Genomic DNA, 273,285 nt, shown 5'->3' with positions numbered 1-273,285 from the left:
CAGAGATACCAAGAGACAGAGACAGAGAGATGCAGTGAGGAGCGGACTGAGGTTTCTGCATCCAGCTCCCCTAACTCATTTGCTGTGTTAGAGCCGTGTCCCCTGATGCATTGAGGGTTAAGCCTCAGCTTATGAATTTAGCGGGGGGGGGGGGGGAGCGTGGCTCAGTCTCTACCATTAGTTCAATTTTCTCATCACTGGGACAAAATACTTGACTGACACAGCCTGAGGGAGGAAGGAGCAGTTGACTGGCGGTTTCCGAGGCTCCCATCCATCAGGAGGAGGACAGGGACTAACAGAGATGAGCCACTCAAATCACGGGATGCCCAGGAGGAGACAAGGCCAGCACTCCAGCGGCTCCTTCTTTTCCTCTCGAGCTGTCCCGGTCATCAGCACACAGGATGATGTGGTCCACACTCGAGGCAGGTCTCTTACCTGGAAACTCCCCCAGGGACACACTCAGAGCCATTTGGCGGGTCATTCTAGAGCCTTCTGTGTTGTCAAAAGGAGCTGAAAGCAAGGTCCCAAAGAGACACTTTCCTGTGTGCTCTTGGTCACTGTTCTGTGCACCCCACAGTGTGGGGGTGATTGGATAAATGATCGGGGAGCACAGCACAGGTGGTGGAGCACTACTCTAGAGTCTGGGAGCGAAGCTTCACATTTGCAAGACAAAGCCCCTGAGGGGTCATTTGCACAACACGAACCTCCGTGGTGCCTGATCAACTGTAAACTCTGGTGTGACTGAGATGGAGAAATCATATGTTCCCAGTTTTTGCCATAATAAGGAGCATTTAAAATACATTTCAAAATAGGTTACCTAAAAAGGCGGCCAGCAGGCGAGCAAGGAAGTAAACTCTGGCCACCAGGGGGCAATCTGCACCAGCTCCTATTTCGTCCCATGGCCCGGCCTACAATTTCTAGAGGAGCAGAAGGACCCGGGTCCTGCAGGTGGATAGACCTCTGTCTTTCCCTTGGCCAGCCTTCCTGTTCCACAGATGGACCAACTCTTTCAGGGGCACCAAACTTCAAGCACACCTGGGTCACATGAACTGGCTGGTTCTTTCTGCGAACGCTTTTCCTCTGTGATGGGGAAAGGAGCCCAGATGAAGGGCACCCACCTTGCCCGGCAGCCAGCAGACTTGGATCCAAAGGGAGAGGTGGTAAGTCCAGCCTCCGTGACGGAGTAGCGAGACGGGGGTCCATGAAGAAGTTATGTACCTGTGTCTTCGGATGCACAGCCCAATAGCCAGGTCCTGGGACGTGTACTCTGCTGCAATGCCCGCTGGGCTTACAGAGTTCCTGGCCCACAGAATGTATTCGAAATGTCCCATTTCTGCCAGCATCTCATGCCCAGCACTGGCTTGGTAGAACTTCTGGGTCCTGGGTCATACAATTCCAGGAGTAACTGAGGCAGCCGAATATGGATCTGGACCCCTCTGGGGACCCAGGAGTGTTCAGCCTGCTTTATTCATTCCCTCTGCTCCATCATCTTCAGGACAGACCCATCCATGCTCAGGCCTGCTAGCCTCCCTGCCATTCCAAATGGCCCCAGGGGTCGAACGCAGAACGCAGGTGTCAGACTTGGCAGCAAGTGTCTTCATCCACTGAGCCGTCGCGCCAGCCCCAGGATAAATGTTTTTTAACCCAACTGTGGATGGCCCCGGGAGGGCTCAGACTGCAGACTCCCTGACTCCACCTGCCTCCATGTCACACTTTCAACTCCAGAAAAACAAATCAGATCCGAGGCCAACCTCAGTTTCTTAGGTGAGGCTTGTTCTCTTGCCGTCTTTGAGAACTCTTCGGGGAGACTTCCTGTGCACTCGGGGGAGACTAGCATTCACAGGTGGATGCTGGGCTGGATGTGGACTTCAGGGTGGGTACAGGATCTTGTCAGCCTGGTCTCCTTACCTCTTGATGGGAAAACACGGATCCTGGGCCACAGCTTAGACATGTGATCATCAACACAGAACCTCCTTGTGACCGGGGTGGGCCTCACAGGTCACCTTTCTGGGGTCCCGCTAATCCACCTTCACCACACCCAGCTCTACGGCCTCAGGAAGTCCCCTGACTTCCAAGGGCCCCAAAGACATTAAAAACTGGCCACACTCTGCTTCCTGCTCCCCCACTTAAAGTTTTCACAATCACAAAAGGACAGAGCACGCTGGTCCCACCTCTGGACGGACAGAGAGGGGCTGAGAAGAGCCCAGAAGCCTGCATCCACCCTGTTCTGTGGGTCATGGACAGGAGGGACAAATGTGTGCTCCTAGGGACTGTACCCCAAGACACAACCCCTCCGGGGCCTGGAGCCACAGGTGGCTAACCATTTACAGCTTCTATCCCGTCTTCTGAGCCATCCTCCATGAAAGGCCTCACTGTGCTCTAAATCCAGCCAGATTCCACTCGTTAGTCACTCAACAAACACCAGGGCTGCACGTTGCCGTGGAAGATACAAAGGCATCTAGGGAGTCAACTCCCAGCTCTGCTCCTTCTTGTGGGAGCTTGGACAAATCAGGTGATGTCCCTGAGCTGCCGGAGACTCTGCTTCCCGCGTGTAAAATGAAGACATAGTCTTTCCTCCAGGGGCTATATGTAACAGCCCTTCCATAAACAGAATCCATCATGCAGCGAGCCCAGGCCACAGATGTGAATAGAGCAGGGGTCCTTAGGCACCTCTTGAGCCATTTCATATAAGTGGTTAAGAAGCTGACGGCGAGATACAGGGCATCACAGAGGAAGATGGATGAATCAAGGAAGGCTGCCTGGAGGTGGTAGTGTTTGCTTGAGCCTTAAGCAGCATAAAGCAAAAAACCCTAGATTGGGTTCCTCTTTCGTTTTTTTTTGCTGCTAAATCCCTGCATGACTTTGAGCCCATGTCTTCCTCCCCTGACGACCTCTGGCTCCCACCTGCCACAAGGTGGTCACTAAGCAGTGGCTACAAATGATTGCAAATGGCTTTCTTCTCCGAAAAATAATCCCATAAGTCTGCTCCTTGGTGCAGGTTGTGTTTTATGCCTCCCCCGCCCTCCCCGGAAGTCATTTGAAGACCCTGAACTAAAATTTCAGTGCTTCCCAATCTTGTGGGAGGCTGTCTCTACAGACCTGGAGGCTGCCCTCCCACAGGCCACTGACCTCCGGCTGGAAGAGCCCAGGATCTGGGAGCTGACCCTGTGGGCCAGAGGGGAGCCTGGGCAGGGGAGGAACTACTCCAGCTGACCCAGTTTGGTTCTGGGAAAGTGCCCAGTGCAGCCTGCCCTTGACCTTGCCCCCTGGAGAGACAGAGGAGCAAGCGTGGGCCACTTTGGGCTAACTCCCAAACAGACCCATTGACCTTGCTCAGCTGCCTAGGCCACAGTTCCCATTCCAAGACAGCCTGAGCAGCCAAGTCCTTATCTTCGCCAATCTAAACACCACAGGCTCGGGAGGACCTCCTCCTTTCAGCCTGTGTGTGTGTGTGTGTGTGTGTGTGTGTGTGTGTGTGTCCTCAGCTGCTGTGTCCAGCTTGCCAGAGGACAAAGGACCCATCGTGGCATCCATTAACCCTTGAACTGCTGTCCCAATTGCTCACCCTGCATTTATGAAACACCTGTTGTTTGCAGGTGGCCGCAAGGGTCTTGGTTTGAGGCCCTCCTTCCCCCCCCCCCCCCCCCCCCCCGCTCCCTGCCTCCAGGCCTGGTCCCTTGCCCCCCTGCGACAGAGAGATGCCATCCCCATCCCTCTGGCCTGGAAGAGCCTGTGGCTGTCAAGGAAAGTGCTACCTGGGTCCTGAAGCCAAATTAGAGAGGGGTGCAGGTCGGGTCGCTGTTCAGGCTCCAATGATGTGGGACTTGATTTTCTTCTCTTTCTTTCTTTCTTTTTGATTTTTCGAAACAGGATTTTTCTGTGTAGCCCTGGCTGTCCCAGAAACCAGGCTAGCCTCAGACTCAGGGATCCACCTGCCTCTGCCTCCCAAATGCTGAGATTAAAGGTGTGCACCACCGCCTGGCTCTTTATTTAGTTTTTAAAGCTGTGTTTATTTTTATTTTCTGTGCATTGGCGTTTTGCATGTACATCTGGGTGAAGGAGTCAGATCCCCTAGAACTGGAGTTACAGACAGGTGTGAGCTACCATGTGGGTGCTGGGAACTGAACCCAGGTCCTCTGGAAGAGCAGTCAGTGCTTTTAGTTGATTTTCATCCTATGTGGGCCTCCTTCTGAGCCCTCCAGGCTCCATGGTTCCATTTGGCTCTAAAATGGGCCTTCTGGGCCCTTTGCTTCTCCACCCCAGAAGGCCTTAGACTATCTTTAAAGCAGATTCATTCATTCAAGCATTTATTGAGCGCCTGTTATGTATACCAGGCGCCGGCCTAGCTGCTAAAACGCAAGGATGATAGACTGGGACTGGGGACCCTTGAACACACCCGGGTTCCTTCTCCCTGCCTGGACCTGATGCCACAGCGGCCCAGCCGGGGACTCAGTGACTCCGGTGTCACGGCGGCTGGGCGGGTCGGTCTCCTCCCCTTCCTCCACCCGCCCCGCCCTGAGGCCGCCTCCACCCGCGGGATCCCGGCGACGCGTCCGACGCGTCTGTGAGCCAGGGCTGCTGCGTTCTTCTGTCTATCTGTCTGTCGGTCTGTCCTCGGCGGGCGAGGTCCGAGCTGGGGCGGAGGCAGGACCGTCCCCTCCTTCCCTCCCTCCCTCCCTCCTGGGAGCCGGCAGGGAAGGAGCCAGCGCGGGGAGATCACGGTGAGAGATGAGTGCAGGGACCCCACATCCCTGGCTCAGGCGGGTCCGCGGGCAGATGCCACGGGGAAGGGACATAGGGACCTGCGGCTCTTTCGCCTCTGGGGACGCGACCCCTGAGGAGAACTGGGTCGCGGCTGCAGCTGGCACCCTCCATCCGTCTCGACATCCCTCATCTTGAACTCGAATCCCTGCATCCCTCATCCTTCATTCCGCATCCCCACATCCTGCATCCCCACATCCTGCGTCCCCGCATCCTGCAACCCCGCATCCTGCGTCCCCACATCCCGCATCCCCGCATCCCACACCGCAGCCCCCGGTAGCGCGTGGCCCGAGGCGGGGGACGCGCTCCAACCGAGCACGGGTCACTGCGGGTGACAGTCTAGGGTCCCGTGCCTGCTCTTCTCCAGGCACCCCAGGGACCGCAGGGCGTGGACCCCCGAACCCCCCTGCCGCCCCCCCACCGGCACCCCATTGTTCTCCACCCGGCTCCCGGGAGGGGGAGGGGGCTGCTCTCTTCTTAAAGGGCCCTCTCCCCTTCTTGTCGCCCCTGCAGGTCTTGAACACCAGTGGGGTGGGGCGTGCCCACGGCCCCCGCCCCCCCCAGGGGTCTCCCAGACTCTGCTTCCAGAGCAGCGATCCCCGCGCTCCGCCCCCTTCCCTAGGAGATCTGTGACCACTCGGGCCGGCCAGGAGAGGGGACAGGGGTGCAGGGGTGCAGGGAGCCCCTACAGTGGAGCCGTCGGGAGGGGCGGAACCGAGTCACCCAGGAGTGAGGCACGGGGTCTGAGACGCAGAGCTGAGCGCGCAGTGAGCAGCAGGCTGGGACTGGGGCCTCCCGGGTGACAAGGCCCTGCGTGGCGGACAGAAGCAACCACAGAGAACTGGGAAAAGGCAGGACCTAGAGGGGCAAGCGCCTCACTCCCGCACCTGCACCGAGGGGACCGAGGAACTAAGAGCACATCCCCCCCCACACCTAGGACAGACGTCGCCTTGAGCGCACCCCTGTGTGCGACAGCTGCGCTCTGCGGGAAGGGGTCCTCGCTGCTGCGTCTGGATGGCCACCCATCCCCCTAACCCAGGCCTCTAGGCCTTGGAGAGGAGCCCAGCTGGAAAAGAGGCCACACTCCTCGCCGCCCGCCCTGGAGAGAGAGGACGACGCTTCCCCGGTGCTCCCAGGCCCAGGAGGAGCTGGGCCAGCAACAGTGGTGACCTGGCCCCCCAGGCGGCAGCGGCCATGTCACGGCCAGGCCAAGGTGTGATGGTACCGGTGAACGGGCTGGGCTTCCCGCCGCAGAACGTGGCCCGGGTGGTGGTGTGGGAGTGGCTCAATGAACACAGCCGCTGGCGACCTTACACGGCCACCGTGTGCCACCACATCGAGAATGTTCTTAAGGAGGATGCCCGGGGCTCCGTGGTCCTGGGCCAGGTGGACGCCCAGCTGGTGCCCTACATCATCGACCTACAATCCATGCATCAGTTCCGTCAAGACACAGGTGAGTGGACCTCTACGGGCCAGGCCAGCCTCTCACAGGATGGGGGGGAGGGGGATGCAACAATACCCCCTCCCAGCGTTCCTGAAAGGAGAGACTGGGGTTCCAAAGATCCTGCCGGCCAATTAGGCTTCCTCCCTCTCCCTCCACTGGGAAAACGGACAGTGTGGCCTGGTCCAGGTTCACACTCTGGTTCCAGCCCTATCTCGTATTAGTTCGGGGGTGGGGGTGAGGGAGATGTGGATAAACGAATCACTTCTCTGAACCTCAGTTTCTTCACCTGCAAAGTGGATGGATCTCTGTCTCTCAGAGCTTTGTAAAGATATTTTTTAAGCGAGTCTCCCTCCCCCAGCACCGAGCCCCTCAGCGCTTTAACACACCCATTTATCAAACTCATGGGTTGTTCGGTTTCTCTCCACCAACTCAAAATTTAAAAAAACAAAAACAAACAAACAAAAAAAAACCCCACAAATCCTAGTGGGCCATTTTACAGGCAAAGAAACTGAGTCTCCCAGAGGCTGAGTGAATCACACTCAGAGTTGGGATCGAAATCCAGATAGCTGGGAGTCCAGAGCTGGCCTGGTGCAGAGGGAGGGGTGGGATGTGGTAATGGTCCAGGTGATACCCGGGGCGCCGTGGTGTGTCCATGGTGGGGGTGGTGTCGTGAGGGAGGAGAGTGTGATGGTGGCTTGGTGACAATGTCATATGGGATTCCTTGATGGTCTGAAACTAGTGGTCCTGCTGGGAGGGATGTTCGGGGTGGCCCGTGATGCAAGAGTGGGGGTTGGGGGTGGTGGGGGGGGTGTTGCTGGCCATCTTGGTGGCCCCATGGTGTGGGTGGTGGCTGCTGATGGCGGCCGACCGTATTTGTAGTACTATAGTAACAGTGACGTTGAAGATGGCCTCACTCTCAGGCCCTCTCTCCTCTTCCGGGGGATTTGTCACCTCCGTGGAGAGTTTCTGCCACATCACTGGGCGGCCTCTGAGACAGGCACTGGGCAGCCAGCGAGGCCCTGCCTTGTGGGAACCTTGGTGTGTTTGACCTCCAGGGGCAGTGATGGGGGCTAGGGGAGGCCTCTGCACTTCCCAGGGTGACCACCGCAAGCAGGCAGCTACCTTGGGGACAATAGAGTCTTCCTCCTCCCTTGAGCTCCCTGCCCAGCCTGAAGGCCGCTAACCACCTGTAGCTTTTTCAACTCACATTAGTTGTTTTTTTTTTTTTTCAATCCATCACCATGTAGCCCCACTTCAATCACTCAGGAGCAGGAGTAGGCAGGGTACAGTGTGGCCTCAGCATGGCCTTCCAGGGCTACCAGTGACAGCTATAGAAAGAAGTTCAGACACCCAAGGGACGCATCCCCAGCAGCTCAACAATGTGACATCTTAATGTATCTGTTTTCCACAGCTTTGGGCATCAGCCGTGGCCATGCCTATCCTAAAGACATGTACTGAGCTCCTACTGTGTACTGTAGTGCTGCGGTGTGGAGCAAGACCCTTCTTGGCTGGGGCTGACCGCTAGTAACCATCCCTGTGTGGTCAAGGAGCAAGCAGGAAGCAGGAGCCTGTGAGACAGAGATGCACGGGCGGGCACTTGGGAAGACCAGTCAGGAAGTGGTGTTCCCAGAAAAAAGGGGATAGCCCGTGCAAAGGTCCTGAGGTGACAGGGAACTGTGTATGCTCGCCTCTATGGGGTTTGGGGGGCAGAGAAGCTGGCTCCACACACGCAGACGTAGGCCTGGATGGTGAGGACTTTGGATTTGAGCCTGAGAATTGGAGATGACACCCTAAGCTCCTTCTCAGGAGGAAAGGAGGCTGGGGGTGGGGTCTGAGAGAAGGGATTTCCCCTCACCAGATTTTCCAGGGCTTAACTTGGAGAGTGGGGGTCCTGAGAAGCAGAAGTAGACCCCTACACACACACCGCCAAGGTCCTCAAATTAGTATCTTTGCCTGCGGCCCTCCCCTGGGGCCTTCTTCAAATCTCATCAACCCCACTTCAGCTCCCAAGTCCACAGGTTCAGGCCTGCTCCATCCCCCCACCCCCCCACTCTCCACAGCAACCTTCTGTGGTCCAGTCTTCGACTCCCAGCCTCCCTTTTCCAGCCTGTGAGCTAGAAACAGGACAAGGCTTCTGTGTGCCTGCCAAGACCTCCCCGCCACAAGGAAGGAGAAGGGTCTGGGAACAGCTAGGAGACCTGGGAAGCTTGGGGGTGGGGCTGCCTCTCCTCAGACAGACAGGCCGGGCTGAGCTACTTAGGAAAGGCCTCTGGCCCTCGCTGCCCCAGTTCCAGGAAAGAACCAAGATGTATACAGTTCTCCTTTCTGCTCTGACCAGCTGGGGGACCAGGCCAGAAGGCCTCGCCTCCCCAGGCCTCAGTTTCCACACCAGCAGGTCAAAGAGAATGGAGCCTGTCTCACAGACCAACTCCTGCCCTATCATGAACCTGCACCTGGGCACACTGTATGTGTGTGTGGGGGGGGGGGGGTTGCTGGTAAATCCAAATGCCAGGGGTTGGGCACTTTGCTCAGTTGATAGGGCAGGCACAGGCAATGTGGTGGTGCACACCGGTCATCCCAGCACGCAGGGGTAGAAGCGGGAGGAGCCAAAATTAAAGGTCATCCTCAGCCACAGTGAGCTCAGGACTAACCTGCGGTCGATGAGGCCCGTCTCAAAAAAGCAAACGAAACAACCCACCGAGGTAAAGCCGTAAAACCCAAAACTCGCATGCATGCCCCGAAATGCACAGGACTCCCATCTAGACTTGCTTGGTATCAAAGTTCCTGGAAGCTTCTGGAAGCTGATCTGGCCTCGGGGTGGGGAAATACGAGTCTGGTTTTGCCCTGATGCAGGAGCTGGTAGGCTTTTTAACCTCATGGGGACCCATACCCTGCCCCTGGAGCATGAGCCCTGCTTATGCAAATGAGTGACTGTGGCCGGGTTGACGTAAACACTGTGGCCACCACTGACATTTGAATTTTGTGCCATAAAGTATTATTTACTTTTTTTTTTTTTTAAACAACTGTTTGAAAATGTAAAAACCACCCTTCCATTCTTAATTTCTAAGGTGGGTGTGTCGACCCCCACCCCCCTCCCCTGGCTGCGGTTCACCCCACCCCCACCCCCTGCCAGAGCACCTTCTAATCTTGCCTATGGGGTGTGACAGGGACTGACACCCCAGAACACCCGGTATGATGTAGGCACGCCTCAGGATGTGCCAGACAGAGCTCATGTTCAGCGCAAACACACACACACGGCCACAGCCTGCTCATCAGCCGCCGCCCGCCGGGCGGCACACAAATGTCCTGTCCGTCTGCTTGATCTGCTCGGCAGCAGCCAGCGGAAGAGAAGGGAAGGGAAGGGAAGGGGGCCAGATGTCAGGCTTGGGGACAAGTGGAGGGGACAGACCTGTCACATGGGGACTGCTGTTTATTCAGCTGCCCCAGATGTTTCCACTCTTACCCATGGGGGGGGAGGGGGAGGGGGGAGGAGGAGGGAGGTTCCCTTTGAAACCCTCCAGTCTGTAGCCCCTCACAGGGAGGCAGAGGCTACAGCCCCTGGCCATGGGATATTAGATCCCTAACAGCTACACCCCTGGGCTGCTTACTAGTGTCTCCCTCACACTTCCATGTGGGTAGCGTTGTTTTGCTTTGCTTTTCTATGCTGGGATTTGAACCCAGGACCTCACACACCCTGGGCCAGCGCTCTGCCACTGAGCGTTACATCATCAACAGCCCTCTCTAGCGTTCATTTTGAGACAGGTTCTACCCAGCTGGCCTTGAACTCGTGGCCTTCCTTCTCAGTCTCTTGAGTAGATGGAGATGACGGTCTTGCCCCACCAGGCCCGGCCGGGCTCCCAAAGCTTACCCCCTTTTTATCTGAAGCTTCCCTACCCAGATGAACCTAGGCGATTGAAAATGAACAGTCGGGACTCGGGGGGGGGGGGGGGGGGGGGGGGGGGGGGGTTTGACCAAGAGGGCTCCCAGAGGCTGGGGATCCACCGGGATGTGGGGGTGAGGGGTGAGGAATGACTTCCACCCGCAACCCCCCCCCACACACACACAGCTTCTCTGAGGCCTACAAGATTTAGACTCCAGATAGGAAGATCGAAGCCCAGAGAAGGTGAGTCACGTGCCCAGGATCACACAGCCTAGCAGCTCCCAGGGCCTGCCCCCCACCCCCCAGGCCCTCTCCACACAGCTAGAAATGGGTGATCTGGTCCCTGGGGATAGTAAACCCCGTGGTCTCTGTGGCTGGCAGGGATTAGAGGGTTCCTACGTGACATGCGTCTCCCATCTTCCTCCCCTTCCTCTCTGTAAAGAGACACAGAAAAGACAGAGGCCATGTCAGAAGCTCCACCGGCAGCTCTGTCTCAGGTGTCTCAAGATGCTAGACTGGAGACAGACACCACGGGGGCCCCTACACCCTTTCCCTGGGCGGCCAGGGCTCCCTCACCCTGCATCCTGCCTGACATTAGGGGTAGGTCCTTCCTGGGCCACTTGAACTGAGGAGGACCAGTGAGGTCACCCAGGGAGGAAGGGCAGCTGTTGCCATGGAAAGCACCTCCAACGTTTAGAGTCCAGATGGGATGACAAAGCCCCAGAGAGGGTGAGTGACCTGCCCAAGGTCACACAGCATTTCACTCTCAAACCAAAACTAGGCTCCGACATCAGGTCTCAGGGATGAAGGTGAGGGCTGGGTGTCCCTTTTCTCCCTGTCCCCTGAGAGCTCTGTTGGGCTCGTTGTCAGGGTTTGAACTAAAGCAGGGACATCCTGAGTTACCATGGAGCCTCTAGGGCCTGAGTCCCAGGCTCCCACATCTCTGGGGCCCTTTCCTAGCAGATCTAGGGCTGGGCATGATGCCCGAGCAAGGACTAGAAGGAGGTTCCTATCAGGTCTGGCTAAGTCATCCACAGGGTGCCCCGTGCCTCTGGGTCCCTGTCACTGTCTACGGTACCTCCCTGTACTTTGGTTCTTTGGAGTCTACTGTTGGGCAGGCCCACGAGTCTCCTGATTGCCCAACTCCATCATCATTCTATTGGACGGACATTATTGCTGTCCAGGGCCTGGGCCTGGGCTGGGTCTTGGGGGGGGTCTCAGAGAGACAGACAAAATCAATCCATTTCAGGTCTTATCAATCTATCAAATCTGTGTCAGAGTCTAGGAGAGATAAAAGCCAGAACATCATGGAAATGGCTTGTGACCCCAGTTTTGGCACTGAGGCCAACAGAAAGGTGTATAAAAGCCCACCTGCTGGCTGGCTGTGCGGCAGGGGGCAAGTCACTTAACTTCTCTGGGCCTCCATTTCCTGCAGTGTAAAATGGGAATAATCCTTCCCCGGGACGGTTTCATGGGAAGCCTGGAGAACACTCTTGTGCATCCTTCTTACGGGCACTGAGGTAGAAGAACGACCTAGGTTCTTTCTGACATACCAAGCGGGCGGTGTGGGCTCCTGAGGGTATTGCGGACCTGTGTGAGGGTCCAAGGATGAGCAGCCAGCCCCGGACTCAGGCCTGGGGACAGAGGGAGGCCATGACAAGCAGGGGACGGGAAAGGTGGTCCCTTGGGGCCTTTAAGACCTGGCAGACATGGCTACCAGCTGCTGCCCTTTAGCGGCCAGGCCCCGAGGGACCCAGAGCCAGTGTGCAGTACCAGCATCATTAATCTCAGGCCCTGAGAGGCTGGCACAGGTGATCCAGGGCGGGCAGGCTTCTTTGCAGTGAGTAGGGCTCCCCTGAGTGACAGCACACACCGCTGAAGCTGGGAGGTGGGAGTTCCAGGACACAGCCAGGGGCTGAGACACAGGTGGGGGCTGGGACAGAGCCCCCCACCCCCACCCCCACCTCCCACCACCCACCACCCACCACCGCAAACCCCAGGGCTGCTCTGTGATACCTTGTATGGCTATGAGCGTCCTGAGTATGTAAGGAGGGGTCCTGGTCACAGTGTCCCCGGCCTCTCTCCCCTCCCCTCTTCTCTGGCAGCTGTAGGGTCTACCTTAGATGTGAGGGGTTACTAAAGTCACAATGAGGGTGCTGGTCTGATGGAAGAGGTTGTGAAGCAGATGATAAAGAAGGGGCATGGCTAAGGTGAAGGAGGAAGCCAGTGAGGAGATAAGGACCTGAGGGAGGAGGAGGAGGAGGAATTGGAGGGGAGGGTGGGGCTTTTATAGAGATGAGAATGAGAAGGAAGAGTCGTGGTGGGAGTTTGGGGGCAGTAACATCCCAAATCCCTCTTCATTCAGGGACCCCAGGGCCCTCTCCGCATGCCCCTCCACCCCTGTGTCCCTGCCTTCTGCCTAGCCACTGACGACAGTGTCACACCCAGCACTGGCCAGTCCTTAGGACAGCCTTGCTCCCAAGATACTCATTCACCTTGAGCCCACTCAGCCAAGGGTCTGGGGACCCCCAACCCTAACACAGACTGCCTTGGGAGCCCATGGGTGAGGACAGGGCTCCCAGGTCTGGTCCAGGAGCCCCTAACTAAGCACAGTGAGAAGCTGTGATTTTGGCCAAGGCCCACACCGTCTCCAAGCCTCAGTTTGCTCATCTGTGATCTGGACCCAACAGCAGCTGTGGCCAGACTGTTCAGTCTTCACTCATTCCACAGGGAATGGGGATGCTGCCCAGTTAGTGATGTTACCTGGCATGCACAAGGTCCTGGGTTCGAATCCCAGCCCTGCATGAACCAGACATGGTGGAATACAGTTGTAATCCCAACACCAGAGAGACAGAAGCAGAGGCAGAAGGATCAGAAATTCAAAGTTATCCTCAGCTATGTAGAGAGCTTGAGGCCAGCCTGGGCTACATGAGATCCTGTCTCAAAAAAAAAAAAAAAAAAGTCAATAAGAATTTGCTGAGCATCTGTTGTGTGCAAGTGTTAGGAATGTCACATCAACAGGGCACATGCAGAAGGCCTGTCTCTGGTGTTTCAGCTCTGGTGGGGTGAGGAGGACAGTACGGGAAGCCAGGTACCACAGAAGTTCAGAACATGTGGCTGTGGCTGACCTACTACACAGACCGAGGCTAAGCCTCCTCCAGATCCTGTTTGGCTGTGCCCTTGCTCTGCTTCAATGGCAGAGCCTCTCTGGGCCCCTCCCACAGTCTCTCTGGAACTGGTCCAGGCTGCCACCTCTACCTGCCCAGACAGCAGTGGCACTCAGTGACTGGGTATATGAAGGAACCTGGCAGGAAGCCCTGGAGCCCGGCACCTTGAGCTGCAGAACAAAGGACCGAGCCATCAGAGGTGGCTGCTAAGGCAGCCTGCCCACACCATGCCACCTCATCCACAGTGACAGTGGCACGGCCCCTGTGAGTTTCTGTCCCTCTCTCTTGGGCTCCAGTGGGGCCACCAAGGGTATCAGAGCTTAAGTCAAGTGGCCACATGGAGGCAGAGAGACAGAGGAGCATTCCTGTCAAGGTGTGAGTGGCCTGGCCCCATTCAAACTCTTAGCCTGAGTTCAAACTCTGTCTGACTATCAAGTTCCTCTGTCTGGGACTCAGTTTCCCCATCTGTGCAGAGGCTACAGATTCAATTGTCTAACTGAATAACACTGCATGGTTTTCTATGCTGGAAAAATGATGGGTCTAAGAGTGTCTTGCTCACAGTACATGGCACATAGTAGGTCCTCAATGGTATTGAGGGTCCTTGAAGGTATTGAGCCCAGTATTACATCTGTAATCCCAGCACTCCGGAGGCTAAGGCAGAAGGATTATGAGTTTGATACCAGCCCAGGCTACCTAGTGAAACCCAATCTCAAACAAGAGAAAACCAAATCAAATGGGAAAAAAACAAAAACAAAAAGAATTTGAAGTCACGTCCAGGGTGGCCCTGACCCAGCTCTGGCTACCTGTTGCTAGGGAAACCAAACCTTGTAGCCATATCTCCGGATATTTGAGGTTCTGGAAAAGTAGGCTAATATGTGTCCTTTCCACCACCACCACCCCCCCTTTTTTTTTGAGACAAGGTCTATGTAGCCCTGGCTGGCCTGGAACTCACTCTGTAGACCAGGCTGGCCTCAGATTGGCAGAGATCCACCTGCCTCTACTTCCTGAGTGCTGGGATTAAGGGCGTGCGCCACTCTGCCTGCCTACACTGCCAGTTTTTAAATGTTGCTCACGATTTTTTTTTCTCATCACAAGCAGTGGGTGAGCAGAGGAAGCCCAGATTCTCTCCAGTGAGAGCCTCCAGCCTGGAGGTGGGAATGGCCCAATTAGCATCATCCATGTCCACTCATTGCATCATTCATTCATTGCATCATTCATTCATTCAATGCATCATTCATCCAACACATCATTCATTCAATGCATCATTCATTCGTTACATCATTCATTCACTCATATTCAGCCGTCGTTTCCACAGTGTTGACCTTGGGCTACTACTGACTATGCTGAGATTCGCAAGAGGCTGAGAAAACCAGCCTGACCTTCTGAGTAAGGGGCATGGCCAGACGGAAGGGGACAGAGACCACCCTGCCGTCTAGTGACCCAGCTTCTGGTGCTAGAGAATGCAAGGGTGTTGAGGGGACCTGTGGGAGACTCCTTGATTCTCGTTTGAGATGGTGGAGACAATTCCAGGACATAGTTGAGCCAAGAAAGTTCAACTCAGCAGGGAGGAAAACTGGGAAGATGGAAGAACGTTCTAGATGAGGTTTGACAGGTGGCAGCCCCCAAGTATGCCGTTATTAAGTATCGTGTCCACTTCACAGCCTGGAGGGAACAGCTTGGGGGGGGATCCAGGGGAGGAGGATCCAGGGCCCCTCGGTGCTGCCTCCTCCCCCTCCCCTTTCCCATTGGCTGCTGCTGAGCCAGGGCACCTGAATCCTGGGCGTGGAATCGGTGTCAGGGAGGCCCCAGAGCCATGAGGTGCACAAGGACCCCCTCCCCCCCCCACACACACACACACTGCAGCAGCCTTGGGCCATCAGTGGCCAAGCAGAGTGGAGGAAATGTGGGGGCCTGAATCCTCCCCACACCACCACAAGCAGCAGCCCCCCCCCCCCCCAGAGAGCTAGAGCAGCCCCGTGCCCAAACCACTAATGAGCTAGAGCCAAGCCTGAGAGTCCCCTGGGAGCAATTGGAGGGAAACAGAATCTGCCCGTGCATTGATCGCGGCTGGAGCGGGAGGCCCTTGACCCAGCGCCAGCTGTTGCTACCCAAGCCAGCCAGTGCCAGGGCTGGACTACTTCTGTCTTTCCTGAGGAGCCTCAGTTTCCCCAGTTTTCAAATGGATCCCCCCCCACTCCCCGGGGAGACAGCTGTTGTTGCTGCAGGAGATCCCACCAGCCCTGCAGCCGGCCTGAGTTGCAAAGCTGCGATACTGCAGCCTGGAGTTTTCCTTCAACCTCAGCCACGTCTTTTACATGCCGTGTAGCCTGTGTGCCTCAGTTTCCCCCGGGGTGGCAGGGACTTGTGAATGTACACAGTTGAAGGAGCAGCCACAGAAGGCAGGCGGCCCCAGGCTGGAGTCAACCAGACCAGGGAACTAACTGTGGGCGATCCTGTGTGTGTCCCAGAACTGCCCGGCACCTGTGCATCCTCAGCTGTACCCAGGGCAGCCAGCTCCATTTCAGAGCATGGTTGAGGATGGGGTGGGGGACAAGTGGGCTCTGGACAGAGAATAAGCTTACTGCCAGTGGCCACTCGTTTCCGGGATGGTTGAAGATCCCACCCCATCCCTCCTCAAGCCCGGCATCCAGAGATGCTCAAACTTGCTCAACCCACTCATTGCTCACTCCTGGGCAGAGGCCCCCACTTGATGGATGTCCATGGCTGCCTCCCACAGGCCCTCCTTCCCAGCAGGTCTGGGTGCCCCTAACTGAGGTCATTTCCCTCCAGGAAGCCGCCCCCAAAGGGAGGGGTCCCTACTGGGGACTGTTTGGTGCCAGAGGGGCAAGCAAGGGTTACCTCTACTCACAAAGCCACTCTGTTTGAAGAGCTTGAGCTTGGGGCAGAGACCCTTCCCAATATTGTACCTCTAAGGCATGTGTGTGTGTGTGTGTGTGTGTGTGTGTGTGTGTGTGTGTATGGGGGAGGTGCTATTCAGGTGAGAAAGCAAACTGAGGTAGTGAGATCCCCGGAAGTGGAGGAATTCTAGGTTAGGCTACCATTTGGCTAGGCTGGAAGCCTTAGGAAGCAAGCCACGCTCTGTTGTGCCCTGCTTTGCCCAAAACTCTCACCCTTCCTTATCTCCCCTCTCTAGACCTGTTTCCTCAAAGGTAAAAGGGGTCAGGTCTGTGTCTCTGTCTCTGTCTCTGTCTCTCTCTCTCTCTGCCCTCTTCCTCTCTGTGTGTGTGTCCCCATTTCTCTCTCTGTCTGCCTGTCTCTGTCTCTGTCCCTCTGCCCCCTTCCTCCTCTGTGTATGTCCCGTTTCTCTCTGTCTGCCTGTCTCTCTCTGTCTCTGTCTCTGTCTCTGTCTCTCTGTCTCTCTATCTCTCTCTGTCTCTCTCTCCCTGGCATCCGTGCCCCCTCCCTTGTCTGGCTGTCACCTCCCTGCAGACTCCCGCCCACACTGGCCCCCAGCCCCCTCACCCGTTCAGGCAATTTTTCAATTGTCCATTCTCACTGGACAGAGAAGGAGGAAGGAGCGCCCCCCAAAAGCTGACAGACAGCAGCAGACCCAGGACAGTCCTCTGCCCAGGGGCCGACTGCCCTGGGATCCCGCCCCAGGTGGCCAGCCCGGCGGGGCTGGAGAAGCCTGAGCCCGTGGCCCATCTCCCAGGCTCACTCACTGTTCTACCCACAAATCTAGGCCAAGGCCACCCTGGAAGAGGCCGGCACAGCTAAGAAATCTCAAGACCCAAGTCCAAGCAGACACCGGGAGCCAGCTGCTCCCCTCCCACGCCCCCCTGGTTCATGGCCACCCTGGACTGGAGGGGTGGGTGGCCTGGCAGCAGCGGGCGCGGCAGTGCTGGGTCGGGTAGGGCGGGCACAGCCGCCCTAATTACTCCCGCTCTCCAGGCTCCGATCCGTTCTCAAAAGGACTCCAGGGACACTGCCTTTAATAACTACCACTAAACAGGCAAGAAAATCCATGCCTGGTAAACAGAGCCCCGGGGAGCAGATGCTGGCTGGACAGCTCCCAGAATCCTTTGCAGCAGAGTAGCCAAGGCAATCTCCAGCGCGCTCTCCCCACCACGGCCCTAGGTCCACCTCCCCTCTTCCCTGCCAGGCCTGGCCCCTCCCCTCCCGCTCGGTTTCAGCGGCCCATGTCTTTCTTCGGGGCAGGTTTTTGGGAACACGGTGGCGCTGATCTGGCCTTCGTCACCCCAGAAGTTATCAGCCAGTTCAGGAGACACAAGCAGAAATGGTTCAAGGACAGGACAACAGCCACACGTGCCAGCTTCAGCAACAGAATTAAGGCCTTGCTGGAGGGCCAGGGGCGCGCGAGGGGCTCTGTGGGATGGTTAGAAGTTCACCAGGCGGGGACGCTGGAAGTGGGTCAAGTGTGTGATGATGGCAGCCATCACAGGCAACACTCAACGATCGCGTCTCTATGCTAAGTCACGTGCTAAGCACCTGTCATGCCTTCTTTTATTTTGAACCCAGAAGTTCTCGGGGTGGGTATTGCTACCTCCATTTTACACAGAAGAACGCTGAGGCTGTGTGAGGAGCCAGGGTTCCTCTCCAGTCCACTGGCGGCTTCTGTCCCCCACTTTTCTCACACATTCTGCCCCCGGACCCCCCCCTTTTGATTCAGGACCCGGGCAACAGATGGGGTTCAAGGAGGGCGATTCCCTTTTTCCTCCTGTCCCATCTAAAGAACACAGCCTGTCACTTCACCGAAAGGTGACCACAGCACGTAAAGTTCACCTCTCTCACAGCTCCTGGTTCTGCAGATGGGAACTGTGAGACACATGGAAGGCTTGCTCCCAGCACCAAGAAAACCACAGAAAATCAATATGAATTCCATTAAAACAAACAAGCATCGGGCCCTGGGGAGTCTTCCAGTGGTTGGCTGGGACATTATTGCTGCCCAGGGACCTTATTTCTTGGCATCCTCCATCCTGCACCTCTCCTATCCACAGATACAGCCCTGTGCCTCAGTTTCCCCAGCTCCCAGGGCCTGTGCTGTTGTCAGGGGCAGCCTTGGACATTCTAAAAGGCAAGGCCGAGGCCGAGGTTTTTGAGACCTGAGTGGCAGTACAATGAGAGACAGTCAGACAGGGTCTGTGGTCAGAAGGGGGACCTCCCAGCAGGGCGCCACACTGGGTGCCCCCGTCTGGCTGCAGAAATATCTCACGTTGTGAGGACACCCTGAGTGAATCACCGTGCGCAGAGTGGGGGTGGGGGAGCTGGAGGGTTAAGCAGAGGGGCCCCCTGTGAGCCTGAGCTGATGGGTGGGCCATGGGGTGGAGGCAGAGGAAAGAGCCTGTTATGGCCAGAATGAGCAGGTACCAGGAAGTGGTGTAGAACAAGGCAGCATAGAATAGCTTATTGGGAAGCCAAGTATGTGTGGGGGCTGGGGGGTGTGCTTCTGAACCGGTGACATCCAAATAGACCCCGGTTAAAGAAGTCTGAGGATGGCCAAGTCATAATCCAGGCAGAGGAAACAGCCAGTGCAAAGGCCCTGAGGCCTCGCAGGGCTTGAGGTGGCCAGGGAGCAGCGGGGAGACCAGGTGAGGAGGACACCGTCAGAGCTGGGTCATCATGAGGATTTCAGCTTTTACAGGTCATAGGGAGCCATAGAGGGCTCTGAGCTCTCCGAGAATGGGTGTGGTGTGGGCTGGACAGGATGCCCTGGCTGCCCGGGTGGGGACAAGGGCATGCGTCTACTGCTGGGAGCCAAGCACAGGAGGTACAGGGTGGCTCAGAGCCGGAGGGAATCAGGCAACAGAGCGGTCAAAGAGCCTGCATGACGCCTGTGGAGGAGGGGAGCCCTCAGGAGAGGGGGCGGAGCTAACGGCATCAAAGCCGAGGCAGCTCCGCCCACCTGGACCATTTCCCCCCCTCCCCCCCCCCCCCCCCCCCCCCCCCCGCTGAGAAACCAAGGCTGACAGAGGAAGTCGTCTGAACGTGGTTACAGAACGGGGAGAGTCAGGCCATGGGAACTTGAGATGAGGGCTGTCTGCGCCACATCCCCGGGGCCTCACGCAGACTCCGCGCTCAAGCCCTCCCTGCAGGCGCGGGGCACCGTGGGCCAGGGAGCTCCCTGCCACCGTCAAGAGGAGGCCGGCAGATTAATTCTTTGTCTCGTTGCCTTGACAAGATACCTGACCAGAACAAGGCTTACTTTGACTCCTGGTTCGGGCCTACAGTCGGTCGTGGCGGGAAGGCGAGGTTGCAGGAACCTGGGGCGGCTGGTCACGTGGTATCCACAGCTAGGAAGCAGAGAGAGACGAATGCCAGTGGCGCAGCTTCCCGTCTCCTTTTTATACAATCCAGGACCCCAGCCCACGGGGATGGTACCGCCCACATCCAAGATGGGTCTTCCCACCTCAACCAACCCAGTCCAGAAACTCCCTCCCAGACACGCTCAGAGGTTTGGCTCCTAGGTCATGGATGCTAGGCCCTGTCAAAGAGTCAACGATCTGTATTCATTGTCATCAGGGCCTGGAGAGGCATGGGGGGGGAGCCACGGGGGAGGGGGCTTCCCACAGCTTTGCAGCAGGTGGCAGCCTTGCGTGCCCAGGAGAGTAATGTCTGTGCTGTGGCACCTGGGCCAGGCAGCCCAGAGTCAGCCAGCTAAGGCCCTGAGAAGTCCTGCAGCCTTCCCTGTCAATCGCTGGTAACCTCAGCTTCCTCAAGAGCATGGCTCTCAGCCAGTGCAGAGCAAAGGAGCCGGGAGCCACAACACGGGTGAACCTCAGGCCAGGATACCACAGCGGGTACTCAGCACCGGTTTACCCAGGGCTGGAGCACAGAGAGGGGAGGGGGAGGGGAAGGAAAAGCCAGCGGTGAAGGAGAAAGGGTACATACGGGTGTGAATGAATACAAGAAGGCGTGGCTGAATGAATGAAGTGGGGGATGAATGAAAGTGTGGCCCGATGAACGGACCAATGGGAGAAGTGTGGAATCCAACCGGCCCTGTGTGTGAATGCAGAAACGCACAAATGGTCAGGTTGGGGGCACCCTGGGAGTCTGGGAGGGAGCTGGGGGGGGGGGGTTGTAGATGGGCCTTGCTCTCCGTGTGTGGCCACTACCCACCTTTGCTATTCCTGTGATAACCAGGACCTTCAGGGCCTGCCTTGCCCCTGCAGAGGGTGGGCTGGCTCTCCAGGGCCCACTCCTTGCTTTTACCTCCTCGACTCTCTATGACCCTTTTATGTATGTCCCTGTAACCCCACATGTTTACTGGGCGGGCCTCTGCCTGCTTCTTTCCCAGCCGCCATACTCTTTAAAACCTCATTGCTTTTATTAGTTGATTGGAGGACAGTTCACAGCCTGAAGGAGCCGATTCTCTCCTTCCCCCCTGTGACTGGATTGGAATCATGGGATTGAAATCATATGGTCAGGCTTGGCGGCAAGCACCTTGACCTGCTGAGCCATCTCATCGGCCCCAGTCCCCATGTGTCCTGGAACTCGCTCTGTAGCCCAGGCTGGCCTCGAACTCACTGAGATCCGCCTGGCTCTGCCTCCCGAGTGCTGGGATTAAAGGCGTGCACCACCACCGCCCAGCCAGATCCCCTTCTTGGCCCTGAAGGTCCCCTTGGGGGCCTGGGTTGACTGACACCCCTCTCCCTTCTGAGCGCAGGCACCATGCGGCCAGTGCGACGCAACTTCTACGACCCGTCGTCAGCGCCGGGCAAGGGCATCGTGTGGGAGTGGGAGAGCGACGGCGGCGCGTGGACGGCCTACGACATGGACATCTGCATCACCATCCAGAACGCGTACGAGAAGCAGCACCCGTGGCTCGACCTCTCGTCGCTCGGCTTCTGCTACCTCATCTACTTCAACAGCATGTCCCAGATGAACCGCCAGACCCGCCGCCGCCGCCGCCTGCGCCGCCGCCTGGACCTGGCCTACCCGCTCACGGTCGGCTCCATCCCCAAGTCGCAGTCCTGGCCCGTGGGAGCCAACTCGGGTCAGCCCTGCTCCTGTCAGCAGTGCCTGCTGGTCAACAGCACGCGCGCCGCCTCCAACGCCATCCTGGCCTCGCAGCGCCGCAAGGCGCCCATTGCGCCAGCCGCGCCCCCAGCGCCCCCAGCGCCCCCAGCGCCGCCGCCGCTGCCGCCAGGAGGGCCTCCGGGTACACTCGCTGTGCGCCCCAGCGCCACCTTCGCCGCCGCCGGGGCTACGCTCTGGGCCGCACCTGCCGCCGGTCCCACGGAGCCCGCGCCACCTCCAGGAGTTCCCCCGCGGAGTCCTAGCGCCCCCAACGGAGCGCCCGCCCCGGGCCAGAATAACCTCAGCCGGCCAGGACCCCAGCGATCCACCAGCGTCAGCGCACGCGCCTCTATCCCGCCTGGGTAAGACGCCCCCCTCCCCGCCACCTCCTCCGGCAGGGCACCCAGGGCCACCCCCAGCAAGGAGCTACCCAGGGGCCACTGCCCACCAACCAGGGCCAAGGCTAGGGTGAAAAAGGTAAGGTGTGGGCCACCCCTCACGGACTCGCTTTGTGGTGGAGCACGTGTGATGATGGTGGCAGGGACCACCATCATCCCATTTACAGCTGGAAGGTGTCCCAACTAAGCTGGTTGGCAAACAAGACCTTGGGGAGTCCATAACTACCATTGTCTGGCTATTTACACACACACACACACACACACACACACACACACACACACACACACGCACGCACGCACGCACGCGCCCTCCTGGGCCATTTGCTGTGACAGCTCCATCAGTCAGTGAGCTTTGGGTTCAGTGTGTGAATGGGGCAGCTGGAGAACGCGGGGCCACTCTTCCAGAGGACTCGAGTTCAGTTCCCAGCACCCACACGGCGCTCCCAACCATCTGTAACTCTGGTTCCAGGAGATCCAATGGCCTCTTCTGGTCTTTGCAGGCACCAGCAAACATGTGTACACACAGAGATGACAGACAGACAGACAGACACACACAGTGTTCTCTGCGTTTTGAGGTCACTTTTACGTATATTTTAAAGTTGCATTTATATATTGTGTGTGTGTGTGTGTGTGTGTGTGTGTGTGTGTGTGTGTGTGTGCCACAGGGGGTGTGTGTAGATCAGAAGACAACTTGTGGGAGTCAGTTCTCTCCTCCTACTGTGCTGACCCCTGGCATGGCACTCAGGTCATTAGGCTTGGCGGCAGACGTCTTTACCCTCTGAGCTGTGTCGCAGGCCCCATTTCTGCACACACTTCATGTGTCAGTGAGGACAGTGGCGGGGACATGCTATATAAACCACTCAGTTTTCCCTGCCCAGTGTCCGTTCTCCACGAGTGTGCCGTGGGTGTGAGCTCACAAAGCTGAGCTGGTCGGGGGAGACTGAGTTCTCACGATGCACACACAGGAGACAGACACACAGAGATCAAGGGAGTCAGTGGGCGTAATCCTAGGAGGAGAGGGGAAGTCTGGGGAGGTGGTGGAACAGGGTGGCGTGTGGTCCGGAGGGAGTGAATGGTCCGGACAGGCCACCATGGGGAGGAGCGCATACGAAGAGGCTGTCTCTAGGGAGCTCAGAGGACACGGTGTGTCCAGGGAGGTGTAGCTGGAGTTTTTCTGCCTGGCCCACAGTCAGGACAAATCTCTCTCACCTGCCAGTCCCACAGCCATTCAGACCCAACCAAGTAAACACAGAGACTTATATTGGTTTCAAACTGTATGGCCGTGGCAGGCTTCTTGCTAACTGTTCTTAAAGCTTAAATTAATCCATTTCCATTAATCTATACCCTGCCACATGGCTCGTGGCTTACCGGCATCTTCACATGCTGTTTGTCATCGTGGCGGCTGGCAGTGTCTCTCTCACTCAGCCTTCCACTTCCCAGCTTTATTCTCCTCCTTGTCCCGCCTACACTTCCTGCCTAGCCAATGGCCAATCAGTGTTTTATTTATTGACTAATTAGCAACACACTTGACAAAAAGACCATCCCACAGCAGGGAGGAGTTGGAGGTGTTCTGTACCTAGCAGTGGGAAGGGCATCCCAGGCTGGGCATTGCAGGTGCATAGGAGTGGAGGCTGAACAAGTCTAGAAGTTTCTAAAAACCACACATTCGTAGAATGGGGAGAGGGGTTGTCTAAATGGGAGTTTAGTGATAAACTGGGGAGCCTCAAGAGAGCCTGGGGTGCAGCCAGGAACCATAGAGTGTGCTTGAGCTAGAGAGGGCCATGGAGAGAAGAAAGTGGTCTGCTGGGGGTTTTAATCATTAGACACATGCCCCTCTATCCTGAGGTCTCAGCTCTGCGGCCATGCAGACGCCCCTCCTCCTGCCTGACAAGTCGGTGTTGAGGCCCTCCAATCCTCCCTCTCCAAGGAGCCCCAAGAAATAGATTCCTGGCTCATCATGAGTTATAGGTGGATCCCAGGGGGGAGGGAGGGCGAGGGAGGGGCCCCCAACCCCTGGACCTGTCGTGTTGTGAACTAGACTAGGAAAGAGTCGTGGGTGTCTCCGTGGACCAGGCAGCCCCCACTCACCCACCCCAGCCCGCTCCCCAAGCCCCCTCACAGCCCTTACTTCTGAGTCTTTTCCTTCACCCACCGACCCAAGGGCTTGAGCTGCCGAATTCGAATTCTGAACTTCTGAGTTCTAGAAACCCAAGATGGAGGATGGGGTGGGCTGGTTGTCCTCTAGGTCCTGTCCCTTGGATTTCAGGGTGTCCTGTCTCCTGGGGTCCTCATGTTGCCTTCTCTCTGGGTGGCCCCGAGTCCAGACTGCCTCCTCTCGGGAGGACAGGGCCATGTTGGGTTAGGCCCTTGCTGGCCTCGATGTCTCGTCAAGTGGCTGCGTCCATCCTCATCCGTTCTGGGATTCCGGGATCCAGTGCTTAGGCCCCGGGGTCTCTGTGTCTCCCTCCACAGCTCTCTGTGCCCCGCCCCCATCGATTCCTTTTCCTCTCAGTCCCTCCCTTTTCCTTCTTTGCCACCTTCCAGCTGGGTGACGTTCAGGATAGTTTCACCTCTTCAGCCTCAGTTTCCCCACCTGACACAGAGAGTCCCACCCCACACCTGTCCAGGGCTGTATGAAATCTTTACACTTATCGGATGTGATCAGAGTGCAGGGGGGGCCAAGGACTCCTCGGTCTATGATGTGATGCTCATGTCATCCCTGGAGGGGGACCAGGAGGGAGGCCCAGAGAAGGGGATCGACCTGCCCAGAGTCACACAGCCAGTGGAGACAGGCCAGGGTTTTTTCCACTCTCCCTGTGCTGGGGCCAGGAGCCAGCTGGCAGGGTGGGCCTGGGGGACACACAGGGTGGGAAGATCCGCCCTGTCTCACGGGAGGTCAGCATCTGTCCATTGCTGTGGAACACAGCTGCAGGGCGGAAGAACCGAGTCAGGCTTTCCGCCCCACATGGGGACAGCTGCAGGCCTGTTTCCCTTTGCAGAGCCCACCCTGTGTCCCCAGTCCCGTCTCACAGCTCCGCCAGCATCGCCCGTCTCCATCACAGAAACCCACGACAACCGCTCCTCTTGCTACCACTTCTCAGAGGGCAAAACCGAGGCTCCAAAAGACCATGACACTCACTTGGGTCATACACTTTGAACCTAAGTCGGCCGGGGTATATGGGGTCCTGTTTCCCCCACCTGCCCACGCTGTTCCAAGCTGTGGCCCCAGACAATAACAGAGCCCCCAGAGAGAGGATGAAGCAACATAGGCGAGTTGCGGCCCAGCTTCAACTTTCTCTCTTGCTGTGTGACCCTAGCCGAACCCATGGCCCTCTCTGGTCATTGGTCTTTGCAAACTTGTGAAAACAGGACTGACCACACAGGCCATTGTCTGGCACGGGGCTCCCCCTGTGTTTCCCAGGCTGCACCCTGCTCCCCTATCCCTGTTAGCCTACGCAACACTGCCAACTGAACAGGTGCCAGGCACCAGGCAGGCGCTGTTTGAACACCTGGGTCTTAGCAGGCCTTTTCCTGCATGCAGGCCCTCAGTGATTCCCTGTGGCCCGTGACTGGCTTGTTTCCCCTGCTCCTTTCTTCTCTGCTCTTGTAAACACTCTCCCTGCCATGACAGCGTTAACCGGACATCTTCCCCCAGCTCCCAGCACGACTTACTTCTGTCTGTCAATCAACTCCCCATTTATTAAAGAACCATTGTGTGGCCGGCACCGTGGGGGACCCTGGGACACAGCAGCCAGTGAAGCAGCCAGGCCCTGACATCCAGGAGCTCACAGCCTCATCGAGACAAACAAAAGGGCAAAAGAAATGGATCCTAGAACATGCCAGAAGGTGGTTTTGGTGCTACGGAGGACACACAGCAAGAGAAGGGCGGCAGGGATGATGTCTTATTTTATGGCCTTATTTTTAAGAAGGGTATAACTTTTCTTGAAAAGGTGAAGTTGCATTTGGCCAAGGAGACAGAGGGAGAAAAGAAGCCAGCCAGAGCCAGGCATGGCGGTGCACACTTCTAATCTGAGCACTCCAGAAGCTGAGGCAGAAGGATTGCTGGGAGTTTGAGGCCATCTTGGGTTACATAGCGAGCCCCTATCTCAAAAAAAAAAGAGGGACTGTACCAGGCTTTTTCTTTTGGGCCACCAACCAGCTCCCAAATCATGACACGGAGACGTATTATTAGTTTTGAATGCTCAGCCTGGCTTAGGCTCCTTTCCAGCTGGTTCTTATGACTTAAATTAGCCTGTTTCTCTTTATCTACCTTTTGCCTCCGGGCCTTTTACTTTTCCTTCTGTCTGTCTTGCTTGTCTGTCTGGCAGCTGCCTGGCTTCTTGTCCCAGGCATGTCCCTCTCTTTCTCCCTCATCCTCTTCTCTCTTCTCTCTTCTCTCTTCTCTCTTTCCCTCTCCAGATTCCTCCTCCTGTTTATTCTCTCTGCCCGCCAGCTCCCCCGTCCCTCTCCTGCCCAGCTATTGGCCATTCAGATCTTTATTACATCAATCAGGTGCCTCAGGCAGGCAAGGTGAAACAAATGTAACACAGCTTTACATAGTTAAACAAATGCAGCAGAAACAAATGTAACACACTGTGGCGATACATTGTGTGCCTTAATAAATTTGCCTGAAGATCAGAGAGACAAAGGAACAAGCCACCTCTTACCTCTAGGACTCCTCAGCCTAAAAAGCCTTCCTCAGCCGAAAAACTTCAGTTCCTGTCTCCTCACGCCTTATATACCTTTCTCCACCCATCCATATAATTTCCTGTCTCTAGGGGCGGTGGTGGCGCACGCCTTTAATCCCAGCACTCGGGAGGCAGAGCCAGGCGGATCTCTGTGAGTTCGAGGTCAGCCTGGGCTACCAAGTGAGTTCCAGGAAAGGCGCAAAGCTACACAGAGAAACCCTGTCTCAAAAAACCAAAAAAAAAATAAAATAAAATAAAAAAATTCCTGTCTCAGCTTTCCTAGTGCTGGTATTAAAGGCGTGTGACTCCCAAGTACTGGGATTAAAGGTGTGTGCCACCACTGCCTGGCTCTGTTTCTCTCCTAGACTGAGTCAATCTCACGTAGTCTAGGGTGGCTTTGAACTCACAGAGATCCAGACAGATCCCTGCCTCCCGAGTGCTAGGATTAAAGGCGTGTGCCACCACTGCCTGGCCTCTATGTTTAATCTAGTGGCTTGTTCTGTTCTCTGATCTTCAGGCAAATTTATTAGGGTACACAATATATCACCACAACTCACCTTTCTACAGTTAAAGTAATATTCCACAACGGGACCCACAAGATGGCTCAGCAGGTAAAGGTACTTGCTGCCAAGCCTGATGACCTGAGTTCAGCCCTTGGGAGCCACATGGTAGATGGAGAGAACCATCCCCCAGAAGTTGTCCTCTGACCTCCACATTCCCATCACGGCACATGCGCACATGTGCACATATGTAAAATAATAAATGGGGTTGGGGAGAGAAAGAAGCATGAGGCATGTTGGCACACACTTACCACCCCAGCGTTTGGGGGGCTGAGGTGTACAGATCGTGATAGGCCAGCCTGGCCCGATACTGAGACGTAGGGTGGGGGGTGGGGGTGGGCAGCGTGCCTGGGAAGGAGGGAGGGAGGGACAAGTCTTCCAGGCAGTAGGAACAGACTGTGCAAAGGAGTCAGGAACTGAGCTGATGGGGTCGGCCCAAGTAGCTAGAGAGGATGGGGTGCGTACAGGCTGTGGGACCTGGCTTGCTTTAACCGGCTTAATCCAGTGCTAAGAGTCTTCAGCTGTGGAGAGATGCTCTTGATTGTATATGGAGGAGAGGTGATTTGATTTTCTGTGTGTGTGTGTGTGTGTGTGTGTGAGAGATTTAAGACAAGGTCTCATGTAGCCCAGGCTGGCCTTGAACTTGCTACATAGCTGAGGATAACCTTGAACTGCTGATCCTCCTGTCTCCCGCCCTCTCTAATGCTCAATTTACAGGTGTGTGCCACCGTGCCAGGTTCATGTGGTGCTGGGGGTCAAAACCAGGACGCCATGAATGCTAGGCAAGCGCTCTACCCACTGAGCCACACCCTCAACCCTTGTTTATTTTTATTTCTTGTGATTTTTATGTCTGCTGCATGGCACCACATTTTCTCTCTCTCCAGGTCTTTTTGTTTAAATGGCTCTAAAATGTTTATGTCCCAAAGTCTTGCAGGAGCCTGAACTTGGGAAAGAAGGGGCCTTGGCTTCCCACCCATCCCCCTTTCCTGGCCAGGGTAGCTGTGATGAGTCAGGTCACAGCCTCACCACAAGGTCAAACCCAAAGCCTCCCCAACCAGCCCCCACCTGAAGCACTTCCTGCCCCTCTCCCTGGGAAGCCAAGCCACACACTCCTGTCTGCACTGTGTGCTCCCCAGGGGCGTGGGAACAGCAACCAGCCCGCCCTCCCCTACCTGGGCTCCACCCAGAGCTCTGGGGAGGGCAGACTTTGAGAGAGAACACATAGACACACAAAATAAACCAATCTTTGAAAGCAGGACTGAGCCCCAGGGTCCCGGAGAGAAATCCAAATCCCCAAATGCCAGTCAGGGCTCCAAGTTGTGGGGTGCACCCCCTGGGAGGTAGAAGGGGAAACTGAGGCCTGCAGATGGTCAGAGCTGGCCATGGGGGAAAACAACATGAACACAGGGCCCCAGATCACTGATGGTGGACCCCTGAACTCAGGCTCCATCTCCCAGGCCTTGCCTTGTCTCCACAGATGGGGTGTTCAGGGGGTGGCCTCAGGTGACCTGGAGGGCAGGGACTTGGCTACAAGGTGGAGTGGGACTAAAAGGCAGCAGATGACAAGAGCATCCTCACAGAGGCTTCTAGAGATGGGGAAGAGGACTTTCTTCTCCCCAGATGGCATGATTTCACTTCTGCCCTCTCCTCTCCACTTGAACGGAGACCAGAGCCTTTGAGGGCTCCCCGGGGCCTGCTGGGTACATGTTAGGCATCCTCAGAAGGTCTGAGGCTCGTGGGGACAAAGAAACCACCATCAGAGAGCCTGGCAAGCCTGGGCCTTCTGGGGCAAAGCAAAGACGGAGAGATGAAGACTCAGGAGATCTATAGGGGTATTGGCGGGGCTCCTGCTCCCCAAGGTGGTGACTCACTCTGATGGACAACCAATGACCTATCATGAGGTCACTTGTACAGCCCCTGAGAGAGCTCTGTAGGTCCAGCTCCGAGGCTTTACTTAACCCCATAGGTCTCAGATCCACAACACCCCCAACCTTGGACAACCCAGTAGGGTCAGCCCAGAGTTGGGCCCAGAAATTCCAAGTCCTGCTGCCAAGAGCATCACGAGCCAGCTAGGGGGCCAAAGTGATCTCACTTCCTCTCTTTCAGCTTCATGCTGTCAGGTGCAGGGTCCATGACCGACCATCTCACGTGTGTCTTTGCCCGGGAAGTACAGACTTCCTAGAGTATGGTATTGAGGGTGATTCTCAAGTTACACAGTAGCTGTGTAGGAAGGAGTGCTGGGATTGATTGCTGATGTCTGCCATGGGTGCAAATTTGGTAATAGTGGTATGCGTGTTATTTATTTGACATCTGTTCCGATCTTGTTTGGGAGATTGGGGAGGAACATCTGGAACTGGAGCCCTTGTTTCTAGTGATAATCAAGCGACCCCAGAGGTAGTAAGCTAGTTTCTTATCTGCTCAGTACTGGGAGCTTGTTTTGTTACCCTCAGTCCTGGGGTCACAGGGTTGGGTGGTTCCCAGAGCTTGAAATCTGGCAGATGAGATAAGAGTTGAACCACACAACTAGAAAACAAGATGGAAAATGCCCAGATCCTCACTAAGAGATGAACTCTGTCCCTCACGGATAAAAAGGAGTGGAGCCTGTGGTCAATGGATAGATGTGGAGGCTGGTGGGGAAAGGGACCACATGGGCCCCTTCTTTCTCAGGCTGGGGAGGGAGATGACTTCCTGTGCCCCTCAACTGGAGCTTCTTGAAGCTCAGCCTCTGAGCCATGGGAAGAGAACCCGGTTCAGTGTAGGCTTTCTGGAAGCCTTGCTGTGGACCCTGCCCTTGCAAGGGATTGACACCATCGCTGAGGACTCCTTAGAGAAGGCAGGTGTGCTGCTGTTCTTCAGGAGGCCCCCTGAGCACTCTCGCCTCAGCATGATCACAGCCTGGCGGCTGCAGGAAGTGTTCCCTGAGCACCTGCTTCGTGGCTCCCTTAAGACATGGTCGGAGAACACCCAGGGACAGTGTGCTCTGATCCTGTGCTTAGAGCAACACAGTACCCACCCTGGTTCTGTGCACTTGTACCACAGGTATGTGTGTGTGTTGAGTATCTGCTACACACCAGATGAACGAACATCCTTTCTGTCCGGCGTCATCCAGAGAGACCTAGTCGAGGATATAGGTGGGGAGGGCACAAACGTGCAAAGGTCAGAAAAGGAACTGGGTCCATACGTTAGAGAAGCTACTGAGTGTGGAGGAGAGAGAGGACTTCCTTACAACCATGCTAATGCTGAGAAAACAGTAAAACTGGGAGAAACAGGCTGTCTAGGGAGACAGCATTGAACCAGAGACCTCCATGAGGGAGGGTGCAAGAGAAACATCTCAGAAAGAGCCATCCGAGAAAGGGGTTGATGCAAAGACCCTGGGAGTGGGAATGAGCCCGGGATATGTGAGATCAGCAGAGCTAGTGTAGAGCGTGCGAGAAGGTGTGTACACCGGAAATGAGGTTCAGAGCGCAGCAGAGGCGCCATCAGATGGCCAGCTGTTTCTCTGTGCAAAAGGCTAGCCTCGGCAGGATGGAGGGCAAAGAGCACAGGGCAGCTGACCAGGGCTGGGAGTGGTAGTCAGGCAGGCCCTGGGGAAGCCTGTTCTCAGACTCTCAGCCAACCCGGGGGCCCCCAAGAAGGCAGGCAGGGCAGGAGTGAAGGCTAGCCCCCACTGACTGGAGGTTCTGGGCGGCAGTGCATGTCCAGGGAGGTATTCTCGATGCCTAGGAGGAAGTGGTATCTCCCACATCAAAAGGGCCACCCCCCGAAGCTCCCACGCTTGGCGGCATGGGAACTGTGCCGCGGAAGGTTCTCGCCGGCAGTTTGCAGACTACAAGAGGGTGTGTGCCACCTGGGGACTGTCCCCTACCACACAGAGATGCTGCACCATCAGGCCCCATACAACCCTCCCCCCTATAGTCCAGGCCTCTAAAAAAAAAGAAAAAGAAAAAAGTTTTTAAAGCTTTTCTTGAAATATAAGTATGGCCAAGATCTCAAAAGTCCTGGGGTTTCCCTGCCCATCTCCCAGGGACAGAGACTCAGCAATATGGGGAACCATTTGGACCAGACTTTGGGCATCATATATCTAAGATAGCAATCTGACTATCCTGATTGATAGAGGCTGACTGGAGAGCTGTGTGATGGATTCTTTGGACTTCAGAGAGCTGTGATGGATTAGTCATGCCTGCCACTGGTAGGAGATAAGTAGGTAGTGGTGTGTATGCTAAATATTTTCCTCCCTACCCATATTACACACTGTCCTGAATGAGAAGAGGGGCGTTCTCATGAAGCAGAAAGGAAAAGGAAGTGGGAAGGCGGAGATGAGGGCAGGACTTCAACTGGTGTGTCCACATGCAGTGTTTATAGACAGGTAGGAAGGAAGGCTGGAAACCGTGACCACTTCTCTTTGCTGCCCCGTAAGTATGAAGAGTAATAATTATGGTGGTGCTGTCCTCCAGCAAGGTCTTGGAGGGTGGTTACAAAGCCTGAGACAGGTCACATGGGTGCTCAGCCCTTCTCATTTTGGGTCCTACCACACTGCAGAAGGAGAAGCTCTTGAATCCTCACAAGACTCCTCATTACAGGTAGGGAAACTGAGGCTCAGTGCCTTCATCCCACTTCCACTCAGGGCTCAGAGCATCCATCCCTCTTCCCTTTTCCCGCCTCCCATGGGAGCAATGATAATGATTTTAGATTGTCCCAGCCCCTTCCCCAAAGATGGGCCTAGATGGTAATGGTATTGATGATGGTGGTGGTGATGGTAATAATGATAATAATGATGGTGGTGATGATGATGATGGTGATGATGGTGATAGTGATGGTAGTGATAGTGGTGATGATGGTGATGGTGGTGATAATGGTGATAGTGATGGTGGTGATGATGGTGATGGTGGTGATGATGGTGATGGTGGTGATGATGGTGATAGTGGTGATGATGATGATGGTGATGGTGATGGTGATACTGGTGATGGTGGTGATGGCGATCGATGGTAGTGATAGTAATAATGATGATAATAATGATTTCAGAATATTTCTTAGCTACCAGGATTCATGCTCCTCTCAGCAAACAAAACGCAGGCACCACATCATGCCCATTCCACAGACAGAGAAACTGCTACAGAGGCCGACATGATGTGCTGTGTGTCACCAGCTAATTAGTGGCTGAACTAAGAACCAAAAGCAGCGATGACTGACCCCCAAAAGACAAAGAATGCTTTCTTTCCAGGGGCTCTTTATCTGAAGAGGGGACCATGTGATCCCCAGTGTCAGGATGTCTCACAAGCCTTTGTTGTGCTCAAATAAGCTAAGAATCTTGGCGCAAGAGACAGTGTGGTATTTCCCAACGTACTCCTGAGTCCTTTCCAGAGTGTTTTGCAGGAACCAGCTCTCTATAGAACAAACCTTAAGAGAAGTTTACTCGATGATATTTGGGTTTCAGGCCAGAGAAGGAGGGGGAACCGGGGCCCAAACACTCTCTGGTGGAAAGAGGCCATCTGTAGGGGGAAGAGGAGTTCGAGCCTGGGATGTGGTTCCCTTGATAGGGTGCTTGCCTCATCCTGAAGTTCCAGGTTCAACCCCCTGCACCACATAAAACTGGGTATGGCGGAACACACTTGCAACCTCAACACATGGGAGGTGAAGGCATGAGGAGCCGAAGTTCAAGGTCATCCTTGGCTACAGTGCAAGCGCAAGGCCAGCCTGAGATACATGAGAGCATGTCTAAAAACAAGAGTCAGAACTAGGCCTAAGGGTGTTGGCCCCATAGCTGATAGGAGCTCAAGACGGGGATGCGGCTTCCTGGTGGCTCATCCAGATGACAGAGGCAGAGGAGAGGGGGTGTGCCAGGAGGAAGCCTGAGGTAAAAAACAAGCCAGGGTCCTTGCACGGAGTGTTGGGGCTAGAGTACAGCTGAGACCTCCTCTCATCCCCACAGGGTTCCTGCGCTTCCTGTGAAGAACTTGAATGGCACCGGCCCTGTCCACCCAGCACTGGCCGGTAAGACCCAATCCAGTGAGGCCCCGCCCACCAGCCTCAAGATCCCCGCCCCTTGGGTGAACTGGTGGGTGGGCCCAAGTGCGGTCCTTCCCATTAGGTTAGTTTGGCTGCAACTTAGGGTGGTGGTGCTCTGGGGGTAGGCAGTGTCAGAGTACGGGGGTGACACCCTGTCCTCCATCCTCTGTAGCATCCACCTGCCCCATCAGTCCAACCATGAAGGGAGGGCGTGACTTGTCACGACCCCACCCCTTATCACTGCACCCCACTCCCCACCCCAGGGATGACTGGGATCCTGCTGTGTGCAGCCGGGCTGCCAGTGTGCCTGACTCGAGCCCCCAGACCCATCCTGCACCCGCCCCCTGTGAGCAAGAGCGACGTGAAGCCTGTTCCTGGAGTGCCCGGCGTGTGCCGCAAGACCAAGAAAAAGCACCTCAAGAAAAGTAGGCCCCGTGTGACCCCAATCACAATCCCAGTGCTCTTAGGACCCAGCAGGCACCTGCCTCTACTTACCCTCAGTTCGCCCTTCCCCCCTCCTTCCTGCCACTCCCCCACCTGCTCCCCAGCGCTTGACCCCCACCTCACCCCTCCTGAGATATGTCCCCCTCCCCCATCTCTGCAGGTAAGAACCCTGAGGATGTGGTTCGGAGGTACATGCAGAAGGTGAAAAACCCACCTGATGAGGTGAGCAGACCAGGTGGGGGCCTCAGCTCCTCCCAGCCTGCCTTCCTCCTGCCCGTCCTGGTTTCACCAGTTCCTCACCTGGTTTCACCTGGTTCCTCACCAGGCCCTGGGGAGGAGCCTAAGTTTTATAGAATCACACCTGTCTGTCTTTGTTGTGGGGGACCTGCCCCCACTTTTCCCCCCAGGGTACTCTTGAGCAGGGAGAAATAAGGAATATGTAGATAGAAATATAGAGGAGAGAGACAGACAGAAACACAGGCTAGCCTCGGGAGGGCCTGGGTCAAAACCCACCAGCTCCTTCTGTCTCTACTAAAGGGCTTTTATAGAAATGCCAAGGGGCGGAGCAAAAGACCTCCCTGCAGCACGGCCAAGTGCAAACCATCCCAGACACCTGGTGACCATGGTGGTTCAGGTGACCATCCCCTAATGCAGCCCTGCTGTGTAAAGCAATCTCAGCTCTCACTAGGAAACCTCTATGGGCTCCCACCTTTTGTGATGGATGGTTTTACGCCACATTTTCCATTCAGGGTATTGCTTTGGGTAATTAAGCATTTAACCCCTGCTCAGGGGCTGTCTGAGGAGGGAATCAGAGGCAAGGTTTCCCGCCTTCCCATCTTCAGTGTCCTCCTGTGGCCCTTCCCATCCTTAGTGTCCCTCTGTGGCCTTCCTCATGACCCTCATCCTCAGTGTCCCTCCATGGCTCTGCCCATCCTCTGTAGCGCGCCCCATAGCCTTCCCCATGGCCCTTCCCATCCTCAGTGTCTCTCCCTGGCCCCCCAGGACTGTACCATCTGTATGGAGCGGCTGGTCACAGCATCCGGCTATGAGGGTGTGCTCCGGAACAAGAGCGTGCGGCCCGAGCTTGTGGGCCGCCTGGGCCGCTGTGGCCACATGTACCACCTGCTCTGCCTGGTGGCCATGTACTCCAACGGTAACAAGGTGGGCCACAAGGTGGGCTGCCGTGCAGCGGGTGGGCGCCAGGCAGTGAGTTGGGCAGTGGGCGGGGGCCGGGTGGGACCCCCCCCCAGCCCCCGGGGCCTCACACCAGCCCACCCTTCCCAGGATGGCAGCCTACAGTGCCCCACCTGCAAAGCCATCTACGGGGAGAAGACAGGGACGCAGCCGCCAGGGAAGATGGAGTTTCACGTCATCCCGCACTCGCTGCCTGGCTTTGCAGACACCCAGACCATCCGCATTGTCTATGACATCCCCACGGGCATCCAGGTGAGCCCTGCGGACCCCACTCTCTGGCCCCTCCAGAGACTCCACCCGTCTGGGATCTGACCCCTCCCACTGCTGTGTCCACAGGGCCCTGAACATCCCAACCCAGGCAAGAAGTTCACCGCCAGAGGCTTCCCTCGCCACTGCTACCTACCGAACAATGAGAAAGGACGGAAGGTGGGTACCCCCCCCCCCCGGCTCTCAACAATGAATGAGGGCAGGGTCCCCGGCCACCATCTTCTAGGCCTGCCTCTCCCTTGTCCACAATCCCTGCTGCGTCGTTCCTTCCCAAGTCAACATGCTTAATAGCAGGCCCCAAACCTACTTCATCTCATTCACCAGTTGAAGAAAGCTGTAGAGAGGGCACATGACTTATAGACAGTCACAGCAGCCTTTCACCCTAAGCCGTCCAACTGTCCATGACTGTTTACCCGAAGAAGCTAGCACCTTCGATTTCCCTGCGAAATCTTCAGACCTTTAATCATGGGAACTAATTCACAAAGCGGCTGTTTTGTACAAAGAGTGGGGACTAAACCCCAGCAGTACTGCTGACAAGGCCCGAAAGAAACAGAACTTTCTGAAATGGATGGTCATGGAGCAGGCTGAGGCCCAGGCTGCCAGTAACCCTCACCCCTCACCCCTCACCCCCCCCTCCCTCCCCAACCCCTCCAGGTGCTGAGGTTGCTCATCACCGCCTGGGAACGCAGACTCATCTTCACCATTGGAACATCCAATACCACGGGCGAGTCGGACACCGTGGTGTGGAACGAGATTCACCACAAGACGGAGTTCGGTTCCAACCTCACTGGCCACGGCTACCCCGACGCCAGCTACCTAGACAACGTGCTGGCCGAGCTCACCGCCCAGGGCGTGTCTGAGGCCATGTCTAAGGCCTGAGGCCTGAGTTGCCCGCCTTTCCTCTTGCTTTGCCCCTAGCCAGGCATAGGCCTCCCTCCAGCAGGTGGGAGGAGCCAGAAGCGCTAAGGGGATCTAGCTGGTGGCTGTGAGGGTGACAGGGGAATGCCAGGCCAGCTGGCTCCAACAACCTGTGGCCCCCAGCAAGGGCAGCAGGGATAGGATGGCCAGAGAGGGCAACCTCCCTATGGAAAAGATGGAGCTTTGCCCTTCACGCCACACACACACATACACACACACACACACACACACACACACACACACACACACACACACGTGTCCTGTTGCACGCACACGCTCACGCACGTACACCCACGTGCCTCTGACTTCCCCCAGTCTGCAGGGGGGAGGAAAAGAGACAGAAAGGCTCCCATTGACGACACATCCCGTGGATCCCCCTGTGTCTCCATCACATCTATATAGGCTCGTCCCCTTCCCAGGATTTGGGCCAAGCGCTGGGGGAATGGGGAGTCTGTAAGGTTTCCAGGGGCCGGTCTGCCCCTGCGCCTCACCCTCTTAACCCATGTCAGCTCTGCCACCTGCCTGCCCACTGGGCACTGCAAGCCAATGGGGTAGAAATCCCAGGCTACAGAGTCGCTTTTCGCGGGCCACTGGGGACGAGGCTATCTTATTTTGTGCTTGTGTCTATTTATCTTCCTGGGACCCCCCACCCTCTTCCTCCTGTGCCCATCTCTAGACCTCTGTGTATCCCAGGCAACGGCGTCATTCTTGCCTCTATGCCGGCTTCTCCCCCACTAAGCCGCTCCGGACATTTGAGACCCAAAAGCTGTAGCTTCTGGCTTCAGGAGCGAGGGGAGGCCTTGTTTCAGGCCCACGCGTTGAAAACGGAGAGCAGGCGGCAAAGCGTTAACTTCTCGCTCCTTGGAAGTGGGCAGTGGGCGGCTGATCGTCTCAGGCCAACCAGAGGCCCGTTGCCCAGGCAACTCACCAGCTCCGCCTCTGAGGATTGGCTGCTGCGATGGAAGTCAGCCAAGCTTTAAAGGGACGCCAGCGATTGCTCTTTTGAAAGAAAGAAAGGAAAAAAAAAATCTACCAGTCCCACTGTGGGTGGAGAAATAAATGGTCTTTCTCCTTGTCAGGCCTTTTTCTGCCAAGAGGGTGCTGGGTGACTGTGCTTCTAGGGAACACTGGGGAGAGACAGCTTGGGAGACAATGATAACCATTGGACCACTGCCCGGGGCAGCGGGAGAAAGCAGAGGATGGGCCCTGATACTGTGCTGTCTTGCAGCATCAAGGGAAGGAGGCAAAACTCTCATAGTCACTAAGGATGCAGAAGTGACGTGCACGCACACAGCACAACACACACACACACACACACACCCGAGTGACAAGGATGATCGGAACTCTGTGCCGCCCTCCAGGAGGGTGTGGAAGAGCTGGGAGATACCATATCGGCCCACCGATGCCACCCTGGCCATGGAAGAAGGCGGGAGGAAAAGCTTCCCTCCTAACAGAGCCTCTGAGAGATGATGCTCCGGCTCCAGGCGACCCCTGCTGACCACATGTGGGATAGCGCTGCACCGTCCCCGGAGCTCCTGATCCAGCTGGTAGACTTGGTTTCTTCAAGGAGTCTTCACAGGCTCTTCAGCTCTGCCAGCCGAGTGTTCCCAAACGTTTCGCCCTCTGTGGCTCACTCTCAAATCATATCCCAAGCCTACAGCCCAGACCTGTGAGCCCCAGAACTCAGATGCCTGCCCCCCCCAACCCCTCAGTGGCCGGGTAGAATCTGGGAACCTGTGCTTATGGCCAAGAATCTTCTCACTGGCCCCCAGGGTACCCCAATGTTAACACTTCACAGCTAGGCACACTCACTCGTCACTTTATACAGGATAAACTGAGGCTCAAAGAGGGAGAAAGAGCCCGTGTCCAGCTTCAAGGCTCTGAATCGGCATGCTGGGCTCCCACCCCGTTCTGAGAACACCTGGTTCCAGAAGCTTGAGGTCGGGGCTGCCAGATGAGGGTGGGGTACAGAAGGATCTGTGAGGTCACGGGGCTCACAGAAGTGGAAAGGGGAAGGTCTTGGTCAAGCCTATTTGGTGCTGGCCTGAGACAGGAGGAAAGCACACTCAGGCACAGCTGTATCCAGCAGCTCAGGGTGAGATGGGCTCCACCGGCACTGACCGAGGGGCGTCCAGTGAAGCCGAGACTCTGGGCTCAGAGAAGAGAGTGAGGTCTGGCCAGTACAGGGCTGGACCCTGCCAAAGGCTCCCATGCCCTGGCTGGCCACAGGGCACACAGGACCAGGCTTTGTCTGGGAGGCTCCAGGCCACAGCAGTGAAGAAGGGCAGCCTGGAGGAGATGCCTGGGCCAGACTGCGCTGGGGGAGGCCCCGTGGCTCCTTGTCCTCAACTGGCTCTGGCACCGCCTCAGCATCCAGCATCCTAGCGGGCCACTCGCCCCTGTCCCTGCCTCTGGAACTCCTCGTGGGCTTGCTCCAAGTCTTCAAGTACCTGCAGCAGATGGGTGATGGCCGTTCTCTGCCGAGCCAGAACCTCCACGCAGGCCCCTGGAGGGAAAGAGCAGGCCATGGGGTTCAGCAGGCTCTCGGTGGCTGTCACCAGAGCCCAGGGGCTTCCTGGGGCTGTAGTTTTATCCCGTGCAGAAAGGATCCCCAGATTCACCAGCACTGGAAACATGAGGGCATACAGGAGGACATGGGGAGTGTGCTTGGCCAACTTGGGCACGCATCTGAAAGGGACGAGAACGGAACCCCTTCTCCCTTACCATCCGCGGCACCAGAGTCCTTCCCGGGGTCCAGCTCTGGAGCTGGGTCCAGGCTGGAGTCCTCCAGCAATTTCAGCCTGAGGGTTGAGAAGAAAAAGGGACAAAGCTGTTTTCCAAGGCACAGTGCTACTCCTACCCAAGATTCTCTGCTGCTTGCAGGGGAAATCAGAGGTTCATCATCACCACCATCACCATCACAATTATCACCATCATCACCATCACAATCATCACCATCAACACCATCACCATCGCTATCACCACCATCAACACCATCATCACCATCAACACCATCATCACCCTCACCACCATCACTATATCATCATCACCATCGCTATCACCACCATCACCACCATCATCACCACCACCATCATCATCATCACCACCACCATCATCACCATCACCATCATCACCATCACCACCATCATCACCATCATCACACCGTGATTATCATCACCATCACACCACCATCATCACCATCACCATCGCCACCATTACCATCACCACCAGCATCATCCCAGCCACCACCACTCCATCACCACAAACATTTCTAGAGTAGCAGGCTCTACACCAAGAAGCCCTGTACATGCCTGAATTCATTTCATGGCACAGCCAGCTTACACAAGGCAGGTACTTACCGGTAACGCTGCTCTCCAGATAAACCACAGACACGCAGAGAGATTGAGGAACTTGCCTAAGTTCACATAGCACCATAATAGCTCCTACATGGGGGAAGCTATGTGGTGTCCTTTCACTGGATTGGCTCTTGACTCTTCGGACAATACTATGAAGTCAATGCAATGCCCTATCTCCTCCTTTGCTATACGAGGCACAGAGAAGTCAAGTAACTAGCTGAACACCACACAGCCACTAACTAGCCAGGTCAGTACAGAACCTTCCCTACAGTGGCTTGGTACAAACCTGTCACTAACTAACAGCTCTTCAAGCTAGGAAGAGGGAGGGAGGTATCCAAGGTACCAGGGAGGCTCAAAAGCCAAGTTAAAGAGACCAACCGTACCCAAATCTCTGGAGCTCCCATACTGTAAGCTCCCAAGCTCCCTGGGATAGTTTAAATGAGAACATCACTCACTAGCTCATAGGCATGAATACTTGGCTCCCGGTTGGGGGAACTGTTTGGGAAGGATCAGGAGGTGTGGCCTTGTTGGAGGAGGTGTGTCACTAGGGGTGGGCTATGAGGTTTCAAAAGATTCAAACTGTTCCCGGTCAGCTCTCTCTGCCTCACGCTTTGGGATCGAGACGTGAGCTCTCAGCTGTTCCTGTTGCCATGTCTTTGGTCCGCCATCATGGACTCTGACCTCTGAAACCCAAGCCCCCAATTAAATGCTTTCTTTTAGACATTGCCTTGGCCATGGGGTCTTGTCACAGCAGTGAAACCTAAGACAATCTGTTGTGCCTTACAGATCATTCCAAGACCTGACTTCCTGGACACTGAGGCCCCATGGTGGCCCATGCACCTCTGAAAGCTCAGCCAGTGTGCTAAAAGGTGGATCAATAGGGCTTGGCTGAAGCTCAGTGGAGTGCAAGGCCGTGAGTTCTACCCCAGCACTGTCAAACAGAGAAAGAAAAGAAAGGCAATGGGCTGGGCCTGCCGCTCAGCTCAGTTGGTGGAGAGTCTGCCCACCATGCGTGAGCTCCAGGCTCAGTCCCCAGCACCACATAAATAAACCAGGCATGGTGGCGCACACCTGTAAGGCCAGACCGGGCATGGTGGCGCACACCTGTAAGGCCAGACCGGGCATGGTGGCGCACACCTGTAAGGCCAGCACTAAGGAAGTACAAACAGGAAGATCAGAAGTTTAGGATCGGGGCTGGAGAGATGGCTCAGCAGTTAAGAGCACTGACTGCTCTTCCAGAGGACGTGGGTTCAATTCCCAGCACCTACATGACAGCTCACAAACTGTCTGTAATTCCAGTTCCAGGTTCACCCAACACCCACGGTGAAACACCAATGCACATAAAATGAAAATAATTTTTAAAAACTGCAATTAAAAAAAGAAGAAGAAGAAAAGTTTAAGGTCATCTGCTACACGGCAAGTTCAAGGCTAGCCTGGGCTACATGGGGAGGGGGACATTTTCTAAGGGATAAATGACCGTAAAGAGGCCACAGTGGGGTGAGGCAGGTGACACCCACCTGAGTTGGTCCCTCCCCAGGAGCAGCTGGCGATACACCACCTGGGCCTCGGCGTCAGGATCCAGTGGGTCACTCCAGTCCCCCAGCGTGACGGCTGAGTGTGTGCGGCTGCAGCCGGCAGCTGAGGATATACAGTACGGTCAAGAAAGTCTTGTTCCGAGCTAGCAGCCTCTCTGCCTCATTCTAGGCGGGGTAGTCATCACGCCCTGCCTTCTTCAGTTTGCCCAATTCCTGTGCAAGCCTCTCCCTCCTCCACTTAGTCAGGTCCCCCTTGTAGCTCCTGCCTGGGTTCCAGCCTCCTCCCCGCCTCCACTCTGATTCAGAAGCTACGGCCTCACGAACCCCGTCCCTGCTCAGCTTTAACTATCAACTTGACACACAGCCTAGACTCATCTGAGAGGAGAGTCTCAAATAACGGCATGCCCAGATCAGGTTGGCCCGTGGTCATGTCCGGGGCGGATTGTGTTGATTGGTAATTGATGCGCAAGGGCCCAGCCCACTGTGGGTGGCACCATTCCCTAGGCAGGTGGTCCTGGGCTGCATAAGAAAACTGGGTAAGTGTGAGCCTGTGAGCGGGCCAGCGAGTGGTGTTCCTCCATGGCTTCTGCTTCAAGTTCCTGCCCTGCCCTCCCTCGGTGATCTAGAAATGGAAGCCAAATTAACCCTTTCTTCCCCTAAGGGCAGAAGGTTTCATCACAGAAACAGAAAGGACGCTGAAGCGGACCGTATTGACCCGTGAGTCCTGCCTCAGCCCCCTTTGCTCAGCCTTGCACACCCTCACTCACCACCGTCACTCACAGCAACGTCTCCTCCAGACAGCCTTCCCCAGTCCCTGCCCTGGGGCTGGGTCTCAGAGACTCTCCAAGTCTCCGAAGCCTCAGTTTTGTGATTCTAACACTATTATCATTGTCTGGATAGGGCCGGGATGGGATCTATGGTACAGCCAGCGCTCAGGGCCAGAGATTCATCCCAGCAACAGCATAGCAGCCTGTTACGGTCACCATCATTGTCATCTAGCCTCAGCAAGTCAGACTGTGTGCTCTGGGCACATAGTGGGAGTGTTGGAAACAGTACTTGTGTGTAGCTGGCACAGACGGTGTTCTGAGTATATCAACTCAGTATCGGCTAATAGAACCAAGGAGGTCAGGGCTATCCTCAACCCCGCTCCCCAGTCGAGAAGACTGAAGCACAGAGACATTAAGTCACTTGCTCATGGTGGCACAGCACACCCAAGTGAGAGTGCGATGCTTACTGATTGGCCGACGGGGAGGGTGGAGCCTGCAGCAAAGCCCACCCCCTCACCTGAGCGCTCAGCCTGGAGGCAGCAGGTCCAGCGTCCGCGTTGGAAGGCACCCGGGTGGCAGGCTGTCAGCTTGTCCTGGTTGGGGGCGCTGGCTTTACGCAGGGCTGACAGCCATTGGTTGAGGTCATTCACATTCTGCAAGGGGTGGAGCCAATCAGAACGCGGGTGAGCCTGAGCCAGGGTCCCCAGGGTCCCCACCCCTGACTGTGGTGACACCTTACCTTGCACTGGAGGTAGGTGGTGTGTGGCACCCCAGTGCCATCCTGCGTCACCACCTGCATGACATGTGGTAGTTGGAAGGCACCCTCATCCACACGCTCCACGGCACGGATGCAGGACACTGGGATGGATGAGTGAACCTGTGGGCAGCCACAGGCGGCATGCCTTTGGATGTGGCACCAGGTGGAGCCACCAAGGACATGTACTCAGTTCTGAACAGCTCTGTTGTGTCTTCCCCACAGTCCTGCTGTCACCTGCTGAGTGACTTGACTTTTCCCAGGTCTAAGTTGGCTTTCACCAGCATTAACATCACTGACACCATCATCACCATCGTTATCACCACCACCCCACAATCACCATCACCTTCATCATCACCACCATCATCACCATCATTATCATCACTATCATCATCACCAGCATCATCACTACCACCACCTCCACCATCACCACCATCACCTCCATCATCACCATCATTATCATCACCATCATCACCTCCATCATCATCATCATCACCTCCATCATCACCTCCATCATCATCACCATCATCACCTCCATCATCATCATCATCACCTCCATCATCACCTCCATCATCACCTCCATCATCATCATCATCATCATCACCTCCATCATCACCTCCATCATCACCTCCATCATCACCTCCATCATCACCTCCATCATCATCATCATCACCACCATCATCACCTCCATCATCACCACCATCATCACCTCCATCATCACCTCCATCATCACCTCCATCATCACCACCATCATCACCTCCATCATCACCTCCATCATCACCACCATCATCACCTCCATCATCACCACCATCATCACCTCCATCATCACCACCATCATCACCTCCATCATCACCACCATCATCACCTCCATCATCACCTCCATCATCACCTCCATCATCACCTCCATCATCATCGCCATGATCACCTCCATCATCACCACCACCACCATCATCGCCATGATCACAATCATCACCCTCACCCTCATCACCACCACCAGCATCCTTGCCACAGCAGTCGCTTATGTGGCACTGGGCTGAGGCTTTCGGAACCTTGCTTCCCTCAGCTCACTTGATGACCGCGACCACTTTCTGAGACTGGGCCTGTTACTCTCCCCAATGTGAAGATGGGGAGACTGAGGCACGAAGGCAAACGACCCTGCCAAAGTCACTCCGTCTGTGGACGCAGCCCTGCAACCCAGACGCCTGATGAAATGCCAAGTCCTAGTCTCCCTCGGGCTGGTTAGGATGGAGGACAGTGGTGTCATCTGCCTAGGACAGAGCCCGGCACACGCAGGCACACAGGGAAAGCTTGTGCATGGTGACTGAGTTGTTGAGTGAGTGCCTCTGTGTGTGTGTGTGTGTGTGTGTGTGTGCACCTGCACACAGCCAGCAGAACAGATGGATCCTACGTGCGTCTGTGATGCTTGGTGTAGGCCTTGTGGCCCCCACCCCTGCATGTCCACCCCTGGACAGAATGTCCCACCGTGAAATGTGTCCTTGTTCTGGGCCAGGCTGGCCCCAAGCTCAGAGCCAGCCAAGAGTTTGGAATCCGTTGCCTTAACTGCTATGATATTGGGTGGGGGTGCCCCAACTTCCTCATTGGGTCTCAGTTTCCCCCAGTACCCTAGTGACGTCTTCTTGTGGTCGGAGTCCCACCTGCCACTCTGGAGTCTTGGAGTAGGAGAGGTCCTTCCCACTCAGCCGGAAGTAGCGCTTCTTGAAGGCAAAGCGTGTGGCCAGGCCGGCGGGCTCCTCCTTGCGCTTCAGCAGGAAGCCTTCCCGAACAATTGTCGAGGGTTGGACCAGGGTGCAGGCTGGCCCCCCAGCCTCTGGGAAATAGAGAGAGGGGGTGGGGGACTCTGCTATGTCTGGGGCCTCTGGCACCTGCTGCAACGGTCTGCTCCTCAGGGGCGGGAAGACCAAGGCTATGACCTCAGACCCCACTCCTTCACACGCGCACACACACACACACACACACACACACACACACACACACACACACACACCAGCCACTGAGGCAAGGGACTAAAGAGCAGAAGAAAGTGGTACCCAGATCCCTCTCCAAGCCCAGGGACCGGCAGGTAAGACTGCAGCTGGATGGGACTCTCCATTGCTCCTGGTTACTCCAATGTGACCTGAGTCTCCAAAGTGCCCTCAACCCCAAGTCCTCTGCTTCAAAGGCGCATAACACTATTCCACTCCCAACGCAAGCCGACTGGCGTTGGGAGGACTGCCCCCACAGCTTTCCAGTGCCCCACTTCCTTCTCCTCTTTTTCTCTTCTGCACAAGCCTCTCTGATGTCCTCTGTCCCTACCCCAGGGCCTTTGCACGTGCTGTTCACTGCCTGGATTGCTCTTACATTGGGACCGGTTCCCCAAATCCCAGCCAGAGTGTCTCCATCTTACACCAAGATGCCCTTTAGCTATTCTGTGTGCCCAGACAGGAGCCAAACAAGCCATCCTTCCCCCCAGTCAGTATCTCTGAGGCCAGCAGAATCTCCAAGAGCAAAATAGAGTGTACTGTAAGTCCCGTCCCCCTCCCCCCCCAAGTCCCCTCCCTCTGTTTTGGTCTGTGCCCTGTTGTTGGAGTCCGCAGTCATCTCCAACGCGCTGACACTAGGTGGCGCTCTAAACCCAGGGCTGCATCAGCTCCCGGGTTGTGGTGATGGTGATGGGGGGTTGTGTTGCTGCTAGGTGATTCACAGGGAGAGGACTTCAAGAAAATCCAGCCCTGGGGGGCAAGTGTGGACTCCATTCTCTGGGCACCTGGCAGTGTCCTTGTCTGGGAGCTGATGTTGATTTAACACACTCCAAAAAAGTCACAGTGCTCACTCCAGATGTTCACTCTAGTGCCACTAGGGAGGCCACTCTGGGCCACTGGGCCATTCTCTCTCTGTCTCTCTGTCTCTCTCTGTCTCTGTCTCTCTGTCTCTGTCTCTCTGTCTCTTTCTGTCTCTTTCTCTCTGTGTCTCTCTGTCTTGCTCTCTCTGTCTCTCTCTGTCTCTCTGTCTCTTTCTCTCTGTCTCTGTCTCTCTCTCTCTCTCTGTCTCTTTCTCTCTCTCTGTCTCTGTCTCTTTCTCTGTCTCTCTCTCTCTCTGTGTCTCTCTCCAGAGTCTTACTGTGTGGTCCAGACTGTCCTGGAACTCTCTGTAGACCAGGCTGGCCTCTCTTGCCTCTGCCTCCCGAGTGCTGGGATTAAAGACGTGGACCACCACACACCAGCCCGCCCTCCCCACCTTTGTGACCCCCCGACACTGTATATCTGTCTGGCTGTTGTCTTACAGCTTGGTCCCCACTGGAAGGAAATCCTATGAATAAGTCCAAGATTTTCTCCTGTCTCGTGTGTGTGTGTATGTGTGTGTGTGTGTGTGTGTATACACGTACATATGCATGTGTGTGTGTATAGTGCATGCATGTGTGTGTGCATCTGCTCATGGGCAGACCAGAGGTCAACATCTGGAGTCTTTCTCTGTTGCTCCCCAGTTTATGATTTGACACAGGCCCACTTACTGGACCTGGAACTCACCATTTGGCTCCAGTGGCTGGTCAGGGAGCCCCGAGGATCCGCCTGCCTCCATACCACCAATGCTGGGGTTACAGACAGTCACAGCCATGCCCAGATTTTAGGTGAGTGGAGGGATTTGAACTCAGGTCCTCAAGCTTGCTCAGTAAGTACTTCACTCACTGAGCCATTTCCCCTTCATTAACCACTTTATCCAAAGCATCTAGAAGGGTATTTTTTTTTTCAAGTGCTGGGATTGAACCTAGGACCTCATGCATGCAAGGCAAGCTCTCCTCCACTAAGCCATAGTCCCAGGCCTTTGAGGTGGTGCCTATTTAATATGGCAGAAACTTACTAAGTGTACCCATACCAGAGACTCCATGCCATGACCCTGCCCCATGGCCACGTTGGTAGAGATGACCTAACCAAGTCTGACACCAATGTTAATTGACTGACTAGTTGACCTGCAGGTCCACAATCTTGGTGCTGGGGAACTGGGGACCAATGGAGTGGGATGCTGAGGACTCCTCCCCCCAGGGGTGGGGGTCACAAGCCAGGAGTGGCAGGACCACAGGACTCACCCTCATCCCCATCCACATCCACCAGCTGGTCCAGGAAGTCCCTCACACGTGAGATGCTCTGCATCAGGAAGGGGTGGAGGGGGGTCAGCCACAGCTCCTTGCCCTGGCCCAGCTGCTGGCCCAGGTTTCCAATGCTCTGCACGGCCTGGAGCAGAGGAGAAAGGAAGGCAAGGTCACTGCTGAGGCGAGCGCCCTCTGGAACCCCAAACTCTGTTCTCATATCAGTACACCGTGGGCACTGTCTGATCCCCCCCTCTCCCTTTTGGAACCAGCATCCAGTTCCCACCCAGTTCCCACCCCGCACCCAGCACTGCCCAATTCTATCACGTGTCCTTGGGGACCTGTCAGAGCCACAGGTTGTGGCCACTTTATCAAGAATGGCTTAATTCATACTGAGGTATAAATGACTGCTAGCCTACTTCCTCCATTTCTTTGGGAAGGAGTGAGTTTTCATGATCTAAAAAAATAATAAAGACAAGGAGGAAAAAAAAGGAAAAGAGCAACAGGGATGGGGGCTGTAGCTCAGCGGTAGAGTGATCACCTCCCATGCATGAGGCCCCATGTTCAATTCCCAGTACTGCCAAAAGGGGAGTGGGGTGGGCAAATGAAAGCCAGACACAGTGGGGTTTTTTTGTTTGTTTGTTTGTTTGTTTGTTTTAGTTTTCTGAGACAGGATTTCTCTGTGTAGTTTTGGTGCCTGTCCTGGATCTCGCTCTGTAGCCCAGGCTGGCCTCGAACTCACAGAGATCCACCTGCCTCTGCCTCCTGAGTGCTGGGATTAAAGGTGTGTGCCACCACCGCCTGGCCGTGGTCATTTTTAATGAGACTTATAATCTCAAGCACTTGAGAGGCTGAGGCAGGAGGATTACCCTGAGTCCTAGGCCAGTCTGGGCGACAGGCAAGTTCTAGGTCTCAGTGGCCCAGCAAGGCCACGTCATCGAAAACAGAGACACCCACAGAAGGAAACTGGCTTCCTCTGGGCCTTCTCCCAGACGACCTTCGCGATCTTTCCCATCATGCTTCTCTCCAGCTGAGAGGACCCAGGTCGAGCCCCTCCCACCCACCCCCACCCCCACCCTACCCCCCACCCCGGACACACACACATACACACCTTGGCAAGCAGCAGCAAGGAGCGGCTGGTCTGTGGGTCCGCGTGCTGGTCTCTGAGGTCGAACAGCTTCGGTGTGAGGATGGCGGGCGCAAAGAACCGTAGAAAGAGGAAACCGCTGGTGGCCAGGTACTTCACATCCTGCCGGAGAATCACGACAGGCCCTGAAGCCCTTGTCCCAGCTGGGGAAACTGAGGCAGCAAACACTAAGTGCCCAGAGAAGGGAGAGGGAGTCGGGTCAGGAGGCGTTTCCTAGCCTGCCAAGGAGGGTGCTCCCCCCTCCTCTCTGCCTCAGTTTCTCTAGCTGGAAAACGGACTGACGAAACTGATCTGGCCAACAAAACTGGTTTTAGCAGACTCCTGTGCTCGGAACACACAGCCAGAGAAGAGAGATATCGTGGCAACCTCAGAGAGGCCAAGTGGCTTGCTCAAGGTCCCACAGCAGAGGAGTCAGGATTCAAACCCAGACCCAGGAGCTATGGTTGCAAAAACAGGCCGTATTCTCCTCCCACAGACTTTACTTACCACTCACTCTAGGGCGGGTTACAGCCCAGATTGGTCATTTGCCTGAGATTACCCAGCAACCAACAGCAGAGGCAGAGTTGTTTACCACTCTCCGGCCATTCAGTCTCAGCTACCCGAGGGTCAAGGGTCAAGAGTGCATTTAATCTCTGCTTTCCAAATGAGGAGACTGAGGAGGCTCAGCAAGGAGCCTGGCAATCAGGCTGCAGAGCCCACCTGAGTCCCTCCGTGAGCTTTCCACACTGGGCACAGCTCCCTCCCCCACTGCTATATCAAGCCTGAGTAGGTATGTCTATGTTTATTTTGGGGTGTCAGCCACCCCTGTGACAATAGCTACCCTGGAGTGAGCTAGCTTCCTGGGCATGTCAGCCTTGCCCGTGGGCCCGGCGACGTCTGTACCCAGGGCTTCAGCGAGAGGGGACCATCTCAGTCAGAGCCCTGAACTGTCCCCAGATCACCACTTCCTCCCAGGCAGGTTCCCTGAATCGTTTCAACCCCCAACGTTAGCTCATCAAGGTACACATGCGCCAGGCCTGGTGGTGCAGGCCTGCCATCCCGTGTACGCAGAGGCCAAGGCAGGGGGTCACACAAGTTCGAGGCTAGCCTGGGCTACAGAGTGAGTTCCGGGCCAGCCTCGGCAAGTTATCGATAGCTTGTCTCAAAGTGAACAGTGAAAAAGAGGGCTGTGGGGGCATCTGCACCATGGGAGTGCTTGGCTAGTGTGCGTGGGACCCTGGGTTTCTCCCCAGGGCCGCAGAAATCGGCTGCGGTGGCACATGCCTGTGATCCCAGCGCGTGGGAGGCGGAGGCAGGGGGATCACAAGTTCAAAGTCACTGTGCTAGCTAGCTGTGTGTGTGTGAATGTGACACGCTACAGTTATCTGGGAAGAGGGACCCCAACTGAGAAAACAGCTCGATCAGATTGCCTGGAGGCAAAGCTGTGGGGGCATCTTCTTGACTCATGATGGATGCGGGAGGGTCCAGCCCACCGTGGGCGGCACGATGCCTGAGCAGGGGGTCCTGGGCAGCGTGAGAAAGCAAACCGAACAATCCCTGGAGAGCAAATCAGTGAGCAGTGTCCCTCCGTGGCCTCTGTTCCATTTCCTACCTCTGGGTTCCTGCCTCGACTTCCCTCCATGACAGATTACAAGTTCTTTTCTCCCCACATTTGCCTTGGTGTTCATCACAGTGGTAGGAAGCAAAAGAAAACAGTCATCCTTGGACACATAATAAGTTAGAAGAGGCCAGCCTGGGCTACATCTCACACACACACACACACACACACACACACACACACACACACACACACACTCATGCACATGCACACTCACTCATATACATGCACACTCACCCACTCACACTCACATGCACTCACATACATGCACACTCACACTCACATGCACTCACATACATGCACACACACGCACTCACATGCATGCACACTCACACTCACATGCACTCACATACACACACTCACATACTCACATATATGCACACACACGCACTCACATGCACGCACACTCACACACTCACACTCACATGCACTCACATACATGCACACACACACACACACACACACTCCCAGAGGCTGCTCAGGGCTCCCTACCTTCATGATCTGAGAAAGTCTGTGGTCCCTACCCACTGGGGACACGTGGGTGGCACTGATGTTGGCTTCCTGGGCTGAGCTGAGTGGGGAGCTGGCCTCCTGATCTCTTTCCTTCCTCCCTACCTTAGCTGTGTGTCCCACTTAACACCTCTGAGGCGGCCCGGGTGAGAGCCAGGCTAACTGGGGTGCAATGACGTCACTTCTAGATGGGAGGCCAGAGCTCAATCCCATGGGGGAGGAGAGGGAATCTGGGGAAGAAATCTCAAGCTCTCTGGGCCTTAGTTTCCCAATCTGTAAACAAAAAGCAGAGAGAGAGAGATGCTATAAACATCTTCAAAGCTCTTAACTCAGGCTGTAAGAATTGGGCTGTGATGTCTCCAGCGTTCAGTGGGTTCTGGATCTTTCTGCCAAGAGGTCTGTATTTAGCATTGGGGAAAAGTTAGTCCGGCTGAGGCAGGAGAGTTGCCTCAGTGGTTAATAGTGCATGCTCAGTGCTCTATCAGAAGTCCGGATCTCAGCACCCGCATCAGGTGGCTCACAAACATCTGGAATGCTAAGGACTCATATGACACCCTCTGGCCTCTGAGTGTGAGCGCAAACACATAAATAAAATAAATCTAAAAAAAACCAAAAACTTGCTGGTTTCATCCGTAACTGAAGACAACATCAGCGGCATCTATCTGTTGCCCAGGCTGGCCCTGAATTTATAATCCTCCTGCTGCAACCTCCAGGGGAGTTGGAATTACAGGCCTGTGCCACCAAGCTCCCCCTGACATCCATCTCAGGTTGTGCACTGAACATTATTAAGACAGGATCTCAGCCGGTTGGTGGTGACTCACGCCTTTAATCCCAGCACTCAAGAGGCAGAGACTGGCAGATCTCCATGAGTTCAAGGCTAGCCTGGTCTACAAAGTGAGTTCCAGGACAGCCAGGGCTGTTACACAGAGAAATCCTGTTTCAAAAAACCCAAAACAAAACAAACAAAAAAACAAAAAAACCAAACAAACAAAAACAAAACGGAGATCTCAGACCAGCAGGCCACGGTCCAGGACAACCTCAACGCGTGGTGACTAAATCCAAGTGACTGAATCCAGCTTGTCTGGCTGGGTGAATTCGCCCTCATGTTTCAAAACTGGGGGACTTTACATAGAATCCCAGAAGTTGGCAAGAGAGAGAGGGGAAGTTGGGGGTGGGGGAGAAGAGGAAGAGGAAGGAAGGAAGGGAAGAAGGAAGGAAGATGCTCAGCTTAGCCCAGCTCGCTTGGGGCAAAGGCCTGTCCATCGTCCCAGATATTCCAGAAGGTGAGTCAGGAGGACTGCAAGTTCAAGGCCTGCCTTGGAAACTTAGCAAGGCCCTATTTCAAAATAAAAAAAAGTGAAGAGAGAGCTAGGCCTTGGCTCAGTGGTGGAGTACCTGCCTGGTGTGTGTGAGACTGTGTCTTAGCCCCAGCATAGTAGTGAGAAAAAAGACTCTGCAGGAGCAGGGGGACTAGGCCCCTTTCCTATGTAGAACATTGGCCTGAGTGGTCCCTGTAGATAAGCGGTGGGGCTACATTTTGCCACAGACTCCACCACTCCCTACAGTTCCACATCTGCTCTGCTCATGTACCTCACCTGGCCCAAAGCCACAGTCCCCAGTCTCCATCTTTTGTATCCAGGCTGGGAAAGCCTAGCACCTACAGAACACGCGGAGCCTTCATCCTGGCCCTGGCCTTCTCCCTCCCTTCTGCTCTCATCACTACCATCACCACCATCACCATCACTACCATCATCACCAACACCACCATCATCATCACCAACATCACCAACATCACCAACACCATCACCACCACCATCATCACCATCATCACCATCATCATCACCAACACCACCATCACCACCACCATCATCACCACCACCACCATCATCATCAACACCATCACCAACATCACCAACACCATCATCACCATCACCACCACCATCATCACCATCATCATCACCATCATCATCATCACCATCACCATCACCATCATTACCATCATCATCATCATCACCAACACCACCATCACCACCGCCATCATCATCAACACCATCACCAACATCACCACCACCATCATCATCAACACCATCACCAACATCACCACCACCATTAACACCATCATCATCACCAACACCACCATCACCATCAACACCATCAACATCATCATTATTATCATCACCATCACCACCATCTGCGTGGAATATTATTTTTAACTGGGCAAAGATGGCTGTACTTGTTTAGGCTGCAGAATATTACTTTAACCGTGTAAAGGTGTGCTGCTTTCGTTTATGCTGCATTTGTTTAACTATGTAAAGATGTGTTGCATCTGCTTCACCTCGCCTGCCTAAGGCACCTGATTGGTTTAATAAGGAGCTGAACGGCCAATAGCTAGGCAGAGAAAGGCTAGGTGGGTCTGGCGGGCAGAGAGAATAAATAGGGGGAGAAATCTGGGCTCAAGAGGGAAGAGGGGGAAAATGAGAGGAAGAGGAGAGAATGAGAGAGACGCCCGGGGCAAGGAGCCAGGCAGCAGACACAGGAAGCCGTGAAAGTAAGATGTACAGAAGAAAAGTTAAAAAGCCCAAGCCAGTGGGGGGGGGGGGTGGCGCACGCCTTTAATCCCAGCACTCCGGGAGGCAGAGCCAGGCGCATCTCTGTGAGTTCGAGGCCAGCCTGGGCTACAGAGTGAGATCCAGGACAGGCTCCAAAACTAAAGAGAGACCCTGTCTCGAAAAACAAAATAAATAAATAAATAAATAAATAAATAAATAAATAAATAAAAGGCCCAAGGCAAAAGGTAGATAAAGAGAAACAGGTTAATTTAAGTTAAAAGAGCTGGCCAGAAGAGAGCCTAAGCTGGGCCGAGCATTCAAAACTAATAATAAGTCTCTGTGTCATGATTTGGGAGCTGGTTGGTGGCCTAAAAGAAAAAGCCTGCTACAATCATCACCACCATCACCATTATCAATCACCATTATCACCACCATCACCATTATCAATCACCATTATCACCACCATCACCATTATCAATCACCATTATCACCACCATCACCATTATTTACATCATCACCATCATCATCATCATCACCTCCATCACCACCACCTTCACCAGGCATCATCATTGGTCCCCTGGGTTCTAGGTCCTGCCAAGAACACTGTCCCTCTGCCAGAACACACACACACACACACCAGGTCTTGGTGTCACCTTTGGCCTGGCTCTGCGTGTGACCCTGAACACGGGGCCCGGCCCACCCCAACATTTTTGCGTCTGCCCCCACAGAACCCAGCCCACCTGATGCTCCACCCCGGGGAAGCGCTTCTCCACACACCGCTGGAGCTGCTTAAAGGCCAGGCGCAGGGCAAGCGGGCAGCGCCCTGCAGAGCTCACGATGGCGTCCACGATGGACCCCAGGTATCCGGTCAGCAGCCCCAGGCTGGTCTCCCGCACCTGCTCCTCTGTAGGTGTGCCCTTGAAGGAGATCCTCCTGGAGGGAGCAGGCAGAGCCTTCAGTCAGAACACCACACCCGCCGCCTCAGAACCCCTGCCAGCCTCCACTGTTCCTCCCCTCACACCAGATTCCCTGCAGGAACGTGAACACTCGGGGCAGTAGGCAGCGTCCCATCTCAGAGACTTCACAGTGGCTGTTCCTTTGCCCTGGAACATGCTGGCATGCAGCCGAAGTGCCACCTCCTCAGAATGGCCATCACCCCCACCCCCCTACCCACCTGTCACTCATAGTTACAAGCTCTAGCTCTGGGTGTCTTCAGCACGGCCATGTCGGATGCATGTTCCAAACCTAGGGCCTCGGCATCTGCAGTCCCCACTGCCTGGAGCCCTCAAGCTGGAAGTTCTCAGCCTCTGTATCCAACTTACGGCCCCTGGCATTGCCCCAGGTGGTCCTAACGGTAATTCATGAGTTGCGTGTCTGACCCCTCCCATTTCACAGGCATGAAAACCGAGGCCCATCAATGTGACTTTACCAGTAGGTGGCAGAGCTGAGATTATAAGTCAGGACCAACTCCAGTATCTCTCTGCAACCCTGCCCCACCCAAGTTCCCAGTGCCCCATCAGTGCCACTGAGTCTCCCGTGGTCTCCAGCTATACCCTGGGGGTTTCATAGATGACCCTGTCTTTCTGTTTGGGGCCTGGGTTCAAATCCCCACTTTGCAATTTCCCAGTTGTGTGACCTTGGACAGGGACCTCCCCTCACTGAGGATCTGTAAAGAGGGTGCTGAGGCCTGAGTCTGAGGTGGTCAAGAGGTGTGGGTTCTCTGTTTTCCTCATTATTATCCTAACAGATGGCCTGCATCTAGCTCTCAGGGTTTCATGGAAGCCAGCCCCCTGATTGTAGCAAAGAAGATTCTGGAAAGAAAGGAGGAAGAGTCCATGGAGGTATGGGATGGTTTTTAGTCACAGCCTAGCCTGCCTCCAATCTCACAGAAGGTTCCTGGGACCCATTTTGCAGACGATTCCTATGTAGGCCTCCATCATCTCCCAGCACACACTCATCTACCGCCTCCCACACACTCATCTGTCTGCCACACACACACTCATCTACCGCCCCACACACATTTATCTACCACCTCACACACACCCATCTGTCTGCTCCACACACACTCATCTACTGCCCCCACACACTCATCTACTGCCCCCCACACACTCATCTACTACCCTCCACACACTCATCTACTGCCCCTACACACTCATCTGTCTGCCCCACACACACTCATCTACTGCCCCACACACACTCATCTACCACTCCACACACACTCATCAACCACCTCACACACACCCATCTGTCTGCTCCACACACGCTCATCTATTGCTCCTCACACACTCATTTACCTCCCCACACACACTCCCAGCATTACCCTGTTTTGAGCCTCACATGCAAAACCCACAAGCGCCCCCAACACCCCCAAGTGTCGGGCCAAGTCACAGGGTGTGGGAGAGGCAGGATTTGGATTGGCCCAGAACAGCCCGAGCTGCCACAGCACACAGAGGCCTGAAGGATACACATGTGTCCCTAGGCAGGTGGCAACCAGCACAGAGCAGCCCAGGATGGCTACAAACAATAAGGGGTGGCTGAGGGCTGAGCCACCCCGTCTGGCTCACCGGGAGCGGTTCAGGTCCATCTTGCAAGGGTCCAACTCCATATATTTCTTCTCCTCGAAGACGCGGCTGATGACCGGCCTCAGGACCTCGTGCAGGTAGCGCATGCCCACGAGCTGGGGGCAAGGGTCACACGGAGCGGCTAAGGGTGGCAGGGAGTGCCCTGGGCTGGGGCAGGGGGTGTGCAGGGAGATTTGAGAGCCAGGCCAGCCGTGTCCAAGGGTGCCGCCCAGGGCTGAAGTCAGGCACCTGTCACCAGCACCCAGCTCAGCCATCTAGTGCCACTTGAGGCCAGCAGGCTCTGGGGACTGGGTGAGCAGGGGGAGGAAGCCACATGCGCCCAGACATGCCAGGTCCCCACTCACCTTCATGAACTGCTCCATCGACTTGGATGCCAAGGAGTTAGAACGGAAGAGGGTGTTGGGGTCATCTGGGAGAATAGGGGGATGTGTTTGCTGGTGTGGGGGGGGGGGCGCTCATGCCACTCACTCAAGGTGGAGATATGATTCTTTCAGCCTCAAGAATCAGGGAGAACCCAAAATTTCAACTTTATTCATAGTACAGAGGCCCAGAGTGGTTTGGCAAGCTGCCTGAGGTCACACAGCATCTGAAGCTAGACCTGTGCTCTCAATCTTCCAGGGTTCACAGCATAGCTACCTCAACACATAAAAGTCCTCTAAAGAGCCCCATTTCTCCCCCCTGGAGATCCTCTGCAGACCCGTCCTTGGGGAGGGGCACCTGAGTGGGAAACTCACTGGTTCGAGCCACCTCACGCCTTGTGAGGTAGTCTAGGAAGGGCCCAGACAGGCCTCGGCCCAGGAAGAGCTTCACCAGCTTGGTGGCAAGGTCTTGACGGCAGTCCCCAGAGGCCAGCTCCTCCAGCACAGCCAGGGGGCTGGTGGTGTCCTCCTGAGCAGGGACAGGAGAGCCGACAGGTGACCCGAGGCCCCAAAGCAGAAGAGCTGGCTCTGGTTCCCGAGGGAGGGGAGCTATACCCCGGACCCGGAAGCCCAGGTGGAGACACCTGCATCACACCTACCTCAGCTGGCCCCTGTACCGACTCTAGAAGCAGATCCATGAGAGGCTGGTAGTGCTGGGAAGGCAGGACACGGTCCTCAGTGAGGCGCACCTTCAGCCGCAGGGCACCCAGGCTCCCCCTAGATGGAGCAGAGCATAATAGGGAAGGGGGTGTGAGTTCAGGCTAGCCCAGAGCAGGAGACATGAGCCTGGGAAGGGGCAAGAGACACAGGGAAAGGATACAAGAGGGCAGTGGGGACCGAAATGGATAGGGAGAAAGAGGATGGATTGGGGGCCCCAGACAGTGTGTGGAAACGCCACGGTGGAGGCCACAGCCAGGTGCACAGACACACACAGGACAGGCAGAACAGCAAGTGTGAGCAGGGCAGTAAAACGTGGGTCTTGCCGGGCGGTGGTGGCGCACGCCTTTAATCCCAGCACTCGGGAGGCAGAGCCAGGCGGATCTCTGTGAGTTCGAGGCCAGCCTGGACTACCAAGTGAGTTCCAGGAAAGGCGCAAAGCTACACAGAGAAACCCTGTCTCGAAAAACCAAAAAAAAAAAAAAAAAAAAAAAAAAAAAACAAAAAAAAAACATGGGTCTTGTGGACACCGTGGTGCAGTCAGGTATGTGAACAGCGTGGACGGGAATAGCCAGGAAAAGATTGACGGGGACAGGGAGCTCTGTGTGCACAGCACGTAAGTGCACAGGCAGGGGTAGCTATTCAGAACAGTGGTAGAGCCCTTGCCTAGCACAGCCAAGGCCCTGGGTTCAACTCCTGACACTACATAATAAAGCAAGGAATGTGGCCAGGAAGGCAGGTGTGAGGGGACCCAACATTTAGACATGCATTGGGTATGTGAGCCTGTCTATGGTGGACAGCTGGGCCAAGGGGTGCTGCGTGGGCCTGCAAAAACATCCTGGGGACGTGTGACTAGGGCCAGAGGGACAGGGTGGGCTGGCACCAGCACCCAGGGTAACCTACCCACAAGCTGAGGTGGTGCCCTTCCCCGGGCACCCATATTTACCCAGAATCCTCAGATTTAGGAAAGGGCAGGAGGCGGAACCAGCCGTTGGGTGGCTTCTGTTGGAGGGTCTGTGGGGTGAACTCCACCTGTGGGGGGACACACAGACCTCAGCTGGAGGTCCCATCCTGCCTGAACCAGGGCCCACCCAGCCCTGGAGGGAGCACTTAGACTGCCATCCACAGATGGCATGTAGCCAGCCAGGGTCCAATTCTTCCTCTCTCTCAAGCCAGGGCACTTAGGGCCTCTAGGGGACACTTAATTTACAACTGAGAAAAGCTAAGGCACCAGGCAGTAGTGGTGCACACCTTTAATCCTAGCACTTGGGAGGCAGAGGCAGGTGGATCTCTATGAGTTTGAAGCCAGCCTGGTCTACAGAGTGAGTTCCAGGACAGCCAGGGCTATACAGAGAAACCCTGCCTCAAAAAACCAAAAAAATAAAAGAGAGAGAGGTTAAAGCTTGGAGAACTGACTTGCCCTGGGCCGCACAGTGACCCAGGAGTGAGCACAATGCCACTGTCACAGCCAAAGCCTCAGACAAGCCCGGGGCCATGTTCCCAGAGAACAGCTAAGAGGCACAGGGCTTCGGAAAAGCCACGTCACCGTTCCAAGCATCAGTTTCCTCATGCACAGAGAGGGACAATGACTGTCAACCTCACAGGGTGGTGACAGAGTTAGGTCCATGCAGATGGCTGGCACCAGTCTACCCAGGGGCCTTGGGCCCAGGAGCCACCCTGTAGCCTCAGATAGGTCTTTGCCTCCTTCACGGTCTGAGTTTTCTTGCCTGTCTCATGAACAGTGAGACTCTACTACCCAGGCTGGCCATGGTGGCACTCATGGCAGCTTGAGCATCTGTCCTCAGACCCCACCTCAGCTGCCTGCTAAGGGCAGGCAATGGGGAGCCACAGAGGGCATTCATTGGTTAGTGGGAGGGCCGCTCACCATGCCCAGGAAGTCATTCTTGCCCACCATGTCCCAATCCCAGAGCTCCACTCGCAATGGGGACGTGGTCCCCGGCGCCTCCTGCAGCTCCAGCACCTCATCCCAGTGTGGGAAGCGGGTCTTCTTGATTGTCTGAGGGTGGAAACAGTGGTGAGCGGAAGAGGTGACCGACTCCACCCACTGAGGGGTGTCCCACACCTGCCCGGCTGTCTGCTCACCGACGTTTCCAAACTATGGTTGCCCCAAGACACACGTGCGAATGGGTCTGACGTGCCGGAGATGTCCCGGGGGGCCAGGTCCCTGGGGACAGAGGAAGAGAAGGGGCGTGTGGTCGGTCACAGGCCCTCGAGGACCCAGACCCAAGGTGGGCCTACGAAAGAGAGTTCAAGCTAGATCATTCTAATGGCAATGTTCTGTTTCCAGGGCAACGAGCCTGTCCATCACAGGGGCCCAGGCCAGGTCCATCACTGCACCCATGCACACTCTGCGGTTTCCATACACAAAACTTACGGGGAAACATGACATTTCCAGATTTCCCTTGATAAGGGGAAACCGAGGCACAGAGCGATCAGACTCTGTATGACGGAGCTCAGCAAGGGAAGGGACAATGGGAATGAAAAAAAAAAATGCCTCGGTCTCCCCAGAGGCCCTACACAGGGACCTACAGACTCAAAGCCTGCACTCACTGGCTGGGTGACATTAGAAAAAGTCGCCTCCTCTCCCTGAGGCTTAGCCCAGAAAATGAGGACCGTCACAGACCAAGTTCACAGAGCTCAGGGTCCAATGAGATGGCATAGGCAAGTTACTTAGCGTAGCACTCGCTCAACTCAGCTCACTTATTCATTCAACAAACATCCGTGCCCACACCTTGCTCAGGAACAAAGGGAAAGCATAAGACACAGACAGCCTGCCTGTGGTTACCATGGCAACTCAAAGCCTCACCTGAGTCAGCTTCCCCACCCCCCTTCTTGAGGGCCCCCAAATCCAGGAACACCCCACCACCACCACCAGGGGCTGTTTCTTCCTCCCCGCTTGCTTCCCAGCCTTGCTGGGCATCCAAAGCCTTTGGTTTCCTAGGAACCAACACAGTTGCTAAGCGACAGCCATCGGTCCCTCTCCTGCTTGCAAGGAACCTGTAACAGCCTAGTGTCTGGGGAGGGGGTCATGGGCAGAAGAGCCGAGCTCAGACCCCTGCCCACAATCTGTTATGTCGTCCCCTTCCTTCTTGGGTCATTTCCTCATCCACACGCCTCCCACATCCAGCTGGGGCCGAGGCTGAAACCTGAATCCAGAGGTGCCAGGGGAAGCTCAGAGAGGGCAAGGAAGGGTCTTAGGGTCACACAGCAAGCTAGAAATACGGATTGTCCTTAATGTGTGTGGGCAGAACCTAAGAGTGGAGGTTCTGGGAGGGGGGTGAGTGGAGGGCAGAAGGACAGGATGTCCAGAGGGAGTAGGTGTAAGAGAGCTGAGGGATGTCAGTGGAGGGCTGAGGAGGGGACAGGGGGGCTGGGGACAGGGAGGGAGGCCGAAGGGAAGATGGATGTGGTCTCTAGAGGCCACCCGTGGCTTTTCCTGTCCCTGTGTCTGTTGACTTCCTTCAGGCTTTCCTCCTCGCCCTCCCTCTCAGCCCCTAAGACTCCAGTGTGACCCCCAGGTCTTATTAATTAATAAGAATTCACCCTGCGATGTTCTGTAAAAGTGAGGTTCTTGGTCGGTTGTACAAGCAGAGTCGGTAGGTCACCAGCCCCAGGCCATGAGGCCTATCGTGTCCCCACTGGGAGACGCTGCCTGACGTCACCTTCCTGGATCCATCACGCCTGAGGCCACCCATCACCTCAGTGAGCCAATAATTAAGTCTTCTGCCCGAGAAGTAATGTCTGCTATTCATTGATTACTGTGTCTGTGTACGTATGGCGTGTGTGTGTGTCTGTGTCTGTCTGTGACTGTGTATGTCTATGACTGTGTGTGTCTGTGTCTGTGTGTGTGTGTGTGTCTGTATGTGTGTCTGTGACTCTGTTTGTCCGTGACTGTGTGTCTGTCTGTCTGTGTATGTATGGCGTGTGTGTGTGTGTGTGTGTGTGTGTGCATCTGTGTCTGTGTGTGTGTATGTGTGTCTGTGACTGTGTCTGTCTGTGACTGTGTGTGTCTATTGCTGTGTGTGTCTATGACTGTGTGTGTGTGTCTGTCTGTGACTGTGTGTCTGTGACTGTGTGTGTGTGTGTCTATGACTGTGTGTGTATGTGTGTCTGTGACTGTGTGTGTATGTGTGTCTGTGACTGTGTGTGTCTATGACTGTGTGTATGTCTGTCTGTCTGTGACTGTGTGTGTCTGTGACTGTGTATGTCTATGACTGTGTGTGTGCCTGTCTGTGTGTGTCTGTGATTGTGCATTGATGCACATGTGTGGCGTTCCTCCCTCCACCATGGGTTCCAGGGATCAAACTCAGGTCATCGGGCTTGAGTGGCAAGTGATTTACCTGCTGAACCATCTCGCCAGCCCTGAGCTGTTAAAACTTGATTATTATCGCCCCCCACACTCATCTACCGCCCCCCCACACTCATCTACCACCCCCCACACTCATCTACCACCCCCCACACTCATCTACCGCCCCACACACTCATCTACCGCCCCACACACTCATCTACCACCCCACACACTCATCTACCACCCCCCACACTCATCTACCACCCCACACACTCATCTACCACCCCCCACACTCACCTACCACCCCCCCACACACTCATCTGTCTGCCCCACACACACTCATCTGTCTGCCACACACACACATCTGTCCGCCCCCCCACACATCTGTCTGCCCCCCACACACATCCGTCTGCCCCACACACACATCTGTCTGCCCCACACACACATCTGTCTGCCCACCTCGAGGATCTAGCAGACTGTTATTTGTCCCTGAACACCTGGGTTAAGATTTTGCTTTTGCCAGGTGTGGTAGCCCAAGCATTTAATTCCAGCACTTGGGAAGCAGAGGCAGGAGGATCTCTGTGAGTTTGAGGCCAGCCTGGTCTACATAGAGAGACTCTTGAACTCACAGACATCCACCTGCTTCTGCCTCCTGAGTGCTGAGATTAAAGATGTGCGCCACAACCGCCCAGCTCGGTTTTGTGTTTTTCTTTGTTGAAACAGGGTGACTTGTAGCCCAGGCTGACCTAAAAATATGACCTTTAAGTCCTGAGCCTCCTGCCTCCGCCTCCTGAGTGCTAGGATTAGACATGTGTACCAACCTTGCAGTTTATATGGTGGTGCTGCTGCGGACAGAATCCAGGGCCTTGTGCGTGGTAGGCAAGCAGTCTACCCATTGAGCCACATCCCTAGCCTCCTTGCCCATCTTCAGAGTACCCCACACCTCCCCCAGGGCAAGCATACCTGGCCTGTCTCACATGGCAGCGGAGGCATCGGCCCCGAGCATCCTCCAGCAGCTTCACAGCCAGGTAGACCTCGCCCTGCACCTCCTCGTCTGGATCCACTCTGCTCAGGTTGATCCAGCTGTCGATCCCTGCAGGGTACACACAGTGTTTCAGAAACACCTGCGCTCACTCGGCACCGCGTGAGTTCAGAAATGCCACGGCTGACGACCACGCCTGATGCGGGCGGCTTCTCACGCAGGACCTCGGATTCGGTCTGGAACCAGCCCCGTGTCCAAGGAGGAAACTGAGGCACAGAGACTAGACTGCCCTCTACCCCACACAGCTGGGAGACAACAGAGATTAGGGAGGCAGAGGCAGATGGATCTCTGTGTGTTCAAGGTCTACAAAGCGAGTTCCAGGACAGCCAGGGCTACACAGAGAAACCCTGTCTCGAAAAACCAAAAAAAAAAAAAAAAGGGGAGAAAATGACAGAGACGGAGTCTGAACATGGACAGTGACGCTTTGGACTGTCATCCTGGGTGCTGTAGAACGTGAAACACACACACACACACACCCCTCTCGTCACACTTTGAACATACTGTTTATTGACTTCTGACTCCCACTGTAGCTATGAGCAAGTCAGCTTCCAGCCCAACCCCTCTTGGCAAACATCTCTCCTTCCCCACTTGTTTCTCTTTTGTTTCCATACAGGGTCTCCTTATGTATCCCAGGCTAGACCAGAACCTCCTGTCCCTCCCACCTCCACCTCCTGAGTGCAGGGGTCACAGCCGAGGCCACCATGCCTGGCTCGACGGTTTCACCCCCTGCTGCCCCTTTATCTCTTTAAACATCCGACTTCTCAAAGCGCCTGTGACTGTGGCTAGTGTTAACAATGGGACAGACTCTAGAATCGCCTGGAAGACAGGCCTCAGGCACACCTGGGAAGGATCGGCTGGATCGAGGTTAGCCCCTGAGGACACCCATGGGGGATTCTCTTGATTAACAGACATGGGGAAGACCCATTCCAATATGGGCGGAACCATTCCCTAGGCTGGAACCCTGGACCCCGCAAGATGAAGAAATACCATTCCTCTCTGCTTCCCGATTGTGGGTGGGATGCGGCCAGCTCCCACCACGATGAATTTCTCCCTTGAGCTGTGAATCGGAATAAACCCTCTCTCCCTTAAGCTACTCCGGTCAGAGTCACAGGGAATGGAAAGCCCCGAATTCCAGCCAGGGCTACACAGTGAGACCCTGTCTCAAACGAACAAACAAGCAAACAACCCTCGGTGGCTCCCTACTGCCGCTGGAAGGAAACCCAGCATCGGATCCTCTGTCAATGCAGTTACAGACCCTTCTGAGCCACATGTGGGTGCTGGGAACTGAACTCTGACCTCTGGAGGAGCGGCGCTCCCTCGTAACTGCTGAGCCGTCTCTCCAGCCCCTGCAGCTCTAATACAATAACCAGCAAGCATGCAGCTGAGGCTGGAGGCGCAGCTCAGTGATGGAGCCATTGGTGTGATCCCAGCACTGACGATGATGATGGTGATGATGATGGTGGTGATGATTGATGATGATGATGATGATGATTCACGATGATGATTGATGATAATGCACAAATGAGGTCTCACTATGTAGCCCAGGCTAGCCTCCTGAATGCTGTGATGACAGGCATGTACTGCCAAACTCAACTTGGGAAGTCCCTCTTATCAGCATCCACCCTTCTCGCTGGTATTCCCAGCAGTAAGATGTGGTATCCCTCTGCCCCACCAAGAGGAGGAAACATCCGCCTGCCCAGCACCCACAAGTGCCCTTTTCTGAGGCATCCTTCTTTCCTTTGGCTCTTGAAACTGATGGGGTCTGTGATGTATTAAAAAAGAATACATACACCGGGCGGTGGTGGCACACGCCTTTAATCCCAGCACTTGGGAGGCAGAGGCAGGCGGATCTCTGTGAGTTTGAGGCCAGTCTGGGCTACAGAGTGAGTTCCAGGAAAGGGGCAAAGCTACACAGGGAAACCCTGTCTCCAAAAAAAAAAAGAATATATACAAGAATGTATGATTGCCGGGCGGTGGTGGTGCACGCCTTTAATCCCAGCACTCAGGAGGCAGAGCCAGTTCGAGGCCAGCCTGGTCTACAGAGTGAGATTCAGGACAGGCTCCAAAACTACACGAAGAAACCCTGTCTCGAAAAAACAAAAAAAAAAAAATAAGAAGAAGAATGTCTGATTTGGTTCAATGCATAAACTTCCAGGAATTTCTCTGACTGGCGGGGACCTGAATGTGTGACACCATTAGTAAGTACAAGGCTGTTCACTGCAACTGCTTGATCTGGGAACACATTGCCAATGCCCCAGATGCTTCACCAGGGAGCCAGCCAAGTGCATTATGGGAAATTACAGCAGAATGCAGTGATTTCAGAACTCAGAAATCCTTCAAGCGCCATTAAGCCAAGACCCAAAAGGTACAGTGTGGCTTCTAGGCATAGTGGCGCCTGCCTGTCATCCCAATGCTGGGAGGCCGAGACTGGACTGTCATGCATTACAGCCAGCCTGGGTGCCTTGTCTCAAAATACATAGTGAAGAGGGCTGGAGAGACTGCTCACACCGTCTGCTCTTCCAGAAGCTCTGGGCTTCAGTTCCCAGCACCCACATGGTGACTCACAGCCATCTGTAACTCCAGTTCCAGGGGACCCAATGCCCTCTTCTGGCCTCTGCAGGCAGTGCACACATGCGGTGCACTTAACAGACAAGCACGCAAAAATGCATATAAAATAAAAATAAATTCAAATTTAAAAATACACCATGAGGTTTTAAATGAGGCAACTAGGGAAAAACCGAGTGTAACAGGCTGTGTGTGTGCTGAGAAAACCCATGTTCACAAGCACTCACACACTCATGTACACATACACTCACACACACACACTCATGTACACACACATACACACACACACACACACACACACACACACACACACACACACACACACAGAGTGCAGCATGGTGAGCTCAAACCCTGGACCCAAACAAATCTTAGTCCCAAGTCCTGGCTGTCACAAAACCTTTGTGACCGTGAGCAAGTCACCGAACCCTCCAGGCCTCAGCACTGTCACAGGAAAAACGTAAGGGACTAGAGGTCCCCACCTCGGAGGAGGGCTCAGCATGCGTTCACAATGTGTCAGTGTGGCGGGTCCTACTATTGTTCTTACTTTTATATGTTTAAAAAAAAAAAAAAAAAGAAGCACTGCAGGGCTGGGGTACAGTTGGGAGGCAGAGCGCTTGTGAGGCCCTGGGTGCATCACCAGCAGGCAAATATACAGTGTCTGAAAACACATAAGGAGGCCGACCGCGGCCAGGCATGATACCGTGCATGGGAATGCCAGCATGAGGGAAACTGAGGCACGGGGGGGGGGTCACAACTTGGAGGCCATCTAGGGCTAGATGGAAAGAGCCTGTCTCAAACAGACAAAACTGAAGCTGCTGACTGCACGGGATGGGGACCAGAGGCCCAGGTGGGAAGGGGTGTCACGCTTCTGCTGTGTGAGCCCCAGGTGCGCAAAAACAAATTAGCTGCTCAATAAATGAGCTGGATTACAAATTAAAGAGACAGGACACAAAAGACACATCCACCGGGCGGTGGTGGCGGCGCACGCCTTTAATCCCAGCACTCGGGAGGCAGAGCCAGGCGGATCTCTCTGAGTTCGAGGCCAGCCTGGACTACAGAGTGAGTTCCAGGAAAGGCGCAAAGCTACATAGAGGAACCCTGTCTCGAAAAACCAAGAGAGAGAGAGAGAGAGAAAGAGAGAGAGAGAGAGAGAGAGAGTGGGGGAATCCTCCCCCTTCAGGCTCTGAGGCCACTCCCTAAGTCCTTGCAAGGCCCCTGTGGGTCAGACCATTTTTCCTCTCATCCCAGCCAGGCCCTGCTCACCTCGAGGGTCGGCTGTGATCGCCTCCTTGCTCAGGGAGATCTTCCCAATGGTGTCGTCGTGTCTGTGGGGAGGTGGCAGGAGAGGGTCAGAGCAGGACCAGCACACTCCCGTGGAGCCGTGGGGACAAGTGCCAGGGGTTGGAGGCAGCACACTTCCTCCCGGTGTGTGGATTGGTGTGTGGCTTGGGATCCCCAGGCACTCCCCACCCACCCGCCACACACCCAACCGTGTCCTCATCCAGCACGTAGAAGGCCAGGTGGTGGAAGTCCAGCGGCAGGTGCACGGTGTACTCCTCCCCCCAGAAGGGGCTCAGGCTCCTCCAGATGGTTGCTGTCCTGCAAGAGGGGTGCTGGGCTAGGGCGTCATACGGTGGGTGACCTGGGGATCCCTACAAACACAGCTAGGGGCACACACACACACACACACACACACACACACACACACACACACAAACATGACAGCCATGGCCATGCACACACTTCTAGAATCTGCACACGCTTCTAGAATCTACACCCCGCCCCCCCCGCCCCGCCCCATCCCAGGAATACAGCAAATGCACTCAGATGCATGAGCCCAGACAGGGAAGCAAATCCAGACCTAATGCAGGCACCGCTGCAGGGAATCGACATGTGTGTGCATGTACACATGCAGGCACCCATGCACATACCCATGTCCCCGAGAACCAACTAAAGAGGTTCACAAGTAGACCAACACACACACACACACACACACACAGAGAACCCATGGAAACACATAGACACATACAACCAGAGAAACACACCTAGATGTGCCGAGAAAGCCAGAGACACAGGGAGTCACACTCACACAGACACAGATGCACACAAGCATCCTCAGAAACGTCCAGAAGTCTGTTTGCAAATACAGACACAGTGTCCCAGATAGACACAAGCCTGGACCAGGGGGACACAAAGACATGCTTACATAACAACATACAATACACTAGTCACCAATACCTAGTGGCCCATTCATTCACTGTCTCCCCCCCCCCCCCCCGCCCAGACTGTAGACATCCTCTAGATTGGGGTAAACTCAGTGATGCCTGGGGAGGACTGAGGCTGAGAACAGGGGAGGGCTTCCCACACAAATTAGTCAGGCAAAAGAGAACTGGGCAGGGAAGACAAGCCTTCCAGATGGCTGGAACAGCATATGGAAAGGCCCTGAGGTAAGTATGAGCAGGGGCCAGGACACCGTGGGATCAACGGTGGTCAGAACACTCAGGGCTTCGTGGCATCCAGAAAGTCCGGGGACGCTAGGGTCAAGCCCAGGCTGGACACAAGCACACATACATATGTTCAACATCTGGGTCTGGCACCCCGACAGGGCTCCCACTACGGCTGTTCCTGGGGACAAAGACTCTACGCTGCCCAGCAAAGCTCCAGCCCAAACCAGTATGCAAAGCTTGCTTCCTTCTCTTGGTTCCTTGCAGCCCAGAGAAGGAAGAACAGCTGCCTCCTCCAGGCATACAGAAAGCCAGTCTGAGGCTTGGGGGCTAGCGTCTTATAATAGTGTAAACACAGGGGGAGCCATGGGAGGGGTCAGCATTCCCTGGGGGCCCCCCACCCCCGGCTCCCAGCCCATCTGGACCAGAACTAGTGCCAGGAGCATCCTGAATCCTGCCGTCTCCATAGAAACCAAGGCTTCAGCCACCCACCCACCCACCCCCTCAGGTCTATGGGGGCTGAAAGCTGTCCCTTGACCAGTGGGGGAAAAGCAGCCCAGCTCAGCTGATGTCCCCTCCAGACTCAGTGCCCACGGATCTCCACACACCCGCCTTTGCATTCACACCTGAGGCACATGCACATATGCCCCCCCCCCCCCGTGCTCTGGTACCCACGGGAGTCCTGTGGACTTGCACACCCACACGGACGCTCACACGTGGTCAGAAGCATTCACACCAGCTCTGTGGCACCCCAGATGAGCAGGCTGGTATGCACACACACACACACACACACACACACACACACACACACACGTTCCCACTTGAACATTTGTGTGGATACAACACACCCAGATACCCGCAGCACCCAGAGGCCCGGAGACAGCCAAACCAACCAAGCGTGAGATGCCTGCCCCACCCCCCCCTCCCCAACAGGCCACTGGGGAGGCATAGCCTGGTGGTTGGCTGAGTCAGCCCCAGGGAGCCAGGGACATCATGGGTCCCCAGACAGAGGATATTGGCCAGTTGACATCGGCCACAGTGGTGTATGTACCCAAAAGGCCAGGGCATAAGTAACCTCCTTGAAGCCTGAAAGACAACCTCCACCTCCATGAGGGTCAGCTCGCTCTGCTCCTCTGGGAAGTACTGGGTCCCTCCCCTCCCCACCCCACCCCATGCTGACTACGCACCTGGCCACGACCTCATCATCCACTTTCACCAGGCAGTAGGGGTCACTGCTCCCAGACCTGTGGGAAGAGGAGGTCCAGGAGGCTATAGGAAGGGGCAGCCATGGTGGAAGCCTAACTTCCCACCTCAGGCAGGGTGAAGCTAAGCCCCAGAGAGGGGAGGGGACTTACCCTGGGTCACACAGCAACTCCTACAAAAAGGCAAGACCTCGGGGAACATTAGCAGGTTATATCATCGCTGCCCAGGCCAGTCACCTACCACCCACAGGTAGTATAAGCCTGCACGTCCATCCTGCTCTGGGACCTCGTTTTTGTTACTCCAACAGATGTTAGCACCCACCCAGCCAGCCCCCAGAGAGGGCCGGAGGGGTTAAAAGAAAGAGAGGTGTGGGGGAGGGATCGTGGGTTATCCTGAGATCCCTGCCACAGACAAGACCCTAATGCCAACTTCTGAGCTAAACACTTTGCTCCTCGGCCTGCCCCAACCCCCATCTCCAGCAGGAAGGACTTGTGGGCACAGACCAGGGTTCGGGACCTCAAAACTGAACCCATAGAGATGGCTGTAGGGCTGGAGTATGGCTCAGTGGTAGAGTGTTTGCCTAGCATGTTCAAACCCTGGGTCCCATCCCCAGCAGGAAAAAAAAAACAATCAAAACCAAATCCCAAAAGACGTGTGCTATCTCCCCCTCACAAAGCCCTGAGCCCTAGGCCAATCAAAGGCAGCCCCACCCACCTCCCCTTTATAATAGTAGTCACCAGAAAACCCCAGGCCACCTCCCCCTTTATAATAGTAGTCACCAATAAACCCCAGGCCACCTCCCTTTTATAATAGTAGTCACCAGTAAACCCCAGGCTGCCTACCTGGGTCTCCATTGCCTCGCTCCCAAAGCCATCTCCTTGGAGAGGTTGTCTCTCACTGCCACTGACTAAAATGACCCTCCAAGCCATTTGGGATGGGCCACACCACAGTCCCAGCCTCCTGGGAGGCTGAGGTAGGAAGTTTGCCTTAACCCAGGAGTTCAAGGTCAGCCTGGGCAACATAGTGAGAGCCAGGCTCAGATGGATGGATGGATGGATGGATGGATGGATGGATGGATGGATGGATGGATGGATGGATGGATAGGTGGGTGGGTGGGTGGATGGATGGATGGATGGATGGATGGATGGATGGATAGATGGATAGATAGATAGATAGATAGATAGATAGATAGATAGATAGATAGATAGATACTCTACATCCCCTACAACCTCTGAACTGTGACCCTTGGGGTACTAGCTATACCTACTTCTCCGTGGGTCTGGGGTGGTTCTGCAGGAAAGGTTCAAGATGAATGGATGTGTGGAGCCCAGGCTCTGGAGAAGGATGGGATGGATGGTCCAAACACGATTTCAGCCTGGCTCTCCTAGCCAAGTCCCCTCTGCTCCTCCAGCTGCTTTCCCCCGGCCACCCACCCACTCAGCCACACGGAACAGGATGCTGCTGGCTGCAACCTGGGCCTTTGGCTAGCTGGCTGAGTCCTTCCTGTGCCTCAGTTTCCCTCCACGGCTCCTCTCTCTCATTCTTCAGCCGCCCCAGGGCAGATGTGGCCCAGACCGACTGAGATCAGTTGGCAGGGAGGCTTGGAGATTCAGCTTCTCCCAAGCAACCCGGCTGACCCCAGGTCCCTCAAGGGAGTAAGGTTCTGCTCCAGAGTCATGACTTACATGGCCTTATCAGGCTCCTATCAGGTAGGGGCCAGGGTGGCAGGCAGGGCTGGCCTCTCCCAGGCCCTGGTCTCCCCAGACTCTCGGCCTTTCCCATGGCCCCTGTCTGAGTCAATCATGGGAAAATGTGACCCTCAGCCATCACTTCCCAGTACGGTTCATACACTGAAGCTGTTAGTGTTTATGTCTTAGCTTCGTGACCTTACAGTCATGACTGCCTCTCTGGTCCTCAGTTTCTCCATTTGTTTTTTTTTTTTTTTTTTTGGTTTTTCGAGACAGGGTTTCTCTGTGTAGCTTTGCGCCTTTCCTGGAACTCACTTGGTAGCCCAGGCTGGCCTCGAACTCACAGAGATCCGCCTGGCTCTGCCTCCCGAGTGCTGGGATTAAAGGCGTACGCCACCACCGCCCGGCCAGTTTCTCCATTTGTAAAACAGAGAAACCAGTCGGCCCACACAAAGTGTTAAACACGATCCCTGTCCATGGTAAGCCTTCAGTAATGATAGACAGGGTCGCCCACCCCCTTAACCTTGAGGGTCAGGCTGAATCTAGGCCCTCTGCCTTAGAAGAGGGAATGAGACAACACCCCAGCTAACACCCCACTCTCAGACAAGGGAACTCCAGCTTGCTCTGAGAAGATCCCTTTGGGAAAAGGGAGCTGACCACTAGAGAAACTGAGGCAGGATGCCCATCAGCAGGCTCGGTGATACCTCCTCAGCCTTGCTCTGGGGCATGGCCCACCCCAGAGCTTACCTTGGCCAGAAAACTGGAGGGAGAGGGTAAGATGCAAGAGAGATAGAAAACTCAAGCCCCTTCCTGAAGAAGCAGGGGACCCCTGAGCCTGTATCTTAGCCCAGCAGCAGCATCTGCCATTGGTTTATAAGTCTCTCCCAGGACTGGTGGACCAGCTGGAGTTCAGTGAAGCAAGAGTCCTATTTCTGGGCAGGTCCCTTCAGCCAGCCAGCAAATGCCAGGTCTCCGCTCCTGCCCCACAGCTCTGCAATCTCTAATGCTCAGAGACGTCTTGAAGAGAGGGTAGCTCATGGCTGGTGCCATCGCTCCCTGCATTTATTCAGGTGTGTGTTTATTTATGGTCGCTGATGAGAAAGATGGGACACTAAGATTACTCCAAACAGCTCCCCTCTCGGTACAGATGCAGTGTTGGCGGATAAGGAGGTTCCCAAAATCAAAGGTGTGGGGGGCGGGGGGGGGGGGGAAGGAAATGCAGAATCTGCAGCTTGGGTAATTGGGACTTCCACCCAAGCGAAGAAGGACTCCAGGTCCCCCGTCTGCACACCCTTCCACAGCTGACCCCCTAGCCAGTGTCTTCCACCCGCCCAGCTGGACGCGGGATCCAAGCAACACCTTCCAGTCCTACACTCTCCAGATGGGACACCAAGGGCCAGCAAAAGGCAGGTTCAAGGTCACTCAGCACAGCTCCTCCCAAGGATCGCAGCACCTGTCTCAGGTGCTGGCACCTTCAGAGCCCCTTCTGGCTCGGGACCAAGCAGGAAGGGGAACCCGCTCCCCCACCCACCCCGTTCTGCTGAGTCAGCACTTGCTGACTCAGCCCTGGAGAAGCAGAGCCAAGGATAGGGGCAGAGGAACCCAGCGCCCCCAGCCCCATCACATGAGGTACATGCGAGTGAGTGGATTTTAGAGCAGTTGGGGAACCGAGACAGCCCACCATGGGTTTGCAGGTATAAGACTGGGGGACCCGGGGTTCGGGGTTAGAGAGCACCTGGCGAAACTCTGCAAACCTAAAACGCCTTGGCAGGCAAAATCTTGGGGTCCATCTGGACCACAGTCCTCTGGGGCTCTACCCGTGATCTCTGGGTAGCCCTCTCCGTCGTCCAGAGAAGCCCCACCTCCAACACCTGCTCTAGGTAAGGAAGGGGATCGTCAGTCCCCTCCTTGGCTCTAAGAGGACCCGTCCAGAGATTCCTTCTCCTGCCCTGGAAGACCCACTTGGGGACATCCTAAAACAAAGCCACCTTCCTTTCCCAGGGCAGCAGGGCGCGGCATCTGCTAAGCCTGGGTGCCCCCTCTCACAGGACAGAGAGGGCGGATCCCCAACGGTGGGTCCTAGACGGAGGCCCCCACAACCCTTCCACGCACCCCAGTGGGCACCCGGGGACTCACACATCCTTGGCGGGCAGCGCCCGTCCCTCCACCACGCGAATACTCAGCGAGCCGCTCTTGGCCATGGCGCACACAGTCCCAAACTTTCCAGGCAAGGAGTCAGCCGAGGTTCCAAGGTTGGACCAGGAGGTGACCCTACATGTCACCAGCTTCGGGCCCGGCGCGCTCCCCCCCAGGCTCCCACGGGTCCGGGTCCGGGGTGCGACTGGGCTGGATGCGAGGCTAGGAGAGAGAAGTGCTGGATCCCGAGAGGGGACATGCGCCCCGAGCCACAGGTAGCCGTGCGCTGCGCTCCCTCCGGGCAGGCTGAGCCTGGCGTCTGCAGCTCGGGAGGTCCCTCCCGATCCCGCCCCCCACAGCTGCCCCGCCCGCCCTGAGGCCCGACTCGAGCGCCCCCTGCTGGCACCCCAGCCCGCTGCACCCAACCGGGGACCCCAGGAGCTTTGGGTCAGACAGTGGAGCGCCGCGGGCAGTCGGGCAGGGCAGCGGGTTGCTACTGAGCTGGCATTGGGCCCTCCAAGAACCCGGGTGTCTCCCAGGGGCCCACAACCCAGCACCTCCACGCCTCTCCCACCTCCGCCACCTGCCACCCAACACCAGCCTCGGGGTCCCCAGAACAGTACTCCCGCTGGGCGGCAGGCGGCGCACACTCCCTGGGGGTCTGATGCGAGAGGAGGGAGGGGCCTCGAACATCTCCCCCCCCACCCTTGCATGGGCTCCAATTAAACCCGGAGTGTGCCAGCGGAGGCTCCCACGTCACTGGCTGCCACTGCGGGGGAGGAAACCGAGGCCGTGGGGGGAGGGGAGGCGCGGAGATAACACTGCCAGGGCGACACGATAAGAGCCATGTGTAATCCTCGAACACTTAACTGTGTGCCAGGCACGCACCCGAGCCTTTCATGTGGATTATCTCAGTGCCGAGCCCTCAGCAACTCTGCATGCCGTGTATGCCGTCCACCTGCGGACTAGAAACAACAACAAAAACAAAAAGCAAAAAACAAAAAAAAAATTGGGGTTCTGAGAGGTGGGGGTCACTTGCCAGAAGTCCCCTTCCTCCTGGGTCTGAATTCTGACTCCGGCCATTTGGTAGATTTGGTAGCTGTGTGGTCTTGGATGAGTCACTCAGCCTCTCTGTGCCTTGGTTTGGTTTTTCTCATCTGTTCAATGAGGGTGACACGTGTCTCATTCACAGGGTTTAGAGAGAATTAAGTGAGAAACTCCAATACGGGCCTCAGAACAGTGGGTAGGCACCTAATCAGCCACACAAAGTATTCAGTATTAATAGTATTGTCCTTCCAGGTGCGGCTGAAATGTCACATCTCCTGGCAAGGCTTTCAGGATGCCCTCCCACCCCGGCAAAGCTTTTTCCTCTTTGCTCCGTTCCCGAAATGCTTTGTGCCTGTGCACGTTTTAAACAGGATCATGTGAACAGGAGGCTTGTCCCAGGGTAGACACGGGCACGCTTCCTTCCTCCTGCAGTCTGTGGCTTACCTAACTCGAGAGTGTTTAAAAGGCTGGCAGGCCAGCTTGGAGCCCGGCAACCCTGGGAGGGCAGAATTAGGTCACCTGCCACTGCCCAGACTGGCAGGACTGGGAGCACCTGCCCAGTCCCTGTAGTACCTGCCTAGCCCTAGGAGTACCTACCTAGCCCTGGGAGCACCTGCCTAGCCCTGGGAGCCCCTGCACAGTCCCAGGAGTACCTACCTAGTCCTGGGAGCACTTGCCCAACCCTGGGAGCACCTGCTCAGCCTTGGGAGCACCTGCCCAGTCCCAGGAGCAGGAGCAGCCTAGTGGTCTGAGTCCACTCCCTCCCCCATTCCACAGCCAGCACCCAACCCAGATGGAAGTGGGTGGGCGCCCTGGGGTTCTTCCCCCAGTTGGTTGCTGGGAACAGCTGAGCAGCCAGATCCCCCAGAGGGATGGCAGGGGGTGACCCAGGGCTGAGTCCAGAATGGCAGCATCCTCCCTGTTCCCATCACCTCCCGCCACCATCTTCAGAGATCACTCCGCATCTCTCCAGGGAGGAAGAAGACTTGCCGCGTGCCGGGTGTGGCTCCCCTGCTCACCCCCCACCCCCTCCCAACACGCCCCCCCCACACCCCTGGGCAGACACCTCCGCCTGGAATCCTTTGCCCCTGGGGTTGTAGAGACCCCCGACAAGTCCTCCAGGTCATCGGGGACCCGCATGGAGCCCTGGATCCTATAACATAATGGCCAAACAGTCACACAGCCATCCTTAAGCCAAAGCTAAGCAGGAAGCCCCACTCCAGGCCCCCCTCAGGTCAAGCTAGGCCTCCAAGGAGCTAGCTCTGTCACCCACTCCCTTGACACCAGGTCAAGGGGCCACTCTCTCTAAGTATTCTACATGACCCTCCTTCAGGCACTTCCTGTCCTAAGAAACTAAACTAAAACCAGCAGGAGGCTGGGATCCTGCTCACACAACCCCTATCCAGGAACCACAGGGGAAAAGACAACCAGGGAGGGTGTGTGACTTGCTGGGAGCCACCAGCCAGGACAGGGAGAAGAGGCCCTGGCAGCCATCAGATAAGCATGAGACCCAGTCATGTACCTTTATACGGGCAGTGTGAGGCCAGCTGTTCCAGCTGTTCCAAGCACACAATAGGTGCTCGTGGTATGCCCCCACAATCTCCTAGAAGGCAAACACACAGTTTCTGTCAGCTCTCTACATCATCCACGGCTGCAGACAGGAGACAGCAGACGTGGGGAGACTGAGGTGAAGCCTGGGCATGACAGCGCACACCTGCCATCCCGGCACAGGCAGCTAAGGCAAGAAGATGGAGAAGTCCAGGTTAGCCTGGGTTACAAAGACAAACCCCATCTTAAAAAAAAAACAAACAGGGTCTGGGGCTGTCGCGCAGTTGGTAAAGTGCTCGCCTAGTGTGTGCATAGCCCTGAGTTCTTTTCCCGGCACCACAGCGGCACACAGCGGTAATACCAGGACAGAGGCAGGAGGATTTGAAGTTTAAGTTCATCTCTGGCTACTTGATGAGTTCAAGGGCAGCCTGGGATAACCTCTAAATGAATAAAGTCATAAGTGAGGAAGGTGTTGGCTCAAGGTTCAGGAAAGCGGTCTTGTTATTGAATCCCAGCACTGGGTGCTCTCAGACAGGTGGGTTACCCTCCGTTTCTTCCTGTGTGAACTGGGGCTGTTAACAGCACCCATCTCACTGGAAGCATGAGGGCATGGAGGAAGTGTCGGTTCCGCACACCTGGTATACAACAAGTGCCCACTAGGTGTAATGGTCCTCATGTAGAATCCCAGAGACTTCAGCACACCTGGTATACAGCAAGTGCCCACTAGGTGTAATGATCCTCATGTAGAATCCCAGCTCACTCCGGAACCTAGAAGCTCCTCTTGGCTTAACATCAAGGCCAGGTCCCAGGAATGGGGGCCAGGTAGAGTGCCAGGCCCAGCCTGGAATTCCAGGGATGGAGGGAGTGCCGCATTCCAGCGAGCACAAGGAAGTGTCCGTTCTGGACTGTAGAGCTGGGGGAAATCTGGGTTTTTTGTTCTTTTAACCCAGGCAGAGAGATCCCAAGGTCAGAGTTCTGGCTGCCCCTAAAGGCTCACCGCTCAGATCTGGCTGATACCAGCACCTCATCCTGGTGTGTGACATGCTTGGCAGGGAGGGGCCCAGGGGAACTCACAGGGTCTGAGCTGAGCCTCCCTACCCTAACATCACTCTAGGGGTCTGGGCAGGCAGGGCAGTACCACAGGGGGCTTCCCTGACCATGAGATCTGACTGAACCACCTTTGGAACCCCACCTTCCCAACCTCAAACCATGAAAAGGAAAACTTACTCCATGGAAACTGGCAACCGATACACTGGGCTTGGGTTTGGTTTAGGGACAGACGCTCACTATGGCGGCCAGGCTGGTCTTGAACTCACGATCCTCTTGCCTGTTGAAATTCTGACTGTTTATGATGTTAAGCCCCTTTACCAACCCATCACTGGGTGTGGGAATCCTGAATTCACCCTTATGGCTTTTCCCAAACTGGGTGTGGAGGGTACCTGTCCATAACCCCAGCACACAGGAAGTGGAGACTGTGGTTCAAGGAAAACCTCAGCTATGTAACAACTTCCAGACCAGCCTGGGCTACAGGCAACATTGTGAGCAAACCAGAATAAACAAGACTTTTTTCTCCACCCCAAGTTTGCCTTTTCCCTCAAGTGCCGCCCACCCGAAGGGAGCCTTTATATCCAGCCCCCTGCCTCATTCAGCTTCAGCTACTTATGGTACAACTGAGTAAAGCCTGTGAAGGGTGGGGCCAAAGACAGTTCAGCGACCAAGCCCATGGAACAGTATACGGCTGTTAAAAAGGAGTTTCCGGGCTGGGAGCTGGCTAGGCAGGAAAAGCATGAGTTGGGATCCTCATCACCAATGTAAAAAGCCGGCCCTGGTTGAACTTGCTTGGAACCCCAGGGCTGGGAGGAGTGTGTGGGAAAGAAAGGTGGGTCTTGAGGACTCATTGGCTAGCCTGACTCAGTTCTGGGCTCAGTGAGAGAGCCTGTCAGCCCCCACCCCCCCCAAAAAAAAAATAAGAGAGAGAAAAATACAGGCAGACACCCGAGGCTTGTACAGGTGAGTGCACACACACACACACACACACACACACACACACACACACACACACACACACATTTTCTTTTTTTTATTTATAGGGGTTTGATACAATATTTTTTAGCAGGATGACTATAGGTTTGAGGCCAACCTGGGCTACATCTCAAAGACTTGTTTGAAAAAGAAAAATTAAAAAAAAAATCAGAAGTTAATTGATACTTGTAGATGTAACCAACTGTCTTATTATATAAGAAACACAGAACCAATGCAAAGAAGAAAGCCAAGAGGTCAGAGCTAAGAGCTAAAACCTTACCCTTCCTCCTGCAGTGGGCCTACCTCTCCGAACGAGAGCTACTTCCTGTGTTAAAGTCTTTATATAGACTTTCTGTTCTGCCTTCTCATTGGTTGTAAACCCAACCACATGACTGCCTCGTCACTGCCTTTCTGTATAGACCTCCAGGTCTTCTATGGTTGGTACTGAGATTAAAGGCATGTGTATCCAATGCTGGCTGTATCCCTGAACACACAGAGACTTACCCAGCTCTGCCTACCAAGTGCTGGGATTACAAGCGTACGCCACCACCGCCCGGCTTTCCCATGGCTTGCTAATAGCTCTGACCCCCGAGCAACTTTATTTATTAACATACAAATAACATTTTAATACAAATAAAATATCACCATATTTCCCCTTTTCTATTTTAATAAAAAGAAAAAAGGAAAAGCTTATAACTAACATAAGAAAAACTATATACAAAAGTACAATAACTATGTACAATATATACAAGTAATAAATACCTAAACAATGTCTAGTTCATTTGTATTTAACAAATTCAGAGAAAATAATTCCATTATCTATCCTATTGTATCTAATTCGCTTTCTGTCCTAATTAATCTTCAATTATAACTAACTAATCTTCAACTCCCTCAGAGACCCAAAAAGGAAATAATATTAGCTAACAAAAATAAAAACAGGAAGTACATGCAAGCAACTTCCAAAAAACTGTGAGTTGACAGAAACAGCCAGCTTCCTGGACAGTCACCTGAAGTTTCTCTGAAGTGTTGGGGCATCATCTTCAGCCTATAGGCTTAGCATATCTGACAGACTCATTTGTGAAGTAGGATGTACACAAGGTCAACAGTTCAACCTCACATTGGGTGAGAGCAGTCTATATACCAGAAACACCTGAATTCCACTAGTGTCATGTCATGATTCAGGATTTTAAATTCTGGAAATTGTTGATGTTTTTTGAATTCAGCTATCCATTCTTCTTGGCTATGTGTGTATGTGGCATCATCTCAGCATCCCATTCTTCTCTACATCCCTCTATTAAATGCCATTCTACTATTGAGAGGTGTGAGCTTAATTACTCTTCAAGAATAACTGTTTCAACTGCTCTTCCATTGCACATCAGAAGCCATCGGCCCACTGCCTGTTCAGCTGCCTTCGAAGAAAAGGGCACTGTACCTTTTCCAGATTGTGAAGGCCACTTCAGGGATGGTGCCATATTGTCCTGGCCTCAGAAGATGCCTTTTGATAAAGCCATAACCACGCTTGTTTTGGCAAGAATCAGTAGTCCTTTGTTTCGTGTCCTGTCTGTCCTGTTTGTCAGCAGTTGATTCGAGGATACTTTGTTGTCCCGTGGCTAACTTTTGCCACAATGAAAGTTAACTCCAATTGCAGTTTTTTCAATGCCCATATTTTCTCTGAAGTAGATTGGTACTGCCAGGAGCCAACATGTCTCATAGTCATAACAAAAAAGAAAAATTTTCTAAGTTATTAAAACATTTTAGGGCTGGAGAGATGGCTCAGAGGTTAAGAGCACTGCTTGCTCTTCCAAAGGTCCTGAGTTCAATTCCCAGCAACCACATGGTGGCTCACAGCCATCTATAATGAGGTATGGTGCCCTCTTCTGGCCTGCAGGGATATGTGCAGATAGAACACTGTATATATAATAAATAAATACATCTTTTTAAAAAAAAGAAAAAAATATTTTAAATGCCATATTCTGTAGATCTCTGAAGGGTTTGAAGATGACCTGTCTATCTAAAATATATCTGCTCAATCTTGAAAACATACCTAATATGACTACAAGTTCTATTATAATGTCTAACTACTAACTTTCATTTCTTTATATCCTAATAGTTGGTAATAACAACATTCAAGGATCAGAAAATTGCATTACATATACTTCCTTCTGTTTTTGAAAGAACGCTTCTCCCTTCTGACCCTTGCCATTTGGCACCCCAGAAGCTGGGAAGTCCAGGCAGAGAGGCCTGCGTCCCCAGCGTCCCCTGTGTCCCCAGGGCCCCCACTGGCCACACTCATAACCTTGATTTCCTGATGGCTTGTTTGGTGTTGGTTTACCTACCAGCCTTATCGCCTAAATGTCAGGGACAATGTCTGATTCATGCCGCCTCCCACACCCTTGGCACCTTGACTCAAAACACACTTGATGGGTACAAGCCACTGCCCCTAGGGGCCAGAGCCCACTGATTGTCACTTCTCTGTCCCCAAGGTGTCCGGGATGATGTCCGGACCTGCAGCAACTTAGTCCTGCCCTGTACGCCTCCTTCTCCACACCCAGTGGCAGACCTGCCCCTGCCAGGGACCAGTCTCCCCTCCTAGGGAAGTGGCAGCATCTGATGCCCTGGCTGGGGCAGGCCTGACAGGTCTCGGGCACAGGTGAGGGGGTGAGATGGAGTTCTTTGTCTCTAGACACAAAGCCTGGTTTGTGACGGTTTGTACCCAGATGGCACAAGTCTGGGCGAGACGCCATGGGGGACAGGCAGCCGTGGTGGAAGGTGTACGCAGGATTGGCATACTTTCCCCCCCCCCCACCCCCCCCCGTTCCCCAGGCTGCCTGCCCAGGAAACAGGTCCGTGACAGCCTCCCCCACCCACGCCTTGGAATGGAGAAGTAGGAAGGGAAGTCATTGGACCGTGAGGCCGAGGGAGGAGGGCAGTGGATATTTCCAGAGCGTGTGGGTTTGTGGCTAAGGGCAAGGCCAGCTGGGAAAGTGTCCTGCTGTCACCAAACACTCGACACAACATCCCCCTGCCCCCACCCTAGCTGGGGACAGAGACCGGCAGAGAGGGCCAGCTCACAGCATGGCAGGGGAGCCCCCAAACCAACCAGATACCTCTTCCTGTTTAACAGAGGGGACTTCTGGGAGGGGAATGCCTGCGCGCAGCTGGAGGGCTGTGCACAGGCCTCCACAGTTGAAGACAGGCCAGCGACTTAAGACGTGGTGCCTGCCTTTCAGCCACGCACAGGCTCAGGGCTGGGCTGGCTATCTGCGTACAGGCAAACACCAGGATACCTGGTAGGGCAGAAGGCACCTGAGAATGCCAGCGCTCAGGAGGCAGAGGCAGGAGTATTGCGGCCGCTCCGAGGCCAGCCAGAGCTACACAGTGAGACCCTGGGAATCGAACTCAGGACCTTCAGAAGAGCAGTGAGTGCTCTTTACCACTGAGCCATCTCTCCAGCCCCCCAGACAGCATTCTTGACGTGGTCAAACGGTGCTGATGCTGCCAGGTGGGGTTGGGGGGAGAACAAGGGACTGTTAGAGGACGGAGAGGGGAGAGGGCACAATGTGGGCTAGAAAAAGATGGTAGCTGGGCGGAGGTGGCGCACGCCTTTAATCCCAGCACTCGGGAGGCAGAGGCAGGCGGATCTCCGTGAGTTCGAGGCCAGCCTGGGCTACAGAGTGAGTTCCAGGACAGGCACCAAAACTACACAGAGAAAACCTGTCTTGAAAAACCAAAAAAAGAAAAGGAAAAAGAAAAGGATGGTAATAAAAACTGCAGGAAGTTGTGGCTTTGACCTTTGCTCCTGCTCAAACCAGGCTAAAAATCAAAATGGAGTCAGTCAAGTTAAGGTTCCACATCCCTGAGCTAAAATTAAGCGGTTTGTCCGGCCTTCCCCGAAATGAGGATTGGCAATAACAACCAAAAAGTTTCCATGGAAAATTATGAGAGAGATTTCTCAGCTTTACTCCTCACACAAAGGAGCCCTGTAACAGCAGGATGTTTGATCATCTTCCTATGCCGCTTCCCGGTCTCTGCTGTACAAGAGGAGGAGCTGGGAAGTGACCGTGTGTGTGTGTGTGTGTGTGTGTGTGTGTGTGTGTGTGTGTGTATGTGTGTGTATGTGTGTGTGTGTGTGTGTGTGTATCTATCTGTGTGTGAGTGTATACGTGCATGTGTGTGTGCATATGTGTGTGCACATGCTTATGTACATGGATGTGCATAATCATGTATGTACATGTGTGCATTCATGTATTTGTGTGTGTGTGTGTGTGTGCATGTATGTATGTGTGGAGGCCAGAGGTCCATGTCTGGGGGTCCTCACGTTTTGAGACAGAGTCTATCACTAACCCAGGAGCTCATCCATCCATCCCGGCAGGCTGGCTGCCTAGTGAGCCCCAGGGATCCTCCCGGCTGCCCTCCCCAGAGCTCTGCCACGCCCAGCTTTTGATGGGGGAAGCTGAGGATCGGGTCGGAACTGGGTCCTCATGATTTCAAAGCTCCCTCGCCCCTCCTGTCTGTTTCGGCTCTGGCTTTCTTCACGCCTCCCTCTTCTGTTAAGCCACCCTCCTTTGTTCCAAGGATTGGAACATTTATTCTGTTTTATGGAATAAAGTGTTCCCTGATTCTAGAATTCCAAATAAGGGGTGGCTGGGGCTGGGGAGATCTTTCCCTCAGAGCAATGCTTTCTGTGTCTGCATGAGGACTTGAGCTGGGAGCGCAGCACCCACCCAGATAGCCAAGCATAGCATGGAGCTCCTGTAACCCCCTGCACTGGGGAGGTGGGGACAGAAGAGGGAGGGAGGGGACAAGGAGACAGTCCAGCCCGCAAGGGCACTTGCCACCAAGCCTGATAACCTAAATTCAATTCCTACCCCTGCTCCCAAACCCACATGGTGGAGTGACAGAACCAGCTCAAGTTGACCTTTGACCTCCACAAATGGGCCCGCGGCTTGCCCCACAAACTACACAATAAATAAATAAATGTTTGGGCTGGGTGGTGGTGGTGCAAGCCTTTCATCCCTGCACTCGGGAGGCAGAGGCAGGTGGATCTCTGTGAGTTTGAGGCCAGCCTGGTCTACAGAGCAAGATCCAGGACAGCCAAGGCTATACAGAGACACCCTGTCTCGAAAAACAAACAAAAAAAATAAATATAAATATATTAAAAAATATTAAGAAGGTGGATGGTGCCTAAAGAACGACGTTGAGGTTGTCCTCTGGCCTCTATACACACACACACACACACACACACACACACACACACACTTGCACACTTACACACTCACCCAGAGTCTAAAGTCATCCTCAACTACACGGAGGCCAGCCTGGGATACATATGTAAAAACAAAGCAAAACAACAAGAAACGGACAGTTGGTGGTGGGAACCACCTGGGAGTGCAGCTCAGAGGACCATGTGCTCAGCTGACAGGACCCAAGGGTCCATCCAGTGACACACGGGACACTGGGGCTGGCTGGGCATGAGAAGCAACTGAGCCACCCTTCATTCGAGGACTGAAGAAACCACAGTGCACACTACCCGAGCTCTCCTAATTTGCTTTCTCTTGTTCCGATAAAACACCACAACCAGAAGCGACTTCAGGAGGAAAGGGCTTGCCTCATCCTACAGCTCACATCCATCACCGAGGGAAGTCAGGGCAGGAATCCAGAGGCAGGACCTGATGCCGAGGCCAAGGAGGGGTGCTGCTCACTGGCTTGTTCCTTGTGGCTTGCTCAGCCTGCTTTCTTATAGAACCCAGACCACCAGCCCAGGGATGGCACCACCCACCATGGACTGCTCACCCCACATCCATCACTAATGAAGAAAACACCCCACCACAGAGACACATGCACCAGCCCTCAGGAGGCAGAGGCTAGGCGGGTCAGAGTTCTAGGCCAGCCTGGTCTACAGAGTGAGTTCCCGGACAGCCAGGGCTACGCAGAGAAACCCTGTGCTGAAAAACCAAAAAAGAAAAAGAAAGAAAGAAAAAAGAAAATGCCCTCATGGAGGCATTTCCTCAACTGAAGGTCCCTCCTCCCAGGTGGCTTTAGCTTGTGTCAAGTTGACAAAACTGTAAATACTGCTCAGTCAGGAACAAAAGGGGACTGACTCTGTGGCAATGTTTCTGAATGACAGCGGCAGCCCCAAAAGGCTGCATATCACTTATCACAGTACGCCTCCATCCTCATACTGGGGATGGAACCCAGGGTCTCATGAATACTGGCTAAGCCCTCTACCCCGGAACACTATACCCATTTTGACATTCTGGAAAAGGCAAAATTATAAAGGCTTGCTTCTCTCTCTCTCTCTCTCTCTCTCTCTCTCTCTCTCTCTCTCTCTCTCTCTCTCTCTCTTTTTTTTTGTTTTTTTGTTTTTTTTCGAGACAGGGTTTCTTTGTGTAGCTTTGTGCCTTTCCTGGAACTCACTCTGTAGACCAGGCTGGCCTCGAACTCACAGAGATCCGCCTGGCTCTGCCTCCCGAGTGCTGGGATTAAAGGCGTGCACCACCACCACCCAGCTCTCTCTCTCTCTTTTTTCTCTCTCATACTAAGTAAGTACTCTACTGAGTCCCATTTTTTATTACTTCTCCTTTTGAGACAGATCTCAGTAGATTCCCCAGGCTGGCCTTGAACCTGCATTGCGGCTCAGCATAGCCTGGGCGTTTTGTTTTGTTTTGGTTTTGGTTTAGACAGGACCTTGACACGTAGCCCAAGCTGGCTTTGAACACTCCATCCTTCTGCCTCAGCCTCCTGAGTGCTGGGATTACAGATGTGTACCAAACCGGATGGTTTGGAGGCTGGGATGTACCCCAGGCAGATTACAAGTGGGCCCAGAGTCTCCTGGGTTTTGTCTTACTTGTGGTGGCTACACAGCTTTACACATTTGCCACAGACCATGGAAACGTGTGTGAAAAAAAAGGGGGTGAATTTCAGGAGGTAGAAATTACACCTCCATTTTTTTTTTTAATTAAGAAAAATGAGATCATGTTTCTTGCTGAAGCTTCGCATCAGGTTACACGGAAAGATGATGTGGGTAATTTAATGCAAAATGCTCAAAGGGAAAATGTGGGCTATTTTAGATCTCTTTTTTAAAAATATCCCCTAACAAAATTCCTTAGGAGTCGTTTCAAGCGATGTAGGCATTACAAGTAAGCATAGGTTGGCACAGGACCGGAATCCCGATGCTGGAGGGGCTGAGGAGGAGGGATTGTGAATCTGAGGTCAGCCTGGGCTACACAGTGAGACCTTAACTTAATAAATAAACCAATCAGATTGAGCAGGATAGCGGTCTTAGAGTTACTACTGCTGTGATGAAACACCATGACCAAAAGCAACTTGGGGAGGAAAGGGTTTATTTCACTCACCGTTCCACAGCATCAAAAGCAGTGGGGGCAGGAACTCAAGCAGGGCAGGAACCTGGAGGCAGGAGCTGGTGCAGAGGCCGTGGAGGGGTGCTGCTCACTGGCTTGCTCCCTATGGCTTGCTCAGCCTGCTTTCTTATAGAACTCAGGACCACCAGCCCAGGGACGGCACTGCCCACAGTTTACTGGGCCATCATCAATCACTAATTAAGAAAATGCTCTACAGGCTTGCTCACAGCAAGTGAGGTTCCCTCCTCTCAGATGAGTCTAGTTTGTGTTAAAATGACATAAATCTAGCCGGCACACCTGTAATCCCAGCACGTGGGAGATGGAGGTGGGAGGTCAATCCCCAGATCCCATGAGGTTAAGGAGAGAAACAATTCTCACAAGTTGTATTCACATGCACACACACACACACACACACACACACACAAACACATGAATATACACTCACATATACATATACACACGCATACACTCTCAAACACACACACATACACACACACACACACACACACACTGACACACACATATACACATACACACACACACTAAATTTTTTTTTTTCAAGACAGGGTTTCTCTGTAACTCTGGCTGTCCTGGAATTCATTTTGTAGACCAGGCTAGCCTTGAGCTCACAGAGATCCCCCTGCCTCTGCCTCCCGAGTGCTGGGATTTAAGGCATGAGCCACCATGCCTGGCAATAAAAGCAATGTTTAAAGGCAAACAAAGGAAATATACTCATTTGAAAGAGGAAATTACAGGAAGCTAATGCAGCAGAATCAACATGGGTTAGAGACCAGACTCGGCTACATAGTTAAGTATGTACATACTTGGTACAGAGTGAGACCCTGTCTTAAAGAAACTAACTTGAAAAACAAACAAACAAACAGTAAATAAATAAATAGAAATTGACATTTTCAAAAAACAGGTGGCTCATGTCTATAATCCCAGCACTTTGGAGGACAAGGCAGGATGATTTCTGTGAGTTCAAGGCCAACCTGGGCTACAAAGTCAGACTTTGTCTCCAGGAAGTACAGAAGAAAGGGAGGGAGGAGGGAAGGAGGGAGAAGGGAGGGATTCGAACAGTCTGGAGCCGGTGACCAGTTACTGCGCGCCGCTTCCAGTTGAATATGCTGTGGGTGTTTTTCACTGAGTCCTTTCCCCGAGTCCCAGTGCCTTGGGTTAAATGTTGCACCACACAATGGAGGGCATCCTGTTTGATCAGAGTGCTCACACTGTGACAGCCTCTCCCTCCTCCACCCTTCAAGTGCAGATCACCAGTCCCTTCCCATAGCACCTCTTCAGAGCAGCGCTTTCCCCAAACCAACCTGGGGCTCCATGAGGCATGGGCAGTCTAGCCCCATCACCAGCCTGGGCACAGAGACCCACAGGGTTGGAACCCCTCCTTAGCCGTTTTCCCCAGAGTGACTGACAATACACAGGGCCGAGCAAACAGTAGGCACTCAATAATTACTCTTTTGTGGGAGCACAGTGCTGGAGATAGAACCCAGGGCCTTGCATATGCCAAGTGAAAGCTGTAGCACCGAGCCCCAGTCCAGCCTGATTAGTCTCTGGTGGGTGGGCCTGAAGGAGCATACTGTTGCATAGTGATGTCCAACTCCACCCAGCCAAGACAAGGGCCTCCCAGAAAAGGAAATATTGACCCAAGACCCGTGTCCTGTCCACTGCATCCAAATTTAGATAGGGGATAGCCATCCCCTCCCTTCCTGGTTGCTGTCTGTCCCTATCAGGGGTGGGTCCTAGGCGGCAGCCTGGCAACAGAGTGTTGCGCTGTTGGCTGCCCAGGCAACCAGGGCTTGCTCAGGCTTGGGTTTCTGGGAGTTCCAGGCAGGGGCAGCACTCTCCGTCCAAGCCCCTCGGCTTGTGCTAAGGTGGCCGGAGACACCTGTAGGCCAATGGCAGTGGCATGGGAGGAGTATTTCCGACTGGCCTTCCAAGAGAGAGTGCCTAAGTGAGTGAGTGGTGCCATGAGGGGGTGGATGGGGTGAGAAGGAGGGGGGAGTAAACAGAGAACCCATCCCTTCTCCTGAAGTCCCTGTGGCCTTCCGGCAGTCTTGGGGTGGGGTACAAAGGCCCTACCTAATAGAATCTGTAACTCAGACACATCTCCCTCAAGGTCTCATTAGAGCCGAGCTGGCCAGTAGCCCAGGCTCTGGGCTACTGGGATGGCTAGCCTGCTCCTGCCCTAGCCTTGGCCGGTATCTCACGGAGATGAAATCCGTGAACTGAGGTGGAACGGAATTTTCCTGTGAGCTGCTGGGCAATGGAGAAGCTGCATTTTAAGGACGTCGGTTCTGTAATGCATTATTTGGGGACCCCCCCAACAGTCTTGGTACTTGTAAAATTGGGATTAGATGCTTCTGAGGCAAAGCTGGGCAAGCCTTGTTGAGGGAGATGTCAGACTCTCTCTGACTCCCCCGCATCCTCCTGGGAGAGCCAGGCTCCCACAATCAGCCTCCCTTGGACCACTCCCCACAGAGGAATGCCTCCACTCTGTGTGGTTAGAGCAGGGACCTGTCTCTACCACCCCACCTGCTCAGGCTATAGTCATCCCTCAAAGTGACATCCTCCCAGCTTCAGAGATCACCTTTATCCCTCTCTCGCCCCGCCCCACTCTATCAGCTCTGCTGTCAAACTGTACCCAGAATGGGTCCATCCTCACCTCCCCACCCTGTCCACCCTTATCAGAATGACATTCTTTCTGGAGTCCCTAAGTCCCACCACTGAGCACCCACGGTCCCCAGCTCCTCACAGCAGCCACAAGCGTTTTCTGCTCCACTCAAAACTTGCCCATGGCTCCCATCTTACTAAGGGTCATTATCAACATTTTCTTTCCCTATGGCCCACCACAGTCTGACCTTGGATAGCTCTGATTTTAGTTTCCACCTGTCACCTCCTCTCTCCAGTTACTCTTGACTTTATGGCTCCTTCAACATACCCAGTGTTTTGCTGGGAGCCTGGGTCTTTCTTGGCTGTTCCCTTGGCCTGGACTCTGTCCCCTGCAGTTGTCAGAACAACTCCTTCCCTGGGGCTCTGTCCCAATGCCTTCTGCGCAGAGAGACTCCCTTACTCCAACTGAAAACTGTCTCTGGTCTACACCACAGGGTCCACCATTCCTGGGCAGCATTTGCTATTATTATCCATGTTGGCTGTCTGTAGTCCTCGGTGGAGTACAGCTTCCAGCAACACAGGTGTCTGTCTCTTCTTCTTCTTCTTCTTCTTCTTCTTCTTCTTCTTCTTCTTCTTCTTCTTCTTCTTCTTTTTCTTCTTCTTTTTGGTTTTTCGAGACAGGGTTTCTCTGTGTAGTTTTGGAGCCTGTCTTGGAACTCACTCTGTAGCCCAGGTGGGCCTCGAACTCACAGAGATCCGCCTGGCTCTGCCTCCCGAGTGCTGGAATTAAAGGCATGAGCCGCCACCGCCAACACCACCACCAGCTCTGTCTGTCTTCTTGATGGCTGCAACCACTGTGACTATGTACACTGCCTGGTGTAGAATAAGCACTCAGCAAACTTGTAAACAAATCAAAGACCCAGTAGCTAGAAGGTGTGCCAGCCTCATGTCCGTCATCCTAACACTCAAGAGGTAGAGGCTTGAGGATCAAGAGTTCAAAGCCATTGTCAGCTACAAAGGTAGTTCAAGGCTAACTGGCCTTCTTGAGACCTTTGAAAACAAAAGCTAACTCAGTAGGTGGTGAGTGGGGCCATTCCAGGCACCCCTGGGAAGTCTGGAGCCTCAGCCCTCCTTGTAACCTCCTTCCCTTTGGGTCCCTCCAGGAAGCCACTGGAGGAGGATGCAGACCACTTTCCACCCCTGCTGCGTCTCCTGGAGAAGAAGCAAGAGCTAGCAGCTGCGGACCAGGGTCTACAGGCCCAGAAGGAGGTGAGCCTCAGTTGCTGAAACTTGGGGGTTCCCCAGACACACACTGGTGGCGCCCAATGGGGGGTTACACCATCTGGGGTGAGTCTACTCCGAGCCCTGATGTCCTTATCTATCAAAGGAAGATCTAGTGAGAGCACTTGGTACAAATGCATGTGTGTGCACTGAGCACCTACTATGTGCCATGCTCTGCACTGGCCCTTGCCCTCCGGAGTTTCACAGTCTGGAGAGGAAAATAGGTGTCTAGGTGGGGGCTGCTGTGCCGGAAGGCACTGGGGGAGGACTGTCGGATTCTGGAGGGAACCTCTACACCCCGGTGAGAGTGGACAAGCAGGGTTTCCTGGAGGAAGTGAGGGAGGGCTTAGAGACTGAAGGAGGGCAAGCCAGATGATGCAGCAAAGGAAGAAAGGAAAAAGAAACAGGAAAGGAGGACATTAAACACACACACACAAACAAAATTCAAGGACAAAGCTCAGAGGGTCATGAAGTGGAGAGATGACTCAGCAGCTGGCGCTTGCTGCTCTTACAGAGGGTCTGAGTTCAGGTTCCCACACCCACATCAGGGGGCTCACAACAGCCTGCAACTCCGACGCCCCCTCCTGGCCTCTGCAGGCACTGCACTCACGTGCACACACCCCCTCCCCTAAACACACACAATGTAAAACATAAAAATATTTTTAAGAAAAAAGTTCAGAGGGTCAGGTGGCTGGAACATGGAGTGTCTGGAGGAGAGAAGGTGTGAAGAGGTTGGGAGTTAGTATTCAGGGACCACGGGAGGGTGTAGCTTGTGAGCCGGGGAGCCGCTGCAGCTGGGAGCGTTAGGTGACCTGACAGGCACACACCTCTAATTGCATCCCCACGCCCAGGAGTTCCGCAGCACCATGGCCACCCTGAGCCAGCGCTGGGCGCAGCTGGAGCAGAAAGAGCAGGCGCTGAAAGAGTCCTTCATCCGCTTTGACAGATTCCTGCAGGTCAGTGGATGCTGAGGGCCGAAGGCGGGTCGCAGGGGCTCCTGCTTGCCGCTCTAAGAGTGGCCCCCACCTAGGAAAGCCGCCTGGAGTGGGGAGATCAGATTTCCAGAGGGTGGAGGAGGAGAGAGGACCCCCGAATCACAGCTCGTGGATGAACACAACCTCCACGACGCGCGTGGCTTAGAGTGCCCATGTCGCGGCTTGGTGGAGGCGGGAGAGCGCCGCGAGTCCTGCGACTCCCTGATCTCCATCCTCCTCCTAGGACGCCGAGGCCCGGCGGGGCCGCGCGCAGCGGAGAGCAGCGGAGGAGGGGCGCGGGGTGCGACACCAGGAGGCAGAGGCGCAGCGGCTGCGCGCACAGCTGGAGGAGCTGCGGCGGGAGCGCGCGCGGCTGCAGCGCAGGCTGCGGCGCCTGGAGCCCTGTGCGCGCCTGCTGGAGCGCGTGCTGGAGCAGCTGCCCCAGGTGAGAGGCGCCGGGGGCCGGGGACCGCTTTGTTCCAGTGCAGTAATCAGCACTGACTATATACAAGAGACAGCACTTACTGAGTGCTCACTGTGTAGTAGGGACGCACTTGGTTCTCCAGTCATCTCTTAAGTTCGATCAAGTGGGTCCTGTTATTGTCAACCCCATTTTACAGGTCAAAAAACAGTTGCAGGAAGTTCATTGACACTCAAGGTTAGGCAGTTAAACAAGTGTGTGTGTGTGTGTTAGAAAGAGACAGAGACACACACAGAGAGAGACAGAGAGAGAGACAGAGACACAGAGACAGAGACAGACAGGCAGGCAAGCAGACACAGAGACAGAGATAGAGAGAAAGACAGAGGGGACAGATAATAAATTTTATTATTTGTGGAAGGTTGGGTTTTAGGGAGAAGTGTGTGTGTGTGTGTGTGTGTGTGTGTGTGTGTGTGTGTGTATTTGGTTGGTTTGTTGAGACATGAGAATACAGTCCAGGCTAGTCTTGCACTCCCTACATAGCCAAGGTCACCCTTCAACTCCACACACACACACACACACACACACACACACACACACACACACACACCAACAGTGTTTCTCTGTGTAGCCCTGGCTGTCCTAGAACTCACTCCGTAGACCAGGCTGGCCTCGAACTCACAGAGATCCACCTGCCTCTGCCTCCCGAGTGCTGGGATTAAAGGCGTGCGCCACCACCGCCCAGCTAGCTAGGTTTGATCATGGAGGCGAGAGGGGCATGAACAGGGAGGGCTCACTGGAGTCCCCATCCAGCGGCTCCTGCTATGCTCACTTCAGGGCATGAGGTGTCCCACGGCATATCTGAACTGAGGATGCTCCCAAGGTGTGTTGGCTAGTCAGGTGTAGAGGGCAGGGGAATTGCAGGCCATGTGAGTCCCCCCTCTCCAGTTTCAGGAGGTTCCCGAACTGGTGGCGCGCTTCGACGGCCTGGTAGACACACAGGCGGCCCTGAAGCTGGCAGAGCGCAAGCGACAGGCGGAGCTGGACGAGACCCGTGCTCAGCTGCACCGTCTTCGGGAAGCGAAGCAGGATGAGCTGCTGCATCTGGGCCAGCAGCGTGCGCAGCTGCGAGAGCAGTTGGAGGCGGCCCGCGAGCGCAAGCTGCAATGGGTGCGCATCCCCGGGGCTGGAGAGGACCCACCTTCTGTGCTAACCAAAGGGCTGGGGCACCACATTGCCAAGGGTACCAGAGACAGTGCTTGTTCCCGCCCGGCAGAACACCTGGGTGCACCTGTTGGGTGGTGGGGCCTCCCGGACCCCAGGGCCAGGTCCTGACTCATTAATGGGCCATCTGGGCGTGCATTCTGCAGGAATCCAAGTGGACTCAAATCCAGAACACTGCAGCGGCCAAGACGCTGCTCCTGGGACGCACTCGGATGTCTGTGCTCAACCTGTACCAGCTTGTGCGCCTGCGCCAGAGTCAGCCCCTAACCCTGGATGTGGAGGATACCGAGGGGCAGCTAGAGGAGGTGAGGAAACCCCACTGTTGGGACACCTCAGGATTAAGGGTCCTTTATAGGTGTGGGTTCCTTCTAGTGACCTACTATGGGGCCAGGAAGCTACACCCAGCTGCCAGGACTGTAACCACCACCACTGCAAATGGATCTGTGTGCCCTTTGCAGGGTTGGTTAGAGTCACGGAGCCCACTGTTTGCCCATGAGTTGCTCTTTGTGATACATGTGCCAAATCCAGGAGGGTCCTAGGGTCATGTGAATCAGGCTGCCTTTGGCAGAGTCTCATAGAGTCCAGGTTTACCCCAGACTCACTATGTAGCAGATGACCTTGAACACCTCACTGTCCGGCCTCCATCTCCTGAGTGCTGGGATTACAGATGTGCCGTGCATCAGGTTGGGCTGAGTTAGTCCTTCCTCAGTGTGCCTCTGCTCCTATGAGGAAGGCTCAGAGGAGGATGCTGGCTGAGCCTCTTCTGCCCACTCTCCAGGCCAGGAATCAGGCTGCCCAGAGCAGTGATGAACTGTCTGTCACCAGGCCTCACTGTCACTGTTATGACTAGGGATGGCTAGTCTGCTTTTTCCTTCTTTGGTGCTGGGTCCTCAACATCTACCCAGGTGATGGACATGAAGAGGGTCCCACAGGCTGCTGTGAGCTTGCCCTCAGTTCACGGCAGTGGGCCCATGGGTGTCTGTTAAGTTCATATAAACGAACAATTAGCACAAGATTAAGGATGTTATGGAGATGAGGTTAGAAACCAGTACATAAGACTGATCCAAAGGAACTGTCACCTGATGTGGGTGGGACACTGGGCTAGCAGGTAGCCAGCTGTAAATCGGCAAAGTTGTTACAAATCATTTGGTGGCTGGGCATGGTGGTTCATGTCTTTAATCCCAGCACTCAGGAGGCAGAGGCAGGACGATCTCTCTGAGTTGGAGGCCAGCCTGGTCTACAGAGCCAGTTCCAGGACAGCCAAGGCTACACAGAAAACCCTGTCTCAGACACAAACAAAACAAACGAACAACTAAATGGCATATACCTGTATTCCCAACACTCAGGAAACTGAGGCAGGAGGATTGCCCTGAGTTAGAGAACAAGTTTGAGCAGTACTTGATAACAAACTTTTGAGAGGCTGTACTGAACGCCATGAGGGCCTCTCCAGTGGAGTATCCAGGCCCACCAGTGCCCTCAGCATCCCTGTGTGGGGGTGGGGAGAGGATGTGATCCGGCCTTGTCACCCCTGCCCCCAGGTGAAGCTGTTTATCATGGACCTCTCCGCCACACTGGCCAGCCTTGCCCAGGCTGAGCCTGCAGCCACTGCCTCCTAGTCCAGCCACGTGAGCAGCAAAGGGGACCTGGGGGACCAAGTCCCACACTTCTTGGTGTGCAGGCTCAACGTGACAACTCTCTGAATATGCTTCCTCCCGGGGAAGATGGAGCTGTGCCAGCCCACGCCATTATGAGACTTCCACAGGACACTCAACTAAGTAGACAGTCAGCGGGGGCTGGCAGCTGTGCTGGGTCCCTCACGCACCACACAGGCTGGGGACGGGCCTCCCTCCCAGCAGGCTGGGGGCATCAGACAAGCTTCGACAGGGCTGGTGTACTCCAAGATGGGCACTTGCTAAGTGAAGTGGAGGTGACTGTTGGTGGCATCAGCTCTTTGGGGCCCAAAAGGGTAGTCCCCAGTGTGTGTCTGGCCTGTGCTGGGGTCCAGCTGCTGGGGGATGCTTGACCTTCCCAGAATCTCAAGCAAGAGGTGGGGTGAGCCACCAGGGGGTTGGGGGACATGAAGATGACACAGGCCGGTTCTCACCTCCATATGCGGAAGGGCAGTGCCACCCTCAGAGCCTGCCTCCACCCTGCAGTGGCCCCGAGCTGCCTCGAGCAACCGGGTCCAGAGTCTCATTTTTCTCATCTCAGTGGACAGTGGAGGCCACTGTACCTCAGCGGCCAGGTGGGACACAGGCATGACCACGTGCTCTGTCACTGTGACAGCTGAGACCTGCAACTCTCCCTTCCAACACCCCAAGTAAACCACACTCCTGGCTACTACAGGTGTTCCACAAAAGTTTATTACATTAAAACCCAAAGCTGGGTCGGAGACAGCCAGGGCCCACATCCACATGGTCCCGACTTCTGAACCCTGAATTCAGGGAAGCAGCAGCAGCTGAGCTTGGTCTGCCTGGCTTTGCTGGTAGACTCTTATACATCCTTCAAGACCCTACCCAATGTCCCATCAAAAGCACCCTCTGCTTTCTGTGGCCACACAGCACTGCTCCTCATAGACTTTGCCAACAGGATATGGGAACATGTCCCTGATGTCCACATCATGGCTATCAGGAAGCCCCAGGGCCAAGTCTGGCTCCTTACATCCTCTTCCTCATCTTGCCCTTCCTCGAAGGGGCACCCCGGCCAAAGGCGCCCTGGCGCAGCTCTTGCGCTCGGCGGCGGTTGCGGGCTGAAAGCTGCTTCAGGCCCCCACGCTGTAGGAAGCGCTGCTTCTGGGCTTGACGCCGCTGCTTCAGGATCTGTTCCTTGGTCTTGAGTTCTGAGCGCATGCGGCCTGTGGGGGCACTGGGCGCTCGGGGCAGAGATGCACCTGTCAGCACAGAGATTTGGGGAGCTCAGACTCTGACCCACAGAGCTTGAGCAGGCTCCAATCCCACTGGCTGGATCAGAGAGGCCAAACACCAAGTGACCTGCACCTCGGCCAGGCCACATTTTCAGTGTCAACTCCCTAGGTATCACCTGCTCCTTCGGCCAAAGCTGCCGTTGCCGCCAGCTTTGAAGAGGGACTTCCTGAACAGTGGCTGCCAACAGCCCAATGTGGCCACCAGAGAGATCCCGTCCCAACCCTTGTGGAGACTGGTGCTCCAGGTAGGAAGCGGTCAAGCACCAGCTTCCACCTCTCTGGGTGTGCACATGCGCACACGGGGAACCATCATCCATCCACCCTGCTACTAGCTACCCCAGGTACCACCATTTGAGTGGGAGAGGCCAGGGGCCCTGGTCTGCTGGGTGGGCTGTGACATAGAGGTCAGGGCAAGTTACCACAGGACAGGGGCGGGGCTTTGCTCATGGGGGTACACGGTAGTCTGCGTGTCCTAGCCATGACCATATTCACCTCTGCACCTCTATTCAGACCACACCACCTGCCCTGCCCACCTTGACTCCGCCCTCGCTTTCCACCTCTGCGGGGCCCCGGGCCTCGCTGGTTGGAGGGCCCTTCTTCCTCAGAGTCCCGGTCATCGATTTTCTGCTTCTGCTTCCACTTCTGGTAGCTGAGGACCTCATTAAGGAAGTGACCTGTAGCATCCAACTGGGTGCAGGCCCCTTAGAAAGGGCAGCTAGGGAAGCTGCCCAGCCCCGCCCCGCCCCGCGATGAAGCCCTCCTATGGGAGCAGCAGCTGGAAGCCGCCCCGCCCCCAGATGAAGCCCTCCTATAGGAGCAGCAGCTGGAAGCCGCCCCGCCCCCAGATGAAGCCCTCCTATAGGAGCAGCAGCTGGAAGCCGCCCCGCCCCCCAGATGAAGCCCTCCTATAGGAGCAGCAGTTGGAAACCGCCCCGCCCCCAGATGAAGCCCTCCTATAGGAGCAGCAGCTGGAAGCCGCCCCGCCCCCAGATGAAGCCCTCCTATAGGAGCAGCAGCTGGAAGCCGCCCCGCCCCCAGATGAAGCCCTCCTATAGGAGCAGCAGCTGGAAGCCGCCCCGCCCCCAGATGAAGCCCTCCTATAGGAGCAGCAGTTGGAAACCGCCCCGCCCCCAGATGAAGCCCTCCTATAGGAGCAGCAGCTGGAAGCCGCCCCGCCCCCAGATGAAGCCCCTCCTATGGGAGCAGCAGCTGGAAGCCGCCCCGCCCCCCAGATGAAGCCCTCCTATAGGAGCAGCAGCTGGAAGCCGCCCCGCCCCCAGATGAAGCCCTCCTATAGGAGCAGCAGTTGGAAACCGCCCCGCCCCCAGATGAAGCCCTCCTATAGGAGCAGCAGCTGGAAGCCGCCCCGCCCCCCAGATGAAGCCCTCCTATAGGAGCAGCAGCTGGAAGCCGCCCCGCCCCCCAGATGAAGCCCTCCTATAGGAGCAGCAGTTGGAAACCGCCCCGCCCCCCAGATGAAGCCCTCCTATAGGAGCAGCAGCTGAAAGCCGCCCCGCCCCCCAGATGAAGCCCTCCTATAGGAGCAGCAGTTGGAAACCGCCCCGCCCCCAGATGAAGCCCTCCTATAGGAGCAGCAGCTGGAAGCCGCCCCGCCCCCGATGAAGCCCTGTCTGTCCCTCAGGATACAGGTCACGCTTGTAGGAGCTGCTGATAAACCGGCCACTCTCTGTCTTGATCTTCTTCTTGTCCTCCTGGCCTGACTGCCCCACAAACCGCTTCTTCTTCCGATCCCTGAGGGAGAGGGAGAGGGCGTCTACTGCGGGGAACCTGCTCCCTTACCTGCCCCTCACATGTAGTCAGTAGAGGATTAAAGACGACAGCCAGTCACGCTTGCCTGCACGGAACACTCAAAGTTCCTCGACCACCGCCACCTTGCCTGGACAGCCCAGGTCTCAAAAGGAGAGTGGGGTTTGGGGACTTGGGGTTTGATCCCCACACCACTTCCCAGACCTCCGTGTTTGGGAAGCTGCATCAGAGTCCTCCTGGGCACAGCGGACCAGGGAGATGGGGCAGGCAAGGAGTCACCACCCCGCTCTGGGCAGCCAAATGGGGACATCGAAGGCCACGCCCAAGGACACAGGGACTGCCTGGCACTTCCTGACCACTTACCACCTGAGCTGCTGCCGACCTCGGCTCATGTTCTGCGCTTCATCCCCCATCAGGTCAAGGACGGCACCAGCCACCTGCTGCTCAAAGGCCCCTCCAGTCCCACTGACGCTCAGCCTGCAGATTGAAGAGGGAGATTTAATGGGGCCCAGACCCTCTTTATGCACCTAACGCTGGACCACAAGCTCACACTCACCCCCGCTCACTGTCAAAATCCTTGGGCCGGTAGGGGACGTAAAACGCCTGGTCTCGCTGACGGGCCTCCTCCCTCCGCCTCTTGGCTCCTCGGTTGGGTCCTGGCTTTGTCCGCTTCTGGCCCACAACCTCTGTGAAGACATCCTGGCAAACAGGAGCCCAGTGTCATCCTTCTGGCCTCGGGGAGCCCCATTAGAACCAAGGGACCAGGGCTTCCCTTTTTATCAGCCAGAAAAACTCTCCTGCAAGACCCTGGGTCTTCATCTGCACACACAACAGTCCCTGCTTTGGGGAGCAAGACAGGCAGAAGGCACAGGATGGATGCTAGCAATAATGATACCGTGCTCCAGTACCAGCCCGGCTCTGGCTGCTTCTGTACAATAGGAAGCACACAAGGGATTGTGGCTGGGCCTTCAGACTAAGGCCCTCTGTGCCTCAGTGAGACAGGAGAGATGGAGTGGACGTGTAGGAGGAGGCCACTGCCTTGTGAGTGGGATACTCCAACATCCTCCAGCCCCACTTGCTGGGGATTCCCTCCCACCAGGACCTCAGGCTGTACTGCTTAGCCAGAGCCCAGGCCACAACATCTGGGGAAGGAACTCTGTTTGTCTGTCTTCCTTTTTTTCCAGATTTTCGTATTATTATTATTATTATTTTGTGTGTGTGTGTGTGTGTGTGTGTGTGTGTGTGTGTGTGTGTGTGTGTTTAAGAGGGTGCTAGATTCCTTGGAACTGGAGTTACAGACAATTGTGAGCCACTTAATGTGGGTGTTGGCACCTGAACTCCAATCCCCTGCAAGAGCAGTAAGGGCTTTTTTTTTGTTTTTTTGAGACAGGGTCTCGGTATGTAGAGTTGCTATTTACAGGCTGGCCCTGAACTCACAGAGATCCGCCTGCCTCCGCCTCCCGAGTGCTGGGATTAAAGGCGTGCGCTGACAGATCTGACACAGCACGGGCTCTTACCTTCTGAGCCAGTTCCGCAGCCTTTCCTTTGGTTACCACTGTAGCCTAGGCTAGCCTGAGACAGCGTCACTCTGTAGCCTAGGCTAGCTTTGACCTTGTGGCTGTTCTCCTGCCTTAGTCTACATACCCCTCTCCTAAAGACTATAAGCTGAGGCTGTGCCCCACTTCCACAGACAGGAGAGATGGGGACATGAGGCTGCACCATTGTCTGCCCCAAGGGCTGCTGGGACCTGGCTGTCTCTCCCTGCTCCGGTTGCCCCTGCAGTCCACACCTCCACACTGTCAGCCATGTCCTCGTCTTCCTCTTCCTTCTGAGGCGGCTCCTTCTGGGGCACTGGGTCAGCTGGGCCCTCCTGCCTCACAGGCCGTCCCTGCTGGAAGCTGGCGATAGCTTTCCGGTCCCTCTGCCTCTTGGCACGCATCATCTGGCTGCTTGGGTCCCGGCTCGAGGCATTGATCTCAAAGATGGTCTGTAAAAGGGATGCCAAGTTCATTGCCTACCACCTACCCACCCCAGCCCCACCCCAAGCCGGCTGAGACCTGTATGGGTACTCTCCAAGTCTTCACCGTGGGAGGTGGGACCCTGGATATCAGTACTGCCCAATGCCACACAGCTAGGAAGAGCCAGAACCCAGACCTCGCTCGCACCGGGTGCACCTGGCTTTGAAATCACTGATTCCTCTGTGTCACCCACTAGCTGTTTTTGCTACTGGCCACCTGGCTGGGCTCTCCTTGCCTCTGTACATGAACCCCACAGCACATGCCCACCCGTGGGTACCCCAGAGTGAACAGGTAGGGAGGGTCAAGGCTGAGGATGAACAGCTCTTCTGGCCTCTGAAAGGCAGAAAACACATCACTCCCTTAAGGAGATTCAATCTGTCTTTGAGTGGTGATCCCCGGGCCTGCTGTGGCTCACAGGAATGCTCCAGAACAAGGGGGACCTATGAGTGGCCGACAGAGCCAGTGTGACACGTCAGGAAACTGCGATCTCAGAAGGAAACCCCCGCGGTATGGCCGGCACTCCAGCCACCCCCCCCCACCCCCACCCCCCGTCCACTCACTGTGCGGGTGCGATAGTTCTTGATGCTGTCCACCAGCCTCAGACGCTGCAGTTCCCCCTCCTCAAATCGGGAGCCTGGAGGGCAAGGACGTGTGTGAGGCCAGGGAGGGCTGTGGAGGGCCAACCCACCCTCACCTACTCCACCCTGCAGAATCTCACTGAAGAGTGGGTGCAGGCCCAGCGCTGCCAGGCCCAGCTCCTTGGCTCTCTTGATGGACTCGGGTGAGGGTGCTGGACGTGAGCGCACGTACTGCTGCTGAGCGTTGTCGGCCACACGGTGCAGGCCCCGAAGTTCCAGGGAGGCCTCCAGGGCAGTCTGCAGGCCGCCGTCCTCATCATCCACCACGCTCTGTGGCACCCGACCCAGCACGCCGTCCTGGCCAACTGCACCTGCCAGCCACAGAGCACACTGAGGAGTCAGCCTATGTCTATCCCTCATGGCCTCTGAACCCAGGACAACAGTTACGGATGAGAGAGACATTTAGAATGGCATGCTCAATCAGTCCCTGGGATGCACAGGAAAACAGATAGACCCCGACTCTGGCAACAAGAGCCCAAGAGCAGTCCCAGCGCCCAAGGCCATCCTCCCAGGACATGGTGGGCAGGATCTCTTATGGTCAGACCCAGCAGCCACCTCCCAAAGCCAGACCACTGCACCCAGCCTGCTTATGAACTCCAGGGGGACCTGAGTCCTATCCAGCCTCCCCTCACCTGAGGGCTCCTCATGAGGCCGGGCGAGGGTGATGGAGCGGCCCAGGAACAGGTGCAGGTCAAGCAGGTAGGGAACCTCATCTGGGGCCACCAAAGAATAGGCTGTGCCACTTCGGCCTGCTCTCGCCACACGGCCTGCAGGGGAGGGGAGGGTCGAGTTTCAGCAGAGGGACCCCAACTTCCCGAGGGCTAGAGCTAGGCCAAGGCCTTTCCTGAACTGCTGTCCCCCATACAGGGTGGGCGGCTGGGGCGGGCACAGAACCCAAGGGAGCGAAAGCAGGGCAAGCTCCGCTGATGACCAGTACTTAAAAGTCCCTGGCACTCCCACTTTGAGGGGACTTTCCCCCAAGGAATATTCAAGACTGCAAATCCCCACAAAAAGAGGTTTGGGCCAGAACTTCCTAAAGGTGACAGGACAGGGGACTGGTCACCAGGCTGATGACTACCAGGTGGGAATTACTGAGCTGAGGAAACAAAGGGTGAGCACCTGGCCCACCACTTGTTTGTACAATAAAGTTTTACTGGCACATGGCCATGCCCACTCATTTACATGTTCCCGATGGGAACTTTCCTCATGAGGCTGTAGATTAAATAGCTACAACAGAGACAGTATAGTGCATCAAAATAAAAGTGCTCACTACCCAGCCCTTTAGTGAAGACGTGCCACCCACCAAGAGTGACGTCATAGCAAATGACAACATCTGTAATGCTATGTCGTGACTTGAAAAGCAGCATGTTGGAAAGTAACCCAACATGGGCCCCAACATTATGTCGACTAAATTTTAAGTGTCACATTTCAGCTGGGTTTGTTGTTCGTGACAAGGTCTACGTGGCCCAGGCTGGCCTTGTACTCCTGATCGGCCTGCTTCTGCATCCTGAGTGCTGTGACCACAGACATTGGCCACTATGCCCAGCTTTCTTCCATGTTTTAGGCAAACACCACAGCCCCTCATTTGCAGGTTTCAGTGGGAGTGGTCTGTCATGTGGCACCTGAGGAATTCCCCTGAGGGCTCTGGAAACCCCCAAGATGGGGAGCCAGCTGTCAATGGAGAGACAGCAGGCGGCCACCAGCATGGACATATCTGGGACTCAAAGTGGGAGACACAGCTGGGGTCTCCTGTGAACCTGACAGGGCAGTGACAGACCCCCAGCAGCTGTCCTCACACCACTGCCCTCCTCTGCCTGACAGCTGTGCATATGAAGCCAACCACACTCAGTCACACACAGAACACACCCAAGAAACCCTGTGCCCATCTTTTGCCCCACGCATATCTTAATCGCTCTATGTTTGTGAACGTAGTGTACACCTCAGTGAGGTCTGCGGCAGAGCAAACGCCCTAGGGTCCGTCCCTGACACCAAAAGGAAACTCCAAGAGCTGGGGGCTACCTGTCGGGATCCACCCAGTAAGCATTGCTTAAGGCCTCAGTTTCCCCAAATTCTCAGCTGCCAGCATGGCACCATGCCCGTCCTTCGCCCCCTAGTGCAGCCAGGTTCCTCACCCACACGATGCAGGAAGAGCTTGCCCTTGGCGGGGAAGCTATAGTTGATGACGTTGTCCAGCAGGGGGATGTCCAGGCCCCGGGCGGCCAGGTCGGTCACGATGAGGGTGGAACATTTGTTGTGTGTGAACTTCGCCAGGTTGATCTTGCGGGCCGTCTGGTCCAGAGCACTGTAGATGTGGGCACAGGTCACACCCTGGGCTGTCAGCAACTGCTCGGAGCAAAGGCAGGGAGGTGAGGGGAGCCTAGCAGGAATGAGCGCTGGAGGCCGGGCCGAAGCTAGGGCACCCCGCGTGGTGGGTTTGAACCCCAGCCCTGCTGGCTGGCCTGACACAGCGTAAATGGAACTCCCACCACCTCCCAGCTCTGCAAGGCCGTTGGAGCATCAAAGGGTACAACACATAAAGAGGGCTGCCTTAACAAATTATTCAGTCTTTCTGTGCCTCCCAGAACGAAGGGGGTTAATGTACCATTGAGGACTGAGCCTGAAACACAGGAAGCCTGTCAGGGCATCAACCACTCTCTCAGTGTTACTATTTTGGTCTCAGACGCTCGGGGGAGGAAGGCGCCGTTTACATGTCGGGTAAGCAAGACCCAGCCACCCGTGTCCTCAGCAGTGCCCAGGTGTGGCTGCTGGGGTGTGAGACAGCGGCTGGTCAGCCCCTCCCCCAGCCTTCCACGCGGCTAGGACTCCCCACACTTGCGTCGAGCTGAGGGTCACACAGGTGTAAATTCACAGAAAAGGTCAAGGGCACACCACACCACTAATATGTGAGTATCGTGCCTAGGTGCCAGGCACATCACACACTGGAAATCCACCCCCCAAAAATCCAAGTCCACTGGGAGTTGCTGCAGATGATCTGGACAGAAAGGCAGACAGACAGAGACCAGCTGGGACATGCTGACAGTAGATGCGCCCACGTAACTGGCACTGACAGTTCACTGTGTGTCTGAGACGTCAGTGTGTGCGATGGCCCTTGATAAAAGCCCCACCCAGACTCATGGCTGCTCTGTTGCCGCCCTCTGGTGGCCTTCTTTGTAAGTGCAGCTCCGGACTCGGGATGAAACTGGTTTGAGACCCAATGGGGTCCCTCCATCCCACAGAGCCCGCTCACCTCTGAGAGGTACTCTGCGTGGTGCTTTGTGGCTACAAATACCACCGTCTGGTCCTGGGGCCGAACGACATTACGCAGTAGGTAGAGAAGCACAGCAGCCTTGGTGTCCTCACGAACAAGGAGGAAGGAGGTCTGCAGGGAGAGGGATGGATGTGGGCTCCCGGCTATGGGTTGGCGGCGCCCACCTGGCCACTAGCCGAGGGAAGAGGCCCGACACTGCCTCACCTTGAGCTGCTCATTGAGCTTGGCGTCCACATCCAGACGGATGAGCACAGGCTCTGTGAGACCTGTTGGGGTGTGGAGGAGATGGCAGGGGTCACTGAGGGGCGGATCCCAGACCCCACCCGGAGTCCAGCACCACATCCCACTGGCTCACCTGCCCGGGCAAATTCCACCAGCAGTTTGGGCAATGTGGCCGAGAACAGCACCGTCTGGTGGCCCCCAGGAAGGCGGCCTATGATCTCCTGGAGCTGCTCAGCGAACCCCATTTCAAAGAGCCTGCAGAGAGTGGTGGGCAGGGTCAGGAGATGGGCTTCCACTCTACAGAGCTTGGAACCCTGGCTACCCTCACTCCAGAATCCCTGCCATGTGCAGGGATTAGTCTTGTGTGTTTCCAGTGATGGGCATGAACCCAGCCTTCCGCGTCCCAGGCAAGCACTAGCCAATTCGTACAGCCCAGCATTGGTTGACATAACATTCTTTTCAGTACTAATATGTAAACTTAAAGCCACTAGTGCAGGTGCCCCAGGGATGGGACTATTCAAACACACATTCAGGTCTCCCCAGGCAGTCCCCTTCTCCTGTGACCTCCCCTCTCTCTGTCTCCCAGGCCCTGAGGATAACCTTGACAGTTACCTGCTCAGGGGCCCATCAGCAGCCTCACCTGTCTGCTTCATCAAAAACCACGTACTCCACACTCTGTAGCTTCAAGTTCATCTCCACAGCCACGTGCATCAACCGCCCAGGGGTAGCAATGATTCTAGAAGAGATGTACAGCCCAGGTCACCCCAGGCTCAGGGCCCCACCACCACCCTCAGTCTCCTCCACGGCACTCTGGGAAAGGGACCCCAGGGCACCAGCATCACCTCCCATCAACAAACTCACATGTCAGGGTTCTCGTGCAGAGCAGCAAACTGGTCTTCCATTCTAGGGGGAGAAGCAGGGTCAGCCTGAGAAGACAGAGCTTTTGAGTCTGTCCCTGCCCTATCCCAGCCAAGCGCCCCCACACCTCGCCATGGGACACACCACACACCCAGGCATGGAAGTGAGAAAGGGCTATTGTGAGACACAGGCCGACACTCAACGCAGAACCTCAAGACACCGGCTCCCTCTGTGGCTCCAGACACTGCCGCCAACTCACGGTACCACCTAGTGGCTGAGCCTGGAACTACAGGCTTCACCTAGAACCTTTAATCCCTGATGGCTAAGTGCCTGTTCCTGCCTTCCCCAGAGGCACCCCTGGAGCAGCTGTAGGAGTGGAGATCCTGGCTCTGCGTAGCCTGGGGAGGCTGGGCTTTCTGACAATCACAGACTACATCCCTTCCTAGAAGCTGGAGCAGGACAGACCGACTGCAGCCTGAGCAGGGTACCCAGAGAAAGACACAGCCTGTACAACTATGGTCTCACTTGACTCCCTGGCCCAACACTGAGCTGACAGGTCCCTTGGTCCCTGTCCCGGCTTCCACCACATGTCGTGGCTTCCACCACATGTCGCCTGGCCAGTCTGTCTGAGAAGCTGCTGTCCTTGTGCTGTGATTAGCACAAGGAAACCCTCGACGCGCAGGAGTGTGCCCGCACAGGGAAGCTGGGACACGGGGTGAGGGGTCCTTACTTGTCCCCGCCCAGGATCAAGGCTGTCTTGAGGCCGGTGAATTTGCCCAGCTGTGGAGAGAGGGAGACGGGATCAAAGGTGAGGGCCATCCACCTCAGCCTCCTCACAGCTTCCCAACAGACCCTGCTATCGCACCTCTTTAGTGAACTTCATGGTCTGCAGGGCCAGCTCCCGGGTGGGCGAGAGGATGAGGGCCCGGGCCCCTGTCTGTGCGCTGCGCGCTTTCAGCCGCTCAAACATTGGGAGGAGGAAGCAGGCTGTTTTGCCGCTGCCTGTCCGGGCCATGGCCACCACGTCCTTGCCGTCCAAGATCATGGGGATGGTCTGTCAGACACATGTGGGAGGTAATGTCAGCTCCAGCCTCAGCCTGGCTGACTGTGGGTGAGTCCCATGCCTCCAGATCTATTCTTACAAAGGCCTATCAGTGGTATCTCCAGGAATGAGCACCCTGTGCTGGGAGACTGCCTCCCAAGTTAGGTTCCACCTTGTCTCCCATCACTGTGAGTGCTGGGTGATCCCCAGGCACTTGTGACCTGCCTGGGCAGGTGCAGCATAACAAGAGGCAGAGAGTCACATTCAAACTCCAGCTCTCCTGGGCACAACCTTCTCCCCCGTGAAATGGCTAAGCTACTTCAACCGCAGTGAAGGGGGCCAGCAGGATGACAGCTGGGGCCAGGATCATCTGTCACGTGGCCACTGCTCACTCTGCCCCGGCCCACTGCTCTCCAGCTCCGTACCTTCCTCTGGATGGGCGTCGGCACCTTGTAGCCCTTTTTCATGATCCCTTTGAACACGGGATAGCTCAAGCCTGGGAGAGACATGGGAGTGGTCAGGGGGCTGGAGGGGGGTGCGGGCACAGCAGCCATCAGATATTATAGGACAAAGGACCATGTTCACCAACACATAGAAAGAAAATCAGAAAGCAAAAAATCAAAGGTCAAAGGAGTGTAAGACACCAAACTGAGGCAGAGACACCTCACTTGACCTCTGCTGGAATTCTTTAACTTCTGTTTTTCTGTCTGAGCTATGTATCCCACACTGTCCTTGAACCTGTGGTCTCTGCCTCTGCCTCGGAGTGCTGGAATCACAAGCATGTGCCACTCTGACAGGTGTGGTAGTGATGTTGGGAAACAGGACCAGTAAGGGTGGGAGAGTGGCCCTTGGGTACTTAACAGACCTGGGAGCCAGCAGGAGGAGGCCTAGAGACCAGTAAACAACTTCAACTGTTTTCTGGTCAATGCTTCATTTTCACCACACCTACATGTATGTCTCTGCTTGATCCCCCTGATCATCAACGAGAGTTAGCACCTCACTTTAAATCTAAACAGCCACCTAGGTCGCTTTTATGAATCAACTGTTCAATTTCTGCATCCCATTCTCTCAGGGCTTCTGTCCTTTACTTATTGATTTGTAAGAACTCTTTGCATATTGGAGATAACCTTCTGTCTGTCCCATAGGCTGCAAATATTTTTGTTTTGTTGTGAGACGGGGTCTTACTATGTAGCCATGGCATAGGCCACCATGCCTAGCTCCTTTCTAATTGCTATTAAAAGCCACTCAGTGGGTGTCTCAATCCTTGCCCTAGCAGCTACTGCTCCGTCAAGGGCAGAGCACTTAAGCTGTAATCTCCACACAGGTGTCCCGACACCACTCCATCATCCCATGCCCATCTCTTCAAGGCTGTCCTCCTGTCCGACACTGAACCCTCTGCCACCTCCTGTGCCTCTAGGGGTGCTTCCAGGCCTGCTTTGGAAGACTGTTTCTACTACCTCACACCCACCACACAGTAGACATCAGTAACTAAGCACAGAGGGTACAATGACCCCACCCCCACCCCCAGGCTACCCCCCAGGGCCCCAGCTACCCGGCCTCTTTACCCACCCATGGACTGGAAGCCTCCAGACTTCTTCTTTTTCTTGTTCTGGGCTCGCACCATCTCCCGGGTGTCCGGCTCCACGTCTGATACGCACTCTGAGGTAGGAAAGGAGGGCAAGGCTCGGCCAGGGCCCAGCTGTGAGGGAGGAAGGGAGAGTTGGCATCACTCCAGTTCTGGCTGACAAGGGTGTGAGGCCTGGAAGCTCACCAACTCTCCAACAAGCTCTCCTTGGCCCAGGCTGGGGCAGAGGTGCAGATCAGTTCTGTAGAAAGTCTACAGGGCTCGCCGGCCAGACTCCATCCCTTACCAGCAGTACAGCCACCTCCCTGAACCTGAGGGTGCCCTTCTAGAAACTGAAGTCAATGGTGTGTGTGTGTGTGTGTGTGTGTGTGTGTGTGTGTGTGTGTGTGTGTGTAGCAGCCTGGGTGTGCCTGAGAAGTGGCCACGGGACCTGGCTATCCTGGAACTCACTCTGTAGGCCTCAAACTTATAGACATCCACCTGTCTCTGCCTCCCAAGTACTAGTATCAAAGGCATACACCACTATGCTTGACCCTCATTTCCAATTTCTGATTAATTTTTTTTAAAATAACAACTTATCTCTTTTTTCCATTCCTTATAAAACTTTTTATCTCACTTTATAGCATAGGTTAAGACTCTCTCCCTCCCCCACCAAATGTTTCTGTTGTTCTGGTGATGCCGAGGACGGAACCCTCTGCCACTGAACTACCCCCCAGCCCTCTTCTTACTCTTTACTTTTTAGACAAGGTCGCACTAAGTTGCCCGGGCTAGCCTTGAATTCCCTATGTAGCCCAGGCTGACCTTGAACTTGTGATCCTCCTGCCTCAGCCTCCTAAGCAGCTGGGATCACAGGCCTGTACCATTAGGCTTGGCCTATTTCGATTCCTCTCTCATTTTCATCTTCAATCTTATTTCATTATGTCGTCTGTCTCAGAAGAGAATTCTAAGCCTACCGTCATATAGCTATAAATATGTGATGAACTCAGATTCTGTAACTAAACACCAGGATTTGGTGGTGTGAGCCAAACACAAGTTTTTTTTTTTTAAATTTATTTATTATGTATACAGTGTCCTGCCTGCATGTATGCCTTCACACCAGAAGAGGGTACCAGATGTCATTATAGATGGCTGTGAGCCACCATGTGGTTGCTGGGAATCGAACTCAGGACCTCTGGAAGAACCGTTACTGCTCTTAACCTCTGAGCCATCTCTCCAGCCCAGTATTTTTTTTTTTTTAAAGATTTATTTGTTATGTATACAGTGTTCTGCCTGCATGTACACCTGCCGGCCAGAAGAGGGCACCAGACCAGATCTAACATAGATGGTTTTGAGTGGCAATGTGGTTGCTGGAACTCAGGACCTCCGGAAGAGCAGTCAGTGCTCTTAACCTCTGAGCCATCTCTCCAGCCCCAAACACAAGTATTTACGATGCCACATTTGCTGTCTACTACACTGAACAACACAGACGTTGGCCATTTCCTTCAACAGAGTTCTCACGGGACAAAGTGCTATGGTAAGCTCTCATCCTATGTTCTTTTAAAGTGCATCATTAGCGCATGTGTGTGTGTGTGATACATGTCATGGGCGTGAAGGCCTGGGTGGTGGCGGCCACTGCCAAGTTTCAGGAGTCTGCTCTCTCGTTTCTGCTGGTGGTGCACTCCTGAGTAGCTGGTCTGTGTGGTTCTCCTGTCTCCACCTTCTGACTCACCTGTTGGGACTACATGCATGCCACCATGTCCAGCTTTATAAATGTACTGGTGCTTTGCCTGCATAGATTATGTGCACTATGTGCATGCAGTACTCAAGGAGACCAGAAGAGGGTGTTGGATCCCTTAGAAATGAGAGAATAAAACCCCAATCTGCTGAAAGAGCAGCCAGTGTTCTCAACCAATGAATCATCTCTTTAGCTCCTACATCCAGCCTGGTTCCAACAATCAAATTCAGTTTGTTGGGCTTACCAGGCAAGCATTTCTGTCTCCTGGACCACCTCTCTGGCCTCTCAACCTATTTTCGGGTTTATACACAACATATTTTACGTGTCTTTGTATAACTTTCTGTTTTTGTTTTGGTCTTTTCTAGACAGGGTCTCCTGTGCCGAGGCTGGCCTTTTAAACCCCAAATCCTCCTGCCTCCACCTTCTAGGATGACAGCTGTGTGGCACCACAACCAATTCCTCCACTGGATTTCTTTCGGTGAAATTCATCAAGCAACTTTTAAATTCTAAAACTTCTGAGAGAGGTCATTATATGTATAACTTATTACAGGCCTCAGCACTCAGAAAACCAGAGGGTCAGGAGAGCAAAACCATCCTTTGTTCCACAGTGAATCCAAGGCGACCCAGGGCTGCACAAGACTCCATCTAACATTTTAATATGATGGGTGGTGGCAGTGCACACCTTTAATCCCAGCACGTGGGAGGTGGAGGCAGGAGAATCTCTGTGAGTTCAAGGCCAGCCTGGGCTGCACAGAGAGACCTCCTCTCAAAACAAAACATAACAAATGAATAAATAAATACAAAAACTTAACATAAGGCAAATAATTTTCTTGACAATTGTTAAGCTTTTTCATTGAAATTTTTGTTACTAGTTTAGGTATTCTGCTTGGGGATTCCCACTCCCTTCGTTTGAAGACACCTGTGCCAAGATTACGTGAAAGAGACCCTGGGGATAGAGCTGACAGAGCCTGTACAGGGCTAGCACATACAAGGCTCTGGATTTGGTCTCCATCCCAACCAAAACAAAGGATCGGGGAGGGGGTAATGAAAGAGATTTTCCCCACTGATTCTAAGTTGACAGACTGCTTCCCATGCAGTATTTTGGTTTCATTTCACTGCACAAAGATATTGGTTTTGTTTGTTTGTCTGGGGGCTGGAGGGGGGGTGTTGAACCAGCTCAATGGTACAGTGAGGACTGACTGCTCTCCCAGCCCTATTTACATCGAGGTTATGCTAGACCTTTAAGAAGTACGCTTGTATCCCAGGATATAGGACCTTTTACGTTCCTTGTAAAGCACAATATTCAGGATTGATGGTATAGCTCTTACCAGCTATATAGCCAAGGGGTGGCCTTGAACTCCTGGTCCTCTTGCCCTCACCCCTCCTACCCCAGGTGCTAGGATGACAGGTGTGTGCCACAACACCTGCTTTTATGTGGTGATGGGGCTCAAACCCAGTCCCACTTTGTCCACGCTAGGCAAGCGCTCTACCAACTGAGCTACATCCGGAGCCCGCAGGCTGGGTTTTGATTTGTAAAAAAAAGTTGAGCAACTTCTTGTGTCCCACAGCCAGTGAGGTTTAGCCTCAGCAAAGCCCTTGGTTTGAAACACGTGGGCAGCCTTCTCTTCTTTGGCAATGACTACCTGCGTTCTCATTGCCTTTAGCAGTTTCGGGACATCTACTGACCACCTGCTGAGCGCAGCGCACTGACTCAGCTGGGGAGGAGAAATGGAGGAATATACCCGCTGTGCACAGGACGGTGGGCGTCACGACCCGTAGGCTTTTTTGCCTCCTTGGCGCTCACGCCTGTCTCCCCACGTGCACACCTATGGAACCAGACCATCCTCAGTTTCAATCCTGCTATCCTTCTCTGACAGTGCTGATTAGGCGTGCAAGGCAGAAACCACGACAAACATCCGTAAGTACTAGTTTATAACCAGCTTTTCGGAGGTCTAGTCCGGCCTCTCCTTTAGTAAGACCGCCCCAAACTCAGGCGGACCTTCGCACTTGCACTTTCCATTGGCCGAAAGGTAATTGAACCCCGCCCCCTGAGCGAAGGTACCCAATGAGGGCTCACAATCAGGGAGACGGACAAGCGGAAGGGCGCAGGCCGAGGGCCCGACCAGGGGACTCCACGTTCCTACCTTCCGCGCCCGAGCGTCATCCTCAGCCTGGATCTCGAACTCTCCATCCTCCGAGTCGCTGTCGCGGGCCTGGGAAGTCCCGCTCCGGCGCTTCCGCAGCCCCTTCTTCTTCCACGGCGCCATGGCGGCACGCGACCGCGGGCCGGGACCCACGCGTCTGCCGGCAGCCATGCGAGCCGGGCACTCGGACCCGGAAGAGGGCGGGGCCTCCAGGACGCACAGACTGCGCGGGGGCGGAGCCTGGGGGGGACGCACGAGTAGCGGCGGGATGCAGGCTCCACCCCCCCTAGGGCGCGGCCTGAGGGACCAACCAGCAGAGCGAAGGGCGGGGCCTGAGGGACCAACCCGCTGCGCGGGGAACAAAGCGTCAACGTGGCTTCACCAATGGGGCGGGGCCTGCGGGAATATGCTACTGGGAGGAGGCGGGGCCTGAGGGACATACCAACTAGTGGGGGTGAGATCTGATGAATATACCAACGATAGAGGCTAAAGGGGCGCAACGATTGTGCAAATATCAAGCTCTGAGGGATGTACCAACTGTACTGGGAACCGAGTCTGAGGGACGTACCAACTGAGCGGGTGGAAGGACTTGAGGAATGTACCAACTAGGCAGGGCCGGACCCTGAGAGACGGGGGGGGGGGCTAAGGAATGTACCAACGAAACGGGGGGTGTGGCCTGCAGAACGTACCATCCGCACGGGGGCGGGGCCTAGGGGCGGGCCAGCTCTCCTGTTGCCCAGCGCGAGACGAGCGTGGGCGCGTGTCGCTGTGGCACCACTGCGGGGATTTGTGGCGGAGCCGGAGCTTGCTGGCCAGAGGCCCCAGTTGGAAAATCGCCGGGCAAGGAGTCCCCGTGATGCCTGAGCTTTCAGCTTCGTAGGCTGACTGGTGCTTGGTACTCCGCTGTTTGGAATCTTGAGTTGTGGTCGGAAAAAAAAAATGGATGTAATCTTTGAGAGAGAACGGGGCTATGGGCGAAGACTAGAACGCACGACGTTTGCAAAGTGCTTTGCAGAAGGTAGGCGTGGGAGCGACAGTGGCTTGGGAGCCCCTGTCCCCCCACCCCGCTCCCACCATAGTTTGTTTTTCTGGTTGGTGCCATCCCCCTGTACGCCCGTAGTCGTACTGTAAATATTTGTTGAGCATACACTGTAGGCTGAAAGTGTGTACCTATTTATTCATTCAATATTTGCTGACGGCATTCTTCCGTCTTGACAACTAAAAAGAACGAAGTGCCTGCTTAGCCTGCGTCTTGCACAGACCACGGGGTTCGAACCCATGAGCCTCAGACGCCAGGCATTCGTGCAGTTAGTTCCTCGTGGGGAGTAGAAGCAGGAATCAGAGTTAAAGGTTATTCTTGGCTATAGAGTATAGTGAGTTCCAGGCCAGCTTGAGCTACAAGAAACCGCGGGTCGGGGAGGGTCAAGAAAGTGATTCATTTCCAAGACGCTACCTGAATGGTAGTCCCTCTCTGAAAAAGACCTTTCCCTCACCAGGAATAGGCCGTTTGCCCTTGGACTTGAGACTCCAGGTTGCCCCTGTTACTTACCTGGCCCCGCTATAGCTCACTCTGACCCTTTCCACAGGGAGCCTTGCAGGCTGAGTCTGGCAGGCAGAGCACACCCACTGCCACCCTTGACCACCGACCGAAGTGAAGATCCTGGTGGTACTGGCCCGCGGTGGAAATGCAGGCGCTCCACCTTCAGCACCGCAGCCCCAGCGGCTACAGGGTCAAGGCCAGGGCGTCCTATGTGGATGAGACCCTGTTTGGCAGCCCTACCGGAACCCGGCCCGCTCCACCAGACTTTGACCCACCCTGGGTGCCGAACTGTAACAGATCCAGAGGAGTGGGCCCAGGAACACCCAAGGTCTCTCTGGTCAAGAGAGACAGTGAGTCTACCCCCTCCAGGGGCAGCACCCCAAACCTCACACCACGGAAGAAAAACAAATACAGGTAACAGGGTGGGGGTACATTAAGGTGGCTGACTTGGTCTCTCTATTATTATTATTATACACTCGGCAGAAAAACAGTCCAGAGGGGGTTTAGTCTGGCGGGTGGTTTGGGATGCATGCTGTTATAAGAAGTCGCAGCAGTGGGGTCTGGAGACCGCAGGTCACGTGACATGCTTGCTCCTCTGCACACCATCTTCCTTCCCTTAGTCCTAGATTGTCCCACCCCCTCTTCTGACACTCCAGGCACACACGTGGTGCATGGACTTCCGTGCACATAAACCACTGGTACTAAGAGGAAGGTCCGCCGTAGACACGCCCAAGGGCCAACCTGACTTAGACGCCCCTCTCTGCCGCTCTCCTCCCAGGTGACCCCAGGTCCTGCCAAGTTGACAGTTGAAACTGACCATCATGGTAGCCGTCAGGCTACCTGGGACAGCCTGCTGTTCACCTGCTGTGTGGCCGTGGGCAAGCACCTTGACGTCTCTGAGCCGCAGTTTACTCAGATAATAGAATGAATGTTCCCTTTAAATGAGACAGGGGGAATACCGTGGCGCAGCACCCGAATGCTTAGGAAGGTTCTGATAAATGGTAGTGTTGGCTGGAGAGAGGCCTCAGTGGGTAAAGGTTCCTGTCTCAAAAGCCTGGTGACCTGTGATTGCCAGAACCTTCATAAAGGTAGGACAGAATGACTCCATGGATTTGTCCTCTGACCTCCACAGGCCCACATATCCACATCATACACACATAGTAGTAATACATTTAAAATATTTTTAAAGGAAATTCTTGGTTAAAAAAAAAAAGCCGGGCGGTGGTGGCGCACGCCTTTAATCCCAGCACTTGGGAGGCAGAGGCCGGCAGATCTCTGTGAGTTCGAGGCCAGCCTGGGCTACCAAGTGAGTTCCAGGAAAGGCGCAAAGCTACACAGAGAAACCCTGTCTCGGAAAACCCAAAAAAAAAAAAAAAAAAAAAAAAAAATCTATATGAGCTTAGCAGAGGTGCAAATTTTTTTTTTGGCCTGAAGTTTTTTTGGTTTTTTTTTTTTTTTTTTGGTTTTTTTTTTTTTTTTTTTTTGGTTTTTCGAGACAGGGTTTCTCTGTGTAGCTTTGCGCCTTTCCTGGAATTCACTTGGTAGCCCAGGCTGGCCTCGAACTCACAGAGATCCGCCTGGCTCTGCCTCCCGAGTGCTGGGATTAAAGGCGTGCGCCACCACCGCCCGGCTCATATAGACTTTTTTGAAAAGTACATTTGTATTTGGTTATTTTTGTATGGGAGGGGTATGTACTGGTAGAGGTCAAAGGACAACTTAGAGGAGTCAGTTCTTTCCTTTTACCATGTGGGTCCTGAGGATCGAACTCGGGTTGTCAGTCTTGGCCACAAGCACCCATACCCACTGAACCATCTTGCTGGCCCAAGCTCCTATAGAGTTTTTTGTTGTTTCTAAACAACAAAGTGACAACCGTTTGCATGGCACTTAACGGGCTTAATTACTCCATTCATCTGGAGCTGAGTAGATTCAGGAGGGTGTCTGTCATTTGGTGCCCAAGACTTGAACATGGACGGATATTTATAAGGGCTTCTGGAGTGGTCCCCCATATACCAGGGAATGGCTGTAGTTAGTACTCTTGATGGTGGGGCTCATATGAGGTGCTCCAGGGGAGGGTCCCTCTTAGGACTGTTCCCCTCTCCAACATGTCTGTCTCCAGGAGAAGAGGGAGCCAGGCCCCAAGCAAATACCTATGAGCCTACTGAAGAGCCCCCTGAGGGTGCCAGACAGGCTCCGACTGCTTCCAGTAGCTGGTGGGCAGTGAGGTTGGAGAGGGCTTCAGTGTGTCACCCCAGGTCACTGCACCCTTCCCTTTCCTAGGTTGATTGGCCACACCCCATCCTACTGTGATGAGTCACTGTTCGGGTCCCGGCCACAGGGCACCAACAAGGAGGGGTCTCGGACAGCCATAGGAGATGCTGCCAAGCTCCGGACCCTTTTCTGGACACCACCAGCCACCCCTAGGGGCGGCCGCTCACCTCGCCCCAGGGAGACCCCACTTCGAGCCATTCACCCAGATGGACCCTCCAGGATGGCGTCCAGCGTGGCGACAGGCTCCCAGAAGACATCCCAGGAGGGGTTGGATGCTCCCCGCTCTCTGGGGTGGAGACGTTCCCATTCACTCACCCACCTAAGTGTCCCCAGCATGGGTCATCCAGCTTCCAGTGTCCCCCAGACCAATGGACCTTGGAGTCCCCGGCCTTCCACATCAGGGATGACCGTCCAGAGTCCCCTGGTCACTCCCAAGGCACGGTCAGGCAGTGTTTCAGGGCCAGCTGCCCCTCAACGAGGGGCCGGCTCCCCCAAGCCAAAGCCTCCTTGGAAATGAGGCTCTCACCAGGTAAGTCTTTGGCTCACAGCAAGGACTCAGCTCAGGTGGGATCCTCTGGGGACCAGTGTCTCCAGGGCGCCCAAGCACTGGAGAAGCCTCCGTGGGGCTCTGTGGTGAGGATGGGCCATACTTCCCTTTGTCCTCACAAGCTCAGCCTCTCTCTGCATCGGTGCCAAACCCCACCCAGCTTCCTGCTCAGGATTCAGTTTCTACAGGGGTCTGGGAACCTTAAGGGAGCTTCCTGGGCTGTGTCTGGACCCCAAGGGTGGAACATGGGGAGACATTATTTTAATATTCATGTATTTATTCCACATATTAAATGTATTTAGCTCATCAACGTCCAGTGGTGTGTTACTTTTTCCCCCTTAAGTAAAGGCCTCAGTCGATTTAAACAGTTGAGTTAAACAGAACAAGGAGTGATTTCAGAGTATGGCAGAAATGACAGGGGCTGCTGAGGTCTGAGGACATAGAACTTAAATAATCCAACCTGGTCCTGTCTCTGTCCTGTGACGCCATGCATGGGTAGGTGGATGGGTCTTGCCAGCTCAGGACACAGGGAGAGTCCTTTGCTAGCAATTGTCTTGTGGGGGGGGGGGGCAGGATGTAGCTCGGCAGTAGAGTGTTTGCTTAACATACACGAATGGGGCCCTGGGATCAATCCCAGCAACCTCCGCCCTCAACAACACAGAACAGGACTTGGTGATGACCCAGGTGGAAAAGGCAGCCGGGAAGGCGTCTGCAGAGCCCGAGGCCTGGGCTGCTGGGTACGCTGCACTCTCCTGCACTGCAGTGGGGTGGAGCCCTGGACCTCAGAGCTTCACTGCAGGTCCTGCATCCTTCCCTGGATGATGGCAATGGGGTCTTGAACCTCTCCTTGTCCCTGTCTCTCCCTGAGCATTTCAGGGAGCCCAGTGGGCATCTCATCATTGTCTCCGTGTAGCCAGACCCAGGGACATGTGTAATCACCTGCAGAGGTCAGACAGCCGTGTCTGGGCACAGACACACTGCACTTTAGCCATGTAGGATGTTTACGCTTCTAGAACTTTCACAAAGGATGGGTTAGTCTACCTCCTGTTTTTCATGTTCCTTCCCTTCGTGTTGATAGATAGACACAGGCTAGAAATAGAAGCACACATTCTTCTCCCATCTGCACTAAAGGTCACCTGGGGCCCAGGGCGATGTCACCAGGTAGCTGATACCAGGCCTGGAATCTGGCTAATACCAGGCTGTGGTGTCAGAGCAGTTGGGGGTGATGGAACAGGAACAGCCTTATGGGAACCACAAAAGGTGGAGGAGGGGGCACTGGAGAGATGATCCAGAAGTTAAGAGTGCTTACTGCTCTTCCAGAGGACCTGGGTTTGGTTCCCAGCACCCACATCAGGTCTCATAACCACCAACAATTCCAGTTCTAAGGGATCCAACACTCTCTGACTTCTGCTGGCATCAGGCATGCATGTGATGGACGTACACACACACACACACACACACAAACACACACACACACACACAGCTTTTAAGGAAAAAAGTGGCCAGGTTGTGGTCGTGCATGCCTTTAATCCCAGCACTCGGGAGGCAGAGGTAGGCAGATCTCTGTGAGTTTGAGACCAGTCTGGTCTACAGAGCGAGTTCTAGGACAGCCAGGAATACACAGAGAAACCCTGTCTCAAAAAAACAAAGAAAAAAAAAAGTGGGGACTGAAGGGGTGGCTCATGGGTTAAGAGAACTTAACTGCTCTGTCAGAGGCCCTGAGTTCAGATCTCTGCACCCTCTTCAAGTGGCTCACACCAATCTGTAACTCTAGTTCCAATGAATTATGCACCCAGCTCTGGACTCCATAGGCACACCCACATAAATAACCTTTTTGTTATTGTTGTTGTTCTGGTTTTTTGTGAGACAGGGTTTCCCCAGGTATCTCTGGTTATTCTGGAACTCACTTGGTAGACCAGGCTAGCCTCGAACTCAGGGATCCTTCTGTCTTAGCCTCCCGAGTGGTGGAATTAAAGGCAAGGTGTGCACTCCCCACACCTTGGCCATCCTTTGTTTTATAAACTGGAAGAGTCAGCCAGAAGAGATGGCCTATGCCTGTAATTTCAGCATTTAGAAATCAGAGGCAGGAGGATCACCATAAATTCTAGGCCAGCCTGGGCTACATAGGAATACTGTGTCTCAAAATAAAGTTGCACTGGGCAGTGGTGGCGCACACCTTTAATCCCAGCACTTGGGAGGTAGAGCCAGGCGGATCTCTGTGAGTTCGAGGCCAGCCTGGTCTACAGAGTGAGATCCAAGACAGGCACCAAATCTACACAGAGAAACCCTGTCTCGAAAAACAAAAAAAAATAAAGTTGCAGGGTGGCTGCTGCTGCACCATGGAAGATACAAGGCCAGGATGCTGGGATATCAGGGTGATGTGATCCATACAGAAAGGGCTGTTAGGTTTCTATAGAATAGTCCTCAATTTCTGAAATTTTAGCAACTAATGCTTTTTAAAACCGTGCAAACAATCTAAATGCCAAACCAACACGGCTGCTGCCTTCCTGACAGTTCATAGCGTTGGGGCAGAGCCCTGGGTGAATGGACAGTCCCAGGGCAAGCCAGGGCTACCTGGTGATGATCTCTCCATGGCCTCCACAGTCGCTCCTGGGCTTGGACCAGGGCCTCATTTCTCAATGAAGATGTGGGAGGATGGGGACCCAAAGCTTGCACCCTCCTCAGGATGCTGTGCCCATGAGCAACACAGTCTCATCCCGGGAGAGACATGTCTGTTGAAGGGTGAGCCCTTGAGTATGATTTAAATGTTCTGTTTGCTTTTTTGGGGGGGGGGGTTGTTTTGTTTTTATTTTAGCCCATTAAAGCTAGGGATGGAAGGGCTGGGGCAGGGTAGGGGCGTGGTTGAGGCTGGGCGTGGGCGGGGCCAGGCGGCGGTGGTCACTTCTTGCCTTTGCCCTTGCCCTTGGCCGCCTTCTCCCTCCCCTTCTCCTTCCCTTTCTCCTTCTCCTTGCCCTTCCCCTTGTCTTTGCCCTTGCCCTTGCCCTTGCCCTTCTTCTTCCTCTTGGACCTGAGCATGGAGCGCACCAGGTATCCCTTCCACACCGCCTGGATGAGCGTGGCGGCCTTCACCATGCGCACCATCTCGCGCTCCGCCTCCACCCGTTTCTTAGAGTTGATCTCACTCTCGGCGCGGATCTGGGCGAACTCCTCCACCAGCACCGCATGCCTCTCCTTCAGCTCCTCCAGCTGCAGCTTCTCCTCCTTGTGGATGCTCTCCAGGTCCTCGTATTCATCCTAGGCGAGAGGCAGGACTGGGGGCGCAGCACCTAGCATGGCCTCCCTGCTCCCCGGCTTCCGCCCCAGCCAAGTAGGATGCAGAGCCTGTCTGTACCTGGGCTCACTCCAGGGAGGACCCAACTGAACGGATCTCGGAATGGAGGGAGGAACAAGGGTTGTGAGTTGTGCAAACCTAGGTGTAAGTGCACATGTGAATGCATGTGGTGCACGTGTGTGTATGTGTGTGTGTGTGTATGTGTATTATAGGCTAAAGGTCAACGTCTGGCATCCTCCTCAATCTCTCGACTTAATTTTTTTTTTTTCGAGACAGGGTTTCTCTGTGTAGTTTTGCGCCTTTCCTGGAACTCGCTTTGTAGACCAGGCTGGCCTCGAACTCACAAAGATCCGCCTGCCTCTGCCTCCCGAGTGCTGGGATTAAAGGTGTGCGCCACCACCGCCCGGCGTCGACCTAATTTTTTGAGGTAGGCTCTTTTACTGAACCTGGAGCTTGCTGGTGTCACTGGGCTGGCAAATTCCCAGGGTCTGCCTCCCAGCACTGAGATTACAACTGCACACTTCGGCGTTCAGCTTCTCGCATGGGGGCTGGGGATGCGAACTTGGGTCCTGTGTTTGCCTGGCAAGCAGCCTACTAACTGAGCCAGCTCCCCAGTCCCTGGCCCCAGCTTTGAAATGTAGCTTCTCTGCGCCTTTAGGAGATTCCCTTTTAAGCTTCTGGTTTTCCAGACAATTCCAAGTACCCGGGCCAGTTTCTGGGATCACGTGACCTTCCAGCTTCAGTATGAAAGGCCCCTCAGAGACACAAGGGTTGGAGTCCTGGTACCCCGCTAGGTGGCGCTGGTGAGTGGTGACTGAACCATGAAAGCTCATCGCTGGACAGGAGGAAGGGGCCTTCCGGGAGGAAGTAGTTCACTGGGGAGTGGACCCTTGAAAGGTATCTTCTTTTCAGTCTGTGTCTCCTTCCTCCTCTTCCTCCTCCACCCTTTCCTCCTCCCTCTCCTCCTTCATTCCCAGCCATGCTCCCCTCTCTGTGACATTCCCACCTCAGGCTCAAGGCAGTGGGGTCAGGTGACCACAGACTGAACTCTCCAAAGCTCTGAGCCCAGACAAACCTTTCTTCCCTTTCTCAGGTGTTTCATCACAGTGGCAGAAAGTTGGCTACTGAGGCGCTGATACCCCACAGTGCCAGGACACAGTGAGGCCGTGGGGAGGGGAAGGAAAGCCTCCACCAGTGAGGCGGCTTCACAGAGCCTCAGAACAGAAAGATCCGTCTCGGGTGACCCCGAAGTGCCCCCTCTGTCTCTCGCCCCTCTTGTATAATTCACACCAACTTCCCCTTCTCTGCTCTCTCTCTACCGCTTCTTCCCACCAGCATCCCTGAGTAGCCACCGCGGGCAGAGCACAAGGACTGGGCTGACAGAGTCCCTGCCAGCACGGATCCTGTGGCTCTCGGTGGACTCTTTGCAGGGTCTTTGTTGTAGTACTGGACCCTGTGCACGCTAGGCGGGTGCTGAACCACCCAGCCATGTCCCCAGCCACACAACCTCCGCCGGGACCCAGGGTCAGGCTGAAGGGGGCCCTGCTTGCCTGTCTCTGACCAGGCTTGGCCTTAGACTGTCTGGTGTGAACCCTCAGCTCTCCAGCCTGGCCACCCAGGTCAGGGCCAGGTGCCACCCATGTCACCGGCAAGTGGGTGGGGCCATACAGGCCCCCACTGCAGGTCAGGACTTTGTCTAGACCTAATTCGGGGCTCAGACACATTCAGTAATGGTGTCTCATTAGCCCTCCCACCAGGGTCCCAGGACAGACATCACAGCCTGTGTTCCTCATGGTGAGATACAAACTTAAAAAGGCCAACTGATGTCGGGTGACACAGCTGATGAGTGACGCCAGTTTGGAACCTGCAGGTGACAGTGAGGACTGTCTATACTTCCCTGTCTTATCGTGGGGCCTGGCACCTTTTAGGTGCTCAGCGAGTGCTGAGTGATGGTAGTGGGGTGGACCCCCCTCTGAACTGGGAGCAGGCAGGAGCTGAGCCAGGCTGGAGGAGGGGACCCCAGGATGCAGATATTAGATGGAGCCACATCCTTCTGGATGGATCTGGTTTTCACAGTTTCCCACTTTTCAGGTCTTCTTACCTAGACCCTCCACCCCTGTAGACCTCCCACCACCCACACCTGGACATGCCCCTTGAGGCCAAGAGTCTCCAGGGGGGCTCATACCCAGGCCATCCTGGGCAGCTCCTACCCGAGTCCCATCCCTCCCTACCCCTCAGGCGGAACCCCCAGCACATACCTGCTTCTCACTCATCTCCATGTCGTATTTCTGGATCCAGTTCTCAATTTCTGTCTCCACTTTATATTTTTTCTTAAAGAAAAATAAAAAACTCCAGGGTCAGTAAATTGGCTCAGTGGGTAGGTCGAGCCACTTAGGACTTGAGTTTAATCCCCTGATCCCACAAGGTGGCAGGAGAGAACTAATAACAGGGCTGATCTCTGATCTCCACGTAGGCATTGTGGTACATGAACACGCACGCGCGCACACACACAAACACACACATACACACACAAACACGATAATAGAATAATAGTTTATTTTAAAGGGTCAGCTCCCAGCTGGGGGTGTGGCTCAGAACCTTTGCCTAGCACGAATGAGGCCCTAAGTTTAAAAGCTAAATATACAAGAGGCAGGAGAGATGGCTCAGCACTTAAGAGTACCAGTTTCAGGCCGGGCGGTGGTGGCGCACGCCTTTAATCCCAGCACTCGGGAGGCAGAGCCAGGCGGATCTCTGTGAGTTCGAGGCCAGCCTGGGCTACCAAGTGAGTTCCAGGAGAGGCGCAAAGCTACACAGAGAAACCCTGTCTCGAAAAACCAAAAAAAAAAAAAAAAAAAAAAAAAAAGAGTACCAGTTTCTCTTCCAGAGGACCCGGGTTCAATTCCTAGCACCCACATGGTGGCTCACAACCCTCTGTAACTCCAGTTCTAGGGGCTCCAACATCCTCTCTGGTCTCTAAGGACACTGCACACATGTGGTACACAGACATACAGACACACATGTAGGCAAGACACCCATATACATAAAATAAAAACTCAAAGAAAAAGAGAACACTTGGGCCAGGCATGGTAGCACACACCTTTGATCCCAGCACTCGGAAGGCAAAGGCAGGTAGATCTCTGAATTCAAAGCCAGCCTGGTCTACAGAGTGAGTTCCAGGACAGCCAGGGCTACATAAAGAAACCCTGTCTCAGAAAGAAAAGAAAGAAAGAAATTTCTCCCCATACATAAAATGAAATGAGATTCTGCCATAGACAGGCATGAAGCAAGACAAGGTCTCCATCACGGTGAACTTTGAGATGGCGGTGACGGAGGAGCATCCCTCCCACCTGTGCTCCCCCCCCCCCCCCGAGATACCACCCATGTTGGGCTTCCCCACTCCTGGGCCAGCCCTGCCCTGCCCTCTCTGCCCCTGAGACCTCAGGGCACCTTCCTCAGAGCCTGCTCCACCTCCCGATTCTCCATGACCAGATTGTGGTACTGTGAGCGCAGTGCCAGGATCTCTTGCTGTATCTTGGCCAGCCTGGCCTGCGAGGCCCGGTAATCCATCTTCTGCTGTTTCTCCGCCTCCTGCTTGGTGCGGAGGAGGCTGTTCTCCGAGAACTTGAACACCTGGTGCAGGTGGTTCTTCAGTTCTTGGATCACAAAGTTCTCCTTCTCCACCTACACCGGGATGAAGGAGGACAGGGCCCCATTGATATCTGCACAGCGCCCCCCCCCCAATCACCGGGGCGGGGCAGCCGGCCTTTGGCTGGGCCCTCCCTTAGGGTTCTGAACCAGCCAGGCTTATGCTCATCTCGGGCCCGGGACCACATGCTCCCTTCCATCTAGGAAAGGGGTCAGCAAACACAGGCTCAAACCCAGACAGCCACATCTGTCAATAAAGTATTATTGGGGCACAGCCCTTTTGGTCTGATACTGCTCATGGCTGCTGCCACACTAACAGCAGAGTCATGTTGAGACCACTGGCCCACTTGAGCCCAGCACGTGGATTGTGTGACCCTTTGGAGATGAGATATAGAGCCAAAAAAAAAAAAAAAAGGGCAGGCTGCCGCCGCTCACCTGTGACAAGTGTGCAGGAAGACAGTAGCCTCTGGGGACCCACAGCCATCAAGATATGACAGATCTGAACTGTAGCTGACCCGAGACTCATTATAATACACTAACAGTCAAATCTGGGCAGGGGTGGGGTGGTCAAAACGCACAGACAGGTACACTTGAAGCTGCCTGCAGGACTACTGAATGTTCAAATATTCAAACCTTTCCATAAGATGAAGCGCAGCCCGGTGTTCACAGCTGCAGAGTAGCCTGCTAGACCTCTCTGTGCGTGTGCATGTGTGTGCACGTCTTGCGTGTCATCCACTTCTCACTGGCCTGGAGCCTGTTGGCTAGGCTAGGCTGGCTGGCCACTGGTCTCAGGGGTCCTCCTGTCCCTGACTCCCCAATGCTGAGATTACAGAGGTACGCTACCATGTCAGCTTAAAAAAAAAAAAAAAAAAAAAACCACTGTGCTCCAAGGCTCAAACTCGGGTCCCTCAGCTTGTACAGAAAGCTTTTTATTCAGAGCATGCCCGGGCCTGTACTTTTCTTGAGACAGGGTCTCTCTGTGTAGCCCTGGCTGTCCTTGAACTCACTCTGTAGACCAGATTGGCCTTGAACTCACAAACATCTGCCTGCCTCTGCCTCCACAGTGCTGGGATTAAAGATCCTCTCCAATACTGGCCAGCCCTATACTTCTTTTTATAATAAGCTTTCACTTTTCTTTTGCTTCAGTACTCTTGGGCTTCAGATTTCTTTCAAGATTTAATATAATTTTAAAATTGTGTGTGTGTGTGTGTGTGTGTGTGTGTGTGTGTGTGTGTGTGTGTGTGTATGAATATGTGTGTGAATATGTGCACATGAATGCAGGTACCTGTGGTGTCCAGAAGAGGGCGACATCCCTGGGAGCTGGAGTTAAAGGTGTTTGTGAGTTGCTGGACATAGGTGCTGGGAACTGAGCTCTTCTGCTCTGCTAGAGCAGTATGTACCGGAGGGTGGTGGCACAGGCCTTTAATCCCAACACTAGGCAGGCACAGGCAGGGAGATCTCTATGGGTTCAAGGCCAGCCTGGTCTGTGGCATTCCAGGCCAGCCAGGGCTGTATACTGAGACAAACAAAGGCTGTATACCTGTCTTAAACAAAGAAAGGAGCAGGATGCACTTTTAACCACCGAGTCCTCTCGCCAACCCTCCCCCATGTGTCCAATGTCTATTCCTCATAAGAGGAAGAAATCACTTAGTTGGTGACACAGACACTTTGTCGGCCCTTGGCTGGGAAGGCCTTCCTCACTTGTCTAGCTCAGCCCCCCTTTCTTTATCCTTCTTGTCTTAGTGGCAATGTCCCTGGTCCTTCTGGTCCAAGTTCAATTCTCTTGTATCATCCCTCCATAGTGCCCTGTCCTTATCCGTCATCATACTTCAAAATAGCAGTCAACTAATTCCTTAGTGCCTTCCTTGTGTCCTGTGAGCTCTTGAGGCTGGGTTTACGTAAAGGCATACCTCCTAGTGAGATGTGCAGAACAATCTCTATGTAGTAAATGAAGAGAAAGCTATTTGAATCAATGAGAGAAAACCCAAGTCCCAAAGAGTTTGGCCCCTCGGGCGCAGTTCCTCCCGCCACTTGAGGGATGCTGGGAAGTATACCTCTGCCTCCTTATTCTTCAGCACCTCTGCCAGTTCAGCCTGGAGGCCGTCGATGACTTCTTGGTTCCTTTCATTCCTCCGGTTGATGTCCTGTAGGAACTGGTTCTTCTCCTTCACTTCCATTGGGCTGGTGATTAGCTTTTCAAAGAGGAAGCCCCGCAGCTCCACCAGGCTGTGGAGGAGGCGCTGGGCCCCTGGGCTTCTGCCTGGCACCTGCATCTGCACTAGGGTGATGACCTGGGAGTCACTGATCAGGAGCCTCAGGATAGTCTTGGTGGAGTCTCGGAACTGGTGTGCCAGCGGCCACAGGCTGGCCCTGCATAGGTCTATGGACAGTAGGCGGTCTCGGTACCAGCCTTCCTCAGCTTCCTCCACTTCTTCTTCCAGACATTTTTGTTTCTCCTGCAGGATGCTGGCACCCTCCAGCAGGGGCTGGCCAAGGTCCAAGTGTTCTCTCACGGCTCTCACCAAGTCTTCAGGGAACATTCCCTCCAGAGCCTCTGGGTGAGACTCCACGTAGGACATCAGGGTCACCAGGCCCACCTTTTGTATGCCTTCATCCAGGACTGACATGATTCTCTTGGCCTCGATGGTGCTGAGCTTGGATTTGGATGGGACCAAGGTCTTCATCGGCACAGCCGGGATTAGGTCCGTCCTCAGTGGGATTCTTTGGATAGCCAGCCCGTGGTAGGAAGGGGCCATGCTGAAGACCTCTAAGGTCATCTCTGGAGCAGCTGGCTTTGCCTCTGGTTATACTCTGGTACTGAGACGTTGGCCAACTCAAGGCTCTCCGGGCTTTCACAATCTCCAGCAACCCTGCTAAGGAAGGGGTAGCTGTTAGTTATGTCACTGAGGGCCATGATGACCACTGTACAGAACCTGGAAGCTACTTTTAGCTCTTTGGTTTTGTGTGTGTGTGTGTTTTTTTTAATTTTATTTTTTGAGGTAGGGTCTCTTATAGCCTAGTCTGTCCTTACCCCGGATCCAAGTGCTGGGATTACAGGTGTGTACCACCCTGTCAGGCTTATCTTTTAGCATTGTGACGATGCTTGGTACTTGATTGAGCCACTGGAGTGAGAGGGCGGAGGGTGGAGGTGAGTCCCAGACACATACCAGGCAGGAAGCAGTCACTGTTCTGAGGACCTTCATATGGGGGTTACCCAAGCGGCAGAATCGTAGAGAGGCCAGCTTTAGGCAGCTGAGGTCACCTAGCAGTGTCCACAGCAGGGAGCCACACAGGAAGAAGATGGGAGTGGAGGGCTCAGGGGCAGCGGCAGACCCCAGAGGAGTTGAAGCTGTGGCTGAAGCGCGGTCCAAGCTAAGCAGAGCGTGGAAAATGTGCTCTGCCCCGACCTGCATTTCCTCCACGTTGACCCCACACCCACTGTGTCCTGGGTCAGTGGGCCAGGACACAGAGGAGGCTGGGACAAGGAGCCACAGGTCACAGAGTAGGACGGGACATGGACGGAGCAGGATGAGTCACAGAGCAGGAGAGGACATGGACACGGTAGAACAGGTCACAGAGGAAGACATGGATAGGACAGGCCGCAGACAGAGCTGAACAGGTCCCAGCCAACAATGGGGCCAAAGCAGGCTGGGGGGTGACAGTGCACCAGCACACGTCAGGAGTGTGTGTGTGTTTAGGTGTGTGTCATGTGTGCATATGTGTAGGTGTGCATGTCTGTGTGGTGTGTGCATGTGTAGTATGTGCATACGTGTAGGTATGCATGTCTGTGTAGTGTGTGCATGTGTGCTTAGAGTGCATATGTGTGGGGGTGAGCATGTGTGTGTGGATATGCATGTGTGTGTGTGTGTGTGTGTGTGTAGTGTGTGCATCTATGTGTATGTGTGTGCACATATTACACGTCCATATGCAGACCAGAGGTAACCACTGGGTGTCTTCATTTATCCATCCCTTCCTTGGTTTTTGAGACAGGGTCTCTCACTGAACCTGGACCTCACCAACTCAGGTAGGCTGACTGGCCAGCAAACCCCAGGACTCCTCTTCTCTCCACCTCCCCAATACCAGGATCACACACTGTTGCTGAGGCCCTTGTCTTTTTATGTGAGTGCTGGGGACTGAATTAGCTCATCAGGTGTGTGTGGCAAGCACCTTCCCAATGCAGCCATTCCCTCCCCTGGCCCGGCACTTGGGAGGCAGAGGCAGGCGGATCTCTGAGTTTCAGGATAGCCTGGTCTAAAGTGAGTTCCAGGACAGCCAGAGCTACATAGTGAGACCCTGTCTCCAAAAAAAAGCAAACCAAATATTACTGTGACTTTGGTAGCACGGTGGCTGTGTGGCGGGAACTTGCAGCGGCCCCACTTGAATCCCAGTCATTGCTGAGGGGCTGGGTATGGTTACTCCTGGGGGCGGGGCCTGGTTCCCTTTGCTGTAAGGTAGGAAAGCCTTGGGTTCCACAGGAAGCTTGGAGCACCAGGCTCGGACATGGTGAGTCCTCAACAGCTAATATTACGTTATAGGCCCAGGGAAACTGAAGCGTGAGTCTGGAACACCATGAATGCCATCTCCATGTTCAGCCTGCCGACAGGCTCCGAGGTTCGCACACAGACCTGCTCATTTGGCCACCATCTCTCCTTTCTCCGAAGAAGTGCCCGCCAACAGAGCAGGGGCTCGTTGGGTTTGTTACACACTGTGACTAGGGAGGCTTGGAGGGAATGTGTGTGTGTGGGGGGGGGGACGACAGAGGACTCACACCTTGAGTTCCTAGCTGCCAGCACTGGAGGGGACAGTGGCGCTGATGTCTCTGTCTGCTCAACTCTGTGTCACTGTCAGGTAAAGGCGCCCGGTTTCCCTCGGGAAGCATATGTCCCCCGCCCCCATCACAGGCAGTTGCTCTGGTTTGCACAGAACCCACAGGTTCATGTGTTAAAGCGTTGGTCCCCAGCCCACAGTGCCATGGCCATGCAGAGGTGATGGGACCTCTCTTTAAGAGGTGGGGCCTGGAGGGGAGGTTGTTGGGGTTTTTTCTTTTTTGGGGGGTGGGTGAGTGTTGAGACAGAGCCTTACTATATAGCCTGAAAGTCACTATGTAGACCAGGCTGGCCCTGAACTCGCAGAGATCCTCCTGCTTCTGCCTCTGGCTCCTGAGTGTTGGGATTAACCTGGCTGGTGCAAGGTCCTTAGGTGGCTGGGGCTGTGCCCTGGAGGGGACACTCACACTGTCTCTCTGTCTCTTTCTCTCTGTCTCTCCCCCTCCCCACCTCTCCAATTGGAAGTAAGCAAGCTTCTCTCACAGGCTCTGCCATGATGTGATGCACTGTCCGGCCACAGCGTCCAAAACAGAGGAGCCACCAGCCATAGACCAGACGAGCCTCATAAGTCATTCACCTCAGGGACTTTGTCATGGTAAGAAAGCTGACTAATACAGTAAGTAGTCTTGGTGGGACTGTTCATCAAGTATTCCTGTCCACTGTCTCAGCGGAGCAGGGACTCTGCCTGAGGGGAAACCACGGGGGTGGGAATTGCCAAGCTCCCGGCTCCTTCCTGAAGACCCTACTAATCCAGACCCTGAAGTGTGTGTGTGGGAGTGGTGGTGGACGGACACAGCCTTCTTGGCTTCTGTCTGAGTTCTGAAGCCTGGTTGGTCAGCGCTGGTTTTCATTGCTACGCTCAGCCTCTACACGTTTCTGTTGTTTGTGATCAGGAAGGCTCAGCTGATCAAATATTCAATCAGAGAGCCTCTTAGGTGATCGAACAGCATAGGAGCTGATGATGACGGTCACAGGGACCCAGATAAAGATGGTGAAGGAGAAAGAGCCATGCAAAGCCACAGAAGACTATCTTTAGTTCAACAAACCGCAGACAGCGAGGCAATTGGGTAAGTCTCTAATACGTCTCAGGACAGAGAAAAGAGGCGCCAGATCTGTTGTGAAGGATGGGAGGCTCCTTGGCTAGACAAAACATGTCCAGAGTCTGGACCTTCTTAAAGGCTGAAGACCCAAGGCGGCACCATCTTGCTTCCCTGGGACTCATTCCCACTTCCTGCTCTCTCATCCACAGAGTGAGTTCCCCAGGGGCCTTTTCCTGACTCTAGAGTGTTCTGGGCAACTGTGGAGCCTCTCCCTGGCCCCTCTGAGGATGAAGGGTCCCTGCCCCGAGGCCACAGGATGAAGGAAGGAAGTGCTGGATGGACACACGTTTCCACGCCATCCTCAGCGTTCTCTAGGCATCAATCAAGATTCCCAGGATTCTTGGGAGACGAAGGCTGGAAACTCAGAGCCACGGGGAATGTTTCCAATTTGCTTTCAGCCAAATTGCCTCTTTTGCTTTAAAGGGCAAGCTTGTTTTCTTTGATTACCAGGATGCCCTTCAGTTCTTGACAGCTCATTTGGGTGAACAGGGGAAGGGGAAGGTGTGGGGAGAGGGGTGAATGATGACGCCAGCGAAAACTACCCGAGAATCTTTTTCCTTGAATTCTAATGAGTGTTCCATGTCCTTTCTGATGCCACCAACCTTCATATTGAAATTGTTGTCAACCCAGCCCTCCCCTTTTAAAGCTTCCTGCCCTGAGAGTCAAGCAGGGCTGCAGATACACCAGGTTTTAATTGCCATGAATTCTATTGATTTATCTTTATCATGCAAATAGGCCTGTTGGATATTTATTACTCCGTTCCTGTCTTGGAAAAAAATGATTTGAACTAAAGGATCCCCACCCCCCACGCACACACTTGGAAAGAAGACGAAAGAAACCCGTGACTATTTCACAGACCCAGTACTGGCTGTGGGAGGCCGGGGTAGGGAGAAGGGTGTCTTGGCTTAAGGACCTTTTTTGTAATACTGGCCAATGTTAGAAGTTACCTATGTGCCCAACTGTCCTAAATGTACCTGTGACCGCAGCACTCTGGAGGTGGGGGCAGGAGAATCACAAATTCATGACTATCCTTGGCTTCACAGTGAGTTGAAGGCCATCCTGGGCTACATAGGGAGACTCTGTCTCAAGCAAAATTACAAAACAAAACAAAAAAAAAAAAACAAAACAAAACAAGAAGTACTTTCTATTGATGAGTTCCTTTGGTCCTGAGAGCCCTGCAAGGTCATCTTTTTTCCTCCATTTCACAGACAAGAAAAGGGAGCTGAGAGCAGTAAAGAAGTCCAGTCAGTCATGAGAAGAGCAGTAAAGGAGTCCAGTCAGTCATGAGAAGAGCAGTAAAGGAGTCCAGTCAGTCATGAGAAGAGCAGTAAAGGAGTCCAGTCAGTCATGAGAAGAGCAGTAAAGGAGTCCAGTCAGTCATGAGAAGAGCAGTAAAGGAGTCCAGTCAGTCATGAGAAGAGCAGTAAAGGAGTCCAGTCAGTCATGAGAAGAGCAGTAAAGGAGTCCAGTCAGTCATGAGGAAATCTTCCACCCATAGTTGGTGTGTTAGTTCAGTGGGTAAAGATGCTTGCTTGCCTCCAAAACTGAGAACCTGAGTTTGATCCCCAGAACCTATGCTGTAAGGAGAAAACCTACTCTCGAGAGCTGTCCTTGATCTCCACACATGTGCAGTGGTATGACAGCACTCACACACATGCATCATGCACAAAATAATAATAATAACAATAAGTAGTAGTAGTAGTAGAAGGAAAACTTTTATCCTAAGCAACTATCACATAGTAGATGCTCAGTGAACACATAGGTGTTGGTAAATGAGGAGACGGTGGCCCTGCCTTCCCATCATTTCCTGCAGGATGATGCAGATGCAGTACTGAGTTCACAAGTCAGATCATGTCCTCACTTAGAGACAGACAACAAGGTCATCTGGGCTTGTTTCTTGTTTACTAGACAGGATCTCACTATGTTGCCCAGTCTGGCCTTGACCAAGTGATGCTCTGCCTCAGCCTCCCAAGTAGCTGGAAACTGCATCTTGTCGATTTTATTTGGTTCTGAAGACCCCTGGGGTGGGCTGTGGCAATGGAGCTGGAGGTAGACCCGCCAATAGACAGGATCTTGGCTGTGGCCAGAGGCTTCGGTGCTTCAGAGACAGGGCAGTGGCCAGTCACAACTGGGGATAGATGTTCACATTGCTGCTTGCAGTGGCCAACCTTCTGCAACTTGGGACAGACCTTGGCATGGTCACCTGACCTTCTACAGGTTCCAAAGTGAACAGGGAAGCCAGGGGCTCACTGTGTGGTAACTGAGTTCATTTGGAGCCCAGTCCCTGTGGCTCCCAACCAGTCATATGGGTTTGGATGACCACCCTCTCTAAGCTTTGGCTGCCTCTACCGTAAAATGGGGACAGACAGGGGACTTTACAGAACTCTTGAGTGAACGTAATACTGCCAAACATGTCCAGCTTTTATGACTTTTATTACTAACACTAAAATGACAAGCAAGAGCTGTAAAGGTGGCTCAGTGGTTAAGAGCACCTGTTACTCTTGCAGGACCAGGGTTGGTTCTCAGCACTCATATGAAGGCTCATAGCTGCTATTTATAGTTCTCCTTCCAAGGGATCCAGTGCCCTCTTCTGGCCTCTGGTAGTACTGCACACATGATGCACATCCATCCATCCAGGCAAAACATTCATATACATGAAATTAAAAAAAAAAAAATCTAAAAGAGGGGGCTGGAGAGATGGCACAGAGGCTAAGAGCACTAACTGCCCTTCCAGAGGACCCGGGTTCAATTCCCAGCACCCACATGGCAGCTCACAACTGTCTGTAATTCCAGTTCCAGAGGATCTGATACCCTCATACAGACATACATTAAATAAATAAATCTTTTAAAAAAAATCTAAAAGAAAGAAAGGAACCCTAAAGTATGACTATGGCACATCATTCTGCAGACTGAACAGAGGCAGGAGAATGCTAGGGGTGTTAAGTCCCAGGTTCAGAGAAACCCCCCGCCTCCTAGGAACAATCAAAGAGTTCCAAAGGACACTGAATCCCTTCTGGGTTCCACATCAGATGGTTTGAACTCCTTTCTTGGTCACGATATGCTTTAGAAATGTGCATTTCTAGTCACACATGACTGTACGATAGATTATTTTGGTGTTTCAAAAAGAATGAAGGGCTAGGAGTGGTGCATCTGTTTAGCATGTGTGAGGTTCTGGGTTCTATCACAGCACTAATACACACACACACACACACACACACACACACACACACACGTGTACACACATATACACAAACTAAGTAAATGAAATAGAATTTAAAATAGAGACCAGAAGCTGGGGTAGGGTGGGATGTGGTGGCGCATGCCTTTAATCCTAGCACTTGGGAGGCAGAGGCAGGTGAATCTCCAAGTTTGAGGCCAGCCTGGTCTACAGAGTGAGTTCCAGGACAGCCAGGACTGTTACTAGAGAAACCCTGTCTCAGGAAAACAAAACAAAACAAAACCTTCTTCATCTTTAGAAAATATCAATTACCGGAGTGTAGAATATCAATATTATCAACAAATGTAGGAAGCACAGAATTTGTGTTTGCCTGGAGTTTTGGCGCTGGAGATTAGACTTTTTTTTTGGTTTTTCGAGACAGGGTTTCTCTGTGTAGTTTTGCTGCCTGTCCTGGAACTTGCTCTGTAGACCAGGCTGGCCTCGAACTCACGGAGATCGCCTGGTTCTGCCTCCCGAGTGCTGGAACTAAAGGTGTGCGCCACCACCGCTTGGCTGGAGATTAAATTTAAGGTTAAAAAAAAAAACTCAGAACAAAACAAACAAGGAAAAAACTTAAGGCCACACATGTTCAGCACACCCAGTGCCGCCCAACTGCATTTAAAAATAATTTATTTATTTTTATTTTTAGTTTATTGGTGTTTTGCCTGCACGTATGTCTGTATGAGGGTGTTGGATCCCCTGGAACAGGAGTTACAGACAGTTACGAGCTGCCATAGGGTTGCTGGGAATTGAACTGGGGTCCTCTGGAAGAGTAGCCAGTGCTCTTAACCACTGAGCCATCTCTCCAGCCTGAGCCTGCATTATTCTTTTATAATTAAACCTGTGCTGAGAAATTTTAGAGGGAAAATGCATTTCTTTGTCAATTAAAAGAAAAAAGTCACCTGCATTTGAAAGCATTAGGTTTAAAATATTTTCATTGGCTACAGGATCTAACCTGTTGCTATCGTTGCTATAATAAAAGGTGAGGTTGAAAGATACTTTCCCCTGATGCTCTGTTTCAAATGTTCTCGATTTTTAATCACTTTTAATTCCAAGAACACTAACTAGGACCTCAAAGGAAAACTGTGTGTATGTGTTGAGTGTGGGGGGTGAGGTGGGGTATGTGCATGTGAGTTGCAGGTGTTTATGGGGCCAGAAGAGGGCGCTGGATCACCTGGAGGTGGAATTACAGACAGCTGTGAACCACTTGATGTGGGTGTTGGCAACTGGGGGATCCTCTGCAAAAGCTGTGTGTGTGCTCTTAATGAGCAAGCCATCTCTCCAGCCCCCCTCTTTAAGACAGTATTTCATGCAGCTCAGGCCGCCTCCACTATCCCCAATAAGCACTCAACAAACCCAGGTTAAATATGTGAATGTTTTCAGTATGGGCCAAGAAAATGTCCCTGGAAATATTTTGACAGGAAGAGTTAAGGTAGCGTGAGTCATGTCGGGGAATCACCGCAGTTAGCTGAGCAGTCACCGTGTGGCTGAACCTGTGCCAACCCTTCACTGCCTCGCCTCATTCAACCTTCCCAAGAAACTCTTCCTCCTCTTCAGAGTGCACCAGGAAATCACATTTTAAATATATGAGCTAATTTTTAAAGTTAGCACCAAAGACAAAATTCTGTGTACAATCAAAATAACCAGGGTAGAGAGAGAGCTTGGGGGTCTTAATAGCCCTGGCTGCTCTTGCAGAGGAGCCAGGCTTGGTTCCTAGCATATACATAGTGGCTCACAACCACCTGTAACTCCAGCTCCAGGGGATCCCATGCTCACTTCTGGCCTCCTCAGTCACAGCGCACACATTATACACATACATACACGCAGGCCTCACAGATACACATAAAATAAAAATAAACACATCTTTAAGTTTTTTTTAAAAGAGTGTGTACAGCTCTTTCAGAGGACCTGAGTTTAGTTCCCAGCACTTATGTTCGGCAGCTCACAACTGCCTGCCTGCCAGTAACTTCAGCTCCAGGCTGGAGGGGATCCAAAACCCCTTCCTGGGCTCATAAGCATGTACCCCACCAACACACAGAGAGTGGTCAAAATAATAAAAACAAATCTTCAACAAACAAGTAGCAATTAAAAAAAAAAACTAACTAGGTCAGGCGCAGTGGCACACTCCTTAATCCCAGCACTCAGAGGCAGCGGCAGGTGGATCTCTGTGAGTTCGAGGCTAGCCTGGGCTACAGAGCGAGTTCCAGGCCAGCCAGAGCTACATAACGAGACCTGGTCTCAAAAACAAAACAACAAACCCCTAATTTAAGCATACACTGAAGGGGGATCCTGCACAGGGCAAGCTCGCCTCGGAACATAGGGTCCTTAGTGGGGACAGTGGGTGCTTCACAAACCAACCCACCTTCTTACTTGAACTAAGTTCACCCGGATGTCTACATAAATGGTACCACTGAGGGGTAAGGGGCGGAGCCATGAAATGACAGGTGGATGGGACAGGAGACGGGACTATCAAAAGAGGATGCTCGGTGGTCCTTGCAGGAGGCCTAGAAGAGGCCTGGACCGAAGCCGGGCAGGGGAGTGAGGCCCTGAGATAAACGGGCTGGCAGTAGGACACGGACCCCTCGAGGGGGTCACTGGACGTGGCGCACACGGCACGCAGCCCCGGGGCTTCCCCCGCTGTCACTCACCGGCACCTCAAACTGCAAGCAAGTTTCTCTGCCCACGGTTCACCATCTCCGCGGCTCCTGTGTTGCTAGGTTACGCGCCAATCTTAGAAGGCGGGGCTCTGTGTTTGACTGACCTCCTTTTTCACCATTCAACTTCTACTCGGGCGGCCTTGGCTCCGCCTTCTGAGCGATGACCAATCAAAACCATCGTACCTCTGACGTTTCTCCAATGGAAAGACCCGGGATTCTCGTTGGTTGAGCGAGTAAGGCGGGGAAAGGAGTGGGGCTTCCTCGCCCCGCCCCCTCTTCGGGAGGAGGGACGCGAGAACGATGAGTGACGTGCGGATGACCCTGTCACATTTCATTGCGGCCTCTCTGCTGGCCAATGAGCCGTGGCTTGGGGTCGTGGGGCGGGGCTTGCGGGGCTGAGTGACCGGAGTCGGCGGATGCAAGGGCTGGCGCAGCTGCCGCTGTGGCAGCGGTGAGGCGGCGGTGGCGGCTGCAGCGGCTCCGCTGTCGGGGTATTGGCAGCGGCAGCTGCGGGCTGAGCTGCGTTGTGCAGATCCGGTGCACGGTGCGGGATCCCGGGACGGCGCGTGTAAGAATCCGAGGGGTGCGCGGGCTTGGCTCGAGGACGGGGGTCAGGGGTCAGAGGGCGCCGAGAAGGGGCTGAGACGGGGGCCGGGCGCTCCAGACGCCCGAGGCGGGGCCTGGGGAGGTTGCCCGCGTGCTTCTCCCCCATGCACATCCACTTCTCCCTGCACCTTGCTCTTTGCCTTGACTTCCTGGGGCGACCCGGGTCGCGGGCGGGGAGCGCGGGGAACTGGAGCCCCCGCGCATTCCTTCTCCTCCTCCCTTCCCTCCCGGCTCACCTCCGGGCTATGACCTCGTGACCGGGCCGGGGACTCCTGCTTGGGTCAGCCTGCTTCAGGAGACAGACAGCGGGATGGCAGCTAGCTCTGTGATCCCGGGACCTTACTCCAGGGGTGACTCCCCCCCCCCCCGGGGGTGACCCTCTCTAGAGTGAAAACCGAAGTCTGCCGTAGGGCAAGCCCCGAGGAGCCCCGAGTTCTGCCTCTGGGTCTGCTGTGTGACCTTGGACAGTTTCCTTCCCTCTGGGCCTCATTTCTTTCTCTTTAAAAAGTCATAGGCTCGTTGGGAGGAGGATGGCAACTTCAAGGCTATCCAAGACTAGACAGGACTATCCCAGTTTCAAAAGACAAAAACAACGAGAAAGGGAAAGGAATTGCTGGATCTCACTTAAGTGGCGTGCAGTTTCTAGGAATAGTTACGTGGGAAGTGCCTCACTCAGTTCGTGCCACCTGCTTTCCAGTCGGCCTGAAGGAACTTGTGGTTGTTTACTCGCGGGAGAGGAGTTAGCCACGCTAGCTAACCCAGGCTCCACCGAGGGCAGAGCTGTTGAATCTGAGCCAGGAGATTGTTTCCTGTGGGTGAGGTCTCAGCTGTGCTCTGTAGATATTTAGTGGCCTCTTTGGACTCCCTCGAGATCATTCCCAAGTTGTGACGCCAGAAATATTTCTAGACGGTGGGGACAAAGTCACACCAGCCTGGAGCCATTGAGGTAAGACAAGGCTCGCAAGAATGGAGTCATATGTTCAGCAGTTAAAACGGAAAACCCATTAGCTATGAGGATACTAGCAAAAAAAAAAAAATTAGAAAAACCTATTATGAGTTGGGAGAGTTTCTTGCCTTCCAGAAAAATAGAAGAGTGTGCTGTCACAGCCTTCTGTGGCTTCAAGGAAGTATGTTAGATGAGTGAGCTTAGCCAGTACTTGGCGCGCTGGGAGAGGAGAAAGTTAAATCAGACTGAAAAAACACAGCACAGTCCTTCAGACAGCCAAATGATGGTCTCTTGTGGTAGTTCCCCTCTTGTCTCTCCCCTTTCCTGAGATTTCAAAGCAAAATAAATCCCCAAATCTGGAGGAAAAAGGAACAAACAAAACCAACAAAAAACTCCACCTGCAGGAAGTTTACTGGGCAGAGAATTGCATGCTTAGCTGGCTGCAGCGTGGTGTTTATCTCTCCTGCTGCCTTGGCTGAAAGAAACCTGCTGTCGGTGTCTGTTGGGTGAGGAGGCATTGCCCAGTTACCCTGCCTTCGTTGTTGTTGGAGTCATAATCTATCCTGTGCACAGGCCACAGCTGGAGGCTGCTGTTTCCAAGTTCAAAGGTCTCCGGGCAGATCTGCTGAGCCCTGCTTTTCCTTTCAACTCAGTAAGCAGAAGTGGGTTGTATGAACAACCACTCTTCACACACCAGTTCTTTTTTAAGCCTGAAGGGAAGGACGCGTCCTTTGAAGAGGACTCTGATTTCCAAGTTGTAAAAAAAAAAAAAATGTGCAGGTCCCCTTTTCCTTATCAAACATCCCCCTCGAGGAGGTGCGTACAAGAACAATGCGTGTTGGCCGCCAGCAAAGCCAGGGTGATCTTACGTGTTCCCAAGGGGGCACTTGACAAAGCCAAAGTGGAAGTTGTTCACAAACATAAGAGAAACCGGGGCAAGCTTGGAGAGCCGGACACACTCACTTTTTATTCCTGTCGTCTGAGGACAGGACCTGGGCACTTAGAAGGCACTGTGGGTGGTGTAATGGCTAGGGGTGTGGGCAAGGCAAAGTTTCTGGCTGTGGGTTCTCAGGCAGGTTACCTAATGTCTCTGTCCCTATCTGATGTGTAGGGCTATTCTTGAGATTTCGGTCACCTAGTTGTAAATCGCTAGTAGGGTCTCTGGCATAGTTTGAGTGTTCTTTGAAGGTGAACTGCTATTATTATTATCGTTATAAATTGTGTTCCCTTTAAGACCTTTACAAAGCACAGAGATAAGTGCAAAGTCGGGTAGTTTTGATCACGCTAGCCCCATTCTTTCCCCTCCAGAGATGGTTACCTCTGTGTTTGTTCTTACAGGAACCTTCCCTGTTATTGTATTTTATATGTTTGTTATCATTATTTTAAAATTGGATGTGCATAAGTGTTTTACCTGTGCACACATGTGTGTGCACCCCATGTGTGCCTGGTGCCCAAGGAGGCCAGAAGAGGGTGTTGGATCCCCTGAAACCGGAGTGAAAGATGGTTGTGAGCCACCATGTAGGTTCTGGGAACCAAAAGAAGGGGTCCTCTACAAGAACAGCGAGCGCTCTTCACGGCTGAGCCATCTCTCCAGCCCCGCTAGGCCTCCTTTTTTGAGACATGGTCTGTTCATGTAGTTCTGGCGGCCTGAACTCAGTGTAGACCATTGGGCTCAAGCTCACAGATACCTGTCTGCCTCTGCCTCCCAAGTGCTGGGATTAAAGGCGTGTGCCACTACTGCCCATACACTCCCTCCCTCTCTCTCTCTCTCTCTCTCTTTTTAAAAGATTTATTTATTATGTATACAGTGTTCTTTTGTCCAGAAGAGGGCGCCAGATCTCATTACGGATGGTTGTGAGCCACCATGTGGTTGCTGGGAATTGAACTCAGGACCTCTGGAAGAGCAGCCAGTGCTCTTAACCTCTAAGCCGTCTCTCCAGCCCACACTCTCTCTTTTAAGGTAGACTCTTGCTGAATAGTCCAACCTGGCCTTGAACTCTGTTATTTATCCTCCTGCCTCAGCCTCCCAGGTGTTGGAATCACAGCATGTGTTGCGATTCCTAGCTCTTTTTAAGGTGACGTGGGCTGTGGCTTAGCGGGCACAGTGGTGCCTAGCATGCACACAGCCCTGGGTTCAGTCCCCAGTCCCTCTAAACCGTCTGTGGTACACATTTGTATTCCCACTGGAGGCAGGGGGACCAGAAACTCAAAGTCATCCTCCGCTTTGTAGTAACTTTGCAACCCACGTTGGCTACATGAGACTCTGTCAAAAAAAAAAAAAAAAAAAAAAACCAGCAATTTTTATGCTGTAAGTTCCTATGACAGAAGAGAAAATTCAGTGGTTTTTAGCCTGGCCTCTGGTCGCACAGCCGTTGCCGCTCCCTGACTCTAGAACACATTCATCAGTAATGATTATGTCTTAATCATTACCTTTCTTTTTTTTTTTCCCTCCTCCAAACCCTAGAAGATGCCTCTGATGGAGCAGGCTTTGAGAAGCACCTCTGGCCCCGTGGCTTTGACTAGGAGCTCAAGCTGGAGACCGTCTCAAGCCCTGGCCATCGCACCCTGAGGACCACGGGACAGCGGACCATGGCCGTGAGCTTAGATGATGACGTGCCGCTCATCCTGACCTTGGAGGAGGGTGACAGTGCCCCGCTGGCTCCTTCTAACGGCCTGGGCCAAGAGGGGCTGCCCAACAAAAGTAAGCTGACGGGCAGGTGGGTGGGCGGGGCTCACAGCATCTCCGCTCAGGGAGGAAGAAGAGCCCTGGACACCCATCGCAGGTGTGGCACGGACTTTGCTCTTAGGAGACCGTGGGTGTGAGCCCAGCCTTGCAGTGCTTCTGGGGTCCAGTGTCCCCCCCCCCAGGAGCCCCTACTCCGTACACACTTACTTAGCTTTGTCCCTGCTGCTAGGGGACCTCGGGCAAGCCTCGCTTCCCTGCCTCATTCCTTGTGAATGAAAACATAACCTGTGGGTCCCCACCTGAGTGGTGGGAGGGGAGCCGAGCTTCTCTGCCATGGATCTGCCGTCTCAGAACGGGGTGGAGGGCGAGCCTTGTGGTGTATTATTGATCAAGGCTTTGGGGTTTCTTTCTGGGAATCGAAACCCGGTACAAAGTAACCCCGAGAGAGGGGATGCGCCGTCCGGTGTTGCCGACTCTTAAGTGTCTTTCTGGCAGAGGGAGAGGCCTTAAAACCCTTCCTGGTCCTCATCCCGAAACCATCGCTCGGTCCACTCAGGACAAGGGCTCAGGAGAGGCTTAAAATAACTTGTCTTAGCAGAGGGTCCCCTCAGGCAGGGAGCAAGGCTTCAGGGCTCCGCAGTGAGTGCAGACGGCCCGCCAGGGTGGAGGATCAAGGGCTACCACACTCACACCCACAGGGGAGGACATCGGGGACCAGGAGGCATGGAGCCTGGCACCCCCATCTCCTTTGTCCAGAGAGAATACAGTTGGGCTTTGGGGATCTAGTAGCTCACTGGGGTGGACTGAAGAAGAGCAAACCACCCTGTCACCTCCTCATGCTCACCACCACTGTCCCGAGCAACCTGATTTTCCCACTAAGGGCCATGCAGGCCTACAAAACCCTGGCTCTGACTCCTGGTCTCAACCGACTCTTTTTTTTTAAGATTGATTTATTTATTATGTATACAGCATGTGTGCCTGCAGGCCAGAAGAAGGCGGCAGATCTCATTATAGATGGCTGTGAGTCACCATGTGGTTGCTGGGAATTGAACTCAGGACCTCTGGAATAGCAGTCAGTGCTCTTAACCTCTGAGCCATCTCTCCAGCCCCATTTTTTTTTAATAATTTATTTAGCTTTATTTTATGTGCACTGGTGTGAAGGCGTCAGATCCCCTGGAACTGGATTTACAGACAGTTGTGAGCTGCCATGTGGTTGCTGGGAATGGAACCTGGGTCCTCTGAAAGAGCAGCAGCCAGTGCTCTTAACTGCTGATCCATCTCTTCAGCACCCCCTCCCTGACTCTCTTTTTAAGAGCCCCTGCAAAGAAGGCAATATTTTTCCTGTTTTACAAAGGAAGAAACTAAGGATCAGAGAGGTTGAGTAAGTTTCCCAAGGCCACACAGCCAGCTAGTGAGGGAGGAAAGGTTTGAACTCAGGCCTGTCTGGCTGAAGTTTTCTTCCCTTCTCCTTCCTTTTTTTCTTCCTCCTCTGGCTCCTCCTCCTTCCCCCACCTCCATTCTTTACCAGCTCTTCAGGCACACACACACACATGCACACACACACACACACACACACACACCCGGAAGCCCTTAGGGTTGGCTAATATTTTTATTTGAGTTCATTTATTTGCTGTCTTGAGGACTCATCCCAGGGCCTGGCACATGCTAGGCTTGTCATGTGACCACAAGACAGCGATACTATTGCTACCTGTATTTTATAGAGGAGGAAACGGCCTCAGAGAGGTCCGCTGACTTGGCCGGGTCACACAGCCAGTGAGCAGAACCCTTTCTGGTTGATCTTCCCATACCACTGTGGAGTTGCTCTGGGGAGAGAGAGAGAGGCAGATGAGTCAGCCTCAGGGGACACCCCCTCAGGAGGACCCGCCAAAGGAAGTAGACTGAATGGTATAGGGGTGGCTGGCTAGTTAAGGATGTGACTGGTGCCCACTTCTAAATGGGAACCTTGGCGCTCTTCATGCTCTTAGATTCCTCCAGAGTGCCCGAGCTAGGGGTGGGGTCCTGCTGTGCCACCCATGGAAGGGAAGAGAGCGACCCAGTTCTGCACCTGAGGCCGTCTTTGGGCTGCTGTAGGGGCTTGTGGAAGAAATGGGCCAGTGAGACAGGAAAACTCCCCCGCAGGGCCGCCAGTGAGGCCACCGGATCTTGCCTGAAGTCTGTCGCTTATTTTGGCTTAAGAACAGAAGCATACAATCTCTCACCATGGGGCATTGTGTTTTCTGCCTGGGGACACTCGTGCCTCAGTTTCCCCTCTCTGACACTGTTAATGGGGTACTTCCTAAAAGCTCTGAGAAGGAGAGGCCACATCCAGCACAGCTGGCTGAGGACAAATGGGGCCTCTCTCAGGAGAGATGTCTTCATTAGGGATTTCTGTTGCTGTGATAAAGTACCATAACCAGAAGCAGCTTGGGGTCGAAAAGGGTTTATTTCTTCTTATACTTCCAGATAACAATGGAAGTCCATCACTGAAGGCACTCAGGGCAGGAACCCGGAGGCAGGAGCTGATGCAGAGGCCATGGAGGAGTGCTGCTTACTGGCTTGCTCCCCATGGCTTGCTCAGCCTGCTCTCTTATAGCACCCAGGACCACCAGCCCAGAAGTGGTACCTCCGACAGTGAGCTGGGGCCCTCCCATATCCATCATCAATCAAGAAATTGCACTGCAAGGTGGTGGCGCACGCCTTTAATCCCAGCGCTCGCTCGGGAGGCAGGGCGGGGGGGATCTCTGTGAGTTCGAGAGAACTTGTGAGATCCAGGACAGGCACCAAAACTACACAGAGAAGCCCTGTCTCGAAACAAAACAAAAAAGGAAATGCACTGTAGACTTGCCTGCAGGCCAGCCTGATGGGCGGCGTTCTCTCAAGTGAGGTTCCCTCTCCTAAAAGGACCCTTGACTTATCTTGATGGAACACTAGCCAGCTGGGTGGAGCTGTCACAGGAAGCCCCAGACCTTTGCCCAGGCCTGGTTATCTCCTGTTTAGATTTTTCACATTGTCCCGAGGTCCCCCTGCTGTCTGAGCTGTCAACATGAACCACACCCAACCTGGCAATTTTCCTGTCTTCAAGCTGTTTGGGGACTGTCCCATCCCTACAAGGTGAAGCCAAGCGGTTTTGTGCAGGGTCCCCGGCCTGGTGTGTCCCACGCCTTCTTTCCTGACGGGGGGGGGGGGGGGGGGGGGGGGGGGGGGGGGGCGGGGGGGGAGCTGTTTCCCGGGCCAGCCCATGGTGTGACTCTCCCCTTCAATCCACTGAGTCCCCAGTGCTGTTTGGAGCCTGGGCTTTGATCAGGCAGGCCCCGTCTGGAAGACATTCCTGGCTCTCCTGTTTGCACAAGGATTCCAATTTGAGCTGAAAACTTCCTGCTCGCACACTTCTGTGAGTGCTTCTAAGTCTCTGCTTAGAGAGAGTTAATGAATCGCTTTCCTGCTGTGGGCCGGGAGATAGCCATCACGTGGTAATTACTCACTTAGCCATCTGGTCACCTGCTGGGCTGAGTTCCATTCATCTTTGTACCTCTTAGCTTAGGACCTGAAGGTGCGGAGACTTCTCAGGCCAAGGCAGCAATGAACTTAGCTGGGTGTCTGGAGCCTGGAAGCTTGAAGGAGTGGCCGACAAAAGGCCCTTGTCAGATGTGAGTGGCACTCTGTCTGTCTTTGCTCTAGCACCAGGGGCAGTCTCGTCTCTTCCAGTAAATTCCTGACAGCTCTGGAAGCCCCAGGCCCTGTCTACAGTTGCTGTAGACCCTGGGGTACCCAGGGCAGGCAGGGGACAGACAGCAGGTCAGTGGAGTTGGCAGCCATGGGCCTTGCAGATGGCTGTCTTGCTATCTCCTCAAAACTGTGGCCCACACAGTGCCTCGTTTTACCTCAGTTATCTCTAAAGACGCCATCTTGAACCATATGCCTCCTATTCTGAGGCTCTATCTCTTCAACATAGAGATTTGTTTTTATAATATGTTTATTTTGTGTGTGTGTATGTGTGTGTGTGTGTGTGTGTGCGCGCGCGCGCGCGCGCACGCACATGCATGTGCTGTGGCACACATGTGGAGGTCAGAGGACAACTTGTGGGACTCAGTTCTCTCCACCATGTGCATCCCGGGTTGTCAGACTTGGTAGCAAGTACCTTTACCCACTGAACCATCTGCACAGCCCCAGGAATTTTTTTCTTTATCGTTTTGTTGAGGGGGAGACGGGTTGAGACTGCGTCTCTCTGGTGGTGTGGCCAGGTGGTTAGAGACAGTCTGTACACATGCCGGGCAGTAGTCTGGGCCGCATGTGCATGGCAGTCTATACAGTGGGTACGCCTGGTGCCTCCTGGCAATTCCCAATAGGATTTTTGCCTCCCCCATGCCTTTAAGCCCACACATGTGTTTTCTGGTGAGGAACAGATATGGCTATGCCCTGGTCTCCTGGTTACTTTGATGTGGCATTATTATGGTTTCCAGGTGACAGGCTGGTCAGGGATGGGCCTCAGAGGACAGAACACAGAGTCTTAACGCTCAAGCCTAGGAAACAGTGCCGTATCTATAGGGAAGGCCACTGTCCTCACAGGGACCTGCGTGTGACACCCTGGCTCCATTTCTAGAGACTTCATATAGCCCGAGCCAGCTGGCAGCAGCCACTGTCTAGGTGACCAGAGCTGCTGGCCTCAGGCAGATGTGGCCGAGAGGAGCTGGGAGGGGACAGCAGGGCTTTTCTCAAGGGATGATCAGCTCAACAATTCTTCCATGCAGCAGTCTCGCCCTGTAGCTCTTTGTGGGGGCCAAACATGCCAGCACGCTTGTCAGAGAGGGAAGGACACCCAAGGGGGTCCGCCATGGCTTCTGACACTTGCAGCCTGTCTGGTGGGGTGGCTGTGTGGGTTCTGGAGTCAAGCCCCAGGCCTTCAGTCCTAGCTGAGAACATTCCTGGGTTCTTCAGGCTGCGGCATCAGCTTGCTGTATGTCAGGGTCCTTATGGTCCCCCAGCCAGGTGGGTGGGGACTTGGCGAAATGCTGTGGATCACGTGGTCCATGCTTGGCCAGTCATGACATAGGTGATGAGGCTGCGTGCGGACAAGGCTCTCCCACGGAATGTCTGCGGTGAGCGGGAGTCTTGAACTCGGGACGCGGTGTGAATCCCCATTGCCTCACTCCCAGCCCAGCAGGTGGCTACCACCACACAGGGACACTGAGGCAGTGTAGCTGTCGGAAACCAAGAACAATTAAATTTCCACAACCTCCCACTTGGCCTAGCCGCCTGGCTCTGCCAGAATCATTCCTCTGGCTTTTATAGGGCAGAGTGCCGGATGTCACCAGATTGTTGGTGGTACCAATTAAAATGAGCAAGCACCCAGCATGCTGAGATGGAGCCTCATAATGGAGGCTCGAAGCCTTAAGCTTCCCGGCCCTCTGCATCTTCAGAGGGGGGGGATCCTGTCTGTTGCCTCGGGCCCCCCTGCCATGAAATGCCATCTCTTCCTCTGCATGAAGAAAGCCACCGCATCTAAATGGCAGGCGCAGCAGCTGGGTGCGGGCTGGCACCTGCTGCCCTGCTCCGCCAGTCACCCGAAGGAGGTCTGAGATCGTGTGTGCTCTGAAAGTGTTTTATGAGCCAGAACAGTTGACTTCCCAGCCTCCAAGTCAGGGAGGGAACATGGGAGCAGCTGGAAGGTTTATTGTGCTGTTGAGCTGGTGGTTTCTGGCCGCAGTGTCTCCTGGGACTGTCTTAAGTAACAGCATGAGGCCCCATGGAGGAAACCCCATGCTCTCACAGAACACAACCAAGACTAAAGCCAGGCAGGAGTGTTTGGGGTCCTTCACGCTTGGGGACCTGAGGGACAGCCCTTCCTTCTGATCTTGGCGGAGCGGATTTCCTGATGTGTTGTTCATTGTCTGCCTCAAACTCCTCTCTCCCTGCCCAGTCAGTCTGGGTGAGAAAGTTCACAGGAATCACAGTGACCTGCCACTGTGGAGTCCCCGCCCCATGGCCCCCGTGCTAGGCGGCTCCAGGAATGGGGCTTGTCCCTCCTGTGCCATCGTGACCCCGCAGACTTCTAGGTCAGTGCTTTCAAGATCCTCCTGCAGGGAGGAAACCGAGGTGCCCAAAGGTCGAAACCTGTCCCAAGTCACAAAGGCACGCTGGCACACTGGACCCAAGCATCCTAGCTCTTAGCTGATATGCCTCCCTCAGGAAGTGGGGGTTGAGGGGACAGGATCAGGGACGGGGGGGTGTCTCATCCAAAGTTGGTTTCTGGTTTCGCTTTACCGGAGGAAAGTGTGTTCTGTTCCACGGTGGTGGCTGGCAGCTGAGGCAGCGTTCTGTGCTGTCAGAGTGGCCACCCTGATGGTGTTTTGTTGTGCCATGTCTCTGTAGGCTAACCCGGCGGCCTGGACAAAGGGCAAGAGGAAAAGCCCAGCTTCCTGTCGTGAGCCGCGGCTTCCTCCTCCGTGCCCCTCCCCCACCCGCCTTCAGCACCCTCCCTTAGCCGGCTCCTCTCTAGAACCTCTGGGCTTGTTTTCCATTGTGGCTATGAAAATAGGCTATGTCAGGAACCAAGATTAAGGCTTGGGAAAGGAAGGACAAGGGAGGATGTGTTTGGAGTCGGGGGACAGCCATAGGCCATGTGGATACCCTGATGCAGGAGCCCTGTGGCCAGTATGGAGACTGGTGGGGACGGCCCAGACCGGAGGCTGCTGGTGCTCATGTCTTTGGTTCCTGGGACCCTCTCCATCTTGTTTACTTTCTGTCAGGGTGTGGAGCTGCTTGTGGAAGTCTTGGGCCACGCATAATGGTGTGCTTGTATGATCCCAGGACGCCGGAGGCTGAGGCAGGAGGATCATTAGGTCAAGCTCAGAAAGTGTGATTCTGTCCTCTTGGTGTGGAAGAAGCAACCTCGGACACCCTGGCATGGGTGCTCTGCAGGGGCAGATGCCACCCTGCTCTGTCCATTTGTCACTGGGTCACAGGCTGACATTGTTAGAGTCACCAGAAGTCACTGGCTGCTGTCCTCATGCCAGCTCAGTTCTGCAGATCACTTCAAGTCAAGGAAAACAGTGCAAACCCGGCTAGCCAGCTGTCCTGGTCTGAGGTCACCTCCCCAGGGTGTCTGTCATTCAAGGAGCCATGGAACTGGTTGAGGCAGGCTTAGCCAGTCAGGGCGGGAATGGAGAGGATAGTCGGGCCAGTTTTACTCTGCCCAGCTTTCAGGCCGCCTTCTTTACCAATTTTGTTTTTTTGTGCTACAACTCCAACCCAGAACTTCATGTATGCTACACGGGAACCTCACTGAGCCACATCCCCTCTTTCAGTGACTTGCCTTACCTTGTAATGAGAGTTTATTTATTGGCTTTGATGTATTTTTTCCCCCAGTGCTGGCAATTGAACGTATGGCCTTAGTCATGCTAGCTGAGCATTCTGCCACTGAGCTACACCCCCAGTCGGGAGGTGTGTGTGTGTGTGTGTGTGTGTGTGTGTGTGTGTGTGTATTTTGTCTTTGACTTTGAGATTTATAGTGGAGATTCAAGCATAAGTTACAAATTAAAAAAAAATAGTAGTCTGGGGGCTGGAGAGATAGCTTAGATAGCTTATGAGTACTGGGTGCTCTGGCAGAGGACCCCGGGTTCTGTTCCCAGCACCCACATCAGGGGGCTCACAACCACTGGTAACTGCAGTTGCAGAGGGATCTGGCGCCCTCTTCTGGTCTCCATGGGCAACCGTACTCACATGGTGCATATACTGTAAAACAGGCACTTGCACATGTGAATAAAAACAAATGATGTTTTAAAAAAGTTTTTAGAAGTAATGACTTTTGTTGTTGTTGTTTCTTTTGTTTGTTTGTTTGGTTTTTTTTTTTTGGTTTTTTCGAGACAGGGTTTCTCTGTGTAGCTTTGCGCCTTTCCTGGAACTTGCTTTGGAGACCAGGCTGGCCTTGAACTCACAGAGATCTGCCTGCCTCTGCCTCGCGAGTGCTGGGATTAAAGGCGTGCGCCACCCCCCGCCCGGCGTTGTTTTGGTTTTTTGAGACGGGTTTCTCTGTGTAGTTTTTGGTGCCTGTCCTGGATCTCGCTTTGTAGACCAGCCTGGCCTCGAACTCACAGAGATCCACCTGGCTCTGCCTCCCGAGTGCTGGGATTAAAGGCGTGCGGAAGGTGGCATTTTCTAATGGCCAGCTTGTGTGTCTCTAGGTCGGGCCTGTGGCTGTTGTAGGAAAAGCGGGAATGGCCTGTGGAGGTGTGACAGTCTGGTTGACAGGCCGGGGAGTGTGTAGTGGACCTGTTTTGTTGCATACATTATGGCTCTCAGTGCACTTAGGGGTGGGAGGGGCAGCTGGAGGAGAGGTAGGGGTTTGGGGGTAGCACGGGAAAGGCTCTAGAGAGATTAAGGTTGGGTGTGCCCCACATTTCAAAAGGATGATGAACAGGAGGTGAAAGTCTGTCCCTAAAGAAATAGGCAGAGAGAGCTGTACCATCCCGGGTGAGTGGCACAGCTGTGCTTTAATTACAGGGTGGAGTAGGGAGCTGAGATTTCAAGGTTGCCTCTGCGCGCCCCCCCCCCCACCCCCCCCCCCCCCCCCCCCCCCCCCCCCCCCCCCCCCCCCCGCCCCAGGCCTGTGCCGAGGTGTGGGAATATCATCAGGGTGATGGAGAGGGCCTCAGGTACCTTAAGCGGGGTGGGGTGGGGGAGGGGGCTACTGTCAGGTCAGGTTACAAGGGTCTGAAAATTCACCTAGTCTGAAAGGGGATAGAGATGAGTGGCAGGACCAGGTGGGGACTAAGGGCGTGTCTTAGTGGTAGAGTGCTTACTGAGCCTGTATAAGGCCCTGGGTCCAATCCCAACCCACCAAAAAAGGGGGAAATGGGAGGAAAGCAGTGGCCCAGGACAGGACACCACATTGCCCGTTTGGTTGGACTCGGTGTTTAAGGGGTACCTGGGTGGTCAAGCAGGCATTGTTCATGTTCTCGCCTGAGCTTTGCCTTCTGAAACCTCAGATTCCCACATTCTAGTAGGTGCCTGTGGGCATAGAGTTTATAGCCCTTGGAGTGAGTTCTGATTACCACACTGTGGTAGGAGACCCTAGAGCATGGGTGACATCACTCAGCTGGAGGGGGACAGATCCATTCAGGCACCTGGGTGAGCTAGGGCAGGGCCTCTTAAACTGTTTCTACTTAAAACCCCCCTTTTACAAATTTTTTTTTTTTTTTTTTGGTTTTTCGAGACAGGGTTTCTCTGTGTAGCTTTGCGCCTTTCCTGGAACTCACTTGGTAGCCCAGGCTGGCCTCGAACTCACAGAGATCCGCCTGGCTCTGCCTCCCGAGTGCCGGGATTAAAGGCATGCGCCACCACCGCCCGGCTCCCTTTTACAAATTTTTTAAACATTTATTTACTCTGTCCGTGTGTGTACGTGTGTGCGCGCGCTGCGCGCGCGCGCGCGCGCGCGTGTGCACACGCACACACCCGTGCATGTGGAGGTCAAAGGACAACTTATGGCAGTCAATTCTCTCCTTCCCACATGTGAGTCGTGAGCATCAGACTCAGGTCCTCAGGCTTGGCGGCAAGAGCTTAACCCACAGAGTCATCTCAGCAGCCCAAGATGTTTATTTGAGAACAGTTCTTTGGTATGTATAATTTTACCATTTATTGAAGATGAAGGCAAATTTCCACCCTAAGTGAGACCAATGTGCTTGTCTGTTTTTACGTGCGGGATCAAATCTTGGCTGAATACTTTACAGTGCAGCATGCAGAGATGCCAACGTTTCCTAGAGCCGATCGATATTTGGAGCTTATAATCAATCCTGAGAACGTTGCTTTGCATAAATACTTAGTACACAGTGCAGGAGTAAGTTTAGGGTCCTCTCAAACTGTTAGAAATTCTGTCCTAATCCTAAGCCAGAATTGATTTAGTGATTTTTTTTTTTAATTTAAGAAACTCAGGTTAGCAACTCAAACATCACTGTTTAAAAATCAAACATTCTAAAAATACAATCTAAAGATATATGCTGAAGAATGACAATAGGAAAAGAATTTAAAGTCTTTATATTTTCTTTTTTTTTTTTTTTTTATGCCGAATGCTGTTTATTGAAGGAGGGAAGAGGTCTTAAATACAGGCTTACAGCACAATGGGAGAACCCCAGAGGGCAGAAGTTCGCTACCGATGTTTTACAGTCTTGCATCTAAGCTGTTTTTCTTAATTAAGCCACTACATTCACTTAGGTCACTACCACGGTTTAAAAAGTGGGAGCTGGGGAGGGTGGGAGTCAAGGTTGAGATGGGATGCCAGGCCTCCCTTGTAAACAGGCTTTCTCTTTTGGGCCACCAACCAGCTCCCAAATCATGACACAGAGACTTGTTATTAGTTTTGAATGTTTGGCCTTAGCTTAACTCTTGTTTTAACCTGTTTCTCTTTATCTATGTTTTGCCGTGGGCTTTCACCTTTCTTTCTGTATATCTTCCTTTCCCGCTGTCTCCATGGCTGACGCGTGGCTGCCTGGCGTCTGGCCCCAGGCGAGGCCCTCTCTTTCTCCCTATTTCTCTTCTCCTTCTCTCTCAAGGCCAGATTTCTCCTCCTGTTTATTCTCTCTGCCTGCCAGCCCCGTCTATCCCTCTCCTGCCCAGCTATTGGCCGTTCAGCTTTATTAGACCAATCAGGTGCCTTAGGCAGGCGTGGGATGAGCCTGCGCGATGGGTCAGAGCAGCTGAGTGTCAGTCCAGCATAGCAGGGTCTGTGCCCCTCAGGCAGGCTGCAGCACGTCTCCAAGCTTGGGTCCCCTCATTCATAAAGAGATAGCCACACCAAGACTGCTCTTCGGTACTGTCGTGAGGTTGAAACAGGAGCCTTCCTAGTGACCACAGGGCCTGGAGTATTCCAGGGGGAGGCTTGGTAGATGGCCACCATTATGATGGGTTGGTACTGGAGCAAGGAATCCCAGCTGACAGAGACCATCTTGCCTTGGCTGGATATGTGGAGTGTTTTGGGTAGGACTGTCAGGTGGTGATATTATAGATGGTTGTCCCTGAAACCGGTAACCACAAGGTGGGTTGGTCTTGGAGACTCTGGCCATGTGGTGGGGGCAGGAGCCAGGTTTGGAGGTTTATTCTCTGACTCAGGCTCCCTGAGCCTCCCCAGGCTGCATGCATTGCACATCTTGGAAGCCTAGCACCCTCCTGCTTCAGAGGTGCTGGGAAACATCTGGACCGTGAGAAGCCTACAGGACCGTCCCAGACTACCCTTCCCTGGTCAGGGAGCTACTTAAATTAGTCTCATCCTGGCAGCAGGAGGCAGGAAGTGGGAGCGGACCACCCCACCCTCCTGCTGTGTCCTTCTTGATCCCTTCAGCCCAGCCCCAGATCAGAGTGGCCTCTAAGGCCAGGCCCATTGTACCTGCTGTATCCCCATGGAATCCACCCAGGCCCCAAGCCTCCATCTTGATCAGGGATGGGGCGGGTGTCCCTCTGCGCAGCTGGGTGGTTGAGCTCTGTCACTTGGTTCCTCCCAAAGCAGAAACCCTCTCCCACAGCCGCCCACCCTGCCCTCTGGGAGTCCAGCTCAGATCCCGAGATTACAGATTCTATGAAATGCCAGGTTCTGGCTCAGCGATCTCTCCCTCCCCGTGTTCTCGGTGCGGGTGGCAGCCAGCGCTGTGTTCCTGCCTGGGGCGGCTTTGAGTTATTCGAGATATGGTGCAGGGCACAGATTCTCTCTGGAAGGCTGTTATGATTGGACAACTCCCTGGTGAAATTGGTGGTGGCTTCCCAGACTCCGCTGGGTTAGGACACTTGCAGATCCCCCCTCATATTCCGCAAGTGTCCCCCTTGCTCTTTGGCTGGACAACAAATACAGGAGCTGCAAATGGAGTGACTTGCATACCGCTTAACTGACGGTCTCTCTGGCCACTGTTGCTGCCCTTGTCGGTGACTGACTGACTGATTTTGTGTGTGTGTGTGTGTGTGTGTGTGTGTGTGTGTGTGTGTGCGCGCGCTACAGGCAGTCATCCCCACTCAAGATGTGTGTAGAGTTTGCTCCCATTTTACAGTCAAGCTTGTGGAGGTGTGGGAGGAAGGCATCCACCCAGGCAGGCCTCAAGTCACAGGGTCTGGTGAGCCACCTTGGAACTGGTGGTGACCTCAGAGCCCTGTTTTAGACCAAGTCCTTAATCCTCAGAACAAACAAAAGAGAAAGAAGAGAAATTGATGTGGCCAGGGCTGCCTTACCATGCAGCCCCTGACCGACCTGGGATGTGTAGCCCAGGCTGGCCTCAAACTCGGCGATCCACCTGCCTCTGCCTCCCAAGTGCTAGGACTGGTCTGGTTTTGTTTTTTTTGAGGCAGGGTCTCACAACATAGCCCCGACTGGCCTAGAACTTTCTTTTTTTTTTTTGGTTTTTCGAGACAGGGTTTCTCTGTGTAGCTTTGCGCCTTTCCTGGAACTCACTTGGTAGCCCAGGCTGGCCTCGAACTCACAGAGATCCTCCTGGCTCTGCCTCCCGAGTGCTGGGATTAAAGACGTGCGCCACCACCGCCCGGCCAGAACTTTCTTTAGTTGTCCTGGCTCAGTTCCCAGCGACGAGGCTGACAGGTGGGCAGCGCCGCACCCGCTTCCTGTGCCCGGCTCTCGCCGTCCCCACCTGGGGCCTCTGTCTCCGCTAGTCTTCCTTTGCTGGAGGCCTGGCTCCTTTTCCTTCCAGCATGGATGGAGCTGATCCCAGAACACGGCCACACTGCACCGTGCCCCGTCACACAGTGGCCACTCACAGCCCAGCTCCTGGAGGCCCGAATCTGCCGTAGCTAATCTGGGTTCACTTTGCAGAGTGACGGGTTCCTAACGGCTGTGAGGAAACGGGGTTTTGGCGAGCTGGCAGAGAATCACAGTAGGATTACCATCTCCTCCTCGTTCACCCGGTTCAGGCCGGGTTTGTAGGGTCTGTTCCAGTTGGTGACACCAGTCGGAGCTGGCTGGGTGTGATGGGGTAGGGAGGTAGAGTGCCCGGCCGGGTAGGTGGCTGCTGTTTCTGAGCACAGCAGGTTTAATAAAGGCAAGACCAGGTCTCATATGCCTCCCCTGTGCGCTTGCTATCCGAGATGGGAGTCACAGCTTCACCACCAGCCCCTCGAGTCCTCTGGGGTAAGGAAGAGATTCCCTCATGTCCATCTGACCAGAATAGCCCTGATGAGACCTGCTTCCCTAGAGCAGCCTGCAGTTTGGACATGGAGGTCTCACTCAGCCTCCAGCCTGCTCGTTTCTTATAATTGTAGCATCAATCTATGCCGCTTGGTCCCCCTCCCACACCACCCACTGCCTTCCCTCACATCTGAGCTCCCCGACCCTGCCATTTGGAGACTGCCTGCCCCCCCCCCCCCACCATCTCTTAAAGATGTCTCTCTTTAGTAGAATGCTACTTCATTTCATTTTCTTTCTCTGACTCGCTTAGCTCTTGTGGAAAGTCAGCTGGGTGACGACGATGGAGCTCGGCCCTGGCTAATGGCCTGGAGCCGCTCCAGGCCACCGGCTGCATCGGCCCGCACTTGTGGGTGGTCGTCAGCAGCGAGCGTGATGTCTTCTCTCTGTGGCTCTCAAGGGTCCCCTCTTCTCACGAGCTCGGCTGTTCACACTTGGCCGGCCTGCCTCGTCATTTGCGATCATGGTCATCGTCATGCAGACCCTGAAGCGGATCTGGAACCTCACCAAGGCTTGATTTTTATTAGTATTGAAGCCACTCGGCCTCTAGGCCAGTCGGCCATTTCAATCTGTTACATAGTGGGTCCCCCCCCACCCCCCATTTCTATCTGGAGACTGGGCAGTGTCCCAGAATGTGAAGGGGCTGCAGAGCCTGAAGCTGGGGATGGCTGGGAGAATTCTTCAGCTTTAGGAGTCTGTGTGATGGAGGAGCAGGGTGATGGTGGTGGAGGTGCCCACAGATTAGTCTAGTCTGGGATTTTAATGTTTCCTCAGTTGTGTAGGTTTCTTCAGCAAAGGGAGGAAGTTGATATGACCGCTGAACCACTTAGAACAAAGTTCTAAGCATTTTTTTGTGCTGAGCCTCAATTTCTTCATCTGTAAGACGGTGTTGCTGAACAGCTAAGTCAGAGTCCCGTGTAAAGATTAAACAGGAGGGTCACTGTATTCAGTCACAAGGGAGGGGTGGAAACTTAGTAACAAAGTGTCAGGGCTCCATCATCCACAATAAAGTGGCCACACTGCAGGTGGTGTCCTCTTGAGCCCCGAGTCATAGAGGAAGGTCTCTCTCCGAGCCCAGCTCTTCCTCATTCTGAATTCTGACTTCCTCTTAGGGATTGGGAGCTGATTTTCTGACTCCAGCGATCCTGGGCTGAGCATCTGAAGATAGTTAACTTCCTTCATGCCCCCCAAACCTCTACTCCCCACCCCTGTGCACTCTAGACAGACATCTGAATCTGAGGATGGTTAATTTCCTTGATGCCCACCCCACCCCTCCCCCCCACTCCTATGCCCTGGACAGTCCAGTCAGGAGCTCCCTTCCAGGCCTCCAGTGCAGGTCTCTTTATAATGTCTCCTTCAGGCTGCTGTCCTACTAGATTGAGGCAAAAGAAAGAGAACTCAGCTCACGCCTGGTCACTGACCACCCAGGGTTTCAGCTCCCTGGAGACGTGGACTGCTCATTGTGCCCAGACATCCGGGTCTTTTAGGACGTAGACTTCCTCCTAATGTCACTTTCTAGGGGTGCCTGTGCCCTGACTGCTGCTTTTCTGAACAGAGTGGCTTGCAGCAGCCCCAGATGCACCCCAGATGCTGGCAGGTGCAGCATTCACAGAGCTGGGTCCAGGCAACCCTCCTGGCAAATGACCCTGGTAGCTGCTGGGTCGGTACTGTGGATCAGGCAGGGCTCAGCTGCAGCCCTGTATTGGTTGAGTTTGAGCTAGTCCTGTCCTGGGAGTATGGGTTGTCTGCTGGCCTGCAGGGGCCCAAAGGGCTCTAGTCCCTGAAGTGGGGCTCACAGTATTTTAGGTGCTTCCAAGTAATCATGACCAGATGTCTGTACAGATGCTGAGGTCTCCACCAAGGAGCAGCGAATGGGGTAGTGTGTATGTATGTGCATGTGCACATGTGTGTCTTTGAGCCCTTACATGTTTGAGATATTCTGAGCACTCTGCAAGGCAAGTGCCCAGTCGGTGCTAGGATTAAGTGTGAGGTGGTGATGAGCATAGAAAACCACTGTGTGACACACCCCACCACTGGAGAGCAGGTGTTACAGGTCCAAGCTGGGCCTGGAAATTCATGACCTGAAGAAGGTGGTGTCATGTAAACAGACAGTTCTCTCCTGCTGGCCAGTTCCTGAGCAACCATTCAGAGGCTTACATTAATTATAAATACTCAGCCGGTAGCTCAGGCTTATTACTAACCAGCTCTTACGCTTAAATTAACCCATAATTCTTATCTATATTTAGCCACGTGGCTTGGTACCTTTTCTCAGCACAGCGTTCTCATCTTGCTTCCTCTGCCGCTGGCTGGCGACTCTCAACTCCACCCTCCCTCCCATCATCCTCAGTTTGGCTTTCCCCCCTAACTTCCTGTCCAGCCTCCGGCCTGTCAGCTTTGTATTAACCGATGAGAGTCATACATATTCATAGTGTAGAAGAGGATGGTTCCACAGCAGTGTCATGTATGGATTACCAAACCATAGGGGACGGCAGGGACCAGACGGCTCTGCTCCCGGAATGTCATTGAAGCCCATCAGCGTGGCTGTGGTTGGCCTCTGGTGTGAGTGTGCCGTGGCAGAAATGGATCTTGTGGTTTGATACAGGTAGAGTGAGCAAAGATGGGCTTGGACCAGATGGGCCCCGTGGCTGTGGGTCCTCGGGCGGCCCACTGCCGAGATACTGGAGTCTTGGGAGCCAGCAGCTTGGGAGTCCACACCTGTAACCCATAACCTTGTCCTGTCAGAGGCAGCAGAGGGGAGATGGGAACTCAGGCTCCCTCTCTGACCTTGGGGAAGTCCCTTCACTGCCCCACAGTGCCCCCACTTGGCGGATGGCGGCATAACAGCAGGGTCCAGCTCCTGGGGCATTTGTGTTCTGTATCTACCACCTGCTGAGCCCTTAGAACAAAGCGTGGTCCCGAGGGGCTCCAGTGGGAGTGAATACCTTCACTGTTGCCAGTCCCCTGCCTCGGCCTTAACCTCTTTGCGACTCGTTAAGCTTCTGGATTTCAGAATTCTCTTGAGCTTTCCAAGTATACCTTGTTCGCTGCCTGTTTATGCTTCCTGCCTGGACTCCCCACTCTCTACCCCTCTCCCCATTCTAGAATGGGCTGCTTATCTGTCTTCCAAGTGCCGGGATTATAGACATGGCCAGTCCCTCCTCTTCTGTGGTTTTGAGGGGGAGGGTGGGCACTGTAGGCAGTACCACCTGCCATGCCCGTGACACCCTTGGTCTCCTTTCCCAGCCTCCCCCTGCCTGCCCCCTTCCCCTCCCCCCCTCCCTCCAGACTCCCCAGGGCCAGCTGTCTCTGCCCTGCTCCTGCCTCCTTCCTCTTCCTCTGTTTATTGCTTTCGACCTTCTGGCCCTTTGCCGCCACCGCCGCTCCCCCTTCCCCCCTAGACCTGGTAGGGCAGGCTGCACGGACGAATCCCTTTGGATTTGCCACTCGAGTCCCGGTCAGGTGGCCTGCAGACAGAGTTAGAGTTGGCACACAGCTTTATCCTGACCACTTCCGAGCCAGGACTTCTAAAACCGCGCCTGACCGGCAAGCTGTCCCGCAGAGCCTTCTGTCGCTCCTTGGGCCCGAGTAAGCCTTTGGCAGGACAGGCGTTGAGGTGGTGCCAGCCATCGGACCCAGGAAGGCCCAGGGCCAGCTTGACCTTCCTAGAGGCCAGCGTGTGTGTGCCTAGCTGTGCCTTCACTACAGGAGCTAATACCGGGGTCCACTCCCCACCCCGTCTCACAGCCATTTACCAGAAAACAGAGGCTTGGAGGAGGGCAGCGTGCTTCCTGCCTGCTCCTCCGCCTTTTGCCCCTTTACTGCTCAGTTTCCACCTGGGGGGTCCTTGAAGCACCGCCCACACAGGAGCGGCACGGCGCCACAGCCCCTGCAAACACCCCCCCCCCCCCCCCCCCCCCCCCCCCCCCCGGCAGCCCTCTGCTTTATTTCCCCTCCTCAAGTTTTGCCCATGGAGTGGGACTCTCAGCGACAACTGGCAAGCAGTTCCGTGGATGCTCATTGTCATTCTGGTGGGCTCCCGTTTCCAGAGGGCTCTGGGTGCTTCCTGGGTATTTGCATTTATTTCTGCTGTGCCCAGAGCACAGCTGCCGCGGGTCCCCAGTGCGTGGGTGGGGAAACTGAGGCCCCACGGAGGAGGACTACCGATGGTGGCAGGGGAGCCCATGGAAGGGATTTTCTGGAACCGCAGAGGACATGTGTGCTGGGTGTGTGTTTAAGAGCGTGTGAGCGGAGGGCAGTTGGAAAGGCAGAGTGTGGTGGACTTCCCAGCACCAATCAGGTCTGAACTCTTGCATCGGGCCCAGCCGCCCTCTCCAGGCCTCAAGGCCAGCAGTGGCTGCCTTGCCTGCTGGGTGTGTGCGGGCAGCGCAGCCCCTCTCCTGCCCACCCGCTCCCTCTCATCCCTCTCCCTCCCTCGCCTCTCTTTTCCCCAGCTTTATGGCTGGCATATGGAAGCCCTTTCTATTTATCCACTGCACCAGGATGCTGCATCGTGCTGTGCTCCAGCGAGCGGAATCCTCAGAGTCCCTGCAGGGCCATTTCGGAGGCTGCATGCGAGGCAGCCAGCTGTTCGCAGGGAGCGGCTGGGCCCGTGACATCAGTGTAGAGGCGGCATGGCCATCTGTGCACTTGGGTCATCCTGGGCTGTCTGCGTCTCAGGGATGGAGGCGGGCCGTGTTCTGTCAGTCTGGGTGGTTGTTTTGCGTCCTGGTGCTTTTCATTCCTTCTCTCCGGTCTCCGATAACTTTATGGTCACGGTTCTGGGCCCTTGGCCAGGGCTAAGGGAGGACTTCCGGGGAGGGGACTACACAGATCTTTAGTGGTCAAGGTCTTTATGTCTGTCTGCTCAGCCCGAGTTTGAAAGGAGAGCTCTGCCCAGGGCACTGGCAGTGGAGAACACCCTGTTTGCTGCTAGGGAACGTTCCCCCAGGCTTCCAATGCCAACTTCCCAGTGGCTGAGTGTCCCTGAGCCTCGCCTCCTCTGTCTTGTTCCAAGCTGTGGGTGTCAGAGCCAGGGAGACTGCATTTCTGCTGTCCCCTCGGACCCTGTCCCTACGTCTCTTCGCGTTTCCAGCTGCCCCCCAGGCAAGTGGAAACGCAGAGGCCAGCTGTTGTCCTTGGAGGAAGCTGAGGAAGGCCAGCCCCGTGACCAGCCCCTGCTGATGTCATCCTGGCCCCTCCATCGTGCCTCTCGTGGTATGCCTTGCTCCTGGCCCTGCAGGTCATCTGGAAGGTGCCTTTGTGCTCCAGGCAGGGACGTAGTCAAGTCCCAGGGGAGAACGCCGGTGGGGTCTTTAATAGTCCGGGTTGGAGAGGGTCTGCCGCAGCAATCTGTAATGAGGAGCTACACTGGGGGTGATGTTGTATGAAGCCGGCTCTTTTTACCTGGAGATGTGCTGCCTAATTCTCCTGGGAAGCTCTGTGGGAGGAGGCTGAACAGGTCTTGTCACCAGGGTAGGTGGATGTCAGTGGTCACCGGGGCTGGGGCTGCATAGCCAGGGATTCTGGAGCAGATCCAGGGAGCAAGGCCTCAGCGGGGTCAGGGGCTAGACCACGCACTGTGGCGACACACCGAGAAGCCACAGGGCATTCTCTGCTTACTTCCCGAGATCAGTTCCCCCTCTGAACTCGCAGGCCACTCGTTCCGCCCTCTCAGCCTTGACACGTCCCTTCTGCCCTGCCGTGGGGCCCTTAACTGTCCTTTCCCTCTGGAAGGCTGCCGAGCCCCTGAGCACAGCTCATACAAGGCACAATGGGCCCTCAGGAGCTGGAGCGACTCCAGCCTCAGAGCCCGGCAGCCGAGCAGGCACAGGCAGGGAGTTGCAGCTCAGACTGCGAGAGCTTTTGGACCTGAAGCCACCAAAACCTCCACGTGAAAGGGCTGGGAGAGCTAGTGGCTCCCTGCCCACCACTTATGACCTTTCCGTAATCCCTAAATGCCCTGCCCAGCCACCTGCATGGACTGAAGGAGGCTTTATGGAATCACCTGTGGCTTCCCTGAAAAGCCCTTCGGTGACCCAGGTTACCCAGAGCCTTTCAGCCCTGTCCCCGCGGGAGAGCCACTAACAGGTCCCAAGCCTTGCCAAGTTCTGCGTTGTGTTCTCCATGGAGAAGGGTTGAATGAAGGGAACAAAGTGGGGGGAGGCGCTCGACTGCCCACCCGGACATGTGAATAAGCATGGCTCCTTTCTGTGCTTTTAGAAGGGTCTGTATACAGAGGGACCGTGTCAAGCCCCTTAACACCCCTGGGCACCGCCTAGTGCACTGTGGGTAAACGCTGCCAGGTCCTGTGCCCAGCTCTGTGCCCTCGGCCTCTGGCCACCTGTTGTTCAGAACTCCGTGGGAGCCTGTGGGCTTCAGGGAGAGATCCTTCATGTCACATCGGTTCTGACAGATTTGCTGATCCTGTATGCACCGGACTGACACTGTTCTGGGCTCTGGGGACACCGCAGTGACCGTGACAAAGGCCTGTGTCCTCGGAGAGCTGACATTTAGCCAGGGGAACAGGCAAGCATGTCAGGTTCTGAGCATTCACTGGGCCGTGTGGGGTCAGGAGTCAGAGACAAATGGCCGTGGGACTACGTAGAGGAGCCAAGGGCAGTCGGTCCTGAGACAGCGTGAGGATGGGAAGCTGAAAAGCCGGAGAGAGCTGACTGCTTAAAGGTCCTTTAGGCCAAAAGTTCCAGAGCGACTAAGGAGCCAGAGTGGTGAATGGGTAGATGACCTGAGAGGGGCCATTTTAATTGGAGTGAGTGCTGAGGGGTAAATGCTTAGGGTTTCCCAGGGAAGCAGAAGATCAGTACCAACTAGCTGTGTGTGTGTGTGTGTGTGTGTGTGTGTGTGGTGGGTTATACATGCCCATACATACATGTGTGGAGGCCAGAGGTTGTATTCCAGTGTCTTGTTTGAGACAGGGCCTGTGCTGAACCTGAAGCTCATGGGTTTAGTTTAGACTTGTTGGCCAGGGCCCCCAGGACCTACCTGGTACCTCATCTCAGTGCTGGGGGTATAGCCCCACCACAGGCAGCTGGGCATCTGAGAGAGGGTCCTTGAGCTTATCCACAAGCACTGTACCAGCCGAGCTGTCTCCCCAGCCCTGCCTTAGTTTTCTTAAGGTGAACTGGGAGGTTCACACACACAGACACACACACACACACAGATACACGGACACAGATACACAGACACACATAGACACACACACAGACATACACAGACAAATACACAGACACACACATAGGAACACACAGGCATACACAGAGACACACAAACACACACAGACATACAGAGACACACAAACATACACACAGTAATACACATACAGACATACAGAGACACAAATACATAGATACACACAGAAATACACAGAGACACTCAGGCACACATGGACATGTACACAGACACACATAGACAGACATACACAAACACATAGATACCCACACAGAAACACTCAGGCACACATATACACGTACACAGACACACAGACACAGATGCACATAGACACACACATACACACACACACACACACACACACACACACACACACACACACACACACACACAGCGGATTTCTCTGATATAGAAAAGGCCATGGGGCAGAACAGCTAAAGGACAAGTCCATGGAAGGGGTTGGGCTGGTCCAGGAGAGATGGTTCCAGCTGTGGCAAAGCAGAAGGGCCAGTTTAAGAAGAGAGATTACAAAGACAAAGAAGTTGACACAGTTGCACCTATTTTATCCGTTATCTGGTGCTGGTGGCAGTGGCCAGCGAGGAGAGCTCGAGGCAGGACTCCGTGGGGAATCATTTTGATCCTAGGGGCGGGGCCTGTCCACTTCCTGCGGCCCCACCTGCCTGTGTTGATTCAGCTGTTCCCTCTGCTGTTAGAGGCCAAGGACAGCACACTCCCAGCACCCCCATCCTGCCTCTTCACAACCAGCCAGGACAGCACACTCTCAGCACCCCCATCCTGCCTCTTCACAACCAGCCAGGACAGCACACTCTCAGCACCCCCATCCTGCCTCTTCACAACCAGCCGGTGGTCCTCTGTGGCAGATCCTCCAATTCTAGACACATTTGCTCACATCTGGACGTGGTGTCAGCCGCAGAATGCGAAAGGTGTTCTCCCTAGTGAGGGAGAAGCCGTTCTGTGTTGGTGATGTGCCTGTGTGTCATTCCAGGACAAAGCCGAGTGACTTCGAGATAGGTTGGTGGGCAAAGGGAGAGGCTCCTGTGTGCTGACAGTGTTCTGGTCGTCTTGGAGCAGAGCAGCTCAGCTAGGCAGTGTTGGTGGGAGCCCTCGGGCCCCAGCACACAGCCCAGGAACTGCTGACCCCCTCAGGGCAGTGCCTGAGTTTGGGGTTGTTTCTCAAACCACCTGCATCTGCCTGTCTGCTTTTGTTGATTCGTTAGTCAGCTTGTGATTTTTGTTTGTTTGGCAGTCTTAGGAAGATCAGGCTGGTTGCAAACTGTAGCAGAGGATGACCTTGAACTCTCATCCTCCTGTCTCAACCTCCTAAGTACTGGAACTACACATATGTGCTACCAAGCCCAGTTTCAACTTATAGATATGTGGTGCTGGGGGTTGAACCTGGGTCTCTGAACATGCTAGGCAAACCCTCTATCCACTGAGCCACATCCTCAGCCTTTCCTGTTTTCTTGTGGTCATTGCTGCCTACCTGTAAACACATTGACGCTCCCAGTTGCAAGCTCAGAAGGGCCAGCGTCTTTTCCCAAGAGGCGCTGAGTCTCCTCTCTGCTCCAGCATCGGCGGGCAGTGGCTTCAGAGCCTCCTCCAGAGGCCCTGTGTCGGGGTACTGGCCGCCTCTGCAGGTGCTCCTGCAGAGGGTGGGTCATGGGCTGACCAGGAGCCTCCAGGGGGGTCTGTCCTCGGATGCCCTTGAGCAAGGCAAACTGTTGGTTCCAAGTCTGGGATACAATAGAACGCGTGTGCCCAGTTGAAGTGGAGCTCAGCAACACATCACACTAGAGCTGGAAGTGACGCTGTGTGCTTTCGTCCCCATTCCATTGGGGCTGTGCCTTCTGTTGGGAGCTTCCTACCTGCACTCTGTGCTCACAAGCACGTGCACGCACACACTTGTGCGCATGAGACTTGCTCCAGAGCTGTGACCAGCAGAGGAACAAGGCGTCTGGGTTAGACAGGGAGAAATGAATCGAGCAGTCTGGTTCTCCACGACCACACCTTACAAGGTATCCCCAGGAGGAGCCCAGGGTCGGGTCGACACACTGTCATTTGCACGGCTGTCGGGAAGCAACCCGTGTTTTCCAGTAGCACGACCCCCTGCCTAGGGAAGCTGTGGGGGCGCTGAGGCTGCGGCTCCCTCGTGGAGCGCTTGTCTGGTGTGCACGGATCCCTAAGTTCCGTCCCCACCATGGGACTGGGGGGTGGTGTGGTAGGATGTTGGGGGCTACTAGACATAAGCGATGGAGCTCAGCGTTGGGGATCTGCAGGATTGAAGCTGCGAGCTTAAGGTGCAGCTCCGGGAAACACACCTTCTGGAGAGCTTGAAGAGAGCACACTGGTGGGTGAGGGTCCACAGAAATGGAAGGCTCAAGCAGCTCGTGGGAATGGAGAAAGGTATTATTATTAGGGGAATTTGTTTGGGGGGTTCTTCTTTTCGAGGCAGGGTTTCACTGTAGCCCAAGTCTGTCATGATCCTCCTGCCCCCATCCCCAGAGTGCTGGGATTGCATCGGGCCACTCTGCCTGGTCTAGTGTGTACTTTTGAGAAGTTAAAGCTTGTGACCCGTCATCTGACCTCTAGGTATTTATTTACCAAAGGAATGAGAGCGCACACCCCACATCAAGCCTGGCGCCTCAGCAGCTGCACCTGAGGCAGTTGTCTATGGGTGTCGGGAAGTCGGGGGAACACCGTGAGTTACAAAAGGGAGTATGCTCAGTCGTGCAGAGCTGATGCACGACTCGACGCAGCTGCACTTCAGGATGGTTATGGTGAGAGGAGGCAGGCGCGTGAGCAGACTGGGCAATGTCTTAAACAACGTTCTCAGCCATGCAGAGTCGTCAGGCAAGGTAGCAGCTGAGTGGTCCTCTGGGGTAGGACAGGAGGCAGAGCAAGTGACGGCTGTCATCCTCTTACTTAGGTTTCTTATTGGTGAATTTTGGGTTTTTTTGAGACGGGGTTTCTCTGTGTTGCCCTGGATGTCCTGGAACTGACTCTGTAGACCAGGCTGGTCTTGAACTCGGAGATCTGCCTGCCTCTGCCTCCCGAGTGCTGGGATTAAAGGCGAGGCCACCACACCGGGACTTTATTTATTTATCTTTTTAGTTTATTTTTTCGGTGCCAGGGGTTGACCAAGCTAGTGCTTTCCTGGTGTGTTGTGTTTCTGGCCAACCGTTACTTTTGATTCATTCATTCATTTAACTAATTAATGTGTTGGGTTTGTTTGTTTGTTTAGGGGGAGACAGGGTCTTGCTATGTAATACTGGCTGACCTGGAACTTGCTATATAGACCAGGCTGGCCTTGACCTTAAAGAGATCCACCTGCCTCCACCTCTACAGAACTGTGATTAAAGGCATGTGCCATCATCATACTTGGCTTATTTTTAGTATTTAATTATTTACTGTGTCTATTTGTGCATGTGTGGAAGTCGGAGGACAGCCATGGGAATCAGTTCTCTACTTCGTCCGTGTGGATCCTGGGGGTGGAACTGAGGTCATCAGGCTTGGCAGCACGAACCTTAACCCTCTGAGCCATCCCACCAGCCCTACATTTTATTCTGAGGCAGTTTTCGAGTCTGGGTGGACTTGAACTCACTCTATAACCCAGGCAGACTTTCACCTTGCAATCTTCCTGCCTGGGCCTCTCAGGTAGCTGGGCCTCCAGGCCTGTGCTGCCCAGCCCCAGCTGGTTTAACTTCTTGATTTAGCATCTGCTTTCACAGGTGTGCACAGACATCATACCTGGTGGGGCTGAGGGTGTAGCTCAGCGGTAGAGCACCCCTAGGGCCCTGGGTTCCATCCCCGACAACACCAAAAAACACAATTGCCAAGCCCTACACTTTAAAATACGTACATTTTAGTGAGTGTCAATGGTCTCCTCTGTGTGCTTTTTATAAGTTTGTGGAGAGAGCCTTGTGAATGGCCGTACCCAATGACCCTGGTCTGCATGCATTTCCAGGTCAGAGAGATCTTAGAACCCAGTTGCCCTGCAGACCTGACCCCTTCTGTCCTAGCCTGTGTGGCTGTGTGCACCACACGTCTGCTTTCTTTCCATCGGCCATTGCAAATGACAGCGTCCAAACACTGGGCTCCTCCTGTGGAAATCTCGTGTACAGTGTGGATTGTGGGAACCAGACTGTCACAGAGCCACTTCTCGGTAGATTAACCAAGTGGACTCATCGCCCAGTGCTCAAACTCAGCATGCGTATCAGGAGAGATTGCGGACCGTGACAGGCCATGTGAACATGCTCAGACTTTGGAAGTCAAGGGTCCTGCTGACTTCCTTCTCGTGCAGCCGGAGGACAGAAAGAGCCCCTGTTTCCCAGCTGACCCAGGACAAGTGCCAGATGCAGCTCCTGTTGACTGGCTCCAGGGCTCGCCCACCATGATCCCTGGCTCTGCTGGCAGGCTCCGGTCAGCTGCCAGCAGAGCCAGGGCCGGCTCGGTCCAAGCCAAACAGTGTGGCTGAGGCTGGGAGAGGGCACTCTGCCGAGACAAAGCAGGGCAAGCAAGGTTCTGGAAGAGATGGGCATGGGTGGGAGCTCGGGAAAGCAACAGATGCTCCTGCTCCCCAGCGGGGTGGGGGCGGCATCCACTTTGGTTAAATGTTTGACCGAGCAAGATCTCCACATGCTTCCGAAAGTCAAAAGTCTGCGCCGCGAGCCCTCCCTCCTGCCCGCCCTTACCGCTCACAGCCAGATTCTTTCTTGTTTTCCTTCCCTGCATTTCTTTTTCTAAAGATACGTAGGCATGTGTAGGTTTAGTGGTTCCCTCCCCCACCCCCTCTGCTCTCTTGTGCTTTTTAAAAAGAAATACATTTATTTATTTATAGGAGAGGGTTGGCGTGCCCGCATGCCCACTGCGCCCATACGGAGGTCAGAGGACAGCTTAAAGGCGTCTGTACTCCGCGTGCATCCCAGGGGGTCGAACCCAGGTCATCGGGCTTGGTGGCAAGCACCTTTATCTGCTGAGTCATCTTGCTGGCACTTTTTTTTTTTTTTTCTTATTTAAGAGGAAGAAAGCATTTTTTGATCAGCCACCCTGATGCTTGTTGTTAGCGGTACAGGTTAGCACGATGACAGAGTGACCTTGTGCTGAGCAGTTCTGTGTGATCTTCAGCCCGGGTTCTCAGCCAGTCTCTCCCCTCTCCCAACGCAGATGGGGGCAACCACAGCATCCAGGACTCCCAGGTTCCCAGTCTGGTCTCCGGGACGGACAGTTCCCCCTCCAGTCCCCCCTCCAGTCCCACCGGACACAACTGGGAGATGAATTATCAAGAGGCGGCAATCTACCTCCAGGTGAGTGCATCTGGGTCGGTGCCTGGGGGCAGGGGTGGGGCGGGAGTGGGGGGTGAGGCATGCAGCCAGGACTCAAAAAGATGCTCGGAAGGCAGCTGCAGTCTTCTGGCCTGTCCCTGCTCCAGACCTGGTTGTGCCATAGGAGTGTGTGTGCGGGTCCCTCCTCTGAGCCTCCTTTGTGGCTTTGCCCCTCCCCCCTCCCCCCGGTCTCCAGTCTGACCCCTCTGTCTTCCCAGGACCACGTCCACAGAGCGAGCTCTCAGGGAACATTTTATCTACCCTGTACTGTAGCAGGGGGTTGTTCACGCAGCCAGCAGGGGCGACTCCTCAGTCTGTTCTCCTCATGTACCTTCCTGCTGCTGTCAGGCCTGAGAAGGGGTCACGGTAACCGTTTAACGTGTTCTAGACCAACATGGCTGTTGATTTCTGTACAGTGTCAATTCAGCACAGTCAACTGGGAGACGTTCCCAAAGTTACCCGCACAGCTAAAGTTGCCAAAAACTCCAACTTACCTGCATATTAATAGTGTGCGCACGTGTGTGTGTGTGTGTGTGTGTGTGTGTGTGTGCCTATGTCTGCATGACACATGTGTATATGTGTGTATATTTGTGTGTACGTGTGCGTATATGTGCGTGCCTATGTACATACATAACACATAGAGCCACACACCTATCTGAAACTTTGTTTATGTAAAGAGTAAACATAGGCTTGAGGAGAGAGGTTGGTCGGTCAAATGCTCGCCCCACAAGTGAGGACCCAAATTCAGATCCCAAGGACTTGATGGTAATTCCAGCCCTGGGGAGGCAGAGACAAGTGGGTCCTCGGCTGCTGGCCAGCCTAGCCTACTCTTGGCTCTGGGTCAACGACAGACTCTGAAAGACTCCAAAAAATGAAAACAGAAATCCAGGATGGGTACCTGACCTCTGTCCCCCACATGCATGTGTGCTCACGTAGCACACGCACTGATTAGAGGTTAATAGCTTGCTGATGACATCCTTACTTCCTCAAAGTTCTATATTATCTGAACTATTTTGCAAGAGAAGGCATCTTTTTGAAAATTAAGGGCCAGCAAAATGGCTCAGAAGGTAAAGGTGCTTGTCACTCAAGCCTAGCAACCTGATTTCCATCCCTGGAATGCTGGGGGAATGTAGACCCTGGGGAAGCAGTTGACTAGCCAACATGAAGTCTTAGGCTCAAACCTTGTGGTGGTTTGAAAGAAAATGGTCCCCAAAAGGAGTGGCACTATTAGGAGGTGTGGCCTTGTTGGAGGAAGTGTGTTACAGTGGGGGTGAGATTTGAGGTCTCATATATGTTCAAGCTGCACCCAGTGGCTCAGACCACTTCCTGTTGCCTATGAGTCAAGAGGTAGGACTCTCAGCTCCTTCTCCAGCACCGCGTCTGCCTGCACACAGCCATTTCCCACCATGATGATAATGGACTGAACCTCTGAACTGCAAGCCACCCCAATTAAATGTTTTCTTTATAAGAGTTGCCATGGTCATGGTGTCTCTTCACGGCAATAGAAACCCTAAGACAAATCGAATAATGGGTTTCAAGCCAGATGTGGTGGCTGAGACTGAGGCAGGAGGATCAGTGCAAGTTTGAGGCCTGCCTGGTCTTCATAGTGAGTGTATGTGGTTAAATCTAGATTCTGCATATAGAGAACATTTTTTAAAAAGGGGGAAAAAAAGATGTCTCATTGTTATTCCTGGCTTTCCCAGAACTCCCTCTGTAGACCAGGCTGGCCTAGAACTCGGAGATCCACCTGCCTCTGCCTCCCAAGTACTAGAATTCAGTGTGTGCAACTACACCTGGCTAAGACATCGTTTTAGTGATTTTTATTTTTCCATGTTGATTTACTGTGTTGGGGTTAGCATGTGTGGTGATCAGAGGCCAACTTGCAAGGAATTGGATCTCCTTCTACCATATTGGTCCTGTGGCCTGAACTTGATTCACCAGGCTTGGCAGAAGCGTCCTTACCTGCCAAGCCATCTTGCCTGACCCAGCCTCAGCTTTTTTTTTTTTTTTTTTTTTTTTTTGGTTTTTCGAGACAGGGTTTCTCTGTGTAGTTTTGTGCCTTTTCCTGGAACTCACTTGGTAGCCCAGGCTGGCCTCGAACTCACAGAGATCCACCTGGCTCTGCCTCCCGAGTGCTGGGATTAAAGGCGTGCGCCACCACCGCCCGGCCGAGCCTCAGCTTTTTTAACAGTAAAAAGTGTAATAGAGCTCAGATCCTAGTGGGTTCTGTTCTGTGCTGGAGGACTGTCCAGCTGAGGTCAGGGCCAGCTCCTCACTCCTGCAGCCATGCTGGACAAGGCCCAGTCCAGTCACTGGTGTGTGTGGGTTGTTGGCCCTGGCTGCATCGAGGGTGTCTGCTCCTGATGGCTTCCTCGTCTCACATTTGCCTGTTAACTTTCTCACTCACCCTTGGGTGCTGTGAGCTCCAAGGTTCCGGCGTCCTGGAGACTTGAACCCCAGGGAACTGAGGCCTGGGGTGGACAGTCTGTACACAAGCCCAGAGCCCTCTTGGGGAGCTGCGTTAGAGCATGTGATGTGGGTTCTCAGTCCATCTTTGTTAGTGGAGACAGCACCCCCGTCCCCTGGGTGGTTATGAGTCCTGGGGTTCAGAGCTGAGCCCTCCTCTCAGGCTCTCTCCAGATACACCTTCCCCACGAGGCTCCTGGACCTTCTGTGCCCCCGGAGGCCACGGTGAGATGGTGGGAGATGCCGCCCGGCACAGACCACAGGGCCTTCCGGCCTCCCCGGGGCACAACCCTGCCACTGCTTCCTCTGTCCGGCCGGCGGTTTGTCTTCTATTACTGATGAGGATAGCAGCATCCAGCTTCAGGAAAGTGACCGAGTCCCCTGTCAGCTACAGCCAAGTCCTCCCCAGAAGGGGAAGAGGGCCATGGGGCCGGCGGGGGCGGTTCCCAGTGTGATTGCTGCCCACTGCCTTCCCGGATATAGAAATCTCACCTGCCCTGTTCCCTGGGACATTGAGCCACTGGGGCCAGGGGAGGTGTGAAGGAATGAGGTCCCAGCCTGTTGTGGCATCTGTGGTACATCATTCATTGTGTGGGGCTGTTCTGTATGTCACAGGACATTGAGCGGTGTCCTGGAGTATAACCAAAGGTTGAAATTGGGGTGCTGCATCCTTCCGCATTGGAAAGCCCTAAGCACGGGAACTTTAGTCAGTGTCCACAGCGAAGGCTGGGGAAGCCGGGCCAGCCTGCTAGTTTGGCCTGTACGTGAGCGAGCCCTTTACTTGAGGCCTAAGAATTCATCCCCTGTAGGGATGGTACTTCTCCGTGCCCTCTGAGACATTCTAGTTCGGCAGATTTAAGGAGCATATCTTGAGCCATCAGACAGTGAGACTCACCTGTCTCCAGCCTGAACCGTGTCTTGGCCTCTGACCCTCTCCTACTTCCTGCCCCCCCCCCCCCCACCTCTCCAGCATGAAACCTCCGTCCACGCTCATGCGCTCAAGCTCTCCTGTCTTCGTAGGAAGGCCAGAACAATGACAAGTTCTTCACGCACCCCAAGGATGCCAGAGCGCTGGCGGCCTACCTCTTCGCACACAACCACCTCTTCTACCTGATGGAGCTGCTCACCGCCCTGCTGCTGCTGCTGCTGTCGCTGTGCGAGTCACCCGCCGTCCCTGCGCTCCGCCTCGGCATTTATGTGAGTGCTCTGTCTGGGAGAAGCCCTGCCTCGTCAGTCCTTCAGGGGGACCTCGCGGGAGGAACATTCTAGAAGACTCAGCCGCTCCCTGATCCCAGCTGGAGGAGGCGCCCTTCTGTTTCCAGTGACTCCATAGACAGACTGGGGCCTTGAGAGCCCACTCAGACCCATCTCACCTGGTCACCCTGTGCTTAGGCCTGGGAGAGCCACAGCTCACACGGGTGAAGCCCCACTGAGGGTCTCCCTGGGTCCTTCTCCTCCCATCCCACGGGGAAGCATAGAGTTTGCTGTTCCCATACCCCTCTTTTTAAAAGAATCACTTATTATTAGCGTGTGTGCGCATGTGTGTGTGTGGGTGTGTATATGCATGTGCACGTGTGTGCGCACGCGCACTCATGCCATGGCACATGTGTGGGGTTAGAGGACAGCTTGTGGGGTGGCTTCTCTTTCTATCTGTATGTGGGACCCAGGGGTTAGAACTCAGGTCACTAGTGCCTTTACCCACTGAGCCGTCTCCCCGGCCCTAGCTGCCCACTTAGATGTAGATGGCTGTTAAATTCGGTATCTTTCGCCTTGTTGTTTTGAATCCTGGTCTTCCTTCCCAAATGCCTTTTGTGGGTTTTTCGTAACTCCTGTGCAGCTCTCCCCAGAACAGCTAGAGCCTCGGACTCCCTTCTGACTCTACACCATGTGGGTTTGCATTTCTGTCTGTTGAATGTCAAGTTTATTCTTAGCTGTCCGGGAAAAGCTCTGTCTCCAAGGCCTAGTCTGGCATCTTGAGGTGTGTGTGTGTGTGTGTGTGTGTGTGTGTGTGTGTGTGTGTGTGTGTGTGCGCGCGCGTGTGCGCGCGCGCACACACCTTGGGTGAAGTCCCAGGAGAGGGGAGGTGCCGTGGATGGGCTCCCCGAAGATGACCTTCACCTCTCTGGCTGCAGGTCCACGCCACCCTGGAGCTGTTTGCCCTCATGGTGGTGGTGTTTGAACTCTGCATGAAATTGCGGTGGCTGGGCTTCCACACGTTCGTCCGGCACAAACGCACCATGGTCAAGGTAATATACCTGTCCATCCCACTGCAGCGTGTTCCCCTAGGTCCCTGTCACACCTGTGTCTAGGGTTCCATTTAAAATCCCCCTGGACCCAGCCTGTGCTCAGGAGTGTAGCCCAGTGAGCTGATTTGAATATGCTAGGAACTTACATGGGGAAAGTGTGCTGGTCTCATTTCATATCTAGCTGGAGAGAGAGTATTGTCTCAGAGAGCGGGGTTCGGACCCAGCTCTGTGACCTCAGTAGGACCATGCCCAGGGCCATGCGGTTTGTCTAGGAAAACATCCCCAAATGAGCCAAGCTGGGTTGAACTGAGCCCTCAAGGGCTCCCTGGTGCCATGAGGTTGTTGGGAGGGTACCGGTGGGCACACAGAGACAGGTGGTGTGTCAGTGTAGAGAGGACCCGCCTGCCAGCTTTATCTCAGGACACACGTCTGTCCTGGCTGCAGAAGGACTCACTGCAGCTCCTGCTGTTGAGAGCAGCAGAAACAGAAGGAGCCCCACGGTCCCTTTGGGCTATGGCCATCGGTGTCTGTGGAGGCTGGGTCAGTGAGTTAACCATGTTCTGCCGTCCCCCCCATCCCCAGACATCTGTCCTGATGGTGCAGTTCATCGAGGCTATTGTGGTGCTGGTACGGCAGACGTCCCATGTGCGGGTGACCCGGGCACTACGCTGCATTTTCCTGGTCGACTGTCGCTACTGTGGCGGCGTGCGGCGGTAAGGCCTGGGGCTCAGCGGCCAGATAGTCCCATGGGGGTTGCCTGGCCCTCCAGGCTGATAGGGAGGGGAGTGGGCAGGAGCTGAGTTGACTGGTTCCAGCCCAGTCCTTCTTCTGGGGGGGGTAGTGTCAGCGTCAATTTGAGGAGGGGAGCAGGTAGGCATTTCTGGGGAGCCCAGCGTCCTCACTCTGGTTGAGGCCCCTTCCCTGTCTTGGTATATAATCTCTCCAGCCCTACAGCAGTAACCTAAGGCTGACTTCTCAGCCCTGTCCTGCATGCTCCTCCCACCCAGTCCAGAGCCCTGAGCCTGAGCTGACCCAACCCAGAATTAAAGCCAGCCTTGGAGACTCCATCTGGTCACTTGGCCAGGGACCTGCTGATGGCAGGGAATGAGCAATTGATCCTTTGTGCCTGGAGCTAGAAACAACTATCCCGGGACTAGGTGGCTTAGTACATATATGTGCATGCGCCCTCCGATCTATGGAAGGTGACCTTGGTCCCCCAGGCCACACATAGCCTCCTATCATGCCTTCCTTCTCAGGGCACTGCCACCGGATGGAGGTGGCAGCTCCTGCCTTGGATGTCCCTGTCACCCACTCAGTGGAGGCCTCAGGACTCCTTAGCATTGGGACTAGGCGGAGCGTGGTGCCCTCCTGGGCACAGTAGGATGTGATTTGTTCCGGGTCTCATCTCCACCAGCATGTCCCCCCACCTGCCACCCCTTAGCCGGTTGTCTTCCTCCCCAGCAACCTGCGGCAGATCTTCCAGTCACTGCCACCTTTCATAGACATCCTCCTGCTGCTGCTCTTCTTCATGATCATCTTTGCCATTCTGGGTGAGCGCCCTGTGTCCCTCCGGTCACTCTCCAGTCACACGTTCCCCCATAGGCCACGAGGGCTGCGTCCCTCAGCAGCAGGGGCCTCAGTTGCTCCTCACAGCCCTGGAGGCTACAAACCTCTCCATCCTCACGTAGTGGGAGGGCCAGGGCAGCTGGGTCTCACGACTCTCAGTGTCCTGCCTCCGGCTGCTGAGTGTTGGGATCCCACGTGTGCTCGGCCAGCACTCTTGTCAACTCAGTTTGGTCATCTGTGTCGGGGCGGGGTGTTTTCCCTGGATCATAATTCTTTTTTTTTTTTTTTTTTTTTAATTTTATTGGTGTTTTTGCCTGTATATATGTATGTGTGAGGGTGGTGGATCCTGGAGTTACAGACAGTTGTGAGCTGCCATGTCGGTGCTGGGAACTGAACCTGGGTCCTCTGGAAGAGCAGTCAGTGCCCCTTAACCACTGAGCCATCTCTCCAGCCCCCTTGGATCATAATTCTAAGCCTCCTGAGGAAGGAAGGAATAACATCCCTCCCTGCCCAGAGCCTGGCTGCCTGTTGCATGACTTGGCTGTCACGTCCTCAGAGCGCAGAGACGGCCTATCAGCAGCCTGCATCTACGATCTAGCCCACAGATGTGACTGGTTTGAAAACTTTGCATCTTAAAAAAAAAATTTTTTTTTTTTTTTTTTCAAGACAGGGTTTCTCTGTGTAGTTTTGGCGCCTGTCCTGGAACTCACTCTGTAGCCCAGGCTGGCCTCACAGAGATCCGCCTGGCTCTGCCTCCCAAGTACTGGGATTAAAGGTGTGTGCCACCAGCTCTAGCCCTTTTTAAAGGCTAGACCTGACAGGGCCAACACTCATTCCCAGGTATCAGCAGGCTTGCGTACAGCACGTGTGTTCTCCAGAGTGCCACAGTCCTCACCACACCCTAGTGCCCTCCCCCAGCCTCCCCTTTGGTTCCCAATCATTATAGATCCCCCCCATCCCCATGCATGTGTGTGGGAGCTCTGCTGTAACTCCATTCTTGGTCTGTTTTTTTCTACCACATTCTAGGTTTCTACTTATTCTCCACTAACCCTTCCGACCCAGTAAGTAAATAGGTCTTGTTCCCTTGTTTTATGGGGAGGCTTTTCTGCCAGCCAGGGGAGCTGGGAGGATCCTGGCCATGTTAGGAGGGACACCCTGCCTGGTTTTGGGTTCCCAAGAGTCCCCATCCCTCAGACCTGGGCCACTGCTTTCCCTGAGAGCCGAGGGGCACCCTTTTGCTGTTCTTCTGGCCAAAGCTTCCAGTATCAGGTTTGGAATGTTGGAACATTATAGTAGAGAGTGGAGGAGGAGAGCTCACTGCAGGGACATGTGACACCCCGGGAAACAGCCCCTCACCCCCTTAGTTGGTAGCCTGCTCTCCTCTGCAGAGCTCGTGAAGCGCCGGCCTCCCTCCGTGTGCTGCTTCTCTGCTCTGATCCCTTTGCATTCCGAGGAGGAAGGGGGAGAGGTGAGCCCGGGAAGTGACTGTCCAGGCCTGCCCACACATCCCCACCCTTTCCTTGTAGTACTTCAACACCTTGGAGAACAGCATCGTCAACCTGTTCGTTCTTCTGACCACAGCCAAGTAAGCCTGGGCCCACTCCCACCTCTGGCCTCCGGCCTCGCTCCAGCCCAGGGCTGTCTCCTTCCTCCCAAGGTTCACCCTGCGGCAGTGCACACAGGGCTGAGGCGGCCGGGGGGGGGTGGGGGGGGGGGGGGGGGGGGGGGGTGGGGGGGGGTGTGGCTGGGAGTGCAGGGGAGCAGCCGTCCCTCTCGAGGTGCAGCCTTAGAGGTTGAAGGGACCCTCCGGCACGCAGCTTTCCAGATGTGATGATGCCCTCCTACTCCCGGAGCCCCTGGTCCTGCATCTTCTTCATCGTGTACCTCTCCATTGAGCTGTACTTCATCATGAACTTGGTGAGTGTCTGTCTTGGCTCCACTGCGGTCGGGGGGGCCCCCGGGGATGGAGATGTCAGGACACCAGGCAGGTGTGTCCCAGGCCCGCAGTCAGGCGTGGTGCCCCGCGGAAGGCTGTGAGGACTGCCGGCTTTCCCTGGCTCTGTGCCGCCGCCCTTGCTGTAGAGGGTGCTGGATTTTACAGTGGAGGCAGTTCTCGCCTCTGCATCCCTCCCGACTAACATTTTCCCCTAATGAAGCCAGCCGGGCACTGTGCGGAGAGGACTGTACACAGATGCAGGGCACACAGTGCTGTCATTCCGTCACCGTCACATGCAGGGGAGGCAGCCGAGAGTCAGGCCGACGACAGAGGGACATGTGTGCCCATCACCACACAGCTCAGAACCACCAGGAGCGTTTTCTGACGTCAAGACTGTAGCCAATACTAGGCCGAGACCCAATAGCAGAGTGAGCAGGAACCAGGGCTTTCCGTAGCCCTTCTGGTTTTGTGGTGCTGGGAATCGAACCCTTTCTGATGCTGGCCAAGCTCAGTACTCCTAGACCACCCCTTAGCCTGTTGCATTTGAGATTACAGGCATGTGCCACCACACCTATTTTTATGTGTTGCTGGGGTTCGAACTGGGGGCCTCGTACGTGTTAGGCAAACACTCTGCCAGCTGAGCCACACAACTCAGCTCTTTATTTGTGAACGTCTTAAAAACATCGTCGAGTTGGTCCCCACGGTCAGGCCCGGGATAGACATGGAAAGCAGGCTGGAGAGATGACTTAGTGGTTCTGTGGGCATCTACTGCCTTGGGAGAGAACCTGGGCCTGGTTCCCAGCACCCACAGGGATGACTCAGTTCTTCTGACCTCCAGGGGCTCCTGAACACACATGGTGCACATACACACCCTCAGGCACGTGTGCGTGAATTTAAAAAATGAAGAAAAGAAGCGAACACTCTCTCCCTGTGTGGTTTGGTGAAATCTGAAAATTTGCAGACTTAACAAAGAAATATCTTTCTTTTCTTTCTTTCTTTCTTTTTAATTGCTCAAATCACAAAGTAACACCAGCTGCTTCCTGTAGTGGTTCTAAGTTGTCATCCACTGAGAGGGGTGCCAGGAGAAGCAGATTCTCTTTCCCTCTGTTCTCGCCACAGTCGTAGGAGACTCAGAAACCCCGCAAGGTGAGGGGCCTCTCCCCTCAGGCCAGCAAGCAGCCCTACCTACCACGGATGCTGCCTGGGTCCCTCAGTACACCGTCGTCCAGTCACACAAACACAGCCCTCACTCACCTCAGTGGGGATAGGAGACATTTATTCTGGAACTAAATATGAGTGACCGTGGCCTGGGAACACAGGTTGAGGTTACCCCAAATCCTGTGTCCCGTGGTAGCGTTGCCACGAAGATTTGTTATAACAGAACAGTCATAAAATCAAGACACTCTTCAAATACTTTGGTGGAAACGCCATTACAGAAAGAGAAGGCGAGCCCTGCTGTGGACCTCAGGTGCCAGCTGAGGGCACTCTTAGCCTTTGGATTGGTGCTCTCTTTGTACATTCTGAAGGATTTCCTTAACAGCCACAAAGACGTAAGGTCACATGCAGAGGTGGGTAGTAAATGGCTATGAAGGAACTGAGGTAGTTTGTAATTAGGTTCGCGACCAGTCACATTCTAAGCTCTCCATGGTCTCCGAGGTTTTAGTCAGCCTGTGGTCAGGCAGGTGCATGTGCTTTCTGGCAACTTTTACCCCATACCACCTCCAGACAGCGCCAGACTCCACAAGCCAAGGGTTTGGTCCCCAAACTTCAGGCAGCTGTAGGTACCAGCGTGGACCCCTCTGCTTCTGGCTCACTAGCTGCATATCGGGGTTCCTGCAACCCCCACCTCAGGATCAGTTATTTCCTCAATGACTCACAGAACTAGGGAGATGTGTTTGCAGGTTTATAGTAAAGGAACTGCAAGGAGTCCAGATGGAGATTTGTATGGGCACAGTGGACACTCTCCTGTCCTCTCCCGACTTGCCCCTGCGGGAACCTCCCCACGTGAGGCTCTCTGGAAGCATCCCAAACTCTGACAGAGACCCCATTACATAGGCATGATGGGAGTGTGGACAGCCACAGGGAACTGCACAGAGAGAATGTGGCACAGTGCTTCCCGGTTGAACGGGCAAAGCCTGTCGGCCTCAACATTCCCCCTCCAGAATGAGGCGGGGCGCTGGGATGGGGAGGGTCTGATGACCAGAACAAGGGAAAGTCAGAGAATTTCTGTGTGGCAGGCACTGAGTCAGAACAGCAGGGAAGGCTCGGGCCTGGTGCCGCGTGCCTGTAATCCTGGCACGCAGGAGGTGGAGACATGAGAATAGCAAGTTCTAGACCAGCCGTGGCTACACAGTGAGACTGTGTCTCAAAAACTAAGGGAGAGTGCCCGTGTGCCAGCTCGGCAGGTAGGAAGCACTTGCCTACAAGCCTCACGGCCTGAGTAGGAGAGAACGGACCCCCACGAGTTGTCCTCTGACCTCCACATACACAGTCTAGCACTCACGCGTGCGCGCGCATGCACACACTTGCACACACACACATGCTTGCTTGTGTGTACACACAGTAATTACTTTTAGTAAGTTTTATTGGCACCCAGCCACGCTCTTGTGTTGACGCTCATCTGTGACTGATCTCCCCTTGGAACAGTCCCACCACAGGGTTGAGTAAACTTGTGACAGAGTCCGTCTGCCCACACCTCCTCAAGTCTGTCCTGTGTGGCCTGTGGTAGAAAAATGCTGGCCTTCCATCTACATGGGAAACAATGGGGGGTGGGGGTGGGGTGCAGTTTGAAGCAGCAAAAAGAACGGGAGCGTTTACTCAAAACAACTTTGAAGGACTGTCTGTCAGATCTTCCCCACCCTCTGTTTCCCCTCATTAGTAATTGGTTTTGCTCTGGGGCAGTTCTAGAATGTTCCTTCCTGGCATGCAGGCCTCTTCCTCCTCCTCATTATTCCTGGAGCCTCACGTGAAGCTGCGACTCACAAGAAAAGTAACCATGGGAGGAGGAGGAGGAGGAGGAGGAGGAGGAGGAGGAGGAGGAGGAGGAGGAGGAGGCGGCGGCGGCAGCGGCTCTAGGGTTGAAGTCCCTGCCCTATCTTTCCCTGACCAGCCAGGGGCCAGCTTCGGGGGGGGGACAGAAGAGGGGCCTGAGGAAAACCCGGTGACGGCGTCTTCAGGAGAGACATGTACAAAGAGCAGCAATTCGTGTCCTCGACTGTTCCAGTCCTGGGCGGTGCAGCCCACCAGAGGGTCTGCTCCTGGGTGGCTAGATGAGAAGCCCTGTCTGGGGGCGGAAGATGACCCCTGAGCCCTGCAGACCCACTCCACCCCGAGGGCAGCCAAGGCTCCATGCTTGTCCTTTACAGCTCCTGGCCGTGGTATTCGACACCTTCAATGACATCGAAAAGCGCAAGTTCAAGTCCTTGCTGCTGCACAAGCGGACCGCCATCCAGCACGCCTACCGCCTGCTCGTCAGCCAGCGGGTAGGGCAGTGGGGCTGAGCCGTGGAGGGGGACTTCATTCTCTCCCCTCTACCAAAAGCATCCCTTTGTGGCGTGGCAGAGCTGGCGACCCCGTGGCTGCCACACTGCCCATGGGAGGAAACGCAGGTGCCACAATGCATATCGGAATAACTGCCCCCGGGCACGGTGCCATCCCTGTCCTCCTGCCCCTGTGTTCCACCACACTGCCTTCCCTCTCCACCAGAGGCCGGCCGGCATCTCCTATAGACAGTTCGAAGGCTTGATGCGCTTCTACAAGCCCCGGATGAGCGCTAGGGAGCGCTTCCTGACTTTCAAGGCCCTGAATCAGAGCAACACACCTCTGCTCAGGTAAGAGCCGGGAGCCACGTGGGGCAGTGTGGCCAGCCAGACCTCCGCCCCTGTAGTGGAGCAGTTCTGGGCATGAGGAGGTGGGCTGCAGGGGGCGCCTCTGAGGGGTGCGGTTTGCACCGGAACTCTCGCGCGGTCATGTTCATTGGTAATCTTCGGCAAGCCCAGCTACAGTCCGCTTCAGTCTGGCTTGATTGAAAAGAAATGTTTGACGCTGGGTGTGGTGGTGGTGGTTCATACCTCTGATGCTAATACATGATAGCCTGAAGCAGGAGGATTGGAAGTTTAATGCCATCCTCAGCTGTGTAGTGAGTTTGAGGCCAGCTTGGACTATTTCAAGTCTTGTCTCTAAATAAATAATAACAGGAGAAGGTGAGATGCCTCAGTGGGTAAAAGCGCTTGCTCCTAAGTCTGATGATCTGAGTTTCATCCCTGGGACCCACACGGCGGGAGGAGAGAATCGACTCCTGAAAGTTGTCCTCTGACCTCCACAAATGCGTTCCCTACGCTCGCGCGCGTGCGCGCGCACACGCACATGCACACACACACACACACACACACACACACACACACACACACACACACACACACACACTGCATTCTAGCTTGGAAGGGCCGAGCCCCAGGATCTCCAGCTTTGGCGCTGGCCTTGAGGCTGGTAAGCCCTAGGCTGCTGCCCACTCAGCCGGGCACCACCTGCTATGGCAGTGAGGGCCCTCTGAACTGAGAGCACCACTCTGTCAGTCCCCGGAGGCCTCCGTCCCCCTAAAGGGCAGTGTTCCGGGGCTGTCTCTCCGGGGCAGAGGTGGTTAGCGTGGACTAAGTGGACTGAGTCATCCTAGCCCCTGGAGGACAGAGGCAATCAGGATGCTGCAGGTGACTTAGTGCTGGGCCCCACAAGGTGTCCGTCTTCTGTGAGAGGTAGCCTTGGGCAGCTGCGGGGAGCAGAGGCTTGAGTGTCACGTGCGTGACAGGCTTGCGTGTGACTGCCTTTTCACTTGGCTTGTGACAGCCTGAAGGACTTCTATGACATTTACGAAGTTGCTGCTCTACAGTGGAAGGTGAGTGTCGCCGCCGCACCCCCCCCCCCCCCGCACCCCTGCAATCCACATGCAGCAGATGGGGCAGGCACCTCAGCCACAACAGAGATCCAGACCCCATGTGACCCAGCCTTCCCAAGCTCACCCAAAATGCCAAGAATGGCATCCCTTCTCAGAGATGGGCCCTCTGCAAATATAGTCCGTGCATGGAGCACTATGGACACTCAGTCCCAGCTGTCCAATTTATCACCCAGATCCCTAAATGTCACCGCTATCCCCAGTAGGAGCAGGAGGCTAGCGCGTATGGAGGCCTGGGCTAGGCTCCGGTCCCTGGCCCTGACCCCGCCTCCCCTGGACCCTCTGCATTGTAGGCCAAGAAGAACAGACAGCATTGGTTTGATGAGCTGCCCCGGACGGCCTTCCTCATCTTTAAAGGTGAGTGTGTGTGTGAGCCAACTGGGAAGAGAGCAGTTAGCTCCGGAACCAGGAAGGGCCCAGGCCGGCCAGGCACCCGTAACGGGGAGATGCAAGTTTGAGATCGTTCTGGGCGACATAGCAGAACCCCGTCTCAGAAACAAATGGATAAGTAAAAGGAAATTAAACCAGATGCCCACAGCACTGTTCTTCATTGACTTGTCACCCTTTAGTTCAAGGCCAGGTTTTTGGTTTTCTTGTATTTTGGGTTTTTTCTGTTTTTTTGTTTTTTGTTTTTGTTTTTTGTTCGAGACAGGGTTTCTCTATGTAACAGACCTGGCTGTCCTGGAACTTGCTCTGTAGACCAGACTGGCCTCAAACTCAGAGATCCTCCTTCCTCTGCTTCCCGAGTGCTGAGTGCTAGGGTTAAAGGTGTGCGCCTGTGCCTGGCCTACCTTGGACATTCTAACTCTACATTTTTTTTCTCTTCAAACAGGAATTAACATCCTTGTGAAGTCCAAGGCCTTCCAGTATTTCATGTGTAAGTGTGAACCATCACAGCTCTGGGGCCCTGCCCTCCTGAGTGCTTTGTTCTTGAAGGTGGAAGGGAAGCGATCAGAAGGTGACCAGCATGTGGCTCAGGCACTGGGTTCTGTCCCCAGCACCCCACCAAAAAAAAAAAAAAAACAAAAAACAAAATTCTAGCCAGGCGGTGGTGGCGCACGCCTTTAATCCCAGCACTCGGGAGGCAGAGGCAGGAGGATCTCTGTGAGTTCGAGGCCAGCCTGGTCTACAAAGTGAGTTCCAGGAAAGGCGCAAAACTACAGAGAAACCCTATCTCGAAAAACCAAAAAAAAAACAAAAAAAACCCAAAATTCTGAGATCCAGGCACACCTGGATTACCATACTTAGTACATGTGGCAGTAGATCATATGTGGTCACTTCCTGGTTTTCTGGACTCTCGGATCAGTTCTCTGTCTCTCTTTTAGACCTGGGTCCTTCGGGACCACAGTGTTAATAGGGCTCTTCTTGTTTTAGTATGCCTCCTCTGCAGACCTGAGCCTGCCACAGTGGTTAGTTAAGGAAGAGCGGGTCTACTTTCTCTCTGCCTGTGTCCCTACATACTTACTGCATACTTACTACATACTTATGTCTAGATTCCTGGGGTCTGACACAGTAACCCTAGCCACGTGTGATTCTTAACATTTAAGCCAGTTGGGGGGAAGAAAAAAATCTAGCCGAGTATGGTGGCTCATGACTGTAATCCCAGCGCTTGGGAAGCTGAGGCAGAGTGATTGCCACGAGTTCGAGGCCAGCCTGGGCCAACTGCAAGACCTTACCCAAAGAAAACAAATTCAGGGGCTTGGAAGTACCACTTGGTGGCAGAGTGCTCGCCTAGCACACAGGAATCCCTGGCTCCATCCCCAGCATCACACAGTGGTAAGACAGAGAAACAATTCAGGTCCCCAGCACATTTCAATAGCCAGAAGGGATTGGGGGCAGCACCCTCAAGGAAGCTGTCAGACCTTCCATGGATTCCATGTGGCGGAGGAGGAAGTGATGTTCAGAGGCCACAGTTTGAGTAGTGTGCTCACTGCTTCACACTGACTGTTCTCGGGCTTTCCACAGATGCAGCCAGGGTCTGCTTATTTGTTTGTTTATTGTGTATTTATTTGTGCATGTGACCATTTTATTCAGAGGCTTGATTTAAATCAAGGAGGCAGAAACCCATAGGAACCGACCTCCTGAGTGGAGCAGATCTTCCTGGACCCTGTCATCAATAAAAAGCATGCCTTAGTCACTTATTTTCATATTATATTTATATATTTTTAATTTTTGAAACAGGATCTCACTCTGGAACCCAGGCTGTCCCACACTCTGTATTCCAGGCTGGCCTTGAACACAGAGACCTCCCATCTTGACCTCCAAAGCATTGGGGTCACCGATGGGAGACAACGTACTCAGCTGGATTTTGCCTTTTTAAAGATAATAAATTATGCTAGGTGTGGTAGCGCAGGCCTTTAATCCCAGCACTCAGGAGGCAGAGGCACATGGATCTCTATGAATTCAAGGGTAGCCTGGTCTACAAAGTGAGTTCCAGGACAGCCAGAACAGCACAGAGAAACCCTGTCTCAAATAACCAAAGAAAACAAGAAACAAAAAACAAGCAAATTATGAGTCTGTCTTGATGCTTCATTTTCAATCCCCAGGTGTTCACCTAACTCGCTACTCTGATATATCTCGATTCCCAATCTTAACACGAGGGTCCCCTGCCTCACAAGCATGTGACCTGTGTGTGGCCCTCGGTCCCAGCAACAGTCCCACCACAGGTGTGACCCTGTGATACCTGGAGCATCGCCTAGAGGCACATCGCTTAGTGTGCTTCAGGTCACCAGAAAGAGTTCTTGTCTATTATGTGGGCATGCTCCAGTTGGTACACAGCAGTCTTTTGTTGTTGTTTTGAGACAGCCCCGGCTGGCCTGAGACTGATAGAGCTCTGTCTGCCTCAGCTTCCCCGGGTGCTGGGATGAAAGGTGTGTGCCACCACACTGGTTTTCTCTGTTTCATTTTATTTTGGATTTTTAAGGGCTCCCTTCTTTCATTTAACTTTGTATTATAATTCGGTAGCCATATTTATATGGTTTCAAGTCAAATTTTCCAAATAAATTATATTCAAGTTAGTGTAGATTATATCCACTACCTCCCAATGGGTGACTTTTATTGTGGTTTATTTTTCTGTTGTTTAAAAGCTGTAAGAGGGCCAGTAAGGTGGCTCAGGGGCTAATGGAGCTTGTTGCCAAGCTGGAAGGTCTGAGTTCAGTTTCCTGGGACCCACATAGTGGAATAAGGAAACAAACTCACACAAGTTGTTCTCTGACTCCCACAGGCACCGGGTGACACATGCCCCACCCCACTTCCCACAAGTAAATAGTAAATAAATAAACAAGTCTTTTTTAAATCTCTAAAAATTGGACATAGTGGTAGAAGTCTGTAATTCCAGTACTCCAGGGGCTGAGGCAGGAGGATTGTCAGGAGTTTGAGGCTAACTTGGGATACATAGCAAATACCAGGCTAGTCAAGGCCACATAACAAAATCCTGCCTCAAAAAAAAAAAAAGTATATGCAAATAGCTTCCATCTTAAATACGTGAGCACACTTCGGGCACCTTTCCTTCCCCACTGTGGTGTGGATCAGTGGTTAGGAAATACATACCATTGCATAGTAACACACAGAGAGGGACCACATGGTCTTCTGACGTGGGTGGCGTGCCCTTTCATTCAACCAGTTGCTGACTCCCATCATGTACATATTTCCCGTGTCTAGGTGCTGGTCCTGGGGTGGTTCCCAGGTACCACAGTGCTGGGTTCGTACATGCATGATGTTACTGTGTTCATGCAAACATTTTGAAGGGAGAAGTTTATTTTATGAGTAGGAGTATTTTGCCTGCTTGTGTATCTGTGCACCACATGTGTGCCTGGAGCACTCAGGTCAGAAGAGGGCATCAGATCCCTGGGACTGGAGTTATGGATGGTTGTGAATCACCATCTGGGTGCTGGGAACTGGACCCAGGCTCTCTCCAAGAGCAGCATGTGCTCTTAACATCACACAGTCATTTCAGAGTCAGACGAGCCCATGCAGACTGAGCATCTGTGTTGACAACTTGGACTCATCTGAACATCTGAGCCCAGTTGCTATAGTGATGTAAACTGTGCCGTTAACCATCCCTGGCCATTTCCTAAGGGAATTCCCTGGGTGATGTTGGTCAGTAGTGAGAGCTCTAAGCAGAGCTGGGGATCCTTCATGAATGGTGTGTGGCCCGGACCTGCTCTGTTCACACCCTACGGGTTCCTTCCAATAGCCCTGTAGTCTGGGAGGCCTGTCCCTCTGACTCCCTCTCATGGCCTCTCTCTTGCAGACTTGGTGGTAGCTGTCAACGGGGTGTGGATCCTGGTGGAGACATTCATGTTGAAAGGTGAGCTACTGCAGGGGCCGCTCCCTGCCTTACTCAGGGCCCCTGGCTGACCACAGCCGCCACCTCTCTGTCTTCCAGGTGGGAATTTCATCTCGAAGCATGTGCCCTGGAGTTACCTTGTATTTCTTACCAGTAAGTGTGCTGCGTGGCCCTGCCCGGCTGCTGGCTTAAACCTGGCTGTGGGAGCTCTGCCTGGCTGTAGCATCGCATGGCCCTTCCCTAACACAGAACCTTAGAGGACCCCATCTTAGAGGTTTAGTCTGACCTCTTTACCCTGTTTCAAATCTCTTTACTTCTCACAAGGCCCTCTACCATGTCCCTCAGCCTTGCCTCTAGCTGGCCCCTTCCCCATGTCCCTCAGCCTTGCTTCCAGCTGGCCTGTTGCTCACAGAGGGCTGGGGAGAGAGCCCAGATCAGCCCCTGATGACTTCCCTCTTGTCTTAGTCTATGGAGTTGAACTGTTCATGAAGGTGGCTGGCCTGGGCCCTGTGGAGTACCTGTCCTCTGGATGGAACTTGTAAGTAGGGCCTATGATCACCCTGGGGCTGAAATGTCTATACCAGCCATCCTCTCCCCACCCACACCCAAAGGGCAGGCAGCTCTGGGGACACACTTGAAGGGTCAGAGGACAGCAAGTTCTGTCTGCCTGACATTCAAGACTGGTCCCCAGGGCTGGCTTTCCCTAGTGATCGAGTTTCTTGTCTTCCATTAAAACTACAATGGCTCTGGGCATGGTGGCACATGCCTTTAATTCCCACATGCACTTTGGAAGCAGAGGCAGATGGATCTCTGTGAGTTCAAGGCCAGCCTGGTCTACATAGTGAGTTCCAGGACAGCCAGGGCTACATAGAGAAACCCTGTCTCAGAAAACCCCAAACCACAAGGGCCACAGAAAGTGTCACCTCCTGTTGGCTGGCAATGAAAAAGCCATGTGGCAGAGCTGGTGTGGAGGCACAGGCTTGTCAGCCTAGCACTCAGGAAGTAGAGGCAGGAGGATCAGGAGTCCAAGGTCATCCCAGCTGTACAGTGTTTGCTCCTAGCCTGGGCTATGTGAGACCCTGTTTTTAAAAATGGAAAGCAAATGAGAAGGACCACGTGGCCTCACTGTGGCTCTGGAGGTCCCGCGCCCTCCTTGAGTTAAAACTAATTCAGCTGTGAAGTCAGGCAACGCTCGCGAGAGCTTGGGTCATCAATATGGCCCCAGTCAGAGCAGGGAGAAATCCGTGTGCTGGGACACGGCTGTCATGACCACTGGGGATGGGATAGAGGGCGTATCACTTGAGCCCAGAAGTCCAGCGTCCGCCTGGGCAACACAGAGACACCATATTAAAGCACAGAAAAAAGAACAAAGGATGGGCTGGACATACTGAGTGGAATCTTGTCTAACACACGTGCGTCTCTGACACTGTCATCGGAGAACAGTGTGGCGTGCGCCTGCCCGCTGTGTCTTGAGTCCCGCCTTCGGCTCTTCAGTGTGGTCGGCCATCCAGGGGCTCCTGAGGCCAAGGCTTCTGCCCTGTGCTTAGAGCAGTGCGGAGTCCACAGAGACATGGGCCCTGGGGTCAGAGTGCCAAGGCTGATGATGCTCAGGCCCGAGCTGTGGCTGGGGGATGGCCCGCTGGGGGACGTTGTCCTGTGTACTGTGGACGCGTGCACCGCCGTGGCTGGTCGGGTCTCTGTGGAAGCCAGCTAAGAGCGGGGCTGCCAGAGGAAGTGGCGGGAGGGGTCTGGGATGTCACTGACCCACTCACTGGCTTCTCCCCCTGGCTCCAGGTTCGATTTCTCGGTCACAGCGTTTGCCTTCCTGGGACTGCTCGCACTCACACTCAACATGGAGCCTTTCTATTTCATCGTGGTCCTGCGTCCCCTTCAGCTGCTGAGGTGACCTGAAGGGCGTGGGGATGGGCAGTGGGCATGGTGGGGTGGGAATCCTTGGGACTAAGCCAAGAGTGGTGCCAGGGCCCCCGTCTCTAGCGTGGGCTCTGCCGGTTAGGGGCACGCAATGCTCCTGATGGGCAAAACAGCCCAGCCTGCAGCCCGGGGAGAGCCACACCGCCTACTTGCCCAGTCTTTGGTCAGAGTGTCTCACCCTTGAGGGACTAGAGGGACGTCCCGGGCCATTGATCTTCCCCGTTTCAACCTCCGTTCTTGGGCACTCTGCCCCTCGTGTCCCGTTTTTCGGGTCCAGGGAGGCCCCAGTGAAGCCCCACTTGCCTCCATGCCTTCGTTGGGGCTCGGCTCCTGGAGTCTCACGAGTCAGGGCTGCCTTGACCGCCTAGGGCCGCCTACCACATCCCCCATTCCGCATCATTCCTTCCAGGCCAACTAGAGCAAGTCTACTGTGGCCCGTGCCTTTTTCCCCTCCCGCTTCTTCCTGAGGGTCTCCGAGTGTGACTGTGTACGCTCTCCCCTAAGCTTGTCATACTGTCTGAGCTGCTGGCTTCATCCGTCCACTCCAGTCGGGGCACTCACTGGCTGTATTTTTTTTTTAAAACCACATAATGCAATACGAGGCTGGCATAATTTGCTTCTCCGAGGGTCTTGGCCCGCCCCAGTGTCCTGGGTCTGCCCCATCCGGGGCCACAGTTTAGGAGTCTTGAGGGAAGTGAGCTCAGCTTTGCAAGGCTTCTTCTCAGCCTCGTCTTCCTGTAGGGAGAGGAGAGCTTGCAAGGTTCTGGCCCATCTGAGGAAGTGGGCTGCGGCCATGCCCCTGCCTCTGTGGTCCCGGCAACACAGTGTTTTCTCTCATCGCTCAGGTTATTTAAACTGAAGAAACGCTACCGCAACGTGTTGGACACCATGTTTGAGCTGCTGCCGCGGATGGCCAGGTACTGCCCGCCTCTCGGCCTGCAGGTCCAGGCAGTATGAGGCTTGTGTAGGGAGGGGTTCAGGGGAAGCAGGAACAAGGAGGAATCCCAGGAAGGCTGGACTCGGGGGTCCGGGAGGGCTCTTCAAAGAGACAGAACCTGGACCATACAGGTCCCCTCGGCAGCACTGGCCTGGCTCAACTGTCTAGTGGGGAGGGCAGGGGGCTGTCAACTTAACCACCTGTGTCCTGCCTTCACAGGTAAGGGGTCACCTGTGAGCCTACCTTCACAGGTAAGGGGTGCATCTCTGGTCAAGGGGCATCTGTCCCTAGCGTCCCCCACCATAAGCCACGCGGCCCCTCCCCTGCAGACACTTTTCGGTGGTCACCTGGCCAGGGCTAGGGGCATGCCTCCCGCAGTCAGTGCTGGGGGACCAGAGCGCGCTGCAGCTACCGCTGTCCCCACCCCCCCTGACTGCCCTCTCCCTCTGCCTCCCCAGCCTCGGCCTCACCTTGCTCACCTTCTACTACTCCTTCGCCATCGTCGGCATGGAGTTCTTCAGCGGGCGACTGTACCACAACTGTTGCAAGTATGTGGCATGGGTTGGCCGGGGGCCTGCGCGGCACGGGATGCACTCCTCGGCTGGGCACGTAGAGCCGAGTGACGGTCTGGGAGCCAGAGTCCCCCCATCCCTCGCAGAGCTCAGGGCTCATTTGACACACCCCCTCCCCAGAACCAGAGCAATCCTCACCCCTAATAACACTGTCCAGGAGAGGCTAGGACCTCGTAAGAGACCGAACAGATGTGACCATCGCAAGAAGGTCGTAGGGATGAGGGATGAAGAGCGAGGTGATACCGCTATGGGCCTGCCCCGTCGCCTCCCCTCCCCTCCAAAAGGAAATGAGCAAGATCCGCTATCACCGTGTCCACTTAGGACTGGCCCACGCGTCCTTAAGCACTGATAGGTCACCAGTGACCCTGGTGTGTATCCAGCCGAGGGCTGCACCAAGAGCCCACGATGATGCTCACCATAGGGCTCCAGTGCACATTCCAGACCTCCCGTCAGGGTCCATGTACCCAGCAGGCTGGGGCCTCAAGACACAGCCTTGCTTCCCAGGCTCTCTGGTGGCACGGGCACCTATCTTTTACAGATGGCAGCATGGGTTCTAACAGAAGAATATAAACCTGGGGTGTGGCAGACAGGGTCCCCTCCAAGTGGGGCAACTGGATCAAAGCTGGGACACGTGGGCAGTGCTCCAGAGAAGCCTGGGAGGGCAGAGAAGGCCCCCATTTCCCACTACCTCCAGCTCTACCTTTGTGGGCTGCAGACATGCCCGGTGATTATGCATAGGGCAGGATACGGGTGTCACTGAGTGACAAGGAGACCCCTTAGCAAGAGCTTGTTCTGCATGCTTGTCCCAGTGAAGGTGGCTGGTCAGCTTGTGACCCTCCGGCCCTCTTGTCCCTCTTCTTAGCTCCAGTACGGTAGCTGACGCCTACCGATTCATCAACCACACAGTGGACAATAAGACCAAGATAGAGGAGGGCTACTACTATCTCAATAACTTTGACAACATCCTCAACAGCTTCGGTGAGTCCTGGGGGGGGGGTGCGTTCCTGGCCTCGGTCCGCCTCAGAGCTGCGTCGGGCCTCTCCGCCCTCTCTAGCCACTGGGCAACCTTCCCGGGGTCCCCTGTGTTCATAGCAGTGCCATGCTGTTGGGGAACGGGCAGATCCAGGCTGGCTCAGGCACCAGACCTCACAGTGACAGAGAAGTAAGAGGCCCTAGCTGGAGGGTGCAGTGTCAGCATGGCACCCCTTCAGTGCCGTCAGAAGGAACCCAGCACAGCAGTGCATTTCAGCAGTCGAGCAGCCCCTGGCCACGGTGTTCCTCTCTGCTCTCTGGTTCCTTGCAAAAGCCTGATGATGGGAGGGATGTAATGCCGGGCATGGCCTCTCGGAGGGAAGGGAGAGCCCCTCTTGCTCCCATCATATACCCAGTTAAGTCCGCCGCTCACGCCCCACCACCAGCCTCAGCCAGACCTGGTTCCCCCACGGGCTCTTCAGGCAAAGGGCACACCTTTCGGGGGATAGGTTGGGTGGCAGGAGCCCCTGCAAGCAGTTGCTCTGGGACAGAGAGGGCCTTTGACATTGGCCTGAGACGCACCCCACTTCCCTTGCAGTGACCTTGTTTGAGCTCACGGTTGTCAACAATTGGTACATCATCATGGTAAGCTCTGGGCCTCCCCGCACCTCTGTCCTCTCTTGGGGCCGGGATGCCTTTCTCTTCCAGTCCCCACAGGGTGGGGAGTCCTTTAGCAATGCTTTAGTGGACGGCCCCAGTGTGCACACCAGCCCTCGGCTCTGTGCTGCTGGCCGTCTCCCTTCCCCCATGCACCGTGACAGCCCCCGGGTATCTGACCCATCGGACAACGATGTGACGTGCCGGGCCCTGTGGTGTTGTGCCCGTATTGTCAGCCGCTCCGCTTGGGAGGCTGAGGCAGGAGGATCACTCAGTCCACAGACTCTGTCTCTAAGTGAAGAAAAGAGTGTGTGGTGAGGGTGGGCGGGTTGTTGTCCCCCCCCCCCCATTCCTTAAATTCTCTCCAGTCGAAGACCGTCTGTGCGGACCCAGGCTCCAGACGGCCGTGCTGGAGAGGGCTGAGGGCCGATGTTACAGAAAGGAACACTCAGACCCAGGGAGCACGAGGCCCTCGCCTCGGTGCCCCACGCCCACGAGGAGGAGGGCCAGGGAAGAGTTGAGTGTCCCTTGGCTTCGGGCCTGGGCTGACAGACTGAGGAGGTGGTGGCTGTGGACTCACTCACTGCTCCCTCCAGGAAGGAGTCACCTCACAGACCTCACACTGGAGCCGCCTGTACTTCATGACCTTCTACATCGTGACCATGGTAGGTTCCCCCCTGGGCTGCAGTCTCGGAGAGGAAGGGCCTCATCCAGCGGGCCCATGACACCCACACGCCGCCCCTGCCCGCCCAGGTGGTGATGACCATTATCGTGGCCTTCATCTTGGAGGCCTTCGTCTTCCGAATGAACTACAGCCGCAAGAGCCAGGACTCGGAAGGTCTGTGACGGCACCGCGCCCACCCCGGGCCCTGGCAGCTCTCGTTGGCCCGTCTGCTGCACTCTGCTGTCCCACTGACTGTCCCCATGCCTGTTTGTCCCGACTGCTTTTGTGTTTTAGCTTGTCTGCCTAGGTCTCATTTTTATCCATTGGTAAAAAAAAAAAAAAGTCTAATAGCAGAGGGGCTGGGGAGATGGCTCAGCGGTTAAGAGCACTGGCTGCTCTCCCAGAGGTCCTGAGTTCAATTCCCAGCACCCACATGGCAGCTCACAACCATCTCTGTGAGTCTGAGGCCAGCCTGTAAGCTGGCCCCTGTAAGCTGTTGGCTGGACATGACTTCCTGGCGCATTAGCGAGGGGAGGGGAAGGAGGGACCATGGGTGGCTGGGACAGGAGCGGGCGCAGACTCCACCGCAGGGGTGGAGGTGGGTGGGGAGGGGAGTGGTTATGGAACCCAGCTCTCCCCACCCTCAGTGGACAGTGGCATCATCATTGAGAAGGAAATATCCAAGGAGGAGCTTCTGGCCATCCTGGAGCTTTATCGCGAGGTGCGAGGCGCCTCCTCGGACGTCACCCGGCTGCTTGACACCCTCTCTCAGATGGAGAAATACCAGGTAAGGGGCCCTAGGCGCCGCAGTTGCAGAGGGGGAGGGGCCCGCCCTCTCACGCTGGTGGCATCCTTGCAAGTGTCAGTGGGGTAGGAGCAGCCTCCGAGGTACAGGCCTAGGGCCCACGCGAGTCCCTGCCTTCTGCAGCTGTGTATACCTTACAGCCTGTGTTCCTCCCTAGCAAAACTCCTTGGTGTTTCTGGGGCGGAGATCAAGAACCAAAAGTGACCTGAGCTTGAAGATGTACCAGGAGGAAATCCAGGTAGGGGCTGATGCCCTGGGAGGGGCCTTTCTGGTGGAGGGCATGAGCCTGCTTGGCCCTCCTTCCTCGAGGGTCTCTGGGACTTCCTACCCAGCAGCTTCATTAACACAAGAAAGTTGTGGTTGGCTTCTCTATATGTGGAGGCCACTGAGCGATGGTGTCACGGACCTCACCCCCAAGTGACAGGACAGTATGCCTCGCAGAGCCCGGGGGCAGGTGCCCAGGATCACTACAGGCACCCAGAGGCCAGGCAACTCCTTCCTGTTCTCTCCCAGGCTGCCCAGCACACTCCAGGCTTCAGTTCCCCCTCTGCTAATGAGGGGCACAGCTGTGGGCTGATTCTGGAGAATTCTTTAAGCTCTGAAGGTCTATGGCTTGGGTTCTGTGTTTTAAAATAAGGGGACCTGTTTAACACTGGACCTAACCCAGTACCCCAGGCCCTAGGAGCGCCTGGCTTTCTGGGTAAAGCTGAGCCGTAAGCGATTGTTTCTAAAAGGCCCCTGTGGCCCCTCAGAGGGCAGCAGAAGCGGCGTCTGAGTGAAGGTGACACTCTGCCACGCACAGCCTCTGGGCCTGGGACCTGCAGAGCCCATGTGGGCCTGGCTCAGGCCCCTAGCAGTTTTGTGGCTTTTTTTTCCTTTGGGGGCCATTGTCCCTATCTCCCAGGTGGTGGTGGGGTGTTTATCTTGGTGGGTGGGGCCCTGGCTCTGCCTCAGCCGCCGCCAGCCTCTCACCCCGCAGAGGCTCTTTTGCTGTTCCCTTGTGGTGGTGGGGGGGTGTCCCCCACTTTAGCTGGGGGCGTGGGTTGGAAGGCCAGCCACCCCAGCAGCACTCGCCTCTGCTCTAGGAGTGGTACGAGGAGCACGCCCGGGAACAGGAGATGCAGCAGCAGCAGCAGCAGCTTAGGGCCAGCGTGCCCGGCCCCGCGGCCCAGCAGCCCCCTGGCAGTCGCCAGCGCTCCCAGACCGTCACCTAACGGGGTCTCTCATCAAGCCAGCTCTTCTATGCAATAACACCATAGTATTATGTACTCCAATGTATGGAAACCATGTGTGTATGCAGACACACCCATATATATGCACATATTTACACAGAGACAGGAAAAGACTAGCCAGGGCCGGTTTGAACCGCCTTGCTCTGTCTTCCTGAGCTTCAGAAGTCGGCTTTGGACTAGAGGACCAGGCCTGGCCGAGCTCTTCCTACCACGGAACACTCTGGAAGCCCTCTTCTCAAGAAGCCCCTTAAATAAGCTGTGCCATCTCAGCAATGGCAGCTTTTCCCGGGGGGCACACAGGTGGGGGACCTCCCTGCTGCTGCCTCAGGCTTCATCCCTGCATTGTCCCCACTGGTCCCCGCACCCATCCCAGGTGTCCGGGTCCGGTATCGGGGATAAAAACCACTAGGAAGAAGAAGCCCCACATCTGCAGGATGGTGTCTGTAGATGATAAAAGGGCTAGAAGTTCCCTGCGGGATCAGTGCCCGGGACCCCGTGGGAAGCCTGGGGGAGGCCAGACACGTCTAGTTGGGCCTCTGCTGGACAGAGATGGCACCAGACAGTAACGCACACTTTCTCTCCGGCTTCTAGTCTTCTCTTGTTGCTACAATCCGGGGGTAGCTAGGCCCAGCAGGAGGAAGCCAACAGGAGGCCCCAGGGTACACGGAGTCCCTTCTGCAAGTCACCTCCTCAGCAGAGTTCCGTTGAGCTGGTGCTGAAGGCAGTCCCCACCCACCCCCTTCTTCATAGGTGCAGTAGCTACCGTGGCTGGGGAGGGAGCCGGAGCACGGGACCCTTACTGCCCATCACCCGCAGTCCCAGGCGCCACCACATCCACCACACCAGGGGTAGCTGCTTTTCAAGGACTCTGAGGCACAATGAGGAGGCCTTCTCAAGGTTCTCATAAGCTAGGTGGGTGGGGGAGGAGGGTCCGGTGAGCATCCAGCCGCCTCCACCGGTACCTCGTGGGAGTTCTTTTGACACCTCAACAAGGCAGGGACAGAGCTGTGGTCACTTATCCTACTGTTCTGTCCACCAAGGGATGAGGTGCAGAGGTAGGAAGGCTTGGGGAGAGCTGGGAAAGCATCTCCCTCCCGTATCCGCCTGGCACCCCGGCCAACCCTGGCCTTCCATGCCTGTTGCCTATTGGGACTCAGAGTGGGCAGGCATAGGTCCCCTTCATGTTCTCCCGGCTGCAGAAGAGGACAGAGCTTGGCCCAGCAACCCACTCAACTGACCCTGGGGCCAGGCTGGAAAGCGGGTGTTTTCACTTTAAAAAAGCACAGCCCCCCCTGGGAAAACCACTGGTTCCCACAGGCAGTCGGGAGACTGGCAGAGTCCCTTCAACTTTGAAGGGCTCTCGGCCTGCACTGGAGCTCAGCCTGGACTCCGGGCCACAGCCCTCTCTCTAGAGAAGCAGCTTCCTTTGCACAGCTGGGTGCCTTAGCTTTTGTGTATGAGCGGCATTTTGGAAGCAGAAAGAGGGGAGGCCTCTATAGAGGGCCTGGGGCCTCAGAGCATCCAGCCTGGTTCTAGGCCTTTACTCTGACCTAGGAATTTTAAGCACCCCTTAGCCTAGGGGAGCAGGGCCCAGGTGAGGGGACTGGTCTTAGGCCTAATATGGAGGCACTAAAAGCCCTGGGTTTAGCACATACCACCCAGGTGTCGGAGGGAGACAGGGCTGGTAGCCAAACTCCAGCCAGTGATGTCGACTGGGGACACCTGTCCCTGCAGGGTCACCTTGGGCACTCCAAGCTGACTCTCAAACTTGTTAGCCAAGCAGGGGACAGACCTCACTCAGGCTGTGAGGAAGGACCCTGGGACCCTGGCTAGCCCAGATGCCCCCTCCCTCAATTCAGCTGAGTGGGGACAGGCGGCTCTGTGTTGTCACAGCCTATCAGGGGTAGCTGTGAAGCCGTGCTTCTTCCAGTGAGGCAAAGGCACGCTGTGGGAACACAGTCCAGCCCCTCCTCCTTGCTTCCCCTCCCCCACCCCAGCCTTACTCTACACCATGCAGACAATCATTTTGTATGGAGGAGCCACGTCCGAAGGTTTTATACAGTGATTTGTTACCTAGAAACCCACTGTGCCCAGATTTCTGGTGTGTCAATAAAGAGCCTCTGCTTTGTAGACATGGCTGCAGCCTTTGACTTCCGGCTCGTGGGCGGAAGCGGGGGGGGGGGGGGGGGAGGCCAGGAGGGTGACTACTGACCCCACCTCAATCCCATCCAGCCTTCCGGTTATCTGCCCAGGCAAAAAACTGAGGAACCTGTGGGCCTCTCTGGTACGCTTGAAATAGCTTTTATTTTTGAATAGTCTTGTTTTTTTTTTGGGGGGGGGACCAAAAACCAACAATCAAGTCTCTTAATTACAGCTGAAAGCAGTAAGGGAGTGAGTGGCATTTTTAAAAAGGCTGGTCACACCACTTATAAGAAGCCCCTGTGGAGGGGCCCTCCCCCTGGCTCCCCTTGAGGTAGGGCACAGGACCCAGGCTGGCTCCTGTTTTGTAGGTTGGGAAGCCAGAGTTCTGAACACCAAGTTCTAGAAGAGTCCGGACCCACAGTCCAATGTGGCAGCCACTCGGTGGGCAGGGGGGCCCCAGGTGGTTCTGAGCCAGCTGGCTCAGTCAGTACCGTGTACAACCGTTAACTTGACCTGCTTCCTTTGACTGTAACACTTAACTTGACCTGTTTCCTTTGACTGTAACACTGACGTGGGAGGCTGAGACACCACAGGCTGGGTCCGTTCGGCCAACACTGGTGCGGGACTCACTGACACTGTGGACTGTGGGAGAGCCTAAGAGGGAGGCACAGGGCTGCCCAGAGCCCAGCAGTGATGGGGGCCGACGGGATGCCCTCTCCGGGGCCTCTGTAGTCATTCAAAGTCCGGTCCTGGCCACCTCCCAATCCCCACACTAAGGCTGTTGGGTGCCGGCAGTCAGGACCTTCCGGTCCACACGGAGCTCTGCTCTGGCAGTGATAGACCACCCTCTCGGGAGCTACATGGGAACTACAGAGGGCTCCCCCTCCAGTTCTCCCATCAGGAGGCCAGGGGAATCACCCCTAAACCACCAGGCCAAGCAGCTTCAGTCAGACCCTCTTCAAGTGAATCACCCCAAATTCCGTGAGGAGGACCACGACGAGGAAAGTGGCGTAGAAGAGGAGCAGGCAGAGGCCGTATGCCTTGCTGAGCTGGAAGCACTGAAGTGGGACAGAGACCAGAGAGAAGACTAGGCTGAGCCCCAGGGCGCTGGCCAGCACCCACACCAGCAGTCCATCTGGCTCCAGCTGTGGGGAGAGCAGGGGAGGTTGTTCAGTACCCACCGTGACAGTCCTCTGGGCCACGGGCACCACGCGGGGGTATTGGGTCCTTGGCCCACAGCTATGGGTTCTGCGTGTGGAACAGCAAGGCTACGTTTTTGTAGTAACTTCAGACTCCAAAGCGGAAGGGACCTTATCTACCAACTTCCACTTGGGCCTTCTTGGGCTTCTCTTCCTGGCCTCCTGGGCTGGCATGGCCACGCCGTATTTTTGAAGTGCTGGGGACTCAAACCCAGGGCTTCATGCATGTTAGGCAAACACCCTGCTAAAACGGAGCCACATCCTCCAATCACCCAACACCTTTTGGACCACAGCGCCTTGCTCTGTTGCCTAGACTGGCTTTGAACTTGGGGCAATCCTCCTGCCTCAGTCTCCCAAGTATTGGGATTACAAGCGTGCACCACCACCTCTGGTTCGGGCTGCATTTTATATACTGACTTCCGTGTAGCTGAAGACATGTTCCTACATCAAGACACTGGACAGGCAGGATGCAGGGAGCAAGCGTATCGGGTGTGTGTGAACCTAGGGTGGGTATGAAGTGTTCATTAGACACATCTTTCAACCTTTCTGTGTTTGGAGAGTCAAAGAAACGGCAGCTGTGTGGATGTGTGCACGTGTGTTTTGTACAAGTGTTTATCAGCCCTTTTGGTTTTTTTTCCGGAGCTGAGGACTGAACCCAGGACCTTGCGCTTGCTAGGCAAGCGCTCTACCACTGAGCTAAATCCCCAACCCCAGGTCAGCCCTTCCTTACCAGTGCTGCCTTCTACGTAACAATAGTACATACAGGTGATCCAGGAACAGTTCCCAGCACTTACATTAGGTTTGTTTACTTTGTGCAAAAAATCTTCTAGTAGAATGTCCCTGAGGCATCCTGCCTTGACATCTGGGGTGTCTGACCTGAGGAGGTCCACATGCCCAAACTGGGGGCCCAGCCCTGCCTTCTGGAGTTTCCCAGCCTTTGAGAAGAGTTTCTTCTTAGGCAGAATCCTTGTATAACACACATCGGCCCCAAAGAATCTTGTTTAAAATGCAGGCTCTGGTCTGAGGATGTCCCTCGGTTGGTTATTTGTTTAGCACACAGGAAGCCCTGCGCCACATGAGCAGGGCCTGGTGGCTCACACTTGTCTCACGCACAGGAGGTGGAGGGAGAAGGATTCAAGGCCTTCCTTAGCTACATGGGAAGTTCAAGGCCAGCCTGGGCTACAGGAGAGCCAGTATCGAAAGGAGGGAGGGTGGCTAGGGAGGTGGATTGGTGGGTTAAAGACGCTTGCTGCATAACATAAACATGAGGTCCTGGGTTTGGATTCCCCTAGCATGCCTGTAACTGTAGCACTAGAGGTGGGTAGAGACAGGAGGACTGCTGGCCACCAGCCTAACCCAAATCATTGAGCTCCAAGTTCAGTGAGCACCCCATGTGGAGAGACTAAGGAAGAGAGTCATAGGAGGTCACTTAATGTCCCACCTTCAGCTTCTGGGTATGCACAGGTCTGTCTGTATAACTGTACACACGTGCACACACACACAGCAGATTCTGGGGCTAGGAGTGCAGTGGTGGTGTAACACATGCTTGGCATGTGTGAGCCATAGACTTGAGTCCCTGGGTCTCTACAAGTTGCAGATCCCCAGAGACTCCACTGCCCAAAACACACGTCATGTCTCTGACATCTCAGTTAAAGTCTTAGCACTCACAAGAACCCAGGCCAGCCTGTGTGTTTAAGAGCCCTCCCTTAGAGCCGGGCAGTGGTGGCGCATGCCTTTAATCCCTGCGCTCAGGAGGTGGAGGCAGGTGAATTTCTGTGAGTTCGAGACCAGCCTGGTCTACAGAGCCAGTTCCAGGACAGCCAGGGCCACACAGAGAAACCCTGTCTCAAAAAACACAAACAAACAAAATAACCCAAAAACAACAACAAAAAGAGCCCTCCCTTAATATGATAGGCTCCACCTTCTGGGGCACATCTCTCTTCTCCCAGCTCCTCCCTGTGGGCAGCATGGGGGGGTCTAACTTCTAGCTTCCATCCTCACCCTGTGCATGCTTATCCAGGAAGCTGGGGTACGCCGTGGCTCCAATTCACTGGCAAAGCCGAACAGGACCGAAGAAGCCTCGGGCCACACCCACCCCTTCCATGCAAGCTGCATCTTAGTTACTTTGCTCGCAGGGAAACTCCAACCCCTAGGCAAGATATTTTCAAGCTATTCTGCCATCACATGAGCCGTCCCTCGAGACGGTTGGCTCACCTTCACCTCTGCAGCATGATTCCGGGCGATCTGCAGCAAGCAGCCCAGCCCCACACCCACCAGGATGTCTGCAGCCAGTTCAGGAAGCTTCGCTGGAGCCCACTGCCCAACCTTGCAGCCCTCCCCGACAGCTGTTCAACCCCAGCCCCGGGCTCAGAGGACCCCCTCAGCACATGGCCTTTTTTTTACTGTCTACACCCAGGGCCCCCTACTCAGGACACCTGATGCTAATGCCTCTAAGAAAATGGGTGTCAAGAGCCTTATTCTGCACTCGGCCTGAGAATGAAATGGGGTGTCAGAAATGCCTGGTACCTGTGATAGGGAAACTGAGGCTAGGTAACCACACCCCTGTGCCTTACATAAGCTGAGGTAGAGCCAAGGCCATCCCTATAGATCATTCCAAGTGGATTTCTTCCTACTAACCTGAGCGTTAGGTTCTCACAAGAGCCCTACAAGGCTGGAATCTCAATTCCCCCATCAACAAATGCAAAGGTGAAGCCCTAGGTCCCTGGCCAGTCCGTCCCCAAGGGTGGCACTCGGAGCCCACCTGTGACTCTCAGAGCTGGGACACCACACCGAGGCTCGGAGACGCCCCACAAAGGATACTGAAAATGATGCCACCAAAACAGGCGGAGAATGCCATCCGGGGGTAGCCCTGGCGGGCCAGTGTGAAATCTGAGAACGCATCTGCACAGAGAGAGAGCAGGCAGTGAGGGGCAGACTCCTGTTTATACAACTCGTCAGACTGATAAAGGCCCTCTGGGGGACCCGGCATCCTCTAAGATACCCTTCTCCCTAATTCCATGTCCCCCACATTTTCTCACCGGAACAACCTTAGAGGTGATAGTACTCGACCCCACCAGCCCTGACAGCACCTTGCTGTGCTTTCGGTAAGATCTCAAAGGCCTGAGCGAAGGGACAGCTGGGTTCTAGACTCCTAGCTCCATGCTAGAATGTTCCTGTTAGGTAACCTGGTTAACCATGACCAAGTTGCTGTGGCTGGACAAGTGCTATAGGTGTGTATGTGTGACAGCCTGTGTGTCACACACCCCCACGTGTTCATTAAACATGGTTGGCTGTAATGGATTTCACGTCCTGCCTGAACTCTGGGGAGCCGTGGAGCCTTTCAGCATCAAACTAGGAAGGCCTTTATAGAATATTCCAGTCCCATAGCTAAGCGGCGGTGGCACACACCTTTAATCCCAGCACTCGGGAGGCAGAGCCAGGCGGATCCCTGCGAGTTCGAGGCCAGCCTGATCTACAGAGTGAGATCCAGGACAGGCACCAAAACTACACAGAGAACCCTGTCTCGAAAAAAAAAAGAATATTCCAGCCCAGGGATGGTTAAGTGACCCCCTACACACACACACACACACACACACACACACACACACACACACACACACACAGAGTGATAGTCACTCAGAAATGTCAGTGGGTACCCCATTGGTACAGAGGACACACACCCTGGATGTCCTCTACAGATATGACTGTAGCTAGGGAGGGGAAGCACCACCCCACAGCCCCAAATCACCTCCAATGCTGTTCCCCCAGGCCAGGAGGGTGAGTCCTAGCACAGTGTTGCTCAGGCGGAAGACCACGCCCAGGGACCGCAAGATGTTCACCACCTCAGTGGCAGCCGCGTTGATCCACAAGGCGCTGGTCAGGAAGCCCAGAAAAGCAAAGAGCTGTGAAGGGAATGGGGATCCTGATCGGACCCCAGCCGGTCCCCCGCGGGACACAGCCTCAGGTCCTTGTCTGTAAGCTGGGTAGCAGGCACCGACAACCCAGGCCGGGGTGTGACCCAGTGCCAGAGTGCTCACCTGTCAGTACTCAAGACTTACAAGCTTGCAGTGAGTTTATTAATCCTTGTTACACAGTAAGTAATCAATAAAAGGTTAGCTCAGTGCTATTTGGTGGGGGGATCCTTTATTTATTACTATTATTAATATTAATATTAATATTAATATTAATATTAATATTAATATTAATATTAATATTATTTGTTTGGACAGAGAGTCTCACAAAGCACAGGCCAGTGTCAAACTCCCTACATGACGGATTAGGACCCCGAACATGTGATCCTCCTGCCTCTGCTCCCAAGTGCCAGGATTAAAAGCACACACTACCATACCTGGCTTTCCACATTTAAAAAAAATTTTTTTTATATTTTATTTAGTGTGTGCATGTGTGTGTGTAGAGGGGTTCATGCCACAGTGAAAATGTGGAGGTCACTCTCTCCACCGTGTGGCTTCTGGGGATACAACTCACGTCATCAGACTTGCTGTTGGCAAGTGTTTTTACCCACTGAGCCATCTTGCCAGGCCAGATTTCCCCCCTACTAATAACTATTTAAAAGTGAAAAACTTGAGCTGGGTGGTGGTGGTGGTGGCGGCGGCGGTTGGCGCACACCTTTAATCCCAGGATTTGAGAGGCAGACGAAGAGGCAGGGTGAATCTCTGTAAGTTTGACGCCAGCCTGATCTACATAGTGAGTTCCAAGCTAGCCAGGGCTATGTTAACCCTGTCTCAGGGTGAAAAAAAAAATTAAAAATTTGTCAGGCAGGATGGTTCACACCTTGAATCCCAGCCCTCAGGAGGCAGAGGCGGGTAGATCTCTGTGAGATCTGAGTTTGAGACCAGCCTGCTCTACATAGTGAGACCCTGTCTCAAAAATTTAAAAAAGTGAGAAACTTGGGGCCTGGGGACATAGCTCAGTTGGTAAGGTGCTCACTGAGCATGTGCAAAGCTCCGGGTTTGATTCCCAGCACCACCTGTTCTCGGGACTTGGGAGGTGGAGGCAGGAGGATCAGAAAAGTCCAAGTTCCTCTCTGCCCACGTAGCAAGTTTGAGGCCAGCCTGGGCTACAACAGACCCTATCTCAAAACACTGAAATAAGTGAGTTTAAGTACAGCTTTGGGGAAAATAAATCTCTGGACAAACCGCCTGACTATCACAGAGTCCTGGAGGCCGGAAAGAGTGAAAAGAGAAATGCTTGATGGTAAGGCTACAGACTGCTCTTTCAGAAAACAGCCCCAAGTTCCTCAGAAAGCCAAGCACACGTTCACCATGGACCCAGTGACTCCACTCCCAGGAATGTACACCAGCCTAGTGTGCTTGAAACCCTGAGTTTCAAGTTACAAGCACTGTGAAACACAAGCAAAACCTGTGTGGAGACACACACCTGATCCTGCACTAGGAATTGGAGGCAGGGGGGGATCATGAGTTCAAGGTCATTCTGGGCTATATAAGGCTTTGTATCAAAAAAGAAAAAAAAAATAGGGGTTGGAAGAGTTGGCTCTGCCGTTAAGAGCTCTTGCTGTTCTTGCAGAGGATCTGGGTCAGTTTCTGGTGCCCACCTTGGGTGCCCCATAACCATAGGTAACTCCCATCCCAGAGGATCCAGCGCCCTCTTCTGGCCTCTTAGGGTACCGGGCACACACACGGTGTGCAGATGCCCATGCAAATCAGACACTTATGCACATAATGTAGCAAACAAAAATAAAAACAGGGGCTGGAGAGATGGCTCAGAGGTTAAGAGCACTGCTTGTTCTTCCAAAGGTCCTGAGTTCAATTCCCAGCAACCACATGGTGGCTCACAACCATCTGTAATGAGATCTGGTGCCCTCTTCTGGCCTGAAAGCATACTTGCAGGCAGAACACTGTATACATAATAAATAAATAAATCTTTAAAAAAAATAAATAAATAAATAAAAACAAAACATGAAAACTGAAAAGTATGTGAGTAATATCTCAATAAAATAAGCCTATTCCACTCACAGTAAAACTGAACAGGCCAACAGCTTGGGGTTCAGCTCTCCTTCAAGGTAGACATTACCGTTCACCAAACCACCCCAGGAACACTACCAGGCCACCCATCATAGGCCTCCAATCCTTACCCAGTGCAGTCTAGGGGGCTCTCTGTTAGATGTGGCAAAGAAGGTCACTGAGGCCAGGGCCGTGCCCACGATCACCACCACAGCCCAGACAGGAAGGAGGCCGCCGATCTCATAGACGCCATCTGTGGTACAAGAAAGGGAGCTGGGATCCCTCAGCCTTAGCTCCCCACTTCCTCCTACCCCTCCCCACAGTGATACAGGCTTTGAGTAAATTCGGAAGTTCAAAGCCAGCCTCAGCTACATAGAGAGTTGAAGACAGCCTGGGAGACGACGAGACACTGTCTCAAATGCCAGAAAGGAGAGGGGCCGCATGCTGAGGAAGCGGCTGGGTCCGTAGACAGTGTGCTTAGCATGCACGATGCCTGGGCTCCTTCTCCAGCATCATATAAACCAAACACAGTGGTGCATGCCTGTCATCCTAGCACTCACACTGGGGAGATGGAGGCATTCCTCCTCCGCTAGGTAGTGAGTTCAAGGCCAGCCTGGGCTACATCCTGAGACTATCTAAAATGTAAAAAGTTGAGAGCTGCGGCTGTAGCAAAGGCATGTTTACATTTAGCTGTGTGAAGCCCTGGGTTCCATCCTAGAGAAAGCCCCAGGAGCTGTGAAGTAAGCTCCAGGCTGGTCCAGGCACACATTCACACAACATGGCTCTGGCTTCAACCCTAGCATGAAAATCACATATGATCACCCAACGCCTTTGCCTCAGACTCCCACCTCACCAACCTTGGGTCGACGGGAGATGCCAGAGGACAGAGAAATGTGTAGTGTGAGCTACTCACCTCAGAAAACAAGAAAAAAAAAAAATGGGTAGAACTAGAAAATGCCTGGCGAGTCTTTGTGTTCCTCAGCTAGAAAGCGGCAGAAATGTAACGGCCATTCTGGGGCCGGTGGGGAAAAGCCAGTGTGGTGGGGGCCAGCAAGTCACTCTGAGGGCAATGGAGGGCTCCGGGACCACAGAAACTGAAAGCCACCTCTGGGCTCTGGCAGCTTATCCTTCTGGCCCAGATCTCAAAGATGAAGCTGGAGTTTGATGTGAAATTTCCCACTCTGTATTTTTTTTTTTAAAGACAGTGTTTCACCGTATAGCTAGCCCTAGCTGTCCTGGAACTCACTCTGTAGATCAGGCTGGCCTCAAACTCAGAGATCGGCCCGCCTCTGCCTCCCAAGTACTGGGATGGATTAAAGGAGTTTGCTGCCATGCCCAGCCTTGTTCTCTAATTTTTTTTTTTTTAGTAACAGTATAGTACTGGACATGAAACCCAGCACCTCAGCTGCTGGGCAAGTGCTCCAGCTCTGAGCCCTGCCCATCCCCCAGCCCTCCTCAGTCTTTGATGGGAGACAAGATAGGCAGAGGGCTGGACCTGGCCGAGGACCACCTGTTTACATCCCCACCTGCGGGAGGCAGGACTGGACCACTGATAAAGAAGTTCCTTGTTGGATAAGCATGCCCAAGAGTCTAGTCTGAAGAGGCTCTGTCTGGGGCAGGAGGAGGAGGAAGGAAGCAGTGTGTGTGGGGGGGTACTCACAGACCCCCGACTGCAGGGTCAGGACCAGGACCAGGGGGCTGATGACCAGCTGCAGACAGTTGAGTGGCCGCTTCCAATTCCGATCATCCTTGTCGGGGTCCACGACGGGTACTGTGAGCAGCAGCAAGAACTCCACAGGCAACTGGGGGGAGGGGGGGGCGTGGGAGGGTATGAGTGGGGAGTGGGAGGTGTCAGCTGGAGAGGGGGTGCAGCAGAAGCTCCCCCGTTCTGCAGTGCTCTGTTGCTGCAGAGCACCCACCAGCGGGCCCAGCTCCACGCCTGCATGCATGCTGTACCCATCTCTGCTTCCACCTCCTCGATGCCAAGATTAGAGGCATGCCCACCACATCTCATTTATGTAGTGTGGGGATGGGACCCAGGGCTTCATGCATGCCTAACATTAGGCAAGTGCTCCCCCAACGAGCTATGTCGCCCCCTGCCTCACAATCCCATCTTATACTGAAGGAACCGGGCTCAGATGATGTCAGAGCCTCAGGGGTACAATCGTAGTTCATTCTTTATTCCTGAGATTAACACGGCCTAAAATCTGCCCAGGACACTGGTGGGTTCCCTGTTCCCAGCAGACACTTTTTTTTTTTTCTTTCTCTATAGAGGGTAGAGAGCCCTGGGTCAGGTCACCAGCCATGCCTGAGGACTCAGTTTCCCTACTGCATCCCAGGCTGGCCATCAAAGGGCCTTTTAGTGGACTCCAGCTAAAATGCCACAGTGACTGGGGATGGTGGTGCATGCCCTTAGCCTCAATACTCAGGAGGCAGAGGCAGGTGGATCTCTATGAGTTCAAGGTCAGCTTGGTCTACATTGCGAGTGCCAGGCCAGCCGGGACTACACAGTAAGACCCTGTCTCAAAAAAACAAACTAACAAAAAATTCCCACACTATACTACAGTCACGAGGCCAGGAGCCTGGATCCTGGGACCGCCTCTTACCTTGACCACCTTCAGGAGCTTGCAGGACATGGACTGGGTCCTCCACTTCCTGTAGTCCAAGGGATTCAGGGCTTGGATCAGGATCTGGGCAGTGGTCTCCTGACCCAGCAACAGAGGCCGGTATTCATCTCCTGTGTGTACCATACAGGGGAGGTGTGGCCTTGCTTGGCTCATCCAGGGAGGCCTATTTCCCTGCCCTGCCAGCCCAGCAGAGGGTCCCTGAACCCAGTCCCAGCATCTCCTGGTGTCCTTATCCCCATAGGCCCAGAGCCTGGGGGCTCACCATAGTCATAGCTGTTGGTGTTGGAAGACACCTGGTCCTCTTCTGAATCAGACAGCATCTCTGTAGGAAACAGGAGCAGGGTGGGCACGGTTGACACATCCTGTGACATCCCAGAACCCTCTGGAACCATGCTGGGTGGGGATGGGGGTGTCCACGTCTGGGACAGGGCAGAGTTAATATGCAAATGCCCAGGCCCTCCCTCTCTCCCTCCCTCCCCTCCTCTTTATCCCCCTCCTTCCCTGGCAGGGTCTCACATAGCCAGGCCGACCCTGAACTTCTTCCAGCCCTTGTCACCGTAGCGCCGGGACAATAGGCGCCCATCACCGTGCCTGCTTTATGCAGGGCTGGCGAAGGAACCTAGACCCTGTGCATGCCAGACACACACTCTGCCTGGGTCCTTCATTTTCGCCATCTCGGCGATGGCTACACTCACTCAGAAATCCCTACACTGTGGGAACATGACTCACAGAGCATCCCCAAACATCAGGCAGTGGCAATGCCCAGTCCTATACCCAACAGGCGGGGTGAGTGCCTGGTGGCTCCACCGGCTTTCTCTTTTCTTTTTCTTACTATATATCCCAGGCTATCCTAGGACTTTAAAAAAAATTAGCCAGGCGGTGGTGGTGCATGCCTTTAATGCCACCCAGCACTTGGGAGGCAGAGGCAGACAGATCTCTGTGAGTTTGAGGCCAGCCTGGGCTACAGAGTGAGTTTCAGGACAGCCAGGGCTACCCAGAGAAACCCTGTCTGGAAAATAACAACAACAAAAATATATTTATTTATTGTGTGTGCACATATGCCAGGGTACCCATGTGGAGGTCAGAGGACAACTAACAGGAGTAGGTTTTCTCCTTCCAACATGAGGATGCTGGGGAATCGAACTCGGGTCATCAGCGTTGGTGGCAAGCATCTTTACTTGCCGAACCATCTTGCTGGCCCTGCTTCCGCCTCCCCTGTGCTGGGTTCCAGCTGTGTCCCAGCACACCCAACAAATTACGATGCTTTTTGTTTTGTCTAGAGCATTCCCCTGAAGTCCCATCGCTCACTAGACCTGGAGCCCGTGAAGAAAAGAAGCCTCAGAGGAAAGCACCCCAACCCTACCCCCAGACAAGGGCAGGTCCAGTCGTCTCTCTGCCTCTCCGTGACCCCGGCCTCTCTCAGAATCGCTTGTCCCTCCCCACCCCAACCTGCCAAGCTTCCATGTATCTGCGGACACAGCAGCAGAGCAGCTTGCTTAGGGAGAGGAGGGGGGAAATCCCGGCAGCCTTCCTGTAGGAGGGCGATCAGTCCCCGCTCTATGACAGAAATGAGACAGTGCTGTCCTCTGCAGGCTGGCTGCCACACAGACAGGCTTTATGCAGACTGGTAACAGAAGGGCTTGCAGGCTCTCCCGTGTGACCTTCAGGGTCTGGGTCTACAGCCCGGTGTTGGGGTGCTGGTTGTCCCTCCCTCCTGCTCCTTGGCCTTGGGAGGACTTGGTTTCTCCCTGGGTCTGTTTCCTCTCCAAGAAAAGTGAAATAAGAGTCCCCATACGGGGCTGGAGAGATGGCTCAGCGGTTAAGAGCACTGGCTGCTCTTCCAGAGGTCCCGAGTTCAATTCCCAGCAACCACATGGTGGCTCACAACCATCTGTAATGAGATCTGGTGCCCTCTTCTGGTCTGCAGGCACACATGCAGGCAGGACACTGTATGCATAATAATAAATAAATCTTTAAAAAAAAAAAGAGTCCCCATACCAAAGAAGTGTCACCGACGGGACAGAATCCGATAACATGCCTGACATGCAGCAAACACCCAAATCCTGTGAGCTCCTTGTGTCTGTGTGTCCTGTGGGTATTTGTGAGTGCATCTGTTTGTATACTGTGTGTGCACACACATGCATGTGTGTTTTCTGTAGATCCCGTTTCGCATGCTGTGTATTTCTGGGTATTGTGTATGTGTTATGTACATGTGTGCTTATATTGGAAAGGTGCACTTGTGTGTATGTGTGTACCTGTGCTCTGTACATGTGCCTATAGGGTTCATCTGGAGTTTTCCTGAGGACAGAGGCACACTCAGCTTGTACTAATGTGACCAGCTGTGACAATGCCATGGAGACCTGTGACCCTGGGTAAGAGCGTTCTGAGGCTCGAAGCACAAACCAGGGGATAGACGCGGCCTGGGCAGGGTGGAAACTGCATGGAAAGGAGATAGGCGGACAGGAGACAGACTGGCCTCGGGGGACATGAAGCAGCAGGGAAGGACAGAGGCGCCCAGTCACTTCTGTCCCCTTGTGGAGGTTCCTCACCTGGTGTCTCAGGCATGGAGTGGATCAAAGACGTGCTCCGCTGCCGCTGGTAGACCCAAGTGCAGAGGATGACTGTGACCACGTAGAACACATAGAGGCCCAGGTAACCTGCAGGCAGAGGGGCAGACCCTTATCAGCTGGTGTCCAGGCAGCAAGTGCCAGCCTAACCCTGTCCTGGTAGGTGAGTGGCCATCTCCATGAGTCTCCACACCTTTTTCTTGCCATTCTAGGCCCACCTTTCCTGCCTATCTCCTTTGAAACCCCTCCATCAGAGAAGGAAGCGCAGGTGGACACTAACACCCTTAAGCCCCCGTGGGCTACTCCCGCAGAGGAAGTCAGAGCAACAGGCAAGTCTGGGATGTGGTCCCGGATATTCTCCTGCTAGGCTAACTTGTCTCTGGCCTATTCCCTTCCATGGCTAGAATGAGTTTTGGGTAGCTCCAGCTCAATGCCAGGTTCTCATTTACCCCTCCCCACCCCCACCCCCGTTACCAGGGAAATGGGGAGTAACGGCCCCCTCCGTGGCTTGTCCCTGGGCCTCGTGTCCCTTCCTGGCTTCCCTGACTGACCCTCACATTGGTCTCTTCTTAATCAGAATTGGCCGAGTTCGCTCTGAGGCCCCTGGGGGCGACGATCACATCTGAAAGCCTCCAGGTTCTCTCCCCACCCCTCTTGTTTATCATTTGCTGGCTTGAGAAGAGTTTGTCACTTTGCATCAAATCAACCTCCCTGTCCCCCAGACACTTCCAGAGACTCTGTCCTGGAGTGCCCCGGACTGCTCACCCAGCGCCCATGCCAGCGTGATCCTGCCGAGATAGAGCGCAGTGAAGGTTAGGAACACAGCCACCATATAGAAAGCGATGTCTCTGAGGAAGGGCCTGGAGGCAGCCATGAAGGGATGCAGGATGGTGATGCCTCCGGCCACCACAGTGGTGACCAGCACCCCTGCGCCTGGAAGACAGCAGAGCCGAGCTCAGGAGCGGGCACCCTGGGTGGCCCCCAATACCTCCATACCCCAACAGAACTGTGCTCACCAAACAGAGCCCCGATGGCCAGGCCGGCAGTACGTGGGTCTGAGAAAGCCACAAGGGCGCTGAAGATATCCGGGGCACCGTTCCCAAAGGCCAAGAAGGTGACACCATGGGGGAGTATGTCAAGGGGGTTCCATGCAGACCACAGCCGCCACCTTGTGCCCCCGCCTCCCTCGACCATCCTTTTCCCACAGGGAGCTGGGTCAAAGGATACTGCCACGTTGTGGGAGAGCTTGAGATTGGTGGAGATGGCTGATAAATTGGGACAGAAGCTGGAAGAGGAAGAGCCAACCGTCAGGTCTGCAGGGAGGGGATTCCGCTAGTAAAGTGCCTCCCTCGTAAGCATGAGGACCTGAGTTCAATCCCCGGGTCCCATGTGAAAAAGCTGGGCATGGTAGCATGTCTGTAATCTCTAGTGCTGGGGAGGCAGGGGTTCACTGACCAGCCAGTCTAGCCCAATCAGTGAGAGACCCTGTCTCAAAAACCAGAACTCTTAGCCGGGCGGTAGTGGTGCACACCTTTAATCCCAGCACTCGGGAGGCAGAGCCAGGCGGATCTCTGTGAGTTCGAGGCCAGCCTGGTCTACAGAGTGAGATCCAGGAAAGGCACAAAGCTACACAGAGAAACCCTGTCTCGAAAAACCGGAAAAAAAAAAAAAAAAAAACAAAACAAAACAAAAAACAGAAATCTTGGCATCCTTTTTTTTTCTTTTTTGAGACAGGGTTTATCTGTGTAGTCCGGCTGTCTTGGAATTTGCTCTGTAGACCTGGCCTTGAACTCACAGATATCTTCCTGGCTCTGCCTCCTGAGTGCTGGGATTAAAGGTGTGCGTCACCACCGCTTGACTAATTCTTGGCATTCTTTTTTTTTTTTTTAAGAAAAAATTTCCACTCATTTTACACACCAATCAAAGATCCCCCTCTTAAGAACAACACCTGAGCCGGGTGGTGATGGCACACGCCTTTAATTCAGCACTCAGAAGGCAGAGCCAGGCGGATCTCTGTGAGTCTGAGGCCAGCCTGGTCTACAGAGCGAGTTCTAGGAAAGGCGCCAAACTACACAGAGAAACCCTGTCTCGAAAAAAAACAAACAAAAAAAACACCTGAGACTGACCTCTGGTCTCTGTCAACACAGGCCGCACACAGCCAACAATGAGCCTGCTCACAGCTACTGGCCCCTGCCCCATTATCCCCCCAAACCTCTCAGGACTGCATTTTCCCGTCTGTAAGCTGGACATGAGCCAAGGCCACACTCACAACTTGGCTGCGGTGACTCCCAGGATCAGAAAGAGGTAAAGAAGCCAGAAAACCTGGTGGGAACCAGAAAGGGAGACAGAGTTACATCCCCCCGGAGACACCTGCCCGTGACCAGGTCCCCAGGGCACAGACTCACATAGAGAGTGATGGCCAGAGGGAGGAGGTTAGGGGAGAAGTGACAGAAGATGCCCTCGAGGTAGTCCACGTAGCCCCCCTCACTGCGGCAGTCGGGATTCATCCTGATAAAGTCGCAGCGGTCAGAAGTGTTCAGGCTACACACGGCTCGGCACTGCAAAAGGGGAGGGCCAGGGATATGGGTGACAGAGCCACCAAGGGAGGGACCAGATTCGATCCAGCTAAGCAGTTGAACATCATGTCCCTTCAGCCCGTCCCTAACGCCCAAAGATAGCCACTGGACTTTTGTTTGTTTGTTTGTTTTATTTTTGTTTTTGGTTTTGTTTTGTTTTTTGAGATAGGGTTTCTCTGTGTAGTTTTGGTGCCTGTCCTGGATCTCGCTCTGTAGACCTGTAGACCAGGCTGGCCTCGAACTCACAGAGATCCGCCTGCCTCTGCCTCCCGAGTGCTGGGGTTAAAGAGGTACGCCACCACTGCCCAGCACCACTGGACATTTTTGTTTTAAAAAATAAACTTAGCCGGGCGGTGGTGGCGCACGCCTTTAATCCCAGCACTCGGGAGGCAGAGCCAGGCGGATCTCTGTGAGTTCGAGGCCAGCCTGGGCTACCAAGTGAGTTCCAGGAAAGGCGCAAAGCTACACAGAGAAACCCTGTCTCGAAAAACCAAAAAAAAAAAAAAAAAATTAAAAAATAAACTTATAGGCCAGCAAGATGTCTTCAGGGTGAAGGTGCTAGCCGAGCACCAAGCCCGATGGCCTCAATTTGATCACCGGGTCCCATGCGGTGGAAATGACTCCGAAAGTTGTCCTCTGACCTCCATATTCATGCCCCACTCCCGACATACACATGAAATAAACAGATAGGTAAATGTAATAAATTCAACTTAGCACAGTCAGTCACGAATACATGTTGGTTTCCCAACAGAATAACATGGACCAGAGAGAAGGCTCAGCAGTTAAGAGCATCCACTGCTCTTGCAGGACTTGAGTTCCCAGCACCTACCCTGGTGGCCCATGTGATGCCTCTGGCCTGCTAGGGCACCCGCACCCATGTGTATATACCCACACAGAGACACAGAATTAAAAATAATCAAAACAGGGGTTGGGGATTTACCTCAGTGGTAGAGCGCCTACCTATGTAAGCGCAAGGCCCTGGGTTTGGTCCTCAGCTCTGAAAACAAAAACAAAAAACAAAAACAACAACAAAAAGAAAACCCCCCCCAAAAATAATCAAAATAAATGCTTAGAAAAGCAATATATAAAGATGAATAAGTCTGTTATAAGCCCCGCCCACCATCTCACTTCCACCAATCCCACACTAGCACAACTTCATGGAGACTTTCCCTTTTCTTTAAGTTAGCATGTACTGTAAGGTCTACCACTCGGCCAGTTTTACAGAAATCGGGATATCTTGAATCTCGTCTCTGTAATTTGCTTCATCTGTGACTCATCGACGTCACATATGCATAGCATTAATAAAGATAAAACAGGCTGAGTGACTTCAGCACACCGGGCAGTTGTTGGGAGGCTTCAAACAAACACAGGGGTCCTGTGCGGTAGGAACAAGGGTGGAGCCATGGTAGGGAAACCTAGACGACACTGAAGGGTCAGACAGGCAGACAGATACTCTGCAGCTGCTCCCCTTCCTTTATTTTATTTATTTTATTTTATTTTTTTTGAGACGGGGTTTCCCTGTGTAGCCCTGGCTGTCCTGGATCTCGCTCTGTAGACCAGGCTGGCCTCGAACTCACAGAGATCCGCCTGCCTCTGCCTCCCAAGTGCTGGGACTACAGAGGCGCATCTCGGACTCCAGGGCTGGGCAAAGCCACTGTTTGCCCCCTGCCCCCACCTCACTGTAGTCCTTCTGATAACAACAGTCTTCTCAAGCTCCTAGGATACACAGGAGGACTCCCTCAGGGGCTGACTCACTTGGCCCACAGTGAACTTCCCAGCACGTGACTCCCACCCAGCACGTGTCAGAATATTTTGTCAGTGAAAAGCCCTGGAAGTGAAAGTGCTGAGCGGTGTACTGAGGGCTGAGCTGCGGCCTCTAGAAGCCGGGACAAGAGAGACACAATCTCACAGTGCGAGGTGTGCTAGAGAGGCGTGAGGGATGCCATTACAGGAATGGAGGAGGACAGGAAGGGACGCAGCCGGAGAGCAGGGCTGGTGGCTGCCCCTGTAACCCCGGGAGCCCCAGCCTAGAGAAGGGATCAGAAGTGGACCACCACCTCACCTCTGTCACCAGTGGGGAATGCTGGGAAAATTTTTGGTGATAGGGTCCTATGTAGCGCAGGCTGGCCTGGAACGTGCTGCGTGCTGGGGATAACCTTGGACTTCTGATCTACCTCCCTGCACCTCCCTAGACATGAGGATCCAGGCAAGCAGCACCATGGTTTGTTTATGCAGTGCTAGAGAGGGAACCCTGGCCCTCATGCACCCTGAGATAGCACTCTGCAAAAGCACTCTTATCACTCAGCCTCCTCCCCGGCCCATCTCACAGTCCGAAAGCACCCCACTGTGCGCACACCGAGTTGGTCACACCCCACCCCCAGCTTGTCAACAGTGGGTCTGCTACCATGGGGCATCACCTTCCTTGGACACAAGAGGCCTGGGGTAGCCGGGTGGCGGTGGTGGCGCACGCCTTTAATCCCAGCACTCGGGAAGCAGAGGCGGGTGGATCTCTGTGAGTTCGAGGCCAGCCTGGACTACAGAGTGAGTTCCAGGACAGGCACCAAAGCTACACAGAGAAACCCTGTCTCGAAAAACCAAACGAACAAAAAACGAGAGGCCTGGGAAATAGCTCAGTGGATCTTACTCCGTGAGTGAGAAACTGAGGCACACAGAAGGGAAAGGACCCCCCCCCCCCCCCACAGCTCTGCCTGACAGTGGCCGGCCGCAGCCACAGCACAGTGACCCTTCCTCTAGTTCCGTCTCTTGCTTCTGCTCTCTCACCCCCATCCTTAGGGTGGGGGGTGGGGGTGGGACAGGGAGACAGGACAGGGGATGGGACCCAACACAAGACATGACGAGGACACACTGGGGCTGACACATGGGGAGACACACACTCCCAGCAGAATGAGTCAGCGAGGCCAGTCCTCTGAAGGTGGCCTCCTGCCATGTGGCCTGGCCCGTCCGTCCAGCCCCTGCCAGAGCTGGATATTCCTCCCTCCCCCAGGCCCAGCCCTCTCCCAGTCTGCTCACACTCAGTAGTGCATGGCAGAGGTGGCGCCACTCTGAGTCTGGCCTAGGGGACTGCCCACCACCCCACAGCCCTGCCACCACCCTCTTCCCCGAGGCTCCACTTTGGCCCAGGAGAACTCAGAGGACACTGGGCTCCAGGGTCAGGCGCGGGCAGCCAAATTCCACGCCCGGGGAACCACACAGATGACAGAAACGCTAAACCCACGGGGGGTCACTTGGAATTCTGGGAAGTCACATGCCCTTCTGAAAGACATCCAAGTTCTAAAGCAAAAACAACCTCCTGGCCCGCAGAACCCCCAGGGCCCGATAAGTGACAAACTGGATGTGGTCTGGGACCACAGTCTCTCCCTCTAGCCAGCAGGGCTATGGTGGAGGACAGCGAAAGCTGGGCCGGTAAGGAGTCCAAGGGTAAGGAGGCCCTGAGTGTCCAGCTGTGTGACCTCTGCTAAAGCACTTGCTGTCTCTGGACTCTGGTTTCCTCACTCAGAGTGCTCTGGCCACTGTCACCTTGGTGCCATTTGTGCCTACATGCTCCCCTCCTTCCCCTCTGCGGTCCAAGGGAGGTTGAGGATCTCCGAGCCCTCCTGACTCCAGGAAGAGGCCAATCAAATAGGTAGGAAGGCCAGCAGCAGTCAGGAAAGCCCTGCTCTCTTGTCTGCTGAGAGCATCCCCAAAGTGCCAGCCCAGGCACCTGAATAGACACAGAGAGGCAGACAGACATAGATAGATGTGCGCGCACATGTATGGGCATACACACACACACACACACACACACACACACACACACACACACACACAGAGATAAATTTAACAATAAAAAAGCAGCTACACTGCCGGGCGGTGGTGGTGCACGCCTTTAATCCCAGCACTCGGGAGGCAGAGCCAGGCGGATCTCTATGAGTTCGAGGCCAGCCTGGTCTATGGCGTGAGATCCAGGAAAGGCGCAAAGCTACACAGAGAAACCCTGTCTCGAAAAACCAAACAAAAACCTGCTGTTCAGGCTTCAATGAAAACATCACAACAGGCCTGTAACCCCAGCACTGGGCAGCAGAGGCAGGTGGATCTCTGAGTTAGAGGCCAGCCTGGTCTACAGAGTTCCAGGACGGCCAGGGCTACAGAGAAAAAAGAAACCCTGTCTTGAAAAAAACAAAACAAAGCAAACAAACAAAAACACGAAGAAAAGAAAGAAAAGGAAAAAAGAAAGCAAGCAAATGAAAACCTCACCTCCCAGTGCCTTTCCCCGATGGCCTGAGGCAAAACGGCCGGCCCCCATCTCTCACCACACCTGTATTCTTTTAACTCGGTTCCTTTTTACTTTATAAGTTATTCTGCAGGTTTGCTTCTTGGCCTGTTTCCAGAGCAGTGGAAGCCACGGGGTGGGGGTGGAGTGGGGGGGGGGGCTCCGTAAGTTCTCTGTCTAATTCTTGGACACTCTAGGGGCTCAATAAACATTAGCTAACCTGCTGGGCGTGGCGGCACTCACACTTAAGTCCCAGTGTTCAGGAGGCACATGCATACACACACACACACACACACACACACACACACACACACACACACACACACACAGGTACCAGCATGGTAGTTCATGCCTGGAATCCCACCCAGAACTCAGAAAGCTGAGGCAGGAACATTACTATGAGATGAAGGCTAGCCTGGGCTACAGCGTTGGGAGTTCCCGTGTAAAACACAAACAAATGTTTGGTGACTGAGTGCAGGCTGCCGGAGAACATACGCTGAGGGTGATCGAGCTCAGAGTCAAGTCTCCGGCAGAGGAGCCTAGGGAGTCTGTCCTGGGAGACCATGGGCTTCAGAGGAAGGCTTGGTTTGTCCCAAGGGAGCCATGGGGTCACTTGGTTCACGGCCAACTTCACACCCTTGACCTCAGAGTCTTCTCTAGTACCGGGATAAAGCCGCCCACCACACAGGATGGTCAAAGGGCACAGTGACTGGGACAAATCCCTCAGCACAAACAGGAATCACCAGGATTCCTGCCTGGGAAGTAGCAGTCGCCAAGGGTATACACCCAGTAACTGCAGACTTGCCCACCCATCTGTAAAATGGGCTTAATTGCCCAACTACAATTTTAGAGGGTGGAGTGAAGCCCGTAAACTTGGTGTGGATGGCGACACTCTCAGTGCAGGTGGTGTGAGGATGTGATTTCCACCAGAGAAAACACAGGCGTCGAGGCTTGGCACAGTGGGTAGAATTGCGTGCCTAGCATGCTTGAGGCCCTGGGTTCGACCCACAGATCCATATGAAGCTCTCTCTCTCTCAGGGGGCGAAGGCAGGAGGAAGCTACTCTCCACTTTGTACTGAGTAAGCTACTCTCCACTTTGTACTGAGTCCGAGGCCAGCCTGGGAAACCCTGTCTCCAACAAAGAAAAGAAAGCGAGGGCTTGGGTAGATGGCTCAGCGGTTAGAGCTGCTCATCCAGCAAGCATGGGTGGGGCCTGGAGTATGGCTCCCTAGAGACCATGTAAATACTGGGTGGGTTGTGAAAACCGCCTGTAATTCCAGCCTTAGAAGGAAGAGGAGATCCCCCCAGAGCAAGCTGGCTAACTGGACTAGGCATATCGGTGAGCTCTGGGTTTGACTGAGAGAGCCTCACTCAGTGAGAACAGTGGAAGAACAAGTCACACTGATGTCCACCTCAGCCTTCCGCAGGCTCGTGAACATGTGCTCAGGTAAGCTTTGTAAGCAGCACCCACCCACCACGTGTACGCCTCCACACCTGCAAACATGTGTGTGCACACACATACATCACACTACACACACCCCCTCACATATACATACACACGTGTACACACACACACACACACACACACACACACACACACACACGCGCGCGCATGCCCGCAGCAAAAGGAAAAGAAAGTACAAGCGGGGTGTGTGTGTGTGTGTGTGTGTGTGTGTGTGTGTGTGTGTCCCAGTTCTCCCCGAGCAACGCCTGCCTTACACTCCACTGTGGCCGCTCCTCCCTGTCCCTGCAGCTGTCCATCTGCCTTTGTCCAGCCCCGGTGCCCATCGCTCCTCCTCCCCCAGAGATCCCCAGTCAAGTATCTGTTCAGCTCCTTGGCACTCGGTCCCCCTCGACGGACCGCGTGGGACCCACGGCAACATCCATTCCTCATCCCCGCCTGCTCGCCTCCTGACCTTCCTGTGTCTCCAGCTCTATACCCCAAATGCACCACCATGTTCCCAGGCTCCCAGCCCGGATGGAGGCTGTGGGAGCTCTCCCTCCCTGCACTGGCCTCTCAGCCACCACTCTCTTCCCTCTCAATCCATCCTCCTTAGAGCAGCCAGGGAGATCCCTTGAAGGGAGACATAAATCAGATGTTGACATCCCTCTGCTTAAAACCCTCCTCTGGCTCCCGATTCTCACCTCCCAGCCTCCGTCCACAGATCTTTTATAATCTGGCCAGCATTACCTCTCCGCCCCCCCTGGCTCAACCTTACACATACTGTTTCAGGCCTCATTGCTGTGGGGGGGGAACCCACTAAGCTTGAACCTGCCTCAGGGCCTTTGCACTCGTTCCCTAGCCTCTCCCCCAGACGTCTGCCTGCCTGTCTGCGCAAATGGCTTCCTTCCTTCAAAGCACAAGTCTGCCACAGACCACCAACCTGAAGTAACTGGGAACGCTCACATCCTCTCCACACAGTGTTACTGTCTACATGGCTCACTGCTCATCTGAAATCATCTGACTTCACCTCACTATCAGCTCCATCAGGAGGAGCTCCTGAAGATCCCAGAGTCCAGCTCCGTCAGCGCTGACACACAGCAGATGGGTAATCATTAGCTGGCAACACAACAAAGACCCCACCCAACCCACCTTCCTGCCCTTCCCGGGTACTCACGTCTGCCATGGCAGTCTGGTTGACACCTGGGGCCCAAAACTGGATGTGCTCACGGGCCTTTGTGGATGGGTCTCTGGCCCCAGATGCCATCTCCATTATCAGAGGCATACAGAGGAAGCCAGGTGCCCAGCGCAGATCCAGCCATCTGCCTGCCATCGGGGGCCCCAAGGGGCCGGACAAGCGCCCTCTGTTTGCTTCAGTTACAAAGAGTTGGGCCACTCCAGTGCCTGCAGGGTGGGGGGAGGGGAGGGGATGTTATCTCTGCAGGCCCCAGGGGAGGAGCCCAGAGACCTTGTCAAAGCCCAGTCCCTCTCCTCAATATGGAGGCCCCATTCCCAAGGGAGTTTCCTTAGCCCTCCTGGGGCTGCATCTAAGCCTCTTATTCTGGAGTGCCCTACCCACCAGGTGTCTCCTTGAGGCCTGCCCCTCACCAGGACATCAGGCCTGGAAGATGCCTAGGGAGCAAGCCAGTCAGCTGAATGAGATCAGTAAAGGAAGTAGCCAATCCTAAGAACAAAGAACTCAGACTTTTGAGTTTTGTTTCTTTTCCCCCCCTTTGGGCAGGGCATCAGGATGTGGATCCTAGGGCCTTATGTATGCTTATGTAGGCTAGGCAAGCATTGTAGCACTGGACTATAATCTCCAGCCTTGTTGATTTGGGGGTTTTTTTTTGAGCCAGGCTAGCCTGGAATTCACTATGTAGCCCAGGCTGTCCTCGAGCTCGTGACAATCCTCTTGCTTCTGGTTTGAAAGTGCTAGGATTACAGATGTGAACCATGTCCAGCTTCTACCCTCCTCCTCGTCCTTTTTATTTTGAGACAGGCTCTCTCTCCTAAGTTTGCCAGGCTGACCTGGAACTCATGTTTCTCTTGCCTCAAGCCTCCTCAGTAGCTGAGATTTCAACGTGCACCAGCCACTGGGTTCCAGCCTGAAAAAAAAAAACATACTTCCGTGTGGCCACCAGGCCAAAACCCAGAGAGGTCAGCGCCTCATACCTCACAACCTCTTTTGATGTCTTGCAATGCGCCCCAGCACATTACACCAGGGGCCTCATTTGATCCCTACACGGGGAAACTGAGGCACGGTGAAGTGATGTGTCACTCTCATTCCTCACAGTCAGCAGAAGTGCCACACACCACATGGCGGGCCCTCTTTGGGCGTTCAGAGGGCTGGGGGCAGAAGTTCAGCAGGCTGCCCAGGGTCATGCGGCAAGAAAGAAAGCCACAGAGCCAACAGTTCTTGGATGGGGAAATTGAGGCCCAGAGGGAAGTGTGTGGCTCAAAGCCGCCTAAACTGCCTGGGACCAGCCGCAGCCGAGTTGGGTGGGGCTGCAGCACAATCCACTTCCCTCCAGTCAGAGGGGAAAGGGCTTCATCTTTTCTCTCCAAGCAGAAAACTAGTTCGAAGTCTTAGGCAAGCCGCCTCACATGTTTTGTGCATTTTATTTTTGCAATCAGGGAGGCAGAGGCCATCCGATTTTTTTTTTTTTTTTGAGGGGGTATCATTCTTTGCACAAGCATTTCTCAGTCTCCCTTGGGATGGGGGAGGAGGACAGGAAGAGACCCCAACGGAGGGGAAGGGATCCCAGATGCTTCCTCACCTGTTGACAGGAAGAGAGTCTCTTCCCTCTGGTTCTAGCTGCTCCACTTGGCACGGGCACAGAGTGGAAAAACACACAGCCTTCCAGTTCCGTCTCTCCGTTTTCTATGTGGGCAGCCTGGGAGAAGTCTGGGCATATGGCCTCTGAGTCCGCATCTGTGAAATGGACACGAGCGCTGACCCAAGGGGCAGGCAAACACCCGTGTCCCCAACACAGGTCTCCTCTCCACTGTCCACCAATTTCTTCTACTCATTTCCCAGTGAGCACCTATTGAGCGCCTCCAGCACGCTGGCACCTGTGTGGAGCGCTGGTGAGGTGGGCAGACTCGATGGCGAGGGATGGGGATGGGAACCGGGCAGAGTTTTCTGGTTTAGGGTCCCAGGTGGAACCCGGGTTGAGGAGTTCAAGTTAGTTAGTTAGCCTCGGGCTGCGAGGCTCCTCTTACCTATTACCTCGGGCGGGGCCTGGATCCCCAAGCTCGGAGCCTTCTTCCAGCCGGATGGCCCGCGACACGACCTTCCGCCCCTAGAGCCGGGGCCAGGAGCAGCCGGGCCACGCCCACACAAGCCCCGTCCCGCCTACTTCCCTGCCGGGCCACGCCCCAGTCCTCCTTTCCCCGCCTAAGACACGCCCTTCAAGGCTCGCCCCGCCCCAGTTCTTAAAGACACAGGCTCCCAGGGATGTGCTGTCCCCGGTAGTCCGCCTTGATTTCTGTCCCCAACCTGTCACTTCTGCTTTCAGGGAGAAGCTGTGAAGAAAGCACGTGGGTTAGAGACGTCAGGAGGCCCGAGGGGAGTCTGAGGGAGAAGCGTGGAGATTCTGTTCTTGAGGGTGGGATGGAAGGGTGAGCGCCGTGGTGATGACATGGGATTAGAGGGATCTGGGGGAAACAGAGCTGGGTGGTGTGTCTGGAAGCAGAGGCAGAGGAAGGCAGGTCTCTGAGTTTGAAGTCAGCCTGGTCTACATGGCTGTTTCGGGGACAGCTAAGACTACATAGTGAGATCCTGTCTCGCAACAAAACGAAAAAGAATAGTGGTACTGGGCTGGAGAAATGGCTCAGCGTGAAGAGCACTGGCTGCTCTTCCAGAGGACCCCGGTTCAATTCCCAGCAACCACATGGCAGCTCACAACTGTCTGTAACTCCAGTTCCAGGGGATCTGACACCCTCACACCAATGCACATAAAATAAAATTAACGGGTTGGGGATTTAGGCCAGTGGTAGATCCTCAGCTCAAAAAAAAAAAAAAGTTAAATAAATTATATATAAAAAGAAGAATAGTGGTATCAGCAATGTGGATCCTAGCAGTTCCACCTGTTAAACTCTCACCCTTCCAGTCACTGTGCTACACACAACTTACTTACTTGATACATTTGTTTATTTGATGTGTGTGTGCGCACGCGCACACACACATACCATGGTGTCCACATGGAGGTCAGAGAGCAACTTCCAGGAATAGGTTCTCCCATCCCTAAGTGGGCTTCAGGGATCAGACTCAGGGGACTAATCCTATGGCTCTGAGAACACCCATCAAAGCACTGTACCCCTGAATTCCCCACCTTCCTCTGCTTCCAGAGTGCCAGGACTACAGGCAGGAGAGAGTATTGAATTCCTTCCCTGGAAAGGGAAGATTTCCTGCGTGCATCAGTTAGCTATGGCTGCATAACAACCACCCCCAAAGTCAGAAATCTAATACACCCGCATCTTGATAGATGTCTAAATGTCTGAGAGTCATAATTTGGGGAGAGGCCTGGTATAAAGGTTCTGGCTCAAGCACTTCTTGTGTTTGTGTCTCCAGCCTGAGGGAAACTGGCAGACATTTGCCTTTCTCTGTGTAGCCTCCGTGTACCAGGCTTTTTCTTTTTGGGCCACCAACCAGCTCCCAAATTATGACACAGAGACTTCTTACTAGATCTGAATGCTTGGCCTAGCTTTGGCATGTTTCTGGCTGGCTCTTTTAACTTAAATTAACCTGTTTCTCTTTATCTACCTTTTACCTCAGGGCTTATTACCTTTCTTCTATATCTTACTTTCACTGTTTCTCTATACCTGGCTGGCGGGTGTCTCCCTCATTCTCCTCTTCCTTCTCTTGTTCCTCCCGTTCTTCTTTTTCATTCTCTCAAGCCTAGATTTCCCTCCTTTCTGTTCTCTCTGCCCACCAGCCCCCCCCCCCATCTTTTCTCTGCCCAGCTATTGGTCGTTCCGTTCTTTATGGGACCAGGTGCCTTAGGCAGGCAAGGTGAAACAGAGGCAACCCATCCTTGCATAACTAAACAAATGCAGCATGAACAAAAGCAACACACCTTTTTACACACTTAAAGTAACATTCTGCAGCCTAAACGAATGTTAACACATCTTTGCCTAGTTAAAACAATATTCTACAACACCTCAGATGCGGTCCCTCGGCAAAGCTGATTCCTGGGCTTCCCCAGAACAAGGCCATGCCAGGGTAGATAGATGTGTGTTCATGTGGTACCTCAGGGGGCCAGCCAGCACAAGGGGAATTGTGGTGGAAGTTGGCAGAGTGGGGTAGTGCCACTTCCTTCACAGTCACTGGCCCAGCCAGATTCATGAAGAGGAAACAGCCCCTGACTCTCCAAGGGATGTGGAAGGGCATGTGAGGTCCAAGACTCTGATGTGACCATATTTGGAAAGTATCAGATGCCACTGCGTTTCGGGCCCCAGACATGTCCAGCAAGGCCCCCCCAAGTCCCACTGGGTGGATGACTACCTACAACACTACATCCTGTCTTCAGTCTCTCTGTTTTGAGACCAGGTCTCTCTATGTAGCCCAGCCTGCCTTGGACTTCTGATCACAGGCATGTGCCAGCCTGCAGCTCCTGTCCGTGGTCTCTTATGGATTAACTCCAAATCAACAGGGGTGGGGTGTAGTTTAGTTGGACAGCATCCTTGAAGCCTTGGGTTTGATCCTCAGTATTACATGAGCCTGGCATGCTAGTACACAGCGGTGACCCCAGGGCTCAGGAGGTGGAGGGAGAAGACTGGGAGATCTAGGTCAACCTCAGCTACAGAGTAAGTTCAAGGGCAGCCTGGGCTACATAAGACCCTGTCTCAAACAAACAAATATACAGAAGGTGAACTGCAGCTACTGACTGAGACCTACAATACTTGGGTGCACATGCCCCATAGGAGGGCTGCCATCTCCATTCCACTAACTGGAAAAGTTGCTGCTCAAAGAGATGAAGTTGTCTGTCCCCAGGGCACGCACTGGGAAGTAGCAGAGACGGAACAGCAACTATGCCTGAGGTACCTTCCTCTCCAGCCCTGACATCCTGGTTCACACACAGGTGAGGCCCGATCTGCCCGATACGCATGCCCACCAGTTTCAGTGGCCAGGGTGTGGGTGGCAACTGGATCGTAGTGCAAGAACCTGGGGACAATCACTAGCAGAAGTGGTGAGGGAGATCTAAAGTGCGAAGGAGAAATGGAACTTTCTATTTCAGTCCGAGAGGCCCTGAGAGATGAAGAGGTTCCTTAAAGATTCATAACCTCACCTTAACTAGTACCCTTCCCGACGATGCTGGCTTCCCAGGGTGCAGTTACACAGCACCTGGTTGAATCTGCCCAGAGACGGGGAGCTCATTACCGGTCCCTGCAGCTGGAGAAGTAGTAGATAGCGTTAGCATGGGAGAAGTTTCTCATGGGCCCTGCCTGGCTGCTGCTGGTTACTTCTCAGCTGGAAGGATGCTTTTCCCTTCAGGAAACTGAAGTGACAATGGTCCTTGTGGATCCTAAGGGTCTAGAAAAATTCATGTGTCCCTTGTTCTGCCCATGCGTGTCACTCGGAACTTTTTTGAAGTAACGGCAAGAAGGTTTGGACATCCCTCTAAGAAGGAACAGCACACTTGTGAAATAGTTGGAAGCAATCGAAGTGTTCGGCAGCAGGGGATTGGGTGGGAATACTGCTGCACCCCTGTGGACGCTGCTTCATCACGTTAAAACTGCTCAACAGGCCGGGTGGTGGTGGCGCACGCCTTTAATCCCAGCACTTGGGAGGCAGAGCCAGGCGGATCTCTGTGAGTTCGAGGCCAGCCTGGTCGACAGAGCATGTTCCAGGACAAAATCCGAAGCTACAGAGAAACCCTGTCTCAAAAAACCACACACACACACAAAAACAAACAAACAAACAAAAAAACCAAAAACCAAAAAACAACCAAACACACACATAGAAGACTATGCAACATATAATAAAGAGGCAAATTTTAATTTCATTCATGTAATATAAAATCAAGCCTGGGTGTTGGGGCTCTTTTTGATGGCAGAGATTGGACCCCAGGCCTCAGGCTGTTAAACATAGGCTAATGCCCAACTTCATGTGGAGGCCAAAGGTGTTCATTATTCTCCACCTTATTTATGATTACTATAACAATAATAATAATAACTATTATTATTATTATTATTACTATTTTGAGACAGGGTCTCTCTATGTAGCCCTGGCTGACCTGAAACTCATAGAGAGCCAGTATGCCTGGCTCCACCCCATTTTCTCAGAGAATCTGTTGCTGAACCTGGGGACACTCATTCAGCAAGGCTGGCTGGCCAGTGAGCTCCAGGAACCCTCCTGTCTCTGCCTCCTTAGGCTCTTGGGTTATGGTGCTTGGAAGACCAGGCCTAGCTTCTTACAAGGGTGCTAGGGTCTGAACTCAGGTTCTTACAGATGCACTCCTCTGTGTAGTGGCTTTAGACCAGTGGTTCTCAACTTGTGGGTCACGACCCATTTGGGGGGTAGACTGACTCAAAGGGGTCGCCTAAGACCATTGGAAAACACGGATATTTACATTATGATTCATAACAGTAGCAAAATGACAGTTGTGAAGTGGCAAGGAAAATAATTTTATGGTTGGGGGGGGTCACCACAACATGAGGAACTGTATTCAAGGGTCACAGCATTAGGAAGGTTGAGAACCACTGCTTTAGACTATTATAGCATGCTTAGAAGGCACCCAGGCTGCAGAGTAGCATGGACCACTGTGTGTGTGTGTGTGTGTGTGTGTGTGTGTGTGTACTGTCACAGCATTGTCCCCACTGATCAGGCATACCTACTGCTGTACCTCTGGGGTGCCCAGCACCTGGTCCCCAATCCCAAGGGCTGGTCTTTCATCCTAGCAGTCCTGTGGGTTAGGCTGTGTTTATTAAGTCCTCTGGAGAGGGGAGTCCAGTGAGGCTCAGAATCCTGGTATCACCTGTGTTCTAGGGCCTCAGGGAATATGAGAACTGGAACTCAAAGCAGGCTCCTCCCCCTCCAGCCAGGGCCAGGCCTTTCAGAGACCATTTGCAGAAATGGCAAATGTGGATGTGGTTGTGTGTGCCCTCTGGTGGCTGAAAAGGGCAGAGTCCGTGATACTTTCAAAAAGTGGGTTCGAATCTCTGTGCTGACATTTCTAATGGTGACTCCCAGTCACTTCATCTGCGTGAGCCTCAGTTTCCCCAGCTGTTAGGGACTTGATGACTGGAAGTGTTTACAGTAAGGGATTAACAAATGACAGCAGTCCCTGGAATTGATGCCAATTATTCTCCAATAATTCTCTCTAGAGGGTAAGCAGTCAGCCAGGCACTTTGAGGTCAGGCTTTTGTGCAGTCTTGTCATGTTTTTAGGTAGAGTCTCATAACCGCCCCCCACAAGTGTCCTTTAACTTACTACATAGCTGAGGCTAACTTTAAACTCTCCATCCTTCTGCCTCCAACTCTAGAGTGCTGGGTTTACAAGCACGAGGTACTCTGCCCAGCAAAGGACCTGAAAATTTCCTCTTCTTTAAAGACGGGTCTTGGGCTGGAGAAATGGCTCAGCAGTTAAGAGCAATGGTTGCTCTTCCAGAGGATCCAGGCTCGATTCCCAGATTCCCAGTACCTACACGGTGGTTCACAAACTATTTGTAACTCCAGTTCCAAGAGAACTGACACCCTGGGACACCAGGCACACACCTGGTGCCCATACATAGATGCAGGCAAATCACTCATACATATTAAAAAAAAAATGGAGTCTCGCTCTGCAGCCCAGATAGGTCTCAAACTGGTGATCATGGTGATCCTCCTGCTTCAACCAGGTGAGTTCAGGGTTTATAAGTGTGTTCTTCAGGAAGCACCTTTCTCATCCTGTGAAACATTCTAGAAAGTTATGCATCAGAGTGGGGATAGAGGGACGTATTGGGTTCTTTTTTGGTAGGGGGACAAGGTCTCACACTGCCATCCAGGCTGGTCTGGGACTCTTGGCATCCTCCTGCCTCAGCCCTCCTGAGTGCTAGAATTAAAGGTGTGGTCACTTCGTTCAGGTGAACCCACCAGTTGTCCAGAAGCATAGATCATCAGTGTCTTGTAAAGGTCACCTGAAGTGGGGACAGCTTCTGTGCTCGAGCCCTTGGGTCCTGGGGTCTGGTGCTTGCTGACAGCTGAAGGTCTGAATGGAACTGAACTGCCAATTGCTACCCTCTTTTGTGGGTTTTTTTTTTTTTTTTTTTTTTTTTTTTTTTTTTTGAGACAGAATCTCACTTTCTATACCAAGCAGGTCTTGAACTCTTTGAGAGTACAGGTAGAGGTATTTTGAGACAGTGTGTCCCAGGGTAGTCTGGAAATAACTCTGTAGCTCAGGCTAGCCTGGGTAACACTTGAGACTATTTCATTCATAGGCAGACAGACAGCAAAAGAACTTTGGGGCTGGGAGATGGCTTGGAAGTTCAGAGCAGTTGATGCTCTTGCAGAGGACCTGAGTTGGGTCCCAGCATCCACATCAGGCATCTCACAACTGAGGCCCCAGGGAATGTAACACTCTTTTCTGGCTTCCATGGGCACCTGCATCCACGTGTCCATCCGTGTCCCCCGCCTCCCCACCATAACATCCCCGCACACACATAAACCCTTAAAAAGAAATGAAATATAGGCTGGAGAGATGGCTCAGTGGTTAAGTGCACTTGTTCCTCTTACAGAGCACCTGGATTCCCAGAGCCCACATAGTGGCTCACAACAATCATAAATCCAGGTCCAAGGGATCCAATGACTTCTGACATTCGAGGGCACTGGGCACTGACATTCTGCACATACAGACAAGCAGGCCAAACACTCATACGCACAAAATAAAACAAATAAATCTAAATATAGTGAAAATTAAAAGAAGAGGAGAAAGAGGAAGAAGAATAATTCAAAGAAAAAGGATAATCTCCGGGCTGTGGTGGTGCACACCGGAGGCAGAGACAGGAGGATCTCTGTGAGTTCGAGGCCAGCCTGACCTACAGAATGAGATTCAGGACAGCCAGGACCACACAGAGACACCCTGTTTCGTAAAACAAAACAAAACAACAAAACAAAACAAAACGAACAACAACAAAAAAGAATACGCCAATCCCGGGGAAGGAGGCCAAGCCGGCTTTCCGCAGCCAGCGGGGAACCTTTAAAGTGGGCCCCGCCCCTTCCGGCCCACAGATTCCCCGCCCACCCCGGAAGCCCGCGCGCAGGCCCCGCCCTAGCCCCGCCTCCGGAGTGACAGTCACGTGGTCCGGCGGAGGCACGCGATGGCTGCGCCCGTGGACCGGAGCCCCGGCGGCCCGGCGGCCCGGGCGCTGAGGCGGGCGCTGGCGCTCGCCTGGCTGGCCTCGCTGGCCTCGCTGGCCGGGCTGTTGCTGAGCGGCCCGGCGGGCGCCCTCCCCACACCAGGGCCCGGCGGGCGGCGCCCAAACCTCGACCCGCCCGTCTCCCGAGCCCGCTCGCTGCTGCTGGACGCCGCGTCCGGTCAGCTGCGCCTGGTGGACGGCCTCCATCCCGACGCGGTAGCCTGGGCCAACCTCACCAATGCCATCCGCGATACCGGGTAAGGGTGGGCCGTCCCCGCCGCCACCGTGGGCCTGGCGGATGACAGGACTCCGGGCTGCCGACCTAGGGAGTCCACCGCCGAGCCCAGGCCCAGCGTTAGTGGGTGACACATGAACTCCTGTCCCTAACCACAGGAGTTCTCCCCGAGGTCTGGGGGACCGCTGTGACCAGCCAGCCCGCCCGCCCTCTGCCCACATGGGCAGGCTGGCCTAGAACTCGCTGTGTGGACCAGGCTGGCCTGGAGCTCACACAGACCCGGCTGAGGCGTGCGCCCGCCGCCGCCGCCGCCGCCGCCGCCGCCGCCACCACCACCACACCAGGCTCTCCAGCCTGAGGGGTAGTGACAGCTGTCCTGGAGGCCAGGCCTTTGTCCTCCTCCAGAGACAGGGTGCCAGGAGTGAGCCTAGCTCCAAACCAGAGGGATCGTAGGGTCCCTGAGTTCACAAGCGTAGACAGTATCCTTGTTGCTGCTTCTGCCCATCCAGGGACAAGTTCATGGCCCGATGCTACAGAGCTAAGTGCTCATCAGTACGATCAGGGTCACTCTTGGGACACAGGTTGGCCCTCCGATCTCTCGTCTTTCACTAACTCCCCTGCTAGTCTGGGTCCCCACATCACCACTGTGAACCCAGAACTTAAAGGTGGGTTCTTGTTGGGGTGGGGCGGGATCTGCACCAGGAATGACGCCTTGTGCTCAGTCATTCTTATCCTGGTGTGTGGTCTCAAGGACCCAGTGCCAAACAAGATTCGGGTAGAGAAAGAGACACACACATGCAGACAAGCCCCACAGGAAGCCAGAGCCAGCAATCTGCCTGGAAACCCAGATTCAGGCAATGCTGGGGGAACCTCCAGAACCTGCATGGCCCCCCACCAGGCCTGGATATACTCATGCTCAGAGGACACAGCCTCCTTCCTACGGCATGGGCTTCCACAGGTTTGGGGGACACAGATAGATGCTAAAGACACCTCCAGTGTTGGTGGTCCTTGGAAGGTTGCTGCAGAGGTGACAGCTAGGTGTGGCCAATCTAGGAAGGCTTCCAGGGAGAGAAGGCTGCTGACTATTTGAAGGGAACCACAGCTCTGGCTGGCATCAGGGGTACCCCATGTGACTTGATCTGACAGCATGGCCTCTGCTGACTCACGCATTTTTGTTCTGGTCTTTCTTAGAGCCAAGAGGGAATGAAGAACCCCTGCTTGGATGTGAAGGCACAGGAGTGAGGTGTGCATGGGGAGGAGGTTTTGGACTCAGGAGGACATCTAAGTGTGCTAGGAATGTTTCCAGTTATAGGGCTCATGATAGTGGGGAAGGGTCTTCCTTGATTGTGTTGTACATTTCTTCCAGCCTCAGATCTACTGCTGTGTGACCCAGGGCAAGTGGCTCCCCTTCTCTGAGCCTGTTTTCTTGCCTAAAATGGGGCTGAAGGGGTCCCACAGTCTCACTGGGACTTAGAAAGCACCGTTGTAGCCGGGCGCATGCCTTTAATCCTAGTACTCAGGAGGCAGAGTCAGGTGGATCTCTGTGAGTTCAAGGCCGGCCTGGTCTACAGAACGAGATCCAGGACAGGCACCACAACAACACAGAGAAACCCTGTCTCGAAAAACCAACCAAACAAACAAACAAAAAGAACACCGCTGTTGGTTGAAAGGACTAAGGGTCCTTCAGCCATTTTATGCCTGGGGAAACCGAGGCCTCTCATGCATCTTTTCTGCCCTCTACCTCCTCTCCTATGTCATATGCCCCTTCACTCTGAGACTCCAACAGTACAGGGAGTTCATAGTGGGAGACGCTGATTTATAGGCAGGGAAACAGACCCTTGAAGACAGTTTCTTGAGGACGTGTGAGGACTTGGGTCAAATGGAAGACCTCTGGCCTGCCCTGGTCCCCCTGTCAGTGGGAGCTCCAACCTGGGGGGTGACTGTCTCACCCCCCCTCCATCCCCCCTGGAGCTGAGGACCGAACCCAAGCCCTTGCGCTTGCTAGGCAAGTGCTCTACCACTGAGCTAAATCCCCAAACCCCGTCTCATTTTTCTGGAGGGCAGAGGTCAGGAGCCAGATTCTCCTAGAACTAGAGCTCACCTTCCTTCTGGAGGTTTCTCCATTGCCAATTCTGGGATTGGTGAGGGTAAATTCTTGTCCCCCTTCTCCTTCCATTCTGCTGTTCTGGGTCTGACTCTTAATTGTTTCATTTCATTTATTTATTTATGAGGCAGGAGGTGAGGGGCACATGTACTATGATATGTGTGGGCAATTCATAGGCCCTGGGGATCGAACTCAGGTCCTTAGGCTTGGTGGCAAGCACCTTTACCTACTGAGCCGTCTTGAGGGCCTATGAGTATGACTTTGAGCCAACACCCAACACGGCCCTGAGACTGTTAGGATTTGGTGTGTTGTGGATGGAGATATTCCACGGTAGAGCCTGTGCCAGCCTAGCTGTGGCCTCCACCCTGGGGAAGGTAGGCCTCTGACTCCCTTCTTGCTTCTCAACTGGATCCCACCAACCAGAAGGCTGTCTACAGTGCTGGTTAGAGCCAGTCACCACGAGGTGGAAAATGGAGGGAAGGAGGGCAGGTTAGGAAAGCAGGAAGCATCTTGACTCTACTGCATCTGGGGAGTGGGTCATATGGCTGAGCCATTCAAGAGTGGCTAGAGAGAACCCTGCTGTGTGGGGAGGCAACCACAGGTCCTGTGTACTGCCGAAGGATTGGTGGCAGGGGAGAGTGGCCTTAGGAGACATTTAAGACCCCTACCCACGGGGGCTGGAGAGATGGCTCAGAGGTTAAGAGCACCGACTGCTCTTACAGAGTCCTGAGTTCAATTCCCAGCACCCACATGGTGGCTCACAACCATCTGTAATGAGATCTGGCGCCCTCTTCTGTATACATAATAAATAAATAAATCTTTAAGAAAAAAAAAAAAGACCCCTACCCACCTCAGCAATGGCCTAGCTTTTTAAAACATGGTACGGCTTCCTCTTCCTCCTCTTTTTCCTCTCTGTTTCTCCTAGAACTGTGGGCATTGAACCTAGGAGTTTGTGCATGCTGGGCAAGCACTCTATGATGGAACCGAACGCCCCAGGCCCTTTTTATTTTATTTTATTTTTTTTAAAGATTTATTTATTTATTATGTATACAGTGTTCTGTCTGCATGTATCTCTGCAGGCCAGAAGAGGGCACCAGATCTCATTACAGATGGTTGGGAGCCACCATGTGGTTGCTGGGAATTGAACTCAGGACCTTTGGAAGAGCAAGCAGTGCTCTTAACCTCTGAGCCATCTCTCCAGCCTGGCCCTTTTTATTTTTAAAAATTTGAAATAGGTTCTTATTATGAGGCTAGTGTGGGCTACATAGGAAGATCCTGTCTTTAAAAATTCCATGAATAATTTTTAGAAGTGTGTGTGTGTGTGTGTGTGTGTGTGTGTTCACATGTGTGCCGGTGTCTGCAGAAGCCAGAACGTGGGTGTCAGATCCCATGGAGCTGGAGTTATAGGTAGTTGTGAGCCACCATGTGGGTGCTGGTTACAGAGCCCAGGTCCTCTGCAAGGGCAGCAAGTGCTTGTAACTGCTGAGCCATCCCTCCAGTTTCCTAAATCATTTTGTTGTTGTTGTTATAAGAGTAGGGTGTGCATGTGTGAGAAAGTCTGACTGTGTAGTTCAGGCTGGCCTCAAATTTCTGGTCCTCCTGCCTCAGGTGTACACCATCTTGCCCAATGGTATTTGGTTATTTCGTAGTGAGCATTCTGGCACTTTAGAAGGATCACTCTGTTGGGTTGTGGTATGTTCTCATGTCTCCCCTGGGCTGCTGCTGTTTGAGTGGTTGCCTGCACATCTGTGTGCCATGTGTAAGCAGTACCTGAGGAGCCAGGAGAAGGCTTCGGATCCCCTGGACCTGGGGTTACAGACAGTTGTGAGCCACAGTGGGGATGCTGGGAACCAAACCCTGGTCCTCTGCAAGAGCATCAAGTGCCTTCACGGGTAAGCTGCCTCTCTAGCTCCATCCTGGGCTGCTTTTGTTGGTGGTGGTGTGTGTTGTATGTGTAGTGTGTGTTTTATTCTCTCTCTGTGTGTGTGTGTGTGTGTTTTGTTTTGTGTGTGTATGTGCAGTGTGTGTTTTGTTCTCTCTGTGTTTTGTTCTGTGTGTGTAGTGTGTGTTTTGTTCTCACTGTGTTTTGTTCTGTGTGTGTGTGTTTTATTCTCTCTTTCTGTGTGTGTGTGTGTGTGTGTGTGTGTGTGTGTAGGCCAGAGGTCTACCTTGGGTGTTGTTCCTCAGGTGCTGGCTACTATATTTTTTTGAGGCAGGATTTCTTACTAGATAGGGACTTGTTGATTAGGTGAAGCTGGCTGGCCAAGGAGCCCCGAAGATTTGTCTGTGTCCTCCCCCTCCTCAATGCTGGAATCACAAATATGGGCCACCAGCTTTTTATGTGGGTCTCCATGTCCAGCTTTTTACGTGGCTTTCCATGCTTGGAGAGCCAACAAACATTTCACTGACGGACCGACTGTCTTTCCAGCACACACCTTTTTTTTTTTTTTTTTTTGAGAAAGGGTCTCATGTAGCTTATGCTGTTCTAAATGACTTTGAACTTGTTATCCTCCTGCCTCCACCTCCTGAATGCCAAGAATATAGTCATATGACCAGATGCCCAGTTTATGAAGGGTTGGGGACAGAACCCAGGGCTTGGTGCCTGCTAGGTGAGCATTCTGCCAACCTAGTGGCACCCCCACCCCCTACCCAATGAAGTTACTTAAGAAAAAAAAAATTATTTATCTGTGTGTGTATGCCTGTGTGAGTTTACGTACCAGGTGCCTGCAGAGGCCTGAGGAAGGGCTTGGATCTCCTGGAACTGGACTCCCAGGCTCTTGTGAGCTGCCTAATGTTGGTATTGGGAACTAATCTTGGGTCATCTGCAAGAGCTCATAATTGCTGAGCTATCTCTCCAGCCTCTGGAGAACTATTTTGAAGGCAATTCTATTAAGAAAATGAGAACAAGGATTGAAGCGATAATTTATAGCACTCCCATGCTGGGGAGGTGGAACTTTGGGGGAAATCCAGGTCTCTGTGAGAGACTTCATCTCAAAAATAAATAATGATGGTAGCCTGACTTGACAGAGTCCTGCTCTGCCCTTGGTGACCACTGACCCTGCAAGTGTATCAGTTAGCACTGAGCAGCAGTGCCCCATAACAAACGGCCCCAACAGCTGCTGGCCCTCGTGGAGCTGAGCCACTAGGGTCGCTGTCTGTGGACATGCTCTGTTCTGGGTGTTGTCCGCTCCTGGGACCTGTGGGCTGGCTGCGATGTCCTTCCACAACAGCGGCAGAGGCACAGAAGGGCAGTGGGAGTCTGTAGCTTTGCGCCTGTCCTGGAACTTACTCTGTAGCCCAGGGGGCCTCAAACTCACAGAGATCCGCCTGACTCTGCCTCCCCAGTGCTGGGATTAAAAGCGGGCGCCACCACAGCCCGGCCTCTTGATCGTCTTAACAGCAAACAAATCGGACGTGGTTGCCAGATATTGCCAGCTTAGAAAGTGCCAGCCAGCATGACTGGGGACATCAGTTGGCATAGGTGGGGAGAGGGGGCAGGTTTAGTCTCTGGTTGGAACGCACTTCCTGTCTTAGGGATCTGGCCCAGTTTGTGTGCAGGTACAGACCAGCAGGCTGACATCTGTGTGGGCAGCTGTTGCTCACTGGGCTGTTTTTATGGTCTAACCAGAGGCTGGACAGGCATGGTATTACACACCTGGGATGTCAGCACGGAGGAAGCCGAGGCAGGAGGGTTAGAGTTCCAGGCCAGCCTGGGCTCCATAGTGAGACCCTGTCTGGAGAAACAGAAACAGGGCTGGAGCGCATATCGGGCACACGAGGCCCTGGATTCCGTCTGTGTTGTAAGGAATTGAAAGTCAAACCCCAGGTGCCTGCAGCCACGGGTCTGCTGTGGTGGCTTGTTTTGTAGGTCCCCGATATTGACTGAATGTCCTCCCTCTCCCCTCCAGGTGGGCCTATCTGGACCTGGGCACAAATGGAAGCTACAATGACAGCCTTCAGGCCTATGCAGCTGGTGTGGTGGAGGCCTCTGTGTCCGAGGAGGTAAGACCAATGTGGGGAGCCTGGGTTCCTGCCCCCAGCCAAGCCAGGACATCCTCAGGACTTTCAGTGGGGTTGTGTGTGTGTTGTTGTGTGAATGGGTCCCACCTCCTGTCCTCCATGTAGGTGGGGAGAAAAAGAGTCTGTTCTTCAAAACAGCACCTGAAGCTGGACATGGTGGAACATGCTTGTTACTGCATGAGTTGGGAGGCTGAGGCAGGAGGATTGCTGAGTTTGAGGGTAGCCTGAGCTAGAGACAAAGAAACAAAAATTCCTAGGCTATTATTCATGCCTCTTGTCCCAGCAACTGGGGGATAGAGGGACAAGGGTCAGGAGTTCAGGAACAGTCTTGACCACATACCCCCAAAAAAGGGGGGGAAAGGGAAAACAGTGCAATCTAGTGGTTTTGGGTACACCTCTAAGGTTGTGCAGTCAGACCACTACCACCAAGTTTAGAGTTTCTTCATCATCCAGAAGGAACCCATCCAGCTAACACTCCACGGAGCCCTGGGCACCACCAAGGCCAACGGTGTGGTTTGCATTTTGTTTTCTAAACATCCCACAGAAGTGCGGTCATACAGTGGCGGTGCCGCCGCCTCCTCCTCCTCCTCCTCCTCCTCCTCCTCCTCCTCCTCCTCCTCCTCCTCCTCCTCCTCCTCCTGGCTTTTGTTTCTGTTGAGATAGAGGCTCGGTAGCCCTGGCTGGTTGCAGACTCAGGGTGTAGCCAAGGATGTCCCTGAACTCGTGGTTCTCCTGCCTCCCATCTCTAGTGCTGGGGTCACAGTAGTGTGTCACCACTTGGTCTGTACAGTGCTGGGATGGAGCCCCGAGCTCAGGATGCGTGCTGGGAAGTGCAAGCCTTCTTGTAACTGCCACTCGGCATAATGTTTTCCTTTTCTTTTGTGTTCGTGTATTCTAAAAAGATGATGTGAATTCTAGGGACTGAATTCAGGTCATCAGGCTTGGTGGCAAGCTCCTGTACCTTCTGAGTCATCTCCATGGCCCCAATGTGACAGTTTATACATACATGTTCTGTACTTCACCCGTGTCCCCCAGCTGCTTTCTCTGTTCTTCCCACCTCCCAGCGGCCCCTTCCTCACCCTAATGGTCCGTGGTTCTCCATTCTGCCTTCATGTCTTCTTCCCCTTGGTATTTTTGAAAGATTTATTTATTTATTTATTGGTTTTTGACAACAGGCTTTCTCTGTTGTAACAGTCCTGGCTGTCCTTGAACTCACTCTATAGACCAGGCTGGCCTCGATCTCACAGAGATCCGCCTGCCTCTGCCTCCTGAGTGCTGGCTGGGATTAAAGGCATGGACCACCACCGCCTGGCTAAAGATTTATTTTTATTTATATTGGTGTGTGTGTGTGTGTGTGTGTGTGTGTGTGTGTGTGTGTGTGTAGTGTGTGTGTAAGAGCATGCCACATGTACGTGGGTGTTCAAAGAGGCTGAAGAGTGTCAGATCTGGAGCTGGAGTTACAGTGGTGTAGGGAACCGAACTCTGGCCCTCTTCAAGAGAAGCAAGCACCATGGAGCAGTTGCCGAGAGTGTGGGGCTTTGGGACTGGCAAAAGCCCATCTTGACATGGACCCCAATGTTGGTCCCATGATTCAATGTCTCAGTGTTTGGGGACACGGGAATTTGCCCACCTGTGCCTCAGTTTCCCCAGCTGTAAAGTGGATGTGTTGGTTTCACTTCACTGTAATGAAATACCCAAGACAGTGAGCTCATAAAGGCAAGGGTTTGTTTTGTTTGGCTCATTCATAGTTCTGGATGGTTCCTGCCCAAAGGCCGGTGGATCATTGCTTTGGGCCTCTGGTAGGTCTGGACAGCAGTGGCAGGGACATATCCATAGCAGAGCAAGACATTTCCTTCATGAGCCAGAAGACAAAAATGGAGGAGGAAGAGAGCAGGGTCCCAGAGTCCTAGGACAAGCTCAGAAACCTCACGCTCTCCTCACAGCAATGCCGCCCAGTGGACCACTGTGTGCAGACAGCGATCACATGCTTAGCTCAGAGCACTGGAGGCCACAGCATGCCCATCTGTGTGAGGCTGCTCACTAGCATGAGCCGTAGGCCAGCAGGCCTCCTCCTGGGGAGCATCGGCTCTGTGCCCTGGTTGTTCTAGGTTGGGTCGGGCTGACCTTGGTAGGCTTACTGGTGCTGTTGAAGTCGGCTGGTGGGGTATCTGAGTGGTCTGGGATAACCTCATCCACATGTCCAGGAGTTGATGTCCATCAGCTGGGGACAGGGTAGGCTGGCTGCAGTCTCCTCCCCAGTAGGCAAGCCCAAGCTTTTCCATACTGCACCTGGGCAGTGCTGACAGCCTGGCGCACTTTTCTGGCCCGGTGAGTCAGCAGGGGGTTGTCTTGTTCCCTCTGTCCTCCATGCTTGGAACAGAGTAGGGAGCTGCCCAGAAGCAGCCAAGAGTGGTGGTATATGCTCACAGTGCCTGGAGTAATCTTAGCAGGCCAGAGGCCGAGGAGTGTGAACCTGTTTAAAAATCCAAACAATAGCTGGAAATGTGGTGGCATTGGTAGATAGCTTGCCTAGCAGGCACAGGCTCCAGAGTCCATCCCCAGCATTGCATAGCCAGGCTTGATAATGCATACTTGTAATCCCAGCACTTGGCAGATGGAAGCAGGAAGATCAGGTGTTCAAGGCCAGCCTCATCTACTTAAGACCCCCACTGCCAAACAACCCAAACAAAACAACAAAGCCAGACCTGAGGACTAAGCTGTTATCCAGTGGCCTTGCAGAGCATTTGCTTGGCCTGCACGAGGCCCTGTGTCTAATTTCCAGTGCTACAAACCCGACAGAAATGACCCAAGACCCCTGTATTTGATGGTGGAGCACAATGCTCAACCCGGTCCCAGCAACAGAGAAGGTGCAGTCTAGCCTGGACCTTCCATATCACAGGCCCCAGAAGAGGGTGACCCAAGGCTTTGGGCCTTGAAGGGGGCTGAGAGCCACATAGGCTAGGGGCTGCCTCTGCACTTTGGTGGGGCGAGTCCTAGGGTCCCGTACAAAGAGAACAGCAGCTGCCCTGCCTCCTCCCCACAGCTCATCTACATGCATTGGATGAACACGATGGTCAATTACTGTGGCCCCTTTGAGTATGAAGTCAGCTACTGTGAGAAACTCAAGAGCTTCCTGGAGGCCAACCTGGAGTGGATGCAGAGGGAGATGGAGCTTAACCAGGACTCTCCATACTGGCACCAGGTGGGCCAGGCTGCCCTGCTCGAGGGGAGGTGGCTCTTTGGGTGTGCCCGTGTCCTATGCAGTCCCTGGCTGGCCCTGAGTGAGCCAGACGTCCAGTGCGTTCTAGTGTCGGTCAGCATCTGCAGCCTTCCTCTCCGAGCTGCCATCCTTCCATCTGTCCACTTGATGCACCTCCAGCTGCTCATTCTGGCCCGGATGCCCAGCCCTTTCCGCCTTCCTGCTGTCAAAGAACCTAGATGTAGCTAAGTGGTGGCATGTGGCTCTCACTGTCAGGGAGGTGTCGGAAGGCTGGATAAGGCGAACACCATTTCAGAAAGGGAGGGAGGAGAAAAATGCCAGCCTTTGCATTCCCTGCCTGGGCTGAGCTTTACTGACTGGATGCTAAGGGCTAGGCCTGGGTGGCTGGCTCCTTGGCCTTGGGCTGCTGGCTAGGTCATCAGTGCAAAGAACCTGTGAATTCTCTAGGGACCTGAGGGTTTAGCTGCACAGCACAGGCAGTAGCCTCTGTGGATGACCCTGCGTCCTCCAGTGCTGACACCGTTATCCTCCTATACATAGTTCTCTCTGCCAACTCATCTACTGCCCCTCTGCATCAGGCTGTCTCACTCCACATACCCACTCATCCCACCATGCTTCCATATGTCTGCTTACTCGCCAACACACATCAACCCATCTACCCTCCATATCACCCGTGTACCCCCTTCTGTCCCATCCATCCACCCATGCGTGCATCTGCTTACTAAGGTATTCCTTCACCCAGCAATGCATCTGCTTAGATACCCACATGCACACATCAACCCATCCATCCTTCTGTCTGTCCACCTGTCTACCCATCCCCTCCTGTCCATCCATTCCTACCCAGTCCGCCCATCTATCTTGCCTGGACTTAACTTGCCCAGCACCAGCCAAGATCCAGTGAGAGGCATGATGATGCCTCTAGTTACAGGTGCTGAGGCAGAACTGGCCGTGGGGAGAAGGCAACCTCAGGGCAGGTGCCAGGGTCAGCCACACAGCCAGCATCTAAGACGAGGGGGATATTTGGAAGGGGGTCTGGCCAAACTGGAAGGCTTTGTTGAGGAGGTGGCTTTTGATCTGGGTTCTTAAGTGAGGGGGACTTGGGGTCAGCATGAGGATGTGTCATACAGTTAGTTGAGTTACTGAAAGCAGGAAAGGGGTCAGGGCTGGCTGGAGCCTGTTGAGCACCCCTGGACCAGGTCAGAGCCCCAGCAATGGTATAGAAGGGGTGAACTGGGTGGGGGAGGGGCTCATCCTCCCTCTGCCCCTCCCCTAGGTGCGGCTGACCCTCCTGCAGCTGAAAGGCCTGGAGGACAGCTACGAAGGCCATTTGACCTTCCCAACTGGGAGGTTCACCATCAAACCCTTGGGGTTCCTGTAAGTGCCCAGCCCCAGCCTGCGCAGGGTGGGTAAGGAGTCATGAACCTCATAGTCATCCCGGTTCTAGGCCAGCTCTGTCATTTCCTGCTCCCAGAACACAGTGGGTCTACTGACCCCTGGGGCCTCAGCTGTGACAAGGGTGTAGAGTAGCCGCTGACCCTCCCATCCTGGCTCCTCAGCCTGCTGCAGATCGCCGGAGACCTGGAAGACCTAGAGCCAGCCCTGAATAAGACCAAAACCAAGGCTTCCCTGGGCTCCGGTTCCTGCTCCGCTCTCATCAAGCTGCTGCCAGGTGGGCGTGACCTCCTGGTGGCACACAACACATGGAACTCCTACCAGAACATGCTTCGCATCATCAAGAAGTACCACCTGCAGTTCCGGGAGGGACCGAGAGGTGAGAAGAGGGAGCAGCAGCCTTGCAGGAGGGTGGTGCACAGAGGTGGGGCCTTGGGCGGAGCTCTGGATTGGAGCCAGAAGTTCATTTTTTTTTTAAGATTTATTTATTTGGCCGGGTGGTGGTGGCAAGGGGGGGGGAGGTAGGGGAAGAGAAGGAAAGGAGGAGCCTAAAGAGACCAGCATGGGAAAAAAAACAAAAACAAAAAACAAAACAAAAAACAACAACAACAACAAAAAACACTTGAGAAGAAACAAATCTTTTTCTTTTTTTTTTTTTAAATTTATTATATATACAGTGTAATGTCTGCATGTATCCTTGCAGGCCAGAAGAGGGCACCAGATCTCATTACAGATGGTTGTGAGCCACCAAGTGGGTGCTGGGAATTGAACTCAGGACCTCTGGAAGAACAGCCAGTGTTCTTAACCGCTGAGCCATCTCTCCAGGCCAGGAAACAAATCTTAATAATTAACTCACTAGCAGGGCAGAGGTGGCATGTGCCTTTAATCCCAGTACTCAGGAGGCAGAGCCAGGAGAATCTCTGTGAGTTCAAGGCCAGCCTGGTCTCCAGAGCGAGATCCAGGACAGGCACCAAAGTTACACAGGGAAACCCTGTCTCGAAAAACAAAAAACAAAAACAAAAACAAAAGGTATTTATTTATTTATTTAATGTATATGAGTGCTCTATCTGCATGTACACCTTTATGCCAGAAGAGGGTATCAGATCCCACTGTAGATGGTTGTGAGCTACCATGTGCTCTTAACAGCTGAGCCATCTCTCTGGCCCTGTGCCAAGAATTCTTATTTGGCAAGCAAGGTCTGTCAGCTGGCTCCCAAGGTTACCACCATCCACCCCTCTGCCTTTACCTACCCTTCTACTTTCTTCTGACTATCATGGAGGGTTGAACCCTGGGCCTTCTTGCCAGGCAAACGCTGTACCATTCAGCTGCATGCATGTCCCAGCTGGCCTTGAACTCACTCTAGTGTGTGCCCACCACCTTCCCAGTGAGGCAAGCAGAACACTGGCAGTGGGGAGAGACCAGTTGCACATAGTGGGGCGGCACTAACTAGCAGTCCTCCTGCCTCAGCCTCCTGGGTACTGGGACAACAGGCACTCACCACCATGGTTTCTTACATTTTTAACTCTTTAAAACCTGCTTAAGGGCTAGGGATATATCTCCATGGCAGATCGCTCACCTGGCATGAGCAAGTCCCTCAAAACAGTACCACCAATACGTGGAAGCTATGTGCAGGGGAAATTGTGCCAAATAGCGAGGCCCTCTTGCATGTGACATCCATGGCCCTCGGGACGTTGTCCCTGCAGATGGGTTGTTTACTTGTAGCTGTTCCAAGGTCCCTTCTGATTTTTTCGTTGCTTTATCCTCATCTGGTCTCAGTTGTATACAGTCACATATGTCATGGGTCCAGAGTAGACACCAACCCCACCCTGAGCTCCCCCCTCGCAGATCCTCCCGATGAAGTGAGATCCATCTGCATTTTTAAATGACTTTATTTATTTGCTCCTTCTAAAACTAATTCGCCAGCAGTGTTAGGAAAGTCTGTCTCCAGCTACCCTGAGGAGCAGTTTCAGAGCATCTTGCTGTCATCACCTTGCAAGTTTGCTGTGGAATCAGTAGAGACAGCCCGTGGGGCTCCTCCCCTTCCTTCTGCTCCTTCTACCCTTTCCTCCTCTCCTTCCTCTCTCTCCTCTTCATCCTCTTCCTTATCTTCCTCCTCTACCTTCCCCGCCTCTTCCTTTTTGAATTAGAGTCTCATCATGTAGCTCTGGCTGGCCTGGAACTCACTGTGTAGCCCATGTAGCTTTGAACTTGGAGCAGTCCTCCTGCCTCAGCCTCCTGGTGTTAGCATTCCAGACAGGTGCCACTCACATATTTTATGTGAAGGGCCTCGTTTGCTGTAACAAATGGCTGAAGGGATGAGAGCGGCCCCCTGAGGACTGCTTGTTCCTCACTGGAGACTCCAGTCTTGTGGGATGGGGTATGGGGTCCCCACAGGGCCTGCCTGACCAGCTCATCCCCTCCCCCCCACAGAGGAGCACCCCTTGATTGCTGGCAACAACTTGGTCTTTTCATCTTACCCGGGCACCATCTTCTCCGGTGATGACTTCTACATCCTGGGCAGTGGGCTGGTGAGTGGCATGTGAGTCACATGCTCCCTGGGGATACAGCATACAGGCTCTGGGGATACAGTGAAGGATGAGGTGTGCAGGACCTCTGAGGCACTGTCTTGGAGACTTTGCAAAGCCCTGAAGTGCAGTGACCTTGGTTTGTTTTTCTGAGTTCAGCATAAACACCTCCTTTCAGCGGGTGACCTTGCTCTCTGCTGCCTTCCCCTCCCCATCCACTAACCTGGCCACATTCTGAAGAGCTGCTGTTTACAGCGCCCTGCTTCCTCTGCTCCCTGGCTGGCATCCAGGCCCCTTTAGAAATCTGTTCCTGGCGCCTGAGATCACAGACTGATGCTGCCAGGAGACGACTTTGCTGCAGAAAGCGCCTGGGTGCAGCGGATGCGAGGGCACTGGCAGGGCGAGGTGGGGTTCACGTTCATGTTCCTGCCGTTGCTGCTTCCTAGTGTGGGGGAGGCTTGTGGGGCCAGGGGGGAGAGGCAGCAGGAGCCTCAGGCCAACAAGCTTCCCCCGCCTGTTCCCAGAGGGCCCTCTATGTGTGCGCATGCACGTCTGTGTGTCTGTGTCTGTCTGTCTGCACGTGTGCAGTGGAACCTTGGGCCTCCTCACTGAGCCAGGAGAGGAGGCCATCAACCCCTTTTACAGTGTAGGATACTGGTGACCTTCTCAGACTCTTGCTTTATTTGTTTGTTTGTTTATTTGTTTGTTTATTCATTCATTTATTTATTTAAGCATAGTCTTACTATGTAGCCCTGGTTGGTTTAGAACTTGCTGTGTAGACTAGGCTGGTCTTGAACTCAGAGAGATCTGCTTGCCTTTGCCTCCCAAGTGCTGGGTTTAAAGGTGTGAGCCACTATACCCAGCTTTTATTTTTTATGTTTTTGTTTGTTTGCTCTATTTATTTATTAATTTAGGTTTTTTAAGACAGTGTATCACTCTGTGGCTCAGGCTGCCCTGGAACTCAGTACATAGCCCAGGCCAGCAGTCCTCCTGCCTCAGCCTTCCGAGTAGACTGCAGTTATACGCCTGTGCCAGGCCCAGCTTAGATGGTGTCTTTATTTTTCTTCTCTTTCTATTTTTTAGTTTGGTTTTCTGAGACAGGGTCTCATGTAGCCCATGCTGGCCCCAAACACACTCTGTAGCTGAGGTTTCCTTGAGCTCCTGATCCTCCTGCCTCTACCTCCCTAGGACTGGGGTTAAAAAGGTGTTTAGGACTGTGCCCAGCTAAGGCTTCACTCTGAAGCCCTGGCTCACCTTGAACTTCTGACAGTCTTCCTGCCTCTCTGCCTCTGCCTCCTGAGTACTGGGTTATAGGCATGTGCCACCACACCTAGCTAGTTCTGCGTTGGTTTTAACCGGTGAGAACAAGGCATGTTTATGTAGACACATAAGGGCCCCAGGGAGCAGTGAGGTTTCATAGGCAGCAGCAGATGGCTTGTGACTCCAAGACAGAGCAACGTGGGCTAGGGTCTTCCCAATGTCTCTGGCTGCAGGGGAGTCAGGTGAATAACCTCATGCCACCAGCTCTCCCTGTGGAGCAGAGTGAAGGGGTGGGATGAAATGCTGCCTTTTAGGGGATACTTCACCTTTTGACAAGGGAGGCACTTAGGAGTGGCATTCTGGGCTCCTCAGTCTGGTCCCCAAGGTAGAGCTGGGTACAAGATCCTGAGTCTCCCCCAAACTAAATACTTTTCCAAGGAATCCAAGAGGGGTGTGCACCAGAGCAGGTTAGGGTTGTAAGGAAAGCATAAACACTGACTTCTGAGCCTCCGAGACAGGGCAGGGCTGCCATGTGGAGTCTGCAGCCCACTCTCTCTCTCACAGGTCACCCTGGAGACCACCATCGGCAACAAGAACCCCGCCCTGTGGAAGTATGTGCAGCCCCAGGGCTGCGTGCTGGAGTGGATTCGGAACGTCGTGGCCAACCGCCTGGCCTTAGATGGGGCCACCTGGGCAGAGGTCTTCAAGCGGTTCAACAGTGGCACGTGCGTGCGTGCGTGCGTGCGTTCCTGGCCCCACAGCCCTACTTGGGGACCACTGGGGCTCCGGGGTCTTCTGCCCAGCCCCTTCTCTTAGATGCTCACTGGAGCAGCTCGAGCTCCTTCCTTGTTTTATACTTGGGGAAACTGAGGCTCAAGAACGAAAGGATTTTCTTTTCTCCTCTCCCGAAAGCGTTCCAGGTTTGATGTAGTTCTTTCCTTGTGCCTGGCAGGTATAATAACCAATGGATGATTGTGGACTACAAGGCATTCATCCCTAAGGAGCACAGCGCTGGAAGCCGGGTGCTTACCATCCTAGAACAGATTCCGTGAGTCCCTGGGGCAGAGGGAGGAAGGGCGGCCTAGGAGAGGGGTACCCCTGATGGGGGTGGGAGGTTCAGGACTCGGCACAGTTCCTGCTCAGGGCGCCGAGAGCCCTCACACTGGCTGTGCCCTCAGCTTGTCTCCTCACTTGCTTTGTCCATCTCTCCGGGTCTCAGGGGCATGGTGGTGGTGGCCGACAAGACCGCAGAGCTCTACAAGACGACCTACTGGGCTAGCTACAACATCCCGTATGTGCTCTTTCTTTTTCCACACTCTCCGTCCCCCCAGTCTGTCCTCCCTGAGGCAGAGTCCTCCCTATTGACATTTGAAACATGCAGGACAACGAGAGCTGTCCCAGCCCCTCTCCTGCGGGAAAGCTGTACCTCATGTGTGACCTCCAGTTCTGGTAGCCGCTGCAGGGTGACTTGGGACGGCCACACCTTGGGACTGGGTATTGCCAGGCATTCAGCTGGACCCAACCCTGTCTCCTGAGAGATGGAGATGCCCATGAAGTACCCAGGCTAAAGTTGAGGTGTGGCTGGGACAGCCTGAGTCCCAGTAAACTCAGTCTTAGCTGGGTTCTTCAGAGCTATCTTACATCCTGTGCTTTCTTAGGATGTAAGGACCTGCCATTGGGTCCTTGTGACCATGATACCTGACTGTAGCAGCCTGTTCTCATTCCACAGATGTGGAAACTGAGGCAGGGATCGCTGGTTGGAGAATGCTGAGATGGGATTTGACCCAGAGCCCAGGTTTATCCCTTACAGTACAAGAGGGCCTTGCTGCAACCTGATGTGGCCCTGATCACAGTTCCACTGTGACTGCCTCCCCTCCCCCCCCACATTCTGGCTACAGCTTCAGTCAGTTGTGGCTGGTAGGACTCGTGGGTGACCACCCTTGTCCCAGCAGGTTCTTTGAGACTGTATTCAACGCTAGTGGGATGCAGGCCTTGGTGGCCCAGTATGGAGACTGGTTCTCCTACACTAAGAATCCTCGAGCCCAGATCTTCCGGAGGGACCAGTCATTGGTGGAGGACTTGGACTCCATGGTCCATCTCATGAGGTGGGTCAGCACACTCCTAGCTTGGTGCAGAGAGCCACCTGTGTGTCTGTGACAGTGCCGCTGAACCTTGCCACAAGTCTTGGTCTGCAGGTGGCGGGCCTTGTTCCCTGCTATCCTTGGGGAATCCCTTTCTCCTGGGAGATGGAGATGCCTGCCCAGGACCCAGGCTGGAGCTGAAGTGTGGTTGGGCAGCCTGAGTCCCCACAGATGCTGTTGAGGAATAGACTGGGTGTCTGACCTGTTTGGAGGAAGGGCCTGGAGAACCTCCCCCAGGAAGAGTCAAGTGACAAGGCTAGGGTGACCCCTTGGAGGGGTGAGGGTGGTCCACATCTGACCCTGCCTGAGACGTGGCTGGTGTTAGGAGAAGCCTAGAAAGTTTAGGAAGGGTCAGGGCCATTCTGTGCCATGAGGAGCTTGGCTCTTCTCGAGGGTGACTAGCATCCTTTCCATCTGCATCCAGGTACAATGACTTTCTTCATGACCCTCTGTCACTGTGTGAAGCCTGCACCCCGAAGCCCAATGCGGAGAACGCCATCTCTGCCCGCTCTGACCTTAACCCCGCCAATGGCTCCTACCCATTTCAGGCCCTGCACCAGCGTGCCCATGGTGGCATTGATGTGAAGGTTCGCCACCCAAGCCAGCTGCCACATGCTCTGGGGAAGGGTGGGTGGAGCAGGTGCAGGGTCAGGGGGCAGACCTGGGATGCAGTTGGGTCAAGGTTAAGGGGATATTTGCTTTGGGGTCAGCTTCAGAATGGTGCTCTGAGAGCTGGGCCCCCAGATTGAGCCCTACCACCTCAGTGGCTTGCTCTCTGGCCTCCAGGTGACCAGCTTTTCACTGGCCAAGTTCATGAGCATGCTGGCAGCCAGTGGCCCCACGTGGGACCAGTTACCCCCATTCCAGTGGAGTAAATCGCCGTTCCACAACATGCTGCACATGGGCCAGCCCGATCTCTGGACATTCTCACCCATCAAGGTCCCATGGGACTGAGGATCTGCTCCACCCAGTTGCCTTCATTCTGTGTGGCCGGTAGGGTCACACACGTGCCGCCCACCCTTTGGGGCTCTGTCCTCACTGCACTCTGGTCTGGGTGGTCTCCTCTGCAGGGACACAAACCCCGAGGGCTCAGAGCTGACTCCGTCCCCAAGCCTTTTGCCCATTCATCGCTCTTTTCTCTGCCCCTGTCCCCGCGTAGGCTGAGGCTTATGCTTGGCTGTGGGCCAGGTGGGATCCTGGGCACCGTTCTCCTAGTGCTCGTCCCTCAGTGTGTCGGGGGGACGCTGATGGGGCTCATCATTGCTGTCACTACTAGCCTGCGGGCTGTCACCTCAGGGAGCAGTCCGTGTCCCCTTCACTGGGCAGCTTTCCTGAGGATAGAAGCTTGAAAACAAAAACCAAAGTTTCTGGCTGCTTGTAGCTGGAGGGTCTTGAGTGTTCTTTCGGCAGGAGGGGTGCACCATCACCCTATGCTCCTGCCCCCCACGGCCCAAGCCTACCCAGGCCTCCTGGTAGGTGTCCCTGGCTCTGCTGTGGTAAGCAAAGCACAGGCTGTGCTCTCATTAACCAGGAGGGGCCGTGGCCCTGCTGTGTCTTGTGAGGCAGCAGTGAAGCTTGTGGCCTTCTGGCACCACACCTGTCCATCATCCTCACCACCCGCCCTTTCACTCCTGTGCCAGTCCACCTGCCCACCCGGCCACTCACCCATCCCATGCATGTTACCATCTACGCACTTGTCCATCCGTCCAGCCACCTGCCCACCCAGCCCTTATCTACCTGTTCACCTATCCATCCTCACCTGCCCACCCACCCAGAACCACCCACCCCTTTCCTTTTGGTTTTGAGGCACAGCCTTTGCTCTGTAACTCAGGTTGGTCTTGAACTTGTGATCACTGTGCCTTCACCTCTCATGTGCTGGATTTACATGTATGGGCCACCGTGCCTGTTGTCTGTTTTTCATCTGTCAGTCCACTAATCTGTCTCTGTTCACTTGTCTGTTCCTCCCTATATGTCCACTTATCCCTGTTAGTCCCTTTGTCCATCCACCCTTCTGCTCAGTATCCATCTCATGTGCTGCATTCTGGGTCCTTGTCTGGCCTGCCCTGCTAGCCCCCAAGACCCTAAGTTCTGCTGTGAGGCTCAGAGACCCACAAGAAACCTTGTTAGGAAAGTTAGGGAATGCTCTCTGTGGCGAGCATAAAAGCTAACTGCCCTGAAGTAGACCAGCAGTCCAGCGTCCTGGAGCCCTGCCATGCTGGGGTGGGCAGTGGAGTGAAAGACCTGCTCTCCCAGTACCCTGGGGTCCTGAGAGGTGTGGGTGGCTCTGCCCCAGCCAGCCCAGTGCCTGTCAGGTGTTTTGAGTTTTGTTGGAAGGGGGGATTGTGGGGTTTGTTGTTGTTTTGGTTTTTTGAGACAGGGTTTCTCTATGTAACAGCCCTAGCTGTCCTGGAACTCACTCTGTAGACCAGGCTGGTCTTGAACTCACAGAGATCTGCCTGCCTCTGCCTCTCAAGTGCTGGGATTAAAGACATGCGCCACCACTGCCCGACTGTGAGGGCTTTTTTGACACAAAGGTCAAATTCATTTCACCGTCCCTGCCCTGCAGACAAGAGTATACAGGGTTGGTTTTCATGCACATGGTGGGGCCGCTGGTGTTTTACGGCTATCCTTGTCCTGTCAGTAAGGACTTCATGTTAGAATGTGGTGGCCTTGCCTATGCATCCCCCAGCTGCTTTGCCCCTACCCCAGATCTCTTTGCGGAATAGCTGTGGTCCCCTCTCCAGGTTGATGAATGTGTGGGCCCCACTGTTAACACTAGTTCAGTGGGAGACCCAAGCCACCAGCATGTGGGTGGGGAGCATTGCTCCTCTGGGAGCCAGGGCAGGTATGGCAGGGTGACCAATGCACGCTGGAAGCCAAAGTAGGAGGCCTGGACTGCACACAGACCTCATGTCAAGAACAAACAAAACTCAAAAGTCTTTGCTTTATAAATATATATATATATTTACTTATTTACAATGAAAAAGTGCATGTTATAAACATGGGTAAAGGAGGGTGGGACCACTGTCAGGTGCATCCCCTGCCCACATTACTGGGGGGGAGGCCAGGATGTCACTTGGGCAGCCCGTTCAGGCCCAGCTGCACCTTGAGTGCCTGCAGCTGGGCCAGGCTGATGTTGCTGCCACCACACACGATGACGACCAGCGAGGCCAGTGGGGCTGGCAGCCGGCCCTCGTCCTGCAGCCTGCACACCACACCACTGTACAGTGCGGCCAGTGCCGCTCCACACGCAGGCTCCACCAGGATCTTCTCGTCATCTGTGGGGAAGGGGCTGGTCAGCTCTCCACACCAGGAAGTCTTGGACCAAACCTCTCACTGTGGCTGAACCCAGACTCAGTTTCTTCAGCCTGTGCCAAGAGTTCTCAGGTATCTGAGAGGGTGCCTAGGTGTGTGGCAGTAAGCTGCGGTTATTAATAACTGGCAGTGTGTTATTTTTCATCCTTTTTGGCTTTTTTTCCCCTCCCCTCTGAGTCAGGGTTTCTCTGTGTAGCCCTGGCCATCCTGGAACTTGCTCTGTAGACCAGGCTGGCTTTGAGCTCTCAGAGATCCGCCTGCCTCTGGAGTGCTGGGATTAAAGGTGTGCAGCACCACTACCCAGGTTCTTTTCTTCTTCTTTTTTTTTAATAAACGATTTATTATGTAGTGTTCTGTCTGCATGTATGCATGCAGGCCAGAAGAGGGAACAAGATCTCATTACAGATGGTTGTGAGCCACCATGTGGTTGCTGGGAATTGAACTCAGGACCTCTGGAAGAACAACTAGTGCTCTTAACCTTTGAGCCATCTCTCCAGCTACCCCCCTCCTCCTGGTTCTTTTTGACCATCTTGTTGCAGACTGAACCAAGAGAGTTCCATTACAGACCACCTCCAATCCAGCTCATCTCAATCCTTTCCCTGTGACCCTGACTACTAGGGAGCTCAAAACGGGCACTTGAAAGGATGGCTGGCTTGTCTTCCCTGCTGTCATGACTGCCAGGCTCACTTTTTTTAAATTAATTATTTTTTCATTTATTTTACTCACTGACCACAGTTTCCCCTCCCTCCTCTCCTCCTGTCCCCTCCTCCCCTCATCCATTTCTTCCCTGTCTTCAGAAAGTGGCAGACCTCCCATGGGAGTCAACAAAGCATGCCACATCAAGTTGAGGCAGGACCAACCTCTCTCTGCATCAGGGTTGGCCCAGGCAACTCAGCATGGGGATTGGATTCCCAAAAGCCAGCCCAAGCGCCAGGGACAGGTCCTGATCCCACTGCTAGGGGACCCACAAACAGACCAAGCTACACAACTGTCACACACATGCAGAGGGTCTAGTTCAGTCCCATTCAGGCTCCCTAGCTGTCGTTTCAGAGTTGGTGAGCTCCCAGGAGCTCAGGTCAGCTGTCTCTGTGGAGTCCCCTGTCATGACCTTGACCTCCTGGCTCGTACAGTCCTTTCTGTCTTCAACAGGGCTCCTGCAGCTCTGCCCAGTGCTTGGCTCCCAGGAATCCACAAGGATGACCCCGGCTAAGATTCCTAACAATACCGGAGAGGGTGCCTGAACGGGCCGTCTAATGTCATCGACATTGGGGACTATTCTGTCATCAGAGAGCCTTCCTCCAGTCACTCACTGATGGAAGCAGATGCAGGCTCACTATTTCATGAGCAGCCCAGGTGTTTCTTTTTACCACTGACTTGCTTTAGCTTCCATTCATGAGGCATTCTAGGCCGAGGAGGGAGGAAATTAAGGGCAAAAAGGTCCCTTGGTACATACCCACGAACTTCTCGATGGCGGCCACAGCCTCCTGGTCTGAGATGACCTCAGAGAAAATGGGGTGTTCGTAAAACAGCTTCAGGGCCTGTGCCGCCACAGTGTTCACACCCAAGGCCTTGGCAACACTGGGAGGCGAGGCAGAAGGATGCATGTGAGAGGCAGAAACTATGGATGGGGGGGGAATGGGTAGCCCGTGCCCAGTCCCCAGAACCTGCACAGTGGTCTTGGCTGTCAGACTGGACTGACTCAGATATGCCCTACCCCAGCTTGTAACCTTCACCTACTCCGCTCACTGGCCTCCTGCCCCAACCTGCCAGGCTCAAATGAGTGGTGGGGCAGCAGACTCAAGGAACTCAGTCCCCAGCTTCAAGGAGCTGTCCCTCATACGCTTTCTCTCTCTCTTTTTTTTTTTTTTAAGTAGGGAGAAACAAAATTCAATTTTGTTTAAGCTGCAAATTTAGGGTTTGGTTATAAACTCCTTGTAGGCAAGAGGGTGGTTTTTTCCCCCGACCCCGTGTCCAGGATCAGCCAGGGTCTTGAACATTTCGGAGGTCAGATAAGCGGCCAGCAAAGAAGTGAGGCATGAGGACCTCAAGAAGTGATTGACATTACCTGCCATTATTCACATAAAGACTCGTGTTCAAGGCCCAGACATACCACACATGGCTGTGTGACTTTGAGCAAACGACCAAAGTCTCGTTTTCACTGTGTGTATAACGGAGGTGCCGAGCTCACCTGGTTATCTTGGGCAGGGTGACCAGCTTTCCTTCCTTGGTGGCTGCATGGAAGCTGTGGGCGCCGAAGGTCTCCATGGCAATGATGGGCACATCCTCCCAGCCCACCTCTTGAAGTCCCTGGACCACTCCACACAGCAGGCCTCCGCCACCCACTGATAGCACAATGGCCCCAGGCTTGGCACTCAGCGTCTCCTTCAGTTCCTTCACGATGGAAGTGTGGCCTTCCCTGGGCAGGAGAAGGGTGGCAGGTCAGGGCTGGGCTTCCTGAAGACACAACGGATGGTTGAAGATGCCGGCTAAGGTCCATATTTGCTTCCATCCCAGGCAGTGGTGAACCTTGGAGCTGGCTTTTGCCCTCTACCCCGCCCAGCCATGGCCTCATAGGACACTGATTGTGTAGGAGACGAAAAACGCACCCCCCCCTCCCCCAGAGAGGATGGCTGTGGGAGTTGGTGGATAAACCCCCACTTCCTACCCTTCAGTGGACACATTTCTTGGATGCTCATTCCCCACAGGTTCTCAGGGTCCCCAGGGGCTGAGGTTCAGTTGCCCATGGCAGATGCTGGCATATGAAAGCTACCTTCATCAGTGCATCCCCACCTCATTTGTTCCTAGTCACCCCCAGATGAGCTGATCTCCCTGAATCTCTGTATCTGGGGACCCCCCCCCATTGCTGATGTGTGCATCTGGGTGTTTGTGTGTTCTCTCCTGCATACATTGGGTGTGCAACATGGAGAACCGGCAGGCATTACACATTATGGCAGATATGTGCTGTAAGGAGTGGGGTGGCCCCAACTCACCAGATAAGGGGGTCATCGAAGGGGGAGATGTACACCCAGCCTGGGTTGTTCTTTTCTAGAGCCTTGGCCAGTTGGATGGCCTCATCCAACATCTGCAGGGCAGTGGGAGTAGGAAGAGAATGAAATGATGGGGGACCTTGTCCAGCTGTCAGGAGCCCTCTCACCTGCCACCTGCCGGTCCGCACTCACCTCTCCCACCACTTCAACGGTGGCGCCTTCGTCCTTGAGCCGCTCGATGGTGAGGGCAGGTGTGGTGTTGGGTACAACGATGGTGGCTGGGATGCCCAGCCTCCTGGCAGCGTAGGCAGTCGCCATACCCGCATTGCCCGCTGTTAGGGTGGCATGGAGAGGGTGTGTCAGCAGAGAAGGGTCTGGGACCCTAAGTGGGGCTGGTCATCCCTTTCCTGTCAGGCTCTGAACTCCTGTCTCCTCCCAAGTGACCTCTGCCTCATCCTGGGACGCCGAATCTGGACGTCTATGAATGGGTTCATTGCTGCAGAGACCACGGCCCCAGAGAGGTGAAGCGCCTGGCCTCAGGACACACACAGTCCAGGATAGGAAGGGAAAGAAAGCCTCTTGGCCACTTACCTGAAGAACAGACAAAATGTTTACAGCCTTGTTCTGCCCTCTGTGGAGACAAGAGGAGGGGTCAGGCTACCTCTCAGTCCCTGCCTGGAGCATCCACACTGAACTCACTCACCTTCCTCCTCTTGGTATCTGAACCACCCTCCCCTCAGGCATAGCTTTCCCAAGGAGACTGGCTGGGGTAAGGGAGCAGATGTCAGTCTTGAGAGAATCTCATGAGTGGGGTATCCCTTAGCCAGAGGAAACTCTGATATGTGTAGCCTATTCTAAAATTACTTTCTTTTTAGGAAGATAGTATTTATTCAAGTTATTTATCTACGTGTATGTGTGCATGTGTTGCCTGCAGAGGGCAGAAGAGAGCATCAGATGCCCTGGAGCTGGAGTTACAGGTGAGCCACCAACTTGGATGCTGAGGGTGAGCACGGTTCCTCTGAAAGAGCCCAAAGTGTTCCTAACTGCTTAGCTATCTCTCCCGCCCAATATTCATTTCTAATTATGTGCATGTGAGTGTAGATGCTCTTGGAAATCAGAAGAGGGCGTCAAATTCTCTGGAACTGGAGTTATAGGTGGTTGTGAGTCACCATGTGGATGCTGGGAACTGAACTCAGGCTCTCTGCGAGAGCAGCCAGTGCTATTAACTGCTGAGCCATCTAAACTCCAGCCTTTAAGATGATGATGATGATGATGATGATGATGATGATGAATTTACTTATTTTTTTAGAGACAGGGTCTTGCTATGCAGCCTAGGATGCTTCCCACCCTTCTTTCAATTTCCACCCTTTTGCCTCAGTATCCTGGGTGCTGAAATCTTGGGTGTACATCGGCACCCCTGGCTCTAGAACTGTCAGGTAGGAAGGAGTGCCCTTCCTGCCAGGATGCCACCCTGCCCTGTACCGTCTTGCAGAGGTGCCCAATGCCTCGGATCTTGAAGGAACCCGAGGGCTGGGAGCTGTCCATCTTTAGGTACACACTGGTTCCAGCCACTTTGGACAGGGCCATGCTGTCACGCAGCGGAGTCTTCACGTGGAGGGGCTCCTGGGCTGCCATGGCTGGGGGGAAGGGAGGAGATGTAAAGAGTCAAGACAGCTGCCCTTCTGAGCTCTATGACTCCCTCCCTCATACCCACGATTTTCAGGAAAGGGCACAGGATAAAATCTCAACTGGGCTAAAAATCTCAGCTGGGCTATCTACCAGCTAAATCAGTGGCCAAGCCCTCACCTTTGCCCCCCAGATTTGGAAGGTCATAAGTTCAGAAACTTCCTTAGTCTGCAGGGGAAGAGTCTTGCACAAACATCCTTAGGCTGCAGCCTTGGGTAAGTTCAAGGAAAGAGTCTTGCACAAACATCCTTAGGCTGCAGACTTGGGCAAGTTTAGGGGAAGGGTCTTGCACAAGCTGGTTCAGAATGAGTCACAAGATGGGGGTGTGGATAAAGCAAGGCCAGGGGAAGTCGAGGCCTGTTTCTGGAAAGTCAAGTGGAACCCACCCCACCCCACCTGCTTCCATGAGCTCAGAACGTGTCAGCAAACACAAAAGAAATGAGCCAAGTGGGGTCCTGTGGAGAGTGGCCTTTGGGTCCACAGGACCCCTCCATGCTCAGCATTTTTGTCCTATTGTATATTACTTATTTAAACACACACATATGTATGCAGAGGCCAGAGGTCAACATCTGGTGTCTTTCTCAATTGCTCTAGTTTATTTGTTTGAGGCAGGGTCTCTCCCTGAGTCTGGAGCTCACTGATTCAGTTAGCCTGGCTGGCCAGCGAGCCCAGAGGTCCTCCTGTCTCTTGCTCTCCAATGCTGCGATTGCAGGTATTTTTTGCTGTGTTTGGCATTTTTTGATGTGAGTTCTGGGGATATGGACAAAGGTTCTCATAGGAAGCCCTTTCACAGACTGAGCCATATCCTAACCCCATATACGCTTTAAAAAATTATGTTCTTACCATGTAGCCTAGGCTGGCTTTGAACTTCTGATCCTCCTATCTCAGTCTCCCAATTGCTGGGATCACAGGTGTACCCCACCATACCTGGTGTTCAGCACATGTATATTTAAAAAAATGAGCCTTTGGGCTTGGTACAGGCCTGTAATCCCGGTTCTTGAAAGGTGAAGGCAAGAGGATTAGGCATTCAGGGACATCCTGGGCTACATAAGACTGTCTCAAAACAAAAGCAAAAAGACCTGGGACCCCAGTATTAAGCTATGAAAGGCTCTCATTTCTTCTCATTTCCTTCCTTCTTCCTTCCTTCCTTTTTCTTTCTTTCTTTCTTTCTTTCTTTCTTTCTTTCTTTCTTTCTTTCTTTCTTTCTTTCTTTCTTTCTTTCTTCTTTCTTTCTTTCTTTCTTTCTTCTTTCTCTCTCTCTCTCTCTCTCTCTCTCTCTCTCTCTCTCTCTCTCTCTTCCTCCTCTTCCTCCTCCTCCTCCTCCTCCTCCTTTTTTACGTACAGTCTCTCTGTGTAGCCCTGACCATCCTGGAACTTGCTCTGTAGACCAGGCTGCCCTCGAACTCAGAGATTCACCTGTCTCTGCCTCCTGATTAAAGGTGTGTGCCACCACCACCTGGGGGCTCCCGTTTTTTAAAAAACAGAATTCTTTTTTCCTGGCATGGGGACCAGAGAGGCTACACAGCCCCCTGGTTCACCCTCATCACACAGTTCCCACATCGAGAGGACTACTCTCGAGGCTACATGACAAGCTTAGGTTTGGCTAATGGTACCGTGAGGTCCCTTTGGTAGCCATGACAGTGAGGAAGCCTTTGGGTTAACACCGGCTCAGCCACTGTCCCTCTGAAGCCCTGTGAGAAGCCCTAAGAGAGATCCAGGGCCAAGTAGGATCCAGCCTAGGCAGAGGGTGACTCTTGGGAGCATGTACATATATGAACGCTTGCGTGTGCATGCTCCTGTGCGTGCGCATGAGACTCAAACTTGTGATTCTCTTGCCTCGGTCTCAAGAGAGATGGACTCAAATTCATCGTGATTCTCCTGCCTCTCAAGTGCTGAGATGGCGGGTAAGCCCACTAGGCCCCTCTTCCTAGTAGACCCCTTGAATGACAGTCAGGGGAGAAGGGCATGGCAAACAAGGGTACCTCCAAATTTGTTAGCTTTAGCCTTCAGCTCCCAGCTAGCCCCCATCCTGACACACCGGGCCTGCTCTGGACCCAAAAGGCCCAGCTGATGCAACCTCTGGCTGGTGCGTGGTTCCCATCACCCTGCAGACCCCTTCCAGGTGGCTTTGGGGAGCCCCACCTGGTCCCTGCCCCAAGGCTGCATCTGCAACTCTGGGGTGTACTGATTCCCACTCCAGAGGCCAATCCCACCCGGCTCTATAGATGGTGAGACTCAGGAGAGGAAAAAAGTGTAGAGTCGGGGTGGGGAGGTCTTGGCAAAGGTGGCTGATCTGAGGCACGAGCTCCAGAGCAGAAGTCCCTCCTCCCCTGTCATTTGGCTCATGCGAGCACTCAGCAAACACAGCCTGTCTCATCTCACCCCTGTGCCATCCTGAGCTGGAGGATCCTACCATCGTCCCATTTTACAGATCAGAACACGGAGACTTGAATGGATGTGCCTCAGCCCCTCTTCCCTTTCCTGGGTACCCGACTCTGGCTGTCCCTGGCTGTCAGTTCTGGGATACAGCTGAGGCTGGGGGCCACGTACCTGGCACAGAAGGAGCTGGTCAGAGCGAGCGAGGGGTAGATTGTGTCTGTGTCCTGGGAAAGTAGAAGGTTGGCAGGACGCTCTGCTCCAGGGCTTTATTCTCTGGAGGAACCTCTGGGCAGCCAATAAGGGCCCAGGCAGGCCACGCCCCCAAAAGCCACGCCCCCTGGTCCAGGCTGGGGCAGTGGCAGGGGAGGGCATTCAGGCCTGGTCTCCATCCTGGCCTCTGACTCTGTCACCTCCCCTTTCCTCCTGGTTTCTTCACTTGCAAGTAAGACACTTATCTCCCGAGGGCATGTAGGACCTGGGCGTGGGGATGGGGGTAGCACTAAAGAGCCCTTGCCAGGGGCCCTGGGGGTTCATCCCACAACTACAGAAAAGCTGGGCAGTTGCTGGACACGTAGTATGTGGCCAAGAAACAGCCACAGCTCAGCCACATGGTGGCTCACACTTGCGACCCCTGAACAGCAGAGACGGAGGCAGGAGAACTGAGTCCGAGGCCAGCCTGGACTAGAGTGAGCTCTTGTCTCAAAATAGAAAGAAGGGGGGAGGGGAGAATGGGACTCAGCCACCGAACCCCAAATTAGTGTCAAGCCGTAAAAGAGGTTTATGTAGAGTGGAAATGAGGCTCAGGTCACAGACATAGCAAGAGGCGGGACTTGGGCAGGACTCCCAACCCTGTGATTGACAGAGCTGCTTACTGCCATCCTCTAGGGACTCTTCATATAAACGGGCAGATGGGTAAGACCCAGGGGACTGGGTTCAAGTCCTGGCTCCACTGTTACTAGATCAGCAGTTCTGAGCAAGAACCTTGCCCTCCCACAGACTCTGTTTGCTCACTTGCAAACAGGGATGATGCCAGCACCTCCGTGCCAGGCTTTGGAGATGGGGGTGTGGGTTAAGTGACAGACTTGAAACTGAACAGGCAGCCTGTGTGTGTTAGTAGCCTTCATCATCGCCATCACTGCAATCACTACTGACATCACCACCACCGTTATCACCATCACTACCACCACCACTACCACCACCATCATCATCAACACTACCATCAACACCCCCATCATCACCACCATCATCATCACCACCACCACCATCACCGCCACCAACAACATCGCCACCCAATTTATCACCACCACCCTCATCATCACCACCACCACCATCATCATCCCCATCATTATCACCACCACCACCATCATCACCACCACCATCATCATCAACACCACCATAATTATCACCATCAATACCACCATCACTACTATGACCTAGATATAAGACCTAGGAGGTCTTATATCTAAAACCTCTTCCAGCTCCACTCTGAGCCTCTGGCTTGTCTCTGGTGGTATGCAGAGGCCTATACATCCACAAGGGTACACACACACACACACACACACACACACACACACACACACACACACACGAACACATGCACAGGCATGCGACCCGACTGCTTCTTTCTCTGGCCTCCCCAACCAAGAAAGTTCTCTTGTCCCATTGGCTGGGCCAAGAATACCGATAAACACAGTGTGACTATGGCACAGTCGGCTTGCCCAGGAACCCCCCTAGGCAGAACAAGCTGCGTGTTGTCATTGGTTCTCCCCCCATCACTCACAATAGGCATGACCATGGGTCAAGGACATGAGATAGGCAAGCCGGGATGACATGGATGTCACAAAGCCCTTGTGTGGATACAGTCACTTTGTGTCTCTCTTTACCAGCACCTATTGCCAGAGTGATGGGGTCCTAGTCCCATGCCATGTATCCCCTGTGTGTGTGTGTGGGGGGTCGTCTCATGTGTGCCAAGACACACAAGTGTATGGGCTTCCTTTGTCCCGTGCTGTAGTGAGGACAGGCCTGGAGGATGGCATTTGCTAAGAGTCATCAAGGAAGAGGGTAACTTGGAAAATGCTATCTTGGGAACTCAGAGTCTTTAGGGAACACAGAGTTGATGGAGAGAGTTGAAATGGGAACAGGTGAGTGGGCTGAGCAGTTTGAATATACCTGGAGGGTCTAGATTTCATGTTTTAGATTAAATCTGAGTCAGGGTCTCACGTAGCCCAGGCTGGCCTCCAACTCACAAAGTAGCTGACGATATCCTTCACCTCCTGATTCTCCTGCCTCCACCTTCAGAATGCTGGGGTCATAGGCGAGTGCCAACCATGCCTACTTTACATGGTACTGAGGATCAAACTCAGGACCTTCAGACTTCTCAATAGAGACTAGAAAGCCGGAAGGTCCTGGACAACTGTTATGCAGACACTAAGAGACCACGGATGCCAACCCAGACTATTATACCCAGCACAACTCTCAATCACCATAGTCAGAGTAAACTCAGGACCTCGTGTATGCCGGGAAAGCACTGTCCCAGCTCAGCCATATTCCTAGCCCAGACCCTTACCACCTTTTCCAACCCTTTCACATACACCTCCTTCCCACACCTTGACAGTACAGCCATTCCCAAGGTGGGGTGTCTTTTGCATCCAGGGGGCTCTGGGCAGTCTCTGGAGATATTTTTTAGTTGTATCAGAGTGAAAAATATCATAGTTCCACACAATGACCGGGGCATCTGTCCTAGAACAGACACCAGCGGCTGCGTCTGAGGAACCGCTCCAGGGAGACATGAACGACACCCTCAGCCACCCTCAGCCCTCCTTGTTCTGCCGTCTCTGCTCCTGGTGCTGTGGCCAGGACTTAAGCTCAGGTGTACAAAACACATTCTGTCCATCTGCTCCTGAACCAGAGCCCCAAGAGGCCCCAAATGGGGCCGGTGGCTCACACCCATCGTCCTAGCTCATGGGAGGCTGAGGCAGGACAATTGTTACAGGTGTGAGGCCAGACCGAGGTACAGAAAGAGATTGTGTCTCTAAAGAAAATAAAAAAGTGGCCAGGTGTGGTGGCATACACCTGTAAACCTGGCACTTGGGAGGTCATCCTTGGCTACCTAGTGGGTTCAAAGCGATACATGAGACCCTGTCTCAAAAAAATAAAATAATACTTATACACACACACACACACACACACACACACACACACACGATGATAAGATGGCTCAGTGTTTAAAGATGCTTGCTGCCAAGCCTGATGGCCCAGGTTCCATCTCTGTAACCCACATGGTAGAAAGAGAAAACTGACTCCCACAGATTGTCATCTGACCTCTACCTGTGTGCCATGGCACACATACACACACACACACACACACACACACACACACACACACACACACACAATAAATAAATGAATACATCTAAAAACATCTTTAAAAAATGTTAAAAAAAAAAAAAAGAGAATAGAATTTGAACAATGAGGCGCCCTTGTTTTGGACTCTGTGTTCAACCTCTGTGGTCCCAGCTGAGGACTTGGCAGCCGCTGGGCTCTTTACACTGTGGTCACCTGCTGCAACCCTCACTGGGTGAGCGGGGAGATCCCAGAACCCTCCTGGGTTTCTCGGTGGCACCGTCTGCTGCTGACTCCCACTGTGCGTCATTCCTAGTGACAAACAGTCTTTGCTGATCCCTGATGTGTAAAAACAGGCACCAAGCCAAGGTCAGGACCTGGCAATAGCTGGAGCCTCTCCCAGGGGTTATCATCACCCATGGTGACCCATGCTGGACGTGGGGAGCTGGCCAAATCCAGCGCCCAGAGAGACCCTGAGAGAGACGTGGTCACAGCTCCTTGGCAAGTGAAGAAGTCTGTAGTAAAAACACCTCACACCCCAAGTGCACGTGCAGTGTTTAATTTGAGGGGACAAGGGTGTTTTTTTTTCTTCTCCTAGGGGTTGCACAAATACAGGAGCCAAAGCCCCTTGGGTGGTAACTGTTGAGTTTCATGGGAACCTTCTGTGCTTCCAGCCCAAGGCATCCCTTCAGGGGCAGTGGGTAGTAGTGTTAGGGACTCCCCCAACCAACCCCCCATCTCTGTCACAAGCTCCTGCCATTTCTGTGAAGTCCAAGGGGTTTTGTTCTATGAGACGGGGTCTCGCTATGTATCCCAGGCTGGCCTGGGACTCTTCATTCTCCTGCTTCAGCCTTCGGAGTGCTGGGCTTAGAGGTATACAGCATCACGCCCAGATTAGCTATGAGTCTGTTTGTTTGAAGGCAGGTTCTCCTGTATCCCAGGCTGGCCTTGAATTTCCTTTGTAGTCAAGAATGGCCTTTGTCTGATGATCCTGCTTCCACCTCCCAAGTGTGGGGATTCCAGGCGCTCACCACCATACCCAGTGCTTAGGTATGAATTTTTTTTTAAAGGTTTATTTGTTATGTATACAGTATTCTGCCTGCATGTTTGCCTGCACACCAGAAGAGGGCGCCAGATCTCATTACGGGTGGTTGTGAGCCACCATGTGGTTGCTGGGAATTGAACTCAGGACCCCTGGAAGAGCAGCCAGTGCTCTTAACCTCTGAGCCATCTCTCCAGCCCAGGTATGATTTTTTAAGCCTCTTGGGAGGTGCACCCGGGTTGAATGTCCCTCAAAGCTTGGTTCCTGGTCTCTGTGCTGGGTGGCCCAACTAGTCACATTAGCTTTTTTGCACCTAACTCTTTCCCTTGTTCTGGGCAGATGAGTTGTGGTAGGGAGTGTCTCTGCCAGGGTTTCAAACTCAAATACATCCAAGGTTCAGTCATGGCTGCTGGGTGCTGGGGAGCAACAGAGTGGGAGGATAGGGTGACTGCGGGACTGTGGCCTTCCAGAGAGGGTGGTATAGCTTAGCTTGGCTGATGGAAATCATGCCGAAAGGCCGGATTCTCGGGTCTGCAATGATCAGACTTCTTGGTCAGGGATGGGGAGTCTTTGAACTTGGCCAAGGAGCCACGCTATGTGTGTGTGTGTGTGTGTGGGGGGGGATTCATATGCCTACACCCTCACTTAGTCGCTGCTCACTGGCTGCATGTGTGGCTTCACCTGCCAGGTCCCTGGTCCCACCTAGTGGCTCAGAACTCGTGCAAGCAAGGAAGAGTGTGAGGTGAGGGTCTGTGACGGAGGCTGGTTGGCAAGTGTCGGAGGCTCCACGTGGTTCAGCAGCAAGGTCTCTTTGTCCCGGGAACAGGATGCACAGCTGGCGCTGAGGTGGTGAAATGAGGATTAATGAGCAACCCAGAGGACTGGCATGGTGGCTCTTCGGTGGCCTGAGGTGTCAGGGACAGGAGCTGGCTGACAAACATAGCCTCCCCCCCTCCCCCGTCCCCGTTAGCCTTCCAAGCCCATCCCCTCCCTCATTCCAGCCAGCATCTGTGGAGCCCAGCCCCTCCGCGACTCAGCCTCTGGCTCTGCCCCTGCTCTGTGACCTTGCGTCAATGACTCGGTTTCTCCGAACCTGTTTCCTCAGCACAGGGGATCGTTGGAATTTTTTTTTTCTTTTTTGTCCAGGTAGTTGTACATTCTGTGATGGAATGACGTCACAGGCTTCTCTGCCACTTTGTGCCGTATTCTCAGGGAACCACAGGACAGACAACAGAGCACCAGCTGTGGGCCCCCCGTGTCCCACACACACATCTGCTCCACAGCAGGGCAAACAAGGCACAGAGAGACTGAGTGACTTGCCTAGGGTTCCTCAGCCCAGGGAAGTGGTGTGGCTGCTACTCTGCGTGGCAGAGCCCGGCTCCAAGATCTGTGTCCTAGATACTGAACGCACTGCCTCCCCCATAGGAGCCCGCCCCGCGCCTGTTCTGCTTTCTTTCGTTTCTCTGTTCTCATTAAAAAATTAAAAATTACATTGGTTTATTCTCTCTCTCTGTGTGTGTGTGTGTGTGTGTGTGTGTGTGTGTGTGTGTGTGTGTGTGTGTGTGTTGGTGCACATGCATGCTACAACGGGTGCGTGGAGGTCAGGGGTCAATTTGTTGGTGTCAGTTCTCTTTCCTTCCGCCATGTTGGTCCTGGGAACTGAATTCAGGCCGTCAGTTTGGCTAAATGTTCTTACCTGGCAAACCATCTCAATAGCCACATATATGCCAAATATATGTCGTATGTATGTATGTATGTATGTATGTATGGTATGTATGTATGTATGTATGCATGTATTTGAGACAGTCTTGCTGTTGAATTCACGGCAATCCTCCTGCCTCAGCCTCTGGAGTGCTGATATTACAGGTATACCAGTACTTGGCTTGTTCTATGACTTAATAGTTTTCTTTAAAAACAAACAAACAAACAAAGATTTGGCTCAGCACAGTGGTGCACACCTTTAGTCCCAGCACTCAGGAGGTAGAGGCAGGAGGATCTCTGTGAGTTTGAGGTCAGCCTGGTCTACAGAGTGAGTTCCAGGCCAGCCAGGGCTACATAGTGAGACTCTTGTCTCAAAGCACCAAACCAAATCAAAACCAACACGCAAAAGAAAGGAATTATTATTATTAATTTTGGCTCTTCGAGACAGAGTTTCTCTGTGTAGCCTTGGCTGTCCTGGAGCTCTCTCTGTAGACCAGGCTGACCTCAAACCCACAGAGATCCTCCTGCCTCTGCCTCCCGGAGAGTGCTGGGATTAAAGGTGTATGCCACCACTGCCTGACTTATTATTTTTAATTGTGTGTAAGGGGTGTAGAGGTTACTCACATGTGTGTGCAGGTACCCTTGAAGGCGTCAGACCTGCTGGAACTGGAGTTGCAGGCCATTATGAACCACTTGATGTAGGTGCTGGGAACTGAACTTGAATCTTCTTCAAGAGTAGCACATGCTCTTAACCACTTAGCCAGAGCACCTCCCCCCCCCCCCCCCCCCCGCCATGCGTGTGTGTGTGTGTGCGTGTGTGTGTGTGTGCGTGTGTGTGTGTGTGTGTGTGTGTGTGTACACACTCCCACACCATGGGTGTGCGTCTGTAATCCTAGCACTTGGATGGTGGAGGGGAGAAGATCAGATGTTCAGTCATCTTTCTTTCTTTCTTTCTTTTTTTTTTTTTTTAAAGATTTATTTATTTATTATGTATACAGTGTTCTGGCTGCATATACACCCGCAGGCCATAAGAGGGCACAAGACCTCATTACGGATGGTTGTGAGCCACCATGTGGTTGCTGGGAATTGAACTCAGGACCCCTGGAAGAGCAGCCAGTGCTCTTAACCGCTGAGCCATCTCTCCAGACCTTGTCTTTATTTTCATAGCAAGCTTGAGACTAGCCTGGACTACACACGATCCCATGGCAAGAAAAACTAGAGACTCCATTCCTAGGGGCTTGTGGTAGAGAGCTTATCTGACATTGCAAAGCCCCGGCCGGGTTCCATCCCCAGCGATGGGGATGAGAGCCTTGAGGATATGCGATTGATGTGCCATAGGCATGCCATTAATGCAGATCCTTGTCTACGGCTGAGGTATTCCTCTACCAGGAAGCCTTTCTCCAGATCCCACACTACAGCCACTGCGGCGACCTTCTGCTCTCTGTCCTTTTGGGGTCCCCAGTGCCTCAGGCAAGACTGGGCACTGGACAGTGATGGGGGAGGGGCAATGCGAGGGCAGAAGTGAGTTGGGAGGGTTCCCAGTTGCAGATCATGGCAAAGCAGTTCCACCTGACCCCAGGTAGCCAAGGGTTAATCATCAATCATGGGAGGGGAGAGGTCACACTTCCCTAAGGGACACACTTCCCTATGGTGCCTGGTCCTTCTTGAATCTTGCCTCTCATTTTGTATTTAGGGAAACTGAGACTCAGGATGAATGAGGACACAGGAGTCTGAACCCTTCTTCACGGGTGCTGGAGAGCCGACCTTGGGTCTCCGCACTTGCGTGGGATGCATTTACCCAGAGCCGTCTCCCCAGACTGTTACAAGTACTTCTGTGACCCTTTCAATCCCCCCCCACTCCACGCCTGCCTGGGCTTGACACCCCACCTGCTCCCACCTCCCACAGCACGGGCATCCCGAGTGCTGGGAGAAAGCAGGGGACACGCTATCTTGTTTGAGGTTAAAGGTCTCAGGACTTGGCCGGCGGTAGGTGTCTGGTAAATATTTATTTATTGAATGCACGAAGCCATTGCTGTGGACAGTTAATAACAGCCAGGCTTCTTCTGCTGGCTGTGAAAGAGCAGAGATAGGAATGTGCTGTGAGTCACCCTTCCCATTCAGACAGGGTGGCAGGATGGCTACCAGCTTCCCTTGTCTTCTTTCTATCTTCCTTTCACTTATTTATTTTTTATTTGTAAGACAAGGTCCCTCTATGTCGCCCCAAGTGTCCTGGAACTTGCTGTATAGACCAGGCTGGCCTCGAACTCACAGGGATCCGCCTGCCTCTGCCTCCAGAGTGCTGGGATTAAAGGCGTGCGCCACCATGCCTGGTCTGCGTCTTTGTTTTCTCGGCTCAAACCTAAGCTGACCCCCGTGTGGTCCAGGGAACGTGGCCTGACCTAAGGACAGCTCTGGATATGTTAGATCTAGGGTGGCTGTGTTAATGAAGGTGGTCCAAGGTGAGAGGTTCCTTCTGCCTCTTGCTGGCCAGTCCCTGTGGATGTATGCGTTCCTTCCTGAGCCTCCATTTCCCCATCGGCCCGATGAGCCCAGGTCACTCACGAGCCATGAGCTGCGTGAGGAAAGAGGGGAGGGTTGAATATCCCCATGAATCCAACTTGGCTGTTTTTACTGTTGAGTCTTTATCGGGGCCCAGAATCAGGAACTGTCCCTTTAACAGGGAGGAGGGGCCGGGCCCTGGTGGCGGAAGCTGATCTTTGGCCCGTGAGGCCAGGTTGGTCCCGGCTGGGCTGTAGGCTGCGCTGGTCTAGGGACTGTCCTCTGGGAAGGTAAGGGTGGCATTGTGGGAGTGGCTGGGGGTTGTGGGGCAGCAAGCGGGAGTGAGGATGGCTACTACTCCGGGAGCATCTGTCCTGTCTTGTCACCCCCCAGGAGGCGGGGCCCTGGGGACCCTGAAGGTGGATATCAGATTGTGCAGGTGGGGGGGCGGTCAGCCTGGCTTTCTAGACTTTCTCCTGATTCAGCTGCTGTATGCCACCCAGATGGCCCCTGGAGAAAGCAGCCCAGAACTGCTGGGGTTGTTGTGAGGGCTGGAGAGAATGGGCAGCCCTTTGAAGTGAGTTCCAGTGAGGGAATCACAGGCCTTCTCTCTCCATTACAGGACAGGGAGGTCCAGCCTCTTGCTGAGGTCCCACCAGCTGCACGGTGGGGAGTGGGACAATGGGGTCCCTAGGCCTCGGCTCAGATGGGTCACCACCCTGATGGCGATGAGGTTGTTGTCATCAAGGGGCGGTGGGCAGAGAAGCCTGGGGACAGAGCCAAGAATTTTAGCTCTTTTTTCTTCTTGCTTTTGTTTGTTTGTTTCCCCAAGACAGGGTTTCTCTGTGTAACCTTGGCTGTCCTGGAACTCACTCTGTAGACCAGGCTGGCTTCGAACTCACAGAGATCCGCCTGCCTCTGCCTCCCGAGTGCTGGGATTAAAGGTGCGCGCCACCATTACTCAGTGAGTTTCCGCTCTTAAGGATAACTGTCAGTGAAGTACCAAACAGCCTCATTTTCAATAAATGATAATGATGATGATGAAGAGGAGGAGGAGGAGAACCAGGGAGTTAAGATGCCACACAGTGTGGAAGCACACACCTGGGTTTGAACTCTGAGCCACAGTTCCTGACCTGTGGCCTTGTGTACCAACCCCTCCGGGTCACTAGTTATAAAATGGAGTCACATACAGGTCTCTGTTGGGGTTTCTCAGTGCATTCTGAGATCATCAGGAAGGTGCTGGGCATGGTGCCCGGATCCCAGCAAGCCCCACACAATAGTTAGCTCTTATCAAGCCACACCGGGTACAGTGGGCACCCTCACTTCATGGCTGAACTTAATCTTCATGAGGACCTCATGCCGTACAATAATGCATCCAGGGTGTGGCCTGGTTCATGCTTAGCTCATTCATATCTTTCTGGTCCAAGAGGCCTTCCCTGGCTCCATGCCCAAAGGAGACCCTTTTGTTCATCTTCAATATTCACAGTTTCCTATTATTTTCTTGGTTTATAGTACATCTCCTCATCAAACTACATCCTGGCTCTGAGGCAGATGTCTGTTTACCCCACCGTGCCATCCCTGGGTCCCAAGCCCCAGCCCGGACCTTGACAGTGCTCTCTAGACATACACAGCAGGTTGTGCGTGGCAGCCTTGGTAGAAAGTCCCAGTGAGGGAACCTGTCTAGAGGATTCAGCCTGGAGCCTGGCAGTGGGTGCCAGCGGTTCGTCCACACCACAACCTGCAAGTTTTTTGGGGTGTGTATTTGTTCCCATTTTACAGAAGAGGAAATAGGGGCAGAGTGGTTGAGACACTTGAGGCACATAACTGGTTTTTGACTTTGGTCTCTGGTTAGCCCCCAAACCTGTGATCTGGGGTCGCAAGACTGAGGTGACAACTAAGCTGGGCTATGGAGGAGTGTCTTGGTCAGGGTTACTATTGCTGTGATAAACACCATGACCAAAAGCAACTTGGGGGAGGAAAGGGTTTATTCGGATTACATTTCCATATCATTAATTGTCATCAAAGGAAGTCAGGACAGGAACTCAAGCAGGGCAGGAACCTGGAGGCAGGAGCTGATGCAGAGGCCAGGGAGGGGTGCTGCTGACTGGCTTGCTCCCCATGGCTTGCTCAGCCTGCTTTCTTATAGAACCCAGGACCACCCTCCTAGGGATGGCACAGCCCGCAGTGGACTGAGCCCTCCCCCATCAGTCACCCATCAAGAAAATACACAGGGGGCTTTCCCACAGGCCAGTCTGGTAGGGTCATTTTCTCAGTTGAGGTTCCCTCTTCCCAAATGACTCCAGCTTGTGTCAAGTTGACACAGGGACCAGGTACAGCTCATAGGCACCCTTTCCCTGTGAGACGTGCTGAAAGAGACGAGGTGGGTCTGCTCTGTCTTTACCTTGTCTGGGGAGTTCCAGGGCCCGTCCTGACAAAGGGTCAGATTCACCAACCAGTTCCCTATTTGAGTCCCTTGAGTAAGAGTGGATTAAGAGGTTCAGGCTGGGACACCAGAGCGGGGAGACCCGACCACCGGGTTCAACTCGCCTCCTGGTGACCGACCTTGGAACTGCAAAGGGCTTCACCAATCCTTTGAAGAGGACTGCCTCAGTTTCCTGAGTTTGAGTGCAGGGATTATAGGTGTGAGCAACCACCCAGCTTGTTCCTTTCCTAACATTCCTTCCCTCATTTCTCACTTGTTTGGTTTTTTGCTTATTTATTTATAGACAAGGTCTTTCTACATAGCCCCGGCAGGCCTATAACTCACTTGATAGACCAGGCTGGCCTGGAATTCATAGATCCTCCTGCCTCTGCCTCCTGCATGATGGGGTCAAAGGCGTGCACCACCGCATCCATCTTCCTCCCCCCTTTTAAAATTGCATTTATTATCAGTGTGTGAGAATGTGTGTGAGAGTGTGTGTGTGTGTGTGTGTGTGTGTGTGTGTGTCAGAGGACCACTCTGTAAGCTAAGATCTCGCCTTCCACCTTTAAGTGGTTCCTGGGGATCAAACCCAGGTCATCAGGCTTTTGTGACAAGTAACGTTTGTTGAATCATCTCGCCAGACCCTTTTGCAATCTTTTAAAATTAAAAGATTATTTATTTATTTAGGTTTTTCGAGACAGGGTTTCTCTGTGTAGCTTTGCACCTTTCCTGGAACTCACTCTGTAGCCCAGGCTGGCCTCGAACTCACAGAGATCTGCCTGGCTCTGCCTCCCGAGTGCTGGGATTAAAGGCGTGCGCCACCACCGCCTGGCTTAAAATTTATTTTTATGTGTATGTGTACTTGTCTGCATATATGACCGCGTGCGCACCATGTACAAGCTGGCCAGAAGAGGGCATCGGACTCCCTAGAATGAGAGTTGGAACCGATTGTGAGCCACCATGTGGGTGCTGGGAAGTGAACCTGGGTCCTCTGCAAGAGCATCGAGTGCTCTTAACCGCTGAGCCATCTCTCCACTCCCCCCCGCTTTTTTTCTGTTTTGAGATGGATCTTGTGCAGCCCTGGCTGGCTTCAAACTTCTTATGTAGCCCATGTAAAGTCGCCATCCCACTGAGTTTGGACAGATGTAAACCATTGTAAAGCTACATATGTACATCAAAAACCAAAACAAAGGCTTACTGGCCAGTGTGATGTCAGAGCAGTATACCCCCAATGCTGAGCAGGGGGAGGCAGGAGGATGGTGGGTTCCAGGCCAGCCTGGGCTACACACGGAGACCCTATCTCTCAACGGCAACTACAACAAAAGCATCTTTGCTTTTAGAGACAATACGGGCCGTGGCTGGGTAACTGGGAACCGATAACCAGGAGGAGGGCAAAAGATTGCCAACGGCAAAGATAGGGGGTAAGGAAGGGCGCTGCCTCCTTGGCATCTGCTTAACCAGTGTTTTATATGGAAAAATTATGAATGAATGAATGACTGAATTTTATGACTCTTCGGTCACACTCTGTGTCCCCAGCACTATGGACAAGCCACAGACAAGCCATTGTTAACCAGGACAATCTGCCTTGTTCGGATGGGGAAACCAAGGTCCAGAAAGAGGCAGACACCTGCCTGGACCTTGAAGCTTGGAAGCTGGATTGGATTTAGGGTGGCCAGGCTCAGGGGCCTTGACCTCCCTTCTCCTGATAGAGTTAAGGAATCTAAACTGTGCATGCCCCCCCTTACAGGTCATCTCTGTGCCACAGGAATGGAGGCAGAGCGTGTCAGGGTGGAGCCTTTCCACAGGGTCACCCCCCTGCTGGAGAGCTGGGCACTGTCTCGGGTGGCAGGCATGCCCGTCTTCCTCAAATATGAGAATGTGCAGCCAGCTGGCTCCTTTAAGATCCGGGGCATCGGACATTTCTGTCAGCAGGTGGGCCCGGGGCTGGGGAGGGGAGTGAGGTCTCACACAGGGCTGTGGAGGAGGTGGGGGCAGGATAGAAGGAGAGGAGTGTTGGGCGTGGATGGAGCACCCCGCCACATCCCACAAAGGCCTCCATGACTGGAGTGACCCCCAACTCAGTCCTTTCTCTCTCCAGATGGCCATGAGAGGATGCAGACATCTGGTGTGCTCCTCAGGTGACCCCACTCCTCTCTGTTTTACTAGGAGTCCTCAGGACTGGGGTGGGGGCAGGGGAGCCAGCTAGAGCATCTGTCAATGTCCAGGGCTTGGCTTGACTACCTTCCTTCCTTCCTTCCTTCCTTCCTTCCTTCCTTCCTTCCTTCCTTCCTTCCTTTCTTCCTCTCTCCCTCCCTTCCTTCCTTCTTTCTTTCTTTCCTTTGTAAAGGCTACGGGACTCCTGATCCTCTTGTCTCTACCTCCTGAGTGCTGGGGTTACAGGTTTGCGCTACCACAGCCCAGTTTAGTTTCATTTTAAGGAGTAGCTCATCCGGGCCACAGTCTCAGACAGCCACACCACCTGTTTTCAGTCCCTTCCCCATAATCCTAGATTTGTGGAGGTCACAAGCGACAGAGACCCATCTCACAGAGGTTTAAGCTGTGGGCTCCAAGTTCCGAACATGCTCGGGATAAATGGCTTTCAGGCATGGCTGGATCCAGCCGCTCTCTTCGGTCCCTCTCCGTCTCTTGCTTTTTCTTCTCCTTTGCCTCTTTGTCCAGGCCACACGGTAGCCTGAGCAACATACTTCACCCCTGAAGCAGTAATGAGTGAGGAGGTTGCGTTCTCTGATTGGCTCGATGTAGATCAGGTGTCTTCCTCTGCCCCGGGTGACTTACAGGGAGAGGGCAGCATGGCGCGGTCTGAGAAACTCCTTTCTCCACTGCCCCCAGGGGGCAATGCAGGTATTGCAGCCGCATACTCAGCTCGGAAGCTGGGCATCCCTGCCACCATCGTGCTCCCAGAGACCACTTCCACGCAGGTGGTGAGGCGGCTGGAGGGGGAGGGGGCCGAGGTCCAGCTGACTGGGAAGGTAAGGAGCGGAAAGCAAGGACAGAGAGCTGGCTGGGTGGCTGGGTGGGTGGGGTGCTGTGTCCTCCCCCACCGCACTCCAGGGCATCGCCTCTGTTTATTTTGGACGGACACTGGCCAGAAGCAGCGTTTTGGTCTTCAGTCTTCTCTCGGGAGGGTGGAGGGAAGAGAGAATGGGTGGGACAAGGGTTTAGCACTGTAAGCGCTGTGGAGCTTCTCTCCTTCCTCCCGGCCTTTCCTTCTTCCCTTGCCCTCTGCTTTTTTTTTTTTTGTTTTGTTTGTTTTTGAGACAAGGTTTTTCTGGGTAGCTCTGGCTGTCCTGGATCTCACCATGTACCCCGGGCTGGCCTCGAACTCACAGAGAGCCACTTGCTTCTGCCTCCCGAGTGCTGGGAGTAAAGGTGTGCACCACCACATCCCGCTAATTTCTAACGTCTCTTCTTCCTTTCCTTCAGCATCCACTCACCCATCCATCTATCCCTGAATAGGGCGGGGTGGAACGGGAAGCCCACCCTGCGGGGCAGGGGCATGTCTGTACCACCTGGGGTTTCCTCAGAGCTCAGGAGGGTTGTGCCACTGAGTGGGACATAGCAGCTGTCACCCACAACTCTCAATCCTTATTGGTGGAGTCTGCCCCAAGCACACGCTCCCAGTATCTGCAGCCCACTTTGTCTACTACCCAGACAAGCTCTAGGATCAGGCGACACCCAGGAAGGTGAGCCCCGGGTGACCTGTGGCGGGCACAGGTGTCAGGGGCCAGCTCTGCCTACGTCTATGCTTCAGTTCACCTTGGGCCATCGTTGGGTGACGGAGGCTCTCACGGGTAGGCTGCAGGGACCCAGACGATATGTGAGGGATTTGTCCCCTCCTGTGGGCCCCGAAGTGGGTTCCATGTCACCAGTCCTGGAGTTCACTGGCTCTGTGCACCCTGAGGGGTTCTGGCCCTGCTGTCAGGCATTTGGGTCCCTTTGAGTTTGAGGGATGCTTCCTTTGGCCCATGCAGAGGTTGCGGTCCTCATCCTGGGAGGTATGGTCTCTCTCAGGAGGGGAGACCTCCTCCACCTCTGTAGGAGACTCCAGTCTCTGCCATAGTCCCCGTGGAGTCTGCACCCCAGCTTTTTCCAGGGCCTCGATTTCTCCTTAGGTCTGGGATGAAGCCAACACACGGGCGCAAGAATTGGCCAGGAGGGACGGCTGGGTGAATGTCTCGCCGTTTGATCATCCCCTGATATGGTGAGGCTTGTGGCTTTGTTCCCAGGGTGTCAGAACAAGGGACCCTCATTGAATCAGGGCCGGAGGAACCGGAGGCCCAGAAAGGAGAGGAACCCTCAAAGCCAGGCAGACATGGGTTCAGACCTTGCGTCTTGGGAATTACGCTTTGTGCAAAGCACCTCGCTACCCATGCCTCAGTTTTTTCATCCATCCAATGGAAATTGTAATATAAAATAGTCTTTATCAAACATGTGCCTTGGGGCTGGGTGCAGGCTGCTGGCGTTCCCTCACTGGCTACTCATCTATGAGGTAGCTACCGGGAAGCCCACTGCGGCACAGAGAGGTCAAGATACTGGCCCAGGGGCACACAGCTGATGGGGGAAGAGACAGGGTTCTACTTCCAGAACCACACCTGGTCCCAAGTCACAGGTTGGTCCCTCTTAACCCTCCCTGATGAGGGTCTTTCTTTCCAAAGTGGGGAAGGATTGAATAAGAAAAGGTAAGAGCGAGCCTGGGAGGGCGGCGAGGAGACGGGTGTGTGGATGAAGGGATGAGTGGATGGAGAACAAGGCTGAAGCTGGGGGCACCCTGCTGCACCATCTCGCCTCTTTCAGTGGCCAAGGAGAGGGGTCCGCCTATCATTTGTTCCACTCCCACCCCCCAGGGAAGGCCATGCCAGCCTGGTGCGGGAGCTCAAAGAGTCGCTGGGGACCCCGCCGGGCGCCGTGGTGCTGTCTGTCGGGGGCGGAGGGCTCCTAGCCGGTGTGACTGAGGGCCTGCTGGAGGTAGGTTGGCGGCATGTGCCCATCGTTGCCATGGAGACCCGAGGGGCACACAGTTTCAACGCGGCCTTGCAGGCAGGCAGGCTGGTCACTCTGCCAGACATCACCAGGTGGGTCTGGGTGGAGCATCTGAGGGGGTAGAGGGTGGGGTGTCTCTATCCTATGGCCTCTTTGTCCAGGCTTGTGGGGGTGGGGGCACCCCAAAGTCTGCTTATCCTGAAATTCTAACCACTGTCACGAAGTTAGAGGGTGTGAAAAAAGCCGGGTCCGTGGGTACACCTGTTGTTTGTTTTTTGGCTCTTTTGCGGGGCCCACCAATCAGCTCCCAAATAAATCCACACATGGAGGCTTTTTCTTAATTATGAGTGCCCGGCCTTAGCTTGGCTTAGTTTCTAGATGACTTTCCTTAACTTTAAATCATCCCCATCTATCTTTTTTTTGCCTCTGGGCTTTTCCTGTTCTCTTACTTCTGTAAATCTTACTCCGTGGCTGGCTGGCTATGTAGCTGGGTGGCTGGTCCCTGGAGTCCTCCTTCTTCTCTGGCTCCTCCTTTTTTTCACCTGGCTCCTCCCTACCACTCCCTGTCAGGTACTTGCTGACGCAGCCTCCTGACCGCAGGTGAATTTTATTTAATCAAACACATCTTTGCATCATTAAACCAACAGTCCAGAGCATAAACAAAAGTAACACACCTTGAAATAATATTCTACAACACGCGCCCCTGTCATTCCGACACTTAAAAGGCAGGAGGCTTGAGCGTGAAGGCCCAGCCTGAGCTTGTATAGAGAGACCCTGTCTCAAAATAAAGGCAGGGGTGGTGCTGGAGAGGCCCAGTGGGCAATGTGCTTGCCTTAGAAGTGGAAAGACCCGAGTTCAGGTTCTCAGCACTGACACAAAATCTGGGTGCAGCCGTAGCACCTGTGACCCCAGAGCTGGGAGAGTGAAGAGCGGCACATCCCAGAACCAGAGGTGAGCAGGAGAGACTCCTCCTTAGAAACATGTAACACAAGCTGGTCAGCTTCCCAGAACTGCTGTAGAAATGACTGCAGACTGGTCCGTGGTGGCGCACGCCTTTAATCCCAGCACTCGGGAGGCAGAGACAGGCGGATCTTTGTGAGTTCGAGGCCAGCCTGGGCTACAGAGCAAGATCCAGGACAGGCATCAAAACTACAGGGAGAAACCCTGTCTTGAAAAAAAGAAAAACAAAGAAAGAAAGAAATGACCGCAAACTAAGCCAGGGAGACAGACACGGAGGATCGGTGAAGTTCCTGCCTTGAGAGTGTGAGGACCAGAGTTCAGACCCCGGTATCTGTGTGAAACAGTGGAGTGTGGTAGTGTGTGATTGAAATCTAGTCCTGGGGAAGCAGAGGCAGGTGGAGCCGGTATAGCTACTTGGCAAACTTCAGGCTAATGAGAGCCTGTGTCAATTAAAGGGGGTGGGGCTTACTCCAGAGTGGCAGCCCAGCTGTTTAAGCCCTCAGGTAGGTACACGCCCCCCAGCCTGGCACAGCAGAAGCATCTCGTAATACCCACAGGTTGCTGTTTCTACAGACAGAAGCATTCCACACAGGTGGAGTGACCTAGGAACTCCTCCTCCTCCTTTAACTTTGGAGGTTACATCCGTCCCATTCCTAGACCCTGGTTCCCTTCTCGGCCTGGTCCCCACACCTACTTAGTCAGGGTTTCTATTGCTGTGAAGAGACACCATGACCACGGCAACTCTTAGGAAGGAAAACATTTAATTGGGGCTGACTTACAGTTCAGAGGTTTAGTCCATTATCATCATGGTGGGGAGCACGGCAGACATGGTGCTGGAGAAGGAACTGAGGGTCCTACAGCTCACAGGCAACAGGAAGTCGACTGAGACACTGGGTGGTATCCTGAGCACAGGAAACCTCAAAGCCCGCCCCCACAGTGACATACTTCCTCCAACAAGACCACACCCACTCCAACAAAGCCACGCCTCCTAACAGTGCCTATGAGATTATGGGGGCCAATTACATTCAAACCACTACAGTCATTGATCCCTGGTGTGGGGCAACAGTCTCCCCGTCCTCTAGACCAGCCTTGTGGCCATTTTTTTTTTTTGCGGGAGTGGTAACATCTACATGAGGACATGTGGTACAAGACCACACTCTTCACTTATTCAAACTGTGGTCAGTGGTCTTTTTAAAAATTTTTGAGACAGGATCTCATGTAGCCCAGGTTAGCCTTGAACTCACTATGTAGCTGAGGATGACCTTGAACTCCTAGATCCTCCTCCCAAGTGCTGGGATTATAGGCATCCAGTTTATGGGGTGCTGGTGATGGAACCCAGGGTCTCATGCATGCTAGGCGAGCAGTCGACCCTCTGAGCTGGAATCTTCCTTCAGTGCTGGGAGCGGAGCCCTACTGAGAGAGTTCAGGGCCAGCCTGGACTCTGGAGCTCTGCCACTGAGCCTCACTTCCTTTGTTGCCCAGGCTGGCCTTGAATTCTCTCTGTAGCTCACTGAGCCACACTCTTCTACAAGACTCACCAGCCTCGACTTATGCCCATCCTTGCTCCTCCCCCAAACCTGCAGCCAACTCCAGGCTCTCTCTCCCCCACTCTGCCGAGGTCTTTCTTTCTGTCCTTGTAATGGCTGAAAGCTGGTCCCGACTCTTTGCACATGTTGTTTCTATGCCTGGAACACTCCTCACCTGTCTTGCTTGTCTCCCCTCGTCTCTGGCAGCTTAGCTTAGATGTCACCATATAGAACCCCCACAGCTGTCTCCTGGGGTGCTCAGTACCATGTGGGCATTTATTCACTTGTATCCTCTGCCCTATGCTGGGTATGGGACCAGGGCCTCACACATGCCGGGCAAGTGTTCCAGCTCTGAGCTGTACCCCAACCCTCTTTTTACTTTTTATTGAGACAGAGTTCCACTAAGTTGTCCAGGCTGGCCTTGAATTCTCTCTGTAGCCCAGGCTGGCCTTGAACTTGCCACCCTCCTGTCTCAGCCTTCCCAGTGTGGGGATGACAGGTCTGTACCAGCACGCCTGGCTCATTACCTTGCTCATCACCTCTGCCCCATCTGTGAACTTAATCACCCCAGCGACAGTAGTAACCACAATCAACACTTCTCCAAGCATCCGGCCCTGAGTTAAGAAAGCACCTTACAGGTTTCTACTCGCTCCAGCCTTGTGACAACCTCAGAAGTTCCATTATTCAGATGAAGAAACCTAGACCCAGAGAGGTCAAGTGACTTTCCCAAGGCTGCACAGCTAGTACAGAGCCAAAGTCAGAAAGTAGACACTCTGGCTCCAGCCTTAAGTGGTCTGGGTTCCTCGGGAGTCAGAGGTCCCCAGAGATATCTCTGAGTTCAAGACACAGAGACTCTAGCTCACCATGGATAGTAGCAGAGAGGTGACCTCAGCACTGAGATCAAATGGGTCGGAATCCACGTTCTGGTATAGACCAGCTGTGTGTTCCTGATGTAGTTATTTACGTCTCTCAGGCTCCTTTCCTCTCACTCCGTGTGTGTGTGTGTGTGTGTGTGTGTGTGTGTGTGTGTGTGTGTGTGTGTATTAGAACAGACGTATGCACACTGGGCACATTCCCCTCTGGTGAGGCTCGCAGGACATCCATCATCAATAGTTATTGGTAAATAAAGTGACTAGATGGCCAATGTCCCCTTCTGTGGTGGGTTTTTTGAGGTCAGCCTAGGGTAGGAGACCAAGCATGCTTGTGAGTCGCTCATGGGATGCACAACATCTGAGCATGTCTGGACCGCCTGATGGGGACTTGTCTATCACAGGATGTGGGTGACCTGGGGCCTGCAGGGCGGATCTCTGATGTGTCTGCTCTTCCACCCGCCTCCCCAAACAGTGTAGCCAGGAGCCTGGGAGCCAAGACTGTGGCGGCACGGACCTTGGAGTGTGCAAAGGAGTGTGAGATCCTCTCTGAGGTGGTGGAAGACCGGGAGGCTGTGAGCGCTGTGCAGAGGTTCCTGGGTGAGTGAGACCCAGGTCATCCACCTGTCCACCTCAACCATGTCCCCAGCATCTGTGACAGGACTGGCTGATGATGTCATGGGGCGTGTCCATTAGTGGACGGGGGTGGCGGGGTCGGGGCGGGGGGAGGAAGGGAAAGTCTTAGGCAATCTCAGGACATTTGCACATGCTCTGCCTCCTGGTCCCATCCCCCATTGCTTGTCTATAGTGATGACTAGTAATCCATTAGGTACGTCCTCCAGGAAGCCACCCTGATCTCCCCACACCACCTCACTAACTAGAGACTTCCAATACACTAACCCGTCTGCTCACAGCTGTCTGGTTTTTATCTATTGTTGGGGTGTAACTGGGTGGGGGTGGGGTTTTGCGTCTTAACCACTGTTATGTCCCTAGGGTCTTCCAAACACAGAGCCAGGCAGAGAGTGAGGTATTTGTTGAATGAATGGATGAGTTTAGGAGTGAGTGGGAAAGATGAGTAATGGATGGATGGGCAGTGGAGGGAGAGAAGGATGAATGGGTGTGTGTGGGATAGGTGGGTAGGGATGAATAGATGGATGGATGGATGGGTGAGCGGATGAGTGGATGGGTGGGTGGGTGGGTGGATAGTTGGGTAGATTGAAGGATGGATGGATGGATAGATGGATGGATGGATGGGTGTGTGGGTGGATGAGTGGATGGGTGGGTGGATCGATTGGTGGGTAGATGGTGGGTAGATGGACAAGTTGATGAGCAGGCTGATGAATGAGCAATCACATGATGGGTAGGAGATGGATAGATGGCTCCTGGATGGATGGCTAGCTTTACAGACGAAGGCTACACTGACGGATGGACAGAGAGACAGCCAAGTGATGGAGTAAGGAGTAGATCTGTAGAAAGTCAGACCTGTGATGGCAGAAGGGATGGGTGGGGTGGATGGATGGATGGATGGATGAATGGACGGACGGACGGACGGATGGACGGACGGATGGATGGATGGAGTGGTGGAATGCCCCCCCCCCGCCGAGTACTGACTGACAATCCTTCCTCTTCCTCCCCACAGATGACGAGCGGATGCTGGTGGAGCCTGCCTGCGGGGCTGCCCTGGCCGCTGTATACTCAGGCATCCTGGGGAGGCTCCAGGCTGAGGGCCGCCTGAGGCTGGCCCAGGCTTCCATTGTGGTCATCGTGTGTGGTGGCAACAACATCAGTAACCAACAGCTCCAGGAGCTGAAAACCCAGCTGGGCTGCAGCTGAGGGCTCCCGGGGATCCCAGAGAGGCCCCTGGACACCATCATGGCCACCCAGGGGGCCTCAGCTCCCGCTGCCATGCTTCAGGTAGCTTGTCTCCTTCAGGTGGTCCCCTTGGATTGCTCCCACGGGCTCCCTGCAGTTCAGTGAATAAACCTTCCTGAGCTGAGTGTGTGGCTTCCACGGATTCTGTGTTTTTACCCCTTGAGCTACACAGTCCTGAAGCAGGTTCTGAGGCAGCGACTCCATATTTCAGCATGAGTGGCCCGCACTGAGCCTTGAAACACGTCCCTCCCTGGAGGAGATGATGTCACCTGCTTAACTGCCAGTAACTTTCCTAAGAGTTCTTCTCTGCATCAACAGTCACCAAGGCCCTGCCAGCAAGTCCCTGGCACAGTGCACGTGTGTGTGTGTGTGTGTGTGTGTGTGTGTGTGTGTGTGTGTGTAAATGACATAATGCACCAAGGTCACGAAGTTGGCATATGACCCAGCCAGGTGCAGACAGTACTTCTCAATGTCACTAAGTTATGCCAGCGTGAGTACTAGAGGTGGCAGGGCTCCAGGGAGAGTGGTCGGAGTCATGTAGCGTGTCCCTCGCCCCCTACCCAGGGGGTCAGGGCCTTCAGCCCTAGAAAAATCTCTTAGGAAACAAGATGACATCAACTCCGTTGAATCCACAAGGGGGCAGCAGAGTGTCTCCTATGGGGAAGGCATCTCAGGGTGGTCTTGTGTCCCCGGCAACCCTGGGCTCTCTCCCAGTCTGGGGGTTCTCAGACCCCACAGGGGTCTGGGATACACCTTGTCTCTGTCTGGGGGGTCTTCTTATTCTCCTCACAGCCTGCCGGTTACAGAGCTCATCTCGGAGAATCACAGCTCAGGGTAAAACTCATTTCCCTGTGGCATGTGGGCCGTGTGGCCTCAGACAGGTAAGTGTCCTCCTTTCTCTGGGCCTGCAGCCTACAGACCATGACTCACCTCCTTCTTCAATGGCAGGATTCGAGCAGCAGTGACCTCCGCTCTCAAATCTGCTGCCTACACTGTCTTCCCCCCAGAACCCCAGACCTGGCCCTCACTTGCTAAGAATCCCCCCACCAGACACCTGGGAACCAGTTCCCGGTTCCTTGGAGCCACAGTTTGTGAATCTGCCAGGATAGAGACTTGGGTGCCGTGAGTCCTGGAGCTGGATGCAGCCAGACCTGAGTCCATCTTTATTCTTGCTAAGGATCCAGGGCGTCCTGAGCAGACACTCCCTTGCTCTCTCTGTCCCAGTCTGGGCTGTGCCATGGGCTGTTGGGGGAGGGCATATGTGTGACCTGCCATGTGTCTCAGGGCTTTGGACCATTTTGTCTCATAATGACCCATGCCACATGGACAATTGCTACCTGCATTCAAGTGAGGAAACTGAGTCAGAAGAGTTGAACCACTTGGGCTGGGCTGCACATCTTATGCACAGACTCTTCCTTGTGCTCACTTTCTCAGCCTCTCTCCCCTGCCTGCCTTGCTCTCTGGGCTTCTGACTCTTGCACATCCTTCAAGCCTGGCATGAGGACTGCCTCCACCCTGAAGCCTCCCGGGATTGTCCAGGCTGGCAATGTTCCTTCCTTCTCCTGTCCCTGCACCTGAGTAGCAGAGGCTGTTTCCGGTCCAGGTGCTGGGGATCCCAGGCAGCCCTGACCTGGCCTCAGCCCCCCCGTGGCTCTCCATCCTGGGAGACTTGTCAGCTGCTATTTGCTCCTTGCCCAGTCTCTGGAGCTTCAGATAACAGCCCCAGAGGACTGTTGACACACTCAAATAACGTGTGTGTGTCCCTAAGCTCAGTTTAGACCCTCTGCTTGACGCCCAAGGCATTTGAAAGCAGGGAGGGTGGAGAGAGTCGGGGGACAAAGGAACTGGGGACATTGCAGACTTGCTGTGGCAGGGCCTGGTTTAGTGGGCGGACACTGACTCTGCCACCTCTGGGCTCTCTGTTGGGAGAGCGGAGCCTGGGAGAGGGCTGGAATCAGAACGCATTTGCTTAGGGCTGCATAAGGTCACTGTGACCTGTGTTTGTGGTGTGTGTTCCTGCTCACATGCAGCCTGATGGCCTTGCCGTGACTCCCACTGCCCCTTCTTCTCAGCTACTGGGGTTCACCCAGACCCTCTGTCTCATCTTTAAGCTTTGGCTGGCAAAGGGGCTGTTGTCACCCTGGAGCAGGTGGGAGGAGGGAGGGAGGCAGTCAGGTGGCAGCTGCTTGGCCCTTTCAGCTGGGATGGCGTCGTTGAGAAATGGCACTTGAGGTGTTAACCTCTGGCTTCCACATGCACACGCACACACACATACAATGTATAGCTGATGGGGGTTTTAAAGAGAGGTGAGGCCGGGTGGTTGGTGGCGCACGCCTTTAATCCCAGCACTCGGGAGGCAGAGGCAGGCGGATCTCTGTGAGTTCGAGGCCAGCCTGGGCTACAGAGTGAGTTCCAGGACAGCTAGGACTGTTACACACAGAAACCCTGTCTTGGAAAACCAAACCAAACCAAACCAAACCAAACCAAAAAACAAAAACAAAAACATAAACAGAAAAAAGAACAGAGAGAGAGAGAGAGAGAGAGAGAGAGAGAGAGAGAGAGAGAGAGAGAGGAGATGGTGAGGGAGACAGGAGAGTGTGTGCTGGAGAAACCACACAGGCCGTTTTATTAGGATGGACTATTTAAAAGAGTCCTGGCTCATAACTACATCAATATGAGTCTTTAACAGATCAGAGGGGAAGCTGCTTTGGATTTTTTTTTTTTTTTTTTTTTGACAGCACTAGGAGCCAAAGCCAAGCCTTACACATTCTAGGCAAGCGTCCTACCACTGAGCCACATCCACAGCTTGGAAAAGGTAAATTTTGCACTGAGGCCCAAAAGCAACCAAGAGGAGGGAGGGGGAAGGGCCCCAGTAGCAGCACATGCAAAGGTCCTGGGGCAGGATTATAGTCCCACGGCATGTGTCCCTCAGCCCCGTGCCCAGATTAGGACTCCCTCCATCTTGAGCTAACTTGACCTTTGAGTGGACAAGGTGGTGTACTCCCCGCCCCCCTTAGATTCAGAACCCCTTAGAGGAGGGTAAGGTGGACCCTTGGCAGCTAGAGGGGTTGGCCGCACACAGTGTGGGGTTGCACCCTGCCCACCAGAGCCTTTGTGTCTAGGGATATGTGGGCTCACAGTGGATGGCTGACCTGCTCACAAAGGGATCTGAAACAGCAGGCGTCCGCTGGGTCTCCAATCAGGCCAATTTTTGAGGACCCAGACCCATGAGCAGTCTCCTAGCTTGGTTTTCTTGCCTGTGTCTTCCTCGGCCCTCTGGCTACAAATCACAGCCGGGACTCTCCTCCTCTGGCCCCGTGGTCTAAACGGAGCCCTCTCCTAGGTCTCACCTGCCTCTCCCTTCTCCACTGTTTGTACTGTTTAAATTCCACCAAAAATGTCACGGGCGGGCTCCGCGCCCGGCTTCCAAATTCCCTGATAAATCCAGCGGTTGGCAACCCCGGGAGAGGCTTTGTGCAGCAGGGAACCCCATAAATCACCCACTGCCACTCCGGCGTGGGCAATATCCTATGTAAAAAGGTGTTTCCTGGGAGCGCCATGGGCAGGAGAATCCTATTACAGGCCGCCCCATTAATTATAGAGAGTCAAGCAGCCCCTTTCCTGCGATTTTTTATCTTAAGTCCGAAAACTGATTGCCGTCCCCAACCCTTCCCCGCCAAAAAGACCGAAAGAATAAAATCAGTGTTTGAAGAACAAATGGCCAAGCTGCTCCCTTTACAGTCGGAGTGGGGTCTTTCTCATTCTTCGGAGGGTGAAAGTGTGGGGGACCTTGCTGGGCCTGGTGGGGTCTCATGACACCCCAGTCCCTGGAGGTGGGTTTGATACAGGAGGGGACCTGAGGCCTCACCCAAGTCGCACAGTTTGGGCGATTCTTCTCAGCTGTGGAGGTAGGGTGAAAACACACCAGGCTGGGCGATGGAAGACCTGGGTTCAAATCCTACCTCTATTTCTTTTAGATTTCCTCCCACCTAGTGGGTGAATGAACCCCTCAGAGCCTCGGTTTCTTCTTCTGCCATGTGGGAAGTAAGATCTTGACGGCTGCCCAGGGGGTGGTGGCACACACCTTTCATCTCAGCACTCAGGAGGCAGAGGCAGCCGGGTATCTGAGTTCAAGGCCAGCCTGGTCTACAGAGTGAGTTCCAGGACAGCCAGGGCTACACAGAGAAACTCTGTCTCGAAATCAAAAAGCAAAACAAGCAAACAAAAACAAAACAAATTAAAAATGTAAAAGAATGCAAAAAACGAATAAAAAAATATAACAATGTAACTGGGGCCTGGCCTTATGACCTTTCTCTCCCTACCCCAACTCAGGCCAAGCAGATTCTCCCATTCTTAAAATGTTGCTGGCTTGTTCACCTTTTGTTTCAAAAATGCATTTTAAAGTTAGTTTATCTTGTTCCTTGAGTTTTTGTGGTACCCAAAGCAGGCATCCCTAGGCCAGGGCAGGGAGCACCTTCCAACATCTAACCTCCCTGGTGCCCTCCCCTCTCCTTTTAGATAGGGTCTCACTACGTTGTGAAGCCTCAAACTCACCATCCCCCTGTCTCAGCCTTCTGAATTCTGAGATTGCAGTTGTGTGTCCACCCCCACACTCGGTGTCACCCTCTTTTCTTGTCACCCGTGGTTATTACCTCTTCTTTCTCATGGTTACAGTGTGTAGCTAGAGTTTTCCTGCCTGGCCCACAGTCAGGACAAATCTCTCTCACCTGCCAGTCCCACAGCCGCTCAGACCCAATCAAGTAAACACAGAGACTTATATTGCTTACAAACTGTATGGCCGTGGCAGGCTTCTTGCTAACTGTTCTTATATTTTAAATTAATCCATTTCTATAAATCTATACCTTGCCACGTGGCTCGTGGCTTACTGGCATCTTCACATGCTGCTTGTCATGGCGGCGGCTGGCAGTGTCTCTCTTCCCTTCCTGTTTCATCAATTCTCCTCTCTGTTAGTCCCGCCTATACTTCCTGCCTGGCCACTGGCCAATCAGTGTTTTATTTATTGACCAATCAGAGCAATTTGACATACAGACCATCCTACAGCAACAGTGTCTCTCTGAACAGCACAGAATGACCAAATTGTCCAGACTGTATCCCCATCCAGGGCACTGTCCTGTAAACACACGGTGGGCAGATCCCTGGTGAGCAGTTGAATGAATGAATGAATGAGTGAATGGAGAGAAGGCTGGGGGCGGGGCTGGTGGAGGTCTCCAGGATTTGCAGCTGTGACCAGAGAGGGTGAGTGACCTAGATACATACAACACAGCACAACTCTACCAAAGTCAGTCCCAAATTGAAATGTCCCAGGCCAGATATGTCTCCAGTTCTGCACGGTGGACCACCTAAGGGCCAGCTCTCTGGGCAGACACATTCTCGAAATGCCATCTCTGGCCTATGTTATCTCCCAGGGGCTTGCCCATCCATGCACAAGCCCATCCATGCAACATCTAAAGATTCTTTTGAAAGGTTTTTTTTTGTTTGTTTGTTTTTTGTTTTTTGTTTTTTTCGAGACAGGGTTTCTCTGTGTAGCTTTGCGCCTTTTACTGGAACTCACTTGGTAGCCCAGGCTGGCCTCGAACTCACAGAGATCCGCCTGGCTCTGCCTCCCGAGTGCTGGGATTAAAGGCGTGCGCCACCA

The 273,285-nt window shown here is 54.0% G+C and overlaps 11 protein-coding genes and 2 long non-coding RNA genes across 25 annotated transcripts; 8 read left to right on the top strand and 5 right to left on the bottom strand.

Moving 5' to 3' along the window:
* The first annotated feature begins 4,510 nt into the window (after positions 1-4,510).
* Dtx1 (deltex E3 ubiquitin ligase 1) lies at positions 4,511-36,799 on the top strand. 3 transcript variants are annotated; one of them, XM_052755224.1, is made up of 10 exons: positions 4,511-4,721; positions 5,699-6,214; positions 20,898-21,612; positions 32,826-32,887; positions 33,166-33,327; positions 33,507-33,568; positions 34,349-34,519; positions 34,631-34,792; positions 34,877-34,966; positions 35,462-36,799. In XM_052755224.1, exons 2-10 carry the CDS (start codon positions 5,956-5,958, stop codon positions 35,684-35,686), a joined length of 1,908 nt encoding a protein of 635 aa, XP_052611184.1. In that variant the 5' UTR covers positions 4,511-4,721; positions 5,699-5,955; the 3' UTR covers positions 35,687-36,799. The 3 variants fall into 3 exon arrangements, with proteins under 3 accessions (XP_052611184.1, XP_052611183.1, XP_052611185.1); XM_052755223.1 differs by having other exon boundaries at positions 5,275-6,214; XM_052755225.1 differs by having other exon boundaries at positions 4,515-4,721; positions 5,275-6,214; positions 34,349-34,507.
* A 729-nt stretch (positions 36,800-37,528) lies between these two features.
* Positions 37,529-71,406, bottom strand: Rasal1 (RAS protein activator like 1). 4 transcript variants are annotated; one of them, XM_052755218.1, is made up of 21 exons: positions 71,067-71,405; positions 67,227-67,283; positions 65,081-65,194; positions 64,859-64,920; positions 60,952-61,081; positions 57,783-57,864; positions 57,565-57,696; positions 56,626-56,711; positions 55,622-55,739; positions 55,338-55,491; positions 54,948-55,012; positions 54,586-54,698; positions 52,762-52,954; positions 47,330-47,467; positions 46,219-46,363; positions 43,793-43,965; positions 42,123-42,260; positions 41,901-42,036; positions 40,599-40,719; positions 38,450-38,526; positions 37,529-38,231 (listed from the first exon to the last, which is right to left on the bottom strand). In XM_052755218.1, exons 1-21 carry the CDS (start codon positions 71,129-71,131, stop codon positions 38,107-38,109), a joined length of 2,424 nt encoding a protein of 807 aa, XP_052611178.1. In that variant the 5' UTR covers positions 71,132-71,405; the 3' UTR covers positions 37,529-38,106. The 4 variants fall into 4 exon arrangements, with proteins under 4 accessions (XP_052611178.1, XP_052611181.1, XP_052611179.1 ...); XM_052755221.1 differs by lacking the exon at positions 71,067-71,405 and adding an exon at positions 67,395-67,414; XM_052755219.1 differs by lacking the exons at positions 40,599-40,719; positions 41,901-42,036; positions 42,123-42,260 and having other exon boundaries at positions 71,067-71,406.
* Positions 71,407-84,855: 13,449 nt separating this feature from the next.
* Cfap73 (cilia and flagella associated protein 73) lies at positions 84,856-91,911 on the top strand. The gene is made up of 7 exons (XM_052755217.1): positions 84,856-85,010; positions 86,833-86,938; positions 87,802-87,906; positions 88,169-88,369; positions 89,291-89,512; positions 89,713-89,871; positions 91,105-91,911. Exons 1-7 carry the CDS (start codon positions 84,955-84,957, stop codon positions 91,180-91,182), a joined length of 927 nt encoding a protein of 308 aa, XP_052611177.1. The 5' UTR covers positions 84,856-84,954; the 3' UTR covers positions 91,183-91,911.
* On the bottom strand, positions 91,912-107,956 carry Ddx54 (DEAD-box helicase 54). Its single transcript, XM_052755216.1, has 20 exons — positions 107,746-107,956; positions 103,872-104,001; positions 102,728-102,798; positions 102,126-102,314; positions 101,991-102,040; positions 101,264-101,305; positions 101,043-101,138; positions 100,536-100,657; positions 100,385-100,446; positions 100,160-100,291; positions 99,045-99,255; positions 97,545-97,679; positions 96,993-97,223; positions 96,835-96,908; positions 96,046-96,243; positions 94,813-94,955; positions 94,620-94,733; positions 94,137-94,241; positions 93,023-93,138; positions 91,912-92,456 (listed from the first exon to the last, which is right to left on the bottom strand). Exons 1-20 carry the CDS (start codon positions 107,914-107,916, stop codon positions 92,224-92,226), a joined length of 2,625 nt encoding a protein of 874 aa, XP_052611176.1. The 5' UTR covers positions 107,917-107,956; the 3' UTR covers positions 91,912-92,223.
* Positions 107,957-108,456: 500 nt separating this feature from the next.
* Positions 108,457-112,410, top strand: Rita1 (RBPJ interacting and tubulin associated 1). Its single transcript, XM_052755215.1, has 3 exons — positions 108,457-108,763; positions 109,332-109,699; positions 111,563-112,410. Exons 2-3 carry the CDS (start codon positions 109,431-109,433, stop codon positions 112,068-112,070), a joined length of 777 nt encoding a protein of 258 aa, XP_052611175.1. The 5' UTR covers positions 108,457-108,763; positions 109,332-109,430; the 3' UTR covers positions 112,071-112,410.
* A 1,197-nt stretch (positions 112,411-113,607) lies between these two features.
* Positions 113,608-130,978, bottom strand: Iqcd (IQ motif containing D). 2 transcript variants are annotated; one of them, XM_052755214.1, is made up of 5 exons: positions 130,829-130,978; positions 121,092-121,910; positions 118,840-119,073; positions 117,651-117,722; positions 113,608-115,355 (listed from the first exon to the last, which is right to left on the bottom strand). In XM_052755214.1, exons 2-5 carry the CDS (start codon positions 121,812-121,814, stop codon positions 114,999-115,001), a joined length of 1,386 nt encoding a protein of 461 aa, XP_052611174.1. In that variant the 5' UTR covers positions 121,815-121,910; positions 130,829-130,978; the 3' UTR covers positions 113,608-114,998. The 2 variants fall into 2 exon arrangements, with proteins under 2 accessions (XP_052611174.1, XP_052611173.1); XM_052755213.1 differs by having other exon boundaries at positions 121,092-121,907; positions 130,829-130,977.
* Positions 115,238-129,116, top strand: LOC128120956 (uncharacterized). Its single transcript, XR_008222027.1, has 5 exons — positions 115,238-116,289; positions 123,573-123,730; positions 124,349-124,458; positions 124,757-124,930; positions 125,113-129,116. It is a non-coding gene; the product is annotated as an uncharacterized LOC128120956 (long non-coding RNA).
* Positions 130,979-131,229: 251 nt separating the features above from the next.
* Positions 131,230-188,121, top strand: Tpcn1 (two pore segment channel 1). 3 transcript variants are annotated; one of them, XM_052755211.1, is made up of 28 exons: positions 131,230-131,405; positions 134,854-135,090; positions 160,613-160,752; positions 164,257-164,433; positions 165,369-165,482; positions 166,065-166,195; positions 166,944-167,032; positions 168,075-168,109; positions 168,575-168,633; positions 168,866-168,965; positions 172,350-172,466; positions 172,690-172,814; positions 173,827-173,875; positions 174,226-174,289; positions 174,765-174,809; positions 178,185-178,241; positions 178,320-178,373; positions 178,686-178,758; positions 180,015-180,122; positions 180,998-181,069; positions 181,548-181,637; positions 182,524-182,639; positions 183,232-183,278; positions 183,887-183,955; positions 184,044-184,128; positions 184,602-184,741; positions 184,917-184,997; positions 185,845-188,121. In XM_052755211.1, exons 2-28 carry the CDS (start codon positions 134,979-134,981, stop codon positions 185,971-185,973), a joined length of 2,478 nt encoding a protein of 825 aa, XP_052611171.1. In that variant the 5' UTR covers positions 131,230-131,405; positions 134,854-134,978; the 3' UTR covers positions 185,974-188,121. The 3 variants fall into 3 exon arrangements, with proteins under 3 accessions (XP_052611171.1, XP_052611170.1, XP_052611172.1); XM_052755210.1 differs by lacking the exons at positions 131,230-131,405; positions 134,854-135,090 and adding an exon at positions 153,257-153,457; XM_052755212.1 differs by lacking the exons at positions 131,230-131,405; positions 134,854-135,090 and adding an exon at positions 160,305-160,520.
* A 155-nt stretch (positions 188,122-188,276) lies between these two features.
* On the bottom strand, positions 188,277-212,125 carry Slc8b1 (solute carrier family 8 member B1). Its single transcript, XM_052755209.1, has 17 exons — positions 212,017-212,125; positions 211,572-211,726; positions 209,972-210,198; positions 202,913-203,065; positions 202,777-202,829; positions 201,736-201,792; positions 201,524-201,630; positions 201,273-201,440; positions 200,490-200,597; positions 198,203-198,262; positions 197,920-198,050; positions 196,974-197,115; positions 195,445-195,566; positions 193,081-193,234; positions 192,153-192,233; positions 191,547-191,614; positions 188,277-189,278 (listed from the first exon to the last, which is right to left on the bottom strand). Exons 3-17 carry the CDS (start codon positions 210,125-210,127, stop codon positions 189,081-189,083), a joined length of 1,758 nt encoding a protein of 585 aa, XP_052611169.1. The 5' UTR covers positions 210,128-210,198; positions 211,572-211,726; positions 212,017-212,125; the 3' UTR covers positions 188,277-189,080.
* Positions 212,126-219,092: 6,967 nt separating this feature from the next.
* On the top strand, positions 219,093-238,534 carry Plbd2 (phospholipase B domain containing 2). The gene is made up of 12 exons (XM_052755206.1): positions 219,093-219,388; positions 225,379-225,472; positions 228,534-228,692; positions 229,984-230,084; positions 230,267-230,481; positions 232,533-232,630; positions 234,452-234,612; positions 234,840-234,935; positions 235,107-235,178; positions 235,840-235,992; positions 236,453-236,615; positions 236,815-238,534. The coding sequence occupies exons 1-12, from the start codon at positions 219,093-219,095 to the stop codon at positions 236,980-236,982; spliced, it is 1,776 nt and encodes a 591-aa protein (XP_052611166.1). The 3' UTR covers positions 236,983-238,534.
* Positions 238,535-238,647: 113 nt separating this feature from the next.
* Sds (serine dehydratase) lies at positions 238,648-249,740 on the bottom strand. Its single transcript, XM_052755207.1, has 8 exons — positions 246,567-249,740; positions 243,813-243,967; positions 242,922-242,961; positions 242,523-242,662; positions 242,334-242,425; positions 241,532-241,759; positions 240,797-240,921; positions 238,648-239,306 (listed from the first exon to the last, which is right to left on the bottom strand). Exons 2-8 carry the CDS (start codon positions 243,963-243,965, stop codon positions 239,101-239,103), a joined length of 984 nt encoding a protein of 327 aa, XP_052611167.1. The 5' UTR covers positions 243,966-243,967; positions 246,567-249,740; the 3' UTR covers positions 238,648-239,100.
* On the top strand, positions 239,195-252,269 carry LOC128120951 (uncharacterized). 2 transcript variants are annotated; one of them, XR_008222026.1, is made up of 5 exons: positions 239,195-240,696; positions 242,393-242,571; positions 242,745-243,307; positions 250,829-250,981; positions 251,468-252,269. It is a non-coding gene; the product is annotated as an uncharacterized LOC128120951 (long non-coding RNA). The 2 variants fall into 2 exon arrangements; XR_008222025.1 differs by having other exon boundaries at positions 250,829-252,269.
* A 2,901-nt stretch (positions 252,270-255,170) lies between these two features.
* On the top strand, positions 255,171-271,714 carry Sdsl (serine dehydratase like). 4 transcript variants are annotated; one of them, XR_008222023.1, is made up of 12 exons: positions 255,171-255,269; positions 259,149-259,333; positions 259,500-259,539; positions 260,252-260,391; positions 260,699-260,791; positions 261,535-261,623; positions 262,267-262,494; positions 266,233-266,357; positions 267,397-267,671; positions 268,422-268,510; positions 270,368-270,444; positions 271,607-271,714. XR_008222023.1 is itself a non-coding variant. In XM_052755204.1 (9 exons), exons 2-9 carry the CDS (start codon positions 259,169-259,171, stop codon positions 267,588-267,590), a joined length of 1,074 nt encoding a protein of 357 aa, XP_052611164.1. In that variant the 5' UTR covers positions 255,171-255,269; positions 259,149-259,168; the 3' UTR covers positions 267,591-267,754. The 4 variants fall into 4 exon arrangements, 2 of the variants coding, with proteins under 2 accessions (XP_052611164.1, XP_052611165.1); XR_008222022.1 differs by lacking the exon at positions 271,607-271,714 and adding an exon at positions 270,752-271,276; XM_052755204.1 differs by lacking the exons at positions 268,422-268,510; positions 270,368-270,444; positions 271,607-271,714 and having other exon boundaries at positions 267,397-267,754.
* Positions 271,715-273,285: the final 1,571 nt, after the last annotated feature.

This window comes from Peromyscus californicus, unplaced genomic scaffold, assembly GCF_007827085.1.
Source record: "Peromyscus californicus insignis strain IS unplaced genomic scaffold, ASM782708v3 Scaffold_2__1_contigs__length_46816999, whole genome shotgun sequence".
In the NCBI taxonomy this organism is placed as follows: domain Eukaryota; kingdom Metazoa; phylum Chordata; class Mammalia; order Rodentia; family Cricetidae; genus Peromyscus; species Peromyscus californicus.
This window is presented reverse-complemented; position numbering and strand designations above follow the sequence as displayed.

Coding starts and splice junctions, on each gene's coding strand:
- Sdsl (XM_052755204.1), top strand. CDS start 259,169: ATGGAGGCAGAGCGTGTCAGGGTGGAGCCTTTCCACAGGGTCACCCCC. Junction 261,624..262,266: donor TTTGATCATCCCCTGATATG/GTGAGGCTTGTG, acceptor CCCACCCCCCAG/GGAAGGCCATGCCAGCCTGG. Junction 262,495..266,232: donor ACTCTGCCAGACATCACCAG/GTGGGTCTGGGT, acceptor CTCCCCAAACAG/TGTAGCCAGGAGCCTGGGAG.
- Rasal1 (XM_052755218.1), bottom strand. CDS start 71,131: ATGGCCAAGAGCGGCTCGCTGAGTATTCGCGTGGTGGAGGGACGGGCG. Junction 55,740..56,625: donor CCTAAATCTGAGGATTCTGG/GTAAATATGGGT, acceptor TGCTCCATCTAG/GGGGAGCCTGGGTGCCCTGC. Junction 42,037..42,122: donor CCACCTACCTCCAGTGCAAG/GTAAGGTGTCAC, acceptor CACCCCTTGCAG/AATGTGAATGACCTCAACCA.
- Cfap73 (XM_052755217.1), top strand. CDS start 84,955: ATGGCAGTGGCATGGGAGGAGTATTTCCGACTGGCCTTCCAAGAGAGA. Junction 88,370..89,290: donor TGCTGGAGCAGCTGCCCCAG/GTGAGAGGCGCC, acceptor CCCCCTCTCCAG/TTTCAGGAGGTTCCCGAACT. Junction 89,872..91,104: donor CCGAGGGGCAGCTAGAGGAG/GTGAGGAAACCC, acceptor CCCTGCCCCCAG/GTGAAGCTGTTTATCATGGA.
- Tpcn1 (XM_052755211.1), top strand. CDS start 134,979: ATGGCCGTGAGCTTAGATGATGACGTGCCGCTCATCCTGACCTTGGAG. Junction 164,434..165,368: donor CGCTCCGCCTCGGCATTTAT/GTGAGTGCTCTG, acceptor CTCTGGCTGCAG/GTCCACGCCACCCTGGAGCT. Junction 184,998..185,844: donor TGTACCAGGAGGAAATCCAG/GTAGGGGCTGAT, acceptor CCTCTGCTCTAG/GAGTGGTACGAGGAGCACGC.
- Sds (XM_052755207.1), bottom strand. CDS start 243,965: ATGGCAGCCCAGGAGCCCCTCCACGTGAAGACTCCGCTGCGTGACAGC. Junction 242,962..243,812: donor TTGGGCACCTCTGCAAGACG/GTACAGGGCAGG, acceptor TTGTCTCCACAG/AGGGCAGAACAAGGCTGTAA. Junction 241,760..242,333: donor TTCGATGACCCCCTTATCTG/GTGAGTTGGGGC, acceptor TCTCCTGCCCAG/GGAAGGCCACACTTCCATCG.
- Plbd2 (XM_052755206.1), top strand. CDS start 219,093: ATGGCTGCGCCCGTGGACCGGAGCCCCGGCGGCCCGGCGGCCCGGGCG. Junction 232,631..234,451: donor ACATCCTGGGCAGTGGGCTG/GTGAGTGGCATG, acceptor TCTCTCTCACAG/GTCACCCTGGAGACCACCAT. Junction 234,936..235,106: donor ACCATCCTAGAACAGATTCC/GTGAGTCCCTGG, acceptor TCCGGGTCTCAG/GGGCATGGTGGTGGTGGCCG.
- Slc8b1 (XM_052755209.1), bottom strand. CDS start 210,127: ATGGCAGGCAGATGGCTGGATCTGCGCTGGGCACCTGGCTTCCTCTGT. Junction 201,793..202,776: donor GGAGTCACCGCAGCCAAGTT/GTGAGTGTGGCC, acceptor TTCCTCTTCCAG/CTTCTGTCCCAATTTATCAG. Junction 201,441..201,523: donor GGCCATCGGGGCTCTGTTTG/GTGAGCACAGTT, acceptor GCTGTCTTCCAG/GCGCAGGGGTGCTGGTCACC.
- Ddx54 (XM_052755216.1), bottom strand. CDS start 107,916: ATGGCTGCCGGCAGACGCGTGGGTCCCGGCCCGCGGTCGCGTGCCGCC. Junction 101,306..101,990: donor TTGATCCTGGGCGGGGACAA/GTAAGGACCCCT, acceptor TTCTCCCCCTAG/AATGGAAGACCAGTTTGCTG. Junction 100,292..100,384: donor AGCTCAATGAGCAGCTCAAG/GTGAGGCAGTGT, acceptor CTCTCCCTGCAG/ACCTCCTTCCTCCTTGTTCG.
- Iqcd (XM_052755214.1), bottom strand. CDS start 121,814: ATGACCTTAGAGGTCTTCAGCATGGCCCCTTCCTACCACGGGCTGGCT. Junction 117,723..118,839: donor TGGAGCAGGCTCTGAGGAAG/GTGCCCTGAGGT, acceptor TTTTTCTTTAAG/AAAAAATATAAAGTGGAGAC. Junction 115,356..117,650: donor TGGAGATGAGTGAGAAGCAG/GTATGTGCTGGG, acceptor CCTCTCGCCTAG/GATGAATACGAGGACCTGGA.
- Dtx1 (XM_052755224.1), top strand. CDS start 5,956: ATGTCACGGCCAGGCCAAGGTGTGATGGTACCGGTGAACGGGCTGGGC. Junction 32,888..33,165: donor TGTCCACCCAGCACTGGCCG/GTAAGACCCAAT, acceptor TCCCCACCCCAG/GGATGACTGGGATCCTGCTG. Junction 34,793..34,876: donor ACATCCCCACGGGCATCCAG/GTGAGCCCTGCG, acceptor CTGTGTCCACAG/GGCCCTGAACATCCCAACCC.
- Rita1 (XM_052755215.1), top strand. CDS start 109,431: ATGCAGGCGCTCCACCTTCAGCACCGCAGCCCCAGCGGCTACAGGGTC. Junction 109,700..111,562: donor CGGAAGAAAAACAAATACAG/GTAACAGGGTGG, acceptor TCCCTTTCCTAG/GTTGATTGGCCACACCCCAT.